General features: G+C 40.7%; 1 protein-coding gene and 2 long non-coding RNA genes across 21 annotated transcripts; 1 reads left to right on the forward strand and 2 right to left on the reverse strand.

Moving 5' to 3' along the window:
• Window positions 1-6348: 6348 nt before the first annotated feature.
• On the reverse strand, window positions 6349-8402 carry LOC112655586 (uncharacterized). 2 transcript variants are annotated; one of them, XR_003133797.3, is made up of 3 exons: window positions 8234-8402; window positions 7295-7341; window positions 6349-6894 (listed from the first exon to the last, which is right to left on the reverse strand). It is a non-coding gene; the product is annotated as an uncharacterized LOC112655586 (long non-coding RNA). The 2 variants fall into 2 exon arrangements; XR_004812890.2 differs by having other exon boundaries at window positions 8066-8402.
• A 224-nt stretch (window positions 8403-8626) lies between these two features.
• Window positions 8627-239988, forward strand: REPS2 (RALBP1 associated Eps domain containing 2). Of its 14 annotated transcripts, XR_003132118.3 has the most exons (21): window positions 8627-8975; window positions 71511-71634; window positions 84634-84782; window positions 87599-87725; window positions 95265-95362; window positions 117489-117627; window positions 123910-123973; window positions 126525-126667; window positions 132304-132398; window positions 138561-138630; window positions 140067-140141; window positions 144577-144622; window positions 147745-147881; window positions 172748-172809; window positions 174609-174701; window positions 185392-185448; window positions 197682-197765; window positions 198865-199007; window positions 207705-207810; window positions 238891-239235; window positions 239865-239988. XR_003132118.3 is itself a non-coding variant. In XM_025437486.3 (20 exons), exons 1-20 carry the CDS (start codon window positions 8742-8744, stop codon window positions 238915-238917), a joined length of 2073 nt encoding a protein of 690 aa, XP_025293271.1. In that variant the 5' UTR covers window positions 8627-8741; the 3' UTR covers window positions 238918-239264. The 14 variants fall into 14 exon arrangements, 13 of the variants coding, with proteins under 13 accessions (XP_025293271.1, XP_025293261.1, XP_025293253.1 ...); XM_025437486.3 differs by lacking the exon at window positions 239865-239988 and having other exon boundaries at window positions 238891-239264; XM_025437476.3 differs by lacking the exons at window positions 238891-239235; window positions 239865-239988 and adding an exon at window positions 226480-232040 and having other exon boundaries at window positions 8628-8975; window positions 138564-138630.
• LOC112653423 (uncharacterized) lies at window positions 119740-168357 on the reverse strand. 5 transcript variants are annotated; one of them, XR_003132184.3, is made up of 5 exons: window positions 168267-168357; window positions 167713-167858; window positions 150181-150236; window positions 126903-127062; window positions 119740-119993 (listed from the first exon to the last, which is right to left on the reverse strand). It is a non-coding gene; the product is annotated as an uncharacterized LOC112653423 (long non-coding RNA). The 5 variants fall into 5 exon arrangements; XR_003132188.3 differs by lacking the exons at window positions 119740-119993; window positions 126903-127062 and adding an exon at window positions 138212-139082; XR_003132182.3 differs by lacking the exons at window positions 119740-119993; window positions 126903-127062 and having other exon boundaries at window positions 150007-150236.
• Window positions 239989-288358: the final 48370 nt, after the last annotated feature.

The raw sequence follows: 288358 nt of genomic DNA on the forward strand, positions 1-288358 counted from the left end.
GCTCATTGTCTTTATTTACTTCCTCTGTTTGTTTCTATGGTTCTATATTTGAGAAACAGTTTTATTTAAAATTTATCTCTAGAGAGAAGGGGAGTCATGTTTCACGGAACAGATATTGCTGTGGATGTAGTAAATCAGTTAATTGGAATTGTGATTTATGTACCTGCTGTCTCCTAGGGTTGCAATACCTCCAACAAAGTGATAAATGCATTTCTGGCCTTGCAAGGCTGAGACTCAGGTCCTAGATGATCCAGTAGTCACATTAACTTAGTCAACGTAGAGGGGGTAGGAAACAAAAATGAAGAATGAGGCTATAATCCATATTCACCATAAAAGGATGCTGTTTGCAGTGCTGGAAAAGTGGTCTTTGTTTATGGAATATAAGACTATACATACTCTACTGAGAGCACTTAAATATTTACAGATCGACTTGTGCTGCACATGCTTTTTCCGTGAGATGTGAGTCATATTACTCTCTGATGTAAAATCCTGGCTCAGGTTGGGATCCCTGGGTGCAGAGACTGAGATGGGGATTCTTGTGTAAATGCCTCATTGTGGGAATACTCTCAGGAGAAGGGGAGTGAAGGAAGCAGGGTGGGACTGGAGAGGGAGGTAAGCGAGGAAGCAGTCTCAGCTGAAGACTTGCTTCATTCTGATCCCACAGGCACTGTGGGGCATGATTTGTAGCACAGAGGTGGTCTCACCTTGAGGCAAAAGGCTGGCCTTTTATATTTCATTTCAGTCAGCCATTGGCTATGGGCTGGTCCGTGGGGGTGTAGGGTGTAGAAGTGTCACCTCCCTGAGGTGGCTCCAGTTTGGCTGAGGGGAAGTCTCCAAAGAAGGGAGCAGCTGTGAGACATTAGCAGACAACACTCCCTGATGGGTGCATTGCCTGCTGACGGGAATCTTGGCAGTGAACCAACAGTATCTACAATAGGTTTGAAATTTTTATATGGTCATTATGTCAGAATCCAGATAGATGTTCCCCCAAACCCATTCTTCTTCCTGGCTATATACGTTGACTACATTTCCCAGACTCCCTTGCAGTTTGCGGCAGCCTCATGACTCAGTTCTAACCAATGGAAAGCAAGGAGCAATGATACATGCCACCTCGGCCCTGGCCCATAAACCCCAGTGCAAGCAATCTTCCATGCTCTCTCTCTGTTTCCAGCTGTGTTGAGCTCTCTCTTTCTTTTTATAATTGCCAGATGCAGAGCATCTAGTGGAAGACTATGAGGTCCCGCAGGATGGAAGACCTACTAGACAGTGTCCTTGCATGAACACAAAGAGAACCACTCCTTTGCACAGACATTTGTTGGACTATGACTGGAGCAAGAAATAAATCATTACTAGGTTAATCCACTGAGATTTTTCAAGTTGTTTGTTTCAGTAGTTAGCCTACCATGACTCATTTAGTGAACGCTCTATTTTTCAGTAACCTGAATAGCTTCTGAAAATTTTATTTTCCAAATTCTATCAGTCTCATCAATAATAATCCTTGCTCAAATCTGTGGTGACCAAAGTGCTGAAGAACTAATGTAAGAATTTTCCTCTTATTCTTTAAAAACATAGAAGAAAGCTCTGACAGCATATTTGAGTATTATGGGTGAAATTTTTTTTAAAGATTTATTTATTTATGATAGACAGAGAGAGAGAGAGAGAGAGAGAGAGAGGCAGAGACACAGGAGGAGGGAGAAGCAGGCTCCAGGCAGGGAGCCCGACGTGGGACTTGATCCCGGGACTCCAGGATTCCGCCCTGGGCTGAAGGCAGGCACTAAACCACTGAGCCACCCAGGGATCCCCTTATGGGTGAATTTTAAAAGCACTATGAAAATATATGGCTAGGATAATTCTTCTTATTATTTTTAAGGATTTTATTTATTTATTCATGAGACATACACACACACAGAGGCAGAGACACAGGCAAAGAGAGAAGGAGGCTCCATGCAGGGAGCCCGATGTGGGACTTAATTGGGGGACTGTGGGATCACGACCCCAGCCAAAGGCAGATGCCCAACCACTGAGCCACTCAGGGGTCCCTGGCTAGGATAATTATTATCCAAAATCCAGTTCAGGGAAACCAAGCAGGAAGCTGCCTTCTCAAGGTTAGACAGCTTGCTATTGTCAACAAGTGGTGAGAACTGTTGGCTACAGTTTGTCTGACATAACCATTGGACTTGCCCAGTGCACAGAAAGCTTTTTAATGTTTCTGTTCAGCCATTCTCAGGGCCACCATGGAGAGAGGTGAACCATCTGATACCTGACCTAAGAGGCCAGCAGGGCTACTGACAATAAGCTGTTTGTTGCTTGGGAACAGCCACCTTCTCAATTTGTTAAGCTTTTGCTTCAGAGGATGGAATTGCTACAGGAAGGAAGAGGGCACATTCTCTCTCTCTCTCTCTCTCCACACACACATACACACACACACACTAGGGTGGATATAGGATATAATTTCATTAATGTTCAAAACTGGTTTATGGGAGACAATAACTTGTAAGATTCATTGTCATTAGAGGTTTGCTGAGTGTACCGGGGCCAAGTACTCCAGCTGCTCTCTTTCTCTATGAGTGCAGAATGAATTGGGTGCGTCCATGTGGCTCACATCAGCTTTACTGTCTCTGGAATTGAATTGGAGACTCAGATTGGTTTGTGGCCACAATCAGGCTTCTTACTTTCCCTACCCTCTTCTTTCTCCACTTCAGAGAGAGAGTCTACAAAACAGACCTTTACCTGGCAAGCTGCAAGGACACTGCTGTCTTACACCCATCAAGTCCCACAAATGGGAATGGAGAGTGGCCCCACACTAGGGGTGCTTTCTATGTGAAATAGGGTAGAATGGAGTCCTCTCTGAGGGCAACAGAATTCAAGGGTGTTGGTGGTGGAGAGAGAGAGAAAGGTTGAAGGGGGGGTGTTGGGGAAGAGAGAAAGAGAAACAGAGATAGAGCGAGACAGAAAGATAGAGACAGACAGGGGTAGAGACAACATTGTTAAGAATCAGGAATGATCAGTTTCTTCACTCTTCCATCACTTCCTTAGAGACGAAAAAATGAGAGGAGCTGGGAGAAGTGCCAATGTTACTTCATCATACTCCCTCCTGGGGAGTAGAGAGGAAATTTCTCAAGAAAAAATGCGGCCAGGGGAATAAGATTCCCTCTCACACTGTCAAAGATCTTTCTTCACTTCCAGAAAAAAAAATCAGTCAAACAAGTGATTATTTAGCATTTACAATGGTCAGTCCCTCACTAAGTAATTCTTAAAGTTCACTGTCTTTGAGATACAGTTTCAAGACTCTCAATATCATTCATGAAAATCAGAGAAGCTGGCTAGAATTCTGTATAGTTCTCCTGCCCGGGTATCCTATCAATTGGCTGTAGGTATCAGAAAATATTAGGTCTCAGAAAAGAAGAGAAGAGAAAAGAAAAGAAAAGATTAGGTCTCCATACTATAAAACAGGAATCAGTAAATTTTTCCTGTAAATGTCCAGAGACGTTAAGCAATGACTCAACTCTGCCATTTTAGTGTGAAAACAGCCATAGACAACACATGAATGAAGGGGCCTGGCTGTGTTCCAGTAAAACTTTGCTTACAAATACTGAAATGGGAACCTCATACAATTTTCACATGTCCTGAAATACTATTCAGTGTACAGAAAGCACTATTTTTCAACTGTTAAAAAATGTATAACCCAAGGGGCGCCTGAGTGGCTCAGCTGTTAAGCCTCTCTCTCTCTTTTTTTTAAAAGGTTTATTTATTTATTTTAGAGGTAAGGAGGGGCAGAGGGAATCTCAAGTAGACTTCCCGCTGAGTGCAGAGCCTGACCTGGGGCTTGATCCCAGGACCCAGAGATCATGACCTGAGCTGAAATCAAGAGTGGGTCGTTGAATCGGCTGAGCCACTCAGGTGCCCTAAGTGTCTGACTCCTGATCGCAGGTGAGGTCTTGATCTCAGGGTCAGTGAGTTCAAGCCCTGGGTTGGGAGCCTATTTAAAAAAAAGTGGAGCCTACTTAAAAAAAAAAAAAAAAGAAAGAAAGTACAACCTGGGACATGTGGCTGGCTCTGTTGATAGAATTCAAGACTTTTTTATTTTTATTTTTATTTTTTTTTAATTCGAGACTCTTGATCACAGGGTCATGAATTCAAGCCCCATGTGTGGTGTGGAGTTTACTTAAAAAAAGTACAATCCATTCTTAGCTTATGAGCCATACAAAACCAGACTATTGGGGTGCCTGGGTGGCTCAGTCAGTTAAGCATTCAACTCTTTTTTTTAAAATTTTTTTTTAAATTTTTATTTATTTGTGATAGTCACAGAGAGAGAGAGAGAATGAGGCAGAGACACAGGCAGAGGGAGAAGCAGGCTCCACGCACCGGGAGCCCGACGTGGGACTCGATCCTGGGTCTCCAGGATCACGCCCTGGGCCAAAGGCAGGTGCCAAACCGCTGCACCACCCAGGGATCCCAGCATTCAACTCTTGATTTCAGCTCAGGTCATTCTCTCAGGGCTGTGGGCTCAAGCTCTGCATGGGGCTCTGTGCTGAGCGTGGAGCCTGTTCAGGAATCTCTCTCTTTCCCCCTGCCTCTCTCTCCACTCTCTCTCTCTCTCTTAAAATAAAATAAAAATAAAACCAGGCAACTGGTCCTAGTTTTGCAACCCCTGCTTTAGGAAACTCTTCCCTACATGCAAACAGTACTTTGTTCTGAGTTTGTTTAGTTGCCATCTTCATACAGGGCACTGATGCTGGATTTATTTTTTTTTTTTTTTTTTTTTTTTATTTTTATTTATTTATGATAGTTACAGAGAGAGAGAGAGAGAGGCAGAGACACAGGCAGAGGGAGAAGCAGGCTCCATGCACCGGGAGCCCGATGTGGGATTCGATCCCGGGTCTCCAGGATCGCGCCCTGGGCCAAAGGCAGGCGCTAAACCGCTGCGCCACCCAGGGATCCCCCTGATGCTGGATTTAAAAGGAAAAAGCAAAACTTCAAGACTGTCTCTTGGCTATTCCTGATATACAGTTGACCCTTGAACAACACAGGTTGAACTGCGCCGGTCCACTTAATCTGTGAATTTTTCCCCATTAATACAGTGCAGTATTGTAAATGTTTTTTCTCTTATGATTTTCTTTTCTTTTTAAGAAAAGATCACAGATTATTTATTTGAGAGCGAGCGCACAGGAGCAGGGAGAGCTGCAGAAGGAGAGGTAGAAGCAGACTCCCCACTGAGCAGAGAGCCAGATGCCAGTTTTGATTCCAGGACTCTGGAATCATGACCTGAGCCAAAGGGCAGACACTTAACATACTGAGCCACCCAGGTGCCCTTCTTATGATTTTCTTAAAAACACTTTTCTCTAGCTTAGTTCATTGTAAGAATATAGTATGTAATATATACACAAAATATATGTTAATCAACTGTGTTTGCTATCGGGTAACGCTTCTGGTCAACAGGAGGCTATTAAGTTCCTAGAGAGTCAAAAGTTATATGTGTATTTTCTTTTTTTTTTAAGATTTTATTTATTTATTCATAGAGACAGAGAGAGGCAGAGACACAGGCAGAGGAGAAGCAGGCATCATACAGAGAGAGCCTGATGTGGGACTCGATCCAGGATCTCCAGGATCAGGCCCTGGGCCGCAGGCGGCGCTAAACCGCTGCGCCACCAGGGCTGCCCTATATGTGTATTTTCAACTGCACAGTGTTCAGTGCCCCTAATCCCTGCCTTGTTTCAAGGTCAACTATATTATCATTGTGGCCTTTTGCTATGATGGAGCCCAAACAAGTGTGTAAATTTAGAACTGTAAAAAGTAAAAAGAAATTCTCTTCTAAAACGTTCTTGTTTGGGGCACCTGGGTGGCTCAGTGGTTGAGCATCTGCCTTTGGCTCAGGTTGTGATCCCAGGGTCCTGGGATCAATTCCCATATCAGGCTCCCTGTAGGGAGCCTGTTTCTCCCTCTGCTTATGTCTCTGCCTCTCTTTCTGTGTCTCTCATGAATAAATAAATAAAATCTTTAAAAAAATTCTTGTTTACCGTCAGTCTTAAGGGATATGAGTGTTTCTAGTTTTTACATTCGTATCTGTGTTAACTCTAAAGTGTGATCACTATTGCTTTTACTCAAAAAACTACTGAAATAAAGAACAGTACTTGGCATTCCTTAGATATTAAAACATTTAAAAAATGCCATTTTCCCCTCCTGCATCCTGGGTTTAAATGTAACTCTTGTTGGGTCACTTCTGTCTCTTGTCTTCCATTTGAGCACCTTCCCTCTGGGATCCTAGAGCCCCAGAGAGGCTGTCCCTCTCCCCCCACCTCTACCCGCCATCTCCCTCCCTCCCATGCCAGTCTGCTGTCTCACACTCACCACTGTCTTGGCGCCTCAACCCTGGGGCTCCTCCCTCTTCTGTGAGCCTCCCTCTCTTGTCCTTCCTTTTACCTCCCCCAGTCCCTCCGATTTGTCAATAATCCATCTGGGTGCCTTCTTCATTAAGCCTTCCTGGCTGGGCTCTGGCTCCTGGATTTTCTCTCTTCTCTAAACTCCCACAGCGCTTAGCCTGGGGTACACGATTTAGCACTTAATTATACATTGTCTTTTATTGTTTGTTTTTCTTTGTTGTGTTAGTTTTGTCTTTTCCAGTGAAGCTGCAGACTCCTTGAAAGGAACACGTCTTGTATTTTTTTTTAATCCCTCACAGTACCCCCGTAGGGACACAGTTAATACTTCCTGTTCTACCAATAAGTGCTGCTTGATGGATAGGCACAGATGTAAGGCTTTCTATGCATTTCAGCAGGATCTGCAGTGCTGATGAGTATCTGTCAAATTTATTAAACTGAGTTGAATAATGAAGAGCAGCTTCGAATCTAGTATTCAGTTGGGTAAATCACACCATTTCTGCATCCATTTTCTCATCTGCAAAATGAAGATGAAAATGTTTTCCCAATCTACCTCAGAGAGTTACTGTGAGTCTTAAATGAGATAATGTAGCTTTGAACTGTATGAATATTAGGGATTATTATATCTCACATTTCTTTTTCCAGGTGTCACAGGGGAAAGTAGGTTTTGGCTTTTATCACAAAGGGTGAGTCCCTTTCTAACCTCTGTTAGAATAGTGGGTGATAAAAAAAAAAGAATAGTGGGTGATTCTCAGGGAATCCCAAGGATGTAACTAAAAAGGTAGGAAGGGCGTAAACATGATCTCTTGGCTTCCAGTTTTCCTTAGAAATTATCACAGTTTGGAAAATACAGGAGGTGGTGAGATTTTAAAATGGTAATTCCCCAGCTAAGATAGTCTTTGCTGTTCCTTACTTACCTATCCTCTCTGTATTCTTGTCCACAAGCTTAATTCTCTCCTGGTAGCTGTAAAGCAAAATGTGGTATAAGGAAATCTTAGTGAAGAGATGAGAACTTCCTGCTTTTAGAGTGGATCTTCTTCTCTATTTCATGTCCTTAGATTCCAAAAGGGAAATCTTACTCTGGTCACCATTTATGGATTGACATAATTTTTCTTCTTCTTCTTCTTCTTCTTTTTTTTTTTTTTGTTAAAAAACCCCCTGTTTTACTTAAGTAAACTTTATTTCCAAAGTGGGGCTTGAACTCATGATCCTAAGATCAAGAGTCATATGCTCCACCTAATCAACCTGCCAGGCACTCTAATCATTTTTGTTATCTATTTCTTATGTATTTCTTCCCCCTTCACCATTTGTTGATTTTTTTTCTCAGTCTTGTCCTTCCTCCTTATTTTAGTTTGACCAACATACCAAAGTATATTTGTTATCATCAGTGCTATTTCTTGAGATAGTGTTTGTTTTTAGTTAAAGTAAAATTATTTTGGGGTGAAAGGTTTATATATGTCTGTTTATTAAATTTGAAATTGTATTTTTTATTAGTGCTTAATTCTGGACTCATTTTTTCTTTGTGATATATATATGATATATATGATATATATGTGATATATATGATATATATATATATATATATGCAATTCTTCTTCCCAGGGCCCCTTTTCACTCTTATCACTCTAGTATTTAACACTAACTGACGGTATTCCTTTTTAAGGCACAACTCCAGGTATGAGCCATACCTGAGAAAGTAGCCTAACCTCATCTCCACCATGAATGCTAAGCGGAGTCACTGCGAGCAGTTCTTCTGGAGATCTCTGTCCTCCAGCTTTTCAGGACAGAAGCGCACTATGCAAAAAGGGAAGCTTAATTTCTCCTGTCTCCCCCCTCTTCTGCGAAGGGCGCCGCACCTGCTCCAGTTCTAGGGAAAAACCACCACAGCTTTCTCCGCCCCCTGAAAAGCGCCATGCTCCAGGTGGGTCTAGTCGTCTCCCTTCCCAGCCAGGGCGGAGAGCCGGAGGCGCCCCTGCGGGGCTCCGGGGGTGCGTCAGGCGCTGGCCCCCGGCCTCCCGGTCCGGGCAGCGCGGGCGGGGCGGGCGGCCGGCGGAGTTAGTTACCTGGCGCGGCGCGGGGCGGGGCGAGGCGGGGCGGGGCGGACGGCGGGGGCGGGGCCGGGGCACGATCCCAGGCTGCGATTGGTTCGCCCCGCGCCTGTCTCCATGTGCCGCGCGGCGGAGGCACAACATTCAAGTCTGGGGGCGGGGCCGGCGCGCGCCGGGAGGAAGCGGCGGCGCGGCAGCTGCGGGGCGTGGGGGCGGTGGCGGCGGCCGAGGCCGAGACCCAGGCGTCGGAGGCTGAGGCGGAGGCAGCTGTTCCCTACCCGGTGGCGGTGCTTCGCCGGACCCCCTTCCCGGCCCCATGGAGGCAGCGGCGGGCGGGGGCTGCGGCTCCGGGCCGCCGCTGCTGCTGAGCGAGGGCGAGCAGCAGTGCTACTCCGAGCTGTTCGCGCGCTGCGCCGGCGCCGCAGGCGGGGGCCCCGGGTCCGGGCCCCCTGAGGCCGCCAGGACCGTCCCCGGCACCGTCACCGCAGCCGCGGGCCCCGTGGCCGACCTGTTCCGGGCGTCGCAGCTGCCCGCCGAGACGTTGCACCAGGTATGTCCCCGCGCCCTCAGCCGGCGCCTGTCTGTGGGGACCATTTCTGTGGAGATCAGGGGGCGAGGTGGGCCGATAGGGCTGCTCAAGGACCTGGAGGCCTCGGCCAGGTCGAAGTCGGGGATGGCGGCGACGCCCTTGTCCCCCAGGGAGCACCAGCCTCCTCCGCAGCTCTGGAGGGTGCGCTCCCCGTCTTCCTCCCCTGAGACAGACTGACGCTCCCTCCCCTCCCCCGGCCATTGCTGGGGCTCTGCAGCCGCCCAGACCCAAAGTTTGCCTTGTTCTGGAAGTGCTGTTTGTTTTGGCTGGTGTCTGGTTTAACCTCTGCTCGCTGCTCCTGCCTTTCCCTCCCTTGGGTGGGTGGAAGGGGGTAGGTGCTCAGGGTGCCTTGCTGGAACTTGAACTTCCAAGTGTGTGTTTAGGTAAGTGTGTGTGTGTATACAGCGGGGCCCAGAACTCAATGTTGTCCGCCCCATGTACGTATTAATATATATATATATATCTACTATATGTATTTGCTCACTAATGTACTTCTGAATATTGATATTAAACTGGAAAGCCTTAACACGTTGCAGAGCAGGGACAAAGGGCTGTAAGAGGATGTCAGTCAAGGCAAAGCCAAGCTTACTGTTTAGGGCCAGAGATAGACCCCAGAGGTCCAGCATAGGAGACAGCTGTAGTTTCCCATCTTATTGCATGCACTTGAAACAGAACTGGAAAGTAATGTGTGTCACAGCTACCTCCTTTTAGCTGCTCCATACCTGGAAGAGGAGGAGGGGATGATCCACAGCACATGCTGTTTTTGTTTTGTGCTTTCCTTGGAGCTCGGAGAAAGACTATTTGATAACCATCGTCTTTTGATGTCACCAGGCTTTCATGTTGATAAGATTCTTTTTTTTTTTTTAAGATTTTATTTACTCATGAGAGACACAGAGACAGCGGCAGAGACACAGGCAGAGGGAGAAGCAGGCTCCATGCAGGGAGCCCAATCATGCCCTGGGCTGAAGGCAGGTGCTCAACTGCTGACCTACCCAGGCGTCCCATGTTGATAAGATTCTTAAAATCAGGCCCAAAACATGAAATGAAGCTTTTTTCAATTATTTTTTAAGTTTTAATTTTGATTCCAGTTAACATACAGTGTCATATTAGTTCTAGGTGTACTATATAGTAATTCAGTACTTCATACATCATCCTGTGCTCATCAGGACAAGCGCACTCTTTAATCCCCATCGCCTGTTTCACCCATCCCCCCAACTCCTCCCCTCTGGTAACCATCAGATTGTTCTCTATAGTTAATAGTATCTTTCTTGATTTGTCTCTTACTCATTTGTTTGTTTCTTAAATTCCACATATGAGTGAGATCATATAGTACTTGTCTTTCTCTGACTTATTTTGCTAAGCGTTGTACTCTAGTTCCATCCATGTCATTGCATATGGCAAGATTTCATTCTTTTTGATGCCTGAATAATATTTCATTGTGCGAAAAAAAATTTCGTTGTGTGTGTGTGTATAAACATATACATATATAAACATATACACACATCTTTATCATTCATCAATTGATGGACATGGACACTTAGGCTGCTTCCATATCATGGCTGTTGTAAGAATGCTGCTATAAAATATAAACACAGGGGTGCATGGAAATGAAGCTTTTCTTGAAAGCAGTAGTATAAAAGTTAACATCAATTGAATATTTGGAGTGGGAAGTGGTATTTTAAAATCTAGTTTCAGAGGATTAGTGAGGATTTTATGGCTCAGTTACAATGTCACTGTGTTTGTAGGTCGTTTTTCTTACCATTTAAGACTGCTTTATGCTGCTGGAGCATGCATATGCCTATATGTCTGTGAGCATAACTTTAGCCACTCTGTAATCTTTCACCTTTTATCTTATTTTTTAAAAAGATTTAATTTATTTATTCATGAAAGAGACACAGAAAGAGAGGCAGAGACACAGGCAGAGGGAGAAGCAGGCTCCATACAGGGAGCCCGATGTGGGACTTGATCCTGGAACTCCAGGATCTCGCCCTGAGCCAAAGGCAGGCACTAAACCGCTGAGCCACCCAGGGATCCCCTCTTTCACCTTTTAGAAAGGATTTCTGAAAATGTAATTAGTATTCACAGAACTTAGCATGGCTGTTTAGCCCTTAAGTAGTCCTTTTTTTTTTTTTAAAGAAGTCTTTTCTATGTAGAAAGTTCTGCAATTGCTGTTTGTGGTTGAGCTGAACTAGGTAGACACAAAAAGTCAGTGTCTTGGGACGCCTGGGTGGCTCAGCAGTAGAGCGTCCGCCTTTGGCTCAGAGCGTGATCCCAGGATCTGGAATCGAGTCCTGCATCCGGCTGCTTTCGGGGAGCCTGCTTCTCCTTCTGCCTGTGTTTCTGTCTGTTTGTCTCTCTCATGAATAAATAAATAAAATCTTAAAAAAAAAGTGAGTGTATTAAAACACAAACCATGGCCATTACTTGAGGCCCTCAGAATATTCCCAACCATATAAATTTATTAAATGCTCTTGCAACTTTTCAACTGAAAAAGGAATGAGTGACTGAGGCCACACAGCAAGTAAATGACAGCTGGGCACCTGCCAAGACCTATTTTGTAGTCAGTAATACATGTACTGTGATAAGAGAAAGCGGACATGCTAAATGTGAATGTGTTGGTTCCCCACTCCTAAGGAATTGGGGAGGGGACTTTCCTGGTGTTAGAAAAAATACACGCTCCTTTGAAGTATATATGATTTAGAAAGAACCCAAGGCACAGTGCATTTGCATGAATGATGTTATACTCTTGATGTCCAGTTGAAACCTGCTTGCAGAAGACTGCTTCAGATGTTGGCAAAGGGGGACATGCCTAGAAGATTGCTTGTAGTAAATCTCTCAGAGCTTTAAGCTCTGTTATTCAGTCCAGCAAAATAAAATACATCCTTCCCAATTAACCTAATATAATTGCAATAGTCCAGTATTCTTCATGCAGGTAAAAATGAACATCAAAGGCATCCTGGACAGGGAAATGTAATCAGAAGAGATTCAAGCAAAGGTAGCACTCAGCAGTCACCTGTTTTACCAACCATTTTGGTGATGTGTGGTATGGTGTGGTGTGGTGTGTTGTATCTTGATGTGTATGTGCATGCTCCATTTACCTCAATTTGCATTTCCCCATGAGTGTATTAGCCATTCTTTAAAACAAATGTAGACATTTTTAGCCTTTCCCTGTTAAACATGAACCTGTAAGTTCAGAATTAAGTGGCCCAACAGGTATAACTGCTCAAATCATGGAGGCACTAACCATCCCTGGTAATTTCTATGGTAACAGCCAGATTTTTTATCTTAATAAGCATATAATTAAGATTACCATGATGTTTCAGGCAGAGTGAAAATCTTACCTGGAGTAAATGTTTTACAAAAATACTTAATTTTGTCTCCTCCTTGCAGTAAAAATATACCTGTTACTTTGTCATGAAAGTTATGTTAAGAATTTCTTTCTGTTGACTCCTAACTCTGGGAAATGAACTAGGGGTGGTGGAAGGGAAGGTGGGCAGGGGGTGGGGGTGACTGGGTGGCGGGCACTGAGGTGGGCACTTGACAGGATGACCACTGGGTGTTATTCTGTATGTTGACAAATTGAACACCAATAAAAAATAAATTAAAAAAAGAATTTTTCTGTTGAAATATTATATATAAATTTTATTTTTTTCAGAGCAGTTTTATATTTGTAGCAAAGTAATGGGGAAAGTACAAAAATTCCCATACATACCCTACCAGCACACATGTACAGCCTCCATCATTATCAACATCCCTCACCAGACTGGTACATTTGTTGACATTGACATATCATTATTGCTCAAAGTCTATAGTTTGCATTAGGACTTGCTCTTGGTGTTGTACGTTCTTATGTTTTTTTAAAAAATATATATTTATTAAGACAATTTTTTAGAGCAGTTTTAGGTTCAGAGCAAAATTGAAGGAGAGGTGCATAGTGTTCCCATAATGCCTCCTGATCACACACATACACAGTCTCTCCCATTAGGAAAACTTCCCTCCAGAGTGGTACATTTTTTACAATTGATAAACCTACATTGACATATCATAATTACCCAGAGTCCATAGTTTACATTAGGGTTCACTCTTGGTGTTGAGCATTGTATGAGTTTGGACAAATGTATAATAACATGTATTTACCATTAAAATATCATACAGAATAGTTTCACTGCCCCTAAAAATGCTCTCTGCTCCGCACAGTCATCCCTTCCTCTTACCCCCAACCCCCAACCCCAGGCAACCACTGATCTTTTTACTGTCTTTATATTTTTGCACTTTTAAAGAATGTCATATAGTTAGAAAAACACAGTATGTAATCGTTTCAGTTGGCCTCTTTCATTAATAATATGCACTTGAGATTCCTCCATGTCTTTTCATAGCTTAATGGCTTATTTCTTTTTAGTGCTGAATAATACTACATTGTCTGGACGGACCAAAGTTTATCCATTCATGAACTAGAGGACGTCTTGGTTGCTTTCAAGTTTTGGCAGTTATGGCTCAAGTTGGCATAAATACCTGTGTGCAGGTTTTTGTGTGGACTTAAGTTTTCAACTCCTTTGTGTAAATACCTAGTAGTATGATTGCTGGATCATATGGTAAGAGTATCTTTAGTTTTATAGGAAACTGCCAAACTGTCTTCCAAAGTGGCTGTGCCATTTTGCAATCCCCTCAGCCATGCATGAGAGTTCATGTTGCTCCATATTCTCAGCAGTATTTAACAATACCAGTGTTTTTGATTTTGACCAAAGGAATGTAGTGATATCTCATTGTTGTTCCTATTTGCAATTCCCTAATGACATGATGTTGAGCATCATGTCATATACTTATTTGCCATCTTTTTTTTTTAAGATTTTATTTATTTATGAGAGACACACAGAGAGAGAGAGAGAGGCAGAGACATAGGCAGAGGGAGAAGCAGGCTCCATGCAGGGAGCCCATGTGGGACTCAATCCCGGGTCTCCAGGATCACGCCCTGGGCTGAAGGTGGTGTATTTGCCCTCTTGAATTATATTTTAATGCATCATAATAGCCTATTTTATTTATTTATTTTTAAAAAGATTTTTATTTATTCAAGATAGACATAGAAAGAGAGGCAGAGACACAGGCAGAGGGAGAAGCAGGCTCCATGCCAGGAGCCTCACTCAGGACTCGATCCCAGGACTCCAGGACTGCACCCTGGGCCAAAGGCAGGCGCTAAACCGCTGAGCCACCCAGGGATCCCCATAATAGCCTATTTTAAAAAGATCTTTGGTCCTATTTTTGGAGTATTTATCTTCATGTGCTGATTTATTTAAAAGCCAAATTTCAGTACTAGGTGAAAAATGGTAGGACGATATCCTTTTAAATTACAAAAATTTGGGCAGCCTGGATGGCTCAGTGGTTTAGTGCTGCCTTCGGCCCTGGGCCTGATCCAGGAGACACGGGATCGAGTCCCACGTCAGGCTCCCTGCATGGAGCCTGCTTTTCCCTCTGCCTGTGTCTCTGCCTCTCTCTCTCTCTCTCATGAATAAGTAAATAAAATATATTAAAAAAATAAATTAGAAAAAGTTAATATGAATGTCTGAGAAACGGTTTTTAAGACAACGATCTACAAATGTTAGAGCGATTGGTTTCCCAGGTTGTGAAGTATTTCATTGGTATTCAAAGACCAGCATTTTACTAGATGGCATAGGGTGGTGTGGTGGGAATCAGGTTTGGGTTTGACATGTATTTGAGTTTCTGTTACTCATAATGCACAGTTCTAGGTACTGAGATTACATCAATGGATCAAACACAAATCCCTGTCCTCATGGAGTTTACATTCCAATGCAAATGTTTTTTATTCTTCAGTTTGTTTGAGTTTATTCAGTTTCAAATATAGCCTTTAGAGCATCTGGCTGGCTCAGTTGGGTAGAGCACACAACTCTTGATCTAGGGGTTGTGAGTTCAAGCCCCATGATGGGCATAGAGCTTACTTAAAAAATAAAGAAGGAATATAACCTCTAGAAATAAAGTGTCTATCTTGAACTAGCAAGTTTTATATTTGCTGTAATGAATTAAACTATGTAGACTTATTGATAATATTCATCTTTTAGGATGGTATGTTAGTCTCTGGGAATGCTGTGTATATTTGAAGTAGTCATAATTTGTTTTAATTTTTATGATGTCAACTCTTTTTGTTTTGAAATGGTGTATTTTTTAATTGGGATCTAATTAACATGTAACATTATATTAGTTTCAGGTATACAACATAATGATTCAGTATTTGTTTTTTTTTTCAGTATTTGTATATTTTGTGAAATGATCACCACAGTAAGTCTACATCTATCACCATACATAGTTAGAAATTTTTTGTGTGATCAGAACTTTTATGATATACTCTCTTGGCAACTTTCAAATATATAATACCATATTATTAACTACAGTCACCATGCTATACATTAAATCTTCATGACTTATTTTATAACTGGAAGTTTGTAACTTTTGATCACTTTCATCTGTCCCCCCCCACCTATCTATTCCTCTGTATTTATGAGTTCAAGTTCTTTGTTTTTAGATTCCACATGTAAGTGAGATTATATGGTATTTGTCTTTCTCTGACTTGATAGTTAACTCTTAGACATTAAGGGGAATAGCTCTAAAACACTACTGATTGTGTAATATCAAGGGAAATCACTGAATTGGAAAAAAGCTGATAAATGTCTGCTTGTTTAAGCAGCTTTGATTGAGGTAAAGAAGTAATAAAGTTGCTAGAAGTAGGGGCTGTTTTAAAAATTCCTGTGTGGGCAGCCCCCGTGGTGCAGCGGTTTAGCACCACCTACAGCCCAGGGCATGATCCTGGAGACCCAGGGCTCCCTGGATGGAGCCTGTTTCTCCCTCTCCCTGTGTCTCTGCCTCTCTCTCTCTCCTCTCTGTGTATTCTCATGAATAAATAAATAAAATCTTTAAAAAAAATAAAAATAAAAATTCCTGTGCATGGAATCAGATTTTTAAAAAAGATTTATTTATTTTAGAGAGTGCAGGGTGGGAGGAGTTGGGGGTGGGCAGAGAATCTCAAGCAGACTCCCTACTGAGCACAGAGGATGTGGAGGCCCAATCCCATGAGCCTGAGATCACTGTAGTCGAAATCAAGATTTGGACACTGGTGGGGGAGCCCTAGGTGGTGCAGTTGGTTGGGTGTCCCACTCTTGGTTTTGGCTCAGGTCATGATCTTGGGGATCATGATATTGGGCCCTGACTGGGGCTTTGAACTCTGTGAGGAGTCTGCTGAGGTTTCTCTTTCCCTTTTCTTCCACCCCTCTCTGTGCTAAGTAAGTAAATCTTAAAAAAAAAAAAAAAAGTTGCTCAGGGCATCTGGGTGGTAGAGTCAGTTAAGTGTCCCAACTCTTGGATTTGGCTCAGGTTGTGATATCAGGGTTATGAAATTGAGCCCTGCATCAGGCTCCCCACTTAGCACGGAGCCTACTTGAGATTCCCTCCCTTTCTTAATGCCCCTCCTGCTTGTGTGTGTACTCTCTCTCTCTTTCAAAAAAAAAAAAAAAGATGTTAAACTGACTGAGCCACCCAGGTGCCCTGTGCATGGACTCATCTTTGGGAAGAAGTCCTATCTATCTATCTATCTATCTATCTATCTATCTATCTATCTATCTGTTTTTTAAAAAAGATTTATTTATTTATTCATGAGAGACACACAGAGAGAAAGGGAGAGACACAGGCAGAGGGAGAGGCAGGCTCCATGCAGGGAGCCTGATGCAGGACTCCATCCCAGATCCCGGGATCACGCCCTGAGCCAATGGCAGACACTCAACTGCTGAGCCACCCAGGTGTCCCAAGAAGTCCTATTTAAAGATTTTCTTGTAATTCATTGAAGCAACTGTTTAATCATTAAAGAAAACTATAGGTAAAAGACAGAATTCTTTTTTTATAAAGATTTTATTTATTAGAGACACAGAGAGGGGCAGAGACATAGGCAGAAGGAGAAGCAGGCTCCTCATGGGGAGCCCAATGTGAGACTTGATCCCAGGATCACTACCTGAGCCAAAGGCAGATGCTCAACCACTGAGCCCCCCAGGGGTCCCAAGACAAAATTCTTGTGAACTTTTCATCATTGTTAGATTATTAGCCAAAACTATTTTTTAAAAATGCAAATAAAGCAGTTTTCTATTTTTGCATCTTTATATCATAGTCCTTTGTAATATACACTTTAAGGAGAGAGGCCAGAATATTAAAACAGCAAGTAAGAATGTATCCTGTTTGAGATAGTACTCTTTTTTTTTGTAAAAGAGAAAGAGTGCCAGCAGATAGATATAGGAAATTCCAGAGCCAAACCATTGTGTGGTTTAAAGAGGGACATTTGTATAATAGTTGCTTGTTGACTTTTTTATAACAAAAATATTTTGGGTGAAAAAAAATATTTCAGGTGTGTAAAACTTAGAGGATTACCCAACAAATAAGTAAAACAATTCATTTACTGCGAGGGGTTCCTGTGACCTTCTTCTCTGGTCCCATTCTCCTTCCTTCCAACCCCAGAGGTTATTACTGTCCTGAATTTGGTGTGCAATGAATTGAAAAAATGTTAATACTTATATTATATGTATATATATCATCTGTGTATATAGTGTGTGTGTGTGTGTGTATATGTCACTAAAATAATATATTGTTTTGTATGGCTTTTCAACTTAAAATTAGGAGTATTGTACTCTTAACTGTAACTTGCTTTTCCTCACATTGTTTTTGAGATTCATCTTTATTGACACACGTAGCTCTAGTTCATTTATGTTTCCTTTTTAAAAATCTTCATTACCTACTCTTACAGTGACTCATCATTATGGTGCTGTAAAGACCTTTATGCCTAAGGAAACTAGGTGGCATTTTTATTTGTATAGGATGTCACATGACTGCAGGACTGTGCTAAACGTGTACAAATATTAAAAGCTCCTTTATAGGGTAGCAGAATGCACGCTATATTCTTGAAGTGTTAGAGGACTGTAGAGTTAATTTTTTTGGTTTGGCTTTCAAAGGCTTTCTCTCTCTCTCTCTCTCTCTCTCTCTCTCTTTTTAGGAAAATCTCAAACAAGTAGAATAATACTACATTAAGCTCCTCTGTGCTTGCCATCCATGCTCAACAACCATAAATGCACATGTGGTCAGTTCTGTTCCCACTTTTGTACCCTAGCCCTCTGTTATCCTAAAGCAAATTTCAGACATCATACAATTCATAGGATTTAAAAAAAGGAACCTGAGAGTGGTCAGAGATGGGAACATAGAGGGGTTTAATATAGGCAGAAAAGGTATCTGTGGCCTTCGGTCAAATGTAAAGACTGAACCATGGTTCTACACGATCAAGCTATTTGCAGTCTTTAAGGTAATGATGTTTGAGACTGATTTAGAATGATTGGGTAAACCAGTAGGGAGTTGGAAAAGGTAACAAAAGTGAAGACTAGTAATTAATACAAGGTGCGGTACCTGACTGGTTCAGTTGGTGTAGCATGCAACTCTTGATCTTAAGGTTGTGAATTCAAGCCCTGAGTTGGGTTAGAGATTACTTTAAAAAAAAAAAAAGCAAGATGGATTTGAATATTGGCCTAGTTTCACATGCATAACTGGGGACTGTCCTACTTTAAGGGCATAGAAAATTGGTTGTGAGGAAATCTTGAGTTGTTTCACTAATTATCAGTAATTATTAAAAGCGGGTTTGGTTCCTTTCTAGGTTTTTCCCCCAAACTTTGTTTCGTAAAGGCAAGTATCTAGGATTTTGTATTTGTATCATTTGCTTCTTTAGTACATGTCTTTTGGTGGGCATCTAAGTCTGTTTGGGCTGCTATAACAAATACGACAGACTGGGTGGCTTATAAACTGTGGAAATTTATTGTCCACAGTTCTGGAGGCTGGTAGTCCAAGATCAAGGTATCAGCATATTTGCTTCCTAGTGGGGGGCCCCTTTCCTGGTTCATAGCTGGCACCTTCTTGTTGTGTCCTTATAAGGTGGAAAGGGCTAGGGATCTCTCTGGAGCCTCTTTATAAGGCATTAAATCCTATTCTTGAGGGCTCTACCCTCATGAGCTAAGCTCCTCCCAAAGGCCTTACCTCCTAATACCATCACATTGGGCATTAGAATTTCAACATATGTATTTTGTGGGAGACTCATTCATTTTTTTAAAGATTTATTTTTATTTATTTATGATAGTCAGAGAGAGAGAGGCAGAGACACAGGCAGAGGGAGAAGCAGGCTCCATGCCGGGAGCCCGACGTGGAACTCGATCCCGGGACTCCAGGATTGCGTCCTGGGCCAAAGGCAGGCACAAAACCGCTGAGCCACCCAGGGATCCCCATGGGAGACACATTCAGATCATAGCAGCAACTAACCATCCTGGGTTGCTCAGGCCTCTGGGGTTTCCTGGAGCATGAGACTCAGGTTTCAAAGCAGAACAGTTGGAGGGCAAATTGGGATGGTTGGTCGCCCCCTCTATTGGTTACTGCATTAATTATCTTATTGCTCTGTAATGACTTTGAATACATTTAAATTGGAGCTTAAAACAACACATTTATTATCTTACTGTTCCTTTGGGTCAGGAGTCCTGACATGGCTTAATTGTCCTCAGCTCAGGGTTTCACAAGGCTAAAATCAAGGCATTGGCTGGGTGGCATTCCTTTGTGGAGCTCTGGGACCTCTTGGAGCTCATGTCATTTTTAGTAGAATTCAGTTCCTTGTGAGTTTAGGACTGAAGATCTCAGCTACTAGAGATCACCTGCAGTTTCCTGCCACATGGCTCTTTCCATAGGCAGTTCATAATTATGGCTGTTGGCTTCTTTAAGGAGATTTTCTCTCTCCAGTTGTCTTAGAGGAGTGTGGACACCTCCATTGCTTTTGGCATATCCTGTTGGTTAGAAGCAAGTCACAGGTTTTGTCTGCAGTGAAGGGGAGAGGATTATTCAAAAGCATAGACACCAGGAAGGGAGAATTATTGGGGGTATGTGTCACCTTAGGAATTTTGTGCCACACTTGCCTTCCAGAGTTTTCTGAAGCAGAAAATTACTCTGTTTAGCTTTTTGGGGCCAGAGAATATAGATGTTTTTGCTCAACCACTCATTTAAAATTTCTTTATCTTTTTAAAAAACATTTTCATGCATAATTCATTTTCTTATGCCAAGTAGAACTGGCAAATATATTATCTTCTTATGTATTATTTTCAATTTTAGTCTTTAGGCAATTTGTTTTTCCTCTTAACTAGTGGGAGGCAGGAAAAGAAGTGGAAATGCAGATATGAATGCCCTGCATTCCCACTCCTGCTTGGAATACTCTAAAGCAGGCACTGGTTCTGTTTTAGGGGTCAGTGGATTTGGATGTGGAAAAAGATACATTTTTATTTGTACCAACTCGTAACTGAAATGAAGCATTTCCTTCCATTGTGCATATAGGCACAAACCACAGTAGTATTAGTAGTACCCGTGATTTCATCACCTGTAGAAGTAGGATTTTTAAAAATCATTTTACAATTATCACAGGTAGTAATACATAGTCAAACACATGCATGACTACCACAAACTTGCTTTTTAATAATTTGATAGCTATATTTCAGTATGTTTCTTTTATAATCCTACCTATTTTAAGTGTTTAATGGTATGCATTTAAAAACATTATTCTGGGGTGCCTGGGTGGCTCAGTTGATTAAGTGTCCACCTTTAGCTCAGGTCATGATCCCAGGGTCCTGGGATGGAGCCCCATGTCAGGCTTGCTGCTCAGCAGGAATTCGGCTTACCCCCCCTTCCTCTGCCTGCTGCTCCCCCTGCTTGTGCTCTCTCTCTCTCTCTGTCAAATCCATCCATCCATCAATCAAACAAAATTATTGAGAAGAGGTCCATGCAGACTACCAAAGGGCAGGGAGCATAGGACAAAAACAATTAAGAAGCCCTGCTCTGAAGAATTGCAAGGTGTCTGGACTAGGAACTTCAGTTCTTCAGAGTTCATTGGTTCTAAAGTCAGAATGGCAGCAGCACTGCTGGCAGGTCTGGGTCAGGAATGAGATTCCATAAGGCTGCGGTGGTCCCTCCCCCTCCAGTCAGCCCTGTGAGGGGGAAGGAAGCTCAGAGAGAATGAATGCCCAGCTTCTTCCACCAGGAATTCACCCTGCAGTCCCTGCTCAGCTTTCTCTGCTCCTGACCTTTCTATCTGGCCCGCTCTACTTCACTTCATTCCAGAGAACCCCTGTGGAGTGCATGCCGGCTGGCTTTTGGGCCTGTTTTATTTACCACTATTATCTCTACTTCAGAGACTGGCTAGAACATGAACCTGAAAGGAAAAGTGATTTTTAACAGACTGGAGAAACTCGGCTAGCCTCATAATTTAATTCAGGACCAGGAGACGCTATTTAATATTAGTTTAGTAGTAAATATTTGCTTTGACTTAATTTATTTGTAACACTTTGCCATTGGTTTACAGAAAAATAGTTTTGTTCAGCCTCCTGGGGGTAATTAAATGTTTCACCTGTGTTAATTTCCTGACTAATTGCATAAATGCCAGCAATTAGGAATTGTTTCTGCTTTTTTTGAAAAGCAGGTTTTCTTAAATGTGTAATGTTTGCCCTGGTGCCTTCAAAAGAACATATTTAATGCAATAATCTCTGTTTATTCTTTAGTTCAGGGTCATTCTTGTGAAAAACAGATGATTTTACATGAACAGGCTTTTCCTCCTGGAGGTGTTTGGTGTGCTTGCTTTTTGAGGTTTTTTTCTTTTTCCTTTAGGGTTGCTTTGAAATTGTTCTAAAATGTTTTAATTCCTTTCCTTTGCATACACTGTGGTAACTTTAAGACCTATTAACTGAGAAATGGCACTGAAAGCAAAGTCTGTGAAATTTACCATGTGGAGGTCTTAGATTATTTTTTTCTTTTTTTAAAGATTTTATTTATTTATTCATGAGAGGCACACACAGAGAGAGGCAGAGACATAGGCAGAGGGGGAAGCGGGCTCCATGCAGGGAGCCCAATGTGGGACTCTATCTCAGGACCCCAGGATCATGCCCTGGGCTGAAGGCAAGCGCTCAACAACTGAGTCACCCAGGTGTCCCTCATCTATCATCCATCTATCTATCTATCTATCTATCTATCTATCTATCTATCTATCTATCTATGAGAGTGTGCAAGCTGCAGCAGGGAGGGGCAGAGGGAGAGAGAATCTTAAGCAGGCTCCACGCCCAGCCCAGAGCCTCAGAGGGGGCTTGGATCTCATAACCCTGAGATCGCAACCTGAGCCCAAATCAAGAGTCAGACACACAACCAACTGAGCTACCCAGGCACCCCTAGAGTCTTTTAATTTATTCTTTGTTCTGTATCAAGGTTTCTCTACCTCTGCACTATTGACACTTTGGGCCAGATCATTCTTTGCTGTGGGGGCTGTCCTGTGCATTATAGAATGTCTCGCAGCATCCCTGGTCTCTATTTAGTAGATGCCAGTATCTGCCTGTCCCCTAGTTGTTACAACCAAAAATGTTTCTAGATACTGTCCTTTGGGGCAAAATCTACTCTGGCTGTACATACGTGATAACAATCATGGTAGCTGGGATCCCTGGGTGGCGCAGCGGTTTGGCGCCTGCCTTTGGCCCAGGGCATGATCCTGGAGACCCAGGATCGAATCCCACATCGGGCTCCCGGTGCATGGGGCCTGCTTCTCCCTCTGCCTGTGTCTCTGCCTCTCTCTCTCTCTGTGACTATCATAAAAAAAAAAAAAAATCATGGTAGCTGCTACCATTTATTTACTGATTACCATGTAATAGGCCTTGTCCTATAATTTGTAGAATGCTCATCTTTTTTAAAAAATATTTATTTATTTATTATTTATGATAGACATATATAGAGAGAGGCAGAGACACAGGAGGAGGGAGAAGCAGGCTCCATGCCGAGAGCCCGACACGGGACTCGATCCCGGGACTCCAGGATCGTGCCCTGGGCCAAAGGTAGGCGCTAAACCACTGAGCCACCCAGGGATCCCCTAGAATGCTCATCTTATTTAATTTTCACAAGCAAATCATGAGGTAGTTATTATTGCCTCCAGTTTGAAGAAGACAAAGTGGAGGTACAGAGAGATTCAGTAATTTGCCCATGGTCACATAGATAAGTTACTTCTGGTAATAGTTTTCATAATAATTTGGGTTGAAATTCAGTCTTTGTTGAAGAGACAAACTAAAAAAGAAAGGGAGGGTTTCCTGATGATGTCTCAGTGGAGAGGCTATGGCTTTCATAGCACTTCTGTGTAAATGTTGGAATTCTTGCTTAAAGGAGTGAGTCTATGGGTCTGAGTAGGGGATTTGGATCTACTTCTAAGGAGCTTCAGTATGATAAAGCAGAACATGAGACAGTCTAGGGTTAAGGTTGATTAAACTTCAAAGCCAAGAAAGCCATCAGAAATTGGGATAAGGCTCAGGTGTCCCTTAATAATTTATTTTATTCTACCTAATATTCTACCTAATATATCTAAAATATTACCACTTCAGGGCCACCTGGCTGGCTCAGTTGTTGGAGCATGTGACTTTTTTTTAAGTTTTATTTATTTATTCATGAAAGACAGAGAGAGAGAGAGGCAGACACAGGCAGAGGGAGAATCAGTCTCCATGCAAGGAGCCGGATGTGGGACTCGATCCCAGGACTCCAGGATCACGACCTGAGCCGAAGGCAGACGCTTAACTGCTGAGCCACCCAGGCATCCCAGAGCATGTAACTCTTGATCTTGGGGTTGTGAGTTTGAGCCCCATGTTCAGTGTAGAGATTACTTAATAAAATGCTTAAAAAAATTTAAGCTGGGAATTTGGAAAATGTCAAGGTTTATATGACAAGAAATATTAATACATTGGCTTGGTGGGAAAATCAAGGTTTAGTAGAATTTTTGCTCAGTTTGAATTTTAGAAAGCATTTTCAAGATCTTACTTTGATACTAGATACTTATGTTAATGTGGGCTCAATGATCTTGTTCTGGAAATAAACTTGTCTTTTTAAATATTTCTATGGCAATTCTCTCAAATATAATTTGATGATTCAAGTAGAAAAAAAGGAATGAATGAAATCTTGCCATTTGCAACAATATGGGTAGTTCTAAAGGATATAATGCTGAGTGAAATAAGTCAGTCAGAGAAGGACAAATACGATATGATTTCACTCACATGGATTTTAAGAAACAAAACAAACAGAGGAAAAAAGAGAAAAAACCAGACTCTTAACTATAGAGAACAAACTGATGGTTGTCAGGGGAGGTGGAGGGATGGGTGAAACAGCTGAAGGAGATTAAGAGTACACTTATAATGAGCACTGAGTAATGTATAGAATTGTTGAGTCACTATATTGTACACCTGAGACTAATATAACACTGTATGTTAACTGTACTGGAATATGAAGGCTGGTGCTTACATGATGGTTTTGGAGGAAAAGCATAAAGTGTTGCAGAAAGCAGTTTATGTATATAGGGAAAGAGCCTGGGTCCCATACCTTTATAAAGCTGACTTATTAGTCTTAGACAGTCCAAGTTTAAACTTCATTTACATGAAAGAGAAATAAATTTCCGTCTTATTTTTATTTTTTAAAAGATTTTATTTATTTGAGAGAGAGCCAGTAAGCAAGAGAGAGAACACAAGCAGAGGGAGAGGAAGAAGCAGACTCCCTGCTAAGCAGGGAGCCTGGTGAGGGTTGATGCCAGGAGTATGGGATCATGACCTAAGCTGAAGGTGGACACTTAACTGAGCCACCCAGGTGCCCTCCCATCTTATTTTTTTAAAAAAATATCTGTATATATCAGTTTTCTTTCTATCATACAAAATTTACAAACATATTTACAACTTGTTAGCTAACTTTAAAATATTTATTAATCTGTCATATCAGCTGATTTAAAATTCCACATTTGACACATTCTGTGTTTGAAATTTTAGGTTGTTTGTTTCATAGAATTTATTTTATTATTTTTATAAAGGGATAAGACTTTAACTTGGGTGTGATTATTGTTTAAAATTTGCTATTAACGGGTACCTGGGTGGCTCAGTCAGTTAAGCATCTGCCTTTGGCTCAGGTCATGTCCCGGGGTCCTGGGATCCAGCCACATCAGGCTCCCTCCTCAGCAAGGGGCCTGCTTCTCCCTCTCCCTCTGCTGTTCCTCTTGCTTGCGTTCGTGCACTCCGTCAAATAAATAAAAACATTTAAAAATAAAAACAAATATTAAATTGATTGTGAACCATTAAAAGAAATTGGGGGTAAGGCCATGTACTGTTTGGGGCCCTAAAGAAAATGGCACATTCAGAGGGTTTTACTGAAAACAGGAGTGTGTGGAGGGATGGATAGATTAGCAGCAGCATGAAGCCGTTGCTGTCCCAAGATCTAAAGGGGCCAAGGAAGGGATTGTTGTTGCTGGAGCTGTGAAAGGTATGATTCCCCTAAAGGAACAGTAGTCTAGAAGAATGCAGCAATTGCCAGAATTGTGGCCAGGGAGGGGCTGGTGGGCTGAGGGACCAATAACCAACTGTCTCCTGCTGTCTGATGTGCTACAGTGGCCAGCTGGAAGCCAGGGAAAGCCTGGGTGTTGAAGAGACCAGCTTCCTGGGAAGAGCGGATGAAGAAGGGTTGTGGTTCTGGGGAGCAGGTGGAGGAAAAGCCAACACAGGCTACAAGCTGAACTGGGAACCACCGCTCTGGATCCTAGGGAGAATGGGGCATGGTTGGTGTAAGGGGCGAGGGAAATCCATTTATGCCAAGCTGGACTTGAGTGTGCAGACTTCCAGGAGGGACAAGAGAGGGCAGGACAGGAGTGACCAGTCCATCTGAGCTGCTGCTTCACACTTCTTTAGGGAAGTCTTGAAGGCTCTGGGGTTGTCTGTTTGCATTTGGATATGGGATGTGGGGATATATGTGCTTTTTGATCAGAGTGGGACATTTCCATGGGCTGCTGGGTTTGTTCTTGTTTGGGGCACTGGGAAGAATACAGCAATAGAATAATCTTCTTGGAGATTCTGCCAAGAGTAGTGCACATGGTGGGAAAGGTTGCCCTAGTGACCAGAGATGGATTCAGGGGAATAGAAAATATATTATTACATTTGAGGGTATGACCTTGCATTAGTTTGGCATTTTTCTTTCCCCGAAAGATAAGATTCCTGTAGGGATTCTTCCTCACCCTGGAATAGCTATATGTGTATATGTGTCCACTCAGGATTTCTTTGCACACTGCTCAAACTTACTGAGGACTTAAAAAAACTTAGAATCTTCCTCATACATTGCAAAGTAAAAAGCAAGTGCAAAGAAATAGCGTTGCTCTCTTTTGCATTCTTCATGGTCTAGCATATCTTCTGGAAAACTTGTTGCCATGGCAATGGGATATTATCTATCTCTGTAGTGTACTACATAAAAATAGCCCTTTGTGTTTGAGGGTGATGTTGGTGACAGGTGGTTGGATGAATGTATAGCAGGGTGCTTTGTCAGCATTCCATTGTTTAAGGTTGTGAAATCAAAATGAGTATTGATTTAGTTTTCTCTCTCAAAATGCAGTTTTATCTGGAAAAGGCAGGCAGTGGAGCTCTGTTTAATTGTGATTTTTAAGCCTCTCTTTCTAGGTCAAGTGAATATGGTGGTTGAAGGCACCTCTCATGGTGATAAGTAAATGGCTTCTCTACTCTTTCTGTGGGATGGGGTGCTATAGGGTGCAACACAAGATTGGGCTGGGGCCAAGTAGTATAATTCTCCTGTTCTTGAACAAATGATTCTGCTTAAGTGCCTTGTACTTACAAACTGAGAAGTAGCAAGTAGTTAGATGGAATAGATGAGCTCTGAGCTGTTTATCAAATACTGACTTCTTGTGTTTTTTTTTTAAATTTTTATTTATTTATGATAGTCACAGAGAGAGAAATAGAGGCAGAGACATAGGCAGAGGGAGAAGCAGGCTCCATGCACCGGGAGCCCGATGTGGGATTCGATCCCGGGTCTCCAGGATCGCGCCCTGGGCCAAAGGCAGGCGCCAAACCGCTGCGCCACCCAGGGATCCCTTCTTGTGGGTTTTTAAACGGAACAGATCCTTGGTAAAGATCAGTTCACCATGCTGGTTTAGCATTGGCCTCACATGTGTAGCCAAGGTTGGAATCTTGACCCTAATCTTAATTATTCCTTGAGAAATCCTTTGGGTAATATTTTAGAGTAGTCAGTCTCAAATATTTTGTCGTTCTCTCACCTTTCTTCTAGAAACTTGTCTTATATGTAAATAACAGCTTCCTGGTGCTGAAATAAAATTTATTCTAGAGAATTTTAGACTTTGCTGAGAAAATACCATGGTGGGAAATTTTAGACCTATAAGTAATCACTCTTTTTTTTTTTTTTTTTTAAAGAGAGAGAGTATGCAAGCAAGGGGAGGGGCAGAGGGAGAGGTAGAATCTTAAGCAGGCTCCCTGCCCAGCTTGAAGCCTGATGTGGGTCTTGATCCCAGGACCCTGAGATCATGACCTGAGCTGAAATCAAGAGTCACATGTTTAACCAACTGAGCCACCTAGCTACCCCAAAAGTATTCACTCTTAATCCTGATTTGTGTTTTACTACTACAGAAATGGAATCATTGGCTTTGTCTTTTCTCTGCAAGTCAGTATGAATATCTTTTTGCTAATAATATTGGAAATAGTTTTTGAGTGCTTGCTGGGCATCCAGTACTATTCTTAGAAATTTTTGTGTGTAATTAACTCAATTAATTCCCATAAGTATTTTTTTAAGATTTTATTTATTTATTCATGAGAGACACAGAGAGAGAGGCAGAGAGACACAGGCAGAGGGAGCCCGACATGGGACTCGATCCCAGATCCCGGGATCACTCCCTGAGCTGAAGGCAGACACTCAACTGATGAGCCACCTAGGCGTCCCAGTATTCCTTTTTTAAAAGATTTTATTTATTTGAGGGCAGCCCAGGTGGCCCAGTGGTTTAGCGCCGCCTTCAGCCCAGAGTGTGATCCTGGAGACCCGGGATTGAGTCCCATGTCAGGCTCCCTGCATGGAGCCTGCTTCTCCCTCTGCCTGTGTCTCTGCCTCTCTCTCTCTCTCTCTCTCTCTCTGTCTCATGAATAAATAAATAAAATATTTGAAAAAAAGGATTTTATTTATTTGAGAGAGAGCACATGTACATGAGTTGGGGGAGGGGCAGAGGGAGAGAGAGAAGCAGACTCCCCGCTGAGTGCAGCACCCCTCATGGGACTTGATACCAGGACCTTGAGTTCATGACCTGAGCCAAAGTCAGATGCTAAGGTGACTGAGCCACCCAGGCACTCTATAATTCCCATAAATATTCTTTTTCTAAAAAATATTTTATTTATTTATTTATTCATGAGAGACAGAGAGAGAGAGGCAGAGACATAGACAGAGGGAGAAGCAGGCTCCTCGATCCCAGGACTCTGAGGCCACGCCTTGAGCCAAAGGCAGACGTTCAACCATTGAGCCACTCAGGCATCCCTTCCCATAAATATTCTTAATGGTTTTTGTCACTCTTTTCCAGATGAGGCATACTGATTAGCATGCCTTTTCATTTCTGGTAAGTGTTGTGTGCAGTGTAAGACTTGGTTGCTCCTTTTGTTTATTAGGATACTGTAGTGTTTCTAATACTGAAAAGCATTTTTCTATCAGGGGATGGCAAAATACAGTCTGTGGGCAAAATCCATCCTGTCATCTATTTTCTTTTCTTTCTTTCTTTTTATTTTTTTGGTATGGCCAATGAGCTAAGAATGGTTTTTACATTTTTAAATGGTTGGGATGAAAATAAAAAGGATATTTCATGACATGTGAAAATTATATGAAACTCAAATTTCAGCTTCCATAAACAGTTTTAATGGTAATCTATAGCTGCTTTTGCACGAGAGTGGCTGAGGTGAATAACTGTAACAAGAGACTTTATTATAGCCCACAGAACCTCAGAACCTAAAGTATTTACAAAGTTTGCCAACCCCTACTCTGTATTATTCTACATCTAAAATGGGAGATTGTACTGAATAATAAAAGGTTAGATTTGTGTATAGGTTCATATGTATTTGGATTCTTTTTGGGTATTGTATTTTCCTCTCTTCCACTAAATGTTACTGCTTTCACAAGCGTAGTATCATATACTATGGCATATCTCAAATACACTTGATTTCAACTCTTTCTATACCCATGTTGCTTTTTTATCATAACAAATAACTTCTAACCCTTCCCAAATGAGGATAATGAATTTTATCACTTTACTAGTTAATGTGTTTTCTTTGCTAGATCAGTAATTATAATCCCCCCAGTTCTATTTATTTCCAACTATATTGCTTTCTGCTTTTGGGCTTTTCAGCCACCATATAAACATTGATACTTCAATAATCCTAACTAAGCCACCTGAACTGATTATGCTATTTTAATTTAATAAATCCTATATTAGATAAAGATTATATTTTCTACAGTCATCCTGTTGTGTTTAATATACTTAACATAATCAGCTTTGGAACATTCATGCAGTTTTTTTTAGTTTTCTTTTTGTCTTATTTTTATCACTTTTATTTTTTAGTTTTTAAAATATTTTATTTGACACACAGAGAAACAGAGCGAGCCTACGAGCACATGAGCAGGAAGAGTAGCAGAGGGAGAGGGAGACGCAGGCTCTCCACTGAGCAGGGAGCCCAACGTGGGGCTCAATCCCAGGACCCTGACTTCAGTTGAAGGCAGATGTTCAACTAACTGACCCACCCAGGTGCACCTTGTTTCCTCACTTTTTAAATTAACAGCTTTATTGAGATATAATTCTCATACAACTTACTCATTTAAAGCATACAATTCAGTTTTTAGTGTATTCACTATATATTTCCAGAATATTTTCATCACCACAAAAAGAAACCATATGCAGGATACCCAATAGTAGGCATTCCCAGTCCTACTATCCCTAGGTAACCACAACTTTGCTTTCTATCTATATGGATTTGCCTATTCTGAACATTTCTTATAAATGGAATTGTATGATATGTGGTCATTTGTAACAAGCTTTTTAAAAATTTTTTATTTTATTTTTTTAAAAGATTTTATTTATTTATTCATGAGATACACAGAGAGAGAGGCAGAGACACACACAGGCAGAGGGAGAAGCAGGCTCCATGCAGAGAGCCTGACGTGGGACTCAATCTTGGGTCCTCAGGATCAGGCCCTGGGCTGAAGGTGGCGCTAAACTGCTGAGCCACCTGGACTGCCCTAGCTTTTTTTTTAGTATAACGTTTTCAGTGTTCATCCATGTATCACTAATTTTTATGGCCCAATAATATTTGATTATATGTATATATCATATTTTATTTATCCATTCATCAGTTGGTAGACATGGATTATTTCTACATTTTGGCTGTTACGAATAGTGCTGCTATGAACATTTGTGTATAAGTTTTTATGTTGATGTATGTTTTCATTTCTCTTGGTTAATAACCTAGAAGTGGAATTGGTAGGTTACATATGGTAACTTTGAGTTCAATTTTTAGAAAAGATTTATTTATTTTTGTTAGAGAGAGTGTGGGGGGAGAGTGTGCTTAATCCCAGGACCCCTGAGATCATGACCTGGCCAAAATCAAGAGCCAGACTCTCAACCACCTCCACCTGAGCCACCCAGGCTCCTCTCTGTTTTCAATTTTTTGAGGAACTGCCAGACTTCCAAAGGTGCTGCATCATTTTACATTTCCCACTAGCAATATATGAAGATTCCAATTTCTCTATGTCCTCACTGACATTGGTTATTGTCTATCTTTTCTATTATAGCCATCCTACTGGGTAAGAAATGGTATCTTTTTTTTTAAAGATTTTATTTTATTTTTTTTATTTATTCATAAGAAACACACACACACACACACACACACACAGAGGCAGAGGCAGAGGCAGGGGGAGAAGCAGGCTCCATGCAGGGAGCCCGATGTGGGACTCGATCCCAGGACTGCAGGATCATGCCCTGAGCCAAAGGCAGATGCTTAACCGCTGAGCCACCCAGGCATCCCAAGAAATGGTATCTTATTGTGGTTTTAGTTTGTATTCTTCTAGTGACTAATGATGTTGATGATATCATGTGCTTATTTGCCATTTATATATCTTCTTTATGGAAATGTCTATTTAGACCCTTTGCTCATTTTAAAATTAGGTTGTTTGTCTTTATAAAATATTGAGTCATCCTAACTCTGGGAAATGAACAAGGGGTGGTAGAAAGGGAGGTGGGTGGGGGGTGGGGGTGACTGGGTGACGGGCACTGAGGGGGGCACTTGATGGGATGAGCACTGAGTGTTATTCTATATGTTGGCAAATTGAACACCAATAAAAAATAAATTAAAAAAATTGAGTCGTAGTTTTTTCTGTATTCTAAATATAAGTCCTCTATCAGATAAATGGCTTGCAAAATTTTTCTTTCATTCTGTGGGTTGTCTTTTCACTATCTTGGTAGTGTTCTTTGAAGCATACAATATTTTTAAAAGATTTTATTTGCTTATTTGAGAGAGAGAGAGGGAGAGCTTGAGGGGCTGGGGAGGGGACAGAAGGAGAGGGAGAAGCCGACTCCCTCCTGAACAGGGAGCCCAACGACTCAGGACTCAATCCCGGGGCCCTGGGATCATGACCTGAGCCAAAGGCAGATGGTTAACCAACTGAGCTACCTAGGAGCTCCTGAAGCATACAGTTTTTAAATTATTTTTATTTTTTATTATTTTTAAAATATTTTATTTATTTATTCATGAGAGACACAGACAGGTAGAGACATAGGCAGAGGGAGAAGTGGGGAGCCCGATGTGGGACTTGATCCCAGGATCCCCGGATCATGACTTGAGCCAAAGGCAGATGCTCATCCCCTGAGCCACCCAGGTGCCCCAATTTTTTATTTTGATGAGGTAATCTATTTACTTTTGTCATTGTGTTTTTGGTGTCATATTTAAGAAACCATTGTCTAATCCAAGATCACAAAAATTTACTCCTATGTTTTCTTCTAAGAGTTGTATAGTTTTAGCTCTTACATTTAGGTCTTTGATCTGTTTGGAGTTAATTTTTGTATGTGGTGTGAGATGGGGGTTTCAACTCCATCTTTGTGTATATGGATATCCAGTTGTCTTCATGTCATTTGTTGCAAAGTTGTCCTAGCATCATTTTTTCCCCATTGAATGGTTTTGGAACCCTTGTCCAAAATCAGTTGATCATAAAGAGTTGGACAACTCATTCTATTCCTCTTTTTTTTAAGGATTTATTTATTTATTCATGAGAGACCCAGAGAGAGAGAGGCAGAGACACAGGCAGAGAGAGAAGCAGACTCCATTCAGGGAGCCCGATGTGGGACTTGATCCTGGGACTCCAGAATCACGCATGCCCTGAGCCAAAGGCAGACGCCACCCAGGCATCCCAACTCATTCTATTCCATTGCTCTGTTTCTATCGTTATACTACTACAACACTGTCTTGATTTGTTTTATCTATTCTTAGGCACATATTCCCTCCTCCCTCACTGAAAATTAGGACATCTAATTAGGACAATTAATGCTATCTTCCATTGCATTAAAGCTGGCCTACTGGATGTGGCTTGGGAAAGAATACTGAAGTCTAGAGTAGAGCACTGTTAACTCTTAGGATCCAAATGGTTGAGAGGTGGGGGTAGTCAGAGAGGTAAGTTGAATGCTCCCTCAGTGTTTTTTTTTTTTTTTTTGTGCCCTCAGTGTTTAGTAGCAAACTCAAAGCAATAGTCAAAAGTAGTATAGGTTTACTAAGTTTCAAAGCAGAGTACTAATGGTTCCAGTTTCTTTTTATGGATTTTTTTATTTTTTATTTTTCTTAAGATTTTATTTATTCATGAGAGACAGAGAGGCGAGACACAAGCAGAAGGAGAAGCAGGCTCCATGCAGGGAGCCCGACGTGGAACTTGATCCCGGGACTCCAGGGTCACGCTCTGGGCCAAAGGCAGACACTCAACCGCTGAGCCACCCAGGCATCCCTTTTTATGGATTTTTAAAATTTTTTATTTATTTATGATAGGCACACACACACACAGAGAGAGAGAGAGAGAGAGAGAGAGAGAGGCAGAGACACAGGCAGAGGGAGAAGCAGGCTCCATGCACCGGGAGCCCGACGTGGGATTCGATCCCGGGTCTCCAGGATCGCGCCCTGGGCCAAAGGCAGGCGTTAAGCTGCTGCGCCACCCAGGGATCCCTTATGGATTTTTTAAAAAGAAATACTGCATTGCCCAATGGTGTTGATGGCACAGAGGACAATACTATGGAAAAACGTGGGCATCTTAGTCAAAAAGATTGACAGAAGCTCAATTCTGAATGTGAAGTTTTAGGAAAACCTTGAGCAACTAATTTTGCTTATTTTCCTTTCTATGTATATATGAGTGATAAATGAAAAATATAAGTATAAAAGAGCTCCTTTTAATAAGTCTAAGATAAACACTAAGTGGTAATACTATTGTGTCATATCTTATTTGGCTGTTTTCTCAGTGCTACCTAAATAATGGTGTCTTAGGTTTGAAATGCTGTTACCTTCCTGCCTCTAGCTCTGTTTACATCTCAGAGGGAGTTGGGTCCTGTCCCAGAGTCTGTTGTATGAATTGACCTCCTTGGTTTCCACTTCCTGCCCTTCATTATATGTCCATCTGTTTTCTAGGCACCATAATTTTTTTCCCTTTCTCTTGTTCTTGTAGGTTTAAGACTTAACAAAACAGCAACTCCATATTATTGTTCTAGTGGAGTTTTGAGTAGTAGTGGAGATTAACGTGTATGTTCAATCCAGTAGGAATATTCATTCAATCACTCAAGAGATGAGCTTACAGAAAATGACTTTTAGATAAGTTGCAAGACTAGCAGAGTCCTCTTATATTTCCTACCTTGCTACTTAATTTTAGCATCTTTCATAATCAGTACAGTGATCAAGAACAGGAAATTAACATTTCTACAATCTTATTAACTAACCTACAGGCCTTATTCTCATTTCATCACTTTTCTACTGGTGGTCTGTTTCTGTTCTAGGATACTATTCAGGATCCCATATTGCATTTAGTTATTTCTCCTTAGTCTTGTCTAGTCTGTAACAGTTTTTTTTTTTTGTAACAGTTTTTAATCTTGTCTTTATTGACAGTTTTGGAGAGTATTGATCAGTTATTTTGTAGAATGGTCCTTTGAGTTTGTTTCATATTTTCTTATGATTTGAATAAAGTTGTACATTTTTGGCAAGATTACTAGGATACAACGATGTATACTCTCCATTGTACTCTGTCATGGAGTTCATAATGATGACAGTTTTATTAATGGTGTTATTTACCTCGATCCCTTAAGTTGGTGCCTGTAGGATATCCCCCTTGGTTAAAGTATCTTAGGAGGAGATGCTTTACGACTATGTGAGTATCCTATTTCTCCTCAGATTTTTGCCTGTTAATTTTTAGCGTTCATTGGTGGATCCATATCCATTTCATTTCATATCATTTCCTAGAGTATTTGTGATAAATTTTTGATTAAGTAAAATAGAGCTCTGCCCTCCCGGCAGCCAAGATCAATTACATTAAAGTCCTGTCATATTGGTTAGTGTAACTGTGTATTCTAACTTTCAGAGGCTTAACCCAACAGAAGCTTTACTTCCCAGTGTGGGTATTTTGGGTTATGTAGGTTGTTTTTCATATAATAATTCAAGGACCCAGGTTAAACTTTTTATTTTGAAGTAATTTCAAACCGACAGAAAAATTGTGAGAATAGTACCAAGAAATCTTATGTATCCTTTACCTAGATTTACTTAACATTTGCCGCATTTGCCTTATTTTCTTTCTCTCTTTCCATGTATGTATATGTATTTTATATCTATTCATCCATCCATTTATTTATCATCTACCTGTACTAAACTATTTGACATTAAGTTGCAAACATCATGCTCTTATATGCCTTAGTAGTTTAAAATTAAATATTTATTTAATTTTAGTATACATATAAAGTATTTGGAGAATTGCTACCTCATACAATTAGTGTGAGTTTTTAGTGTGAAAAACACTAAGTATATTATAGCATTTATAAACAGTTCTCTTTAGACTTACAATATCTAGTCATAATACTGTTTTTTAAATATAAATGTTTTTTTAAAAAAAGATTTTACTTATTTATTCATGAGAAACAGAAAGAGAGAGGCGGAGACACAGACAGAGGGAGAAGCAGGCTCCATGCAGGGAACCTGATGTGGGACTTGATCTTGGGTCTCCAGGATCACATCCTGGGCTGAAAGGGGCACTGAACCGCTGAGCCACCAGGGCTGCCCCATGATACTGTTTTTAAGTTTTCTACTAAAGTATTAAATCTGAAGACTGTACACAAGCACATAGAGTTATGCACATTCAGGAAGTTTTTTAAAAAAGATTTTATTTATTTGTTAGATGGCAAGTGAAAGAGAGGGCATGACCTGGGGGAGGAGCTGGAGGAGCAGACTTCCTGCTGAACAGGGAGCCCAGTGTGGGGCCCAGTCCCAGGACCCTGGGACCATGACCTGAGCTCAAGGCAGATGCTTAACCTACTGAACCACCCAGGCGCCCTTCAAATTCAGGAAGTTTATATCAGTACAGTACTTTAGTCTGCAGCCTATATTCCAATTTCCTCAGTTGTCCCCAAAATTTTTTTTGTGGGAATCTTTGTTTTTTCCTGATATGGGATCTCACCCAGGGACACATACTGAATTTGTCATTTCTCTAGTCTCCTTTGATCTGGGATCATTTCTGCAAGCCTTTCTTTGTCTTTTGTGACATTGACATTTTGAACAATGACATTTCATGACACTATTTTGTAGAATGTACCAAATTTGGGTTTGATTGGTAGCTACCAACCAACTCATGTTTAGATTAAGATTATGCATTTTTATCTGGATCATGCATGAGCAGTGAGGTCCTTCTCAGATAATGCATGCATTAGAAGGCACATATCTGTTTGTCTCTCATTGGTGATTTAAATTTTTATCATTTGGTTAAAGCATTGCCTATATCTGAAGTGTATTTAGGTATGAAATATCAGAGTGATCAATACCAGGAAGTCTCGGGATCCCTGGGTGGCGCAGCGGTTTGGCGCCTGCCTTTGGCCCAGGGCGCGATCCTGGAGACCCGGGATCGAATCCCACATCGGGCTCCCTGTGCATGGAGCCTGCTTCTCCCTCTGCCTATGTCTCTGCCTCTCTCTATTTCTCTTTCTGTGACTATCATAAATAAATAAAAATAAAAAAAAATACCAGGAAGTCTCTTACAACAGTGTTTAGATTGAAAGATTATAATTGAAAAAACTTTCAAAAGCATTCAGCTTGACATATACCTAACATGAAACCAAGTTTTTTTTTTTTAATTTTTATTTATTTATGATAGTCACACAGAGAGAGAGAGAGGCAGAGACATAGGCAGAGGGAGAAGCAGGCTCCATGCACTGGGAGCCCGATGTGGGATTCGATCCCGGGTCTCCAGGATCGCACCCTGGGCCAAAGGCAGGCGCTAAACCGCTGCGCCACCCAGGGATCCCTGAAACCAAGTTTTAACTTCTTTTTTCTTGAGTCATCTTCTACCATTGAAATGTTAATGCAGGATTTACCCATTCATGACTTTTTATTTCCTCTTGGGGGCAATTTTTTCCTTTAAATTTTTTTTATTGGGGCATCTGGGTGGTTCAGTCGGTTGGGCCATAGGTCATGATCCTAGGGTCCTGAGATTGAGTCCTGTGTTGGGCTCCTTGCTATATGGGGAGTCTGCTTCTCCCTCTGCCTGCCACTCTCCCTGTTTGTGCTCTGTCTCTGTCTCTCTCTCTGACAAATAAACAACATCTTAGAAAATTTTTTTTATTGTAGTAAAATACATAACACCATTGTAACCACTTTTAAGTGTACAATTCATTGGCATTAAGTACATTTGCAATGTTGTACAACCATTACCACTATCCATTCCCAGAACTTTTTCATCGTCCCAAACAGAAACCCTGTACCTACTAAACAATAATTATCCATTTCCCCTCTCCCCTAGCTCCTGGTAACCTTATTTTAAATGTCATCACAATATTTTACTATAAACAGTAGCTTTCTCTTATATCTGTGATAAGGTCTTTCAATTTTTGCTCTTATATGAAGACTATGATAAAAATATTATTTGCCATGTAATACAGAGCAATTTCTGCATTTTGGCATAAATTAATATCTAGTAACTCCAAATCCTGGTACAGGGAGTAGTTTTATTCTGAAAGTTGACAGGAATAATTGTTGGTTTGGTAATTTTTACCTCCAGGGTTGGGGTATTTTGGATGGGATAGGGCAAGGAGAGGTGAAATTATTCCTGTAGGGAAGCAGATCAGAGTTTATTTATTTTATTTATTTATTCATGAGAGAGACACACAGAGACACAGGCAGAGGGAGAAGCAGGCTCCATGCAGGGAGCCCGACGTGAGACTCGATCCTGGGTCTCCAGGATCAGGCCCTGAGCTGATGGTGGCACTAAACCACTGAGCCACCTGGGCTGCCCGCAGATCAGAGTTTAAATTGCCTTTTGGGGATCCCTGGGTGGCGCAGTGGTTTGGCGCCTGCCTTTGGCCCAGGGCGCGACCCTGGAGACCCGGGATCGAATCCCACATCGGGCTCCCGGTGCATGGAGCCTGCTTCTCCCTCTGCCTGTGTCTCTGCGCCTCTCTCTCTCTCTGTGACTATCATAAATAAATAAAAATAAAAAAAAAATCTTTAAAAAAAATTGCCTTTTGTGTTTTCCATCTTGACCATCTACCAGTTGGGTATAGGCATTCAGACCATCCATGCTTTTGTACATGGTTTGATAGGTATAAATACATAGAAATTAGGATAAATTCCCGCAGTGTTAGAGGCCTAGGGTTCATAAAGGCCCTTTCTCTCACCGCAGTCTTGGTGTGTCCTTATTACCTTGTCTGTAAAGTGAACCACCTTCTCTGCAAAGGCTGCTTTGGGACAAAACTGTAAGACTTTCTTTTCTTTTCTTTCTTTCTTTCTTTCTTTCTTTCTTTCTTTCTTTCTTTCTTTCTTTCTTCTTTCTTTCTTTCTTTCTTTCTTTCTTTCTTTCTTCCTTCCTTCCTTCCTTCCTTCCTTCCTTCCTTCCTTCCTTCCTTCCTTCCTTCTTTCTTTCTTTCTCTCTTTCTTTCTTTCTCTTTCCTTATTTATTGACATTTAAAAAAAGAGTTTGTTTATTTGACAGCACACAAGGAGGGGGAGAGGGAGAAGCAGGCTCCCTGCTTTGCCCGATGGGCTTGATCCCGGGACCCTGGGATCATGACTTGAGCTGAAGGCAGATGATTAAGCGACTGAACCACCCAGGTGCCCCACTATAAAACATTTTGCAGAGTAAAAGGGGCTCCTTATTCTTAGTAACAGTTCTCATTTTTCTTCGAGGGTTCACTCACAATCATTCTTTTGTGTTGGGAATATTTATTAGAACTAATTTTAATAGCACCATACAATGTAGCTAGCATGGCCACGTGTCCTAGTTTGCTGGAACTGAAGAAACAGCTATAGATTTTAAAATTCTCATAAAATAATATTGCTCAATGACCCACCCATTCCTTTGATGTATGGTGTTGGATGTCTGTTTCATTTCCTCAGAAAATTTTTAAAAAATATTTATTTATTTACTCATGAGAGACATAGACTGAGAGAGAGAGGCAGAGACACAGGCAGAGGGAGAAGCAGGCTCCTCTCAGGTGCCTGATTCAGGACTTGATTCCGGATCCCGGGATCACGACTGGAGCCGAAGGCAGGCACCCAGCCGCTGAGCCACTCAGGCGTCCCTCATTTCCTCAAAAATTTGACACGGCCTTGAGCCTGTTAGCAGATTTGGTTCCTGTGGGCTGTAGATGTAAGAGAGACTCCAGGACTAGCCTGTGTCTTGCTCTTGAGAGATTAGTGTATTGATAGATGGCATAACCCATTATTAGGTACCTGCAAACAGTTTACAGGCTTTCTGTGTGGTTCCTACACTTTGAGGATTCCTAGAGGCAAGAAGTCATTTCTCTGAAGAATCAGTAGTCTTTAGGGTCCTGCCTCAGCTTCCTATTCATGGAAGATCTGAAATTGAATGAGGTAGCCCCTCACCATTAAAGTTCTTACGAAAAAAAAAAATAAAGTTTTTACGGCCTTAATGATTCCTATTGGGATGAGTCGAGCAGAAGTCAGGCAGTCCCTTCTGCGTGAGGATTAAGGATGAGTGCCTTTGAGGTCTGAGCCAGCTGAAAGGACCCTTGTTCATTTTCTACTCTTGTCTGAAGAAAGATTGGGTCAATTCTCTGTTTCTTCTCTGGTGGTACAAAGCTCATTCCAAGAGGTGATGACTGTTTTGGTTCTATATTACTGCCTGAAAACCCACTCCAGAACTTGGTGGCTTACAGTAACCATTCTCAGAGTTTTGTTGGTCAGGGATTTCAGAAGGTCTCAACTGGGCTCTAGATAGCATTGATGGGGTGGCTGGTACTTCCAAGATTGCCTCTTCACTCTTAGGAAAGGCTCCTCAGTGTCTGTGGCCTGTATCTCTCCATGTAGTATGTCATCCTGGCTTAGGCTTTTCACCTCATGGTGGGCCCTGGGTAGCTGTACTTCTCCCAGGGCGGTGATGGAATGAAAGCCTCTGTTTTAAATTCAATTACAGGGCAGCCCAGGTGGCTCAGCGGTTTAGTGCTGCCTTCAGGGCATTATCCTGGAGACCTGGGATCGAGTCCCACGTCGGGCTTCCTGCTTGGAGCCTGCTTCTCCCTCTGCCTGTGTCTCTGCCTCTCTTTTTCTCTCTCTCTCTGTGTCTCTCATGAATAAATAAATAAAATCTTTAAAAAAAATTCAATTACATATTGACAAACATATTCGGTATAGGGATTGTGATATTTACTATTTTATTTTGTCATATTGATCACCTAATGAGGGTAGAAAGTTGAAGGAAAGAAGGAATACTTTATTTCCTCTGCTCTTTGGATGTTGGGTTGTTCAAAACAGGAGGTTCAACTTTTGGCTTGTTTTGGATTACTGAACACATCCTTTAGAAATGATTTCCTAATGCTTTCCTGGCCATCTGGTGTGAGCACAGAAGACCTTTTACTCCATAGAAGTAAGCTGATAATAATAACAAGTTGAAACATCTTGATAATAAATATATTTGTACAGCTTTTCTAATCCCAGGTTATTGAAACTCTGTCAGCCTTGGCTGTTATCCATGCTCTCTCAGTGCCCTTGTGTTTTCTTTTTTTTTCTTGGGCCACTCATACTGAGTGAGCACTAGAGCATTAGAAGGAGGAGCAGTCACTGGGATGTAAAATTGATGAAGGTAAGGATTGGGTTCAATTGCAACAATCCTAAATTTTTGGAGCAAGAGGGGCATGACACCCTCACCTCCCTTTTTACATATAAGAAGAGGTGTAAAAAGGTAAAATAGCTTTTCTTAATTGCAGCATCTGATTCTCTATCCACTTGACCCTAGTACCGATTGATAACACAAAACAGATGTGCCTTGGGCAAGAGAAGCGTAAAGCTGGATCTTTTTATGATCCTGTACTCATTATTTGTAGCATTGGATCTTTATTTTTTTTAAAGATTTTATTTATTTACGAGAGACAGAGAGGGGCAGAGACACAGGCAGAGGGAGAAGCAGGCTCCATGCCTGCAGCCTGATGTGGGACTCGATCCTGGGTCTCCAGGATCATGCCCTGGGCTGAAGGCAGCGTTAAACCGTTGAGCCACCCGGGCTGCCCGCATTGGATCCTTAAAATAGGAAAAGCGATGTTGATTCTAACTAGAAATTGTGGGCCATTTAATAACATGTGAGGCGGAATTACAAGGAAAGGTGAGAAACCAAGTGCCTTCCAGCTTCTACCACCTTATCTTCTATTGCCTAAATTAATAAAAGGTCAATTTTTAAAAAGTAATCTCTACTACCAACGTGGGGATTAAACTCACCACCCCAAGATAAGAGTTGGATACTCTACTGACTGTGCCACCCAGGTGCCCCTAAGTGGTCAACTTTTAAAGCAATAAAAAAGGAAATTTATTTATTTATTGTTTCAGGGAGAGAGGGGGTGAGGGGCAACGGGAGAAGGAGAGAGAGAATCTTAAGCAGGCTCCATGCCCAGTGCAGAGCCTGATGTGGGGCTCGATCTTACAACCTTGAGATCATGAGATGAGCTGAAATCAAGAGTCAGACACTTAACCAACTGAGCCACCCAGGCACTCCTAAAAAAGGAAATTTCTGGTAAGCTTTGCCTAACTTAAGAGTGCTATTTATATTACAGACAAAACGCTAAATTTACTAATACAAACATATCCTAGTCAGAGTTTTGAATGCCCATAAGCAAGTCCCTAGAATTATTTTGAATGCTCAGATTATAAATCCTCCCCCCATACCATAAATGTATTACCTAGCACTGTAAGACTCTTTATGGGGTGTCAAATATGTGGGAGGATTTAAACAAATTCTCTTAAATGCTTCATGGGATAAGATGATCCAATGGGAACTGAATGTTTTCAATTAGGACGTTTCCATGGATACCATTAAGCGTGCCAAAATTCATAGCCACAGGAGATTTTATTTTCTTCAATATTGATTAAGAAATCTGAGAACAATCTCAAGAAGTGTAGGAGGTAGGCAGAGGATAAATTCTGAGGGTAGTATAAAATTTGCTTTCTCTCCCATGGTGAAGGGCTAGTCCAAATAAAATTCTAGGCAGTCAGCCAAGTCTAACAACAGGATTTCTGTCAAGAGAGTGTCCAGAATAAAAGTGAACATGGGTTACTTCTTTTATTCCAGGTGTAGATGTTATTTATTTATTAACACTTGCTTTTTTATGTGCTGGGTACAAGGCATTGGTGGTGTAAGACAATCAGAAAAATCACAACCCTTTTATCTGTGTTGTTTATAACGAAAACATTCTAAATGATGTCAGCATACATCTTAAAATTTGCATCCCTCTGGGAAGGAGTCACATCTTAGGTTATTACTCATTTTTAAACACGGATTCTTTTCCTGGATTCTTAGATCTTCGAAGGATCTGTGGATAGAATTCAAGGGGACCTTGACCTTGAATGAAAAAAAAAGTATATATTTTGACTAATAATAGATATTTAGCATATTCATCAATTAACGTGGGCAACAAATTACAGTGCTATTAGCCCCACCTGCGACTGTGTTGTCAATCAGCTTCATAAGGCATCACAGCTGTTACAGACATCTTGCACTATTTATGCTAATCACTACTTCAAAATTTTGGCTGTTATTAGAGTTTCCACTCTTTTTTTTTTTTTTTTTTTTTTAGAGTTTCCACTCTTGATGCTTAATGTCATAATAAAATAGTATATATATTACCATATCACAAGTTAGTACAATATTTTAATACCTGTTTTAATAATTGGCTTCCCCTTTAGTCCTATGCTTATTTTTTGCATTTAAAAAGATTTCTAAAACGGATTCACCAGCCATGGAGTAAAAAATGAAGAACCTCTTTCCTAATAGAGTGCAGAGTGTAAGAGTTATCATATCTTAATATTCTGACCACAATTTAAGAAAGCAGTTTCCTAGTTAAGTGCCTTTCATTGAAAATCTTAAAAAAAAAAAAAAAAGTTAAAGGTCAAAAGGGTGTTATTTTCTGTTGGCTCCTGTGTGGGCCCTGCAAAGTACTTTGCAGGCAACTTTGACTTTCATTTGAGAATTTGCCTTCAGAGGATAAGATATTACCATGACAAAAGTTTAAGAAGAAAAGGTTTTCCGGTCTATGATAGGCTGCATTCAGTAGATCACTATTAAATCCCTGGGATTTGACCCAGATACATTTGCCTGCAGAGTCCTGTCCTTTACACAATCCTATACTACCTCTTTAGCATTCATTTCAACCTTAAGAAAGGCAGGCAGGCAACGCCTGAATGATAACAGTTTGTGTTGTATTAGCTTTCTATTGCTGCATGACAAATTACCTCTAAATTTAGCACTTTAAAACAACAAACATTTATTATTTCATGCAGTTTCTGAGACACAGGAATCCAGAAGTTAAGCTGGTGGTTTTGGATGACAACTGGGGTTGTCATGGTCTCTCCTGGGGTTGCAGTCAAGTTGTCATTCAGGCCTCAGCCATCTGAAGGCCCAATTGGAGATGGAAGGCCTGCTTCTTTGATGGCTCACTTACATGACTGTTGGCAGGAGGCCTCAGTTTCTCACCACATGTGACTCTCCTTAGCGCTGCTCGAATGTCTTTGAACATAGTAGATGGCCTCCCGCAGAGTGAGGGATCTGAGAGAGACAGCAAGACAGAAATCACAGTACCTTTTTTTTTTTTTTTTAAAGTAATCTCTATGCCCAACCTGGGGCTTGAACACACACCGTAGATTGGGAGTTGCATGCTCTGCTGACTGAGCCAGCCAGGTGCCCCCTCCCCCCTTTTAAGAAGCCACAGTATCTTTTATGTCCTCACCTCAGGGGTCACATATCATCATTTCTGTCACATTCAATTGGTCACAAAGACAGCCCTGAAACAATGTGGGAAAGGGCTATATAAGGGCATGGTGAATACTAGGGCATGGACATCATGGGGGGGCCATCTGGGAGACTGGTTACTACATGTGTAGGATCCTTATTTCCCATAGTTGCAAAATTGTAAGTTGTATTTCCTTTTCATATTTTAAAATTCCAAAACAGAATTTCAAACTTTAAAATACCCAATCATTCCCAACATAAATGGAAATATAAATTTACTTGTATAAATATTTAGTGAATGGGCAAGATCAAATACATATTATAAAAACTGTGTTGGGGCAGCCCCAGTGACGCAGCGGTTTAGCGCCGCCTGCAGCCCAGGGCGTGATCCTGGAGACCCTGGATCGAATCCCACATTGGGCTCTCTGTATGATGCCTGCTTGTGTCTCTGCCTCTCTCTCTCTCTGTCTCTATGAATAAATAAAAAATCTTAAAAAAAAACTTGCAAACACTTCATTTGAGGAATTTAAGTTTTTACTGAAATTCCAGTTAACATACAGTGTAATATTAGTTTCAGGTATACAATATAGTGATTCAACAATTCCATACATCACCTAGTGCTCATCATGATAAGCATATTCCTTTGGGGGATTTGTTTTTTTATTATTTATTATTTTTTATTTTTTAAAAGATTTTATTTATTTATTCGTGAGAGAGAGAGATAGAGGCAGAGACACAGGCAGAGAGGGAAGCAGGCTCCATGCAGGGAACCTGATGTGGGACTTGATCCCAGGACTCCAGGATCATGTGCTGGGCTGAAGGCAGAAGCTTAACCGCTTAGCTACCCAGGCGTCCCACGGGACTTGTTTTTTTAATGGGCTGAACTAGTAGAGGCCTCTTGAGTCCTGAGAAGTTCAGACTGCTCTGGTCTCTTTTTTTCCTGGAAAATCTCCCTGTACCAAACACTGAATCCTTCAATTCCAAAGCCTTTCCAACTTCCTTATGTTTTTATTGTTGATTTGGTGTGCTTGAATGACAGCCAAAATAGAAGATAAATGGTAGATGCAAGGACTGGGTGGTTTCCATGGAGACTTCTTGCAGAAGCCTCTCCTTTCTTCATTCATCTATTTCTGGGACGTGCCCCTTCCAGTTAATGTGTGGTGCCCATCAATCTGGTAGCTGATGGAAAGGGGATTTGTTGAACCAAATTCAGAACTGAGTTTTTCTGTGTATCTCTGAGGTTGAGTTAGGTTTTTATAAAACTTGAGGATCTTAATGGGTCTTCTTCCTGAAGCAGTTTAACTCTCCTTTTGTTTTTTTCACTTGGTTCGAGCTTTGGGGAATAGAAGATAGGCTTTGACTGGGAACAGAGGTATATGGATTTACTGTGTCTAATCGAGCAACCATGAAATCAAAAATGTTTCCACCTAAGGAATCAGCCCATCACTTTTAACCACTGTTGATTGCATTGGCTTAGAGCTTTTTGCTTCCTTTAAGTATTTTCCTTTTCTTTTCAAAATTGTGTTCAGTTGGATGTGACCAATTCTACACGAAGCTGGCTCACTCACTTTCGATCTTGACTCCTACTGTCCCAATGTCATGCTTCATTTACACAGTGATAGCTTTCCTTGACTCTATTGACTTAACATCCTATGCATCATATTTTCTTTCTTAGACATAGGAAGATTGAAAAAAATTAAGAATTTGAAGAAAATTTGCAAAAGTGAAGAGCACTGTGAAAGGTAGCTTTAATTTTAATTTTCACTGTAGCCAGAATAGGTGGCCACCTGATGGGCAGAACTGCTTTCTCATTGTACACTGTCCAGTATAGGTGTCCAGGTCAGTCAAGGTCAAACTGGTCATCAGTACTACTTTTGGTTCTAAGTGTAGCTGTAGCTGTGTATAGGGGATCTTACAGTTATTAATAGAGGTTATAATAAAAATGTGATATAGTGTCAAATTGTAGGTGTGTTACATGTGGGTGGAATAGTTGTCTACATTTGAAAGGTGGGAAGCTGGAGGTTTTTGTAATTTTAAGATACCTATTATCAATTTTAAGAATTTCTTGGGATGCCTGGGTGCCTCAGCAGTTAAGTGTCTGCTTTTGGCTCAGGATGTGATCCCGGAGTCCTGGGATCGCGTCCCACATCAGGCTCCCTGCATGGCGCCTGCTTCTCCCTCTGCTTGTGTTTCTGCCTCTCTCTCTCTCTGTGTCTCTTTTGAATAAATAAATAAAATCTAAAAAAAAAAAGAATTTCTTGATCATCAGAGGTGCCTGGGTGGCTCAGTTGGTGAAGCATCTGCTTTTGGCTCAGGTCATGATCCCAGAGTCCTGGGATCGTCTCATGTTGGGCTCCCCGCTCATTGGGGAGTCTGCTTCTCCTTTTCCCTCTGCCATTCTCCCTGATTGTACTCATGCACTCCCTCTGTCAAATAAATAAATAATATCTTAAAAAATAATTTCTTGATTATTATAAATGCATGACTGATGTTATTTTCTGATCCTGAAGATTGGTGGGCATTTTGAAAAGGGACCAAGATGAGAATAAAAACTAATTATAAAATACATTTAAAAGACTGATTATGATTCATCAGAATATTTTTTACAACTTATAAATTGTGTGTTTTTACCTTTGGGACACATGTTCTTAAGAGCTGACTTCTGGGGATGCCTGGGTGGCTCAGCGGTTGAGCCTCTGCCTTTGGCTCAGGGCGTGATCCTGGGTCTGGGGATCAAGTCTCACATTGGGCTTCCTTTCATGGAGCCTGCTTCTCTCTCTGCCTGTGTCTCTGCCTCTCTCTCTCTCTCTCTCTCATGAATAAATAAATAAAATATTAAAAAAGAGCTGACTTCTACTTTGCACTTTGTAATGTGTGTCAGCTATGTCTGCTCATGAGCATGTTTTCATCTGTGCATCATGTTATATTGGGACTTGGATGGAATGTAAATCTTTTTCTGGCCTAAATCTGAGTCTAATCCTCTGCATGGCTTTGGTAGAAAATCGATTTCCTCTGCTGCATCAAGATTTTTCAGGTCACTGCTCTTTGGAGGTTTCCCAATTCTCTTAGATTAAAATAGATTTTGTTTCTCTGCTGCATACTAGTATTCTTTAGTAGGACACTGGGATCTAGAAAGTGAGAAAACAGAGCCTGGTAAAATATCCATGGGTTCTTTTTTTTTTTTTTAAGATTTTATTTATTTATTCATGATAGTCACAGAGAGAGAGAGAGAGAGAGAGAGAGAGAGAGAGAGAGGCAGAGACAGGCAGAGGGAGAAGCAGGCTCCATGCAGGGAGCCCGACGTGGGATTCGATCCTGGGTCTCCAGGATCGTGCCCTGGGCCAAAGGCAGGCGCTAAACCGCTGCGCCACCCAGGGATCCCGATGGGTTCTGTTTTATTTATTTTATTTATTTTTTTGGGGGGGTTCTGTTTTAGTTAACTTGTTGATACACTGTACCTTTGAGGAGCCAAGGAGTTTATGTGCTTTCAAAAACATCATTTGGGGAACATTTAAAAGGTGGCATTTGTAGGTGAGCATGTGTGCTTGACTTTAATGAGTTCTGCTTGGTGATCTGCTCACTAGAAAAGAGTGGAAAAGAGAGGAGCTACTGATATCCTACTTAATCCATTTGATGAGTATGGGCCATTGGAGCTGGAAGTAGGGTGACCAACTTGGACTTTCTCAGTTTTAGCCCTGGAAGACCTACATCCTGGGAACTACCTCAGTCCTAGGCAAACCAGGATGGTTGGTCATCCTGGCAGTGAAGAACATGGAGATGGATGGTTTGGAAATGGTGAGTACTCATAGATATATTTTTTAAAAGATTTTATTTATTTATTCATGAGGGACACACAGAGAGAGAGGCAGAGACACAGGCAGAAGGAGAAGCAGGCTCCTGGGAGCCTGACGTGGGACTTGATCCCAGGTCTCCAGGATCAGGCCCTGGGCTAAAGGTGGCGCTAAACTGCTGAGGCACTTGGGCTGCCTCATATACATATTTTAAGGAGGGATTTATTATACACATGTACCATCTTGCCACACAGTGATGCTAGTGGGTGAGTGATTTTACTGTGATTAGATTGAAAAGCAATGAAATGAGGGGAGATAGAGGTTTTTCCACTTTCTGAACCTAAGATTTAGGGGATGCTTTGGTAAGAAATTATTACCGTTAAGTTTTATCTTTATCTTGGACAATGGAAAGACAACTCCACTTATCCCTTCTTTCATTTTTTTAAAAATTTTTATCTATTTATGATAGTCACACAGAGAGAGAGAGAGGGGGGCAGAGACGTAGGCAGAGGGAGAAGCAGGCTCCATGCACCGGGAGCCCGACGTGGGATTCGATCCCGGGTCTCCAGGATTGTACCCTGGGCCAAAGGCAGGCGCCAGACCGCTGCACCACCCAGGGATCCCTTATCCCTTCTTTCAACTTATGTTATTTGTGTCTGTGTGTATACATATATATATGTATATTTTATACATGTGTTTATGTAACACTAAATATATTTATATAAAATAACAAAGATCACAAACAAATATAAAACATAAAACTATAAGTGAAAAAAAGCATCAAAGTCATTAGGACCTAGGGCTAGGCAAAGACTTTTTCGACTTGACACCAAAGGTGTGATCCATAAAAGGAAAAAATGATAAATTGGATTTCATCAAAATTAACAATTTAAAAAAAATTAACAATATTTACTCTGAGAAAGACTGTAAGAGACAAGCTACAGAGTGGAGAAAATATTTGCACATCACATACCTGACAACAGATTATCTGTAATATATAAAGAACTGTCAAAACTCAACAGTAAGAAAACAAAAAAATCCAGTTAGAAAATCGGCAAAAGACATGAAGAGACATTTCAGTGAAAATATATAGACAGATGACAAATAACCACATGAAAAGATCAACAAGGGACGCCTGAGTGGCTAAGCAGTTGAGCGTCTGCCTTTGGCTCAGGGCGTGATCCCGAGGTCCAGGGATTGAGTCCTGCGTCAGGCTCCCTGTGAGGAGCCTGCTTCTCCCTCTGCCTATGTCTTTGCCTCTCTCTCTCTCTCTCTCACTCTGTCTCTCTCTCTCTCTGTCTCTCATGAATAAATAAATAAAATCTTTTAAAAAATTTTAAAAAAGATGTTCAACATCATTAGCCATTAGGGTAATGCAAATTAATGTCACAATGAGAGATCACTACATACCTAGCAGAATGGCTAAAATAAAAAATAGTGACATGACCAAATACCGATGAGGCTGCTAAAAAACTTGCTTGCTTTTGAAAAGGTACAGTGATGTAGCCCCTCTGGAAAAACAGTTTGGCAGTTTCTTTAAAAACACTAAATATACCATATGACCCAGCAATTGCATTCCTGGGCATATATCCCAGAGAAAGGAAGATTTATGTTTACCTAAAAACCTGTGCACAAATGGTTATAGCAGCTTTATTCTTAATAGCCCATAACTGGAAATGACACAGATGTCCTTCAATGGGTAAATGGTTAAACACACTGGTATACCCCATATCATGGAATACTACTCAGCAATTGAAGAGAATGAACTATAGATATAACAACCTGGATGGATCCCTAGAGAACTCTGCTGGGTGAAAAAAAGCCAATCCCAAATGGTCACATACTATGTAGTTATATTTATATAATGTTTTTTAAAGGACAAAATTATAGAAATGGAGAACAGATTAGTGGTTCTCAGGGGTTGAGGGGGCAGGAGCAGGAGTAAAGTGATTGGCTATAAAAGGACAGCGTAAGAGATCTTTATGGTGAAGGAAATTTTCTGTTCTCTATTTTGACTCTATCAATGTCAGTATCCTGGTTGTGTTCTTGTATCGTAGTTTTTACAAGGTGTTATCCTGTGCATCCTTTACCCAATTTCCCCTGAATAATCTTTCTCATGTCATTTCTTACAACTGCATGTGAATCTACAATTATCTCAAAAGTTTAAGTTTTGAAAAAAGCATTTAAGAAAAAAAAATACAACAGGACCTACAAAGATCAGAATCAGAAGAATCAGAAATAATAAATAATGCAGCACTTTTGTATTTGGTGGTGTCCTAAGGTTCTGGCCCAGTTTTGTTCTGAAATGGGTCCATGTGAGTCCCTGTATGTAAGTGTATGATAGACTTTTTTTCCTCAAGTGCTTCTGATTTAGGAAGCTATTTTCTGTATGCCTTTTCTGTGCCTTTTGTCTCTGGTTTTGTTAGACACATTCTAGTTTCTTCATTTCAGTTTCAAGGTCATTTCCAAGCACCGTTAACTTTTATGATCTCAGTTTTGCAGTGTGTTCTTACCTAAGGCCCTGAGTATCTGGACACTAGACTTGTTTTTCTGAGTGATGTTTTTCTCTTTGCCTATATAATAGAGATTTCTGGTTGTTCACTGATGTTCATTTCCTTCTTCTCTTTTGCAGTAGAAACTCCAGTTTTGGGCTGGGCACATGACAATTCAGAATAAAGGTTGCATTTGCTCAGATTTCAGTAGCTAAGTATAGCAGTGTGAACAAGTATGAATCTTCTATTTTGATTAAGCCATAAATTAAATGGAACTATCAATTTGCTTTAACAAACACTTAGTGAATAGGTAAAATCAAATACTTTATATAAAAGCTGTAGATTGTGGGTTGGATTGTGTCCCTGCAAGAAGATATGTTGAGGTCCTAACTCCCAGTACCTTGGAGGGTGGCCTTATTTGGAAATAGGTCTTTTGCAGATATAATGAAGTTAAGATGGGATCATACTGGAGTAGAGCGGGCTCCTAATCCACACAAAGACAGTGCCACATGAAGAGGAAAATTGGAGCGATGCATTTACAAGCTGAGGAACTCTTGGGGAATTCCAAGGAGAGAGGCACGGAACAGATTTTCGCTTAGAGCTCTCAGAAGGAATCAACTCTATGGATACCTTGATTTTGGACTTCCAGCCTCCAGAAATGTGAGGCAGTGAATTTCTGTTGTTTTAAGCTATCCAGCTTGTGGTGCTTTGTCACAGCCGCCCTAGGGGAACCAGTACATTATGTTTTAAAACTTCTTAGATTATTTTAAAAAATGGGTTGGGCATGCAGAGGCTTCTTAATCTGAATCTTGAGACATTTGGACTGAGTAGGCTTTCTTTCCTGGAAAATCTCACTGTACCAAACATAGTCTTCATCGCTCCAAAGCCCTTCCAACTTCCTTACGTTTTTATTGCTAATTTGATGTGCTTGAATGCCAGCCAAAGAATAAGGTAAATGGTAGATGCAAGGACTGGGTGGTTTCCATGGAGACTTCTCACAGGAGCCTTCCCTGTCTCAGTTCAACAGTTGTCAGGGAAACATCAAGTTTCAATTTGTGGGGTCTGCCAGTTTAAGTGGCTCTTGCCAATTTAAGAGGATATGGTTAAACCTCTTCAAGATCTTAATAAACAAATTCAGAGCAAAGCTTTTTTAGATTCTTTTGGAGTTATAGTAAGTTTTTCTGTTATTTAGGAATATTAACTAGTCCTCTGCTTGAAGTGTGCAAACTGCCCATTTGTTCATATGCAGAAAATGCTGATTGTGAGCTGTGGGGGAGGAAAGCTGAGGTTTGTAGAAAGGCCCATAGCCAGAGAGCTGGTGTCCAATGCCACACGACTTCATGATCTTTAGCGTGCCCTGCAGTATGGGAGATCCAAGAGGCCTGCCCTCTGCATAAACTGTTTACAGGCTGTGGAGTTGGCAGACTCAGTACTGTGTGTTTATTGCTTTTCGTTAGCTGTTGTTGGATTGGTGGCTGGCATTGGTGGTGGGTTAATGGAATTGATGGTGAGAGAGATTCTGGATATAAGCAGTTGTAATAATTGGGAATCCCTAGGGTTATCACTATTGTGACAGCTTCCCCATTGTGCTGTTTATCAAATAGCTATGGTAGATTGTAAAATTCCCCCAATACTGTGCTGCTCCTTTTTTTTTTTTAAAGATTTTATTTATTTATTCATGAGAGAGACAGTAGAGAGGGAGAGACTTAGCCAGAGGGAGAAGCAGGCTCCATGCAGGGAGCTCGATATGGGACTTGATCCCGGAACTCCAGAATCACGCCCTGAGCCGAAGGCAGATGCCCAACTGCTGAACCACCCAGGTGTCCCTGTGCTGCTCCTTTTAAAAAAGATTTTATTAATTTATTTTAGAGAGAGAGAAGGAGTGTGAACTGGGGGAGGGAATAGGAGGGGGATAGAATCTCAAGCAGACTCCACACTGAGTGTAGAGCTCAACGTGGGGGCTCCATCTCAGGACCCTGAGATCATGAACAGAGCCAAAACCAAGAGCCAGATGCCTAATCGACTGAGCCACCCAGGCACCCTGCATCTTCTTTTCTGTTTTTTAAATCAAGATGTGAAATCTGTGTCTCCATCCTTAAAGTGTTGGCTGGTCTCATGACTTGCTTTAATCATAGAATACAGTAGAAGTGACTGTGCAAGTTTTGAGCCTTGGTCCAAAGAAGGATTTCACCTTCAGTTCTTGCTGCTTTGGGAGCTCTGCCACCAAGTGGAAAAGCCCAGGCTCACCTGCTGGAGGCTAAGAGGCCACATGGAGGCTAGTGGAGGCCCCCAGTCAACCCAATAGCTGACTGTGGAAGCCTAAGTGAGTCCCACCTGACATCAGCAGAGTCTGGTCCACATCAGTAAAATTGGCTAGCTGAGCTCAGCCCAGATTGCTGACCCCCAAATTATTAACTAAATAAATGTTTTAAGAACTAATGTTTTGGGGTGGTTGGTTATGTAGCAATAGATAATTGATAGAGCTGAGCTTGGATGGGCCAGTCAAAACTTATTTTTGACCTCTTTTCTATAACACCCAGGAGTCATAGCACAATCATGTTAGTAACAGACATACCTGTGGGTAATTTAAGCAAAAAAGGAGTTCATTGGGTAGCTCAGTCTTTTCTTAAGAAAGCTGGGGGAAAGGCTTGAAAAGTGCACAAGAGGCAGCATTGCTAGAACTACAGCCATATCATGCCACAGATTTGGTCTGGTGAAGATGCTGGAACTGGAGCCACTGAATATTTGTATACCTCTAGGTATATCTCTCTTTGCCTGCACTGGACCTCAGATGTGGGGCTCGGCACCCCTGTTGCCCCTAGGAACTGACATTGCTGCTGTTTTCAGAAAACAGTGATCTACTATTCCTGCTACTTTGCATACTCATTACTGATTCAAATGCCCTGTAGTGTGTCTGACCAAGCTGAGGGCCTGTGCCCTTACCAAAATCAGGAAAGTGAGTATCTGACATTTTTAACTTATTTAGCTGAAGGCAGGTAGAAAATTTCATAAACATTGGCAAGGTGTTGTGATGCTGGGCAGCCAAAAGAAAAATCAGAAAATGTTTATTAGTTTCTGTTTTGTACTCTGGTTGACTCAGTTTTAGCACAGTTATGATGAAACTGGATTTGAGGTTCGTTCCTTGGTTCTACGGAGAGAAAATATTCAGTCTGAGCCTGTACCCTTTACAATCTCTCCCTTTCTCACAGATGTGTGCCCATGGCCATTTGGAAGGCCAAAAAAATAAGAGGTTCCTAATTTGCATGTATCCCTGGTTGCCAAGGTACAAACAGTATGTGTCTTTCAGTTGCTAGGCCCAAAGAGACTTCATTCATTGCCACAGTATGCCACCTAAGAGAATGAATGAATGAATGAATGAATGAATGGCATCTTAGTGAACATAAGGGGTTGCCTATTTGTTCAGTGAATTTGGTTCATGTGACATTTATAATATGAATTGCTGGGTGGCAAGATCTTGAAATTCAGGTCATTTCTCATTTTCCAGAATTTCTCTAATAACTATTCTGAATCCCAAAGTGCCTATCTGCAAAACCATTTATCTAGGGTTAGTTTAAATATTAGAAACAACACATAAGAAGGAAAGCATAATGCTTGGAGAGTATGTAGTAGGTGCTTGAGAAATGTTGATCCTTTTTCTCAAACTTCTTGAATATACATACCCTGATCAGATTGTGTTCTTAGCTCGGGCTGCTATAACAAAATACCATAAACCAAGTGGCTTACAAACAATAGAAATTTATTTCTGACAGCTCTAAAGGCTGGAGGTTCAAGGTCAGGGTGCCAGCATGGTCAGGTTCTGGCGAGAGCCCTCTTCTGGGTTGCAGACAGCCAGCTTCTTGCTGTGTCCTGACCTGGCAGAGAGAGTGAAGCAGACTTGTGACTCTTCTAAGGGTACAGATCCCATTCATGGGGTCTCCACCCTCATGATCTCATCTGATCTTAATCAGCTCCCAAAGGCTCCATCTCCTAATACCATCACATTGAGGGGTAGGGCTTTAACATGAATTTGTGTGTGGGGGGCACAAACATTTAGTCCATAACAGATTATAAACTCCTTGAGGGTAGAGACTGTTCTTTCTGTGTCAAATATGTCTAAGTTGTCAAATCTCTAGGCATGGCTTGTGAGAGTGGACTGTACTTGGGGTAGATTGTCTTGGGAGAAAACAGGACCTAGACCTTACTTAGCTCATCCAAGTGGTGGGGGTGCCAGTTAAGGAGGGATGAGTGGATTGTCTCAGATCAGGCAATGCAAAGTCTATCCGGGCCATTGGAATAGTGACTAGAGGTGATTTCAAGGTACAACACAGGAGATCCACCTGGGTCCTAGGGATGTCCCTTTTGCCAAGCACAACTCAGTGACAGACCTAAGAGCAGGGAAAGTTGGAGGTTTAGGTATCAGGGAAGTGTCAGCGGGTACCTGGGGGTGAGGCACCAGACAAGGACAGACAGTTGAGAGCAAGGCCAGGCCTTAAATGATGGGTGTCTGTTAAGCTAGAGTGGGAAGAGGATGGATGTTTCTTTCTGGGGCATAGAAAGGGGATTTGGTCATGGAAAGAAGTTAGTCTTGTTAATATAACATGGCCATTAGATCTCAATAGGACCAATAGCAGAGTGGACTTGGGGCTGGGTTCTGGCTAATTGGGCCAAAGAATCCATCTGCATTTGCTGTGATGATGCTGGGGAACTTAGTGTGCTGGTTGCCGTGAGGCCCTGCTATGGGGAGAACAGTCATGAACAGGGAGGGGCCCGTTTCCTGTTTCAGTGCCCTGCAAAGCAGTACAGCCTGCTTTGAGGGAGTCGGCTTTCTCAGAGGGAGGCTGCCGGCACGTCAGGGAGGAGAGAGGAGCATTTGTTGTTTTAACAGTTGAAAGGGTCTTCACTAGGAATTCAACATGGAAACCCAATTAATGAAGTCAGATTGCCTACCCTATCAAAAAGTGCTCTTTCTGGTATGAGTTTAACTGTGCTGGAGGGAGAGAGACACACACACACACACACACACAGAGGCAGAGACACAGGTAGAGGGAGAAGCAGGCTCCATGCAGGGAGCCAGAGCCCTACGTGGGACTTGATCCTGGGTCTTCAGGATTACACCCTGGGCCGAAGGCAGGCACTAAACCGCTGAACCACCCAGGGATCCCCATGTGCTGGAAGGTTCTGATCTGTCTGGGTTTAAGGTGGAGAGTGAGAACTCTAATGTGATCTGAGACTTAACCTCCATTTGTTCATTCCTTCCAAAGCATTTCAAGGATTTGTATGTAATACACAGGTGCTCCACTGACATGAGGTGCCTTGGCTTGCTCTGTTTCTCTCACTAAGGCACTGGTTTGAAAAGAGAATGTGTGTATGAGTGAGTGCATGTGTGCCTGTGCTTGTGTGAGTGTATGAAATAAAAGATACATAGAATGTACTGAAACAAACTTATAAAAATATCAAATAACCCCTACCTGTAATTTTGTTTTTGAAAAAGCATTGAAAATATCAATAAACAAATTGTCTGGGAAGTGAGTCCTTTGGCGCTAAGTGTGAGTTGCTAGAACCCTTACCTAAAGTAAAAGCTTTATATAATCTTGGCAGTGCATGTGTGTTCACCTGAGATTTTGCTGCCTCCAGCTCTACAAAAGTCTGTGATGTGCAGAGCCTAGAAACTGGGCCAACATCCTAAAATGAATTTTCTTTTGTAATCTGAGCCACTGTTGCATTTTAATTCAGTTGTAGTGTCAAGACTGTGTGTGTATGTGCTTGCACGCGCATGTGTGTGTGTGTGCATTCCTTCCTCTCATCTGTTCCTGGCATTTAAATCAGTGCCTGGCACTTGGTCAGCCCTCAGTAAATGTTCTTAGTTGATTCTATTGTTCTTTTTCCCTATACTGTTCTACATCACAGTGACTGTCTTCTGGGGGTAGGTGGGATGCTTCCTTTGTACTTGGGTGGTTCACTCTTTTTACACTCTTCCCCTCAGCTCACCTTGAAGTGTTAGGCAGGTGACTCTGAGATGTATGCCTGACCATGTGCAGCCAACTGGACAGCTTGAAAAGCTGTGGCATTGGCTTGCCAAAGAAGGCCTAGTTTACAAAAGTCATAGTAAATCATTGTCATCAAATGTCACCCCTACCTATAATCTTTCCTCATTCCAAATAACAGTATAGGTGAGTCTATAGACTCTCTGTCTGAATATGCTAATCCATTGTGCAAAAACCAAAACAGCTAGTGAGTGTAGAATTTATTTGAATTCTTGTCTTTAGGAATCATATTAGTTTCATGTTTGACTCCTTAACATATTTCTTTGTTTTAATTCAAAAGTGATCCTCCTCCTGCAAAAACAAGAAAACTGAGTAAATTCAAAGTTCTGGGAGGATATGTTGTATTTCTCTTTGGCTTTGTTTGCTTCGAGTCAGGTGATTACAAAATGACTTACCTGAACTCACATGAGGTACTTGCTATCCTGGGATCAGGTGGTGTCTCTGATCCTTTAAATCTGAAAAAAAATTGAATAGGTTGATATATTCACATAAGGCACAATTCAGTGGTACAAAACAACATTCGTAGGGGTTCTCTCAGTGCAGTGAAGAGTTAAGACTCAGCTGGGCATATTTAATGTATTCCATAAGCTTTCTTAGTGGGAAATCAATGGGATGGGTGGATGGGGAATGCAGGGATGACTTTGCAAATTCTGGATTTGCCTTCAAGAGACTTGTGGCCTTGTAGGGAGATGTAGCAGATAAACGGAGAACCATAATGCAAAGTAGAAGTGGTAAATGCCAGTTCAAACTATAGTTTTAGCTTTTACTCATAGAATTCGTTTTATAGAATGTTTGGATCTCAAAAAAGACTTGTGTTCTATCTAGTCACAGTGCTTTGTTCCAATAGATGAGACTTGAGACCAAAAGAGGTCAGGTGCCTTCCTCTTGGTCACCCAGTTAGAGCTACCTTTGACAGAGATAACTCGTTTTTATAAAGCAAGGTGCTGCCTTGGTTTGTGTTGGCAACTTAGAGGAAAGACTGCTGTGTTTGTGTGTTAAATCTGGGCTCAGTGAGTAAGGATCCTTGCAGCTTTGTTCAGCTGGGCATTTTGTTTTGAAATTGCACTTAGAGCAGGTGGGAGGGGAATGGTTTTGTGGTATGTCTATATTTTCTGCTGACATGGGATTAGGCCTTGCCTCTTATTCCTCAGCTTTTCTGAATTCATTTTAAGTAGATAGTACATGTACATGATTCAAAATTCAAGAGGTATAATAAGAAATACAGCAAACTCTTCCCTACCCCTGTGCCTTGGCCAAGGGGTTCCCTTCTCTTCCTTGGAGGACAGCTGGCAGCCAAGTTTGTTAGCTTCAACTTCAAGAGATTGCATACAAATATATAAGTAAATGTATCTATAGTCAACCCCCTAAAAAAAATAACCTACTATACCCACTATTGTGCACCATGCTTTTTCTGTTTCAGTGGTTTAACCTGATGATCTTTCCATGTCCTTACACAAGGAGCTTCCTCACTCTTTTTTAGTTCGTGGGTTTTTTCCCCCCTTTTTTCCTTTTGGTGGCAGACAGCTGAATCCACTCTAAATAGTTAAGCCAAAGAAGGATTAGGACTTTAGGTAACTGATAGAATTGTTGGAGGCTGGAGAAACAGGCTGCCATCTAACTTCCCAAGCCCCACATAGCACTGGTATTAAGTGGAAGCCACCTGTGCTTCTGCCCGCATTGAGCAGCAGATCGCAGGGATTTATTTGCCTTGACTGCAAATGCTTCCATTGTCATCCTGAGCCAGGAAGGCAGCTTTGCAGCTACTGCAGCTTCTCACCTGTAAAAGTAGATGCTCTGAGCAGCTTCTCTTCTATTTCTCACTTCCAAAGCGAATTCATGTGTGCATATGTCTGATCAGTGGAGCCTTGGTCACATGTTTGCAGTTTAGCTGCAAAGAAGCCTAGGAATTTGATTCTCAGCTTTCAAGTTGGGAGGTGAAACTTATGAGAAATTTCTTCAAATAGAGAAAAGCTTTCAAAAGATAATGGGTAATCTCAGATATGACACATGTCTACTAGAGCTGCCTAGAAATCTGTTGTGTGGATGAACCACAGTTGATTAAACTAATATTTTAGATGAGGTACCTCTAGGTGTTTTGCAATCTGTATCTTACACAATACATATTGCATGACCTTGTACATATGTCATTTTGCTTGTATAAAAAGGAATATAAATTCATAGAGGTAGAATTCCTAGATCAGAAGGTTAATTGTAATTCTTTTTTTTAAAAAAGATTTTATTTATTTATTCATGAGAGAGAGAGAGAGAGGCAGAGACATAGGCAGAGACATAGGCAGAGGGAGAAGCAGGCTCCATGCAGGGAGCCCGCTGTGGGATTTGATCCTGGGACACCAGGACCACGCCCTGAGCTGAAGGCAGACGCTCAACCACTGAGCCACCCAGGCTTCCAGATTGATTGTAATTCTTATGGATATTGCCAAAAGGTCTCTGGATGTTATACCAGTTTGCGTTTCCACTAGCAGTGTACAAGTTCCTGAGTTTTTGCCCAGAGTCTTTTTGCTGTTCAGATTTCATCAGAGCCAGAGTGGCCGGCTGGGTCTTCCCCAGTAGCGGGGTGAATTTTGGGCCTTGGGCCAAGAATGCTGGCAAACCAGATCTGGGCTGTAACCCCTGCCAATACAGCCTGTTTTTAGCATCTGGGCAGGATTTGGCCTATAATTTTATTAGATTCTCTGGCCTTAAATGGCATATTGGGGGATCCGAAAGATAATGCAGCTTCCAAAATTGATTTGCAGCTTGGGAGGAGCTTACACATTGAGAGGACTTGGATCATTATGTTTTCACAAATGCATAAGGACATTTTCAAAGAATGGTTATGAAGATTTATAATACCTTTTGCCCTTTAAAAATAAAAAACAAATAAGTGAAATAAACCGGACAAATACTGCATGATACCATTTCAATGTGGAATCTTGGGAGAAAAAAAAGTTGAACTCATGGAAACAGAATAGATTGGTGGTTGTCAGGGGCTGGGGTCGGTAGGGGGTGGAGGAACGGGGGAGAGAATGGTCAAAGGGTACAAATTTTCAGTTATAACATGAACGAGGCCTGAGGATCTAATGTTAAACATGGTGACTATAGTTCATAACACTGTATGGTATAATTGAAATTTGCTAAGAGAGTAGAATTTAAGCGTTCTCACACATACATGCAAGTAAAAGTGTGAGGTGACAAATGTGTTAATTAACTCTGGAGGGGAATCCTTTCACAATGTATATGTATATAGAATAATCACGGGATCCCTGGGTGGCGCAGCGGTTTGGCGCCTGCCTTTGGCCCAGGGCGCAATCCTGGAGACCCGGGATCGAATCCCACGTCGGGCTCCCGGTGCATGGAGCCTGCTTCTCCCTCTGCCTGTGTCTCTGCCTCTCTCTCTCTCTCTCTCTCTGTGACTATCATAAATAAATTAAAAAAATATTAGAATAATCACAATGGACACTTTATTTTTTTTTAATTTTAAAGGATTTTATTTATTCATGATAGACACAGAGAGAAGCAGAGACACAGGCAGAGGGAGAAGCAGGCTCCACACAGGGAGCCAGACATGGGACTCGATCCCGGGTCTCCAGGATCACACCCTGGGCTGAAGGCGGCGCTAAACCTCTGAGCCCCGTGGCTGCCCACAATGGACACTTTAAATATATGACAGTTTTATTTGTTATACCTCAAAGCTGGACAAAAGGGCAGAGTTTTACTTTTTAGGGTGTTAATTATTGCATAAATTTTGCTTATAACTGAAGTCTGGTGTCTAGTTGCTCCAAATGGTTGCTGTGAAAATACATAGTAATGTAGGAAGCCCTTGTTCAAAAGCTTCTGAAAATTTTAAACAAATGAATATAAATGGGCAGAAGATAGGGGGTAATACATGTGTGTTCTTTTTTTTTAAAGATTTTATTTATTTGGGGGGGGGGAGAGAGAGAGTCTGTGAGTGAGCACATGAGCAGGGGGAGGGACAGAGGCAGAGGGAGAAGCAGATTCCCTGCTGAACTTGGAGCTCCATCCAGGACCCTGGGATCATGACCTGAACTGAAGGCAGACACTGAACAGACTGAGCCACCCAGGCCCTGTGTTCACTCTTTAAACTGGCATTTACTTAGTATAGCTGATTATTTCAAGAAAATATCCTTTCTGCATGGCTATTCAGGGTGTCTGCAAGGATATAAAGTATAGCTCAGGGAGGCAGTGTACTGTTGTACAGGGGTTGGTGACCCTTTCTGTAAAGGGCCTGGTGGTAAATATTTTAGGCTTTGTAGGCCAAGAGGCAAAAGTGAGGACTTGATATAACAAGAGACAAAACAAACTTCCACAAACTTTTTATTGACAAATTCAAAACATAATAGTCCAGTACAATTTTTTTTTGTAATATAAGTCTACTAGTAAGAAACATGAGATTCTTGTTTTGGGAATAATATTTTACCTAATGGGATTCAAAGTTAGTGTTCCCCGATCGTCAAATTGATTGCAAATGTTCATCTGTAAAAACCATTCTCAGCTCATGGGCCATACAAAACCAGGCAATGATCCAGATTTGGCCTCTGAATATTAGTTTTCCAGCCCCTGATGTAATGGGAAGACCATGAGCTTTGGATGCAGGCATGTATAGGTTTGAGTATTGCCTCTGAACTTGTGACCTTGAACATCTTACTTAACTAAATTGTGGTGTTTATTTGTGCATAAACTGGAGGTAATGACACACCACATGGAATAAATATCCCCCCCATCTTTGTTGTGATTTTGAATTAGGATTCCAGTTCTGTAGATGTTGATGTAATTTAGCTAGACTTACTTAGAATTAGTATTTAACAGATTGAAAAGCCGATTGGTCAGGGTATAGAATAGTAACATGGTCTCAAAGTACTATATGAAAACATGTTTTTGCATTGGAGAGATCTTGGCTGTCACCACCTTAAACAAATGGCCAACCTTGGCAGTCAGTGGTGGGATGTTCTGATATTATGTGCCCCTCACTGATGTGTACCTCTTACTATATCACAGTATCATCTTTGTGGTGTTCTTGCCAGAAATGTTTGACGTGAATGTTAATGTTATCATAAGGAAACAGACACATCTAAAACGTGGAATGTTCTACAGGAACATTGTGAACTCTTGAAAGGATTCAGTGTCATGAATAACCAAGGGTTGATGGGGCTAGATTAGGGGAAGATTAAGGAAAGATAAGATAAAAATGTAATGCATGAACATTAATTAAATCTTGGATATGGGATCCTTGGGTGGCTCAGCAGTTCTGCGCCTGCCTTGGGCCCAGGGCATGATCCTGGGGTCCTGGGATTGATTCCTGCTTTGGGCTCCCTGCCTTGAGCCTGCTTCTCCCTCTGCCTGTGTCTCTGCCTCTCTCTCTCTCTCTCTCTGTGTGTGTGTGTCTCTCATGAATAAGTAAATATTAATAAAAGATTTTATTTATTTATTCATGAGAGACACAGAGAGAGAGAGGCAGAGACAGGCAGAAGGAGAAGCAGGCTACATCAGGGAGCCTGACGTGAGACTCTATCCCGAGTTTCCAGGATCAGGCCCTGGGCTGAAGGCGGCGCTAAACCACTGAGCCGCTGGGGCTGCCCAATAAAATCTTTTAAAAAAAATCTTGGATATGAAAAAGAAAAAGTTCTATAGGTCATTTATAGGACAATTGAGGGACTCTGAGTATGGACCACATGCTGTATGATGATATTAATGTTGATTTCCTGAGGTGTGGTGATGATGGTGGGATGGTGTAAGAGAGTGTCTGTTTTGGGGAGGTGAATAATAAAGTGTTTAGGGGTGAGGGAGGGAGAGAATGAGCATATGAGAGAGAGAAAAGTAAGTTACTTTGTTCAGTGCTGCTCACTTCCTAGCATGGCACTGAACACAATGCTTTTAATGGAGAGGTGCCTAATACATTTTAAAGCATTAAGTACTTTCAGCTATTAGTGGGCTTCTCTGTCTGAAATTATGCCTAAGCACTAAATGTCTGTCCTCTCTTTACTAGTGTGGTAGGTTGGCTTAGGCATATACTCTGGTACCTGATGTTGAGTAATTGGATATTCATATTTTCTTGGGCAGCTCACCTAGGTCCTCTGGACTGAAAATCACTCTTGAGTTTTAGAATGTGTAAATGAACAGGAAGGGAGAACTCAGGATAGTTGACCTGGTTCTTCAGCTGATAAAACTTATAAGCATGTCCTTCAGATATCCCTCTATATTTCTGTTGTTGAAGGTGCATACTTGGGGGCTGACATCTAATGGGGGTATGCTGAGTAGAAGGAGGCTTGGTTGGAGGAAGCCTGCAGTGTGCATCTCTGGAGCACCTAGCAGCTGGAGCATCACTGAGGTGTTCTGGGTTCTGAAGCAGAGGGCTGGGATAAAGCATGATGAGGCCTTTCCTCATGCTTTGGTCTAACTGGTCCTTCCTAGGTGAGCAGGGATGGAATAGACAAGTTAATATTCTCATATTCCTGCAGGAACTCTTATGACTATATGGTGTGAGATGACTAAAGCCAATTTAGCAGCCACTTGTAAAAGTAATTACAAGATGAGAGAAAGAAGAGTGATTCTGTTACTACAGGCTGTGAAAATAAATTAATTCAGCAAACATTAATTGAGCAACTGAAAATTAGCAAGCATTGTAAAAAAGAGTCTGGAGGTACAAATGATAAAGATATTCTCTTGCCTTGGGCTGGACACTTGGAGGGAAGGGAACGTGATGGGGATACAGTGGAGATGGTGACCAAATACAGACTTGGCTGTGCTACAAGGCTAGTGATGTGATAGAATGCTAGTGAGAAGGGTTATGGGAATGCAGAAAACATGCCATCTGGAGTTAAGGTTGCAAACATAAGATTTGTCTTGAAGTGATCTGAAGAATGAGCCTTGCCAGTAATGAAGTGGGGAGACCTTGAGCTCCCAGGCAGGGGACACGTGTTGCAAGGTGTCCAGAGGCTTGAATGGCTCTTATGTGTTGAGGGACTGGTTGGCATCTGGAGTGACTGAAGCCTTAGATGCAGGGTGGGGAGGAGACAGACGTGAGGTTGTGGGAAAGGTAGTTTAGGCCAGATGGGCAGGCCTCAAAAGCCATGCTCAGGAATCTGGGTTTTACAGGAAAGGGAATGAGGAGCCCTGGAGGTCCCTTTGAGTTGGTGTGTGTGTGTGTGTGTGTGTGTGTGTGTGTGTGTGTGTGTGATCTTGTTTCAGTAAGATATCATGGAGGGAATGTGGAGGGTGGTGTGGTGAAATTGCACGATCTAGGGGCAGGACTTGAAGTAGTCCGTGTGTGAGCTAAGAATCTGAACTTGGCAGCTGCAGCAGAGAAAAAATAGAAAATAAGGAAGGGTCCACTGGTGCTCTTGCGGAATTCTTTCAACCCCTCCCAACAAGACCTTTTACAATTTTAAATCTTTCTAAGGAAGTCTTTAAAAAATACTTGAAAGAGAGAAGCTTATTCCAACCTTTGAACAGTTCTGAAAATTTATTATATTTTAGCTAGGAAAGAAAGTATTATTTCAGGCAAACTGGAACATGTGTGGACTGATTACTCAGCACAGTCACTTAATCTTTCAGAATTAGGTAGGAGGGAAGCTATTTTAGTGGCCTTCAATCTTCCTCCAGAACTTTGTCCAGGTTTCTCCCAAATGGTCGGTGAATTTTTCTGATTTGTATCCAGCACCCCCACAGTTTAGTGTACATCTGTAAGCTGTAAGGAAGTTGATTTCATCTATTCCTTTTTTTCCATCTCTGGCCTTCCACCTGAGAAAACAAATATGAGTCCATAGGTTCTTGTTCTGTGTCAGAAATTTGCACATGTAATCTGAGATGGATCCAGCTGAGAGTGTTACAGGTTTGGAGTTTAGAAAAAGAGGAGTGAAATCTTTGTATTTTTTCTTTTATTTTGAGAAATGGTTGGTAACTTGGACTGTTTGAAGGAGCAATTATATAAAATATTTCCTGCTTAATTGAGTATCTGGGATAAGCACCACCTTATTATCTTTAGTTTGTGTTAAAACGTTTCTACCCACAATTTAGAGCTTTTCCATGGAGAATTTGACTTAGAACATCTTGAACCTTGAGAAACAAAACTTAGAAAATTAACCTCCTTTTTGAATTGAGACATCTCAGGCTTACAGGGGTCCACAGGTAAGTTCCAAAGGCTTATAATTACTTTATCTTCCTTATGGCTTGAATATTTCAGAAAGTTCTTGGCATGTCTCTTGGAGGGTTAGAGTACAAAGAGCAAGAAAAGTGACTTATGGGTTTACCTCACTTACGTGTGTATATTCCATGTTTGCTATAAAAAGCAGTGATCCTAGTGGTGTATGGGACCAAAGGACACTTTCCAAGGTAAATAAAGCAGTTTACTAATGCCAGATTTGAGTGTTGGTCTCAACGTACCATATGGAGGTTTTAGCAGCAATTTCATTTACACTTAGTTGGGAGCTTTTCGGTTCTATATATTACTTATGGCAAAGATAACTGAAGGTTAACTTGATACTAAATTAACACTGAAATAGTAGTTTTTAAATTGTTCACATGTCAAGGATTATAATTTCTTAGGGATTGATTGTTTTGCAAGACAACTATATTGATGCTGGAACCACATTGATGATGTTGGTGTTTTCTTCCCATGTATAGGCAAGCCTGTACCTGAAGATGTGTAATTTCTATGTTCACAGTAAGGGATATATTATACAACAGTTACTTTTTATTTGTGAGGGCTGGTTTATTCACTTGATTGAGAATGTTTTTGACCAAATCCTGGATGCCTATCCTTGTGCTAGGAGGTGAATGGAAGTTACTCCTTGCCTTTGGAGAGAAAACATTTTAATAGAGATAAACAGATAATTATAATGTGATAAGTGCTGAAATAGATACGAAAAAACTTGAATGTGGAGAATGTCAAACACTTGATGTAAGTATGTAGTAGGCAAATGAACCCCCATGAATGCATCACCCAGCTTCAATAGTGTTGCACCCATATGCTCTGCTCCACTTACTTCCCTCCCCCATTTTATTTGGAAGCATATCCAAGACAGTATACCATGTGATGGACATTTATAGATATTTGAAGAGTCAGAGAATACACAGGGAAAATAAACTATACCTGGGCACTTGGGAAGGAAGGAGCTTCAGAGAAGTAGCATTCAAGAATGGAGGGAGTAAGTTGGGGTGGGATATAACTCAACAGTTATTGAACATCTCTGAGCATTGTATTACATTCATTTAGTACACTAGTACATTTTTTTTTTTTCATAATAGTCCTATGAGGGAGGCACTATCTCTATTTTACATATGAGGAAATTAGGTTTTAGGCAGATTTAAACAAACTTGCCCAAAGTTACAAAACTAATCAGTTTTCCATGTCGCAAACCAGCCTTAACTTTAAGGCTATTTAGTTTCCCATCTTCTGCACCATGTACATAGATACAGATATGTGAAAGTACAAGATGTGTCTAAAAGTGGGAGAAGCAGAATGCAGCTATAGAATATGTGTGCATGTGTGTATGTTCGTCAGTATTCAGAGATGAAACTAGAGAAGCTGCTCCAGGCCAGTTGTGAAGGGACTTGAATGCCATTCTAAGGAGATAGAATATTGTCCTGAGGATGGTGGAGTTCCAGGATGAGATGTCTGAAGGCATGAGAACAGTATTGTGAGCTTTCAAAAGGAAGAATATGCAGACAGTATGGAGGACAAACTGGAATTGGAAGATGAGCTGAGGTGAGTATGGGTCAGAAAAAGTATTTATTCAACTACTATTTATTAAGTGTAGGCAATATGACCCCGAGAATGAACTGACAACAACAAACACATCTCCCTGTTTCATGGAGATTTTTTTCTTAAAGATTTATTTATTCACTTGAGATAGAGAGAGAGAGAGCACAAGTGGGGAGGAGGGACAGAAGCAGAGGGAGAAGCAGACTCCCTGTTGAGCAAGGAGCCTGACGTGGGCCTGGATCCCAGGACCCTGGGATCCTGACCTGAGCTGAAGACAGACACTTAACTGACTGAACCCCCAGGTGCCCTTTCATGGAGATTAGTAGAGAATCAGTCACATGCAAATGGCCTGTTGTAATGTTGTGATTTATAATAAGAAATATATATTTGATCTTCAACCCAGTTCCTGGCACAGAGCTCCTAAAACCCATGGAATTTCCTGTGATCAGAGCAGTAAATGTTCTTTTGTTACGTTAATAAGGTGATTTAGGGTTAGCCCTCAGGTAACCAGGATGGCGGTTGGTTGCCAAGGGAACCAACCTTGGGATTAGAGGTTTGGAACTTTTGATACCTGGTCCCCACAAACCTCCAGGTGTGAGGGGGCTAGAGGTTGAATTAATCACCAATTGTCAGTGGTTTTTAATCAATCATGCCTATTTAATGAAGCATCCATAAAAACCCGAAAAGGATGGGGTTCGGAGCGCTTCGGGGTTGGTGAGCACAAGATATTTGGGGAGAGTGGAGTGGTGCTCCAAGAGACCATAGAAACTGCACACTCCCCCATACTTTGCCCCATTTCGTTTCCTTCATTTGCCTGTTTCTGGGTTATATCCTTTTTGTAATAAACTGTTAATCTACCAAGTAAAATGTTTCTTTGAGTTCTGTGAGCTGTTTTAGCAAATTAAACCTGAGGAGGAGGTCATGGGCACCTCTGATTTATAGCCAGTTGATAACAACCTGATGTCTGAAGGGGGGCAAGGCACCAAGGGGGCCCATCTTGGAGGGCTGAACCCTTAACCTGTGCAATCTGATGCTGTCTCTGGGTAATCCTGTCAGAGTTGAGTTGAATTGTAGGACACTCAGGTGTCCTCTAGAGAATTACTTGGTGCTGTGTGGGACACCTCCGCCTTAACATTTTAGGATTGGTATCAGAGCCATAATACCTATGATCCTCTGAAAAGGTGGTAAGCTTCCTGGTTCTCAGAAAAATGCAAAATAAAACTACAGTGAGATGCTACCACACTGCCATTAGAATGGTGAAAATGAAAAAGCCTAAAAATAGCCAGTATTGGCAAGGATATAAAGCAAACTGAATTCTCAAACACTGTTGGTGGCAGCGTGGCCATATCTACTAACACTAAACATAAACATATCTGGTAAGCAAGCAGTTACCACTTTTTTTTTTTTTTTTTTTTTTTTTAGTTACCACTCTTAAAAACCTAAAGAGAAATCTATTTCAGGCCAATGTATTCCACTCTACATGTCTTGACAAGACATGAACAAGAATATTAGAGAAGCATGATTCAGAATAGACTCAAAGTGGAAACCATCCAAATGTCCAGTGGCAGAAGGATAAGTAATTTGTGATATATCCACACAAGTATTTGAATAACAACAAAAATGACTGAACTGTAATTTCACTCACCAACTTGGAAGAATGTCACAAGCAATATTGAACAAAGAAGCCAGACATGTGGGTACATATTCTGACTATATAAGGTTCCCAAAAAGGCAAGACTAATCTGTGGTATTAGAAGTTAGGAAAATGGCATATGGGTAGTGATTGAAAGGAGCTGCACTGGGGGGGCTTCTAGAAGGCTTGTAATGTTTTATTTCTTGATCTTGGCTGCTGGTTATGTAGTTGTGTTCCATTTATGAAAACTCATCTCCCATACACTATATACTTAGGATTTGTATGCTTCTCTGTATGTATGTTATGCTTTTCCATATGAATATTATATTTCTTCTAGAAACAAATTCTGATAATTAGTATTTTTAAATATATAAATATTAAAGATTTTATTTATTTGAGAGAGAATGGAGGAAGGAGCAGAGGGAGAGGGAGAAGCAGACTTCGTGCTGAGCATGGAATCCAATGGAGGGCTCAATTTCAGGACCTTGAGATCCTGCCTTGAGCCGAACTGTTGGATGCCTAAAAACCGAGCCCCTCAGGTGCCCCTGATAATTACTATTGATGTCTACTTGTTTACTTGAGGAACATTCACTATTATCTGAAAGTCACACTCAGGGGTTCTTCTCCTCTCTCAATATTAGTGCCTGCTTATTTTGTTGTGAAAAGAATACCAAATAATGGAATAAGGTTAGAAAAAGTTAAATCTGTCCCTGTATGGTTATGTGTGTTAATTCTACTTAAAAAAATCTGTCATGATAGCCAGGTGAGATCCTAGGAAGGGTTAAGGCTATGACAGAGGAGAAGATAGCCTTAGTTTGGGACTTGGGTTGGTGGTAGGATCAACTGGATATGGTCACCATTGAAGAGAAGTTTCTGATTTAGGGTGTGGATAGTTGACATCAGCAAGATTAATTGACAGGTGCCAGGATGTGTAGGGAGGGCAAATGAATGAGATTTATTTATGTTATGTCTGAGATGGCATTGGGTATCCATGTTAGTGTTGTGCCCAAGATTGCAAATCCGAGAAACCACCAAGGAGCCGACACCCATGCAAGCGCAAGAGGGTTTATTTGCAAGCTTGAGCTTGGGTCCAAGTATACCCGACACAGAGACACAGCGGAGCAGGGACTTGGACCCCGAGGCTAAGAGGCGTAGCAGCTTTATAGGGGCCAGTGGCCAATGGGATTGTAACACACATAGAAAGTTGCACAGTCATGTCGGTCCGCACGCAGGTGGCCAATTGAATCACAATTTGCCCTATAGTGACCATTTGATCTGGCCTATCACTCTGGTCAGAATTGGCACGCAGTTTTGGCTGGCACAAGGCGGGGTTACATTTTTATGAGCTGATTTCCGATAAGGGTGTGCTCAGCGGCTTGACTAGGGTGGGGGAGCGTCTTAAGCAATAAGCAGGTCATGTGGGGGTCATACAGGAGATGGCGGGTGTAGCACAAAATGGAGTTAGTCCTGCTCTGCTTGTCCAGGGGCAGGGGATTTTTGTTAAATTTCCTGGGTCCCACATTAGGGTTTTGAAAAAGTGCATGAAGTGTCTGAGATGTTACATTTGGAGAGAGTGATTTGGTGATCATTTGTAAGGTAATTGAAGCCTGGAGAGAGAATGAGATCACTGAAAGTGCAGTGATTCTCAGCCTTGGCTACACATTAGAATTATCTAGAGAGCTTTGCAAAAATACTCATGCCTGGGCCACATAATTTACCAGCTAAAGCAGAATCTTTGGGGGGTAGGGCCTAGGTAACTGTATTTTTCAAAAGCTTCTCAGGTTATTATTATTATTTTTTAAAGATTTTATTTATTTATGAAAGACACAGAGAGAGAGAGAGAGGGGCAGAGACATAGGCAGAGGGAGGAGCAGGCTCCTTGCAGGAAGCCCGATGTAGGACTTGATCCCGGGACTCCAGGATCACACCCTGAGCCAACCGCTGAGTCACCCAGGCATCCCAGGTTATTCTAATATGCAGCTAGACCGGGAACAAAATAAGATAAGTGGGTCAATAAATCAGACAGTGGTGCATTTATTGAATGGATACTATTGTCAACACTGTTAATTAGCTCTCATGAGGTAATTACCATTATCTCTCTTTACAGTTATGGGGAGACTGAGGCACAAGAGTTAAGTAGTTTGCCTTAGGCTATGCAGACAGCTAATTAGTGCCCAGGCCAGGATTCATAACCAAGTTCTTTACTGCAAGGGTTGTTCTCTTTACCATAACACCCTATTGCTTCTCTGGTCAAGAATGAATCTAGGGAGGATTGACTTTTCTAACAGCAACATGAGAAACTCAGCTGACCCTCTCCAATGAAACAACCATTTAAATGGTAACAAAAAAATTATAAAAAATAATCATTTAAAGTCATTGGAAATTGACCTGAGGACATACTGCAAGTGGAGAAGCATTCAAGAAAATCTCCTAAATTGTGGTGAGCAGCAAATCTGCAGTATTTGAGCCATGACCTGTTACCCATGTCTCCCCTACCAGTTCCATATGAGGAAAGCTCCATTCCTGGTGGGTCCAGCAAAGAAGAAAGGACTCTCTCTCCTCTCAACCCCAGCTCCTAGTCTAGGGCTAGGAGAGGGAGACCACCTGCTATGAGAAATACTAGAAGTATCAGAAGGAAGGGAGAGAGAGAATGAGAGAAAGAAAAACACTAATCTATACATTCAAGAAGCCCATCCCTGTCCTGCCTTCTCCTGTGGCTGCTAGGCTGTTTGTCTGGTTGCAGGCATCCCCAGCTTGCAACCTCGGTGAAAATGTCGGTGAAAATGTCTGCAGTTCGGCTGGGGGCATGGGTGTAAGGCCAGTTACATACTACAAAGCTCAGTGTTCTTCCTGAGATTCAGCAGCTTTTCTTGAATAAACGCTCCCTGGATTGCTGCAAGATTTTGGTTAATTTCGAGAGTTCTGTCCATTTTCTTAGTTGGTTTTCTTATTGCATTGATGGAGGAGTTTTTTGGAGGCCCTTATTCCCCCATTTTTTGCTAAAACATCCTAGTTGAATTTTTATAGGAATTTTCTTTAGGTTTTAGTGGCTGTTTATAGTTTGGAAATCTAAAAGCCCATCCATAAGGACCAACTAAAAAACAGAATCCACGTGTATCTTTATAGCAGAATATTATGTAGTTATTAAAAGAAAGATGTAATTTTAACTGTGCTGATAGAGAAGATTTTTCTTTAAGGGATAATGATAAATGAAAACAAGTTGCAAAATAGTATGTGGTATTCTGTTTGTATAAAGTGTTGAATAAACAAGAGGAAAAACACAGGTGTGTGCTGTATATATGCACAGAACATTCCTAAAAGAATATAATGTTTTCCTCTAGGCCAAAGGAAGTGGGGAGTGCTTTTTAGAGCTTCACCCCTCTTACTATTATTTGAACTTTTAGGTATTACTTTGAAATCACTTTATTTATTTTATTTTATTTTTTTTTTTAAGATTTTATTTATTCATGAGAGACACAGAGAGAATGGCAGAGACACAGGCAGAGGGAGAAGCAGGCTCCATGCAGGGAGCCCGATAGGGGACTCGATCCCGGAACTCCAGGATCATGCCCTGGACTGAAGGCAGGCGCTAAACTGCTGAGCCACCCTGGGATCCCCTGAAATAACTTTAAAAAGTCATTGAATGTTTGTTAGTTTTAAATTACCAATAGGGGGGTGCCTGGGTGGCTCAGCAGTTGAGTGCTTCCCTTTGGCCCAGGGTATGATCCTGGAGTCCCAGGATGGAGTCCTGCATCCGCGCTCCCTGCATGGAGCCTGCTTCTCTCTCTGCCCATGTCTCTGTATCTCTCTCTCAGTGTCTCTCATGAGTAAATAAATAAAAATCTTAAAAAGAAAAACTACCAATAGGATATGTGTTAAAGGTTTGCAAATTAAACATTGCAAGATTTTAAAGACATTTGTATTTGTAGCCCCTTCCCCTTACTTTTCCTCTGAAGTGAGCACTTGTGATGTAATTTGAATGCTTAGGAAATCCTGTTGCCTGAAAACTTTAAAAATAATTAATTCACTTTTAGTTTTGATCAGCTGAGATAATCCACAAGTAGTGGTAATGACTAACCTGTTCTTTTCACCTCAGTGATCTTCTAGACTTTGTACATTAGTATCCACCCCCTGAACGAGTCACTCTCTTTTGTAAGAACAGTAACAGCCATCCTTTGTCACATTTATTTTTATCTTTGGAAGAGGAGGAATAATCACTCAGTCCTGAAACATCATGGGTAGGTAGGATTTAATTATCTGAATTGAAAATCTTCTGTAAACTGGAGGGAAAAAACCCCAACCGGTGTGTACACATAGGTTCTCTAGGGAGTTTTTGGTTAGCTATGCTGTGAAATCCTTGAGATTTCATAATATATCTTGTCTCATTTTCCTGTTATGAAATGGGGTTTTCAGGCTGGTTTTTCTTCTCTGTTTTCAGATCACAGAACTGTGTGGTGCAAAGCGGGTTGGTTATTTTGGTCCAACACAGTTTTACATTGCCTTAAAGCTGATTGCTGCTGCACAGTCTGGCCTTCCTGTACGGATAGAGAGTATTAAATGTGGTAAGTATCTCCCATTTATACATCTGATTGTCTGTGATGGCTGTCTTGTTTATAAGAACCATTTTTCATGGGCTTAAGGCCTGTTCTATAAGCATGTGTGGAATTTCTCCTTGCTTCTTCCACTCTTGTAAAATAAAGAAAATGTAGTAGGCATCTTACTTTTTTTTTTAAAGATTTTATTTATTTATTCATGAGAGGCACAGACAGAGAGGCAGAGACACAGGCAGAGGGAGAAGCAGGCTTCATGCAGGGAGCCTGATGCGGAACTCGATCCCGGGACTCCAGGATCATGCCCTGGGCTGAAGGCAGGCGCCAAACCGCTGAGCTACCCAGGGATCTCCATCTTTTTCTTTTTTTAAAAAATATGTATTTATTTATTCATGAGAGACAGAGACAGAGAGAGAGAGAGAGAGACAGAGAGAGAGAGAGAGAGAGAAGGGCAGAGACATAGGCAGAGGGAGAAGCAGGCTCCCGGTATGGAGCCCGATGCGGGACTTGATCTGATGTGGGACTTGATCTGATCCCGGGTCCCTGGATCACAACCTGAGCTGAAGGCAGGCGCCCAACTGCTGAGCCACCCAGGTGTCCCTCTTTTTCTTTTTTTTTTATTCTTGAAATGGGAAAAAAATTCAGAGAGTGACCTAAGATTCATGCCTTTTAATGGACTTGAAGTTAAAATAGATTTTGCTCTTTAGCAGAAGATCAGGACAGGATTTCTAGAGCCTGTGGCAAAATAAAAACATTTGGTTTAATTTTCCTCTTGAGGAATATCCATAATGCCATTTGAAATTCTGTTAGGGGGAATCCCTGGGTGGCTCAACGGTTTAGTGCCCGCCTTCGGCCTAGGTCGTGATCCTGGAGTCCCGGGATTGAGTTCCGGGATCGAGTCCCACGTCAGGCTCCCTGCATGGATCCTGCTTCTCCCTCTGCCTGTGTCTCTGCATCTCTCTTTCTGTGTCTTTCATGAATAAATAAATAAAATCTTTAAAAAATAAAGTTTTGTTAGGGACAAAGGGACAATTACCTGGGAGAATTGGAGTGGAACCATCCCTATTTCCTCTCCTGTCCCTACCAGTCATATCATATATGATTGTCCTTTAGTTCACCAGTTCCTGATTACTGTCCTTTAGTCCGCCAATTCTTTTAATGATTACTAAGTACCATGGAGCTACCAAAATTTTGGCAGAATGAATTTAGCTTCTCAGTTTTGATTTAACATTTTCTTATCTTCCCATTCCTGCCTCCAACCCAGTGAATGTTTGAGTACTTTCCATAACTTAAACAGCAAAGCCCCAAACTCTTAGCATCATTTATACTGCCTCAGTACTGGGTTTATAAATCTCTGAAGAAGATGGTTATTCCAGGAATGTGTTGAGGTTCTCTGTTAGTTTACTATGATCTACATTATTTTCATAAGTTCACACAGCCATGCAGGAACTTTTTCCTTTTCCTCATTTTGAGATAGAAACCACTCAACTGTCCACACCTCTCCTGTAAAGTTCTTAGTAAACCTCAAAGTGGGTTCAGGAACCTTGTAGGACAACTCTAAATAGCTGAGAAGATTCTGATAGGCTGTCTATGGGAAACAAAGTCCTTTTGCCCTAACCATCAGGGAGCCACAATCATCCTGCTAATGTTTATTAAAGGCTTAATGTGTGCCAGGTACCATCTCATTTAGTCCTCCTGACATCCTGCTAAATTAGGTGTTTGTGTTAGTTTGCATTGCCTACTATAAACTGTGAAACAAATTCCACCAAAATCCCAGTGCCTTAACAAAATGCCAGTTCGCTTCCTGCTATGCATTGGGTCACGGTGACTCTTTAGGGCAGCTGCCCTCCATGTGGTGGCTTTGTGATCCTGGCTGCTTTGTTTTGTGGCATCCCCCCTCCCCTGGCAAGCACCTGTTCCTATAATTGCTGTAACAGAGAAATAGTTTCTCACCCTAGCAGTTAAATGCTTTGTCCTGGATTGTGACTCACATTACTGTTGCACACAGTGCATTGGCCAGAACTTGTCACATGGATCCACTGAACTGCAGAGCAGGCTGGGGGAGGTGTAATTCTCTCCTGTGCCTGCAAGGAGAGAACTGCTATGGATGAACACTGGAAGTCTCCACTGTGGTACTGTTGTTATCCTTATCTTACAGATGTGGAAATTGAAGTTTAGGGGACATTGAGTAATTTGTGTAAAGACTTAAGGTTAGTAGAGTTTGGAACCAGAAACTCAGCCTTCAGTTCCCTTGCTCTTCATGCATAGTGGCCTCTTCTTGATTATTCTGTTTAGTAAGGTGCTAATTATAATCTGGAATCATGGAATATTTTCTGAATGGGAAAAAAAAATCTGACCCAAAAGGCATCCCTTTGTATTACGTAATTAGTTTCCTTAAAATAGTTTATTTTCTGTTAGAGCATTATTTCAGTGGCAAGTTTGATGTCTATCACTATGAGACAGAGTGGTCACTGTTACAAGTAGTTTCAAGTCACATCACATTGTTTTTGGACTTGGGGTAGACACTGAAAGTTTCCAGTTTCTATTCCATTGTAAATGATCATTAAGCTTTATTGTTATATCTTCCAACTTTATCTTCTGGAGAAGTTAAAACTGCTTTGTTGTATACAAGAATATATTTCTGACACTTTTGTTGTTTAAGTTAGACTGGTCTTTAATCTGATTTGTGCCCACATCTACAGCTTAATTTCCTGGGAGTAGAGAGGGGGAGAGGTAAGTGTGTGTGTGTCTCTAAATTATCATATGTGTAAAGAATTAACACTTTTTCAGAAGTGTAAGGCTTTCTCAGTTGTATTTTATAAATCTTTTTGCTGCCTTTTACCTCTGAGACTTTTTACCTCTGCTGATGCTGCCTTTTACCTCTGAGACTTTGAATATAGTCAGTTAATTTTGATTTTTCTTCCTTCATTTAAAGATTTATTAAATAAAAATTATTTGTAGTCAGCATATGTTAAGTAAGGATAAGGGCAAGATTGGGCCAGACTTTGAGCTTCCACTTAGAATTTTCCAATTTATGGCTTGAAATCCATTAGTTTAATGTTTGGTGACACAAACCTTTAAGGCCAAAGAGAATGCTCTGTGAGAACTTAATCTGAAAGGCTGTAGTAGCCTTATCACAGTCATGGAGTTGTCAGTCCATTCTTCATGAATTACATGCGTCTGTGTCTATGTGTGTGTTAATCTCAAACCCCTAGCTCTGCCCATCTCGGTCAATGCCACCACCATCTACAGTTGCTCAAGCCAGGAACCTAGAAATCATCCTTGATTCTACCCTTTTCCTCACTCCACAGTGTAATCCCTCGACAGACCTGGCAGTGCGGCTCCTGTCTCATTGCCTGCTCCCTCCATCTCTCTATTAGACTGGGCCACCTTCGGCCACTCACCTAGATATCACAGTGGTTTTGTCTTTGAGTTCATGGCCTCCTCTCTTCTCTCTTCTAGTTTCTTTTCCTTTGAGGTAGTAGGAATGATTTTTTCATCCTCCTCCTCGAGATCCTCCACTGGTTGGCTTGTTGTACATAATACTAAAATCGAAGTCACTACACTGATCTGTAAGGACCTAAGTAATCTAGTCTCTGCTTCTCTGTCTTCATCTTAAACGTGCCCCCCCACCTTGTGTTCGCAATCTGTACCCCGGCCTCAATGGCCTTCTAGCCATTTCTGGGCCATCTCTTTCCTGCTGCAGGAAAACCCATGTTATCTCGAGGTCTTGGGTTCCTGGTAGTCTGTCCCCCCCCCTTTTTTTCCAATAGCTGCCTCTTCCTTCTTATCCTTCAGGATTTGTGGACTGTCCCCACTATCCTGTCTAAAGTAGGTTCTGTCAAATTAATTCATTAACGAAGGAACCAGCATAGAGTAAAGCTGGTTCAAGAAAGTGTAGGAGAGTTAGAAGTATTTATAGTCACGGAAAGAAAGAATGCTGGAGTAAGATTGCTAAATTACATATAAAATTGACGAATGTCCTGTAAATAGTAAAACTGTAACTTGGTGGTTATACTCTTTTCTAAGATGAAATTCACTTGCATTGCTATTAGATAAGATTAGTTAGCTAACAGTTTTCTACCAGTAAAGTAGTAAAATGCCTAATGAAGAATAAGTAGTAAATCAAAACAAAAGTATATCCCTAGGAATTAGATAATCCTTGGATGAGTTAATCCTGTTAGATAATGATTCTGTGTGATAATCCCTTCCCTACTTTCTCTCACCATCTGCTCCTTTATAGCATTTTTATCAGTTTGTAAATGCTCCTTTACAGGTTTGACTAATTTCTGTCTTCCCCACTAGTCTGCAAGCTTACCTGAAGGGAAAGGAGGAGGATCTGTGCTGTGGAGCATTGTGAACACTCACGGCATGTTTGTTGAGTGAATGAAGAGATGAGTGCTTCTGCATGGGGACTGAGTCTTAATCATCTGTCACTTTTTAAGTTCAAACAGTGGGATTTTAGGTTCACCTGAAACTCCTAAGGGGTTTCCTTTTTTTTCTTTTTCAAAGATTTTATTAATTTATTCAGAGACACACACACAGAGAGAGAGAGAGGCAGAGACACAGGCAGAGGGAGAAGCAGGCTCCATGCAAGGAGCCCGACGTGGGACTCAATCCCGGGTCTCCAGGATCCTGCCCTGGGCTGAAGGCAGCTCTAAACCGCTGAGCTACCCGGGCTGCCCAGAAATTCTATTTTTTAAAATATTTTATTTATTTATTCATGAGAGACACAGAGAGAGGCAAAGACACAGGCAGAGGGAGAAGCAGGCTCCTTCTCAGGCCCTGGTTCCCAGCCTTGTTTGCACTTGAGAATCTGCTGGAGAGCTTTATTTTTAATTTTTTAAAGATTTTATTTATTTATTCATGAGAGGCACAGAGAGAGAGAGAGAGAGAGAGAGAGAGAGAGAGAGAGAGGCAGAGACACAGGCAGAGGGCAAAGCAGGCTCCATGCAGGGAGCCCGACATGGGACTTGATCCTGGGTCTCCAGGATCAGGCCCTGGGCTGAAGGTGGCGCTAAACCGCTGAGCCACCTGGGCTGCCCCTCCTGGAGAGCTTTAAATGCAAAATAAAAAATAGAGGTATCAGAGGCCACCTGCAGAAATTCTTATTTAATTAGCCTGGGGTGCAGCCTGAAAGTGGGGATTTTTAAGAGCTGTCCAGGTGATTCTTATGTGGAGCCGGGGTTGAGAGTGAGTTCTTTTTTTTTTTTTAATAATTTATTTTTTATTGGTGTTCAATTTGCCAACATACAGAATAACACCCAGTGCTCATCCCGTCAAGTGCCCCGCCCAGTGCCCGTCACCCATTCACCCCCGCCCCCGCCCTCCTCCCCTTCTACCACCCCTTGTTCGTTTCCCACAGTTAGGAGTCTTTATGTTCTGTCTCCCTTTCTGATATTTCCTACCCACTTCTTTGAAAGCTGAGTGAAGCATTTTCAAGAGCTTTGCTTAAACTATGAGTACATACTTGGTTATACCAGGGCCTAAACTGGGGTGAGGCCAGAGGTGCCCAGTGTTCATAACTTTAAGGGGGAGCTCCCTATCAGGGCCGTGTAAGTGCTAATTTGCATTTACAGAATCAGGATCTTGAGAGTGAGCACCTCCTTAAATCTTGGCACTAGGCATCTCTCTAGCCACACCCTATTTCTCTGGTTAAAATGGATGAAACCTTAAAACGGGCGAAACCTTATGATGATTTAGGAGGACAGAAGGCAGAGGTGAAAATGAGGACCAGTGGAGAATTCCTGATAAGGAAGGTACATGGTGGAAATTTGTCGTGGGAGCTGTTGTCCCTTCCTTTCTGAAGACTGGCCATAAGGGAGTGTGAGGACTGAGGGAAGGTATAGGTAAGGTATAGAGTAGGTTTTATAACGTATTTTGTGTCATGGACTCCTTTGTCAGTCTGATACTCCTTCTTGGCATAATGTTTTATTTTTTTTTATTTTTTATTTTTTTGGCATAATGTTTTAAATGTATACAAAGACATGGTCTAAAGGAAACCAATTATATTGAAATTAAAATCAAGATATATTAAAAAATTGTTATATGGCAATATACGTAACTTCTTCATTAATGCATTAAATAAGAGACCTAACAGTGAACTAAATAACTGCTGTACTTTCAGAGTGGTGATGAGCATAAACAGTACTTCAAGATGTCTACAACAAGTGTAATGTGATATATAAGTATCTGATTTTGGTGGGTGACAAAGTTATGGGCACTGCTAATAATACTACGGTACTTTGTTGCCTGCATTCATATTGAAAGAAATACTATCGGTTAGCATAGGGAGAATAGAGATGTAATTTTTTCTTGACCAAGATGATTGACCCTGCGATTTCTTTTCACATCCCCTCTGGTAGCCTCTGAATGCTGATAGTGCAATAACATGGTTCACATAGCCTCTAGGACTGTGTCCCCCAAACTGGTTATTGATCTAGTGGCAGTCTGGCATAGTCTATAATGAAAGGAGGAAGAATTAGGACAAAAGAGTGAGTTATTTATAAAATGAAATACATTCATTTCTAAGATGGTTTTTTAAATTAAATCCCCTTTTATGAAATTGATAATGAGTAAATGTAATTTATTCACCATTATCCCTCCAAAAAATTACAAGAGGTGGGATCCCTCGAAGGCAGGAGTGTTGTGGTCATGGTTCTGTCACCATATTGCTGCATGACTAAGACAAGGCCCACTTTCCCCTTCCTGGGCTTAGTCCTTCACCTGTAAGATGTGGATAGCCCAAGCAGGTTTTTTCAGGGTTATTTTCCAGCTGTGAAATGCCACAGTTTCCTGCTGAGTGTTCAAACATGCAATAGAAAGAATATTATAATTTTCAGGATGACAAGATAGTCTAGTGGCTGAATGTGGGCCCTAGCAATGGGCTGCCTGATTTTGAATGTTGGCATCATCAGTTTCTATTTGTGTGCTTTCAGACAAATTTTCTAGCCTTTTTGAGCCTTAACTGGCGGCTCACTTGGAGAAGGGGTATACCAATAGTACCTGTCTACCTGTCTTGCAGGGTTGCTGTGAGCATAAAATTAGCTAGTTCAAAAAAATTTGGAAAAGCATGTATACTGTGCCATCTAATATAGTACTTACTAGCCACATATGGCTGGCTCTTAAGGACTCGAAATCTGGTTAGTGTTGATGGAGGAATTGAATTTTTAATTTAATGTAAATTATTTAAAATCTAAATAAAAATATCCATGCAGTGTAAAGTATTTTTCCATTAAATGTACCTTTGTTGTTTTAGTAAGACAACGTTTTACTTTAACCATTGAATTGTGTAAAACTGGGATCAGCAAACTTTTCCTATAAAGGGCTAGGTGGTGGATATTTTAGGCATTGTGAACCATATGGCTTTGCTGCAGCTACCTAACTTTGCCCTTGAACTATGAAAGTGGATATGGATGATATGTAAACAAAGGAGAGTGGCTGTGTTCCAAAAAAAATCTTTACTTCTGGACACTGAAATTTGAATTTCATACAATTTTCACATCACAACTATTTTTCTTTTCATGTTTTTCAGATGTTCAAAAATGTAATACCCATTCTTAACTCACGGGGTATACAGAAATAGGCAGCGGGTTGGATTTAGTTCATAGGTTTTTATGCCCAAGATAAATGAATTCATGTCCATCCAAAATCATTTATAAAATATTTCTGATAGCTATATTCATAATGGCCCCAAACTGGAAACAGCCCAGATGTTCATCATAGGAGAGTGGATTTAAAAAAACAAAATTTCAACATATTCATAAAACTGGATTATTCCATAGCAATGAAAAAAAAATAAACTGCCTACATACAGTACACTGGATGATTCCTACAAAATGTTGTGAAGGAAACTAGTTTCAAGGATAAATATTGAATGATTCCACTATCTGAAGTTCTATAATGGCAAATATAGTCTGTGGATTTAGAGATTAGAATAGGGGTTGCCGAGTAGGACAAGGAGAGGGCATTAACTAGAAATGAATGTGAAGGAAAATTCTATAGGGTAGAAATGTCATATCTTAATTTGGGTGTATGTACTTATATACATACATTTGTTAAAATTCTTTAGGTGGTACACTCAAGATTCATGTAAATTGTCCCTCCATACAAAATATTCCTTACATAATTTAAAAAGAAATCAATTAGTTGTTAACATTTAACATTATAATATTTCTTAGTGAAATCCCGATTTCTGGCCACAGTGGTCCACAGTCCCTTGTGTTAACCATCAACTAGAATTGTGCTGTTGTAGTAGGGTAGCCAGTAGCCATACTAACATGGCTCCTGAGCACTTGAAATGTGGTATGTCTGAATCAAGGTGTGTAGTGCAGGTACAATATACACTTGGAAGTCCGGAAAAAAGAAAACCAGTCTGAAAAAAAGAACGTAAACTTATTTCATTAATAATTTTTATCTTGGGACGCCTGGCTGGCTCAGCGGTTGAGCATCTGCCTTTGGCTCAGGGCGTGATCCTGGAGTTCCCGGATCAGGTCCTGCATCGGGCTCCCTGCATGGAGCCTGCTTCTTCCTCTGCCTGTGTCTCTGCCTCTCTCTGTGTCTCTCATGAATAAATAAAGAAAATCTTAAAAAAAAACCTTAAAAATAATTTTTATCTTGATTATATCTTATAATATTGGGTTCAAATAATTATTAAAATTGATTTCACCTGTTTCCTTTTTTTATTTGAAAAAGTCTTGAAAAATTCTGATAAAATATATGTAGCATACAATTTACTGTAAAATACCTTAACCATTTTTTTTGTTAAATAATCTGCACACTTGGGTAGCCCGGGTGGCTCAGCAGTTTTAGTGCCTGCCTTCTGCCTAGGGTGTGATCCTGGAGACCTGAGGTCAAGTCCCGTGTTGAACTCCCTGTGTGGAGCCTGCTTTCCTTCTGCCTCTGTCTCTGCCTGTTTGTGTCTCTCATGAATAAATAAACAAAATCTAAAAAAAAAAAAAAATCTCCACACCCAATGTGGGGCTCGAACCCATGACCCTGAGTTCAAAGTTGCGTGTTCTACCTACTGAGCCAGCCAGGTGCCCCACCTTAAACCATTTTTTAATTGTACCGTTTTGTACATTGATATTGTGCAACCATCTCCACCATCTATCTTCAGAAATCTTTTCATTTTAGGTATATGAAACTCTATACCCATTAAAGAGCTTTGCATTCCCCCTCACTCTAGTCATAGGCAGGCACCATTCTACTTTCTATCCCTATACATTTCACTATTGATCCCTTATATAAATGAAATCATACAGTGTTTGTCTTATTTGTGACTGGTTTTTTCACTTAAAAAATTGTAGTTACTACACAATTTACAATTATGTATGCGGCTCACCTTTTCTTTCTAGTGGATTGGTATTGAAGGACAGTGAGTAGCAGCTGCCATTTTATTTTATTATTATTTTTTAGACAGTTTTTTTTAATTTAAGATTTTATTTATTCATGAGACACACACACACACACACAGAGAGAGAGAGAGAGAGAGAGAGAGAGGCAGAGAGAGAAGCAGGCTCCATGCAGGGAGCCTGACGTGGGACTCGATCCCGGGTCTCCAGGATCATGCCCTGGGCCGAAGGCAGGCGCTCAACTGCTGAGCCACCCAGGGATCCCTGCAGCTGCCATTTTAGATGGGACATGGGTTCTCTGTTCAGCCTCACCTCTCCACATTGTCATTTACCGTTTGCTATTGCATTTCTGTTTTATGTTTATGTTTTTTCTAATTGAGGAAATGGAAGTATTTCTTATATTCATATCTCCATCAAACATGGAAAATGAAAGTATTTTTCCCTTATTTTTTAGAGGGTCAGATGCTTAGAAGCATAGTTTTCTTTGTGGAAGGGAAAAATAGTCATTTATATTTAATATACAAAGTGTTTCTATGTTCAAAGACAACAACCTAAGATAACATTATGAAACAAATTATTGCCTTGGATGGCTGCACTCATTGTCTCCTTGGCCCTCATAAACCTTTAATTTGAACTATTTATTTCCTTGTGTTAATTTAATTCACTTTGGGAGAAAAGATTCTAACCAACTACTACAAACGGCTCTTGTGATTACTTGACATACATCACTGGATAGCAGATACTTTATTGATTTATTTTATTTTTTTTTTAAAGATTTTATTTATTTATTCATGAGAGACACAGAGAGAGAGAGGCAGAGACACAGGCAGAGGGAGAAGCAGGCCCCATGCAGGGAGCCTGATGTGGGACTTGATCCCGGGTCTCCAGGATCAGGCCCTGGGCTGAAGGCGGCGCTACACCGCTGAGCCACCCGGGCTGCCCTATTGATTTATTTTAAAATAAAGTTTCAATATTAAATAGGTTGTCTATATGACTATAGAAACATTGATTTTTAAAATCTTTATTTATTAAAAAATATTTTATTTATTTATTTATTTATTTATTTTTTAAAATTTTTATTTATTTATGATAGTCACACAGAGAGAGAGAGAGAGAGAGAGGCAGAGACACAGGCAGAGGGAGGAGCAGGCTCCATGCACCGGGAGCCCAATGTGGGATTCGATCCCGGGTCTCCAGGATCGTGCCCTGGGCCAAAGACAGGCGCTAAACTGCTGCGCCACCCAGGGATCCCCTATTTTATTTATTTATTCATGAGAGACACAGAGAGAGGCAGAGACATAGACAGAGGGAGAAACAGGCTCCTCGCAGGGAGCCCGATGCAGAACTCGATCCCCAGACCGGGATCGTGCCCTGAGCCAAAGGCAGACGCTCAACCGCTGAACCACCCAGGTATCCCAAGTACAAAAAAGCATTTAGACTGAATATTTACAAACTAAGAGTTTTACTTTTTGAAAGCTTGGAGGAGCAGTTTAAGGTAGATGCCATCTTCATGAAAGTTTGCAGTGATAATGATGATTATTATGTATGGTTACAATTCTGTTAAGTGAGAGTTGTTTAAAACCACATAAGCAAAGAAAGTACTAGAGAAATTCAGCTATATTATGTGTTTTGCTGTTTGGTAGCCATCTGGAGGAGAGAGGTTCGTTGCCAGGTGACTAGATCCAGAGAAATGCTGTAGCTGGGGAAGGAGGAGAATGTGTAAAGTGACAGTGTTCTAAAGGATATTGGGGAGGCCTAGTATAATAATGGTTGATATTCATCTTCTTGTGTTTGTATTCTATCATTTCCAGAATTATCTGTTGAATACCCAGTAAAACACTGATCAGGGAGTTTACAAATGTGAGCATTTAATTCTCTACTCCCTCAAGTAGTGTTTGGGAGTAGAGTCATCCTCTCATGGACAATCAGGGTGCAGATTATTTTATGTAATCTTGTTCATCTTTTTAGATCCCTTTTGCAGACTGAATTGAAACAAATACCTTTTTGAGAAGATAACCATAGGATTAGCTTATATTTGATTTACTAAGAATCTAGATTTTCTTTTCTTCTGTCTTTTTTCTTTTGGAGTCCATTCCTGCCTTGAGTACTGGCGAACTGCCGAGGTTGAGAAATGTTAAAATGTTGCAAATGGTGGCCATCCTCTCTTTAGAGGAGAGTCCTGGTTTAATTTTCCAGATTGCTTATTCTATTTATGTCTTTTGGGCCTTTGGCTGATTGATCATGCAGGGATTCGTCATATTGCCTACTTCTTTGAATCAAATGTGGACATAGCAACTAAAAATAAACATGATGTGGATATTAGAGAACCAGGGGCCTTCTTTGCCTGGGGAGCTGGGATCCTTGGTTGTTGTTGCTAAGATGTTTTCTGGCTTTAGCACAGCATCAATCAGTGGAAGTGCAGCTGTGTTTGGAATAGAAAGCTGATGGGAGTGCAGAGGCATGGTGATGAGTATTATCCTGAACAATGGATACAGATGCAAATCATTATGCATAATCCATAATATTATCCCCATTTTTAGAGTTCTTTGTGTTGTGTGATTGTGTGCGATATGCTGTGCCGAGAACTAGAAGTGTGCCAAAGCATCGTTTCTGTTTCAGAATAGTTTCCTCAGATATTTGAAAGATAAGGAAATATTCTAGACTGTTGTGTTTCAGCTCTTTGTAGAATTGTGAGTGTGGCTAATGGTTTTGACAGAATCTGGCTGAACGTTGGACTCATTGTTTTAACTTGATACCATTTTTATTATTCCATTATGAAAAGACAATTGGAGATGGAGTGTGAAAATTCCTTAAGGAATGACATAGGGTGGAAAAAACTGTTTTACCCAGTAAGTTTGCCCTAGGAATGAGGGACCTTTCTGTAGGGCAGCAGCTCTGGGCACTGGGAAGAACCAGCTCTGCCACAGATAATGAGCTGTGCGGTCTTGGGGGTGTTACTTAGCTCCTCTGTGTCTGTTTCTACATCTGTAAAAGAAGGTTAATGATCGGGACACCTGGGTGGCTCAGTGGTTGAGCTTCTGCCTTCAGCTCAGGGCGTGATCCTGTGGTACCGGGATCAAGTCCCATATCAGGCTCCCTGCATGGAGCTTGCTTCTCCCTTTGCCTATGTCTCTGCCTCTCTCTCTGCGTCTCTCATGAATAAGTAAATAAAATATTTTTTTTTAATAATAAAATCTTTTTTTTAAAAAAAAGATTAATGATAGTCTTACCGTATTGAGTTGTTGTGAGGATTAAATGACAGCGTTTGCAGGTCTTGATATCGTGCCTCGCATATAATACGTGTTGTATAGGTTTTGCCTGTTTCATTAGCCACTTACTGTGTTTATACAATATCACATCCTTTTTGCTGGTGCTAGACTAAAGGCTGAGGTGGGAGATCATTCCAAAACCTGAATATTCTCTGCAGTGATTTGACAGCATTTAAAAATGTGAAGCCAGAATGCCTTGGTAAAACTGAAGCATTTTTCTATCATGACTTTATTATAGGAGTCTTCATTATGTCAAAATAAAAATTTAATCTATATTTAGTGCTCTGGAATTTTTCCTCAAAAGTGATTCATCTTTTGGCCATTGAGTTCTGCTTTTCACAGTTTTAAAATAAAGTCTTACTTGAGCTTCTCTGATTCTGATCCTAAAGAACTGCCACTGCCTCGCTTTATGATGTCAAAGACTGATGCTGAGATACGATTTGGGAACCCGGCTGAACTGCATGGAACTAAGGTTCAGATTCCATATTTAATTACAGAAAAAAATACCTTCAAAAGAATGGACGATGAGGATAAACAGGTAAACAGCCTGATCAGGCATGTCTGTTTGATTCTGACCATGAGACCTCACATAGCAGTGCCTCATATCTGCTGTCAAGCTTCTAGCAAATTTCACCATCTGGGATACAATTATAGACTTGGAAATGAGCCAGTAAAGTTTCCTTGTAGCAAGAAAAAGAAGCTGATGTATAGCCAGCCACCCATGAGCCCTTTAGAACCTACTTGAATGTAGAACTATGTCCAAAGTAAGGCTACTGATTTAACACATTTACTGATTTCTCTAATTGACATTTCCCAATGGGTTCTTTGAAATGTAATTTCTAGGAGTTTTTTTTAAAAGATTTTATTTATTTATTCATGAGAGACATAGAGAGAGAGACAGAGACACAGGCAGAGGGAGAAGCAGGCTCTATGCAGGGAGCCCGATGTGGAACTTGATCCTGGGTCTCCCGGATCACACCCTGGGCTGAAGGCGGTGCTAAACTGCTGAGCCACTGGGGCTGCCCTAGGAATTTTGTGTTTTTAAGTAAACTCTACATCCAATGTGGGGCTTTAACTCAGGACCCTGTGATCAAGAGTCGCATGCTCTACTGACTGAGCCAGTCAGGCTTACCTAGGAGTTTTTAATAGACATTCTTCTCACAAAAAGTTTGGAGAAAGGTTTCTGTGGTTAAATATGTTTGGAGAATGCTGCTTTATTTCCTTTTCTTGGGGGGAAAGACTACATCCTCCGTCTTGGAGAGTCATAGTGCACTTTAGCACATTCAAGGTCCTGAGAAGTCCTGCTGCAAAGAGACTTGGAGATTTGTATTTAGTAAACTTCTTTCACCAGGGAATCCTTTCCTGTGGAGCATGTTTGGAATTCCATCTTGGGAAATGCTGCCATTATACACTTAGCATCCAAGGGACAAGAAAAGGGAGGATGAGCTTTTAAAATTGGAGCACTAGGGATGCCTGGGTGGCTCAGTGGTTGAGTGTTTGCCTTTGGCCCAGGGCGTGATCCCAGGATCCGGGATCAAGTCCCACATCAGGCTCCTTGCAGGGAGCCTGCTTCTCCCTCAGCCTGTGTTTCTGCCTCTCTCTCTCTCTCTCTCTCGCTGTGTCTCTCATGAATAAATAAAAATCTTTAAAAAAAATAAAATTGGAGCACTAATTGCAATAGTCAGGTGGTGATTGATAGAGATAGAAGTATAAAATCTCAGAAGAAAGAAAGAGGTAGTCTCACAAATTAGTAAACTCTGAGGCCATCAAGGTACAGCTCATACTTCTAATAAAAATACTGAATCATGTAGAAAAGTCAAATGATGTTCAATATAGTGTCTTCTGTAAGACAAATTTGTCATATTTTAGGAAGACGAATCAAAATGTTTTTTATTTTTATTATTTATTTTATTTTATGTTATGTTATGTTTTTAAAGATTTTATTTATTTATTCATGAGAGACACACAGAGAGAGGCAGAGATACAGGCAGAGGGAGAAGCAGGCTCCATGCAGGGAGCCTGACATGGGGGACTTGATCCTGGGTCTCCAGGATCAGGCCCTGGGTGGAAGGCGGTGCTAAACCGCTGAGCCACCCAGGCTCCTTCAAAATGTTTTTTTAAATGTGCTGAGAGTTTAAAGGATTACGTTGAGAACTAATTTACATGGCTCACCATGATAATGCTGTATATATGAGGTTGCTGCAGAATTTTTATATTTACAGTCTAGTGATGTATAGCATGTCCTGTTAAATAGCTGAGTGTACTGTTGCTTTTGTAATTCTGATACATTTTAAACAGGTTCTTCACACACATACACACACAAATAAGGAGTGTAGGAACCTTCAGTCAGTACTCTGGCATGTTTTCCTACCAGTGTTTGAAGAGGAATGAGGGTCCACTATCCCAGGATGTTTGATACCCTAGGGACTTTCTAGGCCCATCCCCTGGCTGCATGATTGAGGACACATCCTTTCACTTCAGGTTGGGTTTATGCTAGGCCCATCCAATCTGTTGTGAACTTACACTTCAAAAGAAATATTCTTTTCTTTTTCTTGAAGAAGAGTATTTGATCAGTATCTCAGATTGCTTTTTTATTTTTAGGCTGAGAGCACCTATATAGTCTGCATATTGATTAAAAGTACTATTTCCTTGTTACTTGGGTACTCCAGTTTATTGATAGCATTAAAAAAAAAGAGGAGGAAACCCAGTAGCAGAGCAAGGTTGTTTACCTTGCTAGAGTCCTACATAAAATTCACATTTCAACTGAAATTTGAACTGTAGCTTGTTAAGTAAGCCTCCATTCTAGTGGTTAGGAATGGTTTTCTCATAATGAATTGTTTTATAATTCCCCCAGTGTGGAAAAGAAAAAGCTGGCATTTTACTTTGGCATAGTAAGCTCCAGGAACATTTAGCATTAAGCATTTTAAATGTATGTTTTTAATATCCACATGTGCCAAAAGACTTGATAAGTGTAAATCCAGGAAATAGCCTTTATTAAGTGAATAAAAATGGAATTTATCCACGAGGAGATCAGATTTGGGGAGAATGAATGCTATTTCATGTGATCATTGTCTTCCATTTTCCAAAGGAAAATTTTAGTGGAATAACTGAAAGCATTTCAGGCTTGTTTTAGTAATTTAGGTAACTAAGTGCTGGCGAGACTTGATTCTCTGGGAGATGTGAATCCTCAGACACTGCATTTTAACCAAACTGTGTTTTTGAGAAAACATTCCCTCCATTTGTTAAATCAGCCATCTCACCAGCAATAGGGTTGCATTATACTTCATAACTGCAGCTCAGAGCGCCAGGCTTCTCGAGTGATTGCCTCTGAACTCTGCTCTGGTTCTTTTGAAGCAGGAAACACAGTCTCCCACGATGTCACCCCTCGCCTCCCCTCCTTCTTCCCCGCCTCATTACCAGAGGGTGCCCTTGAGCCATGGCTACAGCAAACTGCGGAGCAGCACGGAGCAGATGCATCCAGGTAAGAGGCGATCTTGTCCAGCTGTCCCAGCAGTGTCTTAGAGACTCCTTAATCTATCAGGCAGCAACGCCACCAGCTGCTGAATCTCCTGACTTAATTATCTCTGTCCTTGGAAACATGGCTCAATTTAATTTTATACTCTCAAGCAAGGTTTTTTTAAAGAAGAAAATGAAATATATCTTAGTAATGCCTTGTCTCCTCTCCTACAAACTAGTTTATCTTTGGACTTGTAAATGATTTAGACAATTTAATCCTTCATATACAGATTTCATTACACAGGAACATAGCATGTGAAAAAGATGGGTATTGGAATTGTTGTTCCTTTCAGCAAACATTCCAAACATATTTATATAACAACTGCTTTTATGAAACTACTTAAGAAAATATAACTGCAAAAGCAAAAGAGTTGATTCAACCTTTCAAGACTGATCACATAAATGAAAATATTTAGCTCTTGTGTTTGGGAATACGAATAAGGGAAGTAAATGGTAGGGGAAACATTTTGCTGAGAAGTGTGTGAAGTGTCTAGTTGTGGGGTTGCCTGCTTGCTCACATTTATGCTGTGTTGGCCATGTTAGTGGTAAAATATGTTAGTTGGTTCTGAGGATGACTTGCAAAGTTGGCCGCCTAGCCTGCAGTGCCTAAAGCCCCATAAATTCACTGCAGCATCTTGTCCTGGGGCTCAGGCTCATAGTTTAAGATAGGACCAATTAAAGGTATTCTAGAATTGGTTATCCATAATCCTCCTTTTGTATTTTGTGGGCTGTGTTTGAAAATGACCCAGTTTCTGCAGGTTTTTGCTGCATTGAAAATAGTGGTGAGTTCTGGAAGGAATACAGATAAAAATGTGTGCTAGGTTAGAGAGAGGCTGTAATCTTGTAGAGAGAGGAGCAGGTGTGGCATAATGGAAAAGTCTTTTGATTGGAATCAGAAGTCGTGGGTTTAATGTGACTCGCTGTGTGACCTTGGGCAAGCCATTGAACTGCTCTGAACCATGATTTTCTTTCCTCTTTTAAAATGGGGTAATGGTATTCTGGAGGGGTGTTGTGAGGATTAGTGAGAACAGGGGTATAAAGTCTGATTAGAAATTCAGTCCTATGCAAATGTAAGATGATGTTATTAAAGGATGGTAACAAAAATGACTCTCCTAAAAATTGAATGTCCCGGTAGGGTCTGAAACTCAGTAGGGTTGAGAATTTTCATTTTCCTCTTAAAGTCTCTTGTGCCTGACTTCTCTAGTTCTAGAAATGGAGTTCTTTTTGATTCCTAATGTTATCTGGGGTTGGACATTGGAGGTTTATGCCCAGCATGGTGCCTGTGGTTTGGTTTTTAATTCACGGGTGAGTCATTTTTTGTTCTACTAAATCAGCCTATTACCAGGTTCTACCCTGACTTTTTTTGTTTGTTTGTTATTCCTTTAAAAACTTGTCTGCATTTGCTCTGCTTGTTGCCCTGTTCTTTCTTCATTCCATTCACATTGGACTTCCATTCCCCCATTGGCAGGGAGACAACCAGCTTCTCTCCATCTTTCTGGACTTTTAGTGGCCTGTATCAGAGTTGTCTGTGCCTTCATTGTGTTTTATTGTGTTTTCTAAATGATAAAATGCACACATTTAAAAATCTCCAGTTTGATTTTTTAAAAAAAATTTTATTTATTTATTCATGAGAGATGCAGAGGGAGAAGCAGGCTCCATGCAAGGAAGCATGATATGGGACTTGATCCCTGGACCCAGGATCACACCCTGAGCCAAAGGCTGATGCTCAACCACTGAGCCACCCAGGCGTCCCATCCTGTTTGAATTTTAACATCCGTGTAGCCACCACTTTGATCAAGAATAGAACATTTCAATCACCACAGAGATACCCCTTTCCAGTCCCTCCCTGGCTCCCAGAGTGAGGACTGTCCTGACTTTTTATCACCTTAGATGAGTTTTGTCTTTCAGAACTTCATATACATGGAATCCTATTGAATGGCTGGACTCTTTTTTTTTTTTTAAAGATTTTATTCATTTATTCATGACACACACACACACACATACAGAGGCAGACACACACACACACACACACAGAGGCAGAGACACAAAGGCAGAGGGAGAAGCAGGCTCCATGCAGGGAGCCAGACCTGGGATTCAATCCTGGGTCTCCAGGATCATACCCTGGGCTGAAGGCAGGTGCCAAACCACTGAGCCACCCAGGCTGCCCTGAATGGCTGGACTCTTATGTGTCTGCCATCTTTCCTTTGGCTTAGTGCTTGAGATTCATCTGTGTTCTGGATTTCAGTAGTTTGTTTCTCTTTAGTACTCAGTAGTGTTTCATTGTGTGAACGTACCACGATTTCATGATCTATTCTGTTGATGGACATTTGGGTTGTTTCCAGTATTTGGCTGTTATGAGTAAGGCTATAATGAACATTTGTTTGTGAGTCTTTTTGTGACATATATTGTCGTTTCCCTGGCACCTACGAGTAGCATTGCTGTACCTTAGGGAAAGGTGTATAAGAAACTGCCAGAGTTTTACCAAGTGGCTGTATTTTCCCACTGGCAATGTATGAGAGCTCCGTGTTCCTTGCCAGCATTTGGTTCTCTCCGTAGTTCCCTTTTCTTCAGTGCTTTTAATTGTAGTCATTCTATTAGATGTGAAGACATTTCCTAGTGGTCACTCTTTTATTCTTGAAATGTACTTTTCTAAGTTATCTTTCCTGGTTTTTCTCAATATCATGAACCTTGAAGTTGATGAGCTACTATTTCAGAGGGTTCTTCTTTGCCTAGCATACCCATAAAGAGGAGTCTGAGTGAACAGTCAGTTGCCTGTATCTCAAAGAATTTGAGTTTTTGTTTGGGTCTAGCCATTGATTAGAAGTCTGTTAGGTCCCTGTAGCTGGAAACAAGGTCATTCAGAAGTAAAATGTTGACAGGTGCCATTCAGTCTTCTGTAAGTCAAAGGAGGGGAGAGTTTGTCTATCTGCAACTTGGTTCAGTCTTGTGATTTTTTACTTCTAATTTATAATACTCACTTCAAAGCTTGTTCACTCTTGTTTTTATAATGTCTATAGATTCTCCCCTAGAGGATTTTCTTTGCCTGTCTGCTTCCCTTTCTGTCATTTATCCTTAGGTCAAGAATTAAGAGAATCCCACATGTCTTCATTCTCTCTCTCCCCACATTTTCAGAACTCAGTTTTTCTTAAGGATTCCATGCTCTTTTCCATCTGTTTCATAACTCTCTATTGCCTTCACCATGCCATCAACCCATCTGACAAACTGAGGATTCTCTTTCCTGTTTCTGTACTCCATCTTCTCTTTGATCTACAGAAAAGCTTATCTAAAACCTATTAAATCTTAGTGACTCTAGTAGTAAACATTCTAGAGTTACTCTTTATTTTCATTTTTTATTTTGTTTTTTTTAACTGTATTTTTTTAAAAGATTTTATTTATTTATTCATGAGAGACAGAGAGGCAGAGACACAGGCAGAGGGAGAAGCAGGCTCCATGCAGGGAGCCTGATGTGGGGGACTCGATCCCGGGTCTCCAGGATCACGCCCTGGGCTGAAGGCGGCACAAACCACTGAGCCACCCGGGCTGCCCTTTTATTTTGTCTTTTAAAAAGATTTTATTTATTTATTCATGAGAGACACACGCAGAGAGAGGCAGAGACATAGGCAGAGGGAGAAACAGGCTCCATGCAAGGAGCCTGATGTGGGACTTGATTCCGGACCCTGGGATCACAACCTGAGCTGACCTCAACCTCTGAGCCACCCAGGCATCCCTCTTTTTTTTTTTTTTTTAATTTGCGACAGAGCACAAGCAAGCATGAGTAAGGGGGAGGAGGGGCAGAGGGAGAGGGCAAAGCAGACTCCCCACTGAGCAGGGAGCCTGATGTGGGACTTGATTCCGGACCCTGGGATCACAACCTGAGCTGACCTCAACCTCTGAGCCACCCAGGCATCCCTCTTTTTTTTTTTTTTTAAGTTTGCGACAGAGCACAAGCAAGCATGAGTAAGGGGGAGGAGGGGCAGAGGGAGAGGGCAAAGCAGACTCCCCACTGAGCAGGGAGCCTGATGTGGGGCTCAATTTCAGGACTCTGAGATCATGACTTGAGTTGAAGGCAGCTGCTTAACCAACTGAGCCACTCAGGCACCCCTAGAGTTATTCTTAATTTATTCCTTTTCAGAAAGGAGTCTCGCTGCTGGAATAGTTTTGTAGGAGTACATTTTTCTGGGGTCATTTTCCTGTCCAAAATTCTGCCATGATTCCTGGCTAGTGGGGAATGCATGTGAGTATGTTTTAAATCAGACTGAGGATCTCCAGACCAGTTGGCTTCAGAGCCCCTCTTCAACTTCTCTCCTCGCTCCTGCTAGTCTAACTTGCTGGATGTAGCTAATATTCAGTGGCTAAGACTTGTGTGCCAGGCATCATGCAGAGATCTTCATGTGCATTATTTGCTGCTTAGCACAACCCTCAGAGGCAGATACTGCTACCCATATTTAAAAAAATGTTTAAATCACAGTAATCCGTATAGTTAAATAATACTTAAATGCCTGTAGTGAAAACAACTGTTCTCCTTCCCACTCAACCTATTTCTGATCTCCAGAGGTAACTGCTTTCAAATCTTGTCTGTTTCTTCTGATATCTAATGCCTTATCTCCAAATCAAGATACCTGTTCTGTTTTTTCTTACACATCTTATTCTGACATATCAATCCTAGGAATGTACTCTCTTAAGAGCATGGGTTGTGATGTCAGTGTCCTGGGCCTAAACGTAGACTTGGTGAGCCTTCATTTCTGGCCTGTGGGACTCTGGGTGTGTCACTTCTCTGAGTTTTAATTTCTTTTATCTGTGAAATGGAATAACATCTGCCTCAGAGGTTTGTCCTGTGGATCAAATAAGGAATGTTATATAAACCTCTGTGCCGAGCACAGTTCCTGGCACATTGTAGGTGCTCAAATGTTGCCTAGTGTTTTCTTTTGTGTTTTTAGAATCTGGTACCTGTTTAATTTTTGAAGCTCTTAAGTATTCTTGAAAGTTAGCTTCTGAATATCATTCATTGGGTTGACTGCAGACATAGAGTCTTTATTGTGCAGTTACTAGTGGTTCTGTTCTAGCTTGACAATCTCAGAGTGATGAAATCTTTAGGGTTCATCTTTTATTTTTCCCTTTGGAGAAAGATGATATTTCTAGTTCCTCATCAAACCTCTCATAAGGGGACCTAAGAATTATTTCTTTTGCATTGAATTAAATGTTCCAGGTTTTATTCGGGAGAAAGGAGAGCAGAGGCAGTAAGTAGCACCTTTTTACCTTCTGAGTTGAGATCCAACTGAGGAATGAGACAAGAGTCAGACTGATGATGGTCTGATTATCAGCTCTGGTACTGACAAAGCTGATCGGAGTGCATGTTTTAGATTTGTGACCAGATGGGCTTCATACACTCACTTTCTCAGTCATAGGCAGGTGAGGCCAATCCAGGCTTCCCACAGGAGTAGGAAGAAAGGCCAGGCCATTGAGGCCAGGCCTTTTAAAAAATGATCACCCATGAAACTGAGTCTTTGTTCAAGGCCTTACTGATGAGATATGTCTATCTCTTCCAAGGGAAGACAAAATATGTCTATCTTTTCCAAGGGAAGACCCTTGTAAGTAAGGGACTGGAGCCATGAACCAGGTGGCTTCCTTGCATATGTGTTCCTCCTGTGCAGTAGATGCTCCTTCCCTCTGAAGGGAACCAGAAACATAGGGATAGCTACCCAGGAAAAGCTCATGATCACTAGTATCCCAACCATGATACAGATTACTATGGTTCAAAACTTCCGGAATTAAGAGTTTAATTCTGGCATTGGGTATTTTATCAAAATGGAATGATCTTAAAAATCCTTCTTTGACTGAACTCTACCTCTGAAACTAATAATACACTATATGTTAATTAATTGAATTTAAATAAAAATTAAAAAAATAATTTAATTAAAAAATCCTTCTTCAAAGGAACACCTGCCTACCAGCTGAAACCTACCTAAGATTTGGATTATATGTTCTTGGGTTGGTGTCTTTTGCAGTTTATATATTTTTATTTATTCTTAGCAGGGTCTGAAAATCTACTTAATGCTTTTCCAGGTGATGATTTTTGATGTTCTAATGTATTTTAAATGTGTTATAATGTTGTATTCCAGTCCCTTGGAGGAAATACAAAAAGCAGATGCGAGCCCAAGAGTGGTTTGCTGTTCTTGATATGGTATTTTTACACCTCCTTTATTTTCAACTGATCAAAGTATGCTAAGGGTAATGCCATAACAAGCTGCTCTGCTCTGCTCTCTCTACCTAATTTTACTTATAAGGAAGCTTTAGGAAGAAAGCATTTTACTTTTTAAAAAAAAATATTTTATTTATTTATTTGAGAGAGAGATGGAGAGCATAAGCCAGGGAGAGGGGCAGCAGAGAGAGGGAGAGGGACAAGCAGACTCCCCCTGAGCAGGGGGATACCTGGACCCTGGGAGCATGACCCGAGCTGGAGTCAGACACTTCACCGACTGAGCCCCCCAGGTGCCCCAGCTTTTTACTTCTTGATATACTTCCAAAATCTTGAATTGTTAACTGGGAATGTTCATCAAAAATGGTTTTATCGGGCAGCCCTGGTGGCTTAGTGGTTTAGCGTCGCCTTCAGCCCAGGGTGATCCTGGAGACATGGGATTGAGTCCCACATAGGGCTCCCTGGATGGAGCCTGTGTCTCTGCCTCTCTCACTCTCTCTCTCTCTGTCTCTAATAAATAAACAAAATAAAAAAAAATGGTTTCATCTTGGGTGATAATTTCTCCTTTGTGTTAGAGCTGAATACTACTTGATTATATTTAACTATTTTCCTACCATATTGGCAAGATCATTATGAAGTGTTCTGGAAATAAAAGGGACTAAAAAAATGCATTTGTTTTTGTGGCGTAAGAACTTTTCTCAAAGTCAGCAAAAGTATTTTTCATTTGGTTATTGAAAGATAAAATAATAAACATAAAATACATTTATTCCTTTTTGTATTTTTCTCTACTTGGTTTTACATTCTTTCCAATAAGGGAAAGAAGACTGTGCCATTTATTTTTGAAAAATTAATAATAACGTTGATTCTTAGTGTTGAAAATGCATATTTATTTTCTTGCTTCTTGAGAAGGTGGATGATGAATGCAAGACTTTTAAACCAGCAGGTACATATAGAAGTTACCTGATATTTAGAATTTGAGCATTTATAACATGGCACTTTTCTGACTGTTGTTATTGCTTTCTGTTCCAATTTAGGTTCCTACTTTTCCACTTTTCTAATTTATTCCTAATCTCAACTTGATGTAAATATTTTCCTGTCTTTTCATGAATCAGTTGAATGTCTTTAGATTGCTTCCCTAAATTGTACCCAGGGGCATCAAGGTTTGTTTGTTCAACGTGGCCCAATGGAGATAAACTCTGACTCCTTTGCTAATTCTTCCCTGAAGAACAGTCTCAGTTTGAGTGTGAAATAATCATTTTTGAGTAGTAGCTTTTTATACTATGCTGACTTTTCCTCCTGCTTTTTCAGCTCCTTATGAAGCTAGACAGCCCCTTGTCCAGCCTGAAGGACCCTCGTCAGGGGCCCCAGGAGCCAAGCCCCCTCGGCATAAGGCTTCCCTTATTCGGGTAAGTGATGTTTTATGCCACATATGTGGGAGACTTCGGGGACGTGACTTTTTGATGGATCCTCTATGTTTTTTTCAAGGAAGATATAAAACTGCCCCCTTATGCAAATATTGCACTTCTTATTCTGTTGCTTATATATTTTTCTAAATCTTTTTAAGAGTGAATTCTACCCTCAGTGTGGAGCTTGAACTCATGACCCGAAGATCAAGAGTCTCATAAGACTACTGACTGAGCCAGCCAGGCTTCCTTGTTCTCCTAAATCTTTTTTTGTAATGTGTGTTTCTACCCTTTTCTCAGTGTCTCTAGACTAATCCAAGCTGGTTCTTGGTCTTTTGTATGTCTATAATGCCCTTCTACCTACATCATTAGGCATCTCTTTCAGGAGTGCTTTATTTTTTTTTCCCAAATAGCCTATCTTATTTCTGCCTTATTCTTTATTATTATTATTATTATTATTATTATTATTATTAATTCATTCAGTGCAAATTTAGCTGTTGTCCTTTGTTTTGTGCCTCCAGTTACACTGCAAGCTTTTGGAAGGCAGAGGTAGTTCTTCCATATTCTCTTTCAGTGCCTAGTGCGTGCAGTTTGGAGAACAGTTATTTTACATATGGCAGTGACTACTATTTCTTACATATAGTAGATATAAAAGGAATATTATGACAGAATCACAAGTGATGTCTCCGTTTTTCGTGGCTTAGAAAATTTTATCTTTCCTTTATCCAATGTTTTCTTTTGGATAAAGAATGCTTATCATTTTCGTGTCTACAACTGTTATCTTATGCAGTATCTCTGAGTCCTGTGCTGGGGAAGACATATTCTCAAAAAAGGGTGTGTGCATGCTGGTGTGTGTGTGTCTGCCTGAGAGGAATTATGAAAAAACTGGGTTCACTGACCCTAAAGACAAGAGGAAGTTGGGTGGTTTGTATGACATTTCGTTATCCAACTTAGGAAGAAGGATCACTTATTCACAGGCAGTTCTACTCAGAATAGAAGGGTGGTGTCAGATATTCCCATAAGGAATTGAGGTGCTAAGTCTCAAACAGAATAGACAAAGGCTAAGGATGATTGTGGTACTTAACTGAATATGCTCTGTGAATGGGGCAATCTGTTAGGCCCAGAACTGTGTTATAGACAGAATTTTATCTGTGTACAAAGAACTTTCTTAAGGATAATAACTTAGCCATATCCTGTATATTTATATTTAATGCTTCCTACAACTGTAAGATCTAGGTACTGTTCTATCCATTAGTGTAGATGACTTAACTGTGGCCGAGAGAGGTCAGGTAATGGGTCTAAAGTTTTATTCATAACTGGTAAGTGGCAGAACCTGAATTTGAAGCTGGGTCTGCCTAGTGTCAAAATCTGCACTTTAAAATATTTTGCTATTCATTAGAGTTCCATATTATAGGGAGGCTAGGTTTTGGACTTGCTACATAAACAAGCACTGGGTGTAGTAAAAAAATATTCTGGAAGATCCCTTACTGGAACCATATTGGAGAGCCAAGATGCCATTCTCTCCTAGGTCCAGTAGAGCTCACTTTCACCCCTAAGTTGGAACAAAGAGCTGTTTCTTTAGTTGAGCCCCAGATGTAGTAGTTGGCTATGTTTAGAGGTCCTGTGGTATAAAAATATGTGTCTTTAAACACAAGAATCACACTTACTGTGGAATGATGGTTACATTAGGAGAGGAATTGGAAGGACTGGGATTCATCCACAAAATTCTCCAGGATGTGGCTGTGCATGTCTGTGCAGATTGTATCCTAGTGCTGTAGAGACCTAATCCTGAATTGTTAGATTGGTGGTCAAACAGGCAGTAAATCATGAACTTTGCAGTGGTCAGAAAGGGCTCACCAGACCCTTTCTGCCTAGTCCCCTAGATGGGATGCCATGGGTTTTTACATGGATTGGTGTCTTGTGACTTCTAATCTCTGGGTCCATGTTTCCTGCTGATAGATATGCTTCATGGGTACTTTATTCAACTGATGTTTACTAAACACCTATTAAGTTCTGGGTACTGTGTTGAGGATACACAAAACAAGATTTAACATTCCCAGTCCCTGCCCTCCTAGAGCTTATAGGCAATTGAACGAGGTGGCCAATAATCAAACCATTGCAAAGTAAATATGTCATTACACTGCTGTGAATGGAAATTACACTGTGCTTTGAGGATGAAAACAGTGTGTAGGGGTACAGTTATGATCAACCCTTAGCAGGTAGGGGCCATCAAGGAAGGCTTTTAGTGGGGAGGCAAATTTGAGTTGAAATGAGAAGGATTCATAAATGTTAGCCAGGTCAGGGGATGGGAATGGGGGGAGTAGGCAAGAAGATAGAGGGACCTATCTCTAAAAGTGCGTAAAAGACTAGAAAATAGTTTGTTTTTTGGTGCCTAACATTTTATACATGTTGTCTCCTTTAGTGCTCACAGCTGTCTGAGGAGGTAGTTCCTGTTACCTCATTTTCTCCCATGTACCAGCATCTTTTATTGGATGTGAATTCTCAAATAGGATATGAAAGGATTCAAGGGTGCCAGGTGAAGGTCATGGTCAAGAATGTAGAATGTGCCTGCACACTGGGCCCTCTTCAGTGGTCCTTGTAACAATGACAGTAGTTGAGAAGCACATAAGCTGCCAGCACCATAGAAATCCCAGTGATGTCCCCTTTTCTTCCCATTGACTTACTTGTTTGTAATACTGGTAGTAACATCTTTGAAATGCTCCAGCAATGCCTTTAGGGGTGAAATCTCATATCAGTATCCAGCTTGGCAGCTCTCCTGGCTCTCCTAGTTTGCCACCTAGCTGCTTTTCCTTCACTGGTACGAATGAAGCCATCTTGGAGTCCAGGGTGTCTGCTATGTTATCCCATTTATTCGATGACAAAACCTGAGGTTTAGAGACCTTATTTAATATGCCTAAAGTCACAGGTAGGAAGTGATAGGGCTGGAGTTCAAACATAGGACATGTTTTTTTAGTCTGGCTCAGGAACCAGATAGATGGTGATATCATCTGGTAAGCTAAGAAGCCCTGGATGAAAAACTGGCATTGAGAGTATTAGGGAAAGATCATGAGTTCAGTGTTGGATGTTGAAATTTGAGCATTTGGGGTAGCCAAGAGGAGGTGTCAAAGAGATGGTAGGAAATAGGGCTCTGGAGCTTTGGGGTGAGCCAGGGCTGGACATCAGTATTTGCCAGTGGTTGGCCATTACAAGGAGTTATGGTATAATGCAGAAGAAACCAAATGGGTTCTTGTCCAGGTCTGGCCAAATTATGTGACCTTGGACAAGTTTCTTCTCTTTTTTGTAACATGAATGACTTGGAATGGATTTAATAGTCCATTGTAATAATCTGAAATAGTCTGACTCCCTTAATGTTTGTTTGGCATCAATGGAAGCCCTGTCCCCTCCTCATCCGATTTGGAGCCTTGCTTTCTAAGATGAGAACAAGGGGCCTTCCTCAGGGGCAGCAGTTTGTGGTTTTCATGGCTGATGTGTTTTTCTTGCTTTTGTTTTTAGGTTTCTTTCTTATGCCTATCAACTTGGTTTGGCTGAACTCCAGTTCCCAGAAAGGAAAATGCCAACCTGAATTAGTCATGTAGATGAGGGGATCTAAAGAGAAGATTTTTGGTGATAGGGGATTAATATGGATTGGGCCTGGTGGTACACTAGGCTGGGATAACTCATTCCCTTCAAATGGCCACCTTAATGTGCTTTTGGCAACCTTGCTCTCTTCTAGCTTCCTTTTTTTTTTTTACAAATTTATTTTTAAATTTATTTTGTTTATTTATTTATTTTTTAATTTTTATTTATTTATGATAGTCAGAGAGAGAGAGAGAGAGAGAGAGAGAGAGAGAGAGAGAGGGGCAGAGACAGAAGCAGGCTCCATGCACCGGGAGCCTGATGTGGGATTCGATCCCGGGTCTCCAGGATCGCGCCCTGGGCCAAAGGCAGGCGCCAAACTGCTGCGCCACCCAGGGATCCCTCTCTTCTAGCTTCCTCTGTGGCTTTGTATTCTAGTCCTTCCTCATGATTAGAAGAAGGGTGGCCTTTGGGTACTTGGGGAGGTTATTCGGGACCCTGGGCCAATGCTGTTGTAGCTCATGAGCTTGCCATTTTATTTTATTTTATTTTATTTTATTTTATTTTATTTTATTTTATTTTATTTTATTCTATTCTATTTATTTTATTTTATTTTATTTATTTTATTTTATTTTTAAAAATTTAAAAAAAGATTTTATTTATATATTCATGATAGACACAGAGAAGAGAGAGAGAGAGAGAGACAGAGACACAGGCAGAAGGAGAAGCAGGCTCCATGCAGGGAGCCCGACTCGATCCCGGGACTCCAGGATCATGCCACGGGCTGAAGGCAGGCGCTAAACCGCTGAGCCACCCGGGCTGCCCGAGCTTGCCATTTTAGAGAGAGATGCTTGTGCCAAATTAAGCACCCAAATATTGGAATGAATAATTTTTTTTTGCCTAATATTTTAGGTTGGCCTGCCTGCCTGCCTTCCTTCCTTCTTGCTTTTTTGTTGTTGTTGTTCAAGGTTCGATGTTTTTTCTCTTAAAATTTCAGATAGTGAGCATATCCTATATTGGTGAATGGTTGGCAGTGATTTGTAAAGAAATACTAAGTCTTCTTTCCCGATTCTTCTGTTTATCATGCGTTTATAGGTCATTTTGTGGTTTACTTTTCACAAATTATACCATCTATATTTGTAATTTGCTGGTGTGGGATTTAGATTTGTCCCTTTTGCTCCCACTATACTCCACTGCCTCTGCTTTGCCGTGGTTGCTGGAACCTACCTTGGATTAAGTCCTTGTTTCATTGACCCCATAGCAGCTTTGACACTGACCACCTTCTTGACATGCTCTCATTGTTTGGCATCCATGATGCCATCCTCTCCTAGTTTTCTTACTGCTTCTATGACTACCTCTTCCTAATCTTCTTTTTCCATTCTCCTCCTTCCACCAGCGCCTCACATGTTGGTGATGCCTGGGTCCTTCTCACTCTCTTCTTTAGCTATACGGATGCTTATGACCACATCCAGCAGATATCCTCACTCAGATGTCCCACTGTAAGTTTAAACTAACATGTCTTTCCCACAAAGTCAGCTTTCACCCTTCCATTCCTGGCTCTGTCCATCTATCAGCATAGACCAGAATGCTGGTCTCTGTATTTGACTCATGTCTTGGTTCTTCTACCCACTTAGTTACCAGGTCCTGGCCATTTCACTTTCTCAGTGCCTTTCTTACCTGTCCATTACTCTGCATTTCTTTGATTCAGGCCATCTTCCTCTGTCACTGAATCTATTGTATTAGCCTCTCTATTTCTTTGCTTCCCTTTTTGGCCTCTTCAAATCTTAAAAATACATATCTAATCACCGTACTCCCTTGATTGAGACCTGTCACTTTCTGCCTACTCCTCTCTTCATATCACCCATATTCCTGAACATGGCTCTCAGGGCCCTGGTGTTCGCCCCTGCTTAATACCCTTTTAGCCACAGTAGCTCACTTCTCTCCCTCCATACTCCAGCCACACAGAACTACTGTTGTTTCCTGATAGTGTTCTCTATGTGGAACCTTACTCTCCATCCTGGCTTTTGTCTTCTTTGTTTTCTCCTTTGTTTCAATTAATGTATGCTCTTTTCCCATTGATAACATTAAGTTTGAGAATTTTCTAATATTTCTTGTATATGTGAAGTTTCCGCTTTTTCATTCTTCAAAATGGTTCATTACTCATCTCATTTATCTGTAAGCTAAGCTAGAGGTTGGGCATTCAGTCTTTATTGGTTGCACATTCCAGAGGCAACTGGTATTGTCTGTTTCTTTTGTACCATTCCAGGAGTATTTTATGCACATATAAACAAATATAGGTATTCATATATATGTATATTTGTATATACATATACATGTATATGTATATACACATATATAAAAAATACATGTAATATATTTTTACCTGACTTTACAGAGTTAGGTTTGGCAAATGAAATATCCTTCCAGGCAGATCCCCCTAGAAAAAATTTATCTTTTATTTTAAATCAAAACATACTCACTTTTTGCACCTTAAATAAACATGCTATGATATTTTCTTCTTTTGCTGGAAGAGTGAACTTGTAATAGTCTTCTAGGGTAAATTTTCAATACTCACTTGCCTTTATTACTTCAAATTTTTTTTTAATTAATTAATTAATTTATTTATGATAGTCACAGAGAGAGAGAGAGAGGCAGAGACACAGGCAGAGGGAGAAGCAGGCTCCATGCACCGGGAGCCCGATGCGGGATTCGATCCCGGGTCTCCAGGATTGCGCCCTGGGCCAAAGGCAGGCGCCAAACCGCTGCGCCACCCAGGGATCCCGCCTTTATTACTTCAAAGACAAAAAACTAATAAACAGAATTTAGGGAACTTCATCACTCTGCCATTTTACTTGGGGGTTTTGGCTATATTTGTGATGGAAGTTTTGTAATGAATAGGCAGACATTGTTAGACATTGGTAGCAGCCACCGTATTAATCTAAAAGTCTGTGACTTGAAAAAATTTATTTAAATTAGTTGTCTCCTTCAATTTCTTATCATGCCCCCCATACCACCTTGAACTTAACTGTATGTACTTATGGCCGGAAGCACATTCTCTCTGTTCCTTGCCTCCATTTGGAATGGTTCTAAATAGAAAAGAAGTATGTAAAGGATGGTGAAAGAAAGAATACCCTGAGGTTCTGTTGGAATGCTGGTGGCATAAGTCCGAAGAGAATGGCTATCTACTATAAATTGTTCATTGTAGTCATTTTGATGAGAACAGGAAGAATTAGATTTTCTGGGAGGCTATTGCTGCACTGGGAAGGCTTTTATGGTGAAAGGCATTTTATAGATGGATGGGACTAGCATGATGTGGGGTGAGGAGAGCAGGGTGTAGAGGCTGTGGCTGGAAGATTGGGATGGGATTGAATGAGGTGGCTTAGAGGCAAGTCATGAGCAAGTTGCTCTTTGAGTGTGGAGAAGAAAGAAGCAGGTCAACAAGGGGCCTCTTCAGTACTGTCTGATACACTCTGCTTCTCTTACCTGGTCCTCAGCCCAGAGGAATGGCCTGTGTGGCAGGTCGGGCCCATGGGGGGTGGGGGGCTCTTTCATGGTCATTTGGCCTGGGTGGGCATTGTTTTTGTTGTGTTGTGTTTAGTGAAACCACAGGCATATTTTTTTTCCTTCCTTATTTTGGAATCTCTCCCCTCTCCCTATCTGAGAGCTGTGATATTGCCCCCCTGCGAAGTGTCCCTGGGCACACTTCCGCATAACACCACGTTTAGTTCTTGCCCTTTTTTTTTTTGTACTTCGCATCTTGTAGTCAAACTAGTGGGCTCATGAGCCACTGAAGAAACCCACGCAGATGTTATGAGGGACTAGAGCTAAGCAACCACCTACTGATGCTTGCCCTCTTTACTTGGTCACAGTGAAAGCAGGCTAAGGTACTGTTTGCTAGTTTCAGATTCTACATTAAACACCATACTGGTGTTTTTTGTTTTTGTTTTTTTGGATTATGGGTTGTGAGCTTTCAAATACCCTTGTTCTTAAGGCAATTCAAAACTTAAAAAAATCATTAAAAATTAAAAAATACAAAAGGGTGAAGAATGAAAAGTATCCCTCCCATCCCCTTCACTGGTCATCCAGTTCCCTACCCAAGAGGCAGATAATAGGACACATTTCTTTTGTATTGCTTTAGGACTATTTTACGCATATACAAGTTAACGGAGGCATTCTTATATGTAACTACACGTAATAGGTGTAAAACATAGAGTTCTACCTTTTTATATATATGATAGCATACTATACACATCTGTTATATACTTGCATATTTTACTTAGCAGTAAACTTTAATATTCTATAACGGTTCTCATCTTTTGTTTTTTTTTTTTTGAGATAATGGTATTTTATTGTGTATATCTTCTATAAATCATTTATGGATCAGCTCCTTCTGATCAGCATATGGAACTCGCAATCAGAGCATTGTTTGCATATGTATATATGCATATATAGATCTATGTATGTATCTATCTATAGAGAGTGCGCGCACAAGCAAGCACACACCAGTTCTTAAAAATGGAACAATTGGGTGAAATGCCTACACACTTTTATTTTTGATCGAGATTTTCAAATTGGAAACTATCAATTCACACATTTACCAACACTATATGAAAGTGTTTGTTTTCCCATACTTGTGCTAACACAATGTCCTAAAAACCTTACACATCTTTGCCAAATCTGATAGGTGAAAAATGGTATCTCAGTGTAGTTTTTTAAAAAAAATCTAGGTGTAGTTTTAATTAACATTTCTCTTTATTAGTGAAGTGGAATATATTACATTTATGAGACATTTGTGTTTCCTTTTCAGTAAATCACTTCATATCCTATGCCCCTTTTTTGAGTTATCAGTGTTTTCTTACTGGTTTGTCATTCCTGCCAGTCTGAAACCAGAAGCTGGTGTCTCTCTTCCTTTGGATGAGTGAGAGGTTGCAGTGTATATGGAAAATTGCTCCTTGTGTGGTTGAGAGGATGTCCTGGGCACCCAAGGCCCTTGTAGGAGGTTAGGAACCTAGCCTTTCCTGGTTCTGGAGCACCCTAAGGCCCTCTGGCAACAGGAATTTCTTATTTATACCTTTAGGGCAGAAAGTTGAATTACTTAGTTTATGGGTAGAGATTGGGGCTAGGAAAATCTTCTCTTGTTAGGGATGGTGAATGTTAATACATCCTGTGTGTGTTGACCTCTTAGCATTGCTAAATTCCCTTCCTCTGACTGAAATAGAAGTGGGTGAGGGAGAGGGAGGGGGAGGAGGAGCAGGAAGAGGGCGGGAAGGCATATATGTGTGTTTGTCTTTGTGTGTAACAGGAAGAACAGGTTTGATAAATTTTATAGGAATGTATGTGCCTTGTTCTGGACATCTTGTTTTACCAGATTCCTTCCATATTTGATTTCAAACCTTAGCTGGAGTTTTACCATCTCCTTGAGGAGTAAAAAGGTTGATGTGTTCTACTTCATTTAGTCTACTACCTAGGACTCAACAGATTTCCAATTAGTCACTATTACCACAAAGAGGTCCTGTTTTTCATTGTGTCAAGTCTCCTTCCTACTTATTTCCTTCACCTACTTCTAATTCTCTTTCCCTTATTTTTGAAACACTTTATTTCAATTGATACTGAAATTTACTTTTTTTTTTTTAGCCGTCTTTTGTTATATTCTTCAAGTGCTTACCATCTACTCTATCTGCCCTTGCTTCTTAACAATTAAAGTGATGGTAGTTGCTTAGTTTCTTTGTTAGGAAGCACTTCTACATGAAAACTGTTTTGTGTTACAAGATGAGAATAGTAAAAAGATACTAGATCATTGAAAGAGAGGTGATTCTAGGATATAAGAACAGGGTACCTGGCATTGAAACAGAAGGGTTTTTATGGGAAAAAAATTCAGTAAATACTAGGATTCAATGGGGGTGCTGCCTTAAGGCTTTACAGAATCCATGGTTGGAGATAGTAGGGTGGAGGGAGGGTAAAAATGGAGGATCTGGTACACATGAGAATTCTAGCTTCCATATAGTGCTTAACAGGTCGGTTAGACTACTGATGAAAGCAAATGAGCACATTTTCTTTGTGGGGTCAGCATTGCTTTCCCCACAGGTGTGGGCCTTATGGTATCCAGAACTTTCTTGGTAGTAGCTAGGGCCCACATTGGTTTGGTAGATAGGAGCACCTCTGGTTTACTCTCTCAGATGTAAATACCCAATTGAACAACTGGTCCCAGATAGTACTATTTAAAGCTGGAAAAGAGTGGTGGTTGTTTCTAGCATATTCCCCAAGACCTCTTGGTCTCAGTTAGTTGGTATATACTTAGGTATAAATATGGAAGACTCCTTTACAACAGCACCATTTTAGCTCCTGGGTCCATTGGTATTCTCCCTGGGAGGTGAGGAGAGGGGTGGCTGGCTGAGTGGGAAGAGTCTAGACTAAGGGTGTGTACTGGTCAGGGTTTTATTGTGAACAACAGAATGTACTCTGGCTAGCTTAAGCAAATAGGGATTTCTTTTTTTTAAAGATTTTGTTTATTTACTCATAGAGACACAGGAAGAGAGAGAGAGAGAGAGAGAGAGGCAGAGACACAGACAGAGGGAGAAGCAGGCTCCATGCAGGAAGCCTGACATGGGACTCGATCCCAGGTCTCCAGGATCACACCCCAGGCTGTAGGCAGCACTAAACCGCTGCACCACTGGGGCTGCCCAAATAGGGATTTCTAATAAGAGGGTGGAAGCTCTACTAGATAGATCTTTGGAAGGGCAGAAGATTCTGACTGACTTCTGAGTTTGAAGGAACAATTCCCCAAACCACACAGTAGGACTGAATGGCTGGATGGCTGAGGGAGCTTTGCCTTTGCCACAGTCAGGAAGCTACAGAGCTGGGAAACTGCTGCCATAGCTCTGAGCTGCAGCTCTACACTATGTATGACCCAGGCCCGCCAAGCAAATGCTTTGTTCCCTGCCTCTTTTACCATGTGACTTGTTTTGAATCAGCCTTCCATGGGTGTCTTTAGTGAGAACCTAAGTTCCTTCTGGCACTCTAGCAGCAAAGGTATTTGGATAATGTACTTTTACATAGCCAGCATTTGCAGTGCAATTATGCTAAGAGGAGATGGAGTGGGTATTGAGTGATCCAGTACACCACGTATACAGCACACAATAGGAGACATAGTCTAAGACCTGAAAGAAGGCCAGTGTTACCAGAGCCTGGAGAAGGAGGGAGAAGAAGCTGGAGAGGTAGGCAGAGCCCTGTGGGCCATGGCACTGCCTTTTAGGTGGAGAGCTGATGGTTCAGAAATGAAGTGGCCCAAGTGACCATCCCAGATTTGAGCCCAGGTCTGTCTCCCTCCATAATCTACACTCTTTTTGCATTTCTAATCTGTAGCCTCGTTATCTAAAGCATTCCTTGAATTCAGCCCCAGATCTTGGCACATCTGTTTCTCATCTGATCTCAGGCTGCCTTGACTGAGGGCCTGGTAGAGGAGACTGGTCCCCTTGACCTAACTGGCAAGGATTGGGGTGGGCATGTTAGTGCAGTGGTATTGGAAGTCTGTAGCCTCATCAAAATCTCCTCTTACTGCTGACTTCTCACTTTCTCCTGGCCTTTTCCAAGCAAAGAGCAAAATTCCAAGGAAAAATGCCCTTCTGGAGCAGCAGATCTTGACTCCTGATGGGAGAATTGGAGATAGTGATTATTCATAAGCATTTCTTACGTGAAACAAAATAGTGCTAGTGCCACATACCAAAATAACAGTGAAATGATTGAATACCTGTATGGCTGTCTACAGGATTCTTTCCTGATGTGAAAACATGCCAGATGCTCATAGGCATGTGAGAAATAAGATGGTTCTCTGTCTATAATTTAGTAGCTTAGTGGCCCAAATCTGCAACTAAACTAGATAATGGGAGGGATGTAGAAGTAAGTATAGGCTATTCATATCCCATATGAATATCTGCAGTCTGCAAAATTGGTGCATTGATTTTGGCATTGCAGTGAGGGTGTTCCTTTTTTTAATTTTTTAAAAGATTTTATTTATTTATTAATGAGAGAGACACAGAGAGAGAGGCAGAGACACAGGCAGAGGGAGAAGCAGGCCCCACGCAGGGAGCCTGATGTGGGACTCGATCCCGGGTCTCCAGGATCACGCCCTGGGCTGAAGGGGACGCTAAACTGCGGAGCCACCCGGGCTGCCCTCCTTTTTTAAATTTTAATTTAATTTTTTTCATCGTGGTGAGTCTACTCTTTAATCCCCATCATCTATTTCACTTACCTTCCAACTCCCCCCTGGTAACAATCATTTTGTTCTCTAGAGTTAAGAGTCTGTGTCTTCGTTTGTGTCTCCCTCTCTCTTTTCTTCCCCTTTGCTTGTTTTGTTTCTTAAATTCCACATATGAGTGAGATCATATGATATTTGTCTTTCTCTGACTGACTTATTTCACTCATCATTATACTCTGCCTCTATCCATCTTGTTGCCCATGGCAGAATTTCATTCCTTTTTGTGGCTGAATAATTGTGTGTGTTTGTGTGTGTGCATGTGTGTGTATACATACACACATACTCGCTCACACCCCCATCTTTATCCATTCATCTATCTGTGGGCACTTGGGGTTGCTTCCACAATTTGGCTATTGTAAATAATGCTCCAGTAAACCAATCCCTTTGAATTGGTGTTTTTATATTTTTTTAGGTAAATACCCAGCAGTGCGATTGCTGGGTCCTAGAATAGTTCTATTTTTAATTTTTTGAGGAACCTCCATACTGTATTCCACAGTGGCTACACCAGTTAGCATTCCCACCAATAGTGTGTGAGGGTTCCTTTTTCTCCACATCCTTGCCAACACTTGTGGTTTCTTGCCTTCTTGATTTTAGCCATTCTGAGAGATGATTTGGCATTTCCCTGATGATGAGTGATGTTGAGGATCATTTCATGTGTCTGTTGGCCATCTGGATGTCTTCTTTGGAGAAATGTCTGTTCATGTCTTCTGCCCATTTTTTAATTGGGTTATTTGTTTTTTGAGTTTAGAGTTGTATAAGTTTTTTTAAAAATATATTTTGGATACCAACTCTTTTTCTTTAAAGATTTTATTTATTTATTCATCAGAGAGAGAGAGGCAGAGACACAGGCAGAGGGAGAAGCAGGCTCCATGCAGGGAGCCTGATGTGGGACTCCATCTGGGGACTCCAAGATCATGCCCTGAGCCAAAGGCAGATGCTTAACTGCTGAGCCACCCAGGTATCCCAGGATACGAACTCTTTATTGGATATATCACTTGCAGATATCTTCTCTTATTCTATAGTTTGCCATTTAGTTTTGCTGATTATTAACTTTGTTGTGCAGAAGCTTTTTATTTTGATGTAGTCCCTATAGTTTATTTTTGTTTTTGTTTCCCTTGCCTCAGGAGACATACCTTGAAAAATGTTGCTAGGGCCAACACCAGAGGAATTACTGCCTGTGCTTTCTTATAGGATTTTTGTGGTTTCAGGTCTCATTTAGGTCTTTAATCGATTTTGAGTCTATTTTTGTGTATGGTGAAAGAAAATGGTCAAGTTTCATTCTTTTGCATGTAGCTGTCCAGTTTTCCCAACACCAGTTGAAGAGACTGTCTTTTTCCCATTGCATATTCATTCCTCCTTTGTCAAAGATTAATTGACCATCTAATTGTGGGTTTATTTCTGGATTTTCTATTCTATTCCATTGTTCTATGAATCTGTTTTTTTTAATTTTTTTTATTTATTTATGATAGTCACACACACACACACACACACACACAGAGAGGCAGAGACACAGGCAGAGGGAGAAGCAGGCTCCATGCACCGGAGCCCGACGTGGGATTCGATCCCGGGTCTCCAGGATCGCGCCCTGGGCCAAAGGCAGGCGCCAAACCGCTGCGCCACCCAGGGATCCCTATGAATCTGTTTTTATGCCAGTATCATACTGTTTTAATTATTACTGGTTTATAATATAATTTGAAGTCTGGAATTGTGATGCCTGCAGTTTTGGTTGTCTTTTTCAAGATTGCTTTGGCTATTTGAGGTCTTTTGTGGTTCCATATAAATTTTAAGATTGTTCTAGCTCTGTGAAAAATGCTGTTGGTATTTTGATAGGGATTGCATTGAGTTTGTAGATTGCTTTGGGTAGTATAGACATTTTAACAGTATTTATTCTTCAAGTCCATGAGCATGGAATGTTTTTCCATTTCTTTGTGTCATCTTGAATTTCTTTTATCGGTATTGCATAGTTTTCAGAGTAGTGAGAATGTTTCTTAAAAGGAAATGGTATATTGTTATAGGATGGATGGATAAGAGAGGGAGGGAGAGCCATAGGGCTTGCTGACTGAAAAAGAGTACATACTCTGGACTTATTAGCTCATGTTCTGGCTCTACCATTTTAGTAGGCATGTGATCTTGGTAAGTCACTTCCCTTCCTTAATCCTCAGTTTCCTGTTCTGCAAATTGGAAATAATGGGACCTACTTCACAGGGTTGTTGTAAAGATGAAAATAGGTCATGTGTATTGGGTACTTACAGTGCCTGGCACTTAGCAAAGTAATAAATACATGTTCTCTGACATTCTCCTATGTCTGTGGTGATTGCTTTTAAAATTTAGTTTATTTTAATAAGCAGCAACTCTGTGTTTCTCATTAGATTCAGATTCCTACACTTTGCAATCAACCTTCTAAACTGTTGAAATTGATCCCTGAGCAAGTTTGACATCTTTATGGGTATATTTCCATGAAGAAACTGATATGGTTAAATTGCTCTGTTAGGATTTAATTTGAACTAACTTCTCTATAGGCAAAAACAGAAGTTATTTTTTGCAACTTCCTGTGAATCTATTACTATTTCAAAAGAAAAAGAAAAAGATGTTTTCCCTCTAATTTCCTAGATAAGGGAAAGGGCCCAGCTTTTACAGTTAGGTGACTTGTTTGATAAATGCATATAAAATTCAGCTCTAGTCATCATAGGAGAGCTCAGATTAGCCTTTCTGTCTCTGGATTGGAATTGACCATTTGTCCAATTATTTGTTCCGTCACCGAAAAAAGCATGTATTGGGCATAGGCACTTCTCCAGGTGCTGGGGATACAGCAGTGATCGGACTAGACCCATTTTCCTGCCCTCATGGACCTTTTATTATAGTGAGAGCGAGATGTGAGACAATATAAATACACAAGTTTGTAAAGTATCACATGGTAACCAGTTGAAAGTTCAAAGGAAAATTGCTGAGCTCCATTTTGTTTTCTTCATTCCTTATGTAATAGTTTTCCCAGTTTTACCTTGGTCCTCTCTTCTTTTTACTCTGTACATCTTCCCTGTGAGTCTCCTTCAAACCCATGAAAGATAAACTCCTATTAACTGGACATAGAAAGATGACTGTAAAGATGTGTCCACATGCTTGGTGTCCCTATAGTTCGTCAACGTGGACAAATTAAGTTATGTGGGCTCAGAACTGTCTCAGATCATCAGGTGGTCCAATTACAAAACGAAGCCTAATGCTTCCATCTTTGGTGCAGGAATGGCTGTGCTGTTGCGACTGGGAAGGCCTGCTTTTCCTTTGGGCCTTGCCTGAAGGATAGTTAGATTAACAGTTGCTGTGACAAATATGCCCCATGTTTTAATGACATAACAACATCGGTATATTTCTCAGTCATCTAACAGGTTGGTAGGCAGCCTTCCTCCACATTGTGATTCAGGCACCAGTGCTCTTTAGTCCTGTGGTTGTGCCATTCCCCCATTCAGTGGCCTGTGGGGACGAGCATAGAGTGCCACAGGGTGCTAGCCTTACATGGAAGTGGTGCAGGTCACCTGTGTTCCCATTGCATTGGCTAAAACTCAGTCACATGGCTGCAACCAACTGCAGGGGGTATGGGGGAACATGTCATTGTTGGGTGGGCAGCCACAGCTTCTCAGTGATACTTCTATACCTGGTCTTGGGCGGTATAAATGATTGGAGGACAGCTACTGTAATCCCCCACATCAGCATGGTTGTCATTTGCCTCTATGACTTCTTTTTCCTCAGCCCCGTGGCTGATCAGCGACCATGATCTTTCCTGAAGCAGATTAATATTCACTTGGGCTCTAGTTTAGTCTCACCAGTCTGTTAGCCATTCTTTCTCATTAGGGGTGATTGAGTCTTCTCACATCTTTGCTCATGAAATTATATTTTGATCCGTGGTTGCACTATGGCCATCTTATTTCCAAAATTTGTTGGCGGGTGAGGTGTTCTCATATATTCAACTGTGGGCTTTGTATGAGCTTTTGCTACTCTAGATGATTTGTTTACTAAGGCACCAGAAGGACCCTGGTATAAGATCATTGCATCCTCAGGTGAAATGGCTGGACTCTTGGGCAGCATTTACAGGATATCTCCAAGGTGGGATTATATTCTAAACAGAAACGTTCTGTGGTTGAAACAGTATACACACCCTTTGTAAATTCTCCCTGATAATGCTTCCTTGCAATTCATATTATTCAGCTGTGCTTGATTTTTAAGATACTTCAGGGGTAAATGTCACCTTTTGGGATTTTATTAATAGTATTACTTTTTAATGAGTCTTTTGAAATCTCTTTCATTATAAACAGCCTGTTTTCCCTTGAGATAATAACTTGTAGTGCCAAATATTTGCATTTCACTTGAAACGAAACTAAGGGTTTGAATGTTTTAAATATAAGCAAATCTAATTCTCCTGTGTCTAGAGAAACTGCATAATGAACCATATGTATGTGGCTCAAGCAGACAGATGTGGAAGGTTTCTCTCTCATTTTTTCTTAAAAACACTGGCAGAACTTAAAATTGGCACCAACCTGCAAATATCCTTACCCAGCCGACAAAACAAACCACTGGTGCTGGAGTTGAACCGGGAGAGGCTTTTTAGAGTGCATGCACAAGTGGAGCTTTTCCTGGTTCTGGCTTCTGCTTGGAAGCCTTAGGCTCCTTAGTTCATCCACCCACATTTCTCAATGCCTTCAGTCTTTGCAGTTGGATATTCTCTTTCAGGTGGCTGACTTTTCAGATCTTTGTAAAATGATGCTAGTTGTTTCAGTTGACTTTGGGGTTCATTTGGAGATGATGTTCCTTGTATCTGGGTCCTGCAGCAAGATGGCCCTCTAGCTACTGACAGAGAGGTCCTTAGCTGCCATTGCACTACTGGAATAGGCCTTCCTCTGGTTGTGGCCATAGGGCTTCTTTTTTCTCTGGACTCCTCTCATCCCCTCCCTAACTCTGAGCCTTCTTGACCTCTGGGCCAGGGTTGCTCATATGGCCTTAACTTGTCTTCCTACCTTTGGTCTTTCCCCTTCCATTCTCCTCACTGAAGTGATCTTTCTATAACTGACATCTGATTATTTCATTGTTGTGTTTAATACTTCTCTGTGGCTCCCTCATGTCTTCTAGATACAATCTGTATCTTTTAACCTGGTACCTGGGCCATCATGATCTGGGCCCTGCTTGCTGTCTGGACCATCTTCAGGCAGCTCCACTAACATCCATGTTGTACCAGCAGCCTATTCTATATACATGTAGTCCAAGTGAGCTACTTTCAGAAGATGGCCATTTTCTCTCATTTTTTTGGAGTTTTTATAAATGCTGTTCCTTTTGTTTGTCTTGCTCTGCATGTTCTAAATGGCATTGCTGGGTAGCCCCGGTGGCACAGTGGTTTAGCGCCGCCTGCAGCCCAGGGCGTGATCCTGGAGACCCTGGATCGAGTCCTGCGTCGGGCTCTCTGCATGGAGCCTGCTTCTCCCTCTGTCTGTGTCTCTGCCTCTCTCTCTCTATCTCTGTGAATAGATAAATAAAATCTTTAAAAAAAGATAAATGGCATTGCTTCTCAAACTTGAGTGTGCTTCAAATTGTCTAGAAGACTTGTTATTGTTAAGCCACAGATTCTTAGGTCCCACTCCCAGACTATGATTTACCAGACAAAGGGTAGAGTGTGCGGTTCTGTGTTTCTAGTAAGTCTCCAGGTGATGCTGATGTGGGTGGTCTGGGGACTGTACTTTGAGTAGCAAAGCTCTAGAGTACCCTGTCCTACCATAGCACTACTTCACTGTTTTGGGGTTGCCTGTTTGTCTTTCTCCCTCATGAGACCCTAGGATTTCTGGGAAAAAGAATCTGTTTGCCCATTATGTATCCCGAGTCACTAGTTTTGGGGATATTCTTGGTGTTGAGTAAGTGTCTGTTGAATGAATGAATGAATGAATGAATGGATGGATCACTGTTCATGCAGCAAAGTTCAAATCATTTTGCTTCTTGTAGATCAGCTTTCTTTTAGACTATTTCAGCCTAAGGATATATGGAATGTGATCTACCTCTTCCGTATGCCCTCACCTGACCCTGAAATACTCACTTAATAATGGATATGGAACTGGAGAACTCCCCAAAGAGATCAGAAACCATGGATGAACTACAGGAAGATAGGCATGGACTTCTTTTGATAGATCTGAAACTTTAAAGGTGAAATAGACTCATAGGTTTTCTTTCATTCAACACAACACAGAGTAGTGTTTCTGCACCTCTTTTTAGTAATAAGACATACACCTGAACTTATCAGAGCCCATCAATAAGTGGGTCTCACACTACTGTTTTAGTATGTGTGATGTAGTAGCTAGGGATTGTATGCTGAATAAAGGAATACATGATATGGTTCTGGTCCTCCAGGTTGAAACCTGAGTTGATAGTCAAGAGCACTTGAAATGTTCAAACTGTGTGATACTTATCAGAAGAATTATTATTTTTTAAGATGCATAATTACTTGGTTTATTAAATCAATTAAAAGCATGCAGTGAGAAGCAAGGGGAAAGAGACTGGGTGTAGGTTAACACATTTAGTGCAAGCCAGTAGAAGGGCCACACTATATTATGCACAGGTTATATACAATATTCATATGCCCTCTCCCTCTTTGTTGCAAGGCCTTTTTGGTTTTGGGGAGCAGGAACTCTGTTTGCCAGCTTAAGTCTTCTTGAAAAGGAGATGGGGTTGCAGTTCTGGGAATCTAAGAAATGAGAGACAAGGAGTGGCTCAGTGGTCCTGAGGAGTGGGAATTCTTGGTTGTTCATGTTTGCCTAGTTGCCTTGAGTTTGCTTCAGTATCTGCTTATCTTCTGGCTGCCACAGCCATCCTTACCCCCTTTTCTTTTTAGTACTTGTCTACCTCACAGGTTCTGCTTCTGCTGCTTCTGGCTTCCTCGTGACTTCAGGTTTCACTGAGCCCTCACTTTATATCATAGCCACACTGCATCTGTGCAGGGTCTGATTTCTGGGCTTGATGATCCTTATATTTCTTATCCACACCCCCGGTGTTGAGCATCTAGCTGATGTTTTCCTTGCTAGGGTAGAGCTTTCTATGCAAGAGCACTGCAGAGGCCAGAAACTGTGGGTCCTCCCTTCCTTACTTGGACTCAGTTGGGTGAGACCAGGTGTGAGGTAGGTCGTGTGGTGCACATGTGGCTTTCAAGCTCACCTTGGTATTGGAGTTGGGGGAAGGGCATTGCCCTCTGCAGTGGCACATTGGAGAGCCCTTGGGGGCAGTGGGACTCGAGTAATAGGATTTGAGCCAGCTGGGATCAGAGGAGGGATGGTCTGGGAAGAAGACACAGATGTGATCCATGAAGAGCGAGCATGTGGGCAATCAGAAGCCTGCTAAGAGTGAGCAAAGAGGAGGTTGGATTATAAGGGCCCTAATGGTCATGTGGAGGAAGTAGATGTTTTTATTAGGTGACAGGTCATCTATAGGCTTTTAAGCTCTGCTGTCAGAATAGACTTGAGACCTACTGGGAGGCTGCTGACACCAGTTGGGAGTGAGATAACGTGGGAGAGGAAATAATGAGCAGGTGGTCCTGGGATTGGAGAAAGAACAAACATGGGCTGACATAATAACAGCAACTGAATATGGCAGCTTCAGTTCCAGGCAGAAAGGAGTGTATTCTAGGGGAATAGTAGCTTCTGTGTCAGAACCGGGAATGCAGTAGCCAACACTCAGCACAGAGATTTTCGTGCTTTCATTCGCAGGGTGGTGGTGGGACAGATCTTTTCACCAGTGTCTTGCTGGGTTTGTGAACCATCTCTGTCTGCTTGATTTTTCAGTCATAAACATCTGTTCTTGTCCTGCCCATGCCAAGCTTTTTAGATACCTTTACTCCAGCTGTTCCTTTCAGTGCTAACCAGAAGGACAGTGTTCCTAGGAGCTCTACACATAGTTTGGCCAGGAACCTATTCCATCGGATACTGATGCCTTCTACCCTGGGTTTTGCCTCTGCAACCTGGTCAGACATCTGGACTTGTTCAGAAAGTGCTAGTGTGAAGCATTTAAATTTGGCTCTGGAATTTGGTGAGAGTGTTTTGGAAAGTTGTGTGGTCCATCAGGTGCTTAGACTGACTTGTGGCCTTGCTTTTTTATATTGTTTATTATCAGAATGATAGGAGTTCTGGAAAACAACTCAGATACAACTCAATTTTTAAAATGTATTTTTTAAAATTGAGATAAATTGACATAATATTATATTTTAGGTGTACAACATAATTATTTGATTAGATGTATGTAATGCAAAATGATTACTAAGTCTAGTTACCATCCATCATCATACAGAGTTACAGACTTTTCTTGCGATGACAACTTTTCAGATTTACTCTCTTAGCAACTTTTAAACACATATAACATAGTACTGTTAACTATAGTCACCATGCTGTACATTACATCCCTAGGACTTATTTATCTTATAACCAGAAGTTTGTACCTTTTGACCACCCTTACCCATTTTGCCTACCCACAGCCTCTGACAGCCACCAGTCTGTTCTCCGTATCTGTGAGTTTGACTTTCTTGGTTCCACATCTAAATGATATCATTTGGTATTTGTCTTTCTATGTCAGACTTTTTTCACTTAGCATCATGTTTTCAAGGTCCCAGATGTAATTCAATTTACAAAGGCCTGATATGGAGTAGGCTGACTTTGAGCAACATAAGACAGAGGGGGTAATTACTTGCTAACTGCAATAATGCTGATTGTATATAATGAAGGATGTGAACTCATCTCTTAAGTTCTATGAGCCTAAAAAAAAAAAAAAAAAGTTCTATGAGCCTTTACTTCTTCATCTGGGAAAAGGATACTACTACCTGCTATGTCTACTTTTCAAAGGTTTTGAGACGCTCAAGATGAAATAGGTGTGTGTAGTGTTTTGTAAATCTGAAAGCATTCTATGAATTTAAGATATTAACTAATGATTAGTAGCTTCTGGGGCATTTAAGAATGGTTTGATCTACATTTAGTGGAAACTCACCTAGTATGAAAACTTTAGAGATAACATCTCAAGGCTATATCACAGTTCAATATTTTATAGTCTTATTTCATCTCTGAAAGTTCACAGAGGAGAGGAGAGCTGGGTGTTCCTGAGAAGAATTACCTCCTGGAATGGGGTGTGTGTTGGGGTGGAGGAAGGGTGCAGAGATGGTCAGTTGTCTTTTCTAGGGATAGTGAGTAGAATGTTCTCCTAATGATGAATTTCTTGATAGTATGTGCAGAAGCAGGCAACTTGATGGCTTATTAGCAGTAATATCTCTCTTTTTCTTTCCTAGCCCCCTTTTGTCCTAAAGCCTCACGCTCCTTGTATTCACCTCTAGGTTCCCTTGGCAAGTAGCACCTTAGCCTTAGGGTAGATGGGAGGGATAGAACAAAGCTCTAGGCTCCTCCTTCCAGAATCACCAGTTTTGCTTCTTTCCTCACTTCCTTGTACAGTCTTGTTTTCTCCTGAACTACTTTTCTGGTTCTCTGTATCCTTAAATCCTCACATTTGCCTTGCATGCCCCCTAGTGGCAGGTCTGATGCACCCCTCATTTTGTTACCCTGTTTGTTGTGGTACCATGAGCAGTTGTTCTTTCCACCCAGTTCTGTTACCAGGTATTATCCACAAATGCGGAATGAGAGGTTCTGTGATCCTGACTTGCCACTCGAGTAGGACCTGGGCAGGTGGAATTGGAACTTTGAATTCCCAGATTTATACAGTGAGAATGAATGCCTCAGAAAAAAGATGATGTGGCTATAGCTTTTGTAGATTTTAAAAAATAGAAAGGAATCTAGATTATTTTGCTATCTACTCAGCTAACCTGAAGGATAAAAATGTGAATATTTGAAGGTAAGAATGATTATCCTTTTGGGGTGCCTGGGTGGCTCAGTCGGTTGTGTTCATTTCTTGATTTTGCTCAGGTCATGATCTCAGGCTTGTGAGATCGAGTCCTGAGTCAGGCTCTGCACTGGGTGTGGAGCCTGCTTAAGGTTTTCTTGCTCCCTTTCCCTCTGGGCCCCTCCCCTCACTTATACTCTCTCTCTCTCTCTCAAAAATAAAATGTTTAAAAAGATTGATCATCCTTTTTACTCTTCATGCTCAGTCCTATTAACAACTTTGAGGTATACAAAAAAACTATAAAGCAAGATGTCTGCCCTGCAAGAAGTTTATGTTCTAATGATGTTCTAGTTACAAGGTGTTTAAATATATTCTCTTGAGGAAAAAAATAAGTATAATGTATGATAGCTTTTACTGATGTTTAATATTTCTACTTCTGAGCCTTTGCTTTTTTTATTTTGAAAGTCCTTTTCTGTGGAGAGAGAACCGCATGACAACAGCAGTAATTACCCAGATGAACCCTGGAGGATAACAGAAGAACAGCGCGAGTACTATGTCAATCAGTTCCGATCCCTTCAACCTGACCCAAGTTCCTTCATTTCAGGTAACTAAGTCTGATGGATGAAGACATGGGTCCCAGATCATTGTCTCACACAGATAACAGTACATATCTTAAGAAATAGTTCATGCAAAATGAATATGACAACATTCTGTGATTTTGATTTGTTTTCCTCTGAGATTGAAGTTCTTATCAACTATATACCATGCAGAAAAATACTTGGCAATGACATTTAGAAAATTATGTTTCATTTTTAAAGGTTTAAAATGGGAATTTGGGGGAACCTGGTCTAGATCTGTGCCTTTTTAGCTGAAACAGTTCTTGAAATGGTAGACTATGGCAGGAAGATGACCTCTTTAATTGCTTATTCATATTAGAGCAAAGATGTAGTGTAACCTTCTAAAGATTTAGCGTCACAAGTCTCTTTATATTATGTATGCTTTCCAAGTCCAAATTCATGCTTGTTTTCTTTGGCTCAAGTCTTTCTCCTCTGGATTTTCTGAGAGAAATTAAAATATGGGAGGAAAATTGGCCAGCAGTTTTATATCCACATGTCTGTTCTTCGGGTTGTCTTCAAAATATGTATTCCTATTGAGTTCTCATGTAAAATTCAAACTGAGACAAATTGATTTAATTCCTGTGTGCCTACATTTTCCTGGGCTGAAGACTAAACAGTAAATTGTAGAGTCTGGAAGAAAAATTCATAAAACTTTCTTTTTGTATTTCAATTTTGAAGAATAACAATATGCCCTCAATAATTGTAACCTGACATATTGAATGTGGACTAATTTTCTCTGGAGAAATATGGTGTGTAATTGAAATATACTTGTATAAATTCAGACATCATTTTCTAATTGGTGGTAATAGCTTTATTGAAAGCAGAATATTGTAGATACAACAAATTAATGTTGACAACAGGACTTAAAAAAAAAAGCAGAAACCCAGATTGACCATTTGCTAACCTTACCCACTGCTTAAATGAGTTTCCTTTTTTATTTTGTTTAAAAAGGATTTTATTTATTTGAGAGAGAGCACATGAGAGAGAACATGAGTGCGGGGAGGCAGAGGGAGAGGGAGAAGCAGGCTCCCTGCTCAGCTCCCAGGACCCTGGGATCATGACCAGAGCCAAAGGCAGGCACTTAACTGACTTGAGTCACCCAGGTGCCCCTTAAGTGAGTTTCTTCACAGTATATGCGTATAATTAGACAAATACAAATGGGTAGCTGTTAGGAGTGGCTTTAACTTTTTTATTTTACAGAATTTCTAGATACAACTAGAGTGCCTAGTATAATGAACCCCCGTGCACCTATTACACAGCACCTGTGATTTTATTTTTGTTTGTAACCTCTCTCAGCCCAGATGATTTTGAAGCAGTTAATCAGATATTTCATTGGAAAATATTTCAGGTTGTATCTTGATAAGAAAAACCTCTTTTAAAAACATAACCACAATTCATTGGCACACGTGAAAGCAATACAAAACATGTTTCCTTAATATCATCAATTCTTTGTTGTTGAGATTTCCCTGATTGTCTCACAAATGCCTATTAAAAACAGTTCAGTCTGCTTAAGGTCAAGAGGGGTTCATATATTTGCAATTAGGTGATATCTCTTTAAAAAACATCTTTTTTTGGAATATTAATATACCATAAAATACACCTCTGTAAAGTATACAGTTCAGTGGTTTTAGTGTATTTACAGAGTATATTTACAATCTGAATTTAGAACACTTTCAGTACCCTCTAACAAACTACCTATTATTAGCAATTATTCCCCGTTTCTGCTCTTTCCGCTTCCCAGCCCTACATAATGACTAAACCACTTTTTCTCTCTAAAAGTTCACCTATTTTGGGCTTTTCTTACAAGTGAAATCATATAACATGTGGTCTTTTTTGTGTCTGACTTCTTTCACTTAGCATAATATTTTTAAAGTTTATCCAGGTTGTACTGTGCACTAGATGCTCATTGCTTTTTATGGCTGAATAATTTCCATTGTATGGATATGCTATGTTTTATTTATTCATCAGTTGATGGGCACTTGATTTGGGTTGTTTCTACTTTTTGGCTATTAAGAATAATGCTGCTATGAACATTTGTGAGCACATTTTTGTATGGATGTATGTTTTTATTTCTCTTAAATATATACCTAGGAGAGGAATCCCTGAATCATATGGTAACTCTGTTCAGTCATTTGAAACAGACTGTTTTTGCACGGTGGCTGCATTATTTTTCATTGCTACCAACAACATATGAGGGTTCCAGTTACTCCACATCCTTGCCAACGCTTATTATCTGTCTTTTGCTTATAGCTGTCCTAGTGATGCCAGATGGGCCAGGGTCCCGAGAGGAAGGGCCTCAGGCCCTTTGCTTTGAGCGTTCTTGGCTTTGTGTGAGAAAGAATTCAAGAGCCAGCTGTTTAAAGAAAGGGACAAAAATTTAGTATGTATAGCAGTGAGAAAGGAGCTACTTCACAGACAAAATAGTGGTCTTCTCCCAGGTGAGGAAGAGGACCCTCCTTAGCCTCTAAGAAAGGGTTTTATAAGTCTTAAAAATTAGCTAACCTTAGGGAGAGGCTTACTCCTTAACTTTTTTTATCGTTTACATTGGGTGGTTAGTTTTTCCATTGTTTTAGGATTGTGAAATTACCCACAGGGAGCAATTTTAAGAATGTCTGGCCTTTGTGGCTTTTACTGCCAGAGGGAGTGGGGTCTTGTGGTCTTCAGTGAGTCGGGTCTTGTGACTCTTTCTATTACCTACTGACTTTTAGGTTAAGGGTCAGTCTAAAACCGGAATGGTTTTACTTTGGTCACCTTGTCTCCTGAGTCTCCCTTCCTTCCTACTTCACTAGTGAGTGTGAAGTAGTATCTCTTTGTGGTTATGATTAGCATTTTCCAGATGAAAAATGAAATTCAACATCTTTTCATGTTCTTATTGACCATTTGTATATCTTCTTTGGAGAAATGTCTATTCAGATCTTTTGCTATTTTAAATAAATACCGAATGGTAAGAGTTCCTTATATACAGGCATACCTTGGAGATATTGAAGGTTTGGTTCAGATGACTGCAATAAAGTGGATATTGCAATAAAGCAAGTCAAATGAATTTTTTGATTTCCCAGTATATGTATGTTATATTTACACTATCCTGTATCTGTTAAGCGTGCAATAGTATATCTTAAAATGCTGTACATATTTTAATTAAAATAATTTATTACTAAAATATACTAATTTTCATGTGAGCTTTCAGTAAGTTGTAATCACTGATCATAGATTACCATAACAAATACAATAAAAATGAAAAAGTTTGAAATATTGCAAGAATTATCAAAATGTGATACAGAGACACAAAGTGAGCAAATGCTTTTGGAAAAATGGTACCAATAAACTTGCTCAACACAGAGATGCCACAAACCTTCAATTTGTAAAAAATGCAATATTTGCCAACTGCAGTAAAGTGAAGTATAATAAAACGAGGTATGCCTGTATTCTAGATACATGTCCCTTAGCACATACTTGATTTGGAAATATTTTTTCCCAATTGGTGGCTTGTTTTTTTATTTTCCTAACGGTGTCTTTGGAGTACATAAGTTTTTAGTTTTGATTGTGCTTTTTGGTGCTATAAGAGATCATTGCCGAATCCAAGGTCATGAAAATTTGTGTCAGTATTTTCCTCTAAGAAGGTATCTATAATACAGTTTTATCTCTTATATTTAGGTCTTTGATCCATTTTGAGTTAATTTTTGTGTATGATATCAGTAGGTGTTCAAATTCTTTCGCACGTGAATATCCAGTTGTCCCAGCACCACTGATCTTGGGGTTGTGAGTTGGAGTCCCACGTTTGGGGTAGAGTTTATTTTAAAAAAGGGGGGGCAATTTCATCTATTTCTGTGAACTGACACAACTCTACCCATTTTTATTTATTTACATTTATTATTTTTTAAATTAATTTTTAAAAAAGAGTTTATTTATTCATGAGAGAGAGAGAGAGAGAGAGAGAGAGAGAGAGAGAGGGGCAGAGGGAGAAGCAGGCTTCGTGCAGGGAGCCTGACGTGGGACTCCATCCGGGGTCTCCAGGATCACACCCCAGGCTGAAGGCGGTGCTAAACCGCCGGGCCACCGGGGCTGCCCTTTTTTTATTTTATTTTTAAAATATTTTATTTATTTATTTATGAGAGACACACACACACACACACACACACACACACACACACAGAGACAGAGGCACAGACACAGGCAGAAGCAGGCTCGATGCAGGGAGCCAGACATGGGATTCGATCCTGGGTCTCCAGGATCACACCCTGGGCCGAGGGCGGTGCTAAACTGCTGAGCCACCTGGGCTCCCCTTCTACGCATTTTTATATTGTGTTACCAGTCTTTATTTTTAAAAGATCTATATCTATTCAATGTGTTAACATTTATCACTAATATATCAATGCTTATGTATAGCTGTTTTTTATTGGGCTGAGAGACTCCTTGTAATAAAAAGTCTGAATCCACATTTTGATGTTTGATTGCTGACAGCTTTTTAAAGCCTCACCTTTCCCTCATTTGCCACATGTGAAGCTTCCCAGCAGGTCTGAAAAGCTGAAGAGAGCAAGGAAAGGAAGCTGGCTTGGGATCTCTAGGTTGGCTGAGATTAGAGCTGGGTTGAGGGTTCCAGCTCACTGGTTAAATGACTTGTCAGCACCAAAGGAGGGAGCACTTGGGCTTTCTCATCAGCTTCCTTCTCTGGAAGGTGGCAGCCAGGGCAGGACTGAACTTGTTAGTTGTTGGCTTCCGGATGGGCCCTACCTAATCTCCTATGGACACCATGGCAAAACAATCTCTCTGCTGTCTGAAGGCCAGGCCGAGTCTCTGGCTTGGGTTTGGGCATAGTGTGATTTGAAGAAAGGATATCAAGGGGGAAAAGAATGAGTTGAGGGGAGAATGTCTTTATATCTATAAAATAGCTGGTAAATAGGCTTTTAAGACATTTCTTATAAATGTTTGACAAGGTGTCTGCCCCGATGGCCAGCAGTCCTATGACAGCAATATTTCCAGGATGCTTTTGGGGAGAAAGCTCATTGGTTAATAGGGCACTTTGCCTTTGATCCTTAATAATCTATCAAAGGAAAATACATCTGCTTTAGGGTCCACTATAATTCCTTGTCTTAAGGCCAGTTAGAAGACTTGCGATTGCCAAGGAAACACTTTTGACTTTATCAGTTTAGAGCTTGAGGCTTTTTTTAAAATTTTTATTTATTTATGATAGTCACACACACACACAGAGAGAGAGAGGCAGAGACACAGGCAGAGGGAGAAGCAGGCTCCATGCACCGGGAGCCCGACATGGGGCTCGATCCCAAGTCTCCAGGATCGCACCCTGGGCCAAAGGCAGGTGCTAAACCGCTGCGCCACCCAGGGATCCCAGAGCTTGAGGCTTTGATTTGACTGTTCTTTGTGTTAGAATTGAGGCCTTTGAAGTTTGAAACTGGTCTGAGAGCTGAAGGCATAAATATTTAAGTCTGAATAAGGATAAGTCTAACATTTTAAGTACAGTTGGGACTTAGAGCTATATAACGTGTAAAATGGAATGATTACCTAATTTCGATTGATATTGGTAAATTTGTGGTGAATAAAGAAAGTAGCAAGAGGTTCCTGGTAAGTTTCTCAAAGAGCCACCAAGAGATCTTAAATTTCACCAAACTCTTTACAAAGATATCTGTTTTGTCTCTGTGTGATAGGATTAATAGTATTAATTTTCTTGATTTTGCTCTGTTTTTCTACCATGACTATATTTTACTTTCTCACCCTCTCATTAAAAGTGCTTGCCAAGGGGCACCTGGGTGGCTCAGTCGGTTAAGTGTCTGCCTTTGGCTCAGGTCATGATCCCAGGGTCCTGAGAGCCTTGCATTGGGCCCCTTACTTAGCAGGGAGCCTACTTCTCCCTCTCCCTCTGCCTGCTGCTTCCCCTGCTTGTGGTTTTTCTGTGTCAAATAAACAAAATCTTTAAAAAAGAGTGCTTGACAGATTTTTACTTTAATAATTTTGAAATTTGTCTTTTAGTAAACTTTTGCAGATTTTTGGAAAAATGAAGGAATTATTTTATATGATTCACATAAGTGTTATGTCATTACTTCTTTTGCCCTGTTGTAATTTATATATTCTTGTAAGAACTATTCATATGTTGATTTTAGCCATATGATTTATAGTTGCTTTGATGAATAAATGTTACGTTTGTTGTTATATGGTAGGGATTCTGAATGAAAAAATGGCAATTCACTTATATATATAAAAGCTGCTGTAGATAAGTAATTAATGATTTATTTAAACAATGGCTCTCTTGGCAGGTTCTGTAGCCAAGAATTTTTTCACCAAATCAAAGCTTTCCATTCCAGAACTCTCCTACATATGGTAAGTATAATTAATGCCATATAGTATCATATTGTCATTACATACCCATCCCTTAGACTTACATTTTGAAAGTCTTATCTTTTGAAATTAAAAAATATGTATTTATTTTAGAGAGCATGAATGGGGGAAGGGGCAGAGGGAGAGGGAAATATCTCAAGCAGGCTCTCTGCTGAGCACGGAGGCCCATGCAGGGCTTGATCCCACAATCCTGAGATCATGACCTGAGCTAAAATCAAGAGTTGGACACTTAACTGACTGAGTCACTCAGACATCCCTTGAAATTTTTTCTTAACAGACTAAGAGAGTGACTAGAACTTAACATTTTCGTTGCTCTGAAGATTAAATAAGTTATTACATGAAAAGCACAGTGCTCAGTGTCTGGTGCATACTATGCACTGTAACTGTTAGCTGTTATTTAAAAATTAATTTCCCAATTATTATCCTCCTCTAGATCCCTTTCCTGTCTAAACAATTGTGGGGGCATATGAGCATTTCCATCTTGTGAATTTTATTTTCAGATATTTCTACTTGATATAATGCAGGTAACCAGAGAATCTTGAAAAGCTCTTTAAATATTTTATGAGGCCAGGTGAATAGAAGGTCCACAAATGTTTTGGAATTAAGTCAAATTTGACTATTTTAGCTGCCTCTGAGCTTCCTAAATTTGGCTGGTGTTTATGAGCTGGGCCTTAGTTGAAACTTGCAGCTGTGGTGCGTACTGCGTCTTGCTGTTGTGCCAGCTACAGCCCAGGCTCCAGAAGGGCTGTACCAGGATGGTCCAGGTGGCTGATATACAGTTATGAGAACACTTGGTGCCTCTGTAAACTCCTGACTGTGTGTGGGCTCTCCTCCCCAAGTCTTGGGTGGGAGACCACGCTGCTGTAAATATATAATTAAAATATTGGAATATTTATTTAAGACTTTTTTCATGAGGATTTACAAAAATTGTGGTATGATTTAACATTGCTTGTCATGTTTTGTGCATTTTATTGGAAAACTATTCCAGTAACACTTGTGCATGCCAGTGTATCTAGGATTCTGAGCTGGGTTTAGGTTCTTCAGCAATATATTCTAGGATAGTTTTTTTTTTTTCTACAACAAGCTTTGTATTAGATTTTAAACCTAGGTAAAAAAAAGAAACTATTGAGAAGAATACACTCTGGGCAGAATTCCCAGTCTTAACATTATTGGCATGAGGCTTCCTATCTTTACGTTGAGACATATCCATGAAAGCTGAATGATACTCTCTTTCACCCAGCGTTTGAAACAGTTCCCTGACTCCTCACCCTGGGGAGCTAGTTGCTCCTATAGGGCTGGTGCATTTTAAATATTTGATGGGAAGAAATGTGAATGGTGACTGGGTGGCGGGCACTGAGGGGGGCACTTGACGGGATGAGCACTGGGTGTTACTCTGTATGTTGGCAAATTGAACACCAATAAAAAATAAATTTATTATTAAAAAAATAAATATTTGATGGGAGGAAATGTGAATGGTCCAAAGGAAAGTTAGGGAGCTTACCTTCTATATTTCTTCTTTGAAATAGTGATACCTTTCTAGCACAATTTTATGTCCTATGTCTTTATTTGTCCCAGCACAAGTATATTGTCTCTATACACCTAAGAGACTGCTTGAGCTTATGGTGTCTAGTTACTTTGGCAAACAGGTTTCTTTTGTGCTGAGTAAATAGGTCTGTGCCTTTCAGTGGGAAACATTGACTGAAGCAAAGATAGGCCTTTTCAAGACTCTTCCTTTCTTCCTTTCTGTCTTATCTGGTTCCAGTCTTCCCAAGTTGCTAGTTTCAAGCAAATTTTTGATAGAACATTTATGTGACTTAAAAAGTTCAAGATTCTTCCTTAAAGCTGAAAAATGAAGTACTAATTTCTGAGCTTGGGTAACTGTATTATGCCTGGGACAAGTGTAAAAAGATTGAGGCCTGCCCTTCCTCTGACTATTGTGAGCACCATTTCTGGAGCTTTCCATACCACCCATTTACTGAATGACTGTCAACTAACTGGAATTCTGAGCCTTATTTCCCTTTTTGTGCTATAGTTTCTTGTCTTGTGTACTCAGTGTTATGAAACAGACCTGCCAGAGAACCTGAAGAATGTAAAGTTTTGTTTACAAAGTGCTACTGGTACTAGCACTGTTGATCAACATTTGTCCTCTAAGTGTCCCCCTGAGATTTCATAGGCATTTGGAGACTTTGCAGGGCCACCACCAGAGAGCCTGGGAGTTGTATTTGCATATTTTTTAAAAAAATATTTATTTATTTATTTGAGGGATGAGGTGAGAGAGAGAGGGGCACATGCACAGGAGCAGGGTGGGAGAGGGGAGAGGGAGAGGAAGAGAGAGAATCTTAAGCAGACTCCATGCTAAGCATGGAACCTGACATGGGTCCCTATCTCACGACCTTGAGATCACTACCTGAGCTGAAACCAAGAGTGGGATGCTTAATGGACTGTGCCACTCAGGTGCCCCCGTGTTTGCATATTTGAGGCTGAGTAACTTTTCCAAGCCCCATGTTAGGTGCTTGTGACATGTTATATTTAGGGAACTTAGTGATGCTGACTGCGATGGAGCCCTGACCCTGCCTGAATTCTGTGCTGCGTTTCATCTCATTGTGGCTCGGAAAAACGGCTACCCACTGCCTGAAGGCCTGCCTCCGACTCTGCAGCCAGAGTACCTGCAAGCAGGTAAGGCCTCATCAAAGTCCTAAACCTTTGACATTTTCCATCCAGGCCTTATAAGAACTTTTTGTGCACTGAGGTGGTATCCACGTACTTTGTGGAGTCCTTTGTATTTAAAGTATTTTAACTGATATTAGACTCACATCTTATAATATGAATAATAGGAGTGATGTGGGTAAGTATGAGTCATCTGTTATTTGCATTCTGTTGTTCTCTGGATGGATTTGAACCAGTCACTTACCCTTTCCTAGAAATTGTGGAGTAGGCAAGTACTGAACCTCCTAGCTGATATAGAATGAAGAGGAAGATCTCCTGTAGAGCCAGTGCTGACTTGGTGTCTTTAGTACATCCTAGTGTCCCCAGATGGCCTGGGGCAATGGAATAGAATGGAACTCTTATACCTAATGAGGAAGTTAAAATAATTACATGTCATGAAATGTGCTGTGATCTTAATGTACCCTTGATAAATTTTTACATCCTTATACATCTATGTAACTGTAATCAGATAACGATATAGAACATTCTGGCACACCACAAGGTTGGAATAGAACTCTTTGTCTTTCTCCTTGTAATAAAGCTATTACCCCCAAACCCTTTCAATAAGAAAGAGTCATGGTATCTAACATTTGTATCAGTTCTTTTGGAAGACTGGAAATCTCTTGCCCTTTTCTTTTTTCTTCTTGCCCTTTTCATAGGCAGTGGGCACTGATACGATTTCTATTACTTAGAGAAGTATAGCTTCCATTGACAGCTAGTGCTGTCAACCTTCCTAACTTTTTAGGGAAGGTCTCTTAAAAGCATGAGAACTAGTCATGGATGATTATTGGCAAGAAGGAGCAATATCTAAAGAAACTGAATAGTTGTTAACAGAGTACGAATTTTGTGGTTAGATCTGGAAAGGGCCCTAGTTTATCTTACCTTTTCCCCTCATAACAACATTAGATTCAAAGTGGCCAGTGACTTATCTAGGTCAGTCTTGGGGTCTCTGACTCTTAAATAAAAAGTCTATCATTTTCTGTATTTGGTAGTCAGCAGGCCAAAGCTCAACCAAAGGGAAGAGACCAAGTATGTAGCCGGGGCCAGTGGTAGGTAAACATGTTGGGGGAAGAGTGACCCATTCTGAGATCTTCCCCAAATGCCTCCATAGAAAGTATAAAGGGGTGGGGGGTGTTCAGAGAGTAGAGGCTCCTCCTTATTTCAGAGCTTAGACTTTGCTAATAGCAGCTGCTTTCTGACTGCAGCAGGATGTAACTTCAGCCTGCTATACCCTTCCTTCCAGGCTGGGGGACCCTCATAGGTCCCCAGGCACCAGTTTGCAGTTGGGCAGCATGACAAAGTGCTCTATTTCCACTTTCATCTCTATCTCTCCATTTTTAAAAAAGATTTTATTTATTTATTCATGAGAGACACAGAGAGAGAGGCAAAGACACAGGCAGAGGGAGAAGCAGGCTCCATGCAGGGAGCCCGATGTGGGACTAGATCCCAGGACTCCAGGATCACTCCCTGGGCCGAAGGCAGGCACTAAACCTCTGAGCCACCCAGGCATCCCCTCTCCATCTTTTTTTCTCTTTTTTTCTCTCTGTTTCTCCTGGATTGAGGCAAAGAAGTGCTAACATTCTTGGGGCTTTCTTGACAAGGGCAGAGCTTTCATAACTAAGCCAGTATCGGATCATCCAGGAGCCCATTCTCCTGGAAGCAGGGCCACATGGGGGCTTTGTCTCTCTCTAATGGGGATGAACAGCTGACCAGAGGACCAAGGTCTGGTCCAGGGCTATTTAGTTATATTTAATATCATCACTGTTTGCTTTTGTGAGCCCTGGGGAGAGTCCTGGGTCAGCTTATCTCCCATGCCCACACTTAGTTTTCTGTTTTTCAGTCTTGATTAATGGTGTTAACATTGTTCTGATGCCCTATGCCATGGAACCTATGCTGGATGTCATGACTCCTTGTTTGAGAAGTCACTTTGTAGGTATCCAGGTATTTCATGGATTGTTTGAAAAGCCACTGGTAAAATTTTTAAAAATCTGAAAGCCTTGTGTAAGAAGTGTGTAAACAGAAGACAAGTAGCCTCTTTTGATTCCTTTACTGCTACAAATGGCTGCTTTTGCCTTGATAATGCAGTAAGGGCGAGTCTGTAAAACAGAATGCCAGTTAAGAGGCATCTTTCTTTCCTTTGGAAGAAGTCCCTTGTTTGTTCCTGATCTTTTGTGGAGGCTGTTAGCATGTATTTATACCAAAACAACTGAAGAATCCATCATATACCCTTTATTTATTTTTTAAATATTCTATTTATTCATGAGAGACACACACAGAGAGAGAGAGAGAGAGAGAGAGAGAGAGAGAGAGAGAGAGAGAGAGAGAGGCAGAGACACAGGCAGAGGGAGAAGCAGGCTCCATGCAGTGAGCCCGACGTGGGACTCAATCCTGGGTCTCCAGGGTCATGCCCTGGGCTGAAGGCAGCACTAAACCGCTGAGCCACCCGGGCTGCCCTCATATACCCTTTAATTAAACAGAAACTGTACATCATTTCCAGAGCTTGTGGGATTAATCTTAAATAATAATTATATAGTTCTAATGAAAAATGAGAGATCTCATAAAACCCCATCAAACTCAGTGATGGCATATTTTAGGCAAACCCTGGAGGTTGAACAGTTAACTTTTTAATGCTTTATCACACATGTTTATTTTTTAATTTTTTAAAAGAAATTTTTATTTATTTATTCATGAGAGACACACAGAGAGAGAAGCAGAGACACAGGCAGAGGGAGAAGCAGGCTCCATGCAGGGAGCCTGACGCGGGACTGGATCCCAGGTCTCCAGGATCATGCCCTGGACTGAAGGTGGCGTTAAACCACTGAGCCACCCAGGCTGCCCACGCATGTTTATTTTTGTATATAGCTCAAGAAAATGGCTAGAATTAGAAACGACAAATACCCACAATTTGCTTTGACGTGGATGGAACTGGAGGGTATTATGCTGAGTGAAATAAGTCAACCGGAGAAGGACAAACATTATATGGTCTCATTCATTTGGGGAATATAAAAAATAGTGAAAGGGAATAAAGGGGAAAGGAGAAAAAATGAGTGGAAATATCAGAAAGGGAGACAGAACATGAAATACTCCTAACTCTGGGAAACGAACTAGGGGTGGGGCAAAGGGAGGTGGGCGGGGGGTGGGGGTGACTAGGTGACAGGCACTGAGGTGGGCACTTGATGGGATGAGCACTGGGTGTTATTCTATATGTTGGCAAATGGAACACCAATAAAAAATAAATTTATAAAAAAAGAAAAAGAAAATGGCCGGAACTGTCTAGGTTTTCTCTGTGACTTTTAGACTTTGCAAAATATGAGTGATTCTGTTCATTTTGGGGGTTCATTTTTATGGTATCCCACTTGATTTTTTTAAAAGCTTAGCTTCTTGTTGCAACTTTTTTTCTGATTTACATTCGGTCTTTAAAAAAAATCTAATCCAGTTTTCAATGAGATTGGTGGAGTATAAATTCGGTTGATATTATTATGCATTTACAATTATACAAGCTTGTTTTCAATAAAATAACAAAACAGATGGTCATATCTGATTTTCCCCCTAACAGTGAAAATAAGAGGATATAGTTGGGAGGAAAAGTTGGATTATTTGGTAGCTTAACCATGGGCCTTTGATATTTTCTTGCCTAGGTGACTGAGTAGATTCTGGTATAGATTTTTACTGTAGAATTTGTTAAAAATAATTTGTGAGCACTGTGTTATTCTCTGTGGTCAGAATGCTGTATAAAAGAGCATTCCTACCATCATGGAACTTGCTGGCAGTTAGAGGATGGATGTTAAATAAACTCATGTACTTGTAATTGGAGGTGGTGATAGGTGCCGTGGAGGAGAAGCACAACTGCAGCAAGTGTGTGCATGACCTTGGGGAAGGCCTTCTTAAGTATTTGAGCTGAGATATGAAGGATGAGCTAAGGGCTATGTAGGTGAAGAAGGAGGAAGAGTAGGCTCTGGGCAGAGAGGGCAGCAGGTATGCTGCAGAGGCCCTAGGAGGGGACTTGGAGTATGGGAGGCACGGAAAGTGCAGGCCACAGTAGCTAGAGTATTAGAGACTAGAGCTGGAGGGGCTGGGGATGAAGCTGAAGAGGAAGGTAGGGAACAAATCATGGGCCATGCCGTTGATGAGTTTTAAGCAGGGAAGTGCCACAGTCAGATTTCCTGTTGGAAATAATTATGCTGGTTGCTGATTGGAGAGCAGGTTTTGAGGAGCAAGGGTGCAAACTGGAAGACCAGGTAATGGCAGCAGTTCAGTCAGAACCACAGGAGGCTGGCTCTAGAGAGAGGACAGTGGAGTTGGAGAGATGGGGCCAGTCGAGAGAGAGATTTAGGAGTTAATGACAGCACTTGTCGGTTTGGAAAGTGTTAGCTTTCTGTGTAGCAAGGCTCTCTGCTTAAGTCATGTAATCCTAGTCAAATCACTGGTAAACTAAAAACAAATCTTATCTTGGTTCAACCTGCTTATGTGGTTGGATTGTGGAATGGTATTTGGAAAGGTGTTTTGCTGAGTTTTTACCAAGGAAACAAGACTACCTGGTATAGTTGGAAAAATCGCCAGGGCTCGCGGTTTGCCCTTCCTAGTATCAGGGAATTGAGACCGCGGGAAGCAGGCCACCAGAGAAAGTGCTTGTATTCAACTGCATGTGGTAGCTGCTAGTCAGAGACCAGTACTGTGCTGCATGGTGAAGTTGGCATTTCAAATTCTGGTGGGAGTGGGTGGTGAGAAACGGTTAAAAATAATGCCAATCCATTTTTAACATTTGATTAAAAAACTGTTTAAACATGGCATTGAAATTTTGATTTCTTAATAGCTGGTCTTGACAAATTTGTAGCTTTTAGTTGTCTGCCGTGATCTGCTTTTTCCTCCTTGGGGTGTTGACCAATTTTCTGGTTGTTGAGACATTTCTTAATTTGAGGTAAAGTAGTGAAACAGAACCTGCTTCTCAGAAATGGTGTGTTGGGTATTAGTTTACCAAGTAGCATAATCCACTCAGCTACCCAGCTAACATAACAGCCTCTGTCCCTGTTGTTAGAAGACACCCATAATGTGATTCCCTTGTTGTAAATCAGCAAGAACTTGTGCTCTTATTTTTGTTATTTCTGTTAACCAAAAGAAAAGAGTATTTTATAAAGTTTTCTTGGGTACCTTTCATGATAATATCTTGTCTGTTTCCAACAACAGTAGCTAAAATGAAGTATTTCCTTAGGTTAATGCTTATAGCGTTAAAACTATCACCAGTTACTGCCACTTAAAAATTATGCTAGTAGCATAATAGTAGTTCATGATAGTGAAGGTTATTACTATTGTATTACAACTTAAATGCTGATGGTTCAAGTCCCTGGTCTTTCATTTACCAGCTGTAGGACCTTGTGTAAGTTGCTTAACTTCCCTGCTCCTCAGTTTCATCACATATAAAATGAGGATGATAAAATAGGTTGTATATGTAAAGAACTCAAGACATTACCTCCACGTGATTACTGTCATCAGCTATCAGTGCTAGCTGATTTTGTTGTTATATTTCATAAGCACAGAAAAGCTGATAGAAAACCATGCCTGCTGTGACTATGGTAATATTCTTATGTATTCTTTTTGTTTTTTCTTAGCCTTTCCTAAGCCCAAGCGGGAGTGCACGCTATTTGATTCTTATTCTGAGTCAATGCCTGCGAACCAGCAGCCCCGTGATTTGAATAGAATGGAGGTAAAAGATCTTCGTATATTAATGAATCATAAATGTGTGTGGAATTAAAATCCATTAGCCTGTGTTCTTTACAGGCTGGAAAATCCACTTTCATAACATTTTCTTTTCATGTTGAGTACTTATGTTGAGGCTCAGCCTTTCAAATCTAGTCACCAGATATAGCTATAATTACTTTTTTTTTTCCTTTTCTTCCTAGAACTAGATTTAGTGAAATAAGCATAGTAGTGTCTTGACCTTCTAGGGGTGAAATGTAGGTATAGACAAAAGAAGCCAGAAAAATGCTAGCCAAGTTGTTTATTTTAGCCAAGCTTTAATTTTAGAGTAAAAATAATAAAGTATTTTTAGTAGCTGAGTAGGAACAAAGTCTAATGGACCAGAACAGTTTTAAGAGGAAGTTTGAGAACTATGTAAGAGGATCCCAAATCATGTTCAAAGCTGCCTTCTCCCTTAGGGCTTTTAGTGTTGGGACCAAATGAAGACTAATTTGGATTATCCCCCAGAGAAATCTGTAGAATTCCTTCAGTGTTGGGCCACTGATGTAAGGGCCTAGCCACATGCTTAGTGGTCCATAGGTATGCGTCAATAAATAGGAAAATAGGAGTCATTATGGTTATTGTTTTTTTTTTAAATTTATTCATGACAGACACACACACACACACACAGCGGGGGGTGTGCAGAGACACAGGCAGAGGGAGAAGCAGGCCCCATGCAGGGAACCCGACGCGGGACTCGAAGTCTCCAGGATCACACCCCGGGCCAAAGGTGGTGCTAAACCACTGGGGACTGGGGCTGCCCATAATGGTTATTATTAATATCATTACAATCTTCATCATCATCATCACTGTTATGATTGCTGTTGCTGTGATGACAACTTATGATATTTGCTATTCCCATCCTAAAAAAAAGTCTGGAAATGTGTAATAAATGGAGGTTTATTCATAGGCTGCTGTTACAGTCCTCTGACCCTGCTTAAAACTGTTGCAAGATGATGGAAGTCAGAGGCAGGATACAGGGCCATTTCTTTAATTTCTTGCAAATGTATGTGATTATTTTTTTCCACAGTACTCTCAAGCATACAGTCTGTTGCAATGACCTCCTCTGTTCTTCTGTGATGGAATCAGCCTGCTTCTGCAGTGCTCCCTCTGATCACACCTCTCTTCACCTCTGTGCTACTCTTTCTTTGAGTCATAGCTTCTGTTATTTTCCTCAATAGATTTCTACTCATGGGAAATAAGTATACAGTAACATCAGGAGGAGTGATAGATGTGCATTTGAGGAGTTTTAGGTGTTTAATTTTTTTTGAAATATGAGTATGATGGAGAAGCAGATAAAATAATCAGCCACTTTTCATGGTCCTCTTTATACTCTGGGGCTGCTGGCAGTGTCTGGAGACTTATTCAGTTGCCCTGTTTTTGTTTGTTTCTTTGTTTGCTATGGGTCCCCCTACTTGTATAATGTTATGAGGTTGTTAGGTGATTAAAAAAATGTCATAAATTCCTATTCTTTCTAGATAAATGTTACATTTCAACTTGCCACGGTATCAGGTGGTCTTTGCCCTTCCAACAGACACAAATGATGCTGTGTTTTATAGACATTAGTTACTGGCTTGTGCTGCTTTCCCCCATGTAGTCATCTATCATCTGTCTAAAAGGAAAGGAGCAAATAAATAGTTGTAAATGGAGGTACTTTTAAAAACGCATGCACACTCTGATGTCCTTGATGACATTATGAATATTCACCTTTATGGACGTGATGTGCAGCTAGTTTTATGTTAAATACTTTTGTATACTTTAAATTGGCTCTTTGGGGGGTGGTGGTGGGTGGTGGTTTAAAGTCTTTGCTTTTGCCCTGTCCAAACAAGAAAGCAAAACAATAACAACTCCTCATTCCCAACAAAATTGTTATATTCTAGGGTGGGGTACTTTTACATAATCATGTAATAATATACAGAATTCAAGGACAAAGTAATGAGGCTAATTGATGCTTTGGCCATTCAAGAAGTATAGGTCAAATTTTAGTAGCTAATGATTAAATATTTCATTTTTTTTCTATTTTATTCATTGTTCTTTCTACCAATCTTTTAATCTCTCATGAATGCACGCATAGGATTTAAGTAGATCTTGGTACTAGTCCTGTGAGGGATGATTCTGTATAGGTGTTTGTGCTCTGAATGAAGCTGTAGCTGATTTAGGTCATGAGAACTTTTTTTCAGCAGTACAGATCAGATCTCTAGACAGTAGAGCAGTAATCGTGTATTTGTTTCCTTCAAGAATTAAAGATTATAATTTCAGGTAAAGTCCTCTTTAGCAATGCTTCTTACATTACTGGATGTCTTTCTTTTGTAAATTAGCTTTGCTAAAATGTAATTCACATATTATACTCCTCTAAAGTTTATGATCCAGTGGTTTTTAGTATATTAAGAGAGCTGTGCAACCATCAATATAGTCTTAATTTATTTTATTATTTATTTATTTAGTCATTCATTCATGAGAGAGAGAGAGAGAGAGAGAGAGAGAGAGAGAGGGAGGCAGAGACACAGGCAGAGGGAGAAGCAGGCTCCATGCAGGGAGCCCGACGTGGGACTCCATCCCAGGTCTCCAGGATCAGGCCCTGGGCTGAAGGCGGCGCTAAACCGCTGAGCCACCTGGGCTGCCCAATATAGTCTTATTTTAGAACTTTTTTCATCACCCCAGAAAAGGGAAAGCCTGTGCTCATTAGCAGTCACTGACTGTACCCTCTCCCCTCCAACCTCTGGTGATCAGTAATCTATTTTCTGTTTCTGAATTTGCCTATTGTGAACATTAAATATAGAACCACACAATATATGTTTTTTTTTTTTTTTTGGTGATTGCCTTCTTTCATTAAGTTCATTGTTATAGCATATGTCAGTGCTTCATTCCGTTTTATTGCTGAGTAGGGTTCTGTTGTGTGGATCTGCCACATTTTGTTTGTATGTTCTTTAGTGGATGGACATTAGGCTTGTTCCCACTTTGGGGTTGTGAGGGAAAAATGCTGCTGTGAACATTCATGTATCAAGTTTTGTGTGGATTTAATGTTTCAGTTCTTTTGGCTGTTTACCTAGGAGTGGAATTGTGCATCATATTGTAATTTGTGTGTAACTTTTTGAGGTACTACCAAACTGTTTTTCCAAGCACCTGAAGCATCTTACATTTCTCTACCAGCAATGTAGGAGGGGTCCAATCATTCCACATCCTTGTTAACACGTGTTATTGTCTGTGTTTTTTATTTCAGCCATCCTAGTGGGAGTTAAGTGGTTGGTATCTTATTGTGGTTTTGATTTAAATTTCCTAGTGACTACTGATGTTGAGCACCTTTTCTTGTGATTATTTGCTATTTGTGTATCTTCTTTGGTGAAATGTCTATTCAAATCCTTTGTCCATTTATACATTGGGTTATTATTGAGTTATAAGTGTTGTTTACATATTCTGAATATAAGTCCCTTATTAGATACATAATTTGCAAGTATTTTTTTTCTTTGGTTTTTCTTTTTCCTTTCTTGATAGTGTTCTCTGGAACACGAATGTTTTTTTACTTTAATGAGGTCCAGTTTGTCTATTTTTTTCTTTTGTTGCTCGTCCTTTTGGTGTCATATCTAAGAAACCATTGCCTAACAGAAGATCATGAAGATTTACTCCTATGTGGTCTTCTAAGAATTGTATAGTTTTAGGTCTTACATTTAGGTCTGTGATCCAGTTTGAGTGAATTATTCTGTATGCCGTGAAGAAGAGGTCCACCTTCATTCTTTTTTTTTATTTCAAAGATTTATTTATTTACTTTAGAGAGAGAAGAGAGAAAAAGAGAGAGAACAGGGGAGGAGGGTCAGAGGGAGAAGGAGAGGCTTAAGCAGATTCTGCACTGAGCATGGAGCCCAACGTAGAGCTCAATCTCACAACCTTGAGATCATAAGCCAAAACCAAGAGTTGGGTGCTTAACAGACTGTGCCACCCAGGTGCCCCAACCTTCATTCTTTTGTATATGGATATCCAGTTATCTCAGAATCATTTATTGAAAAGGCAATTTTCCCCCACTGAATTGTTTTACACCCTTGTTGAAAATCAGTTGACTGTAAATTTAAGGGTTTATTTATAGATTCTCAATTGTATTCCATTGATCTAGATGTCTGTCATAATGCTAGTACTACCCTGTCTTAATGAATATAACTTTGTGGTAAATTTTGAAAGGAAGTTTGAGTCCTTCAACTTTGGTCTTTTGTTTTTTTTCTTTTTAAAGAATCTTTTCATTATTCTGGCTTCCTTGCATTTCTTTATGAATTTTAGGACAAGCTGTTCAAATTCTGCAAAAAAGCAAAGAAGTATTGCACTGAATCTGTAGATGAATTTGGGGAGTATTCCATCTTAACAATATTGAATCTTCTTACCCATGAGCATGGGATGCCTTTCCATCTATTTTGGTTTAAAAATTTCTTTCAAAGGTGCTTTTTTTTGGGGGGGGGAATGACTTTTTAATCTATATTTTCTACTCCTAAATAATTTTCTTGTATTAGGGATCTAGTTTATAGTTGACTGAGAGAAGCAAATGAAAGAAAGGCACTGTTAAGATACATTCTGTGTTCTATTGGAGATAGTAGACTTTGGGAAATTATATCTGGAAGCTTCATGGTAATGCCAAGAATGACCTGCTTGAGGATTGTTAAATCCTAGATCAGGTTACCACCAAGCAGTACTGAACTCCATTCTTCAAAAACAGTTGAAAAACAGAAGTATTGCTTATTTCAGTAGGGTTGTTCAGATTCTGAGAGGCAAACCAGTTAAACCAAATAGCTACAGGATTTAACCCACTTCCTTTAAGGTTTATTTAATTTTCTGAATATGTTTAAAATTTAAAAAATGTCAAAGGGCATATAGTGACAGGTCTTCCTCCCATCCTTTTCCCCATCTACCCAGTCTCCCTTTAATGTTTATGTATCTTTCTAGAATTTGTTTATATATATAGTAATTATTAATATATATTATTCTTTTATCAAAGGTCTTAGAATGCATATTAATTGAAACTTTAAAAAAAGATTTTATTTATTTATTCATGAGAAACAGAGAGAGAGGCAGAGATACAGGCAGAGGGAGAAGCAGGCTCCATGTAGGGAGCCCGACATGGGACTCGAGTCCTACGTCTCCAGGATCACACCCCAGGTGGAAGGCGGCGCTAAACTGCTGAGCCACCCGGGCTGCCCTAATTGAGACTTTAAAAGAAATTTATAATAAGTAGATTTTAAACAGATCAATACGTGATTAATTTGGGTATTCTTTCTTATTAGTATTAGTGAAGACTTTCCCCTGATTGAGTTAGGAGAAAATTTTGTTCTGTTCATTTTTCTTATTCCTTGACAAGGAGGCTGTTTGAATCAGGGTTGAGCACTCCCTGCATAACACATTTTGGCAAGCATTAGGGGCCACTTGTCAGAACCTCTCTCTGCTTGTGAAAAAGTACATAAAGTGCAGGTTTGTTTTTGACAGAATGGGCAAATGTTACACAATTCTCCAGCTGAATCCCACACTGGATTCATATTTAATGTGCAGTCTTATACATATATCTAAATCTGAATTGTCATTTTTTTCTCTGTATGTGTAAATTTTCTTTTTTTTAATTTAAAAAATTTTAAAGTAATCTCTATACCCAATGTGAGACTCAAATTCAGGATCCTGAGATCAAGAGTCACATACTCTATCGAGTGAGCTAGCCAGGTGCCCAACATGTACATTTTTTTTCTTTTTTTTTTTTTAGATTTTATGTATTTATTCATCACACACACACACACACACACACACACACAGAGAGAGAGAGAGAGAGAGAGAGAGAGAGAGAGGCAGAGACACAGGCAGAGGGAGAAGCAGGCTCCATGCAGGGAGCCCAACGTGGGACCTGATCCCAGGTCTCCAGGATCACGCCCTGGGCTGAAGGCGGCGCTAAATCTCTTGAGCCACCCGGGCTGCCTTGTACATTTTCAACACAAATTAACTTATACCTCACTGGGAGTCTAAAAAAATAAAGTAGTATTAAATGTCAGGGTTTACTGAAGACAGAAATATTGGCAAGCTATGTTGCTTTTAAAGCATTTTCATCATATGTATGTGCAACTTAATTTCCATTTCAACCTGTATAATTTATTTACTTTTTTCCCTCAAGAAGCTATCTATTAAAGACACAGCTGACTTTCCTGTCCCAACCCAAGATGTGACTAGTGATGACAAACAAGGTATGAAAAGAATGAGTTTTCTTCCTTTAGGAACATTCTACCTGTGTTTCTTCATCTACTTCTCTTGGAATGGCTGGCTTCTGGAGCATATGAGGACAGTAGTCACCATGTGAAGACATTTGGATGGTTTAAGTAGTTCAAATTGTTTTCAGAAAACTGTAGTTTCTTAAGTGGTAACGGGAGTTTCCAAAGCCCCCCAACTCATTGGCCCCTTACTCACTGCTGACCCTCAAACTATACTTTACATTGAAATTGAGTTGCACTAATTAGAAAATGACTGGAAGCTGGAAGAATTGAGAGCTTAACATCTTGGGTTGGCAGATGTGAGCCCAGAACATCAGTATAAATGCGTATTTGTGCACTGGTCTAATCCTTGAGGAAGTTATCTTCTGTCCCTGGGATTTATCTTCTGACTTCGTGTCATGGAGCCAGCAACCATTTGTCTGTCTTACCTGGTGGGTGAGAAGCAGTATAGCACAGTTTTCCATGTCAGAGCTACCGTGAAGCACAGAGATGAGTTGGCCTGGGAATATTTAGAAGAACAGGAGGACATCTAACCCCTCCCCCCAGCACTACTCTGTATAATGCTTCATAATCTACCAGGTCCTTCCTCATTCATTGTCTTACTCAGTTTTCACAAAACTCAGTGGAAGCTAGTATGTTTTATCACCTAAAATACAGAGATGAGTAAACCGAAGTACAGGCAGTATGAATCATTAGTTTAATAATAAAAAGAGTGTAGATAAGAACAAACATTTTCTAAGTCTCCAGCCAGTATTCTTTCTATTATTCGATACTGATTTACTACCCGTGAATGACAGGCTTATCTGAAGGGACTAAAAATCAGTGAAACTATTGTAGGGGTTATTGTCGAGACCTGCCATCGTTGCAGCTTTGTATGGAAGTTAAACATGAAAAATAAGTTTCCTATTAGGAAATAATAATTGCTTGCTGTCTATTTAAATATTTGCTCAGGAGAGGTAGGCCGAACTAGACATTTTTTTGCAGCAGTGCATGCTCTGATCAGTGTCTTTACTAGTGGGTCTTAGCCTTGACTGCACATTGGAATAACTGGATGAGGTCTAAAAATACTGAAGGCTCCATCTCACTCCTAGAGAGATTCTGATGTCATTGGTCTGGGTGCCAGGAATGAAATGGGGAAATTTCTGATACTTTCTCGTAATACTCCTTGTAGCCACTAAAGGTGCTCTCTGTTGAAAGTTGGAAATACTGCTTTGTTCTTTGTGGGATGAGAACCTGTTTCCATACTTTAAGGGGATCTTTATTGTTTTACAGAGTGCTATAGCAACCTGCAAATGGTTCATAACACCATTTCCATAAGCGATGACTAGGGATTCTTTGTTTTAATAAACTGTGCCTCAGACATAAAATTTACAGTTTTTTTCTTTTCTCCGTTCTTTCTTGTGTTCTTTAAGAACAAAACAAAACACGTCTAGCTTTGAAAAGTACTGCAGATGAAGCCTTACCAAAGGATATGTCCGAGGATCCAGGTAGGAGAAAACCATTATACTATATTTTTATGTAATTATTTATTAGTTTAAAAAAACCAGTAGTTTCCGTGAGTAGAAAATTAGTAGTAATGTAGATTTCTCTCTAAATATTTGCCTGTGTTTTATTCTAAGAAAACCTTTTGGTTGCTTTTTACTCCTTCCCTCTTTTCAGGTATGAGAAGAGGGTGGTTTTTTTTTTTTTAAGTTCTGAGTTTAGGTTTCACTGATAGGATCACTCAGTTTGAAGTTAGAGTCTCACTGTTACTTTTACTATAAAATTGGGAAGGTTTGGAGTTGAGATTTCAGTAAACCATTGTGGTTTCTGTGTAGAGTAAGGAGCTGATGGAGTAGATCAACTGGAGGCCCACAGTTGAACTTTTCCATTTCCAAAGCAAAAATCTCAGATATTTTCATTAAACTTCACCACCATCAGGAAGGCAAGTAAGTGTGCTTATACATGGAGTGGATTCCAAGGAGAAAAAAAAAGTTGTGTTTGCCCATATTTTGGAGAGTTGGAACTATGTCTGTGAACTGTGGAGATGACCAGGCCTGTGTCCTCAGCTCACTTGAATGGGAACCATCACCGAACCAGGCTGAACCTAGTTAAAAACAAACTGGCTAGGGAGGGTGTTACTATTTGGAGCTCCAGGTATAAGGTTGTGAAAGAAGTTGCTGCATTCTCTCATTGTTATCTCTCATAATATTTATTAAGTAAATCATGTTTGTTTTGGTTAACTAGCTATCATCCCTGGCTTATTTGTTTAAAGTTGGAACAAAGGAATCAATGTAACATTGAGGCTTATGCTACTATAGTACAGTATTTCCCAAACACTAAGTTCTTTCAAGGTTTAAAAGAGAGGGGTGGGGGAAGAGAGAGCATGAATATGAATGAGAATATATGATTGAGTTCAGTGATGAGGTTTAAGAATCTGTGTTTTAAAAAAAAAAAAAAAAAAAAAAAGAATCTGTGTTTTTCGGCAGCCCCCCAGGCGATTCTGATGTGTAGCCTATTTTGGGAACCTCTGCCTCTAGGAAATGATGTTAAGAAATAGAAAATTGAGATTGTAGATCAACCATGACTCCAAAAGTGATAAGAATTCTCAAGCCTGGTTTGGGCTTTTGAAAATGATTTGGGTTCCTTCATCATAGGGAGAAATGCTCAGTTTATGTAAGGGCAAATGGATTGCTGGCTTGTTAGAGAATTGGACTTTGGGCTTACCCTCTTACCCCGTTTCAGGACAAATGCCCAAGGTAGGTTTTTTCCATCTCTAATTTCTGGAGCTAAAGTGGATGCGCCTCAGTTTTTGTAAACTTCATGTTAACAGTATTAATAAAAGATAGTGGAATTTGGAGAGTTAGATTGGTGCTTTTCCAACAGCCTTTGAGGTTAATAACTTCCTGTTTTTTCCATGAACATTATGTGTTCTCTGGAGCATGAACTTTAGACGTCATTTTTAAGATTCCTTCATTGAATAGGGCATGGTGTCACCAGACAAATGCTATCAGCGTGTGCCACAGTGCATGAAGTACATCTGAATTTGTTTCACATTCTGCCTGGGAACACGCTATGTGGTTTCTGATTCATTTTTACCATTGCAGCACCTTTCTGGAGTGGATATGAGGGAATCCCTCATCTGAAAACATATTTAATACCCTCTTTCCTGGGGGCATGTTTGGATTTCTAGTGTGAGACACTATAGTTTCAAGGTGGTGGTTTTTAATTCTGAATGTCTGTCCATGCCATACAGACATTTCACCTCAGTTGAATTGCTGCCTTTTTGAGAATTATACTTTAGGCTTGCTTTTTTATCCTATTTCAGTTTGCTGCAAAGATGACATGCCTGGGGTGTTCTAGGAAGTTGTCATTCTTCTTCCCTCTTCCCAGCTAAATGAAAAGCTGCGATCTACCCGCTGGCTTCTGCCTGGATTCCAATACATCGTGCCCTGGCCATTTTTGCAGTTATTCACATGTCCCAAATGCTGAGTCTGACTTTCAGGGACTTGGAGGCTGATGGAAGACTTAATTGGAATAGTGTTCTCTAGCTTTTTGTGATCTGAAACCTGTGGGGACTTACCAAGATCTGCCTCAGATATATTTTCTCAGGTGGCAGAAGTATCCCCCTGTCCTGCTCTTCCACAATGGATGATAATAATGATAATAGTAATGGTGAAGAGGATGATATTGTGGTGGGACCATTATCAGGGAATGGAGAGATTTCCTTGTCACATATTTTTAAATATGCTTTTACCCTTTTAATTGCTGAAAGTGGATATATTAGTGGAGTCTAATACATTCCTTAGCTAACGTCATATTTCAGCCTAATTCAACAAGGCACACTGCACAATGGTAATCTTTTTCTTGATGTCTGTAGGTCATGCTGAGACCTCTTTGACCTCACACTGTAGTCTTCAAACACCATTGGTGACTCTAGCAGCTGCCCCACTGCCAGCTGTCACCCCATTGTCTTAAGTTACCTGCTCCCACTTGCACTTCCTTTGCTGTCTAAGCTTGAAGAATTAGGAGCATTCTACAACCGTAATATTTTGCAATTCTAAAATACATTTAGTTTTCAAAGTACCTTTACCTTCTCTCTCCTTTGAGAAAAGGGCCACATTTTTATTATCTTCATTCTGTAGACTAGGAAACTAAGGCTCAGAAACATAATAGCTAGGGCTGTGGCCAGGAGGGACACATAGACCCCAGGATTCCTGTCCAGGTCTTCACTGCTTATCCATACCCCACACCCCATCTGTCTGTCTATCTCTCACTGGCAGGGTTCACCCCTCCTTCCACACCCATTCTCAACACAGCAAAAAGACAAAGATAATGGTAGTTGACAAAAGAATTAACGGTCACCCCCATGATCTGGTTTGGGGAACCAGACTTTATTTTAATGTGACTGAGGCTTTCCCGACCCATATATTTCTGGAAAGCAGTGTGGTCTGAGAGAGAAGAGGAATTCTGAGCCAGCTGTGGGCAGCCTGCCCAGAGGGCAGCCCCCATCTTTGTGGTGAGTCTGGTCACACTGTCCAACTTAGCCCCACGGCTGCCTGCTTGACTGCAGGACTGGCTCCCCTTTAGCTGCTTTCCCTGACTGCCTGGGGTTTGTGTTTGTGGGAGGTGGGGTAGGGGAAACTATATGCATATGCAGGTGTGGGTGCATGATAATGGACAGAACAGGGCTTAAACTCCTCAGGCCTCCCATGCTTTTCAGGGCTCTGGCAGCATTTTGATGGATTGAAGTCAAAAGATGCCCGTGTTCTCACTACAGCAAGCTAAAATGCTTATTTTGGGGAGAAATGTATCTTTTCTACAACTGACTATATCTAAGGGAATATATATTGCTAATTTTCTTTGTGCCTTGTTAGCATTTTTAGCTCCCCTTTCTCTCCTGCTTATCTAACCCATGGATTTTAATGGCCATCATCAATTCAGGCTGCTTCATCCCAAGGAGGGTTTTTATCTTTACAGCAATGTAAAAAAGGATGGGATAATTCATTGAGACATTTTCTCTCTGGAAGAATTTGTGGAAACAATATACAAACTATATTTTCCTTGTTCCTAGTTAGTAGCACTTTTTCTATGGATTTTTATGATATTTTTTGTTGAAAAATTTGCAGTGTTTGCAAAACCTTAGCATAACTAATGGTTTCTAAAGTTGTCTTCCAAAGGGTATTGAAAACATAAAAAAGGATTAATGTTTTTGTAAATGTTTCTAATTACTCCCAACAACTTGTGATGGGAAAGTAGGCTCCATGGGTGTTGATACTGAGCAAGTTAGTTTATAATTTAAATTCAATAAGGAAAAGTCATATGATTGATGAATTATTTTGATGATTTCACTCCGTAATATCCTCCGTATGATTTGGTCACAGACACAGAGGACACACGAATATTTTCTTATAGGAAAATCTGTGTAGCTCATTTCCACTTAACTTGTGGGACCTTTGATTTCCTGTGGTAATGCTGCTCTGATAGTGTGTACTTTAAGAAAAATCTTAAAATGTATGACCTGATAGATTTCTTTTTAGCCTTTAGAGGAAGCTGGTTCAAAATCAATTACTAGGCTATCATGATAGACTAAGAAAACCATACGTCTGAACCCACTATTATTTAAGTAGATAACCCCGTGAGAGGGTTGTCTTTTATACTGGAATTTCTTTATTCATCAACATAGATTTGAGAATAGCTTCTTAGTGCTCTGACAAAAGGAAAAAAATGTTGATTTCTCTGTCCTTTGAATTGTGCCTTTAGCTTTAGAAATAAAATTACAAAATAATGAAAACGTGGAGACGGTTAAGTTCTCCACAGGGACACCTGTACCTCACATTTACCTGTTGATGTATTTGTTCTGTACTAGCCCAAGTATTGCTTATAAACCTGTTCAACTGCAGAAATGAAAGCCAAGTAAACAACAACTAATCTTTGTTTCAGCCACTTCTAAGGATTCCAACAGTCTCAAAGCAAGACCAAGATCCAGGTAGTGTTTGTTTAATTTCTGCTTTAATGCCCTTTGTATCCTGTCCCTGACTAGAAATAAAATCCTACACCCGAAGCCCAACCCACAATTTCCTTTTCCTTCAGATTTGAAGCTTAGAATAGATGTGAGTTCACATGTCATGAAGGGCCTGTTTGGAGCATGCAGTGCTGCTGGGAGACTCTTAGTTTCTGTGTTTATTAGTGCTGGAAGATGGTGGCTGCTGCTGGCTGGTCGCCTGACAAGAACTGGTTTGTGTGGATATGGCCCACTTGTTGCAGGATGATAAGGAATAGAGGGCAGTAGCTTTGGAGAGAAGGAAATGTGGTTAAAAGGTTACACTGAAATTTACCATCATGACAAGGTGGACCCCAAAAAGTAAGATGCCTGAGGGATAAAGCCTAGAGTAGGAAAAGAAAATGCTCACAGTGATTTTAATGAAGCTTTAAGCTTTAGGTAAGCAGCGCTTATGGTCTCTTTTATCCTTAGAGCCTCTTTTTGGCTTCACAGTTTTTAGATGGGTAGAAGCTAGTAGAAGAGGGAGTGCAAGTAAGACAGAGCTGCGGTTGACATCAGACATCAGAATGGAGGATCAAGGAGAAATACAGAAACATTAATAGAACATCAGAGAGGGGTAATGGTATTGGGATCACTCTTCAGTGGTAGACAGCAGTGTAAGACAGGACAGTACATATGTGTTTTCCAAGTTTTGCTTTGGCTCTCGGTAACTTTTTTTTCCTTTGACTACTTAGACACATTCCTGAAGAAGTGAATTTAAATCTGATCTTATTTCATATGCTTGAAGTATTGATGTTTAAGAAAACCTCATCTTTTTGTAAATCTAAGAGTTACCCCTTAGTTTGTTTATCTTTTATGTCTGGATTTTCTAAATTGGGGGTTTTGTTTCCTTATTTAGAGAAGATACAGATATCTAAATATTTTTTTGGAACAATAGATACAGTAATTCTTTTGGTTACTGTTTCTGTGGCTAACACATTTCCTCATCTTTTTTATTTAAGGATCAACAGATCTTTTACTGTACTGGCTTACAGTATTGGCTTTAGGATGTAGGAATAGTAATATTTATCTGTCCTCATAAAAAACTTTTGAATTACAGAAATCTGTTTATGTGTGCTATGTTAACTGTAGATTAAACCTCACAGTTTTCTTCTGTTGACTTCCTCTGTTTCTCAAAGCAAATGAAAGTACAAAATTTCATAGTCACATGTTCTGTTATTAATATCTCTGGCCAACTTGTATATATTATTCTTTTAGGGATTGGTCTCTTGATAGAATTTAGATGTTTTTATTTTCATTGCTCCCAACTGGGTCTTCACTGAGACCGAGAGGATCAAATTATTTTTATCTTCCTTTTTAGAATAATAAAACTCTGTAGAACTCTGAGGGAAAGAGGGAAGATCACCATTCTAACACTACTTCTATTCATTATTTTGTTGATTCCTGCACGTTTGTATTTAAATTGGTTGTAGTCATACTTTTACTTATTTAATATTCAGTTAACTTTCCATATGAAAATACTGGTACACAGGTTATATATATGGAAGTAGAATGGAATGAGATATGTAGTGTCGGATGGTGTGCCTAACTCTATGTATGTGTTTTGATATACACACAAACGCACATATTTTCTTTCTTGACTGAAGAATGTCACTAAAGCTCTTTCTGGCAGAGAAGTTTTTTCTTTTTTAATTTCTAGCTAGAGTCTCTGATTTCCTTTTTAAATCAAGAGTTCCCATTTGAAAACTTTGTTGTCCTTTTCTATTGGTTTCCTTTTACTCTGATTGAAATATTAGAGCATTCTTCCTGCCAGTTCCTATATGCCTTTGCCTTGCCTGTCTTGCCAGTTGTTTTACGGGGACCACTCCAGAGCATGTTACATGCCATTGTGGTGGTTTTATGAAAGATTGCAACCTTGCATGACAAACAACTCTTCAACTACCACAAAGGAACCTCGAGGAGGGAATGATTCAGGAAAGTGCAAACTTGTTATGTCAAAATGAGCTTTACCAAGAAATGAGGTTGTGTCATAATTATCAATAGATTCAGATTTCATAAATGGCACTCTAATAGCTAAATACTAATAATAGTTTTCTGAGGTTAATTTGTCCCTACAACATATCTCTGACTCAAAGGTCATTTTGTTCTTTGACAACTTAGACAAGAAGCTGAATAGAATGGATGTACGCATCCACTTCTTAGAAAATCATATTGAGAACTCCTCCACAAACCTGTTTCTAAGCAATAGATAAATGTACTGAGTTGAATTGATTTAGAAAATAATTAAATCTGTAATAAATAGTGTAGCCGCTACTTCCAAAAGATTTCTTTCCTGGCTCGTAGACAATATCAGAATATTTTAAAAATGGGATTTAGAAATAGATTGTAGTTTGAACTGAATCAGTGTAACTACCTAGCTGTGTGACCTTTGGCAGGTTATTTATTTCCTGTTTCTTGAATGTAATTATTGGAGTTATAATTTCAGAAGTTGTCTAGTTAGTTACTGCCTTGTTACAGATTGAGGGAGAAAGTTAAGAGGAAGCTTTTGCTTTGAAAATTTCCCCATACTGGTATTTCTCATGGTAAAACAGCCTAGACCCTCCATCTGATTGATATGTTTCCCTTTCCTAAATTTTATTTGTGGCATATTCCCTTGAGCATCTGATGCTTACTCTTGGGTTATCTGCCCTGCTTCCACACATGCCTGTCATCAAGGTCACATGTAAACAGGAGAAAAGTGCTGCAGCCCATTAAGACCACCAACCCCTTCTGTTACAATATGGAAATGGCTAAGCTGAAGGTTTACATGTTATTTTTATTGACAGTACCAATAAAAACGGATTTGAATTTACGGAAAGCTTTTCCTTTGGGTAAATTTAGGTCTAAGATATAATATGAACAAAGAGGTTAAAAAAGGTTCTGGTTCATGGTTTGGGTTTGAACAGATAATGGCATCCAAGGGACAGTCGAACTCATGATTGCTTTGAGATGGGCACTTGTCAGTCCTTTATAGTGATTTTGACTTTTTTGGGTATTTTCATTTCAGTCCTGCTTCAGAGACTAAAGCTTTGCTATCTCCCTTCTGACCTTCCCTTATTTTGCTGCAGATCTTACTCTAGCACCTCCATAGAAGAGGCCATGAAAAGGGGCGAGGACCCTCCCACCCCACCACCGCGACCACAGAAAACCCATTCCAGAGCCTCCTCCTTGGATCTGAATAAAGTCTTCCAGCCCAGTGTGCCAGGTGAAGTGCCCCTCTGCACCCCAGTCTTTCCCTTTCCTGTTGGAGTCACTGGATGTATGTCTGCCACAGAGGCCTTTGTGAGTCCACAGAACGAGCAGATCTGGCCATTTCCCATCCCAGGAAGGTCTTTGAGTATGGTATTCTGGGGTGGCGGGGGGGAAGCACTTCTAGGCAAATAAATATCCCATGTGTCTGGAGCCTTGCCCACACTCATATGGACCAAGAATTATGAAATTCTGTACCAAGAAGATGAAAATCCTTTAACCCCAGACATCCCACTGAGTGCATGGCTAGGGTCTTGTTCTCTGCATTGTGGTAATTTGCTGTCTGTTATTTCCTGAGATACTTATGTATGAAAGATCTTGGTGATTGACACCTGGCCAGAATCTTCTGTATCTTATCCTTGTGAAGATCCTGTGTATTGGAGGGTTTAATGCCAAGGGGGCCCCGCTTTCTAAATCTGACTGATGGTTAGGTGGTTGGTGGAGGGAACTGGGCAAGGGCTCCTCCAGGTGGCCTGCTGAGGGGCTTCTGGGGATGGGGCTTCCTTGAGCCAGCTTCTATACAGCTGGGTTGGAGGGGGGTAGAGGTTGGAGGGTCCTGTCTGCTTCCCTGGCTCCCTGGGAAGTGGGAGATGTCCTCCTAGGGAACCTACAGAACAGCAGATGAGAACCATGCATGCCTTTGCTTAGTGAAGGTGCTAGGATGCAGCGCCTTCCCAAGTGTTATTTTGGGAGCAGCAAGGGCCTTTCCACTGACTAATGTAGGCAAGCTATAAATACAGTGATTTCCTGGAACTTTTTCTATATTTGTGTGCATTTTAAATCAAGCCAGCCTCAGATGCTAGTGATTTGCAGATTATTATCTTTTCTACTAAAGCAAGAAAAGACTCTCCTTGGCTCACACATTAGCATGACCTCTGTGTCCCAGCAGAGCTCAGCATGTTTTAGTTGTTCTAATAAAGTAGTCTCCTCACAGTAAAGTTGCAGATTGTTTTTTAATATACTAGAGTCTGGAACTCTCTATGAAATTTGATTCTCTGCCATGAGTTCATCAGATAAAAATTTGCCTTGCATTTTCTCCCATACTTTGATCCAAATTCTGGCATAATTTCATAGTAACTGGTATTTGAGGTGGGAATAGCCACGGATGATGATGCTATAAAAATTTCACATGGCTGGCGGATTATGACCCAGAAGATTTTTCTGTGCATGCAAGAAGATTAAAACAATCTGGGCAGCTATCTTAATACATTTTCCTTGCAAGGAGAGACTGGAAACGTGCAAGCATCTTTCTGGCTGTGCAAGCCCACAAGGAGTGCCAGCTGTGCTGGGGAATGGATGTGCTGTGGCTTTTACGACATTGCATCATATGGTGGAAAAGACAAGACTTGATTTGGAGTCCAGCTTAGCTGCTTATTAACTGTTTTGATTTTCAGCAAGTGGCTTAATCTTTCTGCATTTCAGATTTTTAATCTCTAAAATAGGGGCAACAGTCCATGGAGCTGTAGGGTTTTGGTAAGATAATAAACATAATCCTAATAGCAACATGTTTGGCCCATAGGCACTCATTTGCACAGAAATCACTGAGGAAAGCAGTGTGAGGACAAAGTCCCCTGACCCTCTTGATCTCCAGTGGGGCAGGACCGTGATCTGTTCCCTATAGTTGCTTGGTGGCCTCACAGAGGAACTGAGCCCCACTTGCCTGCTCTATTAGAAGCAAAGGATTGTAAAAAACAAAGTAAGTGAGGCTAGGTTGTTGAGCTGAGTCAGAGTGGCCTATGGTGGACTGATTGTGTGGAGAAGAAATAGGATAGAGACAAGATGCAAAGAAGCAAGAATGAAAGAAGAAAGTGAAGAAAACAATGAGGTGGTTGTTATATAGGAGTGATGATGTTTCTATAAAGGGAGGAGAAGGAAATAGAAGACTGTAGTGACCAAGGGGAGGAGAGCCTACAGAGAATCCTTCCCACAGACTTGGTGAAGGATTTGGACTTAAAAAGAGCTTAGAAGAGGGTGACATTAATGCCTTCAAATTTAGGAAGATCAGTTATGTGATATGGAGGAGAATTACATTTAGATTTAGAATGTGTATCTATAAAAATAAACAAGCCACTTGAGCAGGATGGAACAATTGACTTTATCTTTGATATCTGTAAAAACAGTATGAACCTAAATTTCCAGGAGTCTAGGTTATCCTAGGGCTCTAGATGGGTGGGTGCTGGTATGACATCTAAAATGTATGTTTTCATAGGGATAAGCTGGTATGACATGATTGTTGTGTGTAAAAGGGAGATTACCTTTTGTAATAGCTGATCCAGGTCATGGAGCCATCCTGTCCAGGCCCAAACAGCTGCTGCGTTTGAGAGAAAACAGAAATGTGCAAGAAAGACTGAATCAGTGATGAAGCAAGTATACAAAATCTAGATGCAGTCAGACTTGGAACTTGTTCAGTGCTGTTTAGATTTTATAGCTCTGTTCTTAGAGCCATAACACATATTTTATTTTATTATTATTTTGTTGTAGAGAATATATTTTATTACTGAAATTCCTGTAAGAAAAATCGCACTTTAAAGACAGTGCTTTTTGGATCTTGACTTCCTTTTCCTCATTGAAAGAGTTGTTTTCATAAAGCAAATTTTCTCATAACAGGGGTTTCTTTTGTTCTACTGTGTGGGTGGGAACTCCCCTCCTTCCACTCTTAGCAGTGACCTGCCCCTTCCAGAGCCATACCTAAGGCTTGCAGCTGCAGGTTGCCACGGTGGTGGTCTACCCCTTCATTGCCGCCTCTACCATAAATAGCCCTGTTCCAGGCATTGAGCATCCACCTGGCAGAAGGGGCAGTGCTTGTGTGGAGAAAACAGCCATCTTTTTAAAGCTGAAGACCAGAAACCTTCATCACTTCCGCTCAATTCTAGCTGAGGAAACTTAGTTGCATGGATCTAGCTAGCTGCTAGGCAGCTAGGAAATGTAGTTCCTGGCAGGGTAGCTATTTCTCATTGACATCCCTCCTGTAAAAGAGGAGTGGATGTTGGTAGACAGCTCTTTCCACCACATCCCATATGGCCAAATATATTCAGATACACGTGTTAAAACCATGGTGATGGCTGAACAAAAACACATCCATGGGTAGTATCTACCCTTGGATAGCTAATGTTTTATTTCTGCTTTAGATGTACTGGAAATAATAATTAATTCCAGGGTTAAGAAATTATAGTACATCTGTATTATGGAAACTTATGAAGCAGTTAAAAAGAATAAGGGATGTGTATTAAGTGGAGAGCCATCTGTGATAAATTAAGTGAAAGAGGCATGATGCAGAATATGTAGGCAACTGTGGTTGCCTCTGGGGAAGAGAATAAGATGACTGGGGACAGGAGTGAGAGAGAAACTTACTTTTCATTGAATACCCACTTGTATCTTTTTAATTTTGCCCCATGTACAGATATTAAAATTTTTCTTTTCGCTCTATAGCTGCAGCAACTACAGTGGTACCTGAGAGTACCAGAAATGTCCTTTCTGACTGAGTTTACCTGTTTCAAACTTGCCTACCATACTATGTCCAGGGTATCTTTGTGGCCAGTCTGCTGCCACTTCTTAGAATGTAGCTAAAAGGACAGAAGCATTCTAGAACATTCTAGAGGGCTCTGACATGTTCTTCAGATTCCTCTAAAGTGCCCTTCCAACATTGAGGAATAGTTTTTTTTTTTTTTTTTTTTTTTTGAGGAATAGTTTTTGAAGGACTTCCCATAGCCTCCATTGTGAGATGTACAGATGGGCAAAGTGTGATAAGGCTCTGTCTCAACTTGGAAGGGGGTTGTATTATTTAGTTGGCCAGCTGAGAAGAGTCTGTCTGGGTTTTTCTACAAATTGGTATTTCTTTCTGCAACTTGAGAAATATGTAAACCCTTTGGGAATAAGAGACACAACATCTCTTATCAAATATAACCTTCAAGTTTCCTAAAGGATGAATTTGCTCACATAAATGGCCTCAGCTTTATAGATTTTCTTACTGTATCATTTGTATGAGTGCTTATTCCCTTTTAAAATCTAGTAGGATTATGGGATTCCTGTTCCACCCCCAAACTTTTGGGTCTGCAGTACACAGCTGGTTAAGGGTTCAGTTTGGCAGTCTGGACAGTTTTTTTTTTAAATTGAAGCTTTATTGAGGTAAAATCTGCACACTGTAAAATTCGCCCTTTAAAAATATATAGTTCAGTGGCTTGTACTGTATTCATACTGTTGTGCAGCCACTAGTATTATCCAATTTTAGAACATTTTCCTCACCCAAAAAGAAACCTCATATTCATTAGTAGTTCTTCTTCATTACCCTTTCCTCTCCCCCCAGCTGTTGGCAACCTCTAGCCCACTGTCTGTTTCTATGAATTTGCCTGTTCTGGACATTCCATATTAATGGCATCATACAATATATGGTCTTTTGTAACTGGCTTCTTTCCCTTATTATAATATTTGTAAGGTATATCCATGTTGTAGCATGTAGGAGTACTTCATTCTTTCTATGGATGAATAATATTACATTGTAGGAATATGACACATTTTATCCATTTCTCAGCTCATGGATATACATGGGAGTGGAATTTCTGAGTCTTATGGCAACTCTAAGTTGGACATCTTGAGGAACTACCAAAGTGGCTATACCAATTTACCTCATTTCACTAGCAGTATGTGAGGACTGTACTTTTTCACTCTTGAAATACTTATTGCCTGTCCTTTTTATTTTAGTCATCCTAGTAGGTATGAAATGGTATCTTATCATGGTTTTGATTTGCATTTTCTTTTTAAAAAATTTTGTTATTTTAAAATAATCTCAGTACCCAATGTGGGTCTCAAACCCACAACCCCAAGATCAAGAGTTGGATGCTCTCCTGACTGAGCCAGCCAGGTGCCCCTTGATTTGCATTTTCTAATGACAAATGGTGTTAAACATCTTTTCATATGCTTATTGCCCATTTTATGTCATTTTTGGAGAAATATCTGTTCAAAATCTTTACCTGTTTTTTTTTAAGATTTTATTTATTTATTCATGAGAGACCAAGAGCGAGGGGGGAGGGGCAGAGACACAGGCAGAGGGAGAAGCAGGCTCCATGCAGGGAGCCCAACATGGGACTCAATCCCGGGTCTCCAGGGTCATGCCCTGGACCGAAGACAGGTGCCAAACCACTGAGCCACCCGGGCTGCCCTTTACCCATTTTTTAATTGCGCTATATTTGTCTCTTCCTGTTGAGTTGTAAGGGTTCTTTATATATTTTGGATACAAGCCCCTTTTCAGATCCATGATTTAAAAATATTTTCTCTCATTTTGTGGGTTGTCCTTTCAACCTTTTTAATGGTATCCTTTGAAGTACAGAAGCTTTTAATTTTGATGAAGCCCAGTTTATCTATTTTTTTTATCATTTGTGCTTTTGGTGTCATATCTAAGAATTTATTGCCTAACTCAAGGTCACAAACACATACTCCTCTTTTCTTCTAAGATTTTTATGTTTTTACCTCTTATATTTAGGTCTGTGATCCATTTTGAGTTGATTTTTTTTGTATGTGATGTGAGAGTAGGGGTTCAAAAAAATTTGTTTTTTTGCATGTGGCTATCTAGTTGTCCCAGTACCATTTGTTGAGAAAAGTATTACTTACCTTTTATTTTCCTGGCCCACTTATCCACTTGTTAAAAATCGACTGACCATAAACATAAAGGATTGTTTCTGGATTCTTAATTCTATTCCATTCATTAATATATCTATCCTTTTTTTAAAAAAAGATTTTATTTATTTATTCATGAGAGACACACAGAGAGAAAGAGGCAGAGACACAGGCAGAGGGAGAAGCAGGCTCCATGCAGGGAGCCCGACGTGGGACTCGATCCTGGGTCTCCATTATCACACCCCGGGCTGAAGGCAGCGCTAAACTGCTGAGCCATCCGGGCTGCCCTAATATATCTATCCTTGTGCTAGTACCATACTGTCATGATTGCTGCAGAATTATAATACATTTTGCAATTGGGATGTGAGTCTGCCCACTTTCATTTTCTTCTTCTTTTCTTTCTTTTTTAAAAAAGATTTATTTATTTATTTATTTATTTATTTATTTGAGATAGAGAGAGCATGAGCAGAAGTGAGCAGCAAGTGCACGGGGTAAGGAGGGGCAGAGGGAGACAGAGTGAGAGAATCTCAAGCAGACTCCCTGCTGAGCGTGGAGCCCAATGCAGGCTTGATCTCAAGGTCCTGAGATCATGACCTGAGCTGAAATCAAGCATCAGATGTTTAACCAACTGAGCCACCCAGGTGCCTCTCTTCTTTTTCAAGATTGTTTTGGTATTCTGGATCCCTTGCATTTCCAAATGAAATTTAGGATCAGGTTGTCAATTTCTATTTAAAAAAAAAGGCAGCTGGGAGTTTGGTAGGGATTGCATGGACTGTGTAGATCAGTTTGGTTAGTATTGCTATTCAACAGTATTTTTTCTCAAACTTAATAATAAGGCTAATGGACAAATAAAAATTGTGCATATTTATGGCATACAACATGTTTTCCATCTTAACAATATTAAGTCTTCCAATCCATGAACATAGGATGTATTTCCATTTAAGTCTTTAGCTTCTTTCAACAATATTTTATGTTTTCTTTCTTTTTTAAAAATTTTTATTTATTTATGATAGTCACAGAGAGAGAGAGAGAGAGAGAGAGAGAGAGGCAGAGACATAGGCAGAGGGAGAAGCAGGCTCCATGCACCGGGAGCCCGACGTGGGATTCGATCCCGGGTCTCCAGGATCACACCCTGGGCCAAAGGCAGGCGCTACACCGCTGCGCCATCCAGGGATCCCTATTTTATAGTTTTCACATATAAGTTTTACATTTGTAAAAATTTATTCTTAAGTGTTTTGTTTATTTTGATGTTAGTCTAAAGGGAATTATTTTCTTAATTTCATTTTTGCAGTCTTCATTGCTGGCGTTTAGAAATACAGTTGGTTTTTATATATTGATCTATCTTGTAACCTTGTTGAACTTGTCAGTTGTGTGGACACTTCTTTTTTTTTTTAAAGATTTATTTATTTATTCATGAAAGACACACACAGAGAGAGGCAGAGACATAGGCAGAGGGAACAGAAGCAGGCTCCATGCAGGGAGCCCGATGCGGGACTCAATTCCAGATCCTGGGATCACACCCTGAGTTGAAGGCAGATGCTCAACCGCTAAGCCACCCAGGTGTCCCTGTGTGGACACTTCTTTTTTTTTTTAAGATTTTATTTATTTATTCATGAGAGAGAGGGAGAGAGAGGGGTGGGGCAGGCAGAGACACAAGCAGAGGGAGAAGCGGGCTCCATGCAGGGAGCCCGATATGGGACTCCATCCCGGGTCCCCAGGATCAGGCCCTGGGCTGAAGGTGGTGCTAAACCGCTGAGCCACCCGGGCTGTCCCATGTGTGGACACTTTTTTTTTATGTGGACACTTCTTATCTTTAACTTAGATAATGAGTTTGGCAGCATACTCATTATTGGACTTTTAACTGCTTAATCATACAGCTACCACAAATCATGGAGGGAATCCCTTTTAGTGTTTGGAAAACATTTAAAGTACCATTCCTGACTGCTTGCATCCAGCTGTACTTTTCCTCTTATATGTGAAAACAGTTCATCTAGTTTCTTTATCAAGTAGTATATTCTTTACCTATCAGTATGCCAGTCCCAAGCCAAGTTTCCCTATTTGTTAGAGTTGTTTTTAGGTCCTTTATTAACGCCTAGCACTAGATACAGTGGTGATGATGGCTGATTTGAATTTGAGGCTTACTTTTTACAGAGGACACATTTAAAGCACTTTCTATGCATTATCTTTTTACTTACAGTAACCCTAATGAGGTAGGTGCTGTTGAATCCCCACTTTGAGATACAGAAACTGAGGTGCAGAAGTTAATTTGGCTAAGGTTGTGGAGCTAATAGATGGTGGTGCTGGGTTTTAAGTGCATGTAGCCCATTGCTAGGGCCTACATTCCTCCACTGCCTTAAGAAGGGGCAAGTACTTCTCTCTACCCCACTTGTGTCTCCCGACTTGTGCATTTGGCCAGATTTTTGGTAGTCCTATCTCTGTTCAGCTGCCTGTATTGGATGTTGAATTTTTTTTCTTAAGTTGGCTCCACACCCAACATAGAGCGTAATGAGGGGCTTGAACTCATAACCCTAAGATCAAGACCTGAGCTGAGTTCAAGAGTTGGAACCTTAACCGACTGAGTCACTCAGGTACCCCTGGATATAGAATTCTTAAGAGGGGCAGAAGGCACAGTGCTATTATTATTCCTGTTGGTTACAGCCCTCATCCTCCTTCACCAGCCAGCTGAGGACTGAGACTCCTCTCCACACCTGGGCAGTTGGTTGCCACAGCAGCCATTTATCTTTGAAGGGCCAAGGAATTCGTTGGCTTCTAGATCTGAATCCTTGCTTTCAGGCCTGATCTTATTTGTGGTAGAGGTCTATAATGAGAAGTAACACATTCAGAATTTGTAGTGACAGAGCATTAAGATTTCCTTTTGAGCTTCTCAAGAGTTGATGGATAAAAGATGTTGCCTGCAATATAGTGTCACCTGGTCATGAGATTTGAAATCTAGAAGATCATTTAAACATGGAGAAGTATAGTTGAGCTGTTAGGCTAGATGAAAATTTCAGAGGTAAAAATACAGTGCTGGTGTTTCCAAGCTTGTCTGGGCCAGATACTCAGTGTGTTCATCTAGGCCACTAGCAGATGCTAGTCTCCATCTCTGGAAGGTGTGGTTAGTGTGCTGTCTGTCCTTGGCTTCTTTTTGGCATTTCCTGTTCCTTTCTTTCTTTATAGGATTTTTTCTTTTCCAATAGTTATGTGAAAGTTTCTCTGCTAGCATAGTGCTGTGATTTGTGCCAGTAGAAGGTTTACAAAGGCTTGCCAAGGTGAGAGTGTAGCTAGTCTTGCTGTTAGGCAGAGTGCATTCTCTTTTCTGTCTGCTCTCTGGCTTTATAGCTTTCCGTGGGCTGGCTAAGTGCTTGAACAAAGGACTGTGGGAAAGAACAGGACTAGAATCTTGGGAGGATGCAGTGGGAAATGTTGGTATAACCTTTTTAAAAAATGCTTATAAAACTAATTTGAATAGGGGCATCTAGGTAGCACAGTTGGTTAAGCGTCGGACTCTTGGTTTCGGTTCAGGTCAGTATCTCAGGGTCATGAGACAGAGCCCAGCATTGGGCTCCATGCTTAGCTTGGAGTCTATTTGAGTTTCTTTTATCCTCCCTCTGCCTCTCTCCCTGCCCCAATTCATGCTCTCTCTCTCTCTCTCTCTCTTGCTCTCTCTCCCAAATAAAAAAACACCTTATTTGAGTAATAGACAAATAGTTTCTTCTGTGTAAAATTCTAACGTTACAGATCTGTCCTTAACCTCATTTCCACCAAACTCAGGATCCTCTCCAAGAAAGGTATCCCTCTGACATTTTCTAGTCCATTTATAACATCAATTTCATGGGTTCTTTTGTCTTTAAAATAATTGGCATCATACTGTACATATTTTCCCTGTGCTTTTTCACAATTTTTTATTTTTTGGTAATATATCCATGTCAGTACTGATAATTTTGTCATTCTTTTATATGCATTCTATATACTGGCTATTTTGTTAAAAACTGTATTATGGAATACTTCAAATTTATGTAAAAGTAGAAAATCCCCATCCCCAGATCAAATACCAGATATTGTATAATTTCATACATATTTTATATGTATCTCTAATAGGTAAGGCCTTTAAAAAAACTTAATCACAAAACCTTTATCATGTAACAAAGTTAACAATAATCCCTTAATACTTAGTGTCTAGCCGGTGTTCAGATTTTCTGAATTGTCTGAAGTATGTCTTTTTGTAGTGACTTGCACAAATTAGGATCCAAACAAGGGCTACAGTGCACATTGTGTTTGTTTTGACATCTGCTAAATCTCTTTTAATTGATAGGGTCCTCCTTCAATCTCTTCTTCCTCCCTGCTGGTTGATATTCACTCATTCATATAAAAATCATCCACCCTTATAGACATTGTACATTCTGTATTTGGCTGGTTGTCCTTCCATCTTTTGTATTTCTTACAAACTGGTAGGTAGATGTAGGCTTGATTTTTCACATTCTATTTTTGGGAAGGTAGTTCCTAGTGATGCCGTGTATTTTCTACTGTATCGCATTAGGAAGTCCGATGTCTAATGCCTCTGTTTTTTTTTTATTTATATATATATATTTTTTAATTTTTATTTATTCATGATAGGCACACAGTGAGAGAGAGAGAGGCAGAGACACAGGCAGAGGGAGAAGCAGGCTCCATGCACCGGGAGCCTGACGTGGGATTCGATCCCGGGTCTCCAGGATCGCGCCCTGGGCCAAAGGCAGGCGCCAAACCGCTGCGCCACCCAGGGATCCCTGTTTTTTGATTTATCAGTGGGTTCATGAAGTATTAGCCTGATTCATGCATTATGATAGAGATCCCAACAGCCTTTCAGGTAATGATTTTATCAGGTATTGATCCTCATTGCCTATATCCAGTGGGTGTTGGTAAATGTTTAACTGGCTATTTGCCAATTTTTATGGTATAAACATCCCTACCACAGCCAACTTAATTCTTACTGATGTGTCACTAAATGTGGGGTTGGAACAGATGTATGCACTTGGTTCTTACAAGCATGATATGAGTTGTTTCCAGCAAATTACTGCGTAGATCCATGATTTCGTTGGTAGTTGCAAAATGGTGATAGTTTTATTTTTTTTAACGTTTATTAATTTGGGCCTCAGTTTATTTAACCATTTACCTATTGTTAGCCATTTTCCTTATGACTGTTAAAAAACATGTGAGCTAAAGAATGTCATAAAACAATACAATTCTTGGGGTGCCTGGGTGGCTCAGTTGGTTATGCTTCTGACTCCTGATTTCAGCTCAGGTGAGATTGAGCCCTGTGTTGGGTTCCATGCTAGGCGTGGAGCCTACTTAAGATTCTGTCTCTCCCTCTCCCTCTCCCCCTCCCCACTCCAGGCATGTACACATGCTCTCTAAAAAACAACAACAACAAATAAAATTCTCAGTATATGCGTTTGAGTTTAGAAAGTTATGTGAAAACTGAAATAGACTTCAGTAATGGTGACAAGCAGAAATACCTTATTGTTTAACCAATATTTATTGAATACTACTGTGTACTAGGTACTGTGGAGAATTCTAAGAGGAATATGGATATGGCCCCACATTCTGCCTATCAGTATTAAAGTTACATGTGAGAAGGATAATAAGTCTGGGTGGTTTCTAACTAGGCTGATCTGTAGGTAGATATATATTGGCGTGGTGGTACAGGCTGTTGAGCTAACCTTTGAGGGATGGATATAATTTTTGGAGCCAAATTCTGTTGATTTTTCTTTGATATCTGCCTTGGTTTACTTATTACCAGTTGCCTTGGGGACTACTTTAATAATCTCCAGTTTGGTTTGCTTGTTTCATTCTTTCCTTCATAGAGCAGCAGGATTAATTTTCTTAAGTTCAACTATGATGTCACCTTCCTACTTAAAACTTTTCAGGTCTTTTATGTAAACACCAAATTTCTTTGTCTTAACAGCTAGACCCAAAGCCATGAGAACACATGAATTCAGTAAGGGACAATCACCATGGCCTGGAATGCTCAGAGAGGTGTGTATTTCAGGAATAAGTAGAAACCGGAAGCCTAAAGTTTGTTTACTGATCAAAAAGAATGGAGACTAAAAGGGACGGAGTTCGCAAACTGTGTTCTTAGGAAGTCTTAGAATGGTTGATTGGAGTGGTAGAGTTAATCCAGATCGCAAAAGGTGGAGTGATTGAGAAACTTTAGTGTGGAGTAGTTGTCATCACAAACTCATTTTAAAGTGTTTCAGACTTAGATGTTGGTGTGACTAAATGTCAAATTTCAAGACACATATGTGCACACACACACACAAACACACGCGTGTCTTTAGCCAATCTAAGGAGTTTCATAATAAAATGATTAGGAGAAATGTACTCATGTCAATGTAACATGAGAAATGAAATTTGACCTTCACCAAGGTTAATTCTTTTTTTTTTAAAGATTAAAAAAAAATTTTTTTTTATTGATTTATGATAGTCACACACACACACACACACACACACACAGAGAGGCAGAGACATAGGCAGAGGGAGAAGCAGGCTCCATGCACTGGGAGCCCAACGTGGGATTCGATCCCAGGTCTCCAGGATTGCGCCCTGGGCCAAAGGCAGGCGCCAAACCGCTGCGCCACCGAGGGATCCCTTAAAGATTTTATTTATTTATTCATGAGAGACATAGAGAGAGGCAGAGACCTAGGCAGAGACAGGAGCAGGCTTCCTGCAAGGAGCCTGATGTGGCACTCAATCCCAGGACCCGGGGATCATGACCCAAGCCCAAGGCAGATGCTCAACCACTGAGCCACCCAGTGCCCACCAAGGTTAATTCTCATGTGTTTTTGTTGATTAACTCTGCCTATTTCTCAATCTGGGACCTAGATAACCTGTGTCATATGTCCCATGGTACAAGAAGTTGCTGGAAAAAAATGGCAACTAAATTCTAGAATCATAGAGAGTCTGTTAGTGTTGAAAGAACTTCTGTGTCATCTTGGCCACCTCTCACGTATTATAGGCGATAAGACTGAGATCCAGAAAATGTAATTGCTTTGTTCTCCATCAGAATCCTCTTTGTTCAAGTCTTTGTTGCAGCAGATGTGGTGTCAGAGAAAGCAGTCTATATTAATTTAATTTGGGGGGGCATGCTTTACTATTCTTTTTTTTTTTTAAAGATTTTATTCATGAGAGAGAGAGAGAGAGAGAGGGAGAGAGAGAGGCAGACAGAGACACAGGCAGAGGGAGAAGCAGGCTCCATGCAGGGAGCCCGATGTGGGACTCTATCCTGAGTCCCCAGGATCACGCCCTGGGCTGAAGGTAGGCGCTCAACTGCTGAGCCACCCAGGGATCCCACTATTCTTCTATAGGTAATAATACATGTAAAGTTAAAAGTTATATTAAAGGGGCACCTGGGTGGTTCAGTCAGTTAAGGATTTGCCTTCGGCTCAGGTCATGATCCTTGGGTCCTGGGATTGAGCCCTGTGTTGGACTTCCTGCTGAGCGGGGAGTCTGCTTCTCCCTCTCCTTCTGCCACTCCTCCCTGCTTATTCTCTCTTTCTCAAATAAATAAAATCTTTTTAAAAAAGATATATTAAAAAATAGATATGGTGCCCAATATGCAAGAAACTAATATTATTTTTCTCTGCTTTCTTTTAGGTGATTTTCAATGTTGGGCCAATTTCCCTGTAGTTTTTTTTAGCGAGATAGGAAAGAAAGTTTTGCCTTCATAAGTACTTGGAGATCGTAGGAATTTATTTCTTTTTTTGATGATCAAAAATTGTTATTATCAAATTGTTATGTTAAATATATATAAAAAAGAAAAGGATTAGGATACTGAATCCCTGGCCTCAACAATAATCAACTAACTCTTTATGGCCTAATTTGTTTCATCTATGTTCTCTCTCCCATATGATTAATTATACTTTATCCTCTACCCTTAGCTTGAAAAAAAATATTGAGGTGTAATTTCCAGACCATAAAATTAATCTATTTTAAGTGTACAACTCAGTGGTTTTCAGTAAATTTATCAAATTATGCTGTCACCATAATCTAGTTTCAGAACCTTTTCAGCACTCCAATAGTATGCCTCATGCCTGTTTACAGTCAATCTCCATGCCCAGCCTCAGACAGCCAGTAATCTACCTCCTGTTTCTATAGATTTGCCTTTTCTGGACATTTCATATAAATGAAATCATACAATATGAGGTCTTTTGTGTCTGGCTTTCTATACTTGTTTGATGTTTTCAAGGTTCATCTAAGTTGTAGCATATACCGGTATTTCATTTTTTTATTGTGGAATAGTGTTCCCTTGTATGGACATACCACATTTTGCCTCTCCATTTTTCAGTTTGATGAACATCTGAATTTTTTATACTTTTTGCCTGTTAGAAATAATGTTACTATGAACACTTGCATGTGAGTCTTTGTGGGACATATGTTTTCATTTCTCTTGGCACAGGACCAAGGAGTGGCATTACTGGGTATATGGTAAATTTAAGAAACTGCCGAACTGTTTTCTAAAGTGTCCATACTATTTTACATTTCCACCAGGAATGTGCAAGGGTTACTGTTTCTTTCCATTTTCACCAACGCTTACTATTTTTTTTTTAATTATAGCTATCCCACTGGGTGTGAAGTGGTATTTCATTGTGGTTTTGTTTCCCTGATGGCTGATGATGTTGAGCATCTTTTCGTGTGCTTATTAATAATTCCTATATCGTTTTTTGGTGAAATGTCTACAGAAATCATTTGCCCATTTTTAAATTGGATGTTTGTTTTCTTTTTTGGGGGGAGGGGAGGTGTTTGTCTTCTTATTGTTGAGTTACATATTCCAGAGTTCTTCGTTTATTCTGGCTACAAGTCCTTTATCAGATGTGTAATTTGCAAATATTTTTTTTTGCATTCTGTGACTTGTCTTTCCATTTTCTCGATGGTATATTGTGAAGCAAAAGAGTTTTGCATTTTGATGAAGTATAGTTTATCAATTCTTTCCTGTTTAGATTGTGCTTTTGGTGTCCTATCTAAGGAATCTTTGCCTAATCAAATGTCTTGAAGCTTTTCTTTTCACTTCTAAAAATATTAGTGTTAACTCTTCTATTTGTATCTGTAATCCATTTTGATTTAATTTTTGTATGTAGTGTGAGCTAAGGGCCTAAATTCATTTCTTTGTATGTGGACATGCAGTTGTTTTAGTGCTACTTGTTGAAAAAAATACTCTCCTTTTCCTATTGAGTGGCCTTGGCACCTTTGTTGAAAATCACTTGAGTATAAATTGAAGGGTTTGTTTCTGGACTCTATTCTGTTTGTTGATCTATAGATCCTGATGGCAATACTACATTGAATATTTTTTAAAGCAAGGGAGTTATATGTAGTCTTGTGAAGAGGTAGTCATATGACTTAAACTAAATATTTGCTACAGTGGCACATTTTAAGGTAGTGTCTAGCATCTTATTCTTCAGAGTATGTGGCATGTAGCCTATTCAGAAGCATCATTGTAGTTCCTGGAAGTTGCAATACTTTTCTTACTTTCAGCCTTCTGACATGCTTATTTCCTGGACATACAGTAACACCTATCCAGCTGTTTATCCCCATCTCAGTGTCCTTTTCTGCTCTTTACCACTACCTATACTGTAGGTTCAAAACGTGATACTGATTGCTGCATCATAGTAGCCTTGGTGATGTCATTTTACTTCTCTAAGCCTTAATTTTCTCATCTGCAAAGTAGAAGAATTGAATTTGATCTCATTACTTTTCCAAACTCAGTCATTAATATTTTCCCTGGTGAACAATTCCAGGTCATGTGTAAGTTCCTTTCTTTTAACTGGTGAAAACTAATTGTTGTGTTTAACAGAGAATTGAACGACCTTGTATGTTTGGAGGGAAATGGGGCATTCTCAGGGAATTGAAACAGCCCCTGGCAAACATTTTATCAGATTCATAGGTGCAGATAACATATGAACCCATCACTGTGTGTAACTGGGTGATTAGGAGATAGACATAGGCTCACAAATACTTTTGTGATTAGTAAGGAAAGAAAGTACATTTTTCTATTACAAAGAAATAGCCGTTTTAATGAACTTGCCAAGAAGAAGAATGGTCTTCACTGATGAAATCCTTGAAGCTTTGCATATGGCTGACTCTCTACTTGATTGATACTTAAAAGTGCAGGTCCCACTGGCAGGCTTCTTTCAACATTTTCCATCCTTTAAGTGTTTTTTCCCCCCTTTGGCGTTTGAATGCTTTTATTTTCTTCATAAAATATTCCTAGTTTGGGGGGATGGGAGGCCTTTTCACAGCTGAAGTTATTCTAAGTTTCACTCCCCTGAAGAATTGGCTTTCTGTTCTTTGCAGCTTTCAGCTGCCACATCTGCTGCTTTATTTTCACTTAGTTATTTGGAACACGTTTTCATTAAATTATTGATTTGGGGCTCTGTAAAAATCTGAAGGAAATTAGTAAATAGACAGTAATATATATGGATAAAATTTTGACTGGAAATTCCTAAACATAATAAAATAAAAGGATAAAAAATTGGAGGTTAGAATGTTGGGTGAAGATACGAAGACCTGACATTCAGCAGATCAGTGCTAGAAAATGCACATCTTTCAATAAATTTAATAAACACTAGTAATTGTTACTGTGTCTCCTGAGTTTAGGATTAAATGGCAATTTCTTTCATGAACCTTTAAATCTAGTTTTCAGGATTTGGGTATCTATTATTTTTTTCCCTCATTACACGTATAAAAATTTTTGATTTGACAAAACCTTGCTGATACCTGGTATTCCACCTTATTTGAGACTTCAGGAATAAACCTGCAATTGCTTCACAAGTATGGTAGCTATTAATGTATACATCAAAAGTGTCCTTCTCCCCTCTTCTTTCCTTCTCTTCCCTTCCAGGAAAGCAGGTATTACTGTTAACAGGTATGTTGTCATCTTTTGCATGTGTACGTTAGATTATTCAGTCAAAGTATTTTTTTCAATTTCACTTTGCATGAAGATATACTTTCTCTTTATAAAACTGATTAGAGCATTCTGGATAAAATATTTGAATCTAATTTAAGATCATGAATGGACTGTAACTACTATAAGAGGAGATATTTACTAAATTCAGTTCTAGTTATTCACCCACTATGTGAATATACTACACACAAGGCAGTGTGTTTAGGTGCAATGGGAGATAAAAAGATGAATCAGACATAAGCTTGTAGAATGAAGCTAGATTAATATCACCTACTGTTAAAGGAAATGAACATGGAGTCATAAACACATAGAAGAGATTTTTCAACAGGAGCCAAATAAGGAAAGATGCATGAGCTAATACCATTTTTTTCCCCCAGAGTGGTAGCTAAGGGAAAACCCAAGGCTAGACTCTGCCTGCCTCCTTCTAGAACCTGTGTCTGTGAGTAGACGAGTCTTGAAATTTCTTCCTGAAACTCCAAATCTGGTGTGAAGCGAAATGAGTGCGTACTCTTAGTTTTACCTTTTCTTGACTGAGGGTCAGTGGACATGACTTCTGGAAAGAGAGGGAAAAAGCTGGCAGAATGAATAATCACAGCTGATGCCCTGATATGGTGGAGGGGAAGGCCCAGGGCTCCATGCTGAACTGAGGGAACAAACTGAAGTTTGGGAAGTATCTCCAAGACCATTGATGTACCTGAAGACTTGAGAGAATACACTCTGTTAGAGAATTGTTTATATCCTTTTGGCATTCATATTTCAAAATAGCATATTTGTAATAGCCTCTTGTTGACTTTTCAGTTTTAGTTATCATCTACTGCCTTTCCCTTCTAACACCTTTTTTTTTCTCTTTCACCTTCTCAGTACAATTAAAGTAAAATTTTGGTTAGGTCAGTATTTAGTGTTTATATTATTCTTATGGCCATGTAAGCCCATATAGTATATTATTTATTTTTCTTACTTATGCAGGTTTTTTTGGCCTTGGAGTGCATAATCAACTTGTTTCTTTTCAGTGTACTTGCCCCTGAAGCAACTGTAGACTTCCTCAATTTTCTAAAGGTCCTCTTATGAAATTCTGACTCAGGTATTAGTTTTATCTGTTTGAAGAAATGTAGAGTGATCGTCTTCTATGCGGGTACATAGTATTCATCATGGCATCTCCCTTCTCTGTCATCCAAGGATTCTCTTCTTCTTTCTCTCATATTGGAGTTCCTTTATCCTGTATCCATCCCATGCCTTGCTCTTTCTTGGTTTACTCTCTTGCTTTGGTAGAACACACCCTTGAGTAGCTTTTTTGGAAAGAGTGTGTAGAGCTCAATATGAGCCTCTGAATGTCTAACAATATCTTTAATTGAACCATCATGCAGGCTGCTCATCTGGGTGTTAAACCATCAGTTGGGAATCAGTTTTCTTTTCTTTCTTTTTTAAAGATATTTATTTATTTATTTATTTATTTATTTATTTATTTATTCATTCATTCATTCATTCATTCATTCATTCATTCATGAGAGACACACACACAGAGGCAGAGACAGGCAGAGGGAGAAGCAGGCTCCAGGACAGGAAGCCTGATGTGGGACTTGATCCTATGACCCTGGTGATCACAACTTGATGAGCCAAAGGCAGGCACCCAACCACTGAGCCACCCAGGTTCCCCGGAAATCAATTTTCTTTAGGATTTTCATTACACTGATCCAATGAATTCTAGCTTTCAGTAGTATATTAAAAGTCTAAAACCATTTGGACTTTGATCCTTTGGATGTGGCCTGCCCTCCTCTTCCACCCCCTGCTGGAAACTTGTAGAATCTTTTAACTCCAGTATTTTGAAATTTTGTATTCATGTGCCTTGCCATGGATCTGTTTTCTTTCATTGTCTTGGGTACTCAGTGGGCTCTCTCAATTTAGAAAGTCCTATTCTTTATTTCTTGGTAGTTTTCTTGGAGTGTGTGATTTTTTTCCTGATATTTTCTCTCTTTTTGTGGAACTTTTATTTGGATATTGGATTATTAGGATATTATTCCTACTTTCTTTAAGATCCCCTTAGATTGGGGTGCCTGGGTGGCACCGTCAGTTAAGTGTCCCACTCTTGGTTTTGGCTCAGGTCATGATCTCAGGATCATGGGATTAAGCCCTGTGTTGGGCTCCGTGCTCAGTGCTGAGTCTGCTTGGGACTCTCTCTTCTTCTCCCTCTGCCCCTCCCCTCTGTGCTTGCAAGTGTGCTGTGCTGTCTTAGATAAATAAATAAATATTAAAAAAAATCTCCTTAGATTATCTTTGAACCTTTGTATTAAGCTTTCCCTTTCTGCTATCATGTTTTTAATTTCTCGGTGCTCTTTTTTAATTATTTGTTCTGTTTTTCAGTAGCATTTCAGTATTTCATCTTTGCAAGTAATATCTCTTATCTCTTGCTGAGGACTTCCCTGAGAAAGTCTTTTCTCCTTTGAGAAATTTTATTCCTTACTCCCACCCCATTAGCTGTCTTAGTAAAATAAAGCTTCATGAGGGTAGAGCTTTTTTTCCTGTTTTTTTTTCACTGCTATTTTCCTAGCACCTCAAACAATGCCTGATACATAGTAGATGTTTAAATATTTCTGGAATAAACTGAACAGTCATTATGATGATACTAATATATGTTAAAAATAATCTATTATAGATCTAATCTGTCTCTTTGAGATTAACCTTTTTTTATTGCTCTTAGAAATTTTTCTGCAGATATCTGGTAATACTTTATCATCTGTTTCTATTTAAAAAGGGGGGTAAAAAGCTGATTGGAATATATAGATAAATGGATAGGACTTGGCATCTTGGGTTTCATGATTGATCTGATTTTATTATCTTGTTGGAGATATCTTGATATTGGTATCTAGTTCTTCATTCTTGGCCGGTCCAATTCCCTGGACTACTTCTTTTAATCTCTGGATACAAAAGTCTGAGAGCAGAGAGGGAGAGGATTGCAAGTCTCAACATCCAGAATGTATATATTTACTAGCTCCTCCTGTTTTCCGTATGGCCCCATACCTTCATCTGGACCTAGTGTCCTCCCTGGAGAAGAAGGATACTTTTAGCCTTTTGCTGGAGTGGGAAACATGGTGAAAATGTACAGAATGTGGGAGAAAAATCTCAGGATCTAACTGCTCCTAAAGGGCTTCAATTAGTCTTTTTTTTTTCTTTTAATATGAGAATGGATCGTGGTTCGGTAGTTCTTTCTTATGTTAGTTCAAACAGATACTTGTTGAATACTTACTATATTCTGAGTTCTGCAGGTGAAGTAGGGGTAGGGCATGGACACTATACACAGAGGGGACCACAGGAGCAGGGATCCTGAAGCCAAAAACTGCTTGAGGTGTAGCTGGAACCTGATCTTCAAGAGTGTTGTCAAGGTATGCCATTCTAAAGGATAGGTAACAGGATTCACTATTAGTTAATTTTCTTTACTTCTTGCTTTCTTCATTTTACTCCTACTTCCTACTTCTAGAGGAGTTTGATTTCATCAGTTCTTGAGAACTGGGGCTTCTGTGGTATACCTTGGTTACTGTCTGCTTTCTCTATTGCTCATTTAGCTATCAGCCACTCATCTTTTTTCCCAGTTCAAAATTTAAACAAGAAAATTGAAACATTTTTTTCCACTATTTGTCAATGAGGTAGGATTGAGATTAGTTGCAAATATTCAAGCTACCATCTAGGCTCAAAAGTCTTACTGTAGGACATTTAATGAAATTTGAGGACAGCAGACACTAGGAATCCTATACAGTATCAAGCCAAGCTTTTAATTTCAAGTGATCCCAGGTTGATAAGTACCTTTGGGTTTCTGGCAGATATAGTAGAGGAGGAACCCACTTTTCACACAGGGCCCAGAGTATTCCTACAGGTAAAGTTCCAAGGGATATGCATTCTTAGTCAAAGGTTGCCAAGCACTCTAGGAAATGGAACACAGTGAGAGGGAGCTAGCAGGAGCAACAAAAGAGTAGTAAATACAAAGCCCTCAGATTGTGGGATTATCAGACACAGACTGTTATATAAATACGTTTAATAAATTGAAAGAAAAGGAAATGGAGAAAATGGGTATATAGCCACGAAATTATAAAAATGAAAAAACCATTTTGGAAAAAGATCAAATAGAACTAGAAATGAAACACTTAGTCATTGAAATAAATTTAAGCCTGGGTTAACAGGACAGTTGAAGAGGGAATTGATTGATGGAATGGTAGATCTTAGAAAATTATCAAAAACAGGGATGCCTGGGTGGCTCAGCGGTTGAGCATCTTCCTTCAGCTCAGGGCGTGATCCTGAAGTCCCGGGATCGAGTCCCACGTCGGGCTCCCTGCATGGAGCCTGCTTCTCCCTCTGCCTGTGTCTCATGAATAACTAAATAAAATCTTTTATCTTTTTATAAAAAAAGAAAATTATCCCAAACATAGCACAGTTGAGACAAAGAACTCCAGAAGGAGAGATAAGAGAAAATGGCAGAATCAGAATTTCCCAGAGTAAACAGGATACCACATGGTTCAGAAAGTCCAGTGAAGTTCAGCAGATTATGAAAGAAAAAGAGGATGAAAAAATAGGCTGACTTGGTGTCAAGTTTGGTACTGCAGAGCACCACAAAGAGATTTAAACAGCAACCAGAGAGAAGACAAATTACCAAAACAACGATTCTGTAGCCACCTGACTCCTTGACAGCGGTAATGGAAGCCAGAAGACAGCAGAATGTTAGTTTTAATGTGCTATGAGAATATAGCTGTCCGTCTAGAATCTCTACCCAGTGAAATAATCTTTCAAGAATGAGGGTAAAGACTTTTCAGTCACAGAAACTGAATAAACTTGCTAATAACAGATTATCCATGAAGGAAATTCTAAAGGATAAACTTCAGACAGAAGCTAATATCATAAAAGAAATTGTAATGGAAATTAGGAAAAATTTAAAACCGAATGAGAACATATCAAAACCTGTGACAGCTGGGAGAACATTTGTAACATTAAACACTTACATTAGAAAAGAAGAAACGGGATCCCTGGGTGGCGCAGCGGTTTGGCGCCTGCCTTTGGCCCTGGGCGTGATCCTGGAGACCCGGGATCGAATCCCATATCAGGCTCCCGATGCATGGAGCCTGCTTCTCCCTCTGCCTGTGTCTCTGCCTCTCTCTCTCTCTCTCTCTGACTATCATAAGTAAATAAATAAAAATTAAAAAAAAGAAAAAAAAAAAAAAAAAAAAAGAAAAGAAGAAACGCTGGAAATTAATTAGCTAAGCAAATAATTCAAGCTAGAAAAAGAACAATAGGATAAGCCCAAAGAAAGAAAATGCAAGCAGATGAACAGACATCAATGAAACAGAAAGCAAGCAGACAATACAGAGGCTCAGGAAAGTTGGGTTTTTGAAGGGTAATAAAATGGACAAATGTCAGGTGAGCTCAATGAAGGAAACTAGTGATGATACAGTATTAGGAAAACAAAAGTTATGTGCACAGAAATTAAGATGAGTAGAGGAGGTTATAGGAATACCTTTCTGGCAATAAATATGAACATTTAGACAATGAATGTCTAGAAAAATATCATTTATCAAAACTGATTTAAGAATTGGAAATTCTAAATAATCCTGTAACAATTAAAATGTGAAATCATTAAAAATCTTGTTTCAAGGGCACAGGTGAACTATACAATGGGATCAAGGTGTATTTTCTGTGGAAACAGGAAGAAGTGACATACCAAATGCATTGGTTTTTAGCAATAAAATTATCCGTGATAACAGTGCCCTAACAGTGATAGGCCAGTTCTGTTCATTACTGGAATAGAAGGATCTTTTATGTTTTTATGGTCCAGAATAAATTATATACTCATCAAAAAAAAAATCTTGTTTCAAACAAAACTCTAGGCCCAGATGCTTCTGCTGTCAAGTTTTACCTGACATTCAACAATCTCAGCCTGTTCCAGAGTATAGATGGGGAATACTCTCCAGCTGAATGAAGCATAACCAGTAACCACATGAGAAAGGAAACCCACTTATAAGTCTCACTTATAATTGGCAAAAATCCTAGACAGTATATTAGCCAACTAAACCTAACAGATATAAAAACCTGACCAAGTTGGGATTATCCTAGGTCATCAAGGGTGTTCTAATATTTAAACATTTATAGTGTAACTTATCATATTAACTAATTATAAGGGGAAAATCATACTATCCTCTTAGTGGGTAGACATGCAGTTTTGGTTAAAATTAATCAAATTATAAAAAAAAAAACTTAAAATGATGGTGGGAATTTTCATGATCCGTTAAAGGGTTTCTACACAAACCTACAGCAAATACCATACTTAATGTTGAAATAGTGAAAGCCTTACCTTTGAGATCAAGAGAAGATAAGAATGCACATATGACTATTATAAGTCAACTTTATAGTAGGTATTCTAGCCAGGTAAGTAAAATAAAAAACAAAAAATAGATAAAGGTTGAAAAGAGGAAACCAAATTGCTGTTAGTATTCGTAGGTGATAGGATTTTATTTAAAAGTATATTCAGAAACACCCTCCTCTCTTATTTTACAAAAATAAGGCATTTGTTTTTTTTTAATTAAAAAATAGTAAAAATGAAATGAATCAGACATGCATCTGGATGTAGGTCCTGAATCTGAGTACACTAAGTAGAGACAGCGAAACCTACAACTCCCCTGGTTGGTTTTCTGTCTTTCAGGGATCACTGTCTTTTGTTGCCAGATTTCCTAGTGTCTTGAAAACTGTTGTTTTATACATTTTGCTCCAGTATCTTAAAACTGTTGTTTCATATAAAAAACATGTGTTTGTTTTTGGCTGTTTCAAATGGAAGAGTAAATCTGGTCTCTGTTACTCCCTCTTGCTGGAAGCAGAAGTTTAATTAAATGCTTATCAATTCTTAGTCCTCTTCTGTTAATAAAGAGTTATTTTAACATGCACTTTGTTCCGGTGCAAGGCCTTTCCTTTAAAAGCATGTGTAGGTTTAAAAAGAAGTTTTTTTTAAAGAAACGGGTCATTTAAAGGCTTAATCCTGAGGACCTTTAAGTAGGGTAGGGAGGTGCCCTAAGATGGATAATTCCTGAGGCTTTTGTTTTCTTGCTGCTACATGCTTTGTTACCAAAGGCTGTTCAAGGTCTCACCACCGCTGGAGTTTTGACCCACTGATGTGTTTCATAAATTTTAATGAAAGACAGATTGAGAGAAGCCACTGATGGGCCCACATGGTTGTACCAGATCTGTGCACTGGCTCAGAATGCAAATCTCTATGAAATTACTCTTAAGTTACCTTTGTGGAAAGCCCCAAACTCCATCTTCTGGCTTGTATGATCTAGCTAGGTCAGATCAAAAGTGATTTGCAAAAACTTTCATGTTCTTGGCACATTGCTATGATTTATTTTTAAGTCACAGAAAACTGTCCAAATATTAGCACACATATTATATTTGCCAATAAACTAGGTATGGTTATATAGAGCACAGTGTGCTTTTTAAAGGAGTTTGTAAAGAATATGGTTTAACTTGCCAATGTGTGATAATAAGCTTATTTCTTGTGCATAATTATGAGATTTGTAATTCACTAGCAGATGTTTATTTTCATTTAGTTAAAATTCAGACGTTCTTGGCTTAACTCACATTTTCTCTGTATCTCACAAAATTAAAAAAAATAGACAAATTTTTGTTCAAAACATCCTTTAAATGGGGCCATTATTGTAGAAACAGATTTTATTATTGCTGCTAATAAGGATCAGGGAGAGAAAAGGAAATTGAGATCTTTGAAGGGTCCCTCAACATCATTTAGTCCTATCTCTTTGAGACTCCCCTGCTGCTGTCAGACCCACTAGCTTACAGAGCAGCAGAGCTGCCTCGTGGGGACTCTGGCTCCCTTCATTTCTGTAGCCTACTTGCTGAGCTAATGAATAGTGTAATGGCCAAGAGATAGGGAAAAATATTAGAGAAACCAAAAGGCCTAGATTATTTGAAACTAAATAATTAACATCAGAATAATGAGGGATTGACTGCCTTTCCCATGCTGGGTTCTAGTCCTTTGATCAAAGGGTGTCTTTTCTTTACTGTTTTATACTATCTTAATCAAAACAGCCTATATAAATAATTGGATTTGGGCTAGGTAGGATGAAAATGAAAGAGAGATTAGAAATAGCATATACTCCTTTTTTAAATTAAGCCTTCAGATGGATTTTAATAACTTAAACATGTTAACTGCAATTGCTATTCGTAGTTAAAAAGTGGAAAGGTATTTTATTTTGTTTTTGGTAATTCTTAACAGTATGTGTTTTTCTTTTCAGCTACTAAGTCAGGATTGTTACCTCCACCACCTGCACTCCCTCCAAGACCTTGTCCGTCACAGGTAGGAAACAGAAGTTGATTTCTGTGCACTGTTTGATAGTAGGGAAGTTGTCCTACCACTGTACTTCCTTTGCAAGGGTTGATAGCTACAGAACTAACTGGCTGGTCACATTTCCACGATGACATCTGGACAAAGCAGAGAGTGTGGTTTCATTTCTTATCCAGCCAGCCCCCCAACCTCATGTGGAAAAGGGAAAGTTTCCTCAATAAGCAACCAAACAAATGCATAGTAGTTCACCTTTGGCCCTAGAGGGTTGCATATTGTTTTCAGATAGAGAAAGGAGTAGAAGAATGGGCATTTCTCCAGTTGCGGGGGGCATGGTTTGTTTTTATGTATAATTTAGGTGTGTATATTTTCATCAGTATTTTAGGAGTTGTATTAATTCTCCATAATTAATGGTCATCACCATGGTGTTAGTGCTGTGTTTTGAGCCTATATTGCTTTCTGTAGGATGATATTTTCCTTTGGAACAATAAGCTGAAACAGCAGGAGTTGGGAGAGGGTGTCACCAAAATCTGTTTCACTTGTGAATTAATTCTGCCTCATTTATATGTGCTACTATGGCCTTATTCATCAACACTCCTTGTAGAGTTAGAAATGAGAAGCAAGCAGCAAATCTGCAGAGTGTGGTAAAGGGTGCTACAGATCTTTCTTTTCATTAATTGCTGTTAAAGAGACTTTAAAGGCCTTCTAACTTTAAGTAGAAAATGTCAGAAAATTTCTCTCTAAACAATCTCAGTTTCTACCTTATTACTCTAGATGGTTTAGAACATACCTTTCCATGTGGCACATCTTAGGACTTGCTGAGTCACTGAAACCACTTTTAACATTTGCTTGTCCTTCTTTTAGAGAATTAGATCATTTTTAGCATCCACTCAACCTTGAGGTGCAAATACAATGAGTACTGCTTTCCTTCCTCTGTTTGAAGGGTAATAAAAAAACCCCTGTTCTTCCTGACACATAAATGGGTGAGAAACCCCTTTCTAATACTCTAAGATTGGCTTTAAGAGATGTTGATTAGTCAACAAGTATTGAGTCCCCGCTGTATGTCTAATGGCAAGCTTTAGTTCTGTCCTAAGCTTTTCCCTGGTTATAATTTCTGTTCATTGAAATTATTAGCTCTGTTTCTTGAGCATCTGCAGTAGACAGATATTGTGATAAGTGCTTTCAATGCATTATTTAATTTTCACGAAAATTCTATGAAGTAGTATTGTTTTACAGATGAGGAAGTTGAAGCATACAGGGGTTAAGCAAGTCAGCCAAGGTGACATAGCTATTAAATAGGTAGAGCCAGCTCCCAAACCGAGGTCCATCTCCTAAAGGCCCCTGCCCTGCCCATCAATGGAGCTGAAGTGTCTATGCATACAGTAAGATAGTGATCTGTTGCTCTGGCAGGATGAGGCTTTCACCACATTCCCCACTGTGGAGGACCTAGATGAGACCAAACTCCTGATTGGTACCAACAGGAAACCTGGGCTTTGTCACAACAAAATGTGGGCATTCTGGAGGCACTTATCTACCAGCTACTGGTTTTAAACTGGGGCTTGGGAGCCACTTGGATGAATGCGTGGAAGACCTGTCTGAAAGAACTTTTGTGATCAACCTCTTTATCTTCTACTGCACAAGTAACAGTGATTACTTCCTGCTTGTGAAATGTGTTGCTGCTATTAGCAGTCCTCATCTGACCTGCTTGAGATGGGCTTCCTGCCTGCTTGGGGGCTTAGTGACCAAGGATCTGATGGGGGGCTGGGAATTCTCAAGTCACTGTTAATGAATGAGACTGCTTCTTTGTCTACCAGATTTCCCATCACAATGTAAACAGTGAGCGCAGTGCTCATCCCAAGCCTCCAACTCAGCTGCCTAACTATGGAGATTTCAGACTGCAGAAACAGGTGTGTAAGAAATGCAGGCAGAAAATCCCTTCACCACTTCCCTCCCCCTATTTTCCCCTTTTCTTCCACTGTGAGTGGGACACACACATTCAGCCGAGGAAATCCTGGGTACTGAACACGTGACTGTATTTAGTCCTTGTGCAGTGTCAAATTCCTAATTGGTCCTGGGAGAGTCTCACCTAAGCACTTGGATGGGGCACCTGTATATTCTAGTCTTTCCCAAACTGCTTATGATAAAGCAGTCTTCTGGGAGATGTTAATAGGGCTCTGTGATTAAGACATGTTTGCAGCTCCTGCCTCAGTGCCCGCTTGTGGAGAGTCACAGTGCATATGGGCTCACTAAAGGATTTGAAGTCCTACAGTAAAGAAACCTGGTCAATTTTGGTAAAGCTTGCAATTCTGTAGTGTGCGTGACCATTCACCTCTTTATTTATACAATACTTAACCAATACCCTAAGGGCTTGGTGAGTAGGAAACATTATTCTACACCAGCCTTAAGATATTGGTAAGAACATTTCCAAACTACTTTCATCTGTCACCTCTTCTCTATATTATGTGATTAAAGTTAAATTATCATATCTGAGGCCAGTAGTTTTTCTTAGAAGAGTTGAAACCAAAAAAAGAAAGTTTACCACATGTTAGCTTCGGATTTCTAGTTGTCATGTTTTCAGTTTGTTTTGTTTTCGTATTTGCTTTATTTTTCTTTCTGGCTTATTCTCTCATGAGGTCATTTTTACTACTTCACAGCAAGCTTTATTACAGCAAACCTAAGCATTTTGAATTCCTCCTTTGCTCTGTTAAAATTTTTTTTTGAGTATTCCTTGTTATATATGGACAATTGAACTGACTTAGAAAAAAAACCTCAGAGACTTTTTTTACGAGACTTAAACTGTAGTACTGAGGGGAGAGAAACAAGGAAACTTGGTATAATTTAAATCTTAAATTTATTAATAGCTCTGACAAGAGATTAATATAAAGAGATTTTGGATTTAAAACTTTTAAATAAAGATTTTATTTATTTGAGAGAGAGAGATAGAGAAAACAAGCAAGGAATGGGGCAGAGGGAGAAGCAGACTCCACACTGAGCAGGGAGCCCGACTCGGGGCTTGATCCCAGGACCCGGGGATCACAACCTGAGCTGAAGGCAGATCTTTAACTGACTGAGCCTCTCAGGCACTCCTGGATTTAAAATTTTCATATTATTTGACCTGATAAGTGAGTAATGCTAGATTATAATAAACAAGAAAACATTCTGTTCCCTAAAAAGGAACAACTGTTTAAAAAACTATATGGCCAGTCAGTGATGTCCTTCAAGATTGTAAGTATGTAAGAGAAAAGCATTTGTACATTTGTAGATGTGTCCACAAAGGTATATATAGATTGTTTCTACATACACTAAAAGTATCTCTACTTATATCAAGTGAGAGAGATGAGGTATAGGTTTTCAGCATAAAATGCAGTTTAGCTGGCCCCTGCTTACACTAAGCCTCAGTATGATATGGACATCTGGAGGAAATTATACAGATGGGGCCCTAGAGTTAGGAAAAGGAATAAATTCAAATAAACAGATCTTTTTATTTTTCATACTATAGGTAAGATCAAGAGAGACCAATTGAATATATAAAGAATCAAATGGTTTGTGTTCCATATTTTCCTGGGGACAGGCTAGAGACCAAGGGCATGGTATTTTGGCTCAGATCAAAAGAGGTGACACATTTATTTATAAATTTTTTTGAAAAGACTGATTCATAACATAAATGACTAAAAAGCAGAGTTAACTGTTTCATATAGAGCAGTGTTAACATGAGAGTTTAACTTAGTAGCCTACTGTTTGTCTGTATATAAACTGAGTAAAATGCCATCTACAGAGGTGCTTGTCCTGTGGGTCAGTTCTTTGCTAAGGGCCTATTTGGTACTCCAATAATTAAATCTCTTTAATAGTATTGATCTCATGCCACATTTCTTCTGGAAATAATCTTTTTAAAAGAAAAGAGGTTTTTTGGTACAAAGGATAATCTTTTCAGTTTTATATTAACACCACATTTGATGTATTGGGGCTCCCTGTAGACTAATGTGCTCAGGATTTTTTTTTTTATTTATGATAGTCACACACAGAGAGAGAGAGAGGCAGAGACACAGGCAGAGGGAGAAGCGGGCTCCATGCACCGGGAGCCCGACGTGGGATTCGATCCCGGGTCTCCAGGATCGCGCCCTGGGCCAAAGGCAGGCGCCAAACCGCTGCGCCACCCAGGGATCCCTGTGCTCAGGATTTTAAGCTAATTTCTTACCTTATAACAGCAAGTGCTTCTCACTGGCAGTGCAGGAGTACTAAAATAGCACTGTAGGATGAAAACACTGTGGAGGAAACATTTGATCAATACTTTTAAGCTTTAGACCAAGAGGGCTTCATGGAAGGGCTAAGGTAATCCATGAAGTGAGCTTTAAACAAGAAAACTTTTCTTTTCACATGGCCAAGGAGTTCAGAGCATTACTGTAAAGAAAAAGCAAATTCATGATTCAGGCATGCAAGAGATCCCCATGTGTTTAAGGAACTGCCTGAAATTTAGAAAGGTAGATTTTAGGGGAGAGAGATTTAGTGTTTGAACATGGCAGTGAAGAGCCAGTGACCTGCCCGCTTGAGTCCCAGTAATGCCAGAGCTTTGGGAGAGGAAAGGTACCCTGACGAGAGTTCTGTTGGGGGAACAGCCCTTGAGGGGATAGCACAGGGCATCAGTTAGCCCAGTGGTACTCGTACACACTGGAATCATCTGGGGGAGAGCTTTGAACCTACTGAGGTCTGGGTCCTACCCCAAGAGATTTTGGTGTGGTGGGTGGCCCAGGCATTGGGAGTTTTAAGAAGCTCCCCACATGATTCTAAAGTATAGCCAGGATTAAGAAACACTGAATTAAGGCAAGAGAAGGAATGTTCAAAGACCAACTTGAGAATGTAGGGAATTTGTTGATGGTATGCCCAGTTCTTAAAGGGCACAGTGGAAGGCATTCTTGAGTTGGGGAGGGTGGGAGGCATAAGGTCAGGTTAGGGGATGTACCCATACCCTGTGGTGACAAGAACCCAGATCCTGATGAATGGCCTTGGGAGTTTCTGCCTTCTTGAGATGGCTGACTCCAGTAGGGTTAGAGGGCTTGATGGAATGGTCTTGCTGGAAGGACTACCCACTGTGCACCTCAGGTTCTGTGTGTGCTATTGTGAAGGACTAGCCATGCACTTGGATGGCCATGAGAGGAAACCATAGTCCATGCAGCAAGTCCTTCATCTAACTTTGTCATCTGGCTAGAATCAGGTCTCTAAGGCAATACTGAACCCAGTAGGAATATGCTGGGCATGCTGTTCCCTTTCAAAGCCAAATTTCTGAGACACGACTTTTTAGATAAGATCCTACCCTCTTTTATTTGGAAGGAAAGACGGGCTCACTTAAACTCAAATGGCAGTTTATAGGCCCTGAACTACTTCTGAAATATTTGACACTATGCTTTTCTAGAAAATGTCCTTATAAATTAGTATCCTGCCATTTCAAGTATTCTTTCTGTGAGTTAATATAGAGTTGGTGATACAAAATAGTAAATTCTCCTGGAAGAAATAAAGAGTTTTAGAGCTCACCCACACTTGTTCTTTTTTTCTCAGTCTTTTGGGGGGGGAGGGGCATTACTGGTGATCATGTAAGTTTCTCACAGAGTTATTTAATAGATTTTTAACATGTAAATTTGATTAAAGCTTAACATGCATACTGAATCTCTATTAAGCACATACTAAATCCATTTTTATTTTTTATTTAAATTTATTAACCAACATATAGTACAACATTGCTAAATCCATTTTTAATAGAGTAAAATGGAGTACTATCTCATTGGGAACTTTAAATATCTAATAAGAAAACAGCAGGAAACATTCTTTAAGTATAAACAATATAGAAATGTTACCGCTTCTAGCATTTCATGGCTTTTCTCTCTATCAAATGAAAATTCAGTGGGCATACATCAAATATGAGATCTTTTGCTATAATATATGTAGATGATCTCATGTAATGTACACTAGTCATTGAATCACCTTAAGAGCATGTTGGCTTTATATAAAGCATATTAATGAGCTTTCAAAGATATATATGGCATCCTAATTTTCACTTGTCAATATGTAATTTTAGTACATGTCAAGAAGTATTTTTTCTATGTATTCATTTATTAGAAACTTCGTAATTATTCTAAAGAGAATTTACAAACCTGTCACCTAAGATGGCACCTTCCCTTTCTTCCAGTGTGTTACCCTGTTCTGTCTTACAGTGCACACTGTAGATGAGCTGAAAATCACAGTATGTAAATGAGTATTTCTGTAATTAAGAAGGAAAGTCTAGGCCCAGGATTTATCTTCATCTGTGATGAGGAAAAAACATACTAAAAGCTGTAGAACGCTATATAAATGTTTCCGTGGTCTTGCTTAGCTCTACTACTCTGTAACTTTGTGGGAAGTAAGCAGATTAGCCTCACAAGACCTACTGCCTGTTTTATAAAATGTAAAGATTAGAGTAGATAGATCCTTCTAGTGCTTAAGGTCTCTGAATCTGTGTTATAGTCCTCTGTCCAAGAAAAATTTTGTTGCAAATATAGTTGAAGCATCATAAAACACAATTGAGGACAAGATGACTTAGATTAATTTCTCCCTCCTTCCCCCCACTGCTGAGTACAACTTAAGAGCCCTGGACATAATAAACAGAAAGAGGACTTTGAAAGATGTAAACAGGAAAGTGGCCTGGCTAGGGCCTTAGGACTTGAGTAATGGCATGGCAATGAGTTCCCTGAATTGTAAGGAAAAAAAAAAAACAACAATAAAAAACCTACAAAAAACCAACTCCCATATATCCTGGACTGCATACTGGAGAAGCTTGCAACCTGGAACTACCAACAAATGTAGACCCCCCCCTCAAAAAAATAAAAAAACCTTGAGAAAAGTCTCCTCTCTGGCCAAAGGACTGCGAAAAGGGTAGACAAACTAGATAGAAACCTTTTTGACAACACATGCCCTACACCAGCTAAACATCATGGATGTGCCTCCCTCTGGGGTCATCAAAGACCAATCTGGGAGTTAGCCTCTTGTCCCTCACTTGGTGGCAGCAGACAACGTAGGGTAGTACTTTCCTAGCTGGCAAACACGGTTTTAGCAGAGACCAAGGGGGTCTCCTAACCCTGATCTGATGGCAACAGGTGGCCTTGGAAGGTACTTTATACCCCCACAGATAGTGTCACTGGAGACAGACATTTCCCAATAAGCAGACACTCAAGGAGTTTGTCACTAGTGGACCTGCCCAGTAATGAATGCTAAAGGGAGTCCTCCAGACTGAAATGAAAGGATGCTAGACAGTAGTTCGAAGCCATAACAAGAAATGAAGAATGGTGAAGGCAGCCATGTCGGTAAATCTCAAAGCCAGTAGGGTTGATTTGTAACTCTTCTATTTTCTATAGGTTTTAAAAGAAAAATGCTTAAAATAATAATTACGAATCTATGTTGATGGGCACATACATATAAAGATATAATTTGTGACAATGATAATATAAGGGGCAGGAGGGCTATAAAGGAGGAGAGTCTTTGTATACTATTGACACTAAGTTGGTATTAATTCAAATTTGATTGTTGTAAAGTTAAGATGTTAACCAATCCTTAGGGTAACTATTAAGGAAAAAAACTAAAAGATATAAAAAATACAAAAATGAGAAGGTAACAAAAACAGTATACTAGAAAAACAATCAGTTAATCATAAAAAGAGAAGTGATGGGTGGACTGAGGAACCAAATAGGTACAAGACAGAAAACAAGCAGCAAATGGCAGGGGTAAATCTTTCCTTATTTTTAATTACTTTAAATGGATACATGTCTCCAATTAAAAGGTAGAAACAGATGGATTTAAAAAATAATTCCAACTATATACTGTTTATAAGAGACTCACTTTTGATCCAATGATAAAAACAGGTTGAAAATAAAAGAGTGGAAAAACATACCTCATGCAAATAATAACCAAAAGAGAGCCTGGGTGGCTATAGTCACATCAGACTAAATAGACTTAAAGACAAAGATTGTTAGAAGACATAGAAGGACATTATATATTAACTCAAGGTTCACTCCATTAAGATGGTAAAAAAAAAATTTTATAGAAATATGCACACCAAACAACAGAGCCCCAAAATGTATGAAGCAGAAACCAATAGAATTGAAGGGAGTAGCAGTTCTACAAAATCTCACTTTTAGTAATGGATAGAGCAACTCGACAGAAAACTGGTAAGGAAATAGAGGACGTGAACAGCAGTATAAATCCCCTAGACCTGAGCGACATCTATAGAACACTCCACCCAACAACAGCCCAAGACAGGTTCTTCTCTAGTGCACATGAACATTCCCCAGGATAGACCAGATGTTAGGCTGCAAAACAAGTCTCAATAAATTTGAAAATACTGAAATCATACGAAGTGACCACAGTGAAATGAAACTAGAAATCAGTAACAGAAGTATCAGAAGATTCACTAAAATGTGGAAATTAGGCAGCATACTCTTAAAAAACCAGTGGGTCAAAGAAGAAATTATAAGTGAAATACCTAGAAAATACCTTGAAATGACTGAAAGGGAAAACATATCAAAACCTATGAGATGTCGGAATAACAGTACTCTGGTGGAATTTATACTATAAGCACTTATATTAAAAAGAAAAAGGGATCCAAAATCAATAAGCTAACTTTACACCATAAGAATTGAGAAAAAGAAGAGTAAGCTAAACCCAAAGGTAGCAGAAGGAAGGAAATGAGGTAGAGTGGAGATAAATGATAAGGAGAGTAGGAAAACAATAGCAAAATCATTGAAACTAAAAATTGATTTTTGCATCCTCTAGTTAAAAGGCTTTATTTTAAATCAAAATCAGATTCTGATAAATTTTTTTTTTAAATTTTTATTTATTTATGATAGTCACACAGAGAGAGAGAGAGAGAGGCAGAGACACAGGCAGAGGAAGAAGCAGGCTCCATGCACCGGGAGCCTGATGTGGGATTCGATCCCCGGTCTCCAGGATCGCGCCCTGGGCCAAAGGCAGGCGCCAAACCACTGCGCCACCCAGGGATCCCAGATTCTGATAAATTTATCTCTCACTGCAGATAATGTTGTTTTGAATTTATCAAGGTTGAATATTCCAGTAGAATGATTCTGATTGTGTAAGATCTTTTTTTTTCCCATACTAATTTTGGCAGTGCATTTTACTGTATGTTCCCTAGTTGTAGGATTGGTTCATAGGTGACTCAAATTGCTCGTCATAGCTCTTGGTTGGTGTAACATGAAGACACAACTGTGGTTTAGACCAGCTTCTGTTGATTGAATCTTGAGAGTTCTGCAAGTCCTCTCAAGGATTTATTAAAGGGATTTGAAAGCTGTACTCAAACAGTTGGCATTGGATGAGAAATTAAAAAGGCAGAAGAAACTGCCATAGTGATAAGTTTAGAGAGAAGACAGAGATATAGTGAGGAAATACTGGCATTTTAAAGATTTTATTTATTTATTTGAGACAAAGAGAGTGAGCAAGCACGAGGAGGTGGGGAGGGGCCGAGGTAGAGGGAGAAACAGATACCCCACTGTGTAGGGAATCCAACACAGAACTTGATCCCAGAACCCTGAGATCATGACCTGAGCCGAAGGTAGATACTCAACTGACTGAGCCTCCCAGTTACGTGGAAATACTGGGATTGTAGTAGTGGAGGGTGGATTAAGGATAAACCCCTGCTGTTTATTTTATTTTTTTTTATTTATTTATGATAGTTACACACAGAGAGAGAGAGAGAGAGAGAGAGAGGCGCAGAGACACAGGCAGAGGGAGAAGCAGGCTCCATGCACCGGGAGCCCGACGTGGGATTCGATCCCGGGTCTCCAGGATCGCGCCCTGGGCCAAAGGCAGGCGCCAAACCGCTGCGCCACCCAGGGATCCCAACCCCTGCTGTTTAAAAGAGCATGCATAGCTTTGCCAGCTCTCAACAAATACTATTAGAATTTATCCCAAAAACTGTTGAAAAGGAAAAGTTTTATGATGACATTTATTTTAGTATTATTAGTAAAAATAAAAAACAATACAGGGGCACCTGGGTGGCTCAGTGGTTGGGCATCTGCCTTCAGCTCCAGTCATGATCCTGGGGTCCTGGGATCGAGTCCCACATTGGCTGCCCCGCAGGGAGCCTGCTTCTCCCTCTGCTTGTGTCTCTGCCTCTCTGTGTCTCTCATGAATAAATACATAAGATCTTTTAAAAAACACCAATACAGACAAATGTCCAAGAAGGTTAAGGGTGTTGGTATTACTCTGGTTAAGGGTATTGTTTATCTGCCTAATAGGGTATTAGACATCTCTTAAAGTGATTAAATGGAAAATAGTGGAAAAGGGAGATAACAGCTGGGTACAGAAATGTTTCCTGATTGTACCACATAAAAGTGCTTAGTAAACCTTTGACAGTAAGGTGTTCTGCCTCCTTGGGTGATCTGAAAGGTCTGTGGAACACAGTGATTGGCCCCTTTTCCATGATCAGATTTTGAATTCCTTTCTCAGCGTTACTGGCCAGTGTTCCCTTGTAGGCTTTTGAGGTTTTTAACTCCCTTAATGAATTTCCATGGACTTCTTTTCAGAGGTCTAAAGGGGTCACGTAAATAATTCATTTATAACTTACCTATCTCATCTTGTACCTTGTTTATATAAGTACAGTCTCTATTTTGGGGAGACTATATGAGTGGTATGTATGTAAATTGCAGAGTCCGTGAAGGTCTCCGGACATTTCAGTCCAAAATGTCAAGTCTCTACTGTCAAGCATTTGGAGGTAAACTGCTAAGTAATTGGTAGTAGTTTAGATAGCTCTTTTTGGTGGGAAAATTATGTAGTTTCTCTCTTAAAGAGTTTCTCTTTCAATTAATGTTTATGAAAAAGGGAAAAAGTGCTCTCTGATAGGACAGTTAGAATTTTAAAAACTCACTTAAAGCTTCATCAGAATAAACTGACACTTGGGAAGCTACTTTTAGACACCATGCTCTCAGAATTTATAAGACCTGTCATCATATACATAATGTAGTTAGGATAACTCCAGGAATTGGGAGGTTCAAATATACTGAAATCTATCACGTAGTAGTTTTTTTCTTTCTTTTTTTTCCCCATCTACTAGTTTTTTACGTCCATGTTCTCTGGATAGTGAACTCTTACTGTCCTTTCTCTGAAATGGTAATTTTGCATTGTACAGAATTGCAGGTTGAACGTTATTTTCCTTCAGCATTGTGAATGTATTCCCTCCTTTTCTTCTGGTGTTTCTTGTTGTTGTTAAGAATTCTCTTTTTGGTTCCTTTTTTCATAAGATTTTCTGTATTTGACAGCACATGAGCAGAGGAAGCAGCGGGCAGAGGGAAGGAGAGAAGCAGATTTCCTGCTGAGCAGGGAGCTGCACACAGGACTTGATCCCAGGACCCTGAGCTCAAGGCAGATGCTCAACCAACTGAGCCACCCAGGCACCCTAATTTGGAACGATCTTAGTCATATCTCTGCAGGCTTTAAAAAAAAAAGATTTTATTTATTTATTCACGAGAGACACACATACACACACACACAGAGACAGAGACATAGGCAGAGGGAGAAGCAGGCTCCATGCAGGGAGCCCGACGTGGGACTGGATCCCAGACTCCAGGATCATGCCCTGAGCCGAAGGCGGATGCTCCACCACTGAGCCACCGAGGTGTCCCTCTCTGCAGGGGGGGTGCAGGCTGTGTGCTCTATCTGCTTCTGTTCCCTTTCTTAGGGAGGCAGTCCCAAGCACCTTCCCAGACTTCATCCTGATTTTGCAGCTTCACAGGTAGTAAAGTACCACCTTAGCCTCTGGCTTCAGGAAATGAGCATGGAGGAGGCCCTCTGCCTCCTCTGGGGCTTTGAAATACCTGTTACTCTGCTCTGTATGAGCTCTCAGCTGCCTCTGCCTGCTTCTGAACCCTCAGCCTGGCTAACTACTTTGTGATTTGGCCCTATAGGGGTGTTGAGCTGGCTTCTGAGTATGTCTAAGTCTTTTTAAATTTTAACACTTTTTGTGCTTGTGCTCTCTCATATCTGTCCTTGCACATTATTTTACAGCAGAGGAAGTTAAGGTTCAGAAAGTGAGTTCCTTGGAGCCTCTCACCTAGTGAGTGACAAAGCTAGCTAAGCTCTTGTAAAGAGGAGAGCTGGGAAAGATTTCTGAGGAGGTGCTAGAAATGTAATGATAACAAACACTGAGAGAGAGGGAGAAGGAGACAGAGGAATCACTCATTGCATAGCCCAAAGGCTTGCTAAGCAAAAGGTCACAAGAATTTCCAGTTTCTGTGCCCACCAATAATTTTCTAAATATGAAGTATTTCCATACATTAGGCAAAATGCAAAAGTGCTTTTCTCAGTGCAGACTTGACTTAACATTTATCTTGGCCAGAATAGCTTTCACACTTTGGTCAGTGGACGATATTTGGTGTGGCAAAAGGCCAAGTGTTGTTAGCCCTATTCTGGTTTTTAAAAGGAAACAAAAAAGGCAGAACTTTTGCATAATAAATAATTATATATAGTGCTTATATGCTAGATGCTCTTTTAAGTGCTTGACAAATATGTGCTTAATCTTCATAACAACCATGCACGATAGGTTCTGTTGCTATTCTCATTTTACAGATGAGTAAACCAAGGCACAGAGAACTTCAGGAATTTCCTCAAGGTCACCCACAGCAAGTAAGAATTAATATGACGGTTCCAGTCCTGGTTATCTTGCCTTAGAGTGCCAGTTCCTCCTATTATGCTATGCTGTCCAACCATGTCTCAGAATTATTTTCTTTTGGTAATTTTGACACACAGCATGGAGCTCGAAATCACAACCCTGATATTAAGAGTTGCACACTCTTCTGACTGAGCCAGCAAGGTGCCCCTTAACCCATCTCTTAACAACTGAGTTGACAATTGAGTTGTTAACTCATTTGTTGACAATTATCATTATCACGGGTACACTTTATATTGTGAAACCTCTTAATGAATTAGCTTTACCCCACCACTAGTAACTTGTCTTCTTTCTTGGATGCCCCCCTTACTGTATTGTGCTCATGGTATTATCATGTAAAGCTGACTTTGCTAGCATCATTTCTCTGGAAGATGCTGTAAGGTCATCCCACTGATGGAATATGCTTACAACAGGCCCATACTTTGCCAAGAACTGTGACGGCACAGAGATTGCCCTATGCTCCTGCCTAATGCCATCCATTTTATAGTTTCTCCTAGTGTGTATATGTATCTCATTTAAGTTCATTTTCTCATGTTGTATTGTCAAGGATTATAGGCAGTAGCTGGATGCCGTATTTCCCATAACTAACAAGCTACCCCAGTCTTTCCCCTAGAGGTCAGTTATGGTTGTTTTCTAGATTCCTAAACAATGGAATATTTATTTCTCTTCTCTGTCCCCCTTATCACATGGTGATAAAAACCAATAAGTACTCCTGTGTGTCAGGGAAGGAGCAAGTATGGAAGTGGGGCAGGATGGAAGGGTGTCCAAATGTGCTGTGGTGTTAATGGGAAAGGACAATGGAGGACAGCTAGGAGTCGGACCCAGGGAGGCACCCTGACAGAATAGTTAAGTGGGCTCGGGGTTCAAATTTTATCTCTGCCTCTTGCTGGCTGTGTATCTTTGGGCAAGTTATTTAGTCTGTCTCTCAGGTTCATCATGTATAAAGTGGGGATGATGATAGTATCTACTTTCATAGGGTTGTTAAAATGATTAAATGGGTTAGTATCCGTAAAACACTTAGAATTGTGTCTGGCATATAGTCAGGCCTCAGTGGCAAGTAGCTATTATAATTATTACTGCTCCAGGCCCAGCAAAACAGAAGCTGGTTCTAGTTGGCAAATATGGAGGAGCAGACTTAGGATAACCAAAAATTAGTGGCCGGTCCTAAGCCCAGAATGAGTGCTGGACTGGCTTACTAAACCACTTCTAGTAGAATGGTATTCTTTCCTGCTTTTGTGACCTTTCATTGGCTGGCCCTCTGCCTATGTCATGGGTCAGCAAACTACAGTCTTTAGCTCCAAATCCAGATCATCACCTTTTCCTGTAAATAATGGAAACATGAAGGAGGAGAATTGATGGAAAGACAGATAGACCTCCTAATAAGGCCTTTTAACCTACCATCTCCTAACTCAAGAATTGTGATGCCTGTATTTAGTTTGCAGCTTTGCCTTGAGGACCTTTATCTAACCAAGATGCTCTCTGTGTTACAGTTTACTAATAAAGCCTTGAGCAAATACTCTTGATTCAACCAGTAGCTTCAAAGAGTTGCTGTGGGCAGGCCTTCTTAACTTTGTTTCTCAGGCATAATAGAGGAAACCAGACTAAGGCCTTGCCTTTAAGGTGAGAAAGAGGGAAAGAAGCCTGTCCAGGAGAAACAGGATAAAGGATTTCTTTGTTCCCAACTCCTCCTGAATACTCTCTTCTGTTCAGCAAGTTCTGTAGGTATCACTTCCTGGTGTGTTGGTAAATGTTCCCTCTGGAAAAAGGAACAGCCCCACTCTGTAGCCTTTCCTGATGTCTGTGTTGTAAATCTCCCACACCGTGGCTGATGGCAGGTGTGGCTGGGAAGTGATGTGTGTCCTCAGCTCGTTGCTGCTAGTGTGTTGGGTAGTAGACAGCTTCACTTGCTGCTGGACCCTTGTGTCAGGAACTCTGTGTGCCACACAGGAGTGTTTTGTTTGTTTGTTCGTTTTTAGTCTAGGGCACTGTTTTCAGCCCAATCCCAGAACGTGCTGCTAGAAATGGGACCATATTTTTGAAGTCGCTAGAAATGAAAACTTCCCTCTTGTTTACATTTAACTTGTGCCACTAGGTGGCACTTTAAGGACATTACAGGAAATTGGCTCCACTGGATTTATTTTTTAACTTTTTATCGAAGTAGAACATACATATTGAATAGTGTACATTGAGCATGCAACTGAATGAATTTTCAGAAGCTGAACACATGTGTATAATCAGCACTTAAGTCAAGAAACAAAATATTACCAGCACCCCAGAAAGCCCATCTTAGGCTGTTTTCCAGTTACTGTCCCTTAGGGTTACCAATCTTCTGACTTGTAACAGCATAGATCAGTTTTACCTGTTATCTGCCTTACATAAGTGGAACCACACAGTAGATACTCTTGTGTCTGGCTTCTCTTGCTTACACAATGTTGTGTGATTCATCCATATTCTTGTGTATAATTATAGGTCATTGCTGTATAGTATTCCATTGTATATGCAAAAATATCACTGTTGTCCACTGTTGGTGGACATTTGGTTAGTTTTCAGATTTTGGCAATTATGGATCATGCTGCTGTGCATATTCATATACAAGTTTTTGAGTAGGTGGATACTTTCATTTCTCTTAGGTTTCTGCCTATAGTAGAATTGCTGGGTCATAGGATAGGCATATGTCCAGCCTATCCTATAGGTACCTATAGGTACTGCCAAACAGTTTTATGAAGTGTTTGTACTGATTTATACTCCATCAACAATGTTCCTGTTCCACTTCTTACATCCTCGTCAGTACTGGATTTATTTTGTGACTGGCTCTTAACTCTTAACTAATTTTTATAGTTTCCTCTCTAGCCAGCTATTTCTAATTGAAAGTTAGAAATTAAATTTAATCTAATTAAAAGCCACCTTCTTCTGATGGACATAGCTCATGCAGGAAGGGCTGTGTCAACCCAAAAGGGGACATTAATTACAGTCTAATTATCAGCTTTCACTAGTTAGAAAAGATGTTTTTCAAATACTACATTAATACAGAGCAACAGAACTGGGAATGGAATTCAAAATTTTAAGTGTGGTAAAATATCAAGTTAGGCTAGAGCTAGGGGTTTGAGGCACTTAGAAATTTTTATATACTTTTGCTCTTGTTGCCAGGTCTATATATGTCAGGGTTGGGGGACCAGCAAAAGGGATTTCTAAAGGCCTCATATCCAGATATCTTTGAATTGTGATGGTGGTGGCTGCCTGTTTAGTAAGCATCTATTTGGTATGGTAAGAAGCATACACATGGCATCTTTTTTTCAACCTTTATTCAGTGGGGAATATGAATCTCAAGAGAATCCTGTCATAGATCCCCTTACCTATAAAGTCTATGTTGTTGACTCTGCAGAGAGCGTTATCGTATGGCTTTAGGTATGTGTTAAATAGAAGGTGGGGCTCAGACTTGACTCAGAGTTCTGTTCTATTAGTAGAAATTGGAAATAGAAGAACAAAATCCCAGTCATCATTGCCAAAATATTTGTCTTTTAGACCAAAATAAAGCACTCATGGTTCTTTGTCACAGTAAATCTGTTTCATGGATTATTGTCCATAATCCAGTGGATTCCAGAAATCCCCAAGAGATTATGCTATTTGACTGCTGTGTCCAGGGACTAGTTGCCCATTATAGTCACTGATTATCCACTTCTATTGCAGTTGTCCCTGAGCTCCTCTGTCAGCGTTCCCCTGGGTGTTGCCAATGTTGGATTGGCCAGCTGTAGGGGACCACCAGAGATGTTCAGTATAAGCTGCCTGAGACACCTGTGCTGAAACAGCCCTAAAATCTGAAAGAGCTTTTATCTTTAAAAGCTTCTTCCCTCCAATATTGATAGCAATGTCCAGTGGCACAAATTTGGACCTTGGATAGCCTGCTTTATAGGATCTGTGTATAATCTAAATTGGAGTCAGCACTTTCGCAGTCTAGGTTTTCATCTTTTGGCAAGAGAGGAAGAGTCCTTTATGTTGAATTGGCTACTCTTTGCAGTTGCAGAATCTATGCCTGGGAAACCAATTGTATATTTATTCGCTTTTCTTTAAAAAATTTATTTATTTTAGAGACAGAGCGTTAGCAGGGGGAGGGGCAGAGGGAGAGGGAAAGAGAATCTCAAGCAGACTCCCCATAGAATACCCCAACTTGGGGCTCGATCTTATGATCCTGAGATTATGATCTGAGCCGAAACCAAGAGTCGGACACTGAGCCACCCAGGCGCCTCTGTATATTTACTCTTTTTTTTGTATATTTACTCTTAATTATTATAGTAGCTGCCATTATTGAGTGGCTACTATGTTACTGTGCTTAGCACTCTAGACAGCTGTTTTGCTTAATCTTTACAAATGCTAGGAGTTAGGTGAATTATCCCCTTGTGCAGATGAAGAAACTGTGGCTCAGAGAGGTTAAGCACATGCTCTGGTTATATACCAAGCAAGCACAAATCCTGGACTGATTCCAGAGCCTCTGCACTGTAACTGATGTGCTCTGGGGCTCCAGTTACTGTAGGATGAATTCTTGACTTGTTCAGTAAAACACAAAACACTGTTGGATTCTTACTAGCTCATTCCCCACATGGATTTGGGTACTTGCTGTGTGCTTCCATTCAGCTTAGGCATGGGAAAGGACAGTGAAGCAAAACACATTGAGCCCTCCAAGTGCTTACACATCAGCTCCATTTCTGTCTCTCAGAGGTGACTTGGGTCATGGATTTTGGTCATCGTTCTTGCAGAGAAATTCAGCTTTTTTGGAACTTCTCTCTGAAACTGATTGTGGCATGCCATGATGGGCTTTGCTGTGGCCAGTGTGCTGCTGGCCATTGGTTCTGCATCTTCTGTGGCTGGATGTGACCACATGGTTTTTTCTAATGTGCCCTTACCTAGTAGAGATGGAGGTCAGGTGAAAGGTTGGCACCAAATGACCTTTAGAATATCAGTGGGATGCTGGAGATTCCCTAGAGGCCAAAGCATGATTGTCTGCCCATCTGCCTACAGTTTAGCTGCTGCCTTTGTGTTTCCCAGTCTTGGCATCTGCCTGAATTCTTGAGTAATAAATAAAACTGGAGTTCCTTTTTCTAATCTGTCAGCATGAGTATTACAGAGTTTATAAAATAAATTAATCAATTATCCATACCTTTAGCAATTAGTTCTGCAATTAGACTACTTACTTACTCTTTGGAAAAAAAAGGTTTATTTATTTATTTGAGAGGGAGAGGGAGTGTGCATGAGCGAGGAGAGGGGCAGAGGCAGAAAGAGAGGAAAAGGGGTAAGTTGGATGCTTAACCGACTGAGCCACCTAGGCACTCCTAAACTACTTAATTTTTAAAAAGATATTTGACCTTTTTCCCCAATTTTATTGAAAGGTAATATACATCTCTGTGTAAATTTCAGACGTACAGCACGATGGTTTGATTTATATATATTGTGAAAGATTACCACAATAGGTTCAGCTAACATCCATATTCTCATATAGATAAAATGAAAAGAAGGGGCCCCTGGGTGGCTCAGTCTATTGAGCATCTGACTCTTGATTTCAGCTCAGGTCATGATCTCAGGGTTGTGAGATCGAGCCCCACATCAAGCTCTGGGCTGGGCATGGAGACTGCTTGGGATTCTCTCTCTCCCTCTCCCCCTCACCAATAAAAAGAAAAGAAAAAGTGTCCTTCTTGTCATGAGAACTCTTGGGGTTTTACTCTCTTAATAACTTTCTTATATATTGTACAGCAGTGTTAGCTATGGTCACCATGCTGTGCATTACATTTCTACTACTTATTTATCTTATAACTGGAAGTTTGTACCTCTTGGTCACCTTTCTCTAATTTCCCCTCCCCTCTGCCTTTTTTTTGTTGCAAATTTGACACTTACTTCCTTGCTTTTAAGGTTTTATTTTTTAAGATTTTATTTTTTATTTTTTTATATATTTTTTAAAATTTTTATTTATTTATGATAGCCAGAGAGAGAGAGAGAGAGAGAGAGAGAGAGAGAGAGAGGCAGAGACACAGGCAGAGGGAGAAGCAGGCTCCATGTACCGGGAGCCCGACGTGGGATTCGATCCCGGGTCTCCAGGATCGCGCCCTGGGCCAAAGGCAGGCGCCAAACCGCTGCGCCACCCAGGGATCCCTATTTTTTTTAAAGTAACTCTACACCCAAGGTGGGGCTCAAACTTAAAACCCTGAGATCAAGAGTTGGATGTTCCACCGACTGAGCCAGCCAGGCACCCTGCAAATTTGACTTTTAAAAACAAAAGTCTTACTGCTGAAGATTTTGCCCAGCTTCAAATATTTATTTATTTTATGAAACCATATGGCAGACACCCCTATTCCTCCATGGTAAATGGACAAGAAAACAGTTAAGAAGCCTAGTTAGTTTTTCGTGCAGCACCTGTGGCCTTTTTCAGAGCAGGACCTTGGAGACTTGGTTTTTTCATCTCTTAAATGAGTTCAGGCCATCTATGGTCCACAGTTGGTCTGGACTGGCTACATAAAAATTACCCAGGGAGCTTGTTAAAATAGAAGTTTCTAGTGCTCCACCCCTAGGAGATTCTAATTAGGGAGGTCTGGGGTAGTATCTAAAAGTCTGTAATTTATAAAAATTCCCTGGATAATTCTCCTGTGCAGCTATATTTGGGAACCACTGGGCTTAGAAGGTCTAGAACAAACAGAATTGAGTTGGGAAGGAATTTCTGGTCTGTTTGAAGATTCAGGTAATACTTACGTGCCTGGAGCGGGATCCATATGGGGAAACTAATGCAGTTATGATGCAGAGGCAAATTGGAGCCAGATGATAGAAGATCTTTAACTGGCTGAGTGTCCCTAAGGCCTGTGGTGCTATGCCATAGGCCTTAGGGACCAATTGAAGGACTTTGAGGAAAGTGTTTTGATGAGAGAAGGTGCTTTTACAAAATTATTTCCTTAGTGTGTGCAGGGTGGATCAGACTGGGAAAATAACTGAAGGCTAGAAAAAGACCCACTGCAGTTTTTGCAGTGCCCCAGGTAGGAGGTTTAATAATGAGCACATGGACTGAGATGGGAGCTATGGGACCTTTGCAGAGCTAGCCTGCCTGGGTGGCACCGGAATCTGGGGCATGTTGTTTTAAGCTACTTTAAAAAAATCCATAATTTATCAGTATTGTGTTGTTCATCTACTTTAACTATTATAATGAATGAATTTATTGTGTTCATGTCCAGGAGATTTTAAAGGAAGCCCAGTAAATAAATTCATGTAGAGAAGTAGTTGGCAGCAGCGACAGCTGCTGTTGCAAGGAAGGAGGGAGGAAATGAGAAACAAAGGGAGGCCTTTCTTGCCAAGCGGCAACCCCATCCTTACCCTGCCTCCACATGCTTGGGGAAGGGGGTCTAGCAGAGGCTCCCCCGAGCTGGATCTGCCAAACAATCTGTAGAATGCTCCTCTCAAAGGATTAGGTGTGGAATGTGGCATTTGGCATTTGAGTCAAATGAAATATTTTTCCTTTGTTCCTCTAAACCCAGTCGGTAGGTCATTGTTTCCCAAAGTGTGTTCCACAGAACATAGTTCTGCTAGATATTAATAGGAGTTACATGAAAATAAGAAGTTGAAGCCAAATCATTTTGGGAACTGCTGGGTTAAGTGAAAGCAATGGCTTCCTTTACTTCACAGGATTTCAGAGTGTGTGTGATATGCTATGTGTTCTGTGAATTTCAAGAAGGGATATAGGCTATGCCATGTTCCCTAAGCTTATCTGTTTTCTCTAGGCCAGGCGTGACAAACTATGGCCCACAGGCCAAATCTGTCCCATCATCGTGTTTTTGTAGATAAAGTTTATTGGAACACAGTCACACCCATTATTGTGTTGTCTGTTTTTTTTTTTTTTTTTTAAAGATTTTTATTTGAGAGAGAGCCAGACAATGAACAAGCAGGGGGAGCGGCAGGCAGAGGGAGAAGGAGAAGCAGGCTCCATATGGAGTAGGAAGCCCAATGCAGGGCTCCATCCCAGGACCCTGGGATCATGACCTGAGCCAAAGGCAGATGCTTAACCAACTGAGCCACCCCGATGTTCCATTGTGTTGTTGTCTTTGGCAGCTTTAGCACTCAGTAGCAGTGTAGCACGTTTGTATTGGAGACACACAGACCAAATGGCCTGTAAAACTGAAAATATTTATCTGGCTCTTTACAGAGCCTATCCTTGGCTAGGCAATTCATAGAACTGATATTCCCTGGAACTCATATTTGAGAGATACTGCTATAAGAAGATAGAGGTGGGTTGTTCTAGTCCTGCTTGTGATGAATCTGCTTAATTTTATTCAGCTTTTATGCTGCCATATTTCTTTTCCTCTTGCTTTAAACTCTTTCCTCTCAACCATTTATCCATTGTTGAAGATCAAAATCTGGCTTCCATGTGTCATTGTTCTTTCCTTTCACTTATCACATACCATCAATCACCAAGGATGTAGCTAGTGTCAAGTTTACATAGCTCTCAAATATGCCTATTCCCCACTTCCACCAGACTGATTTAAGTGACCATCATTTTTTGTCTTGTTTTCATTTTCAATGTTTTAAGTGGATTGCCTTTGCCCACTATGGGTTGCTTCTAATCCAGGCAAGGGCATATCATCCATCTTGATAGAGTTGTTTCGTATTTTAATATGTGGAGGAAAAAGGGAGCTGCTGAGGCCCCCCTGTTTCATGGGTTATCGTTCTCTCCAAGTTGTTAGTTACCTTAGAAAAGTCTGTAGAAATAGCAAAGAAATCTCCCAGGCTTTTTTGGCTTTCCAGCTGCTAAGCCTTACACTATTTTCCTGAGGTAAAGTGAAATAGTTTCTTGCAAAGAGGGGCTTTTGTACCTCTAAATCTCATCTTTAGTTTTTTGTTTAGTTTAGTTTTGTTTTTACCACAAAGCTCATTTTCTTTGCTCATCTCTTTTTCTGGGATAATGTCTGGCTCCAGTGAAGCTCTACCTTTCTAGGACCTTCGTGATTCCCATGCTTCAGGCCCCTCACAAGATTCCACTCCTCTGAATGTTCAATAGATGGAGTCATTTAGAATCAGTCATGGGGTGGGGAGGGGAGGTCTTGATGTTCCTCCCAAGGAGGTTGGTGGTTAGATTCCACCTGACATAGCACCGAGGAGCTGTTTGTTTTCGGTGGTGGAGCTAGAAAACCAAGGCCTTTGGATACAGTTTCAGGAAGGTAAACATATAAGTGGAAAAAAAATTGTCATACCCTTTTCACAACTTGCTTTTTCATCCTTATCAACTCCCACTCCAGTGTTGTTTGGATTTTTAGAGATGTTTAAGGGAAGAAAGCAGAGGCAACGATAATGATAGTCTACTACTTTTGCTGTGCTTAGAATCCTTATTTTTGTTGGAGAATCTGATTTATTATTTCCCCCGTATTTTCCACGAGAGGGAGACTGCTCATTTCCCCAGGAAAGGAAGCATTAGGGCAAATGCTTCTCTCTGCCTGATGATGGAGGAGAGAGCTGAGCAGGTGAAAGGCGGGGAGACTAATCAGTCACTCCTTTTCTCTGTGACTAGCTGGCAGGATATGTCAGTGCATACCTGTGGTCCTGCAGAGAGCTGCATGCATAGACTTGAGGCCAGAACATTTGTGTTCCAAGCAATAGATTTGGGGATGGAAGGTAAGAAGGGGCATCAAGTCCAAGTTGTGTTCTTCCACACAGGTCAGGGGAAATCCTGCATTCAGGAGTTTATTGGGCCCTCACTCAGCCATTAATAAAGCTGACATTGGACCTGTGGATCTTTTCTTTTCTTTTCTTTTCTTTTCCTTTTCTTTTCTTTCTTTTCTTTTCTTTTCTTCTTTTTTTCTTTCTTTTCTTTTCTTTTTTCTTTCTTTTCTTTTTTTCTCTTCTTTTCTTTTCTTTCTAGAAAGAGAGTGTGAAAGAGTGACTGAGTGTAAGAGCAGAGGGAGAGGGAGAGAATCCCAGGCAGACTCCACACCTAGTGAAGAGCCAGTTGTGGGGCTTGATCTTAGGACCCTGAGGTCATGAGCTGAGCTGAAATCAAGAGTGGGCACTTAACCTCCTGAGCCACCCAGGTGCCCCTGGGCCTGCAGATCTTAAAGTATGACATTATTTGTCAGAACCCTGAGGGAAGGTGGGTAAAGTCTTACTTACATTCCTCATACTCCTGATAAGGAATGGCTCCTGGATAGCTTTGCACAGGTGTTGCCTGAGTGTTTCAAACTCAGTGTGCCTGAAAGTGAGCTCCCCTTACATTTGCTTCTCTCATGGTTCCTGTCTTGGTGACAGATCTCTTACTGTCATGGTATCCTAAATTGGTGTTCTGGGTACTGGAGCTTCCTTCCTCACTATCCCTGTGCACTGGGCTGCACCCTACTTATCACTCAGGTCTTAGCTGTGATATCACCTTCATTCAAGTCTTTGCTCACCCACCCGGCCTGGGCCCTCATACTTCCTCACCAAAGTCTGAATTCCACTGAAGCATGCTTGTCCCATCATTTCTCTGCCTTTTCTGCTAGACTTCAAGCTTCTTATAAGAAAGGTCTAAGTATCATTTATCTTGAATAACAGATCTAGCACAGGGCCTGCCTGCAGTAGCTGGTCAATAAATATTTCTTGAATGAGTACCACTCGGTCCCAAGAGTACCTGAGGCTATATAGCATAGTGGTCACAAGCCCGACATTGGAACCTGAGGCCTGGGTTCAGACTCTGCTGTTTGTGTGATCTTGGGTAAGTTCTTCAACTTCTTGATCCTCAGTTTCTTCACCAATTAGATGAGGGTAATAATTCCTTCCTAGGGCTCTGATGATGAAATGCTTTCATCTATGCAGAACACCTGGAGAAATGTGTGACACCGTGTTTGGTGTTTCAGATAACTATCGACAACAGTAGCAATACAGTTATCCTTAATGGAAAGGAGAAGGCTATAAGCAAAACTTGGAATGAGAAATAAGGCATATGGAGTGCTTGCAAAATGGCTTTGGAAGAGGTGGACTGGTGATAGGGAATTGAGGTTTCTAGCTAGGGCAGTGCAAATGTAGGAGCAGACGGGCTTGCTGTGGAAAAGAATGAATGGTGATGGGAGGAATAGGGTGGGAGATCCAAAGACAGAATCTTGAGAAATCCTACATCTGAGGGATAAGAGGGGTCAAAACAGGAAAGAGAGATAATAATTACCAGTAGGAGATTGTGCTTCATCAGATGCCAGGGACAGGAGTTTTAAAAAGATAGTCAGGGGTGCTGTGCTGGGCAGAGGCCTGGGAAAAAACTAGAAGAGGCAGCAAGAATCCGATAAATAGGGGAACATTTAATGCCCCTGTCTGTTACAGAAGAGGTGGAAGAAGAAAGAAGCCAGGCTCTGGAAGGAGTTAGAAAAGGCCGGGTTAGGAACAGGATGGACATGTTAAGGATGATTGTTGTGCTGCAGTGTGTGTTTCTGAAATGCATATTAATCTGTGGGTAGAGGACTGATGTCACTATAATGAAGAAGTCACATTAGTTCATATGGAGCATTTTTTCTCAGCATGTTAACACTTTGCATTATTGGCTAATAGCAGCTGAGTGTAGCAAGCCTCTTGGAGACCGGGAACAGCACATGGCATCTAGTCTCCCTGTACTCTTCTGCTTGACTCTTTGGCACCTGCTCAGTCTCAAAGGGCTTTGGAGGCAGTCCTCACCATTCTTTGTGCATTTGTCCATCGATTCCATACTACTTGGTAGCCTCAACCCTTCTGTTTACTCCTTCCATTAGACTCCCCCACTCCTGTGTTTTTTAAGGTAAAGAGTCATGTCTCTTAGAGTGTTTTTCTTAGGAATTTAACATTTTTAAAAATTTCAATTTTTTTATTATTATGGTTACTATTTTTGTTAGTGCTTGGGTTAAAATTTTAACAAATTTCCCAGCCTTTTTTTTTTTCGATAAGCCTTATTTTTTTAGTTTGAGCTTGTAAAACATTAGTTTTTAGCAACACCTGTGTCTAGTTATGGACATTACTGCAACTCCTTTTCCTAATATTGAACAGTACTGGAAGGGGGCATGGGAGGGAATGGCAGGGTCTAGGGAAGATTTTCTCCGGGGTCCACAGACTTGACCACACTTGGCTGCATGTTGGTCTAAATCACTTACGCTTAGTGACATTTTCTAAGTGCTCTTCATTATATATTTAGGTGGTTATGTTTTTGCATTTTTATCTTCTGTATGATATTTTGCTACAGTCTGAACAAGTGTCTGAGGCTGAAATACACCCCCAGCTGAACAGAGCTCCCTCCCAGGTTGCTGAGAGTAGTCCAACGAAGAAGGTAAGGCCTGCGGGAAGGTGCCCCTGTGATGGCACTGTGAGCCCCTCCCCTGGGCTTCTTGTCTCTATTTGCAAATCTGTTTTGCTTTGGTGTCTGTGTCCTGACCTGAATGGTAATGATCCAGCTTTCCTATAATTTGGGCTCTTTGTGAAGATTAGGGTGCTGATGATTCTTGGGCCTGACCTTGATGTCACTGACCGTTTGTACTTCCCTCTTCAGCCTTTGAGCTAAATATGGTGGCTTTGCTTTTGGCAAGTTCAGGAGGTGTGGTGGGGAGGGCCTTTGGCAGAACCCTGCAGGTTGCTGAGTGTCTAGGAGCACCTCTGGTGGGGGCCGGGAAGTCTGCCTTCCTTTGTCTGTGTGCCATGGTCCCCTCTTGCATCCCGGCATCTTCACCTTAGCCCACTGGTGTCACTGAGTCCCAGATTACTTACTCAGAAGGCACCACTCACTTTTGCTCTCTGTTTACCTTCTTACCCTCTTCTGGCTGCACCCTGTTTTTCTAAGGCCCTCCTCTGATCAGAGCATGGGCCCTGGGCCTGGGAGCACAAGTGAGGAGGGGACTCCTAGGAAGCCAGCTGGCTGTCTCCTTCCAGAAGACATTGTGGCCCTTAAGCTTGACTTCATGTATGAATTGGGAGTGGAAGAATGAGGAGGTGACTGAGACTATCACAAACTTCAAAGCTTACAACATGTTCCCACAGGCCCCAAAGTGAGGCAAGAGTGAGCTTTGTCTTCAGTCAGAAAAAGCCTTGTGGTGTGAAATGCACATAGCATTTAAAAAAGGAAGGGAGTTCCCATTGGAATCTGATACCTGTGTCCTTTCAGGTGCAAAAAGCAATAATATGCTGCAAGCATGGAAAGAACAACAAAAAAAGAAAGGCTCCTGGAATCTGATGCCCGTGTGCCTCCTGTGTCATCCTCCCCTCCCCCCCTTGTGAAGTCATGAGTCAACCTTACATCCTCAGGTGTGGAGTTTGAACAGAGCACACACCTGACCTGAGGATGGGCATAGAAGGAACATGAGGACATTGGCAAGATGAAGGGAGCATTTCTGTTGTGAACTTCGGGGTTTTATTGTTTTGTATTTAATCTGCAGGACATACCACATTCTCAGCCTCCATCAAAGCCCATCCGAAGGAAGTTCCGACCTGAAAACTCAGCTACAGAAAGCCAAGAGCCTCCTAGCACTGTTGGGCCAGTGTCGGCAGCGAGCGGGAAGCCCCACGCAGCAGTCCAAAAGTATGTACGGCAGATCACGGGACTCAGACACCAGCTTTCCAGTTTTTGTATGTGTGTACCTGGAAATCTGTTTGCATTTATACTCATGGCCATAGAACGGTGTGATTTTATGGTTGTAGTTTTGCCTTCTTGTCTCTGTGGTGGTACTCTTCCCGGGCACCCAGGAAGAGACCTATGCTCTAGAACCTAACCTGAGCCAAGGGCCAAGCAAGTACAAAGATGTGCTGTTGCAGTTTGCTTTGATTTCCCTCTCTTCCTTTCTCCTCCTCCTCTCCTTCCTGCCCTGCTTCCTTGTGCTGGTGCGCGTTTTCCTAGGAAGAAGACAGTGATACAAATGGCCCTTTTTCCTCTTTGCCTTCTGGTGCTCCCCCAGGGCAAATGGCTAGCTTTGTGACCCTCAGACCCAATTTTAAGTACATGTGGCTTGTGATTTCTTTTTATTCCCCACGAAAAAAAATTTTTTTTCCCCACGAAAATTTTTATTGTCGATCATCTCAGCACAGATGGTCACATGTGGAGCCTCCAAAATAGCTATGTGACTGGCTGTAACAGTTATGTGAGGGGGGCACCCATGGACAAGGCTAGGAACTGAGAGAACAATGTTCCTGACAAACCAGTTTTCTACAGAGGGTTTTGTTTTAAGAAAACCTATCCCTTGCCTCAGTTTTTCTGTAGTGGAATTAAGCAGTGTTGAGAGCAGAAACCTGCTGCTGTGCATAACTTCATAAATGAACTTGCCTGGTCACTAACATAAATGCTCAACATACGCCCTGACACTGCTCTAGTGGCCTTGTAGATCCCAGGGGCTGCTGTGGTTTTCTCCTGCTTATACTGTTGTAGAGAAAGAAGCAACAGATTCTGTGGGCGCGACTTGCCTCTGAAGCCAAAACCCCATGATGAATCCATACAACACTCTTCAGATAATGTTTTTTGTGTCAGTTCTTCCAAATAGACAGTTCCCTAGCAGTATCAATGCATAAAGGAAATATATTTTGTCCTTAATGGCCACTGAGAGCTTTGACTGTCTTTCAGTCACTGTCAAGCCTAGGGGATGAATCCATGTCAGGGACAAGGATGGCTAAACTTGCTTCTATGTGCCATCTTGGCTTTCCACGGTGGTCTCTGCTTCACATCACTGTTAGTCAGGGATGGCTACAGCACCCTCTGTGCTGGATGGAGGGCAGCTGGCAGAGCTCATGCAGAGGTCTTTTTCTGTTCCTTTCCTTTATCTGTGTGTTTGTTTTTAAAATAGCTTTCATTTTTTGTAGATTTTATTTATTTTTTCATGAGCGACATAGAGAGAGGCAGAGACATAGGCAGAGGGGAGAGGCAATACAAGATTGGGGAGCCCAGTACAAGATTTGATCCCAGAACCCCGGGATCATGACCTGTGCTGAAGGTAGATGCTCAACCACTGAGCCACCCAGGTGCCCTTTAAACAGCTTTCTTCAGATGTAATTCACATAGCAATATAATTCACCTTTTACATGTGCAATTCAGTGGTTTTTAGTATTTCCACAAAGTTGTGCAACTGTTGTCACAAACTAATTTTAGAACATTTTCATTGCCCCCAAACGAAATTCTGTGGGTTAGCAATCACTTTCCATTCCTGTCCCATGTCCCAGGCAGCTAGTCATCTACTCTGTGTCTCTCTAGGTTCGCCTGTTGTGGCCATTTCATGTGAATGTAATCCTACAGCACACGGTCTTCTGTGGCTGGCTTTTTTTTTTTTTTAGTTAGCATAATGTGTTCAAGGTTTATCCATGCTGTAGCCTGAGTCAGTACTTGATTCTTTTTTATTGCTAAATAATGTCCCATTGTATGGATATACCACATTTATTCATTCATTACTTGATGGACATTTTGGTTGTTTTCACTTTATTTTTTTTTTTTTAATTTTTTTTTAATTTTTATTTATTTATGATAGTTACAGAGAGAGAGAGAGGCAGAGACACAGGCAGAGGGAGAAGCAGGCTCCATGCACCGGGAGCCCGATGTGGGACTCGATCCTGGGTCTCCAGGATCGCGCCCCAGGCCAAAGGCAGGCGCCAAACCGCTGCGCCACCCAGGGATCCCGGTTGTTTTCACTTTAAAGCTGTAAAGAATAATGCTGGCATACTATGTGTGTACACGTTTTAGTGTGGGCTTACATTTTCATTTGTCTTGAGTATGTACCTAGCAGTGGAATTGCTAGGTCATATGGTCACTCTATATTTAATATTTTGAGGACTTGCCAAACTGTTTTCCATGGTAGGTGCAGCATTTTACAGTCCTACCAGGAACATATGAGAGTTCTGGTTCCTCCTGGTATTTTTGGTCAACACTTGCTGCTATTTATTTATTTTTTAAAATTATTACAGCCATCCTAGTGGGTATGAAGGAGTATCTCATTATCTTTTTGATTTACATTTCCCTAATGGCTAATGATGTTGAGCATCTTTTCATGTGCTTATTGGCCATTTGTTTATCTTTGGAGAAATGTTTACTTGATCCTTTGCCCTTTTCTGCTTGGATTATTTATCTTTTTATGTTGAGTTAGGAATTCTTGACCTGTTCTGATTACACATCCCTTGCCAGATAAATGATTTACAAGTGTTTTCTCCCATTCTGTAGATGGTCATTTCACTTTCTTGATGGTGTCATTTGCAGCTCTAAAGTTTTAATATTGATGAAGTCCAGTTTATTTTGTTTTCTTTTGTTACTTGTGTCTTTAGTGTCATGGCTTGGAAACCACTGCCTAACTCAAGTTCATGAAGATTTTTTCCTGTGTTTGCATCTATAGGTTTTATAGTTTTAGCTCTTACATCGAAACATGTGGTTAATTTTGAGTTCATGTTTGTGTATAGGGTAAGGAAAGGACCCAACTTCATTCTTTTGCATATAGATATCCAGTTGTCCCCACATCGTTTATTGATGGAGATATTTTCTTTTATTTGCCAGTTTAGTGACTGTCCCTCATTGTGATACTCTCTCACTAGTTAGGTGACCACATGGTGTCAGACTGAGAGACGCTAGTGATCACCAGGAACACAAGTAGTGCTGTAAATGGCAGGGATGTAAGCTTTGGGTTAGAGAATTTCATACAGCTTGTTATCATTCCCAGACTAGTTTATTTTGGAGTGATAAGGAGCAACTTAGAATTTATCATTTTCTTAAGCCCTGGAGAGAGAGACAGCCAGACACATGATGGTTAGTCTGTATAGTTCTTTCTCAACCAGGGTTCTGGGAAAGAATGAAACTCTGATGCCCTTAGACATCCATTGTCTGTAGGAACTTAACCTCTCTCCTATGCATCTAGAGTGGTATTTACTGTGTATTGTTTTGGGGGAAATTGACAAAAGAGTGACAAGTAATTTTCTTAACTGTCTAACAGAACACTGGTTAAGAAAGGCTAAAAAAAATAAACTAGGGATCCCTGGGTGGCGCAGCGGTTTAGCGCCTGCCTTTGGCCCAGGGCGCGATCCTGGAGACCCGGGATCGAATCCCACGTCAGGCTCCCGGTGCATGGAGCCTGCTTCTCCCTCTGCCTGTGTCTCTGCCTCTCTCTCTCTCTCTCTCTCTCATGAATAAATAAATTAAAAATCTTTAAAAAAAAAAAAATAAATAAACTAGTTGGAAAATGGTCATCAGGTCTTCGGGAAATGAACATCAGAACTGACCTATTGTAAGAAACAAATTCTTCTTCATATATCATCATTGTCTATTCCATTTAGGGCAAAGGAAAAATAAAATAATCTTTTCTAAGTGAGCTGCTGAGTCCAGATTATAACTAATAAACAACTCTTGGATTGTGTCATAATTACTGAGCTGCTTGTGAGGACAAAAGTGGTTTTTTAAAAAAGATTTTATTTATTTATTCATGAGAGATCCAGAGAGAGAGGCAGAGACATAAGCAGAGGGAGAAACAGGCTCCCTGGGAGGAGGCTGATGTGGGACTCGATTCTGGATCCTGGGATCACACCCTGAGCCAAAAGCAGACACTCAACCACTGAGCCGCCTAGGTGTCCCAAAAATGGTTTTTTTAAAAGAAATAATGTGACTTACTTGTTTTTTTCCCTCATGTCTTGTACATCTTGTATAGATGGACCTTGGGAAAATAGAATGGTTTGAACAGTTTGGAGAGAGAGGGTGTTGTATAACAGTACTATGACTGAAGCTGTTCCAGCTTCCATGGTTTTTGCTCTTTTCTGTAAACTCTGGAAGTGTCCTGGACCACCCCAGAGCATGCCCAGCAGCCAGTGTGACAGTGTCTGCTTGCCTGCATGATGTTCTTAGTGTGCTTGGATTCTGTTTTCCTTCCTGCTGCATGCTTAATGGTACCAGATTGTCTGTAGGGTCAATGAGTGGCATTCCTAATAAAAACCTGCTATTTCCAAGTAGAGAAAAGGTAATACAAGTTCACTTCTTAGACGCTGTACTCATAATTCCGTGGGAGAAATTGCGGCTCAGGTTGAAGGCTAAGAAGATTTTTCTTATCTAGAGACCCCAGTTTACATTCTTTCAAATATTGGTTCAGCTGCTTGAATGAAACCCAATTAACAGGCACTCAGATAAAAATAGAAATTGACTTCTTTCTTGTGTAGAAGTCTAAGTTGGTGAGTGGTCCCAAAGTGTAGATTAGCTCTGTGCATGAACCCGGGTACTTTCCTGTATTCTTATTCTGGATCCCTGTGGGGGTTGCCTTTATCTTTATGGTTGAAGATGGCTCACTAACATGTTCACATTCTAGACCCCGGAGTGGGGATGGAACAAATGGAGAGAAAACAGGCTATTTTTAAGGGGATGCCTCAGAAGTGGCATCTCTGATTGCTTTGGCCCAAACTTAAGTCATATGGCCTTACCTACCTGCAAGAAAGACAGGGAAATGGAATTTCTAGTTAGAGGGCCATGTACCTCACTCAAACTGAGAATGCTAGGCTACTGCAAACAAGAAGGCACAAGAATAGGTTTTGGAGGACAGTCTGCCACTGTCCTTGAGTGGACAGTGCCTCATGGTGCTGCTGTTCTAAATTGATAGATAGCATGACACACAACAGAGCCAGACAAAACAAATGTCTACGTAAGTGTTACTCCTTCAGTTTCCTCCCTGGAAGCCAGGCTGGTTAGAGTACAGCCTGAAACAGTACAAATATTAGGAGAACCTGAAGAGACAGACTCCAGAAGCAACTCTTAAGAGGGTGAGGCAGGTTAAATGCTTTGGTGACCCCTTCAGAGGTATTCTGGGCTTGATCCTATCTTTGTGTTATTTAGGACTCCTTTGGTAGCAAATGATAAAAGGCAACTTGAGGTAGCAAAACCATACTCTTTATTATTTTTTAAAGATTGTATGTATTTATTTGACAGAGAGCAGGAGAATACAACAGGGGGAGGGGTAGAGGGAAAGGGAGAAGCAAGCAGACTTCCCACTGAGCAGAGAGCCAGGACTCTGGGATCATGACCTGGGCTGAAGGCAGAGCCACCCAGGTGCCCCAAAACTATACTCTGTATTATAAGGATATAGAGGTGACCCGGGGAAATCAGGGGCAGGAGTGGATTGGAAGAAAGGATTGCAAACCTTCTGGGGCTCATTCTGATGCCTCTCAGTTTTCTTAGGATGTTTTTGACATTTTTGTCTATGAAGACTTCTCAAGCACCTTCAACTGTAGAGATTACTGTGCTGGGCCCAGGCTGAACTGAATTATTAGCCATAACTCAAATCATTCGGAGGGAGAATCTGGTCAGCTCAGCAGGGGCCAGCATCCATTTCAGTGTCAAAAGAGAGGTGAACATGATGATGCCTGGGTGGCTCAGTGGTTGAGCATCTGCCTTCGGCTCAGAGCGTGATCCTGGAGTCCTGGGATCGAGTCCTGCATCGGGCTCCCTGCATGGAGCCTGTTTCTCCCTTTGCCTGTGTCTCTGCCTCTCTCTCTGTGTCTCTCATGAATAAATAAATAAAATCTTTATAAAAAACAAAATTATTTTAGACATTCTAATTCTTCTTTCCACATAAATTTTGGAATAATTTTGTCTTGATCTACAAAAAAAATCTTACTGAGATTTCGATACAAATTTTGTTAAACCTTTGGGGTACCTGGGTGGCTCAGTTGGTTAAACGTCTACTTCCCCCTCACCCCTGACCCTGCTCATGCTTTCTTTCTCAAATCAATCAATCAATCAATCAATCTTTAAAAAATTAGAAAAAAAGGAATTGTGTTATCTGAGGAGAATGGACTTTTTTTTTTATTATGTTGAGTCATCCAATCCATGAACATGATGAATATTTCTCTATTTATTTTGATCCTATTTTTTCATTAGTGTTGTATAGTTTTCAGCATGTAAGTCTTGTAGTTGTTTTGATATATCTAAGAATTTTGGTTTGAAGCTTTGTAAATATTGTATTTTAATTTTTCTGTAAGTATTCAATGTTAGTATATCAAAATTTTATTGATTTAAAAAATTATCTATTGTTTTTTTGAGAATTGGGGGAGAGAGAGAGAGAGAGAGAGAGAGAAAGAGAAGAGCAGAGGGAGAGGGACAATCAGACTCTACGCTGAGTGCAGAGCCCAACGTGGGGCTCAGTGCCACAACTCGGAGATCATGACCTGAGCCGAAATCAAGAGTCAGACATTTAACTGATTGAGCCATTCAGGCACCCCCATTCTATTGATTTTTGTACGTTAATCTTCTCTCCTCCACACTCACTTCTATTCTAATTGAAGTCATTTATTAGTTCTGAGAATTTTTTTATAGATTCCTTGGAACTTTCTATATAGGCTATTATGTCATCTGCAGATAGGGACAATTTCATTCTTTCTAATTTGTGTGCCTTTAATTTCCTTTTCTTGCATTATTGTGGTGGCTAGGACTTCTAGCACTGTATTGAAAATAGTAATGAAAGTAGAAATCCTTGCTTTGTTCCTCATCTCAGGGGGAAAGCATTTAGTTTTTATTATGTATGTATGTATGATGTCAGCTGTAGTTTTTTTTGTAGACATTCTTCATCAGCTTGAACCAGTTGACCTCTATTCATAGTTTTCTGAGAGTTTTTATCATGAATGGGTATTGAGTTTTATCAGGTGATTTTTCTTTATCAGTTGATACAGTCATGTGATTTTGTTCTTTCACCTGTTAGGTTGGTAGATTATATTTATTGACTTTTGAATATTGAATCAGCCTTGCATCTCTGGAATAAAGCTCTCTTGGTCATGGTGTATAGTTTTTAATACACTGCTAAATTCTATTTGCTAATATTTTGTTAAAGAAATTCCATGTAAAAAAAAAATTCCATGTATCTCCAGGAGAGGTGTTGTGTCTAATTTAGGTCTTGCTAGGCTGCCCATTTCCAAGTTATTTGGTTGGAAAGAGCAGGATTTGGATGGGGAAAGACTTTTTACTGTCTGCCTTTGTTGGCATTTATGGATTGCTGATTTCTCCACTATGTAGTCTGGGATATATGAAGCAAGAAAGAAAACTTGGGGAATTCACTGTTGTGTGTTTCCCTGGGTGCTGAGTTCCTTGACTAATTTGCTTCTTCACTTTTTGGAGTAATCTTATGTTTGTTTTATATATTATATCTAGGACTTTAGCTGTATTTGGTGGGGTAGAGAGAAGTATGTCTACTTCACATTGTCCTGAAACTGGAAATCCAATCTTTATCTTTCTAAAAGTAGATTTTAAAGCCTCTTTCTTGCCTATTTATGGATGAAAAAATTAATTTTTCAATTTGTTGGAGAAGGGAGTATGCCTTCTGCAGATTAGCAGAGTGGGTAGCATAGTGTATATACTCAGTGAATATTAATCAGATCTCCACAATGGTCACTATGCATTCTGGTTAAGTTGCTCTGGCGTAGAACCTACCTCTCACAGATTGTAAATATGTCTATTTTCCAAGGGGAACTTAAATTGGCCTTTCGCTCTGAGAATTCGGTATTTTTTGCTGTGGGATATAAGGTTGTAGGTTATACAATCATGTTGATTTATCATCCCAACTGTAGACAGCTTCGAGGGAAAAAGAGGGTTCTAAGATAATTAGGGCCAGACAAGCAGTATAAGCAGAGGATGTAATGGGCAAAGTGAAACATATGGTCACTCTAGTTATACCTGTTCTGTGAATTTAATACTGACTTAATTTAGGAATAGTGGTATTAAAACATTTTCTCAAGTGCCACAGATGTATGCTGGTATATGCACTTGCGTGAGCATACTCACATACATACACACACTCAAGCATTCATACCTAATAATAAAGAGATGAAGGAGAGTTATATAGGCTGGCTAAGTTAATGTAGGATTTTTCCTAAAGAGAATGTTCTTCTATTCATTTCCTTCAGACTTGTCCACAGAGGCCACCTGCAGGTCTTTTAAATGCCATTAATGCTTACACAAAAAGGGCATTCTAGTTAACGTGGTTTGTGAGGAAGAAATGCTTATTAAAATGTCTTGGAATAAATGGAATGCAAAGTTTGAAAAGGTCCAATTCACAGCTTTTCTTCAAGTTATAAAATGGGAATTACTTCAGGTGTAAATAATTCATCCCGACAAATTTGTTTTGTTTGGTGTGTGCCTGCTTGCCTGCCTGCGAATCGATGATTTTATTTTTGGAGCCCTGTGACATTAGCCCCTTGTTAGTTGAGCACTTCTCGTGAATTAGAGTGTTCTGACCCACAAGGATCTGGACCTCTGAGTTCTGTTTCCCTGAACTGTTTGTACTTTTTTTAGACAGTCTTCCAAACAGAAGAAGGCTATTCAAACTGCTATCCGCAAAAATAAAGAGGCAAATGCAGTGCTGGCCCGGCTGAACAGTGAACTCCAGCAGCAGCTCAAGGTAAGGAGCTTCCTGAAATCGGATTACTAGGCTTTTCATCTGGTGCTTTTGTTTTGACCATTGGCCGAGCACCTGGTTCCATTCCAGTTGGTAAGACTTGCATCTTTGTTCTCAAAGGTCTTTTGGAAGACAGAATTGCTGCACTTAGGTTTCATGGGTTGGTTCTTGTATGTTTACTGGAAGACTAGTAACTTGACTATGCAGGCTACATATTGTATATTAGTTAGTAGGACAGAGAACCTCTTACAAAGGCTGTCAGAAGCATTCTTCATTGTCATAAGCTTCTGAATTAAACCCTCGATTGTGTAGATCCTCCCTGAATGATGCTGTACTTATTTAGATGGAAGAGGGTAGCCCTGACACAAAGGCCCAACCTCTCCTGTGGACAAATGGTTCCCTATCACTTTCTCAAGAACATCACCCCTGCCTTTTTCTCTTCACTGTTAATCTCCCCCGGATTAGTTTTCGAGGACTGCCATTAACAGTCCATTAACAAGCCACAATCTTGGTGGCTTGAAGGTAACAGAAATCACTTCTCACGACTCTGGAGGCTAGAAGTCTGAAATCAGTGTCAGCAGAGCCATCCCCTCTCTCTGAAGGCTTTTGGGGAGAATCCTTCCGTCTTTCTTCCCAGCTTCTGGTAGTTGCTGGCAATCCTGGGCATTCCTTGGCTTCCAGATGTATCGTTCCAGTATCTGTCTCACTGTCACATGATGTTTTCTCTGGATCTCTGTCTGTATCCAAATTCCTCTTCTTATTATGTCTTCTTCTTATAGGGACACCAGTTATTGAATTAAGGCCTGCCCTAATTTAGCAGAACCTCATTTTAATTACACCTCCAAAGATCCTATTTCTGTATGAGGTAACATTTACAGGTACTGGGGGTTAGGGCTTAAGCATATCATTTTGGGGGATACAGTTCTACCCACTGCATCCCCTGATTGTCTACTGCATCACTCCCATCCACATAAACATGCTCCAGTATTGTCCATTACCTTGACCTCCCATCCTTTTTTTTTAATAATAAATTTATTTTTTATTGGTGTTCAATTTGCCAACATACAGAATAACACCCAGTGCTCATCCCATCAAGTGCCTCCCTCAGTGCCCGTCACCCATTCACCCCCACCCCCTGCCCTCCTCCCCTTCCACCACCCCTAGTTCATTTTCCAGAGTTATGACCTCCCATCCTTGTTCAGCTGTAGCCCCCTGTCTCTGCTCTCCTTCCCAGCTAGGTGTCCTAGCAGTTGCTTTTCATTTACTCTCCATCCTCACCAATCGCTTTTTTTTCTCTCCACTTCAGTGTGGCATCACTCTCCTCCATTCACATCCCTCCTATAACCAAATCCAAAGGGCCTCTTTCAATGTTATTTGAATTTTCAGAAGAATTCTATACAATTGACTGTTGCCTCCTCTGAAGTTGCCTTTCTCACTGGCTTTTGGGCTATTATACTATTTTCATGTTCCTTCTCCCTCCTTCCCTCCCTCCCTGGTGCTTCTTCTTTAGCATTCTCTGCTATTTCTTCCTTCTTTGATTTTTCTTTTATTACTCCCCCTTTGTCCTGATATTTTATTACCAACATTTTCAAGTATACAAGAAAGGTGAAAGAATCCTATGGTAAATACTTTTATAGCCACCTCTTTTAACATTTTACTGTATTTGTTTTATCACATATCTATCCCTCTGTTCATCAGTTATTTTTAACATTTTTAAGTAAATTGCAGACATTTATATGCATCCCCTAAACATTACAACATGCAGATCATTAACGAGAGTTGAATATTTTTACAGGTTTTTCTGATGATATAAGTTTTATATACAATGAATGCACGAATCTTAAATGTGCCATTTGCTGAGTTTTTACAAATGCATATACTTATGGGAGCCAAAGCCCTATCGTGACATAGAACATTACCATCACCCTAGGAGGCTCCCTCATGCTCCTTCCCTGTCAATTCCTGCCCCACGCACACAGAGGCAACTACTGTTCTTACTTTGTTATGCCATAGTGTTGTTTATTCTGTAACTTTATGTAAATGGTGTTCTCTAATATGTACTTTTGTGTAAAGCTTAGTATTACATGTTTCAGATTCATTGATACTGCATGTGTCAGTAATCCATTCCTTTTTACTGCTAGATAGTATTCCATTGAGTGATTATGCCACAATTTTATCAGTTCTTCTTCTTTTTTTTTTATCAGTTCTTTTAATGGACACCTCAGCTGTTGCCAGTTTTTGGCTATTTTGAAGAAAACTACATTCTTGAATAAGTCTTTGTGTGGAGATATGTTCTCATGTCTCTTGGGGAAATACCTAAGATTGGGGTTAGTGGCAAATGTATGTGATTAGTTTTATTAGAAACTGCTAGTGCTTTTCCCAAAGCGGTTGTAGGCATTTTGTGCTCCTCCCACCAGAGCACGAGAATTCCTGTTGTTCCACATCTTTGCCGACATTTGGTGGTGATCTTTTAATTTTAGTTGATCCTGTGGTGATTTAGTTTTTATTTTGTATCTCCTTGATGCTTAATTTTGCTGAGCATTTTTTATTGCAATTCTTTACCTTCCATATATTTTATGAAGTGTCTGTTCAAAATATTTGGCCATTTTAAACATTGTTTTTAGTCTTTTTTGTGGCATTTTAAGTTAGATGCTTTTTATATTATCTTGGTTACTAGGCCTTTGTCAGATACCTGTTTTATAAATGTTTTCTTTCATTCTTTCATTTTCTTAACTGTATCTTTTCATGAACATTTTTAATTTTTATAAAGTCTGATTTATCATTTTTCCCCTCTATGGTTCTTATTTTCTTCCTATATAAAGAAATTGCCTACATCTAAGTTATGAAGATAGTCTCCTATGTTTTCTCTTAAAGGCTTTATTATTTTAGCTTTTGCATTTAGGTCTAAAGATGCTTTTTAAAACCACTTTTTTTTTTTTAAACCACTTTATTGAGGTATGACTGATACACAAAAAACTATGCATATTTAATATATGCAATGTGATATATACAGTTTGGAGGTAATTATATGTCCATGGACCCATCACCACAATTTATGCCATAAAACTATTCATCACCTCTACAAGTTTCCTTCCCCCTCTTTATTTATTATCATCATTATTATTTTGTATATGTGACAAGAACACTTAAGATCTACCCACTTAACAAATTGTTAATTATACACCACACTATAATTAATTGTAGGCACTATGCTGTATAGTAGATCTTTAGGCCTTACTCATTCTGGATAACTAAAACTTTGTACCCTTTGAGTAGTACTTCCCCATTTCCCCCAGCCCTGAACAACTACCATTCTATACTCTCCTTCTATGAGTTTCACTCTTGTAGATTCCTCATGAGTGGTATCACTTAGTATTAGTCTTTCTGTGTCTGGCTTATTTCCCTTAGCATAATATCCTCCAAGTTTTATCTATGTTGTTGCAAATGGCTGAATTTCTTTATTTTTTCTTAAAAAAATTAAGGCTGAATAATATTCCACGGTATGTATATACATTTTCTTTATCCATTTGTCCATTGGTAGGCATTAAAGGTTCCTTCCATGTCTTGGATATTGTGAATAATGCTGCAGTGAACATGAGAGTACAGATATCTCTTTGAGATACTGATTTTTTTTTTTTGAGATACTGATTTTAATTCCTTTGGATATATATACCCAGAAGCTGGGTTGTATTAGGTAGTTCTATTTTTTTCAGCTTTATTGAGATATAATTGACATATAACAGTATGTATAGGTATACAACACATTTATTTGATACATTTACATATTGCAATAAGATTGTCATAGTATTGTTAATTAATACCTTTATCACCTCACAAAATTACCAATTCTTTTATGTCATTAGAACATTTAAGATTGATTGTCTTGGCAACTTTCAATTATGTAATACGTATTGTTTACTATAGGCATCATGTTGTATATTAGATCCCTAGAAATTACTCATCTTAGAACTGGAGGTTTGGACCCTTGGTTAACATCTCTCTGTTTCCCCCCAGCCCCTGGCAACTGCCGTTCTACTTTCTGTTTCTATGAATTTGGCTTTTTTTACGTTCCACACACAGGTGGTATCATGCAGTATTTGCGTTTCTCTGTGTGACTTATTTCCCTTGGCATAGTGCCTGCAAGGTCCATCCATGTCACAAATGATAGAATTTCTTCTTTCTTATGGCCGAATAGTACTCCATTCTATGTATGTACTACATCCTTATCCATTCATCTGTAGACAGATACTAATGTTTTCATATCTTGGCTATTGTAAATAATGCTGCAGTGAACATGAGAGTACAGATATTCCTTTGAGACTCTGATTATTTTCTTTGAATACCCAGAAGTGGGATTGCTGGATCATATGATAGTTTTTTTTTTTTTAAATATTGAGAAGCCTCCATACTGTTTTGCATGGTGGCTGCACCAACTTCTATTCCTACTAGCAGTATACAAGGATTCTCTTATCTCCACATTTTTGGCAACACTTATTTCTTACTTTTTTGATAATAGCCATTCTAACAGGTGTGAGGTGATACCTCATTGCAGTTTTTTTTTTATTTTTTAAGTAAGCTTCCACCCAATGTGGGGCTTGAACTCACAACCCTGAGATCAAGAGTTATCTGCTCTATCAACTGAGCCAGCCAGATACCTCTCATTATGGTTTTGATTATATGTCCTTGGTGATTACTGATGTTGGGCATCTTTTTACCTGCCTGTTGGTTATTTGTTTTGGTATGTTGTGTTTCCATTTTCATTTGTTTCAAGATAGTTTTTGATTCCTTCTTTGACCTGTTGGTTATTCAGGAGTGTGTTAATTTCTATATATTTGTGAATTTTTCAGCTTTCTTCCTATTAGTTGAGTTCTACTTTCATTAGCACTGTGGTCAGAGAAGATACTTGGTATAATGTCAGTCTTTTTAAGTTTTCTAGGATTTGTTTTGTGACTTATTGTGATATATATCCTGGAGAGTGTTCTATGTGCACTTGAGAATATGTATTCTGTAGCCCTGGATGGAATGTTCTTGATGTCTCTTAGGTCCATTTGGTCCAAAGTATAGCTTGCCTTACTGATTTTCTGTCTAGATGATATATGCATTGATTTCTTCCTTCATATCTGTTATTAATATATATGTAGCTGCTCTGATGTTAGGTACATACATATTTATAACTATTATATTTTCTTGATGAGTTAACCATTTTAACATTATATAATGACCTTATTTGTCTCTTGTTACAGTTTTTGGCTGAAAGTCTATTTTTTTCTGATTTAAATATAGCTCTCCTGCTCTCTTGGTTTTCATTTGCATGAATTACTTTTTTCATCCCTTCATTTTGAGCCTTGTGTGTGACTGTAAAGCTGAAGTGAGCCTCTTGTAGACAACCTGTAGTTGGGTCTTGTTTTTAGCTACTTTATGCCTTTTGGTTGGAGAACTTAATTCATTTACATTTAAAGTAATTATTGATAGGTAAGGACTTACTAATGCCATCTTAATTTGTTTTCTCACTATTTTGTAGTTCTTTTGTTTCTTTCTTCCTTGCTTATTGCTTTCCTTTGTGCATTGATGATTTTCTGGAGGTTTGGACCCTTGCTCAGTAGTATGCTCTGATTGTCTTCCCTTTCTTTTGTGAATTTACTGTAAGTTTTTGCTTTGCGGTTACTGTGAGGCTCGTATAAAACATACCTATAACAGTCTGTTTTATGCTAATAACAACTTAACTTTGATTGCATATAAAAACTCTAACCTTTTAGTCCCCCCCATTTTTGTTTTTGCTGTCACAGTTTACCTCTTTTTATATTGTATATCCATTAGCAAATTATTGTAGCTGTAGCATTTTTTGTTAAAATAATATTTATTGCCTTAATTATATTAATTCCTGTTAAAAGTTACTATCTCACTTTATTTCCTCAAGGTATTAATTGGATGCTAGTCGCTCTAGTGTTGTGCCTATTAATGTTTTATGTTAGTGATTTTTACGATTCTAAATCATAGAATTTCAGAGCTTTAAGGGAGCTGGGAAACCCTCTGACAGATGGGCATAGCAAGGCCCTTGAAATTTGTTGTGACTGGCCCATGGTCCTTTAGCTACCATGTGACAGAGCAGAGAGCAGAGGAGTAGTAATACCAAGTATACAGCACTTTGGCACTCTGATTCCCCATATGATACTGATTTGCCTTTTATTTTATTTTATTATTGAAGTATAGTTGATGTACAATGCTGCATTGGTTTCAGGTGTATTACATAGTGCTTCTACAATTTTGTATATTACTCAGCATTCACTACCACAAGCGTAGTCACCATACAGTGTTATTATAATATTATTGACTATATTCCCTATGCTGTACTTTTCATCTCCATGACTTATTTTATAAGTGGAATTTCATACTTTTTGATCTGTTTCACCTATTTTACCCATCCTTCCACTCACCTCCTCTCTGGCATCCACTAGTTTGTTCTATGTATTTAAGAGTCTATTTTTTTTGTTCTTCATTTGTTTTATTTTTTCCACGTATAAGTGGAATCATATGGTATCTGTCATTCTCTGTCTGATGGATTTCACTTAGCATTGTACCCTCTAGATCCATCCATGTTGTTGCAAATGGCAGAATGTCATTCTTTTTCTATGGCTGAGTAATAATTCAGTGTGTGTGTGGGGGGGCATGTGTATCACATTTTAAAAATCCATTTGTCTATTGATGGACACTTGGGTTGCTTCTCTATCTTGGCTGTTGTAAATAATGCTGCAGTAAACATAGGGGTGCATATATCTTTTCTAATTAATGTTTTTTATTTTCTCTGGATAAATACTGAATATTGGAATTACTGGATTGTATGGTAGTTCTATTTTTCACATTTTTAAAGAATGTTATTTATTTATTTGACAGAGAGTATATAAGCAGTGGGAGCAAGAAGAGGGAGGAGCAGGCTCCCCACTGAGCAGGAATCCCAATGTGGAGCTTGATCCCAGGACCCTGGGATCATTACCTGAGTTGAAAGCAGATAAATGCTCAACCAACTGAGCCACCCAGGTGCCCCATTTTTTTTTTTTTTACATTTTTTGAGGAACCATCATACTGTTTTCCTCAGTGGCTGTACCAATTTACATTCCCACTAATAGTGCATGAGAGTTCCTTTTTCCTCATATCCTCACCAACACTTGTTATTTCTTATCTTTCTTATTCTAGCCATTTTGACAGGTTGTAAGATGATATCACATTGTGCTTTTGACTTGCCTTTCTTCAGTAACTAGTGATGTTGAACATCTTTTTTATGTGTCTGGTTGTCATTTGAATGTCTTCTGTGGAAAAATGTCTGTTTAGGTCCTCTACCCATTTTTTTAAATTGGATTGGGTTTTGTTTTGTTTTGGTGTTGAGTTGTATAAGTTCTTTATATATTTTGAATATTAATTCATTAGATAAATCACTTGCAAGTATCTTGTTCAGTTGCCTTTTTGTTGATAGTTTTCTTTGCTGTGCAAAAGCTTTTTGTTTTGGTATAGTTCTATTAGTCTATTTTTGTTTTTGTTTCCTTTGCCTGAGGAGACAGGCAACATTATCCATAAATGTTGCTAAGGTTGATATCCAAGAGATCACTGCCTGTGTTTTCTTTTAGGAGTTTTATGGTTTCAGGTCTCACATTTAGTTGTAATTCACTTTGAATTTATTTTTGTGTATAGTGTAAGAAAGTGGTCCAATTTCATTCTTTTGCATATAGCTGTCCAGTTTCCCCAACACTATTTATTGAAGAGACTGTCTTTTTCCCATTGGATATTCTTGCCTCCTTTGTCATAAATTAATTGACCCTATAAGTGTGGGTTTATTTCTGGGTTCTCTCTTCTGTTCTGTTGATCTGTGTCTGTTTTTGTGCCAGTACCATACTGTTTTGGTTACTATAGTTTTGTAGTATATCTTGAAATCTGGGGTTGTGATACCTCCAGCTTTGTTCTTCTTTCTCAAGTTTGCTTTGGCTATTCGAGGGCTTTTGTTCCATGCAAAATTTAGGATTATTTGTTTTTAGTTCTGTGAAAAATGCTGTTGGTATTTTGATAGGGATTGCATCAAATCTGTAGATTGCTTTGAGTAGTATGGACATTTTAACAATATTTGTTCCCCCCAATCCATGACCATGGAATATCTTTCCATTTGTTTTTGTCATCTTTAATTTATTTTATTAGTCTTATAGTTTTCAGTCTATAGGTCTTTCACCTCCTTGGTTAATTTTATTCTTAGGTATTTTATTTCTGATGCAAATGTCAATGAGATTGTTTTCTTAATTTTTCTTTCTGCTACTTCATTATTAGTATTTAGAAATGCAGGAGACTTCTATATATTAATTTTATATTCTGTTACTTCACTGAATTCATTTATTCTAATATTTTTTTGGTGCTGTCTTTAGGGTCTTCTATGTGTAATATCCTCATCTGCAAATAGTGGCAATTCTACTTCATTTTTACGAGTTTATTTATTTATTTATTTTTAATTTTTTAAAAGATTTTATTTATTTATTCATGAGAGAGACACATACACACACAGAGGCAGATGGAGACACAGGCTCCATTCCATGCAGGGAGACTGATGTGGGACTTGATCTCGGGTCTCCAGGACCACACCTTGGGCTGAAGGCAGCGCTAAACCGCTGAGCCACCCAGGCTGCCCCATTTTTACAAGTTTAGATGCCTTTTATTTCTTTTTCTTGTCTGATTGCTGCAGCTAGGATTTCTTGTACTATGTTGAATAAAAGTGGTGAGAGTAGAGTAGACATCCTCATCTTATTCCTGATCCGTTTTTTTAAAGATTTTTAAATTTATTTATTCATGAGAGACAGAGAGAGAGAGAGAGAGAGAGAGAGAGAGGCAGAGACACAGGCAGAGGGAGAAGCAGGCTCCACGCAAGGAGCCTGATGTGGGACTCGATCCCAGGACTCCAGGATTACTCACTGGGCTGAAGGCAGGTGCTAAACTGCTGAGCTACCCAGGGATCCCCTTATTCCTGATCTTGAAGGAAACACTGATGCTTTCAGTTTTTCACCCTTGAATATGATGTTAGCTATGGGTTTTTCTAGATGGCCTTCATTATGTTGAGGTGTATTACCTTTAAACCCACTTTGTTGAGAGTCTTTATCATGAATGGATGTTGTACTTTGTCGGACATCTTTTTTGCATCTCTTAAGATAATCATACAATTTCTATCCTTCCACTTGTTAATGCGTGATGTATCACATTGATTATTTGTGAATAGCTAGCTATAGGTATTTTTAATTCTCTTTTCCTTTTACCTTTTAATAGAGTTAAGTGGTTAATACTCCATCATATTACAGTATTAGGGTATACAGAATATTAGAGTATTCTGAATCTTACTATATACTTAGATTTACCAGTATGTTATATTTTTTTTGTTTTCATGTGACTGATTACTATCCTTTCATTTCAGCTTGAAGAACTCCTTTTTGCCTTTCTTGGCAAGGTTGGTCTAATGTTGATGAACTCACTCAGCTTTTGTTTTTCAGGGAAAGTGTTTAATCCTTCTTCATTTCCTTTTTTTAAAGATTTTATTTATTTATTCATGAGAGACAGAGAGAGAGACAGAGACACAGGCAGAGGGAGAAACAGGCTCCCCGCAGGAAGCCTGACATGGGACTCGATCCCGGAACTCCAGGATCACACCCTGGACTGAAGGTGGCGCTAAACCGCTGAGCCACCTGGGATGCCCCTCCTTCATTTCTGAAGGATTACTTTGCCAAATAGAGTATTCTTGGTTTGCAGTTTTCTTCTTTGAGTACTTTGAATGTATTATCCCACTCTTTCCTGACCTGTCTGTAAGGTGCTTGCTGAGAAATCTGCTGAGTCTTTTGGTGGTTCACTTGTAAGTTACAGACTTCTTTTGCTGCTTTTCAGATGGTCTCTCTTTGATTTTTGAGTTTTATTTTAATGAATCTTGAAGAGAATCTCTTTAAATTGAATTTGGTGAGCTTTATGAACTTGGACCCATATCTCTCCCCAGTTCGGGGAAGTTCTCAGCCATTATTTATTTAAATAAGCTTTCTGCCCATGTCTCTTTTCAACTTCTAGAGGTCCAACAAATCACAAATTATTTCTTTTGATGGTACCCTATAAATGATGTAGCCCTTCTTCACTCCTTTTGATTCTTTTTTTTTGTTCTCTTCTGACTATACAATTTTAAAGTTCTGACTTCTGTCTCCTAGATTCCTTCTTCGTTTGATCCATTTTGATGTTTTTGCTTTCTATTGTAATTTTCATTTCATTCATTCTTCAGCTCCAGAATTTCTATTTGGTTCTTTTTCATGATTTCTGTCTCTTTGTTAGACTTATCATTTTGTTCGTGTAATGTGGTTTTCCTGATACTGTCTTTTTGTGTTCTTTTGTACCTCAGTGAGTTTTCTTCAAACAGCTATTTTAAATTCTTTAATAGGAAAAAAAATAAATTCTTTAATAGGTAAATCAAAGATTTCCATGTCTTTGGGATTGGTTATTGGACATTACTACAATATTTTAGTGGTGTCAGACTTCCTTAATTTTTTATGTTCCTTGAAATTTTGCTTTGCTATCTTCATATTTGAAGTAGCAGTCACTACCTCCAATCTTTATTAACAACCTTCAGGAGACAAGTACATTTCATCAGTCCTGCTAGGGATTCTGAGGCTTTCTCAGACATTTTATGAATGTACCTGCTTGACATTTCTTGCTCCCTCTTGTGGCAGAATTATTTAGCTATATGCCACCTCCTGATCCTGCAAAACACCAGGCCAAGTGCTAGAAGCCTGTCTTTTGTTTTCCCAAAGGTGGCGCTAAAGCTCAATTTTGTGGTCTCTCCATGACCCACAGATTTGGGCCTGCACAACCTTTCTGCATGTGCTCACTAACCACCTGCCAGAGTTTGCTGCCTAGGGCATATGAACAGGTATCTGGCCATAGGAGAGGGGTGTGTGTGTGTGTGTGTGTGTGAGTGAGTTAGGTGAGAGGTGTGCTGGGAAGTACCCTGTGGGCAGTTGGAGAATCCCCAGAAGCTCATGGGTAGGCTTCTTGATGAGTCTTGCAACACATTTAGTAGGATCTGTGTTTCCTTTAATACCTTTTGAGGGTCTTGTCCTCTGTACTCCCAGTTACCTTCTATCTCTCGGTCATGCAGTTTGTAATTCAATACTCTGTATAGGGCAAGAGAAAACTGAGCCTCTTTGGCAGTGTCCCACACAGCTGGGGAAGCGGGATGTGTACTCACACACTCTTATTTCCCCCATGGGAGACATGATGGGCCAAGAGAATCTCTCTTTGCCCTAAGGTGTGCTACCTTGTAGAGAAGTGTGATGTAAGTAAAATCTAACAGTTCCCTCTTATCTTCCCTAGTGCATCCCAAAGACTTTTTTTCCCTCCAGCATTGTGCTAGAACTTCTCTGCTAGAAATTTAGACTTCCACAAAGGCTCTGTAATCTATAGGGGATTGTCTAAAACAGTGTTTTCCATAGACTCCCAGATGGTGGCTAAGAGAGCTAGAGCTGGTTCACAAGCCAGTGCAGGGTCCAGATCTTGGTCCGAGGTCTGTGTGCCTATTATCCAGTACATGGCTGAGTGAGACTCCTCTCGGATCTTTTGGCATATGTATGATGCTGGATCCCAGAGTTCCCACAAAGGTACTTTGCCCATGAATGAAAGCCAGTTTTTTTTTTTTTTTTTTTTTTTTTTTGGTATTGTTGTTGGCAGGGGAACATGGATAAGGGATGTCTTATACAGCCGTGATACTGATGTCACTCCTGGTAGTTTTGTCATTTTTTGATGAACTTTCATAGTGTTTTCCATAGTGGCTATGCCAATGTCTATGATCCACCTCAAATTAAGTTTTTTGTATGGTTTGAGATTAGAGTGAAGGTTTATTTTTTCCCTATATCAATATCTAATCTAACATCATTTGTGGAAAATAATTTTTTTCCTCCTTAAATTACTTTGGTCCCCTTGTCAAAAGTCTAATGGCCATCTAAATGTAGTTTTATTTTTGGGTTCTTATTCTTTTTTTTGAGAGAGATAGGTAATACACCTCAACATAATGAAGGCCATCTAGAAAAACCCATAGCTAACATCATATTCAATGGTGAAAAACTGAAAGCATCAGTGTTTCCTTCAAGATTAGGCATAAGGGGATCCCTGGGTAGCTCAGCGGTTTAGCACCTGCCTTCAGCCCAGGGAGTAATCCTGGAGTCCTGGGATCGAGTCCTACATCAGGCTCCTTGCGTAGAGCCTTCTTCTCCCTCTGCCTGTGTCTTCCTCTCTCTCCCTCTGTGTCTCTCATGAATAAATAAATTAAAAAATCTTTTAAAAAAAGGATCAGCCTGTTTCATATAACTTTATTTTGAAAGATTTTATTTATTTATTCATGAAAGATACAGGCAGAGGGAGAAGCAGGCTCCATGCCGGGAGCCTAATGTGGGACTTGATCCCCGCACCCAGGATCACGCCCTGGGCCAAAGGCAGGCGCTCAACCACTGAGCCACCCAGGCATCCCTCACATAATTTTTAGAATCAATGTGTCATTTGCTACAAAATAGCCTGCTAGGATTATGATTGGATTTGAGTATATGGATCAGTTTAAGGAGGATCAAAATCTAAACAGTGTTGAGTCTGCCAATCTGTTCGTAGAGTACATCTTTCTAATTATTTGTATCTTGTGAGATTTCTCTTAGCAGTTCTGAGTGTACATGTATTACATGTGTTTTGTTAAATTTTTTTTTAATTTTATTTTAATTTTTATTTATTTATGATAGTCACAGAGAGAGAGAGAGAGAGAGAGAGAGAGAGGCAGAGACACAGGCAGAGGGAGAAGCAGGCTCCATGCACCGGGAGCCCGACGTGGGATTCGATCCCGGGTCTCCAGGATCGCGCCCTGGGCCAAAGGCAGGCGCCAAACCGCTGCGCCACCCAGGGATCCCGTGTTTTGTTAAATTTATTCCTAATTATTGTGACACTAATGCAGATTGAATTGGTTTTTAAATATTCATTGTCTAATTGAGTTTGTGAAGGTTGCAGAATACAGGATCAACACACAAAACCCAATCATATTCCTAAATGTAAGCAGTGAACAATTGATAACAGAAATATGAAAAACAGTGCCTGCCATTCACAATATCTTGTCACCCTCCTTCAAAAGAAATACTTAGGTATAAATTCATTAAAACATAAGTTGTGAATACTGAAAACTATAAAGTGCTGCTAAAAGAAATCCAAGACCTAAATAAATGGAGACATCTGCTTTTTGTGGATTGGAAGACTTAACATAATAGTGATGTCATTTTTCTCCAAAGTGATCTATAGATTCACTATTCACTACAATGCCAATCACAGTTCTAGCAAGATGTTTTGTAGGTATAAATCAGCTAATCTGATAATTTTAATGTAAGGGCCAAGGAACTTAAATAGCAAAAACAAATTTGGAAAAGAACAAAGTTGTAGGAATCACTTTAGTATCAGGCTTCAATAATCAAGACAGTGTGGCTTTGGGGGAGGGACTGTTTCATAGATCGATGGGAGCAGGATAGAGGGTTGTAAAGTAGACTACATGAATATAGTCATTCCATCTTTGACAAAGGTGCAACATCAATTCACTGAGAAAGGGGATAGTCTTTTCAACAATTGTTTTCTAACAATGGGTCCTCCATATATGGAAAAAAATGGATCTCAATTGAAACCTCAGTCCTTATACAAAGATTAACTTGAAATGGGTCATAGATGCAAGCATAAAACATAAAGGTATAAAACTTTTGGAAGAAAACACAGGAAAAAAATCTCTATGACCTAGTGTTGGAAATGATGCCAAAAGCATATTCTAGAATAGAAAAATAAAATTGTACTTCATCAAAATTAAAAACCTTTGCTCTGCCTAAAATACTGTCAGGAGAATTAAGAGACAAGCTACATACTGGAAGAAAATATTTGCAACCTGCATATTTGACCAGGGCTTGTATCCAGACTATATAAAGAACTCTCCAAACTCAAGAACTCTCCAAACGCCAAAAAATCAACTTAAAAATGGGCAAAGGACTTGAACAGATATTTCACCAAAGAGGATAAAAGGATGACAGATAAACATGTGAGAAGATACTCAGCATCATTAGCCATAGAGAAATGCAAATTAAAACTGTGATTGTATACCACTACACACATATTAGAATTGCCAAGACAGAAAATAATGACACCACCAAGTGCTGGTAACTGGGACTTTCATGCACTGCTAGGAATGAAAAATGCTACCCCACTCTTAAAAAGCATTTGGCAGTTTCTTAGGAAGTTATATATACACTGATCATGTGACCCAGCAGTCCTACTCCTGGATATCCATCAGGGAAATGAAAACTTGTGTTCCCTCAAAAATCTGAACATGAATGTTCATAACAGTTTTATGTGATGGCCAAGACCTAGAAACAGCCCAGATGTACTTCAAAGGATGAATATGTCACATGTGGTACATTCACACAATGAATAGCCCTCAACAGTAGAAGTAGTGATACACACAACACCTTGGATGAAACTGAGAGATATTATGCTGAGTGAGGGTCAAAAGGTTATATACCGTTTGATACCTTTTATCTGGCATTCTTGAAAAGACAAAACCGTAGTGCTGGGAAACAGTCTGGTGGTTGCCAGGGGTTGTGCACGAAGGTGAAAGTTTGTAAATCACTGAGTAGTACCAGGGACATTTTGGTTGTTGGAACTGTAATGTACCCTTTTTGTGGTGGCAGTTACATAAACATGTACATGTGTTGAAATTTATAGAATTGTACATTAAAAGAAAAAAGTCACTTACTATATAATAAAAATAAGATAATTTTTTAAAATGTCAAACTTCATTTTATTTTACAAATCTTGTTTTTAAAAAAATCTTTTTTTTTAAGATTTCATTTATTTATTCATGACAGACACAGAGAGAGAGAGAGAGAGAGAGAGAGAGAGAGGCAGAGACACAGGCAGAGGGAGAAGCGGGAGCCTGAGAGAGAGAGAGAGAGAGAGAGGCAGAGACACAGGCAGAGGGAGAAGCGGGAGCCTGACATGGGACTCGATCTCGGGTCTCCAGGATCACACTCCAGACTGAAGGCAGCGCTAAACTGCTGGGCCACTGGGGCTGCCCTAAATGTTGTTTTTGTTTTGTGTTCTATTTGTTGTTTTTCTCCCCTCTGACTTTGCTTTGGTATAGGTCCTTTTCATATACTTGTTCTCCCTTCTCGGTAAGCTCTTTGAACTTGGAAACCCATATTCTTCAGTTCTGAGGGTTTTCTTGGTTTTTGTTATTGTTGTATTTTCTCCATGTTTCTTCCCCCCACTCTCCTGCCCATTTTCTCTGTTCTCACTTGCTGATATTTTTCAGACATTGGAACTCTTAGCTTGTTGGTTCTCTAATTTTTTCATATGTTCTCTTCTGTTTTGTCCTCCTCTTCCTTATTTTTGTCTTTTTGTCCACTTCTGGAGATTTACTTAATTTAAAATTGTCAAACTGTTGTTTAATAACCAAGAGTTAATTTTTTGTTCTTGGATTGTTTCTTTTTAAAGGTATCCTAGTCTCATTTTGTTGTTGTAGTATCTTCTATTAATAGTAGTATTTTTCTTCTTCCTAAATACTTTTCTGTTTTACTGTTATGTATTTATTAGATGCTTTCCTTCAATATCTGATGGTCCTTTGCTTATATTTGGGAGGAGGATGAAAATGCTCACTGAAAGTACATAGCATGTTGTAGGGCTTGTCAACTTTGAGTTTCAGTCTTCAACATTCTGGTTGGGCTGTATAGTTGGGGAACCTCCCAAGGCAGTATCATTGGTGCTTTCTTTTTAATCTGATTGGAATTTCCAGAGGAGATTTGTGTGTTTGGCGAGTCCTACATGAAGGGAAGGACCTAGTTCAGGGGAGAGAGAGAGGGCTGTGGGTATCAATATCCAGGATACTCATTTCATCTCCTTAGTTCCAGTTCAATGTCTGTCCTCAACTGTGTCTCTGTATGCTAACCAAGAGGCCCTATGTTTTACTTTTTCAAGGAATAAATCTTCAGAGTTCTGCTCTGGTAGCAGGAAGGAGCTGGGGAGCTAATTCCTTCTGAAACAGACTTTTACCAACACTCATTCTAGCCATCCTCCTCTCCTCCTCCACTTTCAGTTATGTAGGTATCTTGCGCTGCCAGTTTGAGTCTTTCGGGGACTCTTCTATGTAAAATAAGGTTGGTTCTTGTTTTGTCCCTATGCTTAGCTTATGTTTCAGTTTTCTACACTTGATCGATATGAGTGAACATGTTCAGGCTTGAGTGAAAAGAAGTCTGAAGAATCATTAAAATAGAGCTTCAGTCACAGCCTCTCAATCAATTCCCATACTAAGTCAGTTCACAGATGCAGGACCCTTGAATAAAGGGGTATTTGGGTCAATTTATGGATGGACCCCCACCATGCAGCAACGCAACAACTGGTAGAATGCCCACATTTATTTTTCTTGATCTGCTAAGTCATTTACCATTCATCAGTTTACCTTCCTGCTTATAAATTTTATTGGTAACACTCCTTCCCTTTTGTCTTTCTTGTTCTTGTGTGTCGTGACTTAAAAAACTTGTTTATCGTTTTAGTGGAATTCTAGCAGAGAATGAGTATGCTGTGTATGTTCAGTTCCATCTTTTACCTGCAATCTCTGTTTGTATCCTTTTGCTAGATGATATACAGTCTCAAGGCTTTGAAGATCACCTGTAACCTAGTGATCCTAAACTTATGTCTAAAACCCTATTTCTCTTACCTCTTGATCTTTGGACATAGAATTACAACTGCTTACTCAACATTTTCTCTTAATATATGTAATACATACCTCAGATGCTTCATTCCCAACCTTTCCTTTGACTCATTCATTCATTCATTCATTCATTCATGAGAGACACACAGAGAGAGGCAAAGACATAGGCAGAGGGAGAAGCAGGCCCCATGCAGGGAGCCCGATGTGGGACTCGATCCTGGGTCTCCAGGATCATGCCCTGGGTGGAAGGCGGCACTAAACCGCTGAGCCACCCGGGCTGCCCCTCCAACCTTTCCTTTGAAATGCCTACTTTTCATCTAATCTTGTTCTCAGTACTGCTTACTAACCACCCACTTGCTTGATCCCAAATCTTCCTTCTTTTCTATATCAGCTTTATCAGCAAGTCCTGTCAGTTCTAGGTAAAAAATATATCCAGAAATAATCTAGTTCTCTCCATCTTTATGGCTGCTACCCTGATCAGAGCCATTTTCATGTCTCACTTGGGTCCATGAAGTCACCTTGCAACCCTCCTTGCCTGCACTTTTGCTCTGCTTTACAGTCCACTGTCTATACAGTAGCCAGAGTGAACATTTTGAATTCTAAGTTAAGCCACATACATTCCCTGATCCAAAACCCATGGTGCTATACCCCTGTACTGTGAATGGTGTTCACACTCCTAACTCTGTCCATAAGGTCTGTGCCTAACACTTAGACTTCAGCTCCTACTAGCGTCTTTCTGATTTCCTCTCTGGTCACATAGGCCTTTTTGTTATCAAACACACCAAGCTTATTCCCTCCCTTGGAGCCTTGGTAGTTGCCATTTTGTCTCCCTGAATATCCTTCCCCCATGTCTTCCTATGGCTCACCCCTTAGTTCATTTGAGTCTCTGCTCAGATAGCATCACCTCTGAGAAGACTTCCCTGACCACCTGCTCCACCTATCTTCCAGATTCCTCTATTACCTCATCTTATTTCTTTCCTTTTGAAAGTATCTTGTTCTTTATTGTCTTTCTCTAGCCATTTGAGTATAAAGCATATGAGGGCATTGGTCTGATCCGTCTTGTTCTTTGCTGGTGCCATCACACCTAGAGCAGAATCTGGCCTGTAGTAGACAGATAGTCAAAGACTCTCGGGTGGCCGGGTAGGAGGAGAGGGTGAACAAACGCTCGTTGAGTTCTGCTTGGACTGTTAGCATGTTTATTCTTCTGGGGCATCTCAGAATTGAGCCTTCATACAGAGTTCTTTCCCATCTTGACTGACTCTCCTTACGAATGTCTTTATGTGTCCCCCTCTCCTCCTGCCAGTAATTCTGTTTTAGGGATGAAAGTTTGAATTGCCAAATACCAGATGGATGATCCTCTTTTTATTTCTCCCTGCCTTTAGCCATGCAGTCACACCTTAAGCTGTATTTTGTGTAGGAGCCAAGATGAGATTTTGGCGGGGAGTGGCCAGCGCGTTTGCTCATCCCCCAGACTTTCCAGGGTGTGGTGCTGGACTAGAAATGAGAGATTGCAGCTGGAAATTGAGTCCTCCTGGCTCACCTTTCAGTATTAGCAGTTTGCTTTTGCTTTTCTGCTTTCTCCCAGTCTGTCTTTTGATTTTTAGCATCGACTTCTGCCAGCCACTGATCCTGTTAAAACTGCCAATGAGAGTGAGGCAGGGTGGTGTCAGTTTCATATCCTCATCTTCAGAAAGGAGCTGCAAGATGACAGATTGTGAAGCCGCCTCTATCTAGTCACCAGCTGTAAATACGATGCTCTCTAGCCTGCTTGTCCTAGAGTCATGTGGCACTTCAGTGTTTGTAGGTCCGCTTATAAGTTTCTTTTTAATATTTGATGAAGTGAGGATGAACCCAAGAAATGACCCCTTTGCTTTTTTGTTTTCTTCTCTCTGTTTTGTACAAATCAGGAGGTTCATCAAGAACGGATTGCGTTGGAAAACCAATTGGAACAACTTCGTCCAGTCACTGTGTTGTAAGACTCAAGTAACAGTGGGTGACTCTTTCTGCCAAGATCTTTCCTTTGAATGTTTCAACCCAACTACTTGTCATAGATGTCCAAGACTGTGTGAAAAGCTGCGAGCAGCAGAATATAATCCATATTTCCTTTTCTCCTGTACATTTTACTCTGGTGGAAAAAATGCAACTGATTATCACACTTGAAATTATAATTATCAGTGGAATTTATCTCCCATTCTTAAGTACTTCCTCAAGTTGTTAGATGTTGCTCCTTACCAAAAACCAATCTTCTAGCAAATAAAAACAAATTAGAGCATTATTTATTTAAGGAATTTATGATTTGTATAAAACCTTGTAACCTAGTACTTTCAGGATGCTTGTTTTATTTTTGTATGTATATCAAATACAGTAGGTTGGTTTCCTGAATAATTGGGATTCCAACTGGATAGTCTTTGGCATGATGATAATAAAAGCAAAAACTAAAATAAGAGCATCAGATTTAGACTGGCGCTGTGCCCTCCGCCACCATATGCCAAAAATTGCTTCTCTAGTGCCATTTTGACATTATATCTAGCTATAAATAATACATAACTATTGTTTTCTGTTGAATGGCAGAGATTTATTGGGTCTTTGTACCTCTATAAAGTGGAAGTTTTGTCAATGATCTATTTAACTTGGCCCAGCTAGGCCATCAGCTCACAGAACTCAGTCCTTTCATGTAAATTTTTGGGCAAGAACAATCTGCTTTAACCACCTTACCCGATCAAATTAAATAAATAGTTGCCAGATCTCTACTTCTATCCTGCATGGGATAACATATCTGTAAGTGCATGTATTTGGAAGCTATACATCAGATGTGAAAAGCTGAAGAGACTCTTTGGACTGATAAATATTTGTTACTTGAGCATAGGTATTCACCCAGCAGAAGAAGGGGAATGGTTGTTACCAGCAATCCAACAACTCTGGTAGTTATTTTTGTCTTTGTTATTTTAACCTGGATTGTGATTGTATTGAGTATGAAGGAATAATGCAAGATAACTGATCTTCACTCTGGATATACAACTGTTTGTTCCCTGTGAAATGTACCCTTGGGAAGTGATTGGTTTATATACAGTCCAGCAGAGCCCACTGACTCCAGTGTATGTGATGTAAAACCCTGAGCTCAAATTGCAGAAGCCAGTATCCTATAGAAATTTTGATCACCCGCTCCTCCTGTGAAGGTCAGGTTGAAAGTGGGAATTGACTGATTTTCACAGGGATCAGGGCACACCTGCTTTAACATGACTTTGAGAGACTGATTACAAGAAATGCTATCTCTTGTGCATTTTGATAATTTAGCCATTCTTAGAGTAGAGGGGTGGGGTGTGCCTGGGGTCCTTTTTGAAGGGATTTAGGATTGGTTTGCGGTGTGGGACTAAGCCTTTGGTTTCAGTAGAGTTGACAGCTTTTAGAATAAGTAGGTATTTATTTAGTGCTTCCTTATCTTATTTGCCAGCTTTATCAATAGCTTAATGGCAGAAGGGAAAGACTCAAGCAGATGATATTTTCCCAAAGAAAAACAAATTGTTGATTCTATTCTGTACATATTAAAGGATTTTGAATTGATTTGATTTTGACAATCTTAGAACTTGAACTGTTTCTCTATTCCCCCTTTCCTTCCATTTGGTTGCCTTTTCTGTCCCTCTGGGAGGGTTTTGGAGTCATTTTAAACCCTTCCTAAGATTATGAATAGGTGGTGCAGATTTTTGAGGTAACCTCTTCTCCCATGTTCTGAGATCTGGGGGCTACCACAGATTTTATCAACAGTGTCCTTGTTGCAGACATTCCACAGCATGCTTAGTTTTTGTTGCATTCTACCCGGGAAAGACCGGCTTGTGTGCTCCATCTCCTCATCTTCCAGTACATACACAGTCACCCGAGATAGCACTGCATGTCCAGTGAGGAGGCATATGAAACTAAGAAATTTTAGTTTTTATTATATGTTTTAAAATATTGATATATTTTTCCCTCATCAAGTCAGTGCCAGCCAGAGTAAGACAAATTGGAAGTTGGGGTTTTGTTTAGTTGGCTTGGTTTTCACTAAAGGAACAAACACACACTGGACAGTTAAAGTTTCATGAATTGTGTAGTCTCACTACTATTTTAAGATGAGCATTGCATTAAAGCACACATCAGTTTCTGTATCCAGCTTTTGTGACTGCACTTAATGGTGACCATTAAGTGTATTAATTGCTTAGAAGTGGATTAAAAAAACCAAATACACACTATTATTATTACCTGACTAGTGTTCTTCTTCTATGTCTCTCTTTTCCCAGAATGTGCACTTTTAAGATTATAGCTCCTATTAATATTTCTATGAGCCTTTAATGTGATTTCTAGGAAGGCTGGGTTATTGAAATCACCATTATACCTCTTCTATAAAACTACTCCAAAATTAGACTGCTTATTGGGCAGAATTCAACAGATAGAAGGTCGAGGTTGCCCCCATCCATGGGGCTTTAATAAGCTTGTTGTTAAGTGGTTTCCTCCAGAGGGGTCCTGTAGTCCCAAGGATGAAAGCTCAGTAGGAATTGATAGCAGATTTATGGGGCACCTCAGTGTCTCTTGTATGCAGTGTACTGCTCTTGCACCTCCCTGTCCATCAGACATGAAGCAAAACCAAAACGTAGATATCTAGAAAGAAGGTCTGTGGTGTAATCAAGGCAGATAATTGCACTTGCTTTAGTTGGGAAGATCTAACTGCTTTATAAATATTAGAGAAGTGCTTTGGGCCTGATGGGGAAGGGAGACATCTCAACTGGAAGCTATGCCCATTTTACTCTCCTTGGAGAATAGGATGTCACAGCTGAGAGGACTTGTACCTGTCTCCTGCAGTTTGCTTGTGGGGGAACCAAGGCCATCAGAAACTACATTTTCTAGCCTAAGAATCTATAGAAAGATAAGTAGTGGCAGAGTTGAGATGCCAGCTGATCTTATGGATTCTAAGTCAAGTCCTCTAGCCTCTAGCAATACTAAAAATAGATGAGAAGGTTTTCTTCTATTCACTGTGTTGAATTTTATTTACTTAGTAAGTCTTCGAGTATGAAAACATGTTTCAGTGAGTTTTAGATCTAGATATTTCTCTTGGATTGAAGCAAAAATTAAATCTGAAGGGAAGAATAAGATTGAACTATTTGTTCTTCTGAACACCTCACCTTTCATGATGCAATAAATTACTCTGAGTTTCTTGGCAGAACTTTTGACAGCTGTTGCTTTGAATGGATTCCATTCCTGTATTCCTTATGGGAGTTTGTTTTTAAAATAGACTACTGCGATGGAAATGAACTCAATATGTAGTAAGTTATAGTTTTCTTCGATATATCTTTAGTTATGTGGGTTGCAAATGTTCGATTTCAGCATATTTTAGGGGGAGTAATAAAAAACATGAGTTTTCCTTTGATTTCCTACCAGTGTCTGAACTATCATAAAGCATTCTTTTCTTCATATATGACTTGATTCTATAGTATCTTTATAAATGATAATTTGTCTATTTCTTAAATAATCTCACAACTGTGGTAATAATAGATGTGTACTCAGAAGATCAATAACAAAATCATCTGGAATGGATGTTTCTCTTGCAATTAAGACAGGCATTTGCAAATGCCTTCTTCTAAGCAGTAGTTGGAAAGATCTCAGTTATAGTATAACACCTTACAGCTAAAAACATTTGTTCAACACAAACTACAATCAGACCTCGTGACTAGACATTGCCAAAGGAATGTAATTTTGAAAGTGTGTGTGTGTATATATATATATATATATATATATATATATACACATACACACATACATACATTCATATATATATATATATATATATATATATATATGAATTCCAAATATCACAGCAGCCAGATCTTTCCATATTATTGACAAGTAGGACTTATAGGTTGTGGTTTGAACATTATGAACAAAATGTAATATCAGTTAGAAAAAGGTAGGTCTTTTTCTCCTCTAGTTAAATAGAACACTATTTGTTTTCATGGCAACTTTGGTTTCTCTTTCCAACTGGCTTATTCTGTTGCAAGTGTACTCTTTTAAAACTGATTTCAAAGATCTCTTGAATTTACACGTTAGTGATAGGTGTTTTGTTACATTATTTTTTTCCATCATGACTCAGTGTGGTTCAAGTTCCTAGTAGAAGTGGGGATTTGGGTTTTTGGAAGTCTGAGGTGGCATCTCCTCTTTTGGCACAAGCAAAAGGCTACTGCCCACCAATGCCAACAGCTCAGTCATTGATGGCAATTTGCATGTGAGTCTTACTCTGTGAGCCACCCCACTTTGCTTGTTTGCAATGAGAAATGCGCCTAGTTCTGTGACCCTCCCAAGAGCAACCATAAGAACAGACATGGAGGACCAGACTTGAAAAGTAGCACAAACTCTAAGAGCTGCTCCCCTCCTCAAAAATAGGCATTCAGAGTTTACCTTACAAGTGCCTCTGAAACAGCCAGTCTGTTGATGTGAGCAAGAGATCCCAGATACACAGTTGCTTTTAGGCTCAGGTAGTTATTGTCTACATTTGCTAACCTACATGATCACAAAGGAAGCTTTTCTAAAAGGCATTGCAGGGTTTCAACTGAGAGGGCTTGTTCTAATTATAGAAGCCTGCTCTGTTCTTAACAATTGGAAATGTTTATTTTTTTGCGTGTTCTTGCTCTAAGCTAAGTTCATGGGTGTAGGAAGTCGGAGAAAATGGGCTTAAGGCTCTGGAGACCAGAGGACATGGGACTTTTAAGAGGGCTACACTAGGGAGATTCAGGGACTAGTTCCGTCCTATTAAAGTAGTCTTTTGGAAAACAGGACTGGATCGTAAAGGTCCTTTATGGAGTTCTGCCCTCAGAATGGTGCAGTTGACACAAGAACCCCATTATATGGAGATTGGATCAGCTAGTTTTGTTGTTTCTGTTTTGTTTTAAGGCAGTTTGTATGAGGACTTTGGCTGTACCCATCTTGGGAACTGGGTGTACCCTTTTCTTTAGCACTACCACTCCTTTTGTCTTCAGTGCAAGTATGATGTTCAAGAAAGCCAGAGGCGGGAAGAGCCATTTTAGTCTTTGTTACGGTGGGCCAGGAGGGATAATGAGCTGATGGTCTATTTTAACCTTGAGGGTAAAAGTGTATATTTTTTCACTACAAGTACATTGAATAGTAAAATGAGTAACCACAAAGTATATATTTAATGCCTTCTGTCTTTTCATGATAATGTGAAACAAGTTCTATTAATATTTTACTTAGCCAGAGTCTTATTCACTTGCTAGGCCTTGGGAACATTATGTATATTGATCTTAAACATAAATAAATATAGGGTAACCTATATTTGGATTGTGACTTGTAGACTCTAACCTTACTGCCTCTTTTTCACACTTGTTGGAAAGTCTGTGAAGAACATAGTAGGTTAAAAATCTCCAACTTTGGAAAATGTACATGATGTGAAACTGGGGTGCTATGTTAAAAATAAATGTATGATAACTAAGTGTGGCTTTTATGGACTCTTGGTGTCAATATGTTGTGGCCTGCATTTTTAGTCTTTTTCATTTAATGGAAAAACTGTAGAAAAGATTTGGAGATCTTCCCAGTTAATTGAATCAAAGTCTGAGATTTAATTATTTTTACCTCCTGGTGATCTGAGCTAGGCCCTTAAACACCTATACACAGTAAACCCTGGTTGGTCATGGGATATCATGCCTAATTCAGTGCATTTTAAAGATCCACTGAATTGAAAACTTGGCCTGATGTGGGTCCAGGTAATTTGCTTCATTGTGTCAGTATTCTTTTTGTTGAAAACTGTACCCACCATCATATCCTTAGTTGGAGTAGGGATGAAGGGGGAGAGACCAGGAAGAGTGGGCTTGAGAGCCCAACCAAGTAACCTGTCACCCCAGTTGCAGGCTCTCACTTTAAAAATTTGAATATTTTGAGGAGTCTAACCAGTCTTATGTCACATGGGGGTTTTATTCTGTATAATAAATGCATATGGTAGGCTAGACATGTAATATTTCTCGTCTAGTACTTCTTTTATTTTTATAAAGATTTTATTTATTTATTCATGAGAGAGAGAGAGAAAGAAAGAGAGGCAGAGACACAGGCAGAAGGAGAAGCAGGCTCCCTGCAGGGAGCCCGACGTGGGACTCAATCCCGGGGCTCCAGGATCAGGCCCTGGGATGAAGGCAGGCGCTAAACTGCTAAGCCACCCAGGGATCCCCCATCGTCTAGTACTTCTGAATACCAAACGAACTCTGGAAAAAAATCATCTGTGATCTGGCGCATAAGCTTGCACACTGGAAATCACCTGGCCCTGACCTTTCCCAAACACCAGTAAGGATCACTGTGTCCCCCACTTTAGAGATAAAAGAAATTTGAGATCATCTAGGCAAGTGCTTCCCAAAATGTGGTCTCCAAACCAGCAGTATCAACATCATTGGGGAACCCATCATTGGAGAGCACTTAAATCAGGGACTCTGGGAGTGGGCCCAGCAGCCTTTGTGATAACCAGCCCTCCATGTGATACTGATGTGATGCCCATGAAAACTGAACTACTGTTCTTGCTAACTACATTTTATTTTATTTTTATTTTTATTTTTATTTTTTGCTAACTACATTTTAAAGCCAAAGAAACTATGGTGCAGAAAGGCAAATGAACTCGTCTGGATTTCAGTCACAGCAAAGGATCAGAATGTTCCCAGGGCAGACTTTCTCCTGTGCTATAGGACCCAGTCATGAGTTTGTTCCCTCTCCTGATACTGGCTGTGCTCTTGCTGTATATCAAGCACTATGTTGGGACTGGAGGTGAGGTCTACAATACAGAAGCCCTTTCTTCAAGGAGCTCACAGATTCCTACACAGGAATTGTAGTGCAGTGAGGGACACTTACTAAGATGTATCAGGGTAGGCTGACTGCTGTAACAGAGAACTCCCAAGAGTAGTGTGGCTTGACCCAGTGAAAGTGTATTTCTCACCTTATAGTGCAGACTGCATGTTCTTAGTTGCCCCATTTTCTTTGTGGATAGGCAGGAACCCAGACTCTTTTAATGTGTGCTTTCATTTTCCTGTGAGGCTAGAGAGTTTTGTCCTTTTAGCCTGTATGTGGAAAAAAAAATGATACTATAGGAAGTTTCTCTTAGCAGAAGTGCTACACAACCTTTCCATGCATACTTAATTTCCCAGAACTCAGATGGCAACAGTTAATTGCAATGGAGATGTGAAATGTGGTCTAGCTGTCAGTTCAGGAGGAAAAAGTTGCAGTGAGCACATTGTCCACCAGACGGCACAAGGCCAGTTTGCTCTGAGACATACCATGTGGGGGAGGGACATCTAATTCAGACTGTGGGGGATCCAGGAGGACTTCACAGAATAGTCTTAAAAGAGGGATAGGCACTCACTAAGAAAAAGAGGGTGTTCTAGGCAGAGGAAGCTGCATGTGTTAAGGCAAGGCAGTATAAGAACATGGTGTATTCTGGTAACTGCAAAAATAGTCCTTTGGATGGAGAAGCCAGTGGAGTGTGGAGGGGAGGAAGTGGCAGGCGTCGGGCATGGGGGCTGGGTGGGAAGGCATGTCACGAGAAGCCATAAAACATCCTGAAATTACAGCCTCTTTCAAGATTTAAGCACAAATGCATGAAGTCACTTCACTAATATTCAAGGAGTGATTTGTGTTCTCTTAATTTTTTTTCTACCCCCTAGAAAGGAAATGCTTCACTGGAAGACTGTAAACTAGTGTTTCTGACATGAACCAAACCTGTTAGTTTGATTTGTTACATATCTTCTGGCATGTGTTTGGACACAGGACCAAAGCCCAGAACACAAGGGACTAAAAACCCTGCTAGGCAGGAGCTCTGTCAGATGACGTGAAACTTTTTCCATAATCCGTTCGGTCATTTTGGGGGAGATAATGGGCACTGAGATGACCAAAAGATCCGGGACTCTTTTGTTCCTTTTTCTTTCTTCTCTTTTTCTTTTCTTTTCCTCTTTTCTTCCTTTCTTCTTTCCTTCCTTCCTTCTTTCTTTTTTTGGCAAGAAGGCTTAACAAAGTGCAGAAATGAAGAGTTTGGAAATAAAGCTGAAATGCCAATTTATTTGGAACACAAGTTCCATGAATTTATTTAATAATTCCGAAAATCCCTGAGCCTGGGGAGGAATACTCCCAAGTATAGCATCTTTATGGCAAACTCCCAACTTCAAAGAGTACTGCCATATTGTTTTTCCAATAGGTATTTTGGAAGTGCAGACATTGGTGTTGGCAGGTCTAAGTGATTTTCTCTTCATTGCATTTGGGTTTCAATCAGAGTAAATATATATGTATAAATAGATAAATATTTAAAACAATAGTAACCACAGTAATTGTTTTGAATGTAGGCCAACAGAATATGGGGGGGGGGGTTGCATTTTATCATTGACCAGTGTCTAAACAATTTTAGAACCACTGGCACATGGTGAAAATAAAAGACTGACTTGTAGTCAGTTTTGTTATTGTTTTTTTTTTTAACTTTTTACTGAGAATGCCCCCCAGTTTCTTGGACCTGAGGTGGAGCACTCCTGCATTAGGTACATCACTGTGGCACAGAGTGCAGGCCTCCACCCCTGGATTAGACTTACTCAAAGCTATAAGGTTGAAGGAAAGCCAAGAGGAAGAAAGATAATGCTTGGAGAATGAAATAAAGGAAAGCAAAGAAAATTAAATACAGATACAGAGAATTGTGATGTAGGACCTTTGAAATGCAAATGAAATTGGCTTGAACCTCAACCCATGTGTGGTGAGGGACTGCATCTCTGCCTCTCTGGAGGTTGTGAGAGGCAGAGGTAATGGTAGATAAACTGATGTTTTTATCCTTGTCCCTTCTGGCTCTGATACGTTTCCTAGGAATTAGTTTGATAGATGGACCATCTATTTCCCTGCAGAACATCATTTACATGAGGCATTTGCGTGTCTGTGTATGGGAGATGGGGTGGAGTGGGAAAGAGGCAGAATTTCTAGAACATAGTTTATATCCAGGGCCCCCCTTCTCCCAACTCCAGGGGACGTCGTTCACTTCGTGTTCTGTGTGAGAGATGCCCCCTTGTGGTGTGTGCTGCGGCTGACCCATTCACAGCTCTGAGCTGCGCAGCGTATTCCCGTCCCTCTTTGTAGATGTGTCTTTTTGCTTCTGCTGGCAGAGGGAAGGTGGCAGGTGGGAACTGTGGTGATCCTGCCAGTATTTCTGTTTCAATACCCAGACCCCCCACTACAGATCTCGTTTCTCCCCTCCCTGTTTCTACTCTAGGTCTGGGCCACTTCATCCCAACCATGTGCAGACCTGCCTTTGCCCCCCAGGGGACTATTTGGCACTATCCAGAAACATTTTTGGTGGTCACAACTTGGGAGGGCATCTGGTGGGTAGAAGACAGGGGTGCTGCTGAATATCCTACAGTGCATAGCATAACTCCCCCCAGAGAGTGATCCGACCCCAAATGTTAATAGTGACCGTGTATGAAACCTGCTCTAGAGGAGCCCTCCAGGCTTCCTTCACTTCCCTCAGTTATTCAGAGCTAGGTAGCCTTCTCCCTGTCATTGCCATGGACACCCTTTCACATGGTCACAGCTACAGCAACTGGTTCTGCTAAGTTAGTCCATTAATTTAAATACCTCCAGGGTCCGAGCAGCAGTGTAAATTAGTGAAGTGAGTTGGGAGTAAGATGAGAAGTGGTACCAGCCCATCCGTCACAGTGGTAGGGAACAATAGATGGGGATTGTGACAAATTGGAGCTTGCATACCCTGGCCAAGAGGGCAGATGTGGATTATTGCCCTATGGGCTCCTGTGTTGCTAAATGTCTGAAACCTTGAGAGAAGCTCAATATCTCCTCTCCTTTACCCCCTAGAAGGGCTGTTTTGTGTTATTTACTTTTTTTTATTGAGATATAATGTACGTGTACCAATTTTTAAGTGTTCATTCCAGTGAATAGTCAAGATAATCTTGAAGAAGAACAGACATAGGTAAGTCAGAGGACTTACGTTATTGGATTTCAACACTGGGTATAAAGCCGCAGTAATTAAGAGCATGATACTGTTGCAGATATTAGATGAACAGATCAATAGTACAGAGTAGAGATTCCAGAAACACATTCACACATATGTAATCCCTTGATTTACAATAAAGATGTTACCACAGTTCAGTGGGGGGAAAAGATGGAACAATTAGAAATCAATGTGGAAAAAAGTGAACCTGGATCCCTACCATGTATAAAAATTAATTCAGTATGGGCCATAGATCTAAATGTGAAAGGTAAAACAATAAGGCTTCTAGAATGAAGCACAGGGTAATATCTTCATGAATTTCATAAAGGGTCTTTTAAAAACAGGGCATACAAAGAACTAACCATAAAGGAAAAGATTGATAAATTGGATTTCATTAAAATTAAACTTCTGTTTATCAAAATTCACAACCAAGAGGATTTTGGCAGGCTGTGGCACAGTAGAACTTACTTGCAATACATCTGTCAAAGGGTTCTTGCCTTTTTTTTTTAAAATATGTTGGCAACTATTTTCAATTTAAAACACCGAGGGGGAAAAAAACCACTGTGCAGGCTAACATTATGCAGGCCAAACAAAACATGTCTGTGAGCCAGCTTGGGCCTACGCATTGCCAGTTTGCAACCTCACCTTTCACAGCATAGAAGAATGATAGAAGCTTTACCATTTCTATATTTTTCTCGTTCTTTTCTTGCCAGCTTCTGTAAGGGGAAGAAACAGTGTAGGCATATATTACTTAATAATGGAGATTTTTCTCTCAGATGGCAGCATGGCTGGTTATAGTGATTTTAGGTTTTAAATACTACTTTCCTCTCTCTGATAGACACAGTAATTAAAATAGTTTAAAATATAATTTAATCACGTTTCTTTAAATTAGCTCCCACTGTGCCTTCAGCCTGCTCTCTGAAGACCATAGCTGCTCCTCTTTTCACTCTGCTCTCTGACTAGAATTTCTCAGCATTTCCAGGAGTCAGCTTTAAGCTACCATGAGGTAGAAGACATAGAGACACAGACAAACTTAAACTTTTAACATTTTGTCAGGCCTTGGCATTGTGTCCAGCATTGGGAAATAGAAGATGAGTGCCTTTGTCTCAGGATCATCTCAGAGATCATCCCAGAGACCACCAGCCCACACCTGATTTCAAGACAGGCAAACAACTTGACCACACTGCCCTCCCCTTTTCTTGAGCTGGTGAAAAAGGGACCACAGATGGTTTGATGATATTCTTCTTTGTTTTTTTAGAGAGGGGAGGGGCAGAAGGAGAGGGAGAGAGAGAATCTCAAGCAGGGTCCATGCCCATCACAGAGCCCAACATGGGGCTCAATCTCATGACCCTGAGATCACAATCTGAGCCAAAATCAAGGCAGACACTTAACTGAGCCACCCAGACACCCCAATTTTGATGACATTCTTCTTGTGGAGCCTGGTAATGGCTGAAATCCAAAGCCATTTAGATGATTAAGATCATTCTGTGGAGTATTCTCTAAAATTTGAAACTAGTATTGTTCATTCAAGTGAAGAAAATTTTTTAAAAAATGTTAAGGTTTTTTTTTTAAGATTTTATTTATTCATGAGAGAGACACACACACACACACACACACACACACAGAGGGGCAGAGACACAAGGCAGAGGGAGAAGCAGGCTCCATGCAGGGAGCCTGACATGGGACTTGATCCCAGGTCTCCAGGATCACGCCCTGGGCTGAAGGCGGCACTAAACCGCTGAGACACCCAGGCTGCCCGAAAAATTTTTTTTAAGATTTTATTTATTTATTCATGAGAGGCAGAGACAGAGGCAGAGGAAGAGGCAGGCTCCATGCAGGGAGCCCGATGTGGGACTTGATCCCGTGACTCCAGGATCACACCCTGAGCCACCCAGGTGCCCCAACAAGTGAAGAAATTTTTAATCCTGAGAAGTGAAGTAACTTATCGAGAGTGTGGCAGCATGATAGAAGCCTAGATTGTCATAAGTAGACTCTTAGTAGAAATGTGAGTATTAAATACTATTGATCAGAGCTCAGAAAGATTAAAGACCCTTCTAGAGAAATCCTAATCACCATAGAGAAAGCTTAAATACCGTAAAGAAACTTGGTAGAAAACTGAACGTGGAGGCCATGTGCAATGGGTGGGGATGATGGGGTCACCAGAGGGTGGATTGTCATAAGCAGAATTTGGCATTCCCTCCATTTTCACCCTCTGGTATTCTGCTGTTATTCCTGTGGTCATGTTGTGTTACATGCAAAGGGTATTTGGAGATGTGATTACAGTTGCTAATCGGCTGACTTTAAAACAGGAATATTATTCTGGATTATCTAATAGGCCTATTGCGATCACATAAGTCCTTAAAAGCAGAAGAGGAAGGCAGAGCTATAAGGCATGGGAAGGACTTGCAGGTGGATGGGGCAATGTGAAGAGGAATGCAACTGGCCGTAAAGAGCAGAGAGCCTTCTAGATGACAACCAACAAGGAAACAAGGACTTCAGTGCTTTCATCCAACAGAACTGAATTGTGCCCACAACTTGGCTGTGTATGGAAGCAGATTCATCCCCAGAGCCTCTGGAGAGGAATACAGCTCTGCCAATACCTTGATTTTATTTTAGAGAAACTCTAAGCAGAGGACTCCGTGGAACCATGCTGTACCCAGACTTCTTGACCTTCAGAAGTGTAAGATGATAAAGTTATGTTGTTTCAAACCACTGAATCTGTAGTTATTTGTTATGGTAGCAATAAGAAACTAACATAAAGTTCTTATTAGACTCCCAACATTATGGTGTCTACCAGGAATTTCCTGGGGATGGATTAAGTAGGGATGGGGGAGAGACTAAAAGATATAAGGCTCTTTATTCCCTCTGTGAGCATTTATGTTTTTTTTTATGAAAAACTTTTGAAAAATGAAAAAAAATCATACAGGTATGGGGGGGGGTTTCTAGCAAGTTCTAAAAGGAAATTCTGCTCTTATCTACATCAGTTGTACAGGGTTATGATTTACTCCCCAGGTCATGAGTCTGGCCATGAAAGCAGGTTTTCTTAGCTCAGTTCCAGGTAGGTGCCGTAGCAGTAAGGTTAGCAAAGTGGGGGGGCTATAGGGTGAGTCCCCAGAGACTCCTAAGTCCTTCCAAGGAGGACCCTGAGGGCCATGTACTGGCAGCTGGGCCCCAGAATACAGAGAAAAAAAAGAAAGACCATGAGACCTGGGGTCAGAAGGCCTGGGCTAGGGGCTGGGCTGCCATGTTTTGGCTGTGTCTATGTGAAGTTCATGGCTCCTAACTTCTTGACTTCCTATCGTAAAATAGAGATGAGAAGACCCGTTGTGAGGAACTGTGGCTCCAATTAAATATCATGATGTATGTGGAAGCATTCTGCAGCTCTGTAGCATCACGTGAGTCATAGCTGGGATAAGTTATACCTGACACAAAGTTTAAATCAACAGATATCATTTGAGTTCTTCATGTGAAGTATCTTAAATAATACAAAAGAAACCCTGCCTTGGCTCCTGCTGAATGATATGGCTGGCAACATGGAACCCCCCACAACCACAGCTCAAGTATCCCTGACAATTTCCACCTCCTTCATGGCTCCAGTGCAGGGAAGCAAGCTGCCTTCCTACCTCCTCTTGCTTCCACCTAAGGCAGTTTTCTTGGGACATGGGCTGGGGTAGGGCGAGATAGAACTAATTGAAGGATCTGTGGCATTGTGATTGCTGAGTAATTTTTTAAAGATTCTATTTATTCACCTATTAGTGTGCATGGGCAAGGCAAGGAGCAGAGGGAGAGGGACAAGCAGACACTGTACTAAGTGCAGAGCCTGATGCAGGGCTCGATCTCATGATGCCCAGATCACGACCAGAGCTAAAATTAAGAGCTGGTTGCCCAACTGACTGAGCCACTCAAGTGCCCCCATTTCTGTGTAATTTTTAAAGTAAAAATATTTCTGCAGGAATGTTCTGTGAAGTGTGTGCGTGTGTGTACGCATCAATGGGAGTAAGAGGCCCTATTAGCATATACAGAAATACTAAAATTAATTGAGGTGAGATTGAGACTAAAAAGAAATCCATTCTGTTGAAGGTCAGGCTCCTTCTGACTATGGAATTTCATTAAGTGTCCATGGATTGCACATAATATCTGGAGAGAATGTACCTGTGTTCTGTCCTGTTCCAATTTCTGTTTCTGGGAAGTCTGGAATGGTTAGGTTCTGTAAATGGTTAGGTTCACAGCACTTGGCTTTTATAACAGCAGGAATGGTGCATGTCTGGTTTCTACAGGTAAGAGGAGTATTTTCAAAAGCTGTGGTGTCTGAAAAGAATTATGGGAATATCTAGAATCATTAAGGGAAATTTTCAGAAGCCTGCCAGCTTCTAGACAGCAAATATAAATAAAAGAAAAAAGCATTTGGCAAACATCCCATTCCTAAGACTTCTTAATAGGGGAATTAATTATCTCACAAAATAAAAAGTCTTAAGGAAAAGTGGTTTTGTGACAAATCACTTAAACAGCTTGACAACCCATCCAAACCTGGGTTCCTTCCATCTTTTTGCTCTGCCATCTTTGGAAGATTTTTATTTCTCAGACTTGTCTCTTTTTGAGCACAGGGTGTCTTTGGCAGTTCTAACTTTATTCCTAATAAAGTAGGACAAGCTGTTTTCTCTTGTGTCTTTCTTTACAAGATTTTTAAAAAATGAAATAGAATTTACATATCATGATATTAACCATTTTAAAGGGAACGGCTCCATGGCAGTGCATTTGTAGTATTGTATAATTACCACTTCAGTCTAGTTACAGAATATCTTCATCCCCCCCAAAAGGAAACTCCATACATTAACTGGGGTTTAATTGAGCAAGCATTTCCTATTCCCTCTCCCCCAGTTCTAGGCAACCAGTAATCTGCCCTCCGTGTCTATGGATTTGCCTATTCTGGACATTTCATGTAAATGGAATTATACAATATACGTCTGGTTTCTTTCAGCATAATGTTTTCAAGATTCATCTACGTGGTAGCTTGTATCAATATTTCATTCCTTTTTTATAGTTGAATGCTATTCTCTTGTAGGGATAGGCCATAATTTGTTTATACATTTATTCATTCATGGACATTTGGCTTTCCAGTTTTTTACTGTTACCAATAGTGCTGATGTGAATATTCATGTGCAAGTCTCCATGTGGGCAAATGTTTGTATGAGGGGGGAGTGGATACTAGAAGTAGAATTGCTGGGTCACGATTATTCTGTTTAGCATTTTGAGGACCTGTCACACAGTTTTCTATAGCAGCCTATCATTTTAGATTCCCACCAGCAGTGTATGAGGATTTCAGTTTCTCTACATCCTCACCAGCACTTCATTTCCCTGTTTTTAGAAAGTCCTAGTGGAGTGAAGTGGTGTCTCATTGTGGTTTTGATTTGCATTTACCTAATGGGTAATTATGTAGAGCAGCTTTTTATGTGCTTGTTGGCCATTTCATGTGCCTATTTTTTAAAGATTGATTGATTGATTGATTAGAGAGAGAAAGAGAGCAGGGGCAGAGGGAGAGGGGGAAGCAGACTCTGCACTGAGCAGGGAGCCCAATCCCAAGACACTGGGATCATGACCTGAGTCAAAGACATACACTTAACCAAGCTACCCAGGTACCCCTCATATGTCTATTTTTTTTTGTTTTTTTTTTTTGTTTTTTTTTTTTCATATGTCTATTTTTAAGTTTCCCTCTAGAACTCACAAGATGGTTATACTTTACTTCTCTGGGCCATGGAGAAATTCTCTTTTCCTACATGTTACTTGTGGAGCTTTCATAACTGGTGCTCTTAATGTGGTTACAGGTATAAAATAAATGCTGAGTGAATGAATAGACACAAAGCCACTGCCCACTCATCTCTCCTATTATTCTTTGCTAATAGAAATTCAATTTGATTTAGATAATGGGTGGCCATGTGATTCACAGGAGGCTAAACTATCCAGACACTGTTTGCTCAGTATATTCACTCTGGTGAACTCAGTGAGGAAAAACTGACGTCAGTAACAGGGTTGCTTTAGCTTTACATTTAAAAAACTAAAGTATTATTATGCCTTTTGACTTAATTGTACTTTGGCACATATGCCATAAGCAGATAATTAAATGAGAGAAAGTTGTGTGGACATAATCATAGCCTAGGAAGAGAAATTTTTGTAATCCTACTTCCTTTGCCATTGATTGGTTTAGGGTAGACATCTGACCAATTCTGGCCAGTGGGATGTTAAGAAAGTTCTGCTTAGGAGACTAATGGGAAAAGTTTCTTCACACATAAAAAATAGACAGTTTTGGGCAGCCCAGGTGGCTCAGTGGTTTAGCGCCACCTTCAGCCCAGGGCCTGATCCTGGAGACCTGGGATGAAGTCCCACGTCTGGCTCCCTGCATGGAGCCTGCTTCTCCCTCTGCCTGTGTCTCTGCCCCTCTCTCTGTGTGTATCTCTCATGAATAAATAAATAAAATCTTAAAAAAATAGATACTTTTGGATGTTAGCATGTGGTGATGTGATGATTGGAACTGCTTCAGCCACCTTGTGACCAGGAAGAGACAAACCTGAGAACAAACCCAACATGTTATAGAGGGTGAGCAAAAAGATGGAAAGAATGTGGATCTTAGTTGGAGTCATGAAGCCATTAATTAGCCTGTTTTGGAACGATACTGCCTTTGAACTTACTGTATAAGGAAAGAAATCTCTCTACATTTAAACCTGTCTGACTCACTTAGAGTCAGAAGCTTCCTGGGACACACAGCATGAACTGCATGGCTCTTCTCTCTCTAGTTTTCATCCAGAAATTTATTTATTTTTTAAAAAAGATTTTATTTATTTATTCATGAGAGACACAGAGAGGCAGAGACATAGGCAGAAGGAGAAGCAGGCTCCACGCAGGGAGCCTGATGTGGGACTCGATCCCAGGACTCCAGGTTCATGCCCTCGGCTGAAGGCAGGCGCTAAACCGCTGAGCCACCCAGGGACACAATCTAGAAATTTAAAACTTAGGATAATAACTGACTTTTTGATTTCCATTTAAATTTTAACTTGTTCAAATAAGTACCAAGCGGTTGTGGCTTTGTCATGTATCAGCCTGTCAGTTCCTGGAGTTCCCCTCCCTGTACGTTTTTTTTTCCCTGTACGTTTCTAGTTAGAGTTAGCCCAGGAGAAATCTGCAGGATATTTGGAAGGTGGAAGTGAAGCAGTGGCCATGGTTGCCCTCGGGAGGTCAGTGTAGGTGAGGCAGTGTCACGGTTCTGCCGGTGCACCTTGTTTCTGCAGCAGCAGCCAGGCTTGCAGGTTTAATTATTGTAGGATCTTTTCCTTCAGCTTCTCCAAATCCTAGGCCAGGTATCAGTGTGGCTTCATGGCAAGAGCACCAACTTCTCCTACAGGTCACCCAAGACAGCAAGGGTTGGAGGCTTGGAGATGGGGAGAGACCAGAGCAAGTTCCAGCTTGCTCTTCACTGGTTCCACCTGCCTCCCTCGTGCCCACTGGACTGCAGGCTCTTCACCAGACACAGAAGAAACAACCAAACTGAGACCATTTTGCCAGGTCCCATAATTGCTTAAATTGCTATGACAAATTCTTACTCTACATCATTCCTCATGGTTCTATTTCTCTGACTGATCCCTATCTGATACAAAGTCATGTTTTATTGACCCCAGGGTTTATCTTTAGATTCTACATCCAATTGGTAGTAGAGAAAGAAGTTTAAGCCAAGAGAGGTAAGGTCTCTGATATATAGGATTCATTTACTTCTGACTGAAAAGAAGACAAGGAGTCCTGCTTTCGCCATTCCGTAAGAACACATCTCCAGATATGGATGGTGGGTCACCAGTTTGCAGTCTCTGATATGGATGTTTTAGAATCCATCACTTACCTAGATATTTATGAGTATTCAGGTGACTTGCTGAATTTATACATTTTTTATGTGAGTTTTGGGCCCTATTGCCCTGAGGAAGGTTACACTCCTCCATCTCCAACCTTGCTGTATTATTTATCTCCATCAGATTTCTATGTAATAAGCCACTGCGAAACTCAGTGGCTCAAAATATAATGTATAAATTTAATGTTTCTCTGGGTTGGTGATGACTCAACTGGGGAGTATATCTGGTCTTGCCCGGGTTTACTTGCATTTCTGGCAATTAGCTATCAGCTGGTCTGGTCCAAGATGATCTTGGCTAAAATGAGTGAGGTGACTTGGGTCTGCTCTATTATCTCTTGTCCCCCAGCACACCATCTTGAGCATGTTCTTATGGTGATGAGAGAAGGCAAGAGTGAGACAGTTCAATCATGGAAACTTTGCAAACCTCTGCTGTGTCATATTCTATATCTCATTGTCCAAAAGGAAGCCACATAACTGAACCCCCTTGCACAGAAGAACACTGCAAAGTTACATGGCAGAGGGGGTGTAGATACATGGAAAAGTAAAGAATTGGGGCAATTTTTGCAATCTATCACAATTACCAACACTCCTCAAAGGTGACAGGTAACTATGTCAGCTGCGGCTATTTCCAGAACCATTTCATTTCCAATATCTAGATTTCTCATGGCTTTTAATTGCCATGTTAATACATGATGCAAATTATGCATTGTCAATCCATTGTATTCAAGCCTTGAGCTCAGCACCCCTTCTCATTAGGATAAGTAATTGCTTTATAAAGCTGAAGCTTTGTGTAATGAGCTTGCCCTCCTCTTCTCAGACATCTTATGAAAACAAACAACTAAGGGATAGGAAAAACAAGAACCCCAGTGATGAAGAGTTGCTGAACATTTGATAAATAGACAAATATATACTGTTAGACTGAGGATAAACTGGGTGATGGTCAAGATTAAAGTTATCCATCAGAAATGAGGAGAAGGGCAGCCCTGGTGGCGCAGTGGTTTAGCGCTGCCTGCAGCCCAGGGCGTGATCCTGGAGACATGGGATCGAGTCCCATGTCGGGCTTCCTGCATGGAGCCTGCTTCTTCCTCTGCCTGTGTCTCTGCCTCTCTCTCTCTCTCTCTCTCTCTGAATAAATAAATAAATAAATCTTTAAAAAAAAAGAAATGAGAAGCAAATCAACACTAAGCTAGTTGCATATTTTATTGCTTTTTTGGTTTATTTCCTTGTTTGTTTGTTCTTAGAGAGGGAGAGATGGGAGGGAGGGGCAGAGGGGGAGAGAAAGAGAGAATCCTAAGCAGGTTCCATGCCCAGCCCAGAGCCCAACACAGGGCTTGATCTCACAACCCTGAGGTCATGACCTAAGCTGAAATCAAGAGTCAGAAGCTTAACTGACTGAGCTACCCAGACACTCCTATTTTTTTAATATAAATCATATTTTTTATTTATTTATTTATTTATTTATTTATTTATTTATTTATTTAGGAGGAAGGGCAGAGGGAGAGAGTATTGCTTTTTTTTAATTGCACTGGTTTTATAGATCGTTTTATTCTCAAGTATTCACAGGCTGAAAAATAAAGCTTTAGGTTCCTGAAATTCTTGGTAGTCTTTCTATTCAAGGGGAATATGTTTTTTAGCAATTTTTCCTACAAATGCTCATGTATTCACTAATGCCTACTACATATTTGTCTTAGTTTGGGTTCCCCCAGAAGCCAGCCCTGAGACAAGGATTCAAGAGCAAGTAGTTTATTTGCAAGTAAAGGAAATGCCTGTAGAGAAGTGGAGAAGTGAGGCAGGCATGGGAAGACAGGATACATTATCAAATCAGTTAGCTCTGTAGGCAGTAGGAGAGCACAGTCTTGTTGTGGACCTCTGGGAAACTGTGTAGAACATGCGTTCAGAGTTACTATACCCAGGAGGTGAGAGAGCTGGGATATTTATACACCAATCAATTCCCAGAAGTCACTGTTTGAGGGCAATTCCTCTGGGGGCGTGAATTCCCTGGCACTTCTGGCCTGACAGATGGGCAGGCAAAGTAAACTTCAGGACAGATTAGCAATCCAGCCTGCCCTTCTTTCCTCAGGTATATCCTGATACCTGAGCTATAGGTATTAGAACAGCTCTGCCCACAGAAAGTTCACCTCCTGTACTTGAATAAAGCACCAAAATGTTAACTTTTCATTGGAAAATAAAATATGGTGAGATTAATTTTCCAATATTATTAAAGTAAAATTGACATACAACAAACTGCACATACATAAAGTGTAAATGACTTACCTGCAGCAGTTATTGCTGTAGTGTTCTAAGGGTGATTTTCTGCTTTTTTCATTCTTTCTATGTACGTTGAAATTCTTTTTTTTAAAGATTTTATTTATTCATGAGAGACACACACAGAGAGAGAGTGGCAGAGACACAGGCAGAGGGAGAGGCAGGCTCCATGCAGGGAGTCTGATGCGGGACTTGATCCCGGGATTCCAGGATCATGCCCTGGGCCAAAGGCAGGTGCTAAACCACTGAGCCACCCAGGGATCCCCTGTTAGTTGAAATTCTAATATAAAGAATATTTGTTTCTTCTTCCCCATTATTCAATAATGTATATCAATATGAACTCATGAATATTTATTTTATTCTTTGGGTCACAATTCAGTACAATCAGTATTTATTTCGTTCAAATTGTTTCATTTTTGGCAATTTGAAGCTCTTTCAGGTTGACTCCAGTGTCTTTTTGACATCTTTTTTTCTTTTTTAAGGACCTCTATTTCTTTTAGTTGAGCATCTGATACAATCATGACAAGTTGTGAATGCCTCTGTATTGATTAGCATTAGGCTTGGCTGACTGTAAAAACAAACTCTAAGTAACAGTGTCTTAAATTAGATTGAATTTTATTTTTCTCTTGATATGCCATGCTCATGGATCAGAGGCTCAAAATTGTTAGATTGTCAATGCTTCTTAAATTATCTATAGATTCAAAGCAATCCCGGTCAAAATCCTCTAATTCTTATTTGTAGAAACTGATAGGCTAACTCTAAAATCTACATGGAAAATTAAGGAAATTAAAGTAGCCAAGACAGTTTTGAAAACAAAATGTCAAAGTTGGGACTCTCACTATCTGATTAGAAGACTTACTGTAGGGACGCCTGGGTGGCTCAGTGGTTGGGCATCTATCTTCAGCTCAGGGTGTGGTCCTGGAGTCTCATGATTGGGTCCCACATCAGGCTCCCCTCAAGGAGCCTGCATCTCCCTCTGCGCATGTCTCTGCCTCTCTCTTTCTGTGTCTCTCCTGAATAAATAAAATATTTTTTTAAAAAGACTTACTGTAGGGGATCCCTGGATGGCTCAGCAGTTTAGTGCCTGCCTTCGGCCCAGGGTGTGATCCTGGAGTCCTGGAATCGAATCCCACGTTGGGCTCCCTACACGGAGCCTGCTTTTCTCTCTCTCTCTCTCTCTCTCTCTCTCTCTCTCTCATAAATAAATAAAATCTTTTAAAAATAAATAAATAAAAGACTTACTGTAAAATACAGTAACCAAGACAGCATGGCATTGGCATAAAGATAGATATATAGATCAGCAGAACAAACTATAGAGTCCAGAAATAGTCCCTTGTATATATGGTCAATTAATTTTTAACAGTGGTGCCAAAGTAATTCCACATGGAAGGAGGATAGTCTTTCAATAAATGGTGCTAGAACAACTGGATAACCATATGCCAAAAAAAAGTGAACTTCAACTTTTACCTTGCACCATATATAAAAATAAATTTGAAACCTATCATAAATCCGAATATAAGCATTAAAACTATAAAAATTCTAAAAGAGAAAATCTTTGGGGTAGGCAATGTATCCTTAAATAGGACACAAAAATGCACAAACCATAAAAGAAAAATTCCCTAAATTGAACTTCATCAAAATTAAACACTTCTGTTTTTTTAAGAAACAGGAAATGGTGAGGAAGTGACAAATTGTACTTTAGGAGAAAATATTTACAAAGCACATATCTCATGAAGGACTTATATCTTAAATACAGCTCAATACTAAGAAGACAACTAAAAATATGGGCAAAAGATTTGAACATACACTTCACAAAAGAGATACAGATGACATGTAAACACAGGAAAAGACGCTCAATGTTATTAGTCATTAGAGAAATGCAAATTAAAACGCAATGAGATATTACTGCACAGCTATTAGAATGGGTAAAATGAAAATTTCTGACACTAATGCTGACAAGGATGTAAAGCATTTGGAACTCTTATACATTGCTGCTGGTTAAAAATGGGCTTAGCAGATTCTTATAATATTAAGCATAAACTTATCATACCACCCATCAGTATCACTCAGGAGAAATGAGCCACATCCATACAAGGATTTGTACACAAATAGTTCTAGTAGCCATATTTATAATGACCAACACTGGAGACAATCCAAATACCCATCAGGTGGTGAATGAATAAATAAATTGTAGTACCTGAGCCACAAAAAGGCACGAACTACTGATACATGCAATGGCATGGATGAATCTCAGAAGCATTATGCTAAGTTAAAAAAAATCAAATACAAGAGGCTACATACTGTATGGTTCCAATTATGTGACATTATGGATAAGGTAAACTATTTGGACAGAAATCAAATCAGTGATCTCTAGCGGCTGAAGGTGGGGGGAGGGATGAAATGCAAAGAAACACGAGCCAATGGAAATGGCTTACATCTTGAATATGGTGGTGGTAACATGAATGTATAAATTTGTCAAAACTCATTGAACTGTACACCTAAAAAGAGTGAATTTTACTATATATTATACAATAAACCTGGCTTTAAGGAAATAAATTTTATTTTTCTCTCAGGTAAAAGAAGGTAATAGGCCAGGAGGTAATAGGCCAGGGCTAGTATGGCAGCTTTATGTTGTCACAGGAAGCCTGGTGAATATCATGCCGTTTTATAATCCTTAGCATGTGGCTTCCTTTTTTTAGGTCACTTTATGGTCCAATATGGATCTCCAGTCATTACATCCATATTCAGGCAGTAGGAATAAGAAAAAGGTAATTAAGGGAATTGCCATTCTTTTTTAAAGAGACTTCCTATAAGCCATACATGTATTCTTTTACATTTCATTGGCCAGTACTTAGTCACTTGGCTATATCTAATTGCAAAAGAGGCTGGGGAAATGTAATCTTTAAGCAAGACCATGGTTATATTAAATAAAATTGGGGTTGTATTACTAAAAAGAAGACTACAATGAGAGTTGGGATAGGCAAACAACAGTGGCTGTCATAGGCTCATGAAAATTGTAAATCTGCTATAGATTGCCAGTCCCTAAGCAAACAGTTGTACTTGGTTCACTCTGATGCTCAAGGAAATGTGTTTCTCTTTCATTATAAACCTAACACCTCCTTGATATACATAAGCCCCACTTGAAGGGGGTTACATAAATAAAACATGTCTTAAGATTGAGGGCAGAAACATCATTGAACTGCTAGGCTTAAACTTTCATACATGTACATTCGCTTACCAACTTACAGAACACATTCTTTCCTATAGCCAAAATAGAATTAACCAAGTCTTTTATACTTACTTCATTTTTTTAAAATATTTTATTTATTTATTTATTTATTTATTTATTTATTTATTCATTCATTCATTCATTCATTCATTCATTCAGAGAGACACGGAGAGAGAGAGAGAGAGGCACAGACACAAGCAGAGGGAGAAGCAGGCTCCATGCAGGAAGCCCGACATGGGACTCGATCCAGGGTCTCCAGGATCACGCCCTGGGCTGAAGGTGGTGCTAAACTGCTGAGCCACCTGGGCTGCCCTACTTACTTCATTCTTTAATGTTATTCTAATGATCAAGAAATGATCATCATCCATGATTAACATTATCAGTAAGCTAGAGTTTACCTTTTAAAGACTAAAGATCGGGCAGGCTGGTGGTTCAGTGGTTTCTGACTCTCTGTGTGTCTGTCATGAATAAATAAATAAAATCTTTTAAATAAAAAAAATAAAGACTAAAGATTTAACTTAGCAAGGTATATAGTAGCTGACAGAAGCTTTCCATCCACTTTTTAAGAACACCTGTAAAGGTTACCAAATACCTTTACACCCATTTCCTCATATATCTTCCTCACACTCTATCCTTTTTCAGGACCAAGAGCCTATAGGCCATTAAACTTTCACCAGAAAGATACTGAGGTGGAGACGTTCTTCCTCCATAAATGATGTGATCTAGTCAGAGCGTGTGATCTCAAACTGCTCTGAAGAAAATAACCAGTTTTCTGGAAGAAAAATCCTTGGAATGAAAACTGGAGTTTCCATTAGTGCTTTCCATACTGCAAACTGTTCCCCTCAGAGTGGGAAGAATTGATCATTTCTCTTTTGAGAAAAAAGACCTGGTTGTTTGACCTTGAGTTTCTGCTCTCTGAGGTGTGATTTGCTGGCTGCTTCCTTGAGAGATAGAGGCTGCCTTGGGTATACTTGATCTAATGTAGCTGTTGCCTTTCATACCAGATATTTCATAACTGACAAAAATGTAAAATGGCTCCTTAGCCCAGAGAATGTAGAGCAAACTCTTCCGTTTGATAAGAGAGAGAGAAGGAAAGTAGTAGTGGCATAAATAACTGGTAGATATATTTGAGGTCCAAGTCTTACCAGGGTATGATCAAAACAACATGTATCAGCCAGCTGTTGCCACAACAGGGCTGAATAATAAACCGGCTTGAAACTCACTGGCTTAAATCATTTGTTCTTGCTCACACACCTGTGGGTTGGCTGACATTTGGATGTTATAGACCAAGCTTGGCTGAACTTGGCCCCAAGCTCTAGCTTGAGTCCATGTTGGCTTCCTATTCTCTTTTCTTTCTTGGACCAGCTGACTAGCTGCACATGTTCTTCTCATGGTGATGGCAGCAGCAGAAAAAGGATGAGTAGAAACATCAACTGCTTTATGATCTAAGCTCAGAACTGGCACCCTCACTTTTGTCCACATCTCACTTGGCCAAAGAAAGCTATACAGCAAAACAACATCATCAGTGGATCAGAGAAATATAGTCCACCTCCAGGTGGAACCACTGCAAAGTCACACGGCAGACAGGGCATGGAGAGAGAGGGGGTAGATAGTTGGAAACAAGAATGCAATCCTCCACAGCTATATATCTACTGAAAAGCAACAACAGCCATCTTTACTTTTAGACCTTTTGCTACTCCATGTCACTTCTTCCTAAGATTGTAGGCACCCTTTAGAAGTGAACTGCCTGGGAATAATGTCACTGGAGATGTTGGAGCAAGGACCTCCACAAATACTCTCTTCCGTAAAAGCTACAAGAATACTAGCGAAAATGGTCAAAATCATTTTTTTTCAAGACTCTGGAAATCAGCCAAAAGTTTACAGCAATCCAGGGGACTATATAGGAGCAAAGTTTTTTATAGACTATTGAAGTTCAGTTGGTATTAATCCAAGGTAGATTGTTACAAGTTAACATTTTAATTATAATCCTCAGGGCAATCACTAAGAAAATAATTCAAAAAATATAAGAAATCAAAATAATTAAAATGTTACAGTAAACACAAAAGGCAGTAATGGAGGAATATAGGAATAAAAGAGACAATTCATATAGAAAACAAATAGCAAAATGGTAGGTGCAGACCCTATATTATTAAATATAAGTGGGTTAAACAGACAAAAGGCAGAGATTGGCATAATGGATATTTTTTAAATGATCCATAATGTGCTGTCTACAAGAGACATCCTAGATTCAAAGACACAAATCTCTTGAAAGTAAAAGGATACAAAGAGATATCATGCAAATGTAACTAAAAGAGATAGAGTGGCTATGCTAATGTCAGATAAAATAGACTTTAAGAAGAAATTGTTACTAGGGACAAAGAAGGCTGCTTTATAATGATAAAAGGGTCAATTAATCAGCAAGAGAGGACAATTATAAATATGTGTGCACCTAACAAAAGAGTCCCAAAATACATGAAGCAAAAGCTGACAGAACTGAAGGGAGAAATAGACAAAACTTACAGAATGCAACTCAAACAGGCTTACAAAGAAACTTACAGGTGTAAATGCCTGCATTAAAAGAAGGAAAAAATCTCAAATCAAGAACATTCCACCTTAAGAATCCAGAAAAAGAAGAGGGAACTAAACCCAAAGCAAGCAGAAGGAAGGAAATGAAATGATTAGAGTGAAATTAATGAAATAGAAAAACAACTGAAAAGTACCAGTGAAACCAATAGCTGGGTCTCTGAAAAAAGCAACAAAATTGACCAACCTATAAATAGATTGAGCAAGAAAAAGGAGAAGGCTCATTTTAATGAAGTGAGTAATGCATGTGGGGACATTCCTACTGACCTTACAGAAATGGCAGTGATTAAAAGGGAATAATATGAACAGTTTTATGTCAACAGATTGGATAACCTAAATGATAAGGACAAATTCCTAGAAAGACACAAGTATTGAAACTGACTCAAGCAGAACAGAAAAACTGAATGTAAGAAAAGATATTGATTGAATCAGTAATCAAAAAACTTCTCACAGGGTAAATCTCAGGACCAGATGACTTCACTGGTGAATTCTACCAAATGTTTAAGGAAGAATTAACACCAAGCTTTAGAAACTCTTCCAAAAAATAGAGAGGAGGGAATATTTCTCAACTCATTCCATGTGGCCAGCATTACCCTGATACCAAAACCAGACAAAGATGTTACAGCAAAAGAAAACTATAGACCAATATCCATTATGATTATAGATACATAAATACTCACCCAAACACTGGCAAACCAAATTCACATATTAACAGGATTATACACTATGACCAAGTGATGTTTATTTAATGTATGCAGCATTGTTTCAATGTGTGGAAATCAATGTAATACATCATATTAATAAAAGACAAAAATCCCATGATTTTTGTCCCTCAATAAACAAAGAGCATTTGACAAAATCCAGCCTCTTTTGATGAAGACACTCAACAAGCTAGGAATAGAAGGGAACTTCCTTAATTTCATAAAGGGCATCTATGAAAAACCCACAGCTAACATCATACTTAGGCCTGAAAGCTTTCTCCCCAAGAACAGGAACAAGACAAGGATGTCCCCTTCTTGGTAATTCTATTAAACACTTAACTGGATGTTCTAGCCAGGGCAGTCAGGCAAGTAAATAAAATGTATTCAGATTAGAAAAGAAGTAAAAACGATCCCTATTTGCAGATGACATGATCTTGTATATAGAAAATCCTGAAGAATACACACACACAAACACACAGAGGAGTGGGGGAGGGAGAGAAAACTAATTAGAAAATTAGTGGGGGAGGGAGAGAAAATGCTAACCAATAGGTTCAGCAAGGTAGCAGGATACAAGATCAATATTTAAAAATCAATTGTAGAGGTGCCTGGATGGTTCAGTCAGCTTCTGCCTTTGGCTCAGGTCATGATCCCAGGGTCTGCGGGTTGAACCCTGCATCAGGCTCTCTGCTCAGAGCCTGCTTCTCCCTCTCCTTCTGACTCTGCCTGTGGTTCCACCTGCTTGTGCGTTCTCTCTCTCTCTCTCTCTCAAATAAATAAAATCTTTAAAAAATCAATTGTAGGGGCATCTGGGTGGCTTAGTCGGTTAGGTGTCTGCATTTGGCTCAGGTCATGATCTCAAAGTCCTGCGATCGAGCCTCAAGTCAGGCTCCCTGCTCAGTGGGGAGTCTGCTTCTCCCTTTCTCTCAGCTTCCCCACCCCCAACTAATGCGTGCTCTCTCCCTCTCTCTCTCAAATAAATAAAATCTTTTTTAAAAATCAATTGTATTTCTATACATTAGCAATGAAGACTCTGAAAATGAAATTAAAGAAGAATTCCACTTACAAAAGAAACATAAAGCATAATAGGATTAGGAATAAATTGAACAAGAGATGTGCAAGACTTATACCCTGAAAACTACAAGACATCAATCATTGAAAGAAACTAAAGAAGACCTAAATAAATGGAAAGGTACCTCATGTCCATGGATTGAAAGACTTAATACTGTTAAATTGACAGTGCTCCCCACATTGATCTACAGATTCGGTGCAATCCCTATCAAAATCCTGCTTTTTTTTTTTCATAAATGGATAAGCTTTTCCTAAAATTTAAATGGAGACTCAAAAAACTAGAAGAGCTAAAACAATGTTGAAAAAGAAAAACAAAATTAGAAGACTTACATTTTCTAATTTCGAACTCCCCACAAAGCAATAGTAATCAAGACAATGTGGTACAGGCATAAGAATAGACCTATAGATCAATAGACTAGAGCTGAGATTCCAAAAACAAAGCCTTACTTACATTTATGGCCCATTGATTTTCTATGAGGATACAAGACAATTCAATAAGGCATGAATATAGTCTTTCCAGTAAATGGTGATGGAACAACTGGATATCCATATACAAAAGAATGAAATTGGACCACTACGTCACATCATATGCAAAAATTAACATAAAAATGGATCAAAGAGGGACGCCTGGATGGCTCAGTGGTTGAGAGTCTGCCTTCGGCCCAGGGCATGATCCTGGAGTCCCGGGATCAAGTCCCACATTGGGCTCCCTGCGTGGACCCTGCTTCTCTCTCTGCCTATGTCTCTGCTTCTGTGTCTCTCATGAATAAATAAATAAAATCTTTAAAAGAATGGATCAAAGACTGGGGTGCCTGGGTGGCACAGTTGGTTAAGCACCTGACTCTTGGTTCAGCTCAGGTCATAATCTCAGGGTCATGAGTTGGAGTCCCATGTCAGGCTCCATGCTCAGTGTGGAGTCTGCTTAAGACTCTCTCTCCCTCTCCTTTCCCCTTCCCTGCCACCCCCATTCTTTGTCTCTCTCAAGTAAATAAATGAATCTTTTTAAAAATGGACCAAAGATCTAAATGCAAAGCTAAAACTATAAAACCCTTAGAAGAAAGTATACACATAAATCTTTATATCCTTGAATTAGGCAATAGTTACTTAACTATGGCAGCAAAAATACGAATGGTGAAAGAAAAAAATAGATAAATTGGACTTCGAACTAAAAATGTTGATGCTTTCAAGGACACTATCAAGAAAATGAAAAGACAGGGGTGCTTGGGTGGCTCAGTTGGTTAAATGTCTGCCTTCAGCTCAGGTCATAATTCTGAGGTCCTGGGATTGAGCCCTGCATTGGGTTCCCTGTCGAGCAGGGAGAGCCTGCTTCTCCCTCACCCTCTGTCACTACTGTTGCCCCTGCTTGTACTCTCTCTCTTTCTCAAGTAAATAAATAAATAAAATATTTTAAAAAAAAGAAAATGAAAAGACCACTCAGACAAGATATTAACAAATCACATATCTGTTAATTGACTGGTATCCAGAATATGTAAAGAGCCTTATAACTCAATAATAAAAATCAACCCAATTTTTCAAATTGGTGAAGTCTTCGAATAGATTTTTCTCTAAAGAAGATATGCAAATGGTCAACAAGCACATGAAAAAAATACCTGACGCCATTATCATTAGGGAAATGCAAGTAAAAACCATAAGATAGTGTCTCATATACATTAGAATGAAAATATTTAAAGAAACAGAAAATAAGTTTTGGCAATGATGTGGAGAAATTGGAACTCTTCTACAATACCGTTAAGATTGTAAAATGGTATAGCTGCTTTGGAAAACAATTTGGCGGTTCCTGAAAAAGTTAAACATTGAGTAACTATGTGACCTAATGATTCTACTACTACCCATTTACCTAAGAGAATTGAAAATATATGTCCGCACAAAAACTTGTTCATAAATATTCATAGCAGCATTATTTATAATAGCCAAGAAGTGGAACCATCTCATATAGCCATCAGCTGATGAATGGAAAAACAAAATATGGTATATCTACACATATCCAAAAAAAGGAATGTAGTATTGACACATGTTACAACATGGATGACTCTTTCAACATTGTGCTAAGTAAAAGAAGTCAAGCACAAAATGCCACATGAGTCTATTTATATGAAAGGGACTTAATAGACAAATCTATGAAGACAGAAAACAGATCAGCTGTCACCAGGGGCTGGGAGGAGGGGTAAATAGGGAGTGAGAACTAATGGGTATGGGCTCTCTTTGGGGTGGTGAGTGTTCTGAAATTAGATAATAGTGATGGTGTTACAACTTTTGGAACATACTAAAAACCACTACATCATACACTTTGGTGAATTTTATGATATGTGAATTGTATCTCAAAAATTAAATAATAAAAGTAAAGTGCCTTCTATTCTCCTCCTTAAATCTTTGCCTGGTCTCCATCCTGTTGGCTTGGCCATGGATTTCTTATTTGGAATGACCGTTAAGGTGGATGGTTTGGCAGATAGTACAAATGGGCCCACTGAGTTCCATTCCAGCCCTCTGTAGCATGCCTTACTGCATGCTGGGGGCTGGAAAGCTAAATTCATTAGCTATTTTCTCTTACTGCTTGAATTCCATATGTGTCCCAGGTTTTGCCCTGAGGATATCTTCCTGAGAGATTTGCAAATTAGAAATGAGGTGGATGCCATGCTTCTCATAGCGCATGCAGAGTTTTGTTTCTCTAGCAGCAGTTACAGTGGTCCTTGTATGAGGCTCTAACAATGCGTGTTGAGAGGCAGATCATAGGGCTTTCATTTTCGTTGATATGGCCTGGGCTGAAGCCGTAATGTACTTGAGCAGGAGTCAACAAATTTGCTGTAAAAGGCCAGATAGTACATATTTTTGGCTTTGTGGGCCATACAGTCTGTGTCGCAAGTACTCAGCTCTTCCACAGTAGCATGAAAACAGACATATACAATATGTAAATGAATGAACATAGCTGTTTCCCAATAAAACTTCATTAACAAAAATTTGGCCCATGGGCCATAGTTTGTTGACCCCCTGTCCTAGAGCAGTAACTGTGGAGGTGGTGGTTTATCTGATGATTTATTAACTTTTTTTATGGCAATAAAGGTAGGATTCCCTTTTGAGCCACAGAAGTGATACGTTTTAACCAGCTGATTATCTTTTAGTAGTTGCTTTAGAGATTGCAAAATGCATACTTCTCTTTTCACAGTCTGTTTAGAATCAATATTTTCCTACTTCAATGAAAATGTAGAAAACTTACTGCCATATAGATCTCTTTACCTTCCCCTCTTCATGCTATAGTTGTCTTACATCAACATATATTGAGAACCCCATCACATGGTATTCCGTGTTTTGCTTTCAACCTTCACACCTGCTTTAAAGAGCTATAATCTACCATATTTTTACCATTTCTGTCTCTAGTTAACTTGTGCCCTTTCCTTTAGCTTCTAGAACATATGGAATAGTTATAATAACAGTTTTAATGACTTTGCCTACTAATCCAATCATTTCTGTCATTCTACATTAGTTTCAATTGATTGATTTTCCGGCTTCTTTGCTTTCTTGGTATTTTTTTTTTATTGGATTCCAGACACTGTGAAGTTTACCTTGTTGCGTGTTGGATATTCTTGCACTCCTCTAAATAGTTTTCTCTTTTTCTGGATGTGGTTAAATTACTTAGAAGCAGGGTGATTTTGGGGGGTCTTGCTTCTGAGACTTACTAGGCAGGACCAGAGCAGCGTTTAGTTTAGGGCTCGTTATTTACTGTGATTGAGGCGAAACGCTTCTGATTACTCCACCTGATGCCCCATGACTTACAAGGCTTTCCATGCTGGTCAGTGGGAACAGCTGCTATATCTTGCCTCGGGAGAGCTCTGGATAGTGTCTCTCGTCTTCCCTCCAGGTGCTCTTCATATTCTTGAAAAACATCCTTAACTCCATGGCCTTCCTTAGCCTTTATTTGCCCTCGTCTGACAAAACCCTACCTCTGGATCAGCCTAGCTCTCAGACTCAAGCAATGTATACCAGGCTCACAGGAAACAAATCAGACAATGGCACAGAGTTAGATTGTCCAAGTTAGCTGAGGTTACGTGATCATTCTCTATGCCCTTAGCTCTGTTTCTCCCATCTTCCCTTCCCCCTTCTTCTTCCTCCATTTTCCTGAGCACTGCTCTCTACCAACATAAACACCCCTCTCCAATTTACTCACACACCACTTGCACTCAATTGATAGGAAATAAACTTGTCATCATTTGCATAGATGAAATAGAAATGATCAGATGGGGACTTCTATAGCTTCTGACCACCAAACTGACTCAACAGCCCTGGTTTACTCCACCAGATACAGATTTGGTGAGTCAGACCATGAGAGAAGCGGCTGGCAATGACTTTCAAAAACAAACTCTGCACATTAAAGCAAGAAACGGACAAACCAGTTTGGATAAACTAAGGGAACTTGGACTTTTGCCTACTGCCACCAGCCGAACCAGATCAGACCCTGGCTGTACTGCTTGGGATGGGCTCAGCAATGAAGTGCCTATTTGTTGGCTAGTTAAAAATTGTTCTCAGCACCTGGGAATCTCGTTCTCCCCTTGGGAATTTAAAGTAAGTGCAATATTTTCATGTGATTCCTCCCCCCACAATTCTGTTTCAAGGGCTATCACTTTCTCCATATTCCCATCTAGGGGATTCCAGTTGTCAACCAGTCTGTACCCCATTTAGTTGTCTGAAGGAGGAGCAGAGTGTGTTTTTGAACAGGTTCTGCTTTTGAAAGTTGCCTGGAGTCTGCTTCTTGCAATGCTCTGGCCTAATGTTGAAACATCATGCTTGGGAGATTGCTGTTCATCACTCATTGACTTCCACGGTTGAGAGGAAGGGGTGGTAAGAAGGGAGGAGAGGTTGGTGGAGAGGAAGAAAAGAACAGTCTGTGTACTTGCTTGTTCGTGGTGGTGAGAATGTTATGCCCTGTCCTTATTCTTGAACAGAAATGATGCATAGCTTCACAGAAGGAACCTGATCCGTCTCCACAAAAGGGTGTTTAGATCCTGAGGTATAGGTGAACAAAAGAGATGTTCTTGCATTTACTATAAGAAAGACAGAAAGCAAGCAAGCAAGCTGTGACTTCTTCTAATGCTCTATTTATAAAGAATTCCTTTAATCCTTGCTGATTATCACGCATAATTTTTTGTAAGACTTCACTGGGTTCCAGAAGTTAAATCATCTCAAAGCTCTCTTTCCATGCTCCGATTTCTCACCCCTGACATGAGTGAAAGCGGCGATGGAGGGGTTGGAAGTTGCCCCCAGAGATGCGGGTGGTGGTGGTGGTGGTGGTGGTGTGGGGGAGGTGTTGCTTTCTTTGCAACCCACAAAATCCCTGAATATATTTGTCCTCTGATACCAGAGGGTTTGTGTTGCCAGTTAAGCCCAGAAGAAAGATAATCATCATGCCCAAGACACAGAGAGGTTTGGACTTATCTGTGACTCCAGTGACCATAGGCTACTGCCTAGGAAATGTATTTGTTTTGTTGCTACTAATCCACAGCCTGCTGTAAGAAGGGGGGGAATAATAAATGAGCCCAGAATGTTATGTTGGGTTTTAGCTCATTGACTTAAAAGGGCTGAGGTATAATTTCCCTGAGATTTTACAGTCATGAACATCTGCTCACAGGAGCCTGCAACATCTGCAGCCCTTGTAGTCATTCTTTGCAGAGGACCATAAAGTTTATAGAAAAACGAATCCTGCCAGAACCACCTTCCTGGCTGAGAAGTTTATTTTCTATTTCCGCATGGGCAGCAGAACATTGTGAGCTTGTACTTGAGGACACGTGGCAAAAACAGAGCGGAGATTTCTGCTGCGCCTCTCTCTGTTAGCCCCAGCCACACAAACACCCCAGTCACACTTACGGAGTGCTTGCTGCATGCGTGGGTACTCCCCCATGTGTGTTATCTCCAGCTCTCAGAGTGGCTCTGTCGGTCACCATTACCTCTTTCCACAACAGTATGTGCATAGGTAGGCATGCAATTATAAGTGCACATACTGATTTGGGAAACCTTAAGCCACAAACGTATGTTTCTTGTCCGTATTCATACTTATGTGGGAAGGAAGAAGAGGTAAATAGAGGCAGCATCACATGCTAGAAAGAGTGCTGGATTGGGATCAGAAGACCTCTATTCTGATCTCAGCTCTGGGGGCTCCATATATCCCTTGATTTCTTTGGGTTTTCCATTTTTCACTTATAGAATGAGGAAGTTGGACTCAATTTTCTCTGTCACTTCTAGTTCTCATGCTATATAAACTAGGATTCAATATCCAGCATGAGTTCAACCATGTAAAATAAATGTGTATAAAGGAGGAAAGAAGGAACTGTATGCCGAAAAGTTTTCAGTGGTTACATTTGGGTGGTAGGATTATGAACTCCATTCTTTGTTCTTTTTGGCATCTTCTAACTCTTCTATAATGCACACATATCATATTTATGGATAGAAAGATATTGTAAGAATACTAATCCATTTGGTGAAGAATGGCACCTCCTTCTTACTGCATTATCTCCTTTTTTTATTTTTTTTTTATTTTTTTGCATTATCTCCTTCTTAAGCTAGGTCTCCATTATGGCAGCCAGACTAATCCAACATCTCCTTTGGTCTTCCCGGCATAACCACTGTCCCCCCAGATTACTCCATGGCATTGTATTAGACGTGTTTACTTTTTAAAAAAGTTTTTATTTAAATTCCAGTTAGTTAACAGACATTGTTCTCTTAGTTGCAGGTGTACCAATATAGTGATTGCACGCTCCCATACATCGCCCGGTGCTCATCAAGAAAAGTGCCCTCCTTCATCCCCATCACCTATCTCACCCCTCCCCCCACCCACCTCCCTTCTGGTGACCTTCAGTTTGTTCTCTGTTAGACTTTATGGTGTGCATATGTGGTTTATATGCCCGACAAGATATTAAGATTATTGAGATTGGGGAATGCGAACTTCTACTTGTTTTTCTTTGTTTTTCACAACCCCTCCAGTGCTGCACATTATGGATACCTGCAGTTACTTGCTGGACTGTTTGAGTGAAAGATTACAGTATCAGGGGTATAGGAGTTTCTTTGCCTATTCAGCCAACAAAGGTGAAAGTGCTTCGCACTAGGGACCAACTTAGTGGTCTATAAAGTTCTGTGCGATGTGGCCACTGTCCTCTACTAGCTTGAAATCCAGCAGGGGAGCTTATACACATATGAATGTCTGCGATTAAGAACACGATGTAATAGGTGCCATAGGAATAATGGAAACTTTAGAGCACAGGATCCCTGAGGAAGGAGAATCCCTCTCTAACAAGACATCAGGGAAATGATAGCTAACATTTTTGGTACCTCAAAAAACATTCTCTGGTCACTGATTTCAGATCCAGCTATGGAGGATAGTTCCAGGGGAGCTCTAGGTCATGCTGACAGCATCCCACTTCAAGCCTGCACTTGGGTCTTTCTGCCTCAGGGCTTTTCTCTGATGCTGGGGGTGCTGGGTTGGTCCACATGCGAGAGCAGCCCGAGACTGTGGGGAACAGACTGTCCTTCGGGGTAACCCTCAACCAATAAAAAATGGGAGCTGGTGGAGAAAGGCTCTAGGCCCCACTTCTTTGCATAAGGGACACTTCTGAGCGGTATCCCATAGCTTCCTAGGGATCCATGGGGAATCAACCTCTCATTGCCACCAGCAGTGATCTCAGGAAAAGCACCCTGATTTTGGCTTTTCTGCCATCCTGCTTTACTCTTTTTACTTTTTCATTCAATAGCTTCATCTAAGTCCTTGTCTCAGACTCTGTTTTGGGGAGAATCTAAACTAAGGCAGAAGCCATTGTGGAATAGGAGGCATTTGAACTGGAGTTGTCCACAGACAAAAACAAGGAGGAGGGAGAGGTTTTGGGTAGATGACACACTGTGAAGAAGGCGTGGAGAGCATAGTATATATCTGGTGTGGTAGTGTTGGGCCTCCTCCTATCTAGAGGTGGAATCTATTCTACACCCCTTGGATCTGAACTAGACTTGTGACTGGCTTTGTCTATTAAAATACCACAGAAGTGAGAGAGTTCTGAGCTTGGGCCTCAAGGGGCCCTATACAATTCTGTTCTCATTCTGAGAAGCCTGCCGCTGCTAGGTTTACAAGCCAAGAGTAGCCTACTGGAGGATGAGAGACTACATGAAACAAAGGCAAGCTGTCCCAGCTGAGGCACCCTCTAGACCCAAAGCCCCTAGCCAATCTGGCAGCTGATCATGAGGGAGCAGAGCTGAACCAGAAGAATCTCTCAGTGGAGCTCAACTGAAATTGCCAATCTGAAGAATTATGAGCTAAATAAATGATTGTGGTTTTAAGTCACTAAGTTTTGGAACGGTCTGCTATGTACCCAAAGCTAACTGGTATGTCTGGGGGGAAACTGGGTTATCCTGGTTGGTTAAAAGATGGCCTTCATCATTCGAATTGGAGCTAAGTTAGAGTAGATTTGCAATACCGTCCTAACAAGTTTGGAAGTAATTCAGTGAGTGAGGGGATTCTGTTGGAATAGATGGTTGGCTGACCACCAAATATGGGGTTTCCCATTCTGTAGTATAGAGCTATTGCTGGGATCTGGCTGCCCAGCCAGAGACTGTGTTTTCCCAGCTCTCCTTGCACATGATTCATTCTCTCCAATGGGATGTGAGTGGTAGGAGTGTATGTAACCTCCAGGCTGACACGGACTAAGTAGTAAATATAGGATCCTCCATGTTCTCCCTCTGCCCCACATAGCAGCTGGATGATACCAGCTCAGCTTTGAACATACTGAATGATAGAACCTCAAGATTGATACAAACTAGATTCCTGAGTCTCACCTTAGAGAAGAACCATTCAGCAGAGTGGACTTCGATGAGCAAGAAAGAAATATTTATCATATTAAGTCATTGAAATTTTTAGGTTATTTGTTACAGCATCCAACATTACTCACCCTGACTAATGTGGACACCATCATAGGCTTTTGAGTGGGGTATCGTACACCTCAAAGCAGCGATTTGGGTATGCTGGCTTTAGCAGACAATTGTAGGTAGAAAAGGCCCCTCCAGGTGTTCTGTGCCTAAGAAGACAATGACTTGGATATGGCCGTGGCCATGAGAGCAAAAAGGAAAGCACCAAAGTAGATAGTCCTTTCAAGTTAGACATCTTTTCCTTCCAGGAGAGGAAACTAGTTAAATCATTAACAGTTCCACATGTGCAGGAAAATATGTCTAAATTGCTCTCAACCTGTTTAGTTGTGAATTAGGAAACTGGTCTTGACATTTTAGGATTGGAATCTTAAAAGGCCAGTTATTTTAAAATAAACACATTTGAAGGTTCTTTTAAAGGTTCATAATGATAATTATAATCATGATCAAAATTGTGATCATAGTAAAACCTGACTCACCAGAGAGGCACTATCTCTTCTCCTTCCTCGCCATGCACTGCTGAGCTCCTAATCTAAACTTTTAAAATGGATATGATTATTTCGCTACTTGGTCTTTGTGAGTGTGGAGACAGGTCCTCCCAAGGAAACAGGAGTTTCCTTTTGGAGTTTTCTTGGGGAAGATTGAGATGGATTTCATTTTTACGCTGTTCATCATGGGATCAATTCCATGTCTGTCTCTGGAAGTGTCTGGAGCCACATGCTTCTAAGAAAGACTCATCCCTTAGAATTGCTCCTTGGGACAGCAAGCCATCCTTAGCATCTTATAGCTGTGGCACTGTTAACCAGTAGGTTGGCTCCCTTTTGCCATCAGTGGCTTGGCCTACCCTCTGCCAACCACTCTCTGCCAGACTCCCAAGGCCAGGCTATGAAAAGTTTGTAGAACATCCTTGACTCCATCTGCCTGTCTGGCTGGCCAATTGCCTACTGCCTGTGGCCACGTCACCAGATACCCAGCCTACAGGTCCCCTGATGTTGGCCCTTCTCCTGCTCCAGCCTGTTTGTCAAGTCTCCTTAGCCTGGCCTCCCTCAACCAAGCACAGATTTTGACACTATCCCAAGGGCAGCTGTAACTCTTCAGCTGTGCTTCATGGTGGCCTTGGAGTGCTTCCACCTCCCACCCAGTACCCAGAGGCCCCTGGAATATTGAGAGAGTTTTGACCTAGACCTGGCTCACCTCATACCATAACAAACCAGTTTATTATAGCATGCAATAAACCTCAAACCAGCTTGACTTAAATTCTTTTTTTTTCATTAAATTCTTTTTTTTAAAAAGATTTTATTTATTTATTCATAGAGACGCAGAGAGAGAAAGAGAGGCAGAGACACAGACAGAGGGAGAAGCAGGCTCCATGCAGAGAGCCTGACATGGGACTTGATCCAGGGTCTCTAGGATCATGCCCTGGGCTGCAGGTGGTGCTAAACCGCTGCGCCACCGGGGCTGCCCTTGACTTAAATTCTTAAAGAGCCCGTTCCAACCACCCCATGTCACCCCAGCAGACACATAGTGCTAATTATACCAAAGAACCTCTTTCTAACATTGAAGTGAGCAAAGTGTATCTTCAACATCCCATAGCATCCATGTTAGGTCTTTCAAGGCATGTGATATTCTTTTAAATATCTGAATTAATATGCCATAATTATAATTCTTATGTTTTTCTTTTGTACTTGTTTTAATGAACCTAAGCATAACATCAGGACTGAAATATTGGCTACTTATTATTGGCTACAATTCCTGCAACAGGAAGTTGGCTGATAATAACATTTATTGAGCACCTATTATACAGCAGGGTCATTTAAAAATAAATTATATACACCATCTGACTGAATCCTCATGATATCCTTACCTTACAAGGTAGATATTTATTATTCTCCCATTTTATAGATGAGACTCAATAATTTGCCCAGAAAATACCATTGGAATCCAGGTCATATGGCACTTGAGTTTGTGCTATTAACTCTGTGTTGTCCTGGATCTCTATGTGTGGCAGACAGACCCCACATGGATGGGTTTTTCCTTCCTAATTACTTCTGAGAGCAAAGATGGTGGGATTTTTCTTCAGTAATTAAAAAAATAATTGGGAGTTATTTACTCTGTTTAATTACACCAGTTAGTGTCAGCTCTTCGAAGTGGAAACATTAAAATAACTTTTTGAATTTTGGAGTATAAAATTCAACGATAATTTCACCACCCTGACAGAACCACTGTTAACACTTGAATATATATATTTTAAAGATTTTATTTATTTATTCATGAGAGACACAGAGAGAAAGGCAGAGACACAGGCAGAGGGAGAAGCAGGGTCCATGCAGGGAGCCCAACGTGGGACTCGATCTCGGGTCTCCAGGATCATGCCCTGGGCTGAAGGCGGCGCTAAACCACTGAGCCACCTGGGCTGCTAACACTTGAGTATTTTATTCAGTAGTTTTATTTTCAATGTTTTCTAATATTATATTAAAATGCAACTAATTGGGGATCCCTGGGTGGCCCAGTGTTTTAGCACCCACCTTCGGCCCAGGGCATGATCCTGGAGTCCTGGGATCCAGTCCCACGTCGGGCTCCCTGCATGGAGCCTGCTTCTCCCTCTGCCTGTATCTCTGCCCCCCCCCCCTCATGAATGAATAAATAAAATCTTTAAAAATTTATTTGAAAAATGCAACTAATTTTAGAAGGTACGGAGATTCAAAAGGAAGAAATACAAGTCATTCCAAGTTCTACTATATTACTGGATTTCTAGATTCTGTGCATTATGTCTGTGTGTGTGTGTGAGACAGAGTTGGATCATATTGCTTTATAATCTGAGCTTGTAATTGAATAGTATTTTGTAGATATCTTTCACGTAAAATAATATTCTTTGTGACACCTCTATTAGTTTCTATTTCAGTGTAACAAATTACCACATATCCAGTAGTTTAAAACAACACCAATTATTATCTTGCAGCTTCCATCAGTCAAGAGTCCAGGTCTGGCTTAGCTTGAGCCTCTGCTCAGGGTCTCATGAGGCTACAAACATGATGTTGGCCAGGCCACTTTCTCACCTGGAGGGTCGACTAGGGAAGAGTCCACATTTGAGCTCATTGAGGTTGTTGGTGGAATTCATTCTCCTGAGGCGGCATGTCTGAGGGCTCAGCCTCTTCCTGGTGGTTGGCTAGAGGCTGCCCTTAGGTCCTGGAGGCCACCGGCAATCCCTGCCATGTGGCTCTCTCCAGAGGCAGTCACAGTATTTATTCAAAGCCAGTCAGAGAGTCTCTCTAGGGTGTGCTAGCAAGATAAGTATTGTATCTATGTCTGCATCTGTCTGTCTATATCTATTTGTGTCTACATCATAATGTAACCACAGGAATGATGTCTCATCACCTTCGCCATATTCTGTTCACTAGAAGCAAGTTGCAGGTTCCACCCACATTCAAGGGGAAGGGATGATGCCAGGTGTGAACATGAGACCGCCCTGTTCGCCACATACCGTTTATTTATTTCATTTCATTTTAAGCTTGTTAAAGATTTTATTTCACTCATTAAAAATATGAGGGAACCAGGCAGATGGTATAACCAGTGCAAAAGGAAATCCAAAGTGGCGCCTGGGTGGCTCAGTTGGTTGAACATCCGACTCTTGATTTTGGCTCAGGTCATGATCTCAGGATTGTGAGATTGAGCCCCATGCTGGGCTCAAGCTAGGCATGGAGCCTGCTTGGGATTCTTTCTCTTCCTCTCCTTCTCTAAAATAAATAATCTTTTTTAAAAAAAGAAAATCCAAAAAAAACAAAAACAAAAACAAAACAAAACAAAAATAAATAAATAAAAAAAGAAAATCCAAAGAATGGACATGTTTATAGATAAAGGATATTGAAATGAATGTGCAAATGAAGGCAAAACGAGCCTCTTCCACTGTGGGGGAGGACTTCTCCAGGACAGGACAGGACAGGATAGAATTTGGATGTCTCTAAGCAAAAGAAACTTTACATTGCTATCATTCATATAGCCTGCAGAATTGTAAAATAGTTCCCCCAGAATCAGAGTCGGAGAACACGGAAGGGTGTGCCACACACCATTTAAAACTGAGCCATGCTAGTTCAGCTTTTTGCTGTGCTATAATTTATTTAATGAATCCCTTATATTTGAAAATTAGTGTTTCCATTTTTTTGTCATTATAAAAACTGCAGTGATCACCCTTGTGGTTAAATTTTTTCATATACCCTTAATTATTTCCTTTCATGACTTTTAAGATTTTGCTGGGGCAAAAAGTTCACACATTCTAAAGGCAATGGCTCATGTTGCTAAGTCATTCCCCAGAGTAATTCCCCCCAGTGGCGTAGGAGGGTACAGGAGGCTATTTTAGTGAACTAAGCTGAGTTAATATTGGTAAAGTGCTTGATGAGCCCTGGGCACACTGGAAGGCCACATGTAGATATTAAGCAAAAGAAATGAAATGGTAAGATCGAGTTGTTTCATCCTTATAACACCCTGGGAGGTAGGCTAATGGGATGCTCATTTTACAGAAGAGGAAGATGAGGCCAGGGGGTTAAGGAGAGACTACTGAATTAAACACCAGGAGGCTGGGGCCACATCCTAGCTCCTTCACCTGTCAAGTGTAGGACTTTAAATGAATTATTTTTCCTGTTTGGGTTTATTGCCTTCTCTGTAGAGAAGCCCTACATCAAGGGAGCTGATACCAGGGTGAGTAGTTGGAAGCTGTAGCTCAAGGGATTCCTGCCCTTAGCTGCAGGTGGAATCACCCGGGGAAGCTTTCAGACCTCCAGTGCCTGGGTCCTGGCCCCGGCCACTCTGACAGCATTGGTCTGGGTCACAGCCTGGGCATTGGAAGTTTTTCAGCTGCCAGCTGATTCCGGTGTGCGGCCAGCTTCCGAGCCCCCTGGCTAGAGCTGCCCACACTTGCAAGGGATCTTTTCTGTGTACAGCTGAGGAAGCAACATTCAGTTCTTGCTCTCTGCCCCAAGCTGTCAGGAAATGGCCCACTAGGGTCCGGCTGGAATCAAACCTGTGTCTTAAACTCTAGAGTTGACTCAGTCTGCTAAGTGAGCCTGGGAAGCCATCAATTACCTGCTGTTTTACCCTCTGGTGTGGGTCCCTGGGCAGTGGGGTGTCGGCATCAGCCGTGCTGGCAGGGCTGCTTTCCACTGGAGCCTGCTGCTGCTGTTGCTATTTTTCTAGAAGCCAAAGCGAGTCCTCCCATCAGAGCTCCAGCTCCCCGCTGCCCGCCAGTCACAGCTGCATGACTGGGGCCGGGGGACCAGACGCCTGGCTGCCCACCGCTGGAGCCGGGTAGCAGATCTGCTGAGCCAGCTTTGGGGCCAGGCCAGCCCTCCAGCTCACTGTGAGGGCTGGGGACGAATTTTTCTGAGCAGCCGAATGCAGCTCAAAATGAACATGATCGATCAGTGGAATGAAAGCCTTGGTCAGGTTGGCCCAGTGTGACAGAGCAGGCCGGCACCGAGCCCTGTCCTTCTCCCCCACCTCATATATCGTGCGATGTACAGGGGTCTGCTGTTTCCCTGCGGTCAGACACTACCCAGAGATGACGGGGCAAAAAATGGTAGTGCAGAGAAGTTTCTGGAGAGAGACAAGGAAGCAAATGGAAAGCTCATATTTAACGTGGGTCTACTATGCATCAGGCACTGAGTGGACACCAGATACGCAGTCTCGTTGGACCTGAGCGTTGTAACAAGCACAGGAATTAGACGTGGTTGTCTCTATTTTAAAGGTGAGGAGGCAGTCGAGCCTTAGACAAGATGCATCGGTGTGAGGTCCCACAACTCGGCAGGGAGAAGGCCAGAATTCGCTTCCAGGCCTGTCAGCCTGCACAGCACTTGCTCTTTGTCCACTGCTTCTCAAACTGAGGAAGGAAACTTTTGATCCAGGCAACTGTTTTTTTTTTTTAATTTTTAAAATTTTTTTTAGGCAACTGGTTTTTTGTTGGTTTGTCTCTCATTAGGATTATTGTCAGCTATGCCCCTTCTTGGCTCAGTCGTGAAACACTGAAGGTTGCTGCTGTCATGCCCTGCTTCCCTGCTGAATTAATTTAGGTAGAATTAGCTGCTATAACAGGCAAACCCCTGAGTCTCAGGGACTTACTACACGTTTACCTCTTGCCCACACAGTCCATCTGACTGTGGCGATGGGGGTTTAGCTGCGCGCAATCCCATAGGCACCCAGGTGACTTCCACCTGCGGCTCTGCTCTCCCCTAGGGACTCAGTCTCTCTCTCTCTCTCCCCCTCTCCCCCTCCCTCCTTCCCTCCCTGTCTCCCCCCTCCTCTATCCTTGGACCCTGGAAGGCAAATGCAGGAAGGCAGTTCTGTGGCCCCAAGTGAGGAGAGCACACCGCGTTCCTGTGCACATTCCATGAGCCTGAACTCAGTCCCATGTCAATGCCTAACGCAAGGAAGGCTGAGAAATGTATCAAGCCATGTGCTGCTGAAGACAAGTGGGTTTTAGTGCATATATAGCAACCCTGGCCACAGAAATATTTTTTATTTACTTGTTCATGAGAGAAACACACAGAGAGAGGCAGAGACACAGGCAGAGGGAGAAGCATGGGGAGTGTGATGCAGGGCTCCGTCCCAGGACCCCGGGATCACAACCTGACCCGAAGGCAGACACTCAACCACTGAGCCACTCAGGTGCCCCCTGGCCACAGCTGTAGAGGGCCCTGAAGTCTCTTTGTTCCCGAAGCTTCTCCCTCTGTGCCCTACCCATGGCCCCTCCAGAATCTCACCTCGTCCTCCATGTCAGCTGTCCCCTGATTGACAAGCACCTTCCACCAAATTTCTGCCCCGAGGATGTAGCTCAGGGCAGGAGCGCCAAGGGTACACCTGGCCATGTCCTTGCTGAAGGTCTTCACAAGGCCACCTCACACCCAAGTGGCACTTGTACCTCTCAAAAACTCTCTGGCCTGCCCTCTGCCAGCTGTTCAGAGGAGGGAGCCAGTGATGGGTGGTTGGTGACCTTTGGCTTAACTCTTCATTTGGCTCATGATGATGAATGTCACCGTCTCTGACTGAAAACCCCGGCTGTTTTTCCTGCAGTGTCTCCTCCTCAATGTGTTTTCTTTTTCCTCAGCTCTGCTAGCTTCAGACCCCAGGGAGAAGATGAGTTCTACAGTGATGGACGGTGGGGATTTTTCACACCTGCCAATTCTGACATCCTGAGGCAGCAGGATCGGTGCTGCCAAGATACATGATTTAGAGGCACTACATTAAGCCTAAAAATGTTCCCTTAGTATATTCATGATCTTCTGTGGTCAAGGACGGTTACAGCAGAATTTCCTTTAGAACAAGCTTGTGAGGAAAAGCTCAATGTCGAGCGAGAATTCTTTTGTCCACTCCTCTCTCCAGGTGAGAGTCCTTCCTCATTGTGACCTCAGGATGAGCCGTTAGGACTCAGACCCAGGTGCCTTTTTCATGACACTTTTTGAGGCACCAGGACTAACCCAAGCAAAGTTTCTATAGGAAGCTACTTTCAATGGCTTGTAGGAGACCTCTCAGCATTTTAGCAGAGAAGGCCTTGGTCCAGAAGGTTTGGGGAGCTCATGATGCCTCGCCCAGATCGCAGAGAAACAGGGTGGTTGCTGAGGTGAGACAGGCCCTGTCACGCTGTGGCTTGTAGGCTGGAGAAGGAGCTAGAGTGGCCCGGGAGCTTGTCACCAGGTGGTAAACAAAGACCCCGAGGCTCACCCCTGCCCTGCTCCTGACCTAAATCAAGCCAGTGGGGAGCACAGACTCTCCCAGTCCTGAGGCTGCATTCCCTGGAAGCAAGCTCTGGCCCGAGGCTTCTTGGGACCAGGATGGGAGCGGGGAGCAGGCCCGGGAGGGAAGGAGACAAAGCAAGGCGGAGGCAGCCAGCAGGCCCACAGAGATGACTGACTCAACATCGCAGGGGTGCTCTGGAGTTTGTGTCTGCACCAGGGGTGGGGCTCATGGACACCCTGGACCCACCATGTCCCCAGTGTGCCGTCCCCGGGCAGCTCATTGTCCACGCTCAACAATACAGCGGGCTAGGGTGGCCCACCGAGATGCGGGTGCTAGTGGTTGGGCAGGAAGGCCCACCAGGCCTCACGTGCCATGATGGGGATGGCTCTCAGAGGGTCTGGGTGGATTACTGAAGGTACCCAGTACCTTCAACTTGGTGCCCAGTTGGAGGCTTCTTTTCCATTTTGCAACAGCCCTGTCTCAAAGCCAAAAGCTCAAAGTGAGTTTGGGCCTGGCCCCCACAGATCCCAGGGATGGCCCAGGGAGGGGAGACGCTGTGCTGAAGGTGTGGGCCTTCCACATCTCCTCTCTGTACGGGGCCGTGGTCGCTACCACACAAAGTGAATGCAGAGGACAATTGTGGCTTGGCATGTGGAGCCAGGCCATTAGAAACTCAGAGTGAGTTTTATTTTTTTAATTTTTAGAAAAGATTTTATTTATCTATTCATGAGAGAGGCAGAGACACAAGGCAGAGGGAGAAGCAGGCTCCCTGCGGGGTGCCCCATGCCAGACTCGATTCCAGGACCCCGGGATCAGGCCCTGAGCCAAAGGCAGGTGCTCAACCACTGAGCCACCCAGGCACCCCAGGCTGCATTATTTTACGACGACTTGTCCATGTGTCTGTCCTCATCGGTAGGCTGGCCCGTTGAGGGCAGGGCGCGTGTCTCACATTTGTCCACCCCCTACTGTTGAACTCGGTGTCGGGGCAGAGGCTGGGTGCTTAGTGAATGTCTCCAGAACGAGTGAGCCGGGTGGGAGGACCGAAGAGGCCCCGGGGGGGGGGGGGGCGTGTCAAGGGCCTAAGCTGGGACCGCGACTGCAGAGGCCCCGGGGGGATGGAGGAGGCCGGGCCGGTGACCCAGCAGGCTTCCCCGAGCACCGCCAGAAGAGGCCCGTCCGCTCCTTGCCCCCTGCCCCCTGCCCAAGCCGCTCAGGGTGCGGGGGGGCTGGGAGGGGAGTGGAGCCGATGGGGGGCGCCCCCCCCCCCCGCTGTCACGTGGTTCCCAGGCCCGCGGCCTGCTGCTGGCCCAGGCCTGAGCTCGCAGCCTCCTAACGTTGAAGGCACTTGGCCGGTCCTTTGGCGAAGGCCCTTCATTGTACACGGGACAGAATGACCCCCCTGCACATGAGTGGGCCAAAAAACCGATTTCCATAGATCTTTAATGAGTCTCCCGAGGCCCCACCTGCTCCTTGGAGGGATGAAATTCAGTGTCAGCTGTGATCATGTAAGTGGGTCTATCAGGAGATGTTCAGACTCTCATTTGGTGAGACAGCACTTTCCCTACTCCATGAGGAAAGGGACTTAGGCTCTGTAGCCTCTTCTGGATGCTCGGCTGGTGACTTTTTTGCTGGTGCAGCTTGGGATCGGACCATTCTCTTGGTGTGACCAAGGCCTACGGCCTCCCAGGATGACCAGGCCCTCCCCACCCTAGGCTCCTGCTGACTGCAGACTGCTGGGTACCCGTTGAGGTCTCTGTATGGCCCACTGGCAGGGCGACATTGTCCTGCTCTGGTGGTCTTGTGGTGGGACCTCTAGCTCTTAACCTAGGTACTACACCCTTTTGGGACCAAAGGCAGCCTGGGAAGATCAGGGGTTCCTGTGCTTGATCCCACTGCACCTGATCCCACTGTGCCATGCAGCTGGCTCTAAGGTGACTGTTTCAGATTTGTCCGGGGCCCTCTAGTCTCTCAGTATGGCTACTGCACATTCCAGAAAGGGATGCTCAGGACACACCCCTGTGCCTGCTTCCTCACCTCACTCTCTCCTACTCCCCACAAGTTCTTAGGCTATAACAGGGATGGGCTTCTTTTAATCCTCTGTGTCGTGTTTCCTTTTTCTTGACTCCAGCTACGCCTTCATGGTAGACAGAGGTCCCCTCTCTTTCACTACGGTTACAACCTGGGAGTGGAGTCTTCTGTGTCCTGACTGGGTACCAGAAGAGACAAAGGATTCTGGAAATCCTTCCTGAAGACAAGCTCTTGGCTTGCAAGGCCCTTGCCTGCTGCAGGATCTTTTTGTCTCCACCCCCTCTGCAGCAAAATCTCAATCTCCTCCCCCCGCTCGCTGCCCCCTACCATCTCTCAGCAAATAGATGCCCTGGGCTGACTGTGGCAAAGTCATGCCCTTGAGAAAGCACAGGGAAAATGCACCCTGAAACCATGAACAAATGTTGGCCTTGTGGAATGTGCACGAGGCTGCCGAATGCCATAAGATTAGATTTAGACGGCTCTGCCCCAGGTTATCTGTGGGACCCCCATTTCCCAGCCACTGTGAGTGCTGGCCGATAACTCATGGCTGTTCTTGCCCCTGCAAGCTCTGCTCCTCCCCTACGCACTTATACCCCCCCTCCACCCCTGCAGGCCTTGATCAGTCACTGACTAGCATGAGGATATAAGAAAAGCCTTGCAGAAATCTGATTAATGTTGTGGTGCTGTTTGTGCTTCAGAGCCCCCCATGGGATCGAGCGGAAGCTAGTCTCCAGTAAAGACCACATCTTTGCTTAGCTTTTCTCCCCTACCCTCCCCCACTCACCCCAAGAAATCACTTGCACAAAATCTCTGTCTCAGGCTCTGCTTCTAGGGAACATTACCTAAGATCTGAGTAGGCTTAATCTCAGCTGTGTTCATTTTCTATTGATGCTTGAAAAATTGCCACAAACTCAATGGCTTAGACAGTACAAACTTAGTATCTTAGGGTCTTGTAGGGTAGAAGTCTGACATGGGTCTCCCTGGGCTAAAATCAAGGTGTTGGCAGGGCTGTACTCTTTTCTAAAAGCTCTAGGAAAGAATCCATTTCCTTGCCCCTTTCAGCTTCCAGAGAGCACCACATTCCTTGGCTTGCAGCCCCCCCTGACACCCTCCTCGGTGCTGCAGCTCTCATCCTCAGAGATCTCCCCTCTTTCTGGTGTGAGAAGCTTTTCTGCTTTTAAGGACTCGTGATTATGTTGGGCTCACTTGGATAATCCAGGATAATCTCTCCCTCTCAAAGTCCTTTGAGTAACCTTAACCACATATGCAAAGTCCCCTTTGCCACAGAAGGTAAGATATTCACAGGTTCCAGGGATCAGTCTGTAGACATCTGTTATGGGTTGAATTGTGTCTCCCCAAAAGGTTTTGAAGTCTTAACTGTCGGTGCCTGTAAATTTCACCTGATTTGGAAATAGGTTCTCCACAGATGATGTCATCAGGGTGGGCACAAATCTGATATGACTGTGTCCTTCCAAAAGGGGGACATCTTGGCAGAGACATGCAGACACACACGGAGAGTCTCACGCGAACGTGAAGGCAGAGATCAGGGTGATGTGTCTATAGGCCAAGGAACACCAGAGATGGCTGGCAAACCACAGGGGGCTAGGAGAAGAGGCCCAGAACAGTCTTCTTCACAGTGCTAGCAAACGGATACAACATCTTTGGTGGGGGCCATTTTCCCTGTGCCACCAGGCCTATGAATTTGGGAAACGAGTCGAGAGCATCCTGGAATCAAGTAGTGTCCTACCGATAGCTCATACGACTCTGAAAGGATATCAGGAATGAGGGAGAAGTTACCTAAGAGCTTGGTCATGAATGTTTCTGCAGTCAGGGATTGAATGGTCATAGTTCTACAGGCCTCGTCCTCCTGAATGAAGGAGGAACAGACATTTTTTTTTTTTTTTTAGGAACAGACATTTTGGAACCGCATAAAGTGGTTAACTGCCAAGCTGTGCGGGTAGGGTAGGAGGATGGGTGGTAGGGCTGGGGGTTGTTCTTTGGAGACAGATTATTTATGGCTTAGGTCAATGCTAACCCTCTGAAATAGTTGTAGCCACAGAGGAAGGCCATAGTTTATGTTCTGGGTAAATAAGTGAGGCATCTAAGTGGAAGAAATAAAGAAGGTCAAAGACCCAAGGACAATCTTAAAAAATGATTTAATATTCTAAAATGCACTTACGGCCTCACTTGACACAATAACACACTTACCTTGGGGGCTTTGTTTGATGGTGGAACCTTGTCCATTTATGTGGTGGGTAGCTTTTGTGCCCCAGATGACCTTTTGTTCTTCCAGCCTTCGGCTCCTGTCTGTCAAAACAAAAAATGTAAGAAGAAGAAAAACCTAGAACAAAAAGCAGAAGTGACTTGCTTTTTATTTATTTATTTTTTTGCTGATGATACTATGAATGTATTGAGGCTGAGTAATAGCTCCCTTCAGGGATAGGTGGGCAGTGATGAATGGGAGCAGCAGTGCTAGACTGCCATGTTCTAGAAGGGCCTTCCCCTTACTCTTCTCCCATTCAGCTCTTCCTCGTCTCAAAGTACAGCTGCCTTCATTCAGCCTGGTTGTGTTCCCTGCTCTAGTGTGACTAGGAGTCTTAGAGGCTTTTTGCTCCTGGGCTTCCCTTGTTATCCTAGGGGGAAGCATAAGGAGTCTATGGTAGGCTCTTTCTTGTGAGAAATTGTTGTGGAGAAGTTGATGAACAAAACTTTACATCTCGTGCTCTGGTAACTTGCAAAAGTGGCCACAAATTATTCCCTCCCCTATGTCTACACTCTTGCAATGCTTTTGGATCTTGTCTGGCCGTGTTACTTGATTCAGTCAATGGGACAAGAACAATTCTGACATGGAAGAGACTTGGAAAGTGCCTGTGTAATGGGGCTTGCTGCCCCAGGACCTTTCCACTGTATGCATGAGGCTGGGCTAGCTCACTGGAGGGTGAGGGACCATGTTGGGAAGAACCAAGGTGCTTCAGCTGACCCGGCAGCTGGCTGATGATGCACGAGCCAGCCCAGCAATCAGCTGAGGCTAACACAAAGCAAAAAAAACAAAAAACAAAAAACAAAAACAAAAAACTGGCCAGCTGAATGCAATTCAAATTGCCATCCTGCAGAATCATGAGCTGAACGATTGTTGATTGACAGTTGGCAATGCGTCAAACATTCAGGGTATAATTGGTGCTCAATAAACATGAGTTTCCTTCTTTCCCTTCCTCTCATCCCCATAATTGCTGTCTCTCTTAACCTGGTACAGGTAGGGCCATTCAGGTGAAGCTACAAATTTAGCCAGCTCAAGTGGACCTGTGGCTTTTGGTTCCTTGTCAATAGCATCTTCTTGGCCAGCACAAGCCATGCTTTGACTGGTGCTCTTTCCATCTGTGGCAGAGCATATTTCCAAAAATGGCCATAATATTTCCAGTCCCTTATGCTCTTCCAGAATCTTGCCACCGCTCCCCCATCCCTTATCAAGAGATGGGCTCTATTTTGCTTCCCCCTGGAACATTGGGTGGGCTTTTTTGACAGCCTCGGCTAATAGACTACAATATTAGTTGTGACTTCCATGTGACTTCCATGTAGCTAGGTCATAAAAGGCAGGATAGCTTCTGCTTGGCTCTTGCTTGCTCTCTGCTTCTTTCTCTCCCCTCCCCTCACAGGCATTGTTGAAATCCTGAGGTACCATATAAGAAGTCTGGCTACCCTGTGGCTGCCATGTTGGAGAAGCCACAGGGAGAGACCACACAGAGATAGATATGCCCAAGGGGCCCCAGCTGTTCATCCCCCAGCCAGTTGTGCCTTCCCAGACCAGGTACGGGGCATTTGACTGAATTAGCTTGGAAGATGACCTCAGCCCCCATCCTCCTGTAACTGCAAACTCAGGAATAACTCAACCATCACCTCTTTTGGAGTAGAAGGCAACTTTTCCATGACCATATCTGGCATAGTCACCATGTAGTGTACTGTTGACAATTTTTTTCTTACATATGCAATCCACACTTGATAACTCAAGGCTGGCACTGGCCCAGGGTACAGTGAGCATGAGGACCAGTCATTAGAGGACAACATATAGTCAGAACTGAGAGAGAGAAAATTTGGAAGGAAATGCTAGATTAGTGAAAATCCGAAAGATTGTTTTTTGTTAATTTTTAAAGGAATTGTTATTCTGCACCTTTCAAATAGTCACACTAACAAAGATATGTAGTCCAGTGACTGAGATCCTAAAGAAATTCAATGTTAAATATTAATAGCTAACACTGAGCACCAACTATGTACTAAGGGCTGTTCTAAGCACTTTGTATGTATTAAATAATTTAATCATCACAACACTACCATATGGGAAGTACTATTATCACCTCATTTAAAAAAAACATGCCAAAGATCACACAAGTCATAAATGGCAGAGTTGGAATTTGAACCTGACTGACTGGCTCCAGAGTCCATGATTTTAATCACCAAACTGCACTGTTTCTCAATACTTATTAAACAAACAAATGTTTCCAAATTAACTTCTAAGAAAAATATTCTAAGAAAAAAATTTTTAGTAAATGGTTTATAAGCTAATGTTGACATCTTGGGAGACTATCAGAAGGATTCTGATGAAAAATGTTAAAAAAAATTTCTGAATATGAAAATTTTAATCCTATTTACAAAATTGGGAATATAAGAATTATGAATCAAATAGTCTGTTCTGTGAACAACCAGATGTTGGATTTATGTTTTATCCACTTTTTTAAGTATGAGGAGAACCTTATGCACCCATTAATAATTAACAATAAAAACTGGCATAAAATATGAGTAAATTATATACTTATTTAAAAGCTCCTCAATAAAAATTTTGGACTAAGCATATGAAAAGTAAAGCAATACCTATGACCTAAACTTTATTAGACATATGGATCAAATAACAAACTTTGGTTTTAAGCCAGTTTATGTGCTGTGAGGAAGCTTTCTTTCCAAAAACAGTTCCAGAACCTAACCCCTTGTCAGGACCACTACTGATACCTCTAGTCTAAGCCAGCATCTTCTCTCGCCTGGATTTTGCAACAGCCTCCCGACCAGGCTTCCTGCTCCCAGTCTTGGCACCCTACAATCCGTCCTCCACACTGCAGCCAGAGTGCCTTTTAAAAGATGGAAATCACATGTTGTCGCTCTTCAACAATCACATGTTGTCACGTGGTTTCTTGAGGCACGTTACTCACCTCTCTGACGACCTCTGGCCATATCCTCTCTCTCTCTCTCTCTCTCTCTCTCTCTCTCTCTCTCTCTCTCTCTCTCTCTCATTGGGCTGAAGCCATACTGGTCTTTGTTCTATTTCCTGAAAACACACCTTGGAGGCTTTGAATCGCAATTTCCTCTGCCCTCAGGTCTTCACCTAGCTGGTTCCTTCCCATCATATGGGTCTCAGCAGAAAGATCATCTCTTTAGAGAGGTTTTCCCTTGACGATCTTCCCCAAATTTGTCACCCAGACTCCTCCATCACCTCACCCTGCTTGTTTCCTTTATTGTACATGTCACGATTTGTATTATCTTGGTCTTTTGTTTTCTTCTTTACTTTCTATCTCCCCCAGTATTCGTTTCCCCTTTTATCCATTCTATTATACAACAGACTACCCCAACGTGCAGTGATGTAAATCATCCCTTATTTAATTACTCATGATTTTGTAGAATGCCAATATGGTCTAAGCTCAGCTGGGCCATTCTACTGCTTGGGCCAGGTTTGGCTGATTTTGGCTGGGCCTGCTCACACATGGGTCAGTGGGACTGGCTGGTTTATTATGGCTTTCCTTGGGAAGGCTGGGACCTTGGGGCCTTTCTCCTCATGTTCTCTTATCCTTCATCCTCTAGCAGCTCAGCCCAGGCTTGTTCACAGGGCAGTTGTAGCGTTCCAAGAGCTTGAGAGCGGAAGTTTCAAGGCTTCTTGCACTCTAAGCTAGGAATCGACACATCGTCACTTCTGTTGCATTCCATTGGCCAAACAAGCAAGTCACAAGGCCAGCCCAGATTCAAGGGGTGTGGAAATAGACTCCACCCCTTGATGAGAGGAGCTGCAGAGTATGGTGGCCTTCACTGCATTTCGACACACGCCCGTTGGATTGTAGCTCTGTGGGAGTGGGACCTTGGCCCTGCTCCATGGACTGGTGTTTGGAAACTACTGCTCAAAAGCCCAGGACTTGCTACATTCTGGTCAATCCCATATTCATTCGTCACTTCGGTTTAAGTTATTCAAGATGTGGCAATTCTGCCTTTCATATTAACCCACTCTGGAATGTAACCACCAACTGAGAAACTGTCGCTTTAGAGAAAAATTACCCAAGCTGGAATGACAGGAGGGGAGGGGGTAATATGAGAAACTTCAAATTAAAGAGTGAGCCTGAAAATCTGTCAAGTTCCGTAAGATAAAAATCTTCTCGAAAGGGCACATCTGCCAAGACTGCGTTTTCACAGGCAGTGCTGACTGGAAACGAGGTCAGCGTGAAGCTAGTGTCCTCCCTCCCAGCCAGGCCTGGGGAGAGAGTGGAGGGGTTTTGACAAGAACTAAATTAGATCCCCAAAGCCAGGCTCTGTATCCCATCTTAAAGAAAGAGAACCCTCGTAGGTCAGTGAGGGAGGCTGATGGGGCCCTTTGTCTTTGCTATGGACTTGGAATTAAGCTCTGCAGACTTTCCCCATTCTCACCTGAGATGTTTCAAAGTAGAATCCATCGAGATATATTCTGTGTTTCAGAAGGAAGTCATGAAATTAGCCCATCAGTGTTTGGAGCTGATCTGCCATATTTGCAGTGCTGTGCTGAATATCTTGGGGACATCAACCAAGTGGGGGTCCTACCTTCAGGGAGCTTACTAGGGACACACAGGCCCTGAAAGTGCTGATGGTGGACCTGTCAGCTGGCAGCAGTCTCCGCAGCTGGGCTGTGAGGCTTTGAGGATTTGGGGGAATTCATGATAGGTCCATGTTTATCATGACTATAATTTATCGAACAATTCAGGTCTCACCTCCATGTCTATCATGACTATAATTTATCAAACCTCCATGTCTATCATGACTATAATTTATCGAACAATTCAGGTGTGCAGGCATTCTGCGACGTGCTTTATGCTAACACGCAATTGCATCTTTATAATAACCCTCTCTCAAGGTGAGTACTATTAGTATCACTATTTTATCGATGAAAACTGAAGCCCAGGACACCTGGATGGCTCAGTGGTTGAGCGTCTGCCTTTGGCTCAGGCTGTGATCCCGACTGAGTGTCTCATCGGGCTCCCCGCAGGGAGCCTGCTTCTCCCTCTGCCTGTGTTTCTGCCTCTCTCTCTCTCTCTCTGTCTCTCTCTCTGTCTCTCTCTCTGTCTCTCATGAATAAATAAATAAAATCTTAAAACAAAAAAAGAAAATTGAAGCCCCAATTTACGAAACTAATCAGAGGCCAAGCCAGGATTTCAATGTATGTTTGTCTAATCCCCAGCTAGAACACTATCCCGGCCGCCCAGTGCAAGATTATCAATCGTAAATGTGAATGGTAACGTTTATTCTTACCATGACGCCAGGGTTTACAGGTATTCTTTTATTTAATCCCCAGCATCCCTGAGGAGATAGTTACAGTTCTTATGTCCATTTCACAGATAGGGAAACTGAGGCTTATGGAGATTAAGTTATTGCCTGGGGGCACAAAGCAGGGCAGGGTGGCCCTGGCTTTCCTCATACTTTCATGAGCCACTGGTGACCCTCCTGTACTTTCTTGTTCTGGATGCTGATCTGGTTCTGTGGCAGAACAGCCACCCACCCACAAGTACCTTCAAGACACACTCAGTAGGAATCCTGGCTCTTTCCAAAAGCCCTTCCCACTGACCTTGCTGCAATTCAGGTTGGACCTATCATGAATTCCATTCCTGGTTGCCCCAGCTTCCCACCCTGCTGGAATCCTTCACTGTTGGAGGATGGCTCTGTGGAAACCGCTTCCTTCCTGCTTTTTCCATCGTGGTCTCTCCTGAGCAGGCTGTGGGGCCCAGGGTGCACAGCCAAGGAGAACCCAGGCTGCCGAAGGGGCCCTCCTTAGAAGCTCCTGAGAAAAGGTCTTGAACAGCTGACACAGAGGAATGTGCTCAGAATCCTGCAGCCTCCTGTCAGCTTTATTTCAGGCAAATGAAAGCTGACTGCAAAAGAAGAGGGCCAGAGGAACCCAACCCTGCACCCATCGTGGGCATAACACCAGCTTCTATCTTAGAAGATTCCAGTTGGGGGATCCCTGGATGGCGCAGCGGTTTGGCGTCTGCCTTTGGCCCAGGGCGCAATCCTGGAGACCCGGGATCGAATCCCACATTGGGCTCCCGGTGCATGGAGCCTGCTTCTCCCTCTGCCTGTGTCTCTGCCTCTCTCTCTCTCTGTGACTATCATAAATAAATAAATAAATAAATACCTTAAAAAAATTTTATAAAGAAGATTCCAGTTGGAGAGGCTCCAGGAAAGACTGCAACTAACCCCCTCGGTCTTGCTAGGATAGGCCTGAAGCTCAGGGAGGTCATGGCTAATACAAGGTCACATAGCCTGCTAGTGACAGAGCCTGGCCTAGGGCACCCATGCCCATCACTGTTCTTACGGCAGGCTTTCCGGCCTTCAGTCCTTGGCAGATTGTCTTCATAATTTTGGCCATATCCACATGCCATCTGTGTTGTTCATCACTTAAGATTTTCTTTAAGTGGACTAATGTCTTAAGCAAATAAAATTAATTGCAAAGGGAAGCTTCAGATTACTAGTTTGTTCTGGTTTTACATTTTGCTAATAAATATGTCACATGTAAAATGAAATCACTCGTACCCTGCGGGCACTATGCCTCCCACCTTTTTCTAGACAGAGACTTAGAGGTGACCGTGAAAAGGAGCTCTGCGTTTGAGTTCCTTCTCTGTTACTTACCAGCTGCAATGTCACTGGCAAGTCACTTCACCTGAGTGTCCATTTTCTCATCTGTGGAGTGACAGTGAATACTAAGCACCCCTTCTGCACTTCTTATAGAGTTGTTGTGAGAACCAAACATGGAAATACACTTGGAAGAGCTTTATTCATTCAAACAAGCTAAACCATTCTGACTCTACTTATGAGAATTATTATTTTCCCACTTATAGTAGAAATAGTTCTTTATTTGCTCATCTTCAAAGAAATGTGGAAGTCTCTTGAGTACTGCTTCTATCCTTTTCCTGAAAGAGGGTCTCTGAGCAAATCCCTTTTTGTGGTATGCCTAACTGTCCTGTGGTATGCTCACTCCCCCTTAGTACAGCCCCAGGCAGCTGATGAGTGGAGGTTTTATTTTCACATGGTTTGGTGAAAAGACTTTCCTAAACAGAGTTTAAGTCTTCAACGGTAGACGGGGAAATCTCCTAGGAAAGGCTCAACTGGTATAGCTTTGGACAGGGAAGGGGGAATGCTGACCTATAGCTAAGAAATCCGATCTGTGTTTCTGGTTGTAAAGTGAAAGGAGGAGTCCTGCTCAGTGCTTCAGGGTCACAGAGACAGTGAATGGATGGTTTTTTCGGCCTGTGGCCCTTGCTCGCTGGAATCAGGGTGAATTTCACCAGAGAGAACTAATTTTCCAATTTCCTTTCTTATCTAGTCTCTGTTTAAAAATCTCAACGTTTTAAAATTGGTTGAAGACAGGGATGTTCGGGGCGGGGGGGGGCGTTGCGGGGGCTGGAGGAGTGGCACGTGTGCATTTTCCATTTATAGCACTTAATGTGCCAGGCATCGTTCTAGAATTTTACAAATATTAACTCATTTAACCCTCTTAACCTATGAAGCAGGTACTATTAGTAGCCTCACTTTATAGATGAGGACACTTAGGCACAGAGAAGTTAAGTGGCTTGCCCAAGGTCACACAGCTAGTATGGGCAGATCTGACTTAAATCCAGATGATCTGGCTCCCAAACCCCCTGCTTTTAACTACTGCATTATGTTGGGAAATATAAACGTATTAAACTTCCAATTTTTAACATCTTTCAAGGCCTAGTTTCAAAGGTTCCTGTTGCCAGGAGCCTCCCCTGAGCTCATACCAGAGAAACCTTCTCTTAACTCCAAAAGCACTTTCTCTATACCTCTCTAAAGGCATGCACCACATTCTAGCTTGCATTTGGATGACTTTTATGTCTTATTTTCCTTTGTGTGTCTGTGTGCGTGTGTGTCTGTGTGCGTGTATGTGCCTTGACAGTCATCATTGCTCTTCACCAAATATTTCTGGCTCTCCACTTCCAGGCATATGGTAAAATTGCATTTTCTAGCCCCCGTCTCATAGAGTGGAATCCTGTGACTTGTTCTGGTCAGTGGTCGTGAGCAGAACCTACGTGAGTCACTGTGTGGCTGACCAATGAATCTTCTGTGGGAAATTCTCCAGAATTCTCCTTTGTTCTGGCATACTCACAGTAGCATTTAAGACAGTGCCTGGTCTATCTGCCTGGGTTTCTGGGAGGCCACAAAGGGCAGAGTCTTCCTGTTAACCACTAATGGGCATATACTGTGAGCAAGATTTTATAACTTTGTTGCAAGAGAGATTTGTTAATGAGATATTAGGGTTATTTGTTACTACAGCAAAGCCTAACCTATCCTGATGTAGTTTAGTTGATCCCCAGTTTTAGTTATTAGTGTACAATATGAGAGATGGATAACATCTTAAGAACTTTAGGGTTTGGCTTTTTAAGGGAAAATTCTTTTTTTTAAAGATTTTATTATTTATTCATGAGAGACACACAGAGAGAGAGAGAGGCAGAGACACAGGCAGAGGGAGAAGCAGGCTCCATGCAGGGAGCCCGATGTGGGACTCGATCCCGGGACTCCAGGCTCAGGCCCTCGGCCGAAGGTGGAGCTAAACCACTGAGCCACCGGGGCTGCCCTAAGGGAAAATTCTTAACCAGGGACAGGATTGACCTTAAAATGCATAGGTAAAAGGCTTCCAGATGTGGAAAGGAAGAAATAAGCTTGTTTCTATTTACAGAAGACATCATATATAAAAAATCACAAAGAATCTATAAAAATGGTTGTAGAACTAATGAGGGAGTTTAGCAAGGTCACAGGATACCAGGCAAATATACAAAAATTCATTGTATTTCTACATATTAACAAAAAACAATTGGAATTCAGAATAAAAAAAAAACAGCATTATTTACATCAGCACCCCCCAAAAAAGAGAAACATTTGAGTATAAGCCTAGCAAAGTAAGTACAGAATCTGTATGCTGAAAAATACAACACAGCAAAGAAATAAAGAAGATCTAAATAAATGGGAAAGTATATCATGTTCATGAACTGAAAAACTCAACATTGTTTTTTTTTAAAAGATTTTATTTATTTATTTATTCATGAGAGACAGAGAGAGGCAGAGGCATAGGCAGAGGGAGAAGCAGGCTCCATGCAGGAAACCTGATGTGGGACTCAATCCTGGAGCTCCGGGATCACGCCCTGATCCGAAGGTAGATGCTCAACCACTGAGCCACTCAGGCCTCCCCTCAATGTTGTTTAGTATCAATTCTCAAGAAATTGATCTATAGATTCAATGCAATCCTAATAAAAATCCCAGCATGATTTTTGGGGGTAGATATTGATAAGCTGATTCTAAAATTTACATGGAAAAGCAAATGGACTGAAATACCCTCCCCCCAAAAAAACAAATGCAGTGGAATCACACTGTGATTTCAAGATTTACTCTAAAGCCACATTAATCAACACAGTGTGGTATTAGTGAAAGAACAGAAACCTAGACAAATGGAACAAAATAGAATCCAGAAATTAACCCACTCAAATACTGATTTTCATCAAAGCTGTGAAGGCAATTCAATGGAGAAAGGATATTCTTTTCAATAAATGGTACTGGAACAATTGGACATCCATATGCAAAAAGATGAACCTCCACTCAACAATTTATACAAAAATTAACTCAGAATGGAATATATATATATATATATATATATATATATATATATATATATAACATAAAAATAAAGCTATGAAGTTTCCTGGAAAATATAGGAAGACATCTTTGTGATCCAAAGAGTTCTTAAATATGACATGAGAAGTATGATCCAGAAGAGAAAGAATTCAATAAATTAGACTTTGTCACAATTAAAAACATCTGCTCTTTGAAAGACACTCTTTTTTTTCTTAAAGATTTTGTTTATTTATTCATGAGAGACAGAGACAGAGAGAGAGGGGCAGAGACACAGGCAGAGGGAGAAGCAGGCTCCATGCAGGGAGCCTGATGTGGGACTCGATCCCGGGTCTCCAGGATCACACCCTGGGCTGAAGGCAGATGCGTAACCACTGAGCTACCCAGGCATCCCAAAAGACACTCTTAAGAGAATGAAAAGACAAGCCAGAGACTGAGAGAAAAAAATTTGCAAATCACATTCTGACAAAGTGCTGATATCCAGAATGTACAAAGAACTCTCTAAATTCAGCAAGGAGAAAACAAGTATCTCATTTTAAAAATGGGCAAAAGACTTGACCAGACACATCACCCAAGGAGATATGTGGATGGCTAATAGGCACACACAAAAAAGTTCACCTTTATTAGTCATTAGGGAAATGCAAGTTAAAACCATGTGATACTACTTCACATTTATTACAAGGGCTAACACTTCTTAAAAGTGGAAATACCAAATGTTGGCAAGGAAGTGGAACAGTTGGGACTCTTACACATTGGGAAAACAAAATTGTACAAGCACTTTGGAAAACAATTTGTTGAGCGTCTTATAAAGTTAAACCCACATTTGACAGCAATCCCACTTACAGGTATGCATATTTTTTTTCACTTTCACTTTATTTATTTATTTATTTAATAAATTTATTTTTTATTGGTGTTCAGTTTACCAACATACAGAATAACACCCAGTGTTCATCCCGTCAAGTGCCCCCCTCAGTGCCCGTCACCCATTCACCCCTACCCCCCGCCCTCCTCCCCTTCCACCACCCCTAGTTCGTTTCCCAGAGTTAGGTGTATTTGCCCAAGAAATGAACACATATGTTCACACAGAAACGATACATGACTGTTTGTATCAGCTTTATTCATAATTGCCAGAAATGATTAATAACCTAAATGCCCTTCAACTGGTGAATGGTTTAAACAAACTGTGCTATATCTATCCTGTGGAATTCTACTTGGCAAGAGAATGGAATGAACTCTTGATACATGCAACAAGGATGATTCTCAAAGACCTTCTGCTAAGTGAAAGAAGTTAGACCCAAAGGGCTATAAACTGTGTGATTCCATTTATGTGACGTCGTGGGAAGGGTAAAACTATAGGGATTCTAGGGATGGAGAACAGATCTAGTTACCAGGGTTGTGTGGGACAAGAGGGGGGTGGATTACAAAGGAACATCTCAAAGGAGATTTTTGGTGTGATAGAACTGTTCTGTGTCTTAATAGTAGTGGTGGTTACACAACCATATGCATTTGTTTAAGGTTATACAACCGTATACCACAGAGAGGGAATTTCACCATGTACAAATTAGAAATAGAGATTGGTACACCCTGCTAATTTTTCTTAAATCTCTCTCATTTTGTGTATTTAAATCCCTCTGGAATCAGTGCCTGTTGGAAATAGGCGTGTGTGTGTGTGTTTGTGCGCGTGCGCATGTGTGCGCACACGTGTGTGTTTCTGTCTCCTGAACTCAAGTTTCCAAGGGAGCGGAAATTATCCGTGCTCATATAATTCCTGCATCTCCGCCTCAGCATGAGTCACCCTTTTGTTAAAAGGAGACAGGAAAAGTCTCTGGAGGTATTTTAGCATGAAGTGCTTATCCTGCCTCAGACTGCAGTGCCAATCTCTTATCTGGTTTTACACTAATTATGCCTAGTATTGTTATCGCTTGGCTCCCCCAAATAATCCATTGGGGTGGAGCAACCAACTGGCTCTGTCATATGTCCTGGTGTCCACAGATCCATAAATGAGGAGGATGAGGACAGGAAAGAAGAGGGGCCTGGTCCAGTGTTCCCGGAGGTCAATGGGAGAGCAACTCTCCCTTGTATTTGTTTTTAACTTTTAAAATTTTGCTATGAAATTTATATAGGAAAGGGTGTAAGGTGTACAAATCCTTAAGTGTTTTGCTTGATGAATGTTTTACCTTTGTATATACTCAAGTCACCACAAGCCAGGTCAAGACATAGAACCATTTCCAGCATCCCGGATGGCTCCTTAGGCCTCTTTTCTGTCAGTGACTACCTCCCACTCCCTCCAGAGGTCACTACTCTGACTGCTATCACCATAGCTTAATTTTGCCCATTCTTGAACTCCATGTAAATAGTATCACTCAGTCTGTGCTCTTGAGTTCAGCTTCTGTAAGGTTCAGCCATGTATGTGTGTCAGTATTTTTTTTTTTTTTTTTTTTTTTTGCTGGTTAGTGTTCTATTGCATGAATATTTAGCAATTACTTATCCATGGTCCCATTGATGAACATTTGGGTTTTTACAGTTTGGGGCTATTCTGAATAAATCTGTTATGAACACTTTTGTACATGTCTTTTGGTGGACGTAATCATTCATTTTCTTGAGTTTATGCCTAGGAGTAGATTACCGAGTGATAGGAGTTGCATACGTTTGGTTTTAGTAGACATTGCCAAACAGTTTGCCAAAGCAGTTACACCATTTTGTGTTCCTCTCAGCAATGTATGAGAGCCCCTGTTGCTCAGCACCTTGTCAGCACTTGGTATTGTCAATGTTTTGAGTGTTAGCTGTTGTGGTGGGTGTGTGGTGATATCTCACTGTGGTTTTAAATGCCTCTTTGAAATGCACATGGGTTCCCTTACCATTGCCACAATTTCTTTTTTTAAAGATTTTATTTATTTCTGAGGCTGGGGGAGAATGAGCAGTGGGAGGGGCAGAGGGAGAAAGAGAGAGAAACAGACTCTCTGATGAGCAGCAGGCCCAATGGGAGGCTCGATCCCGGGACCTGGAGATCATGACCTGAGCTGAAGGCAGATGCTCACTCAACCACTGAGCTACCCAGGTGCTCCTGTTGCCACAGGTTCCAAATTTTTTGGTTCATGGGTGTGGAGAGAGAGTGGCACTTGTAGGTGATGGGCTGGTAGTAGAAGCACTTTTATTAGGAGAGGGGGGCTTAGGAACTGTCCTACCACTGAAGTCCAAAAGGGATAGCATCTATGTGTCTGTTATCTTGAAAGCTGTTTCTTCAGAGAGCTGGCTCATTATTGACAGGCATACTTATTCCTCCAAGAGATTGTGCTTGAGTTATAATAGGCAGAATGTGTCCCTCCCCTGGGCAGATGGGCTGCTCTGAACCTTTTTCTGGAACTATATGAATTGGCATGGCATTTCCAGTCATTTGTTTTCAGAATGACAATGTGTCAGTTTAACCACCACTCCCTTGATAACGTTTGTCAATTGGAAGAGAAAGTAGGAAAAGAGCCCAAGAAACGAATGTTTA

Source organism: Canis lupus, chromosome X (genome assembly GCF_003254725.2).
Source record: "Canis lupus dingo isolate Sandy chromosome X, ASM325472v2, whole genome shotgun sequence".
Taxonomy (NCBI): domain Eukaryota; kingdom Metazoa; phylum Chordata; class Mammalia; order Carnivora; family Canidae; genus Canis; species Canis lupus.

Bases quoted from the DNA above. Each gene is read 5' to 3' on its own strand.
- REPS2 (XM_025437464.3), top strand. From the start codon at position 8,742: ATGGAGGCAGCGGCGGGCGGGGGCTGCGGCTCCGGGCCGCCGCTGCTG. The intron at 138,631-140,066 runs GTATGAAAAGAA...GTGTTCTTTAAG, and splicing joins GACTAGTGATGACAAACAAG to AACAAAACAAAACACGTCTA. The intron at 199,008-207,704 runs GTATGTACGGCA...TACTTTTTTTAG, and splicing joins CCCCACGCAGCAGTCCAAAA to ACAGTCTTCCAAACAGAAGA.